The sequence below is a fragment of the Pinus tabuliformis genome, chromosome 7 (genome assembly GCF_031772625.1).
Source record: "Pinus tabuliformis cultivar Carrire ecotype Pingquan chromosome 7, CPIR1, whole genome shotgun sequence".
Classification (NCBI taxonomy): domain Eukaryota; kingdom Viridiplantae; phylum Streptophyta; class Pinopsida; order Pinales; family Pinaceae; genus Pinus; species Pinus tabuliformis.
Window position 1 is genome coordinate 1,728,295,826 of NC_142293.1, and position 288,358 is coordinate 1,728,584,183.

The window sequence follows — 288,358 nt, forward strand, 5'->3', positions numbered from 1 at the left end:
CATAATCGCTAGCGCCACGTGAGTACCTGAAAACCCGCTTCACTGCTGTCCAATGCTCCTTCCCAGGTTTTGGCATAAACCTACTCAATACTCTGATTGCATGTGCAATGTCTAGTCTAGTACAGACCATTACATACATCAAGCTATCGACTACACTTGCATATGGAACACGGGACATGTCCTCTTCCTCTTCTTGTGTCTTGGGACACTGTTCAACAAATAACTTTACACTTACAGGAATAGGAACCTTCACCGGTTTACTATCTTGCATATTAAACCTCTGCAGTATTGTCTCGACATGCTTCCTCTAGTTTAACCAGAGTTTCCTCTTTGCCCAATTTTGTTTAATTTCCATGCCCAAAATATAGTTTGCAACACCAAGATCTTTCATGTCGAATTTGGAGGACAATTGGGCCTTCAAATCCTGGATAATTTCTTTATCATTTCCAATCAACAACATATCATCCACATACAAGACCAGATAAATAACACGGTCACCAGTTAATTTAAAATACACACAATCATCCGCTTTGCTTCTGGTGAAGCCAAGTACTCGTATACATGTATCAAATTTTTGATACCACATCCTTGGTGACTGTTTCAACCCTTCTTCATATGCCTTTTGCCTTATTTTTTTTCTTCATAGCTGCTCGGGGCTCCAGGGGATGAGAGCACAATGTGTAGGATATAGCAGTGGATATCCCCTTATGTTGGGGTAGTTCGTCACCCACTAGCAGTTGGGACAATCATGGATTCCTTAGTGATGGAGGGGGCTCGTATAGGGCCCATAGGAAGGGTGATAGCCATAGATAAGGGGTAGAGTTCATGTTTGGCTTTTGCCCATGTGCTAAATATGTATGTCCCGGCAACCTTTTGCGTTTTGTGGTACATTTCGTATTGAGAGTGGCCAAAATATGCTTTTTTCTTTTCTTTTTTAGTTGCATCAACCTCCAGGGCATTGTTCCAGGCTTGACCCAAGGCGTGGACACGGGGAGGGGGGAAGCTAACTCCTTGTGGACCCGGATGGAAAAAGTGATGAATGGGTTTATAATAAGTAGAGGGGAGGTGATGTATATGGTGTCGGGAAGCGGGACCACGCAAACAAAATCGGGTTTTCCTATGTAGTGGCATCCCTAAAGTTGGTAGTCAGTAAAGGAAATCCCATGAGACTAGGATACATGGTTAACCATCAAATCGGGCAGAGGAGACAAGAGTACAGACCTAACCCACTCTTTCTGCCGAATCCCCCTACTAATCCATGCCCAAAAGTATCCATGATAAGTAAACAAACATACCCAACTACACATTGAAAAGCCATACCTTCGGGGTTGGAGGGCCCACCTTCGAACATACGATCATAATAGATGGGCGAGGGACCACATGGCTGGCTCAGGTGGCGGAGATAATGGCACATCGAGCTATCCGGTGGCTGCAAGGAGCTGTTGGCTTCCGGCTGAGGACCATCTAGGAGAAAATTTTTCCCCTATGGATATCACCCACAAAGTGGTGGGTAACAGTTACCCTCAATAAAATGTCTTAGATTTTTTTAAAATATTCTCTATTGACTTTTTGCAGTGATTTGCCATTGTTTTTGGGAAGTTGTTTTGTAATTTGAGGGTTTATTGCACCATAATTTAGTTTACTGTTAGTTTAATGTCAGTTTAGAGGTTTGTTTATCTGTAGGTTGGTTTCTAAAGAAAAATTGATAATAATATTTTGGAAAAGAAAATCAGAGTTCTGGGCTGGAACTGTTGGAAACTACTGGTAAGTTTCTTGGCAGTTTGTAGAAACAGCTGGAAACTACTGGGCAGTTGCCTGCCTGTCTGCAGATACCAAAGTAATAGTTTCCATGGCTTGGCTGTTTCCAGAACTGAAAATCCACATAGGGACTACTGAAAACTGCGTCTGGGATTGCACGGAAAACACTTTACAATGGATTGGAATATTTTTCCCATTTTCTGAGCTTAAAGTAAGTTTGTAATTCTCTTGCCTTCTGGTCACTTAGGTTAATGTCAAATTTGTTTCTCTTGCATTTTACCATGGGAGAACAAGTTTGTTTAATGACAGTGGATAGTCATGGCACAATTATTATTGTAACATTGTTAGATGCACATAATTGTTTAGGTGTGCATTCTGGATTAAGACTCACTTGCGGGGTGTTTGTTTAAAATGCATTATCGAGGAATGGAATTGAAGGGGTATGGGAAGTCTGCCTTTTATAGGACAGTTTAATTCTTTGGTTTGAACATAATGGATGTTAGACAGACAGTTTTGTTGTGCTTATTTTCGTTTGGTTCATTGGGAAGGAAACCAGATTGGAGGGATATCTGAGAAACTGGAATTTCCAGAGAATGAGGAGTTAACAAAAGCATATGAGAAGTGGAGGTCCAAACCATATGCCTTGACTGTACCATTGAGGATAGCAGCTCTTCGTGGTTCAGTGCCACCAGCATGGATTAAGGTATATTTCCAACCTTTCTTCACCCTTTTGAAATGCTTGGATGTTTATGTGAAATACCTTTATGATTTTCAGTATGAACAATTTCTGACCTTTCCATTATTGTTCAGTGTTTTTCCAAAAAGAAAATCCCAGGTTCGATCTTCATTGTTCTGTTTGACTTAACCTTTTGTTCTGATTCACAAATGAAAGCACGAGAATCAAATGAAACCAAAGACAAACCCAAATTCTGTAATAACCCAGTTACAAGTGTGCTAGAGGCAGATAACCCTGGTGGGCTAGAGAGAGAGAGAAAATACAAACACAAGTGTGCTACAGAAGAGATACACACATGCTTATAAAGGAAAGAAATTCCTATCACAAGAGAGTGACAAAGATATAGGTGATCTTAGGCATAAAACGCAGTATAAGAGAGATTAGAAAGAGAGTAGTTATGTATTTTTTTTACCAATACAAATGAGAGTAGTTATGTATTTTTTTTACCAACTCAAGTCTTGACTCCCAATAGTGGTTAATTGTTAATGAGCCTACATTTACAAGTGTGATGAGGCTGGGCTTATCCACTCCCTGGTATTACAATAAATGATAATAAAGGATCAAAGGATGGCCTTAGCCATGATTATAAATACGTTAATGATACATATGAATATAGTGTGGCCACGTGAAGATTACACCCATAATTCTAACATGCTCCCATCAAATGAACAGGGGCCATGGAGAGAATTATCTCAAAAGATTTACTTACCCCCTTCCCCACAATACTGAAAAAGGGTATCACCATCATATTTCTCCCCTAGGAATCCATTGGGATCCTCAACAATAGAAATCATGCTCCAGAGTGACTTAGGGGGAAGATCCTGGAATTTTGCAGGAATACCAGCAACTTGAGTAATAACATTTCTAAGTTATGGACATGTCCTTCGACAGTATATGATGTTTTAAGCTTTTAACTTGCTTTTAGTCTTGACATATAATTTGTCATATTTTTGGATTAAATTTGGAGTTACAAAACAACTGTGTTTGTTTTTTAAAGTTATAATAAAAGTCCTTAATTCTTTTTGCCAAATTTGATGGCAAATTGTATCAATTTTTACAGTGACATTTTTTTGAATTTTGTTGTTTCTGAATTTAAATACAAACACAAACCAGGTGACTTAGTGCTGATGATTTGAGCAGCAGACAGGTACTTCTGCAGAGATTAAGTGTCAAGCATGCAGGAGTTGTTTAAAACCTCTGTAGGTACTTGCTTAATTTATTAAGTGACTTTTATGATTCTTTCCTAAGTCTAACTTAGGAAAAACACATTGATTAATTAATTAATTAATGTTGGCTATTGGGCTAAAGTTTTCTAAAGAAAAGTGAATTATTCACTTTAGTGAATTAGATCTAATCTCTACCATTGATCTCAAGTGGGTTAGGATTTAATCCTAGCCATCCATCACTTAGGAGATTAGGGTTAGGGATCTAGCTCAATGAGAAATTATAAAAGAAAGCCTAAGGAGAGGAGGAAGACACATCGAATCATTGAAAGAAATTTTCTCAAGTGAAGAATGAGAGACTTGGGGCTAAAGAGAAGGAAATGTTGCAGCAGAAAATTTTGAGACAGAGGAAACTTGTGGAGGCCGATATCTTGGAAGGCCAAATTTGTAGGGCGGCGTAGATCCAGCTTGGAGGCTTGTGCAGGGGTCCATACGAGTCATGACCTACCTAAGGGTGAGTGGTTCATCTAGCGTGCTGGCTTGATGAAGCTAGGAGAGAGGAAGCCGAATTGCAGATTGGGGAAGGTGAATTTTCAGGGGGCTAAGTTTTGCAGAGGGCCAAGTTTTTCTTGGGGGTTGAGATTCCAAGTTCCATTTGTTGTATAAATTATGTTTTCTACGTGGGCCATTTTCCCTATAAGGGAGCTCTTATTTATTTTGCGTAATAGAAGTGAAGGATAAATTGGAGGGTTTAGATTTTCTGTTGTGTGATTGATTTTCTATTTGTGCTTTCGCTGCAAATTTATTGTTAAAATACCAATGTATTTTTATTTAGCAATTTAGAAAGTGAAGAATGAGAGACTTGGGGCTAAAGAGAAGGAAATGTTGCAGCAGAAAATTTTGAGACAGAGGAAACTTGTGGAGGCCGATATCTTGGAAGGCCAAATTTGTAGGGCGGCGTAGATCCAGCTTGGAGGCTTGTGCAGGGGTCCATACGAGTCATGACCTACCTAAGGGTGAGTGGTTCATCTAGCGTGCTGGCTTGATGAAGCTAGGAGAGAGGAAGCCGAATTGCAGATTGGGGAAGGTGAATTTTCAGGGGGCTAAGTTTTGCAGAGGGCCAAGTTTTTCTTGGGGGTTGAGATTCCAAGTTCCAATTGTTGTATAAATTATGTTTTCTACGTGGGCCATTTTCCCTATAAGGGAGCTCTTATTTATTTTGCGTAATAGAAGTGAAGGATAAATTGGAGGGTTTAGATTTTCTGTTGTGTGATTGATTTTCTATTTGTGCTTTCGCTGCAAATTTATTGTTAAAATACCAATGTATTTTTATTTAGCAATTTAGAAAATAATTTACTGGGTTAAAATAATTTTTTAGGTATTAAATATTGTTGGGAATGTTGAAAATATTAGCGAGAAAAGGGTTCCTTGATTTGTGCCTTAATCATAGAAGCTAGAATGAGTTCCTTCTTGTGCATTGTTAGAGAATCAGAAAGGCAGAAAGATTTCCTTATCTAGATAACTACTTGTGATTTCTTTGTATTCTTATTATATTATTTTATCTTCTTATCATCAAGCAACTACCAAAACATAAATGCATGAAGATCAAAACAACAAGGACACAGGATGTAGGCTCTCCGCCAGGGCAAAACCCCTCTCCTTCCTTCAATGGGGTTTATCTTCTTCAAGCCTTTTTCTTCACCTTTTCTTGCCTTTGCACTTCCTTGGGTTGTAGTTCAAAGTTCAAACTTCTTGCTTGAATGTGTCACAATAGGTCGAATGCACTGCTATATATAGTGGTTGAAGCTCCCTAATGAGGCCGACTTGACAGTTCTTGAGGCCGACTTGGTGGAGGAGGTTTACATGACCAAATCACATGAAAATAATTTTTATTTTTTGATACAAAATGCCCAATAAGGAGAATGAATAAAGTCACCAATGTCTGATCAACTTGCATCTGAAGTGCTCTTGCTCTTTGCTTGAAGATCTCCTCCTACACTTGCTCCAACTCTTTACTTTCTCTCACACTTCTTTTTGCACACACTCAACACTTGCTCTCTTTCTTCACAACGAATATGCTACTCTCAACTCTCGCTCTTTGCTTGAAGATCTCCTCCTACACTTGCTCCAGCTCTTTACTTGCTTTCACACTTCTTTTGCACACACTCAACGCTTGCTCTCCTTCTTCACAATGAATATGCTACTCTCAACTCTCACTTTCTCTTGTTTAAACTTTAAATAGATGAGAAAGGAGAGGAGTTACAAAATGAATTCATGCCTTGAGCCAACAATAGGAGAATCAAATTCCATGAGGGAGGAGTTACTTGAGGAGAAGTGTAACTCATCTCAAGAATAGAGAGAGAGGTACACTTGTCTTGAGGAGTTACAATTCGAATTAGGGAGAGAGAGAGTTACATTTAGACTATTGGAAATACTGAGAGTGGTGATGAATCAATTTATCTTTACAATTGTTATTTTTTACCAGTTAAGATCACTTATAATTAGAACACAAAATGAACAATGATAGAATAATAATTGTATTAATCAGAAATATCGAGGACTCCAATACTCTTTTTACAATAAATCAAATGCAATAATGTTTAGGGCTCCAACCTTAGATGAAGATACCAATCTCCAATTCACCAGGCTCCAACCTGTACTCTGCCAAGCACCAACTTGGACTTCACGAGGCTCTAACCCTCTCCACTGGCACAGGTTCCAGCTTGATCTTCTTGAGGACTCCCATCCTCTAGGGCTCCAACCCTATGCTTCAATTCTTCAAGATAAGTTCAATGGTTCTTCAAGGCTTCCTCAATGCCTTCTGCAACAAGCCCTCACAATATGTTCAAGTTTGCCTTCAATTATGCCCTCGCTTAGCTCATCAATGACAACTTTATTAATCACTGAAGGAGTCTTCAAAGCTGTTCATGTCACCCAAACTATTTCTTCCAAGGTTACTCCATGAGGTGTTCAATCATGCATCAAGGTCTCCAAGAATCTTCAATAAGCTGTTCCAAAAGGGTCCAATCAATATTCTTCAAAGCCTGTACCAAACAATTCTTCAAGTGCCTGCTCCAAAAACTTCTTTAATGGATCTCCAACAATGCATAATAATGTCTTCAGTTTGTTTTTCCCTAATCAAATCTTTAATACTTCTTCAAGGGTTCAAGGGTTGCTTTACAATGATCCTTTTCAAACAAAAGACTGACAAGGTTCCTCCAAACGATGCCCAATGAATTGTTTCAGCTGATGTCTCAAGACTGATCTAAAATCTGCTCCAAGGGTCCTCCGTGAAGATGTCTTCAATGGTCTTCAACACAGCTACTTCAAGGTGCTGCAACTGATGTATCACTTATCAAATCCAAAGGCTGCTTCTACAGGTCTGCAAAAATCTTCAGATAGGTAATTTGAACAAGCCGAGATGCTTTTCACAACAGGTATTGTAATGTGTAGTTTTCCTGAAGTCTGCAAGAAGATTTTCCCTTTGGTCCTTTCAAAAACTACTTCTATAGGTGCATGTTGCAAAACAAATCCCTTGTAGTCCCAAGATTACTGCACACAAAACGCTTCTACAGATCCGAGTCAAAAATAAAATAAGCTAATTTCCTTTCCCAGGTTCGAGGTCCAGGCTTTAGGAATTTCAAATTGGACTGCCTTTTATTTCTTCGCTCAACAGACTTCAAATCACACTGCCTCTTATTTCTTCACTCAACAGACTTTAAATCAGATTGCCTCTTATTTCTTCACTCCATAAGTTAAACGATTTAAAAAAATGCATAGAGAAATTCTTCAGTTTGGTCCGAAATTTATAGCGGTGACTCGACTTCCTTACAGTTCACAGGAACTTTATCCTTCACTTTACCGAACTTTATTAAATTTTTTAGATTTTTTCATTCGGAGTGTTCTACCGTCAATATCTAAGTCACAGGACACGTCCTCCAAGTCCCGTGTCCTGTATTTTACGTGTCAGACACGAAAACGGCCCTAAAACGTGTCGAAAACGTTTTTCATCGTGTCCTGTAAAATGTAAAACGTATTCACCGGTTTTCGTCGTGTCCTGCATCTGGAAAACGCGTATTCCGCTGATAGAAAACGTTGCTTGCATAAGCTGCAATTTTTTTTGAAAGAAACAAATAATTTTTGAGTGGGGCAGCTTAATGATCAAGTCTAGGCCCTAGTATTGATATGCTATTCATGGTAATGCTAAATTCTTAAAGTAAAAGTGACATTCTCCTTAATCTTCATTTTCATCATTTTACTTAAATTTTTAACATTACCATGAAATGACTCAGGATGTTTGAGAGTGGTTTCGGCCTCATTGGATTTCATATGGAGAAAGTAAAATTTTAGATTTCATTCAAAATGCAACAGACTTATCAATTTTTCAGGATTTCAGGATTGGGAGATTGTAATGTTTTCAGGTGACACCGCCTGCCCGGGCTACCCCTGCCACTAGTAGAGGACGTGGTCTACCTCCTATAGCTCCTACTTCTAGTTCTTCAGCTTCTAGAGCATAGCAAACTCCACTGCCAACTCCACCAGCACCAGCATCTACATCTAGAGGGAAAGGGAAAGCTGTGGCATTTTCTCGCAAGAGGGCCAGAGGAAATCAATAGGATTAGACTTTAGTTATTTTCTTATGTGCTTGTAAGTTGTACATGAACAATGAACATTGAATATTCAAGAATCAAGGCCAAGCATATCACATTCTAATTTCTAAATAGTAAATTTTGATTCTATTTATTTTTTTAAAGTGAACTATGAACTTTGAGAAGTAATTATATTTTAATTTGATTAGATAAGCTGCAACCTGCAATTTAATATGGATAAAAAGTTATATTTCGGTATATATATATATATTTATTAAATATATATAAAATGTGTCCCCCATGTCCTGTTTCCAGGTCGCTGCGTTTCGTATTGAATACTCGTATTTACGTGTCCTCCGTGTCTCGTGTCCTTGTGTCATGTGACTTAGGTCAATATATATCAATATATAGTATATTGCTTATGTGGAAAGGTATGTCGGATGGTTTAATTAGCCGAGTTGAAGTCGACTTAGGAGTATATTATTAATTTTATCATGTTTTCCAGCCACCCAATAGGAGAGTAGCAAGAGGATTTTTTTTATATAGGAAATAAAGAGATGTTAAGGATCAAGGTTTCAAGCTTGTGTCAAGTAAATAGGAATAGAAGTTAGACCCCCCTCTCTTTATTATTTTTATCTTTTATTATTATATTTTTTGTGCCAAGTAAATGGGGATTTTGGAATTTTGGATTTAGGTTTAGGTTTTCAAGATTGAGGACTTGGGGTTAGGGTTTTAGGGTTGTAGTAGTTTAGGGATTTCATTAGTCATTAGGGTTTCATTAATAAAGGCTTAGGGTTTGCGAAACTTAGGAAGTTATATGCACTTTTCATGTGACTTTTATTGGAACTAGGTATTATAGTCAAACATGGGGATCAGGGTAGGACTTTAATAGTTCTTTATATTAGGATTCATCATTTAGGTTTTAGCAATGCATTTTGGCATTAGGGTTTCATCATCATAGCTAGGGTTTCATTATCATAGATAGGGTTTCATGTTGGGACTTCTAGGATAAGTATTAAGAACTAGGGTTTTAGCCATCTTCGACAATGCCATATTGACATCAATGACAACTTTGACTAACATAGACATGAGAAAAAATTTGGTGAGAGTTACAAATCGAATTGAGTGAGGGAGTTACAAGTGCATTTAATGAGGAGTTACACTTTTGCCATACATCGAATTATAGTGGGAGAGTTGCATTCTCTTAAGTGTGGAGTTATTATTTTATTCCAAGAGAGAGGTTTGATTTGCCAAGTAAGAGATTGTCAATTTAATTGACTTATTCCATGAGACTATTGAGAATTCATTTTTATTAACCCATTAAAGGTGAATGACTTTAGACTATTTTATAAATAATAGTAGTAAAGATAAAATATTAATTATTGACTTGTATAATCATGATTGATTTGATTTTAAAGTGGATTCCATCATGATTGATTTGATTTTAATGTGGACTCCATATGTCGAGATCATCTTTGATCATTTAGACATGAATTTTTATTTTTGGAAAGTCACGTCCAAATTGAGATGTGACTTACTATTTTTAGAATGTCATATTAAAATTGTTAGGAATGAAATTTTATTAGAGGTGGTTCAAACAAAACTAAAAGATATGATTTCTTCTAGGAGAAATTCATCCCTGAGCTGCCAAATTTTAACATTATAAAAATAATTTTCTTTGATCTTTACAATAATTTTTCTTTTCTTCTTTTTATAAATACAAATGAATTACATCATGTCATGAGCTAGACAACAATTATGAAGACCGATACTAGTTACATTTTCAACACTCCCTCTTAACTAGGGAGGTATTCATAATTGTTCAACTGGTACAAGGATGACCTCAATTTGAAGTGTTCCAAGAAGAGTACAACATATACAATGCTAGATACCATCAAGGCCAAAAACTGCCAAGGTATCAATCAAGTGTCATCAAGGCTACTTTCCAAGACACTAACTCAATAGGGACTAAGGTGTCATCAAGGCAACTTGCCACTATAGGTACTGTTGCACCCATTTTTTCAACATTCCAAGGAAGCAAGATCCAAAGACTTGAAGAGATTTTTTCAAAGTCAGAATCATCAACCAACAATTTCTCATGTCATTGTAAACCCATTTCGCATGTTTGTAATGTAAATAATGCTAGTATGACCGTTAAATTATGTAACAACCTAGGTAAGCCTATGATTTTTGCGACGAATTTCATCTTAGGAGGTTTTTCGTCTCACTGATTATCCTGTGTTTCTAAACACAGATGATTAGCAAAATTTTTCCATCCAGCCTCACCCCAAAGCTTGGGTGGAATTTATTGTCGAAGTCGTAGGTGAGTCCTAGTGTTTTAGTCGAGTTTATTGTAAAAGTGATTTGGGAATAATTTAAGCTAATTAGCTAAATTATTTTATTACAAATCACTTGGTCTACTAGATCATATTGTGTCGCAGAATTGGGTAATATTATGAGGGTCTATAACGAACGAGTATTCCCCCTTTGAGGGTTGAATTTGTAAAATCTTATGTAAACAATATTTTTAGTGCATGGTCCCTCATAGTTAGACACCATGGCTAAAATATTTGAGGGTGGAAAAATAATTAATTCCCCTCACGAGTCAATTAATTAATTTTTCTGGCAAAAATAAAATTAAATCCTAAGCTAGAAAATTAATTAATTTAGAGTCAAAATTAAAATGTTAGAGAAATTAATTTCTCCAAGTGGAAAAATTCGTGGGTTTAAAAGAAGTTAATTTTTTGAGGCCCCCCACCAAGGGAATATTGGAAATTTCAAGAAAATTTGGACCCTTGGACCTTCGTGGTTAAGTGAAAGTCAATTTTTTGAGGAAATTAATTCAAAATAATTATTTTTGAACTAATAAAAATGGTTTTAATGAGAAATTCAAAAATTCTTCAAAAGTAAGTATTTTCGACAATCGAGATTAAAAGTTGATCAAGGATTTGTTAACAATCGAGATGATTTTGACGGGGATCAAACTAACTAGCCGTTGTTTTCCACTTGGAGGAATTTCTCTATAAATAGAAGGCATTTTGATTGTATTGGGATTATGATGATCTTTGGTTTGATGTAATTTTGTAAATGTTGGTGTGAAGGCACTATTCTGTTGGGAACGTTGTAAATTCCATAATAAAAGACTTTGGGGTACAATTCATGGTGTCTTTGTCTCATTGATCTGTGGTATGTGCTGGGTATGTGCTTTCTTATATTGCGCTTCAATATTATTTGAATTGTTATTTCATTTGTAGATGATAGGAACATGCTATTGGTAAATTTTGGGCTTACTTTAGGTGATCCGATTCATTGTATGTTCTAGCAATTTCTTTTTAAGAAAATATATAGAGTTTGCAGGTTCCTCGACCCTTGGGCTCCAAGTTCACAAACTGTGGGCACAGGCTGATCTTTTGAAATACATCTAGCCATTGTCAAAATTTTATTTAAAAATTATTTCTCAAAAATCTTTCGAGCATTGTACACTTGTATATTTTGTAAATAGATTTTGTGTAATATTTTTTTTTTTGTAAATAAATTTTATTTTTAACCCTTGTTTTGCAGCTGGGGTTTGGGGTTTTTGGAATTTTGGTATATATTGGGGTTTTGTGCACTCGTAATTTTTTTTGTGTGCAGGTGAGATCAAAGAAAATTTGTTGGATTAGAGCTAAATCTAGGCCCTTGAGGGTAAGATCTAGTCTCTAGAATTTTTGCAGGGCCAACAATTGAAGAATTTTGGGTAAATATTGAAGATATAAAACAAAATCACTTTCTTGGTGAGGGTTTCAATTCTTTTAGGGCCTCCAAGCCCAACGCCACCTTCTTGGGCCTAGCGTGGCCCCTTCCAACTTCAGCATCAGCCCTTTAGGCCTTCTCAGGGCTAGCTGCAGGCCTTCTAGGGCCTCAACCTGCCTTTGTTGCCTCTATCGTGGGCTTGGATGCCCTCTAAACCCCCTCGACCTCCTCCTTTAGGCCTACGCAGGCTTGGTTAGCCTCTCTAGCCCTCCACTCCCTTTTTCTTCTCCTTCGTCCTCCTCCACTGCCACTTCTCCTCATTCTCCTGCCTTCCTTTCTCTTCTTTCCTTCTCGGCCTTCCCTCATTCCCCCTTCTCTCCCTCTGCTGTGGCCTCCAGACCTCCCCACCTGCTCCGTCTGCCTTCCCAAGCTCTACCGTAAGCCTATTTTGGGCTTCCTCTCCTTGATGACAGCCCCTTGTGGGGTTTTCTCCCTCTCGACAGGCCTTGAGCCGTCTCTTCTATCCCTCTTCATTGCCTCATTTGCCCTTTGGCATCTCTGTGGGTAAGCATTTGAATTCTAAAGCTATTATTGGTGTTTTTCAGTGAATTTTCAAGCCATCTTTGGTGGATGTAGGTACCCAAGCCATTGGACAAGTTGGGCAAGCTATTTCTAGGCCTTGTGCCTCAAGGGTTTGGTCTCTAGGCTCTTCCGTCACTTTTTTTTTAGCTACAACACTCTGATCTATTCCTAACAGTGGCAAAAATCTTCATTTAAGTACTATAATAACCAATCATAAGTTGCCTAAAGCATTGACAAATTTATTGCATAAGTTAAGCACTCATAACTTGACTTGTTTTATGATTTGATTGACTACCACAAGGTTGCTAAAGTCTGAAATCATAACAGTGATTATAACATCGTAAAAGTGCTTAATTCATTGCTAAATTGGTCTTGGAAGTGGTTTTTTGGTGGTAGATTGCTTTGTTTGCATCTGGCATCCCAGTTAAAGGAGCTCTAAAACATAAGTTACATATTGCTGTCATGACATTGGAATACAAGTTACATAAGTAATTTCCTTGCGTACACTCTTGATAATAATTGTTTCTTGTTTTCATGATTTTATGAGTTATTGTGAAGAAGGTTGCTAACATTTGGAATCTAACACATTTGTTGTTGTGAGTTGGTTGAAGTTTCATAAGATCACATCTAATAAATTCACTCACTAAAGCTCTCTAATCTCAAATCACTTTGTGTTGAATGGTTCAAGTTTCTTTGGGGATCTTGATCTACTTGTTCCCTTAAGTTATTGACATTATTGTGTTGAGCATCTAATTGTCTAAAGAACATTGCTAATCTCAACAAGAATCATTGGATAATAGCTCTTGTTCTCTTTTGCCATCATTGGTTTGTGGTTGTTTTGAATCCTTGGCATATTGGCATTTACCTTGTCTAAATATCTTGAAAGGTTTCTAATTGTTTCAAGGAATCATCATTGGAACATCTTGAGTAATTGTTAGTGGCATCTTGTATTGGAAATCATTGGTTAATTGTTAAGTGGATAAGTGATCTAAGTTTCGTTAATTGCTATCATTTTTATTGGTTAATATCTTGTGGAGGATATTTGGTCTTGTCCATGTTTGGCTCTTGTCAAATTGTCACTTTCTTGTGGTTAAGATTGTATCTTTTTTTTTTAACAAGATCGGATAGTGGATATATTACCAAAAGTTGTGGTGGAGCAAGCTCCTATTACAATCGACTGTAGCATAGAAGGAAACTAAGCAATGAGATGGGAGCGCAGTCCCTTCTCCTATGCATGTTTTCAAAACTTCATATATTTTTATGACTATTCTTGAGTACTGCCTAACATATTGACCTACTAATAAAGCAAATTTACATAACATTGATTCTCTGATAATTTTTCATGGCTTGTAGACTGACTGCTCCTGAGATGGCTGTTTCTTCTTGTCATAGTTGACCGAGTTCTCGCCTTCTTGGCTCATGGTGTTGTTTTTGAAGTATGTCACTGCTTCCTCTAAGTGCTTGCATTTAGTTTTTAGTGCATTGATCTCTTCTTTATGCATTTCCATGTTCCTTTTCTGGTAGCTATACTCCATTCTCATTTCAGATCTGATATCTTTCAGTGACTCTTGTAGTCGATTAATCATAAATTTGTTCGCTTTGCATGCATCATTCCTTGCTGCCTTTTCAATGGGGTTGAATTCCATTTGATTTGCTTTCTTCTTATTCCTCTTGTGCTGCTTGCTGTTCCTTGTGTTGTTGTGCTTCCTGTGTCTTGTGTTGCCTGAAATATTCCTTCTTCTGCTGTTACTGCCTGCTTGCCTTTTGTTTTGATCTTTAATGCTTGCTATAGCTTGGTGATCCTGAGTGTGACAGACAGGGAGGAGGGGCGCTCAGGGGGGAGAAGTAAAGAGGCAGAGGTGATCACTAGTGGAGGAGTGAGGTTGGTGGTTGGAGGTTTGCACAGCGTGGATGGCTGGAAGTTTGGAAGAGGAGAGGATATGCAGAGTTCGTGGGTAGTGAAGAGAGAATGAGAAGGGATTTAGAGAAGGCGAGGGCACTTGGAGCAGGGCAGGGGATATGAGGGGCGAGTGATGCAAACAACTTTGCCTGGGATTGGAGATGCGGGAGATGTTACATTTCCAAGTGTATTTGTAGAGGCTGAGGCTGTCCAATGCCTTTCACTGATGGGATGGATTGCTGCGTGGTTCTTGTGACCATGATCGCAATCGTCCTTGTTGCCAGCACAATTGCGATTTTTTGATCTTCTATGATGTTTCCTCTGAATTCTCGTGACCTTCTACTTATTTTTGCAGAGATATTCTTTTTGTTGAGATCTTATTGTTTTTTTTTTAATTTCTTTTAGGAATGCACGCTGTTCCTTTTTTTTGATAAGATTCATGCTTGTGATCTTTTGGAGGAGCTTATGGGACAGAGGTGTGATAATCCTCTTTGTTTTCTTGAACGCTCCCTTTAGTTCTTTTCACTGCTTGATTAGCGAAATGGTCTGCCTGTTGGTTATGAGTTCGCAAAACATGTCTGAAGATCACATCTTCTAAGCTTTCTAAATTCTTCCTGATTCTCTTGTATATTTTGTTCATGAATTCATTGCTTGGATTTTTGTGATGGGCCATTGCCTCTATTATTATGGCTGAGTCTCCTGTTATAATGGGGTCTTGTATCGCTCTTTTTTTGATTATACTTGTTCCCATTAATAGGTTGTAGGCTTCAGCCTTATTATTTGAGACTTCTCCAAGTCCCCATTCATATGTAACATTTTCTTTCCCATCCGGATCAAGAATAACTCCCCCTGCCCCTGCCTTTCCAGGATTATGTTTTGAAGCCCCATCAAAGTAGAGACAATGTCTTCTCTGATTTTTTTTCCAAGTTGCGAATTCTTCTTCATTCAGTCTCATTTTCCAACTATGTTCTGAAGTTTTCCTCCTTTGTCCTTTTTGTCCATTGTTATTTATTATGGCTTTGTTAAGCCAATCTTTCTCTTCTTGTTGAAGAGTGTTGTAGTCTGTTGATGCTGTTCCTTTAACATTAAGGATTTCAGAAGTTAATCCCCATGTTTTTGAGAGGGTTTTCCCTATTCTTGGAGTCTGGCTTTTGAAAATGCATTTGTTTCTCGTCAACCAAATTTGCCAACAAAGAACTACTGGGATGCACTTCCAGATCCTCTGTATCGTTCCTCTTTGTTGTGTATGGATAGGCCTTCTCCAAGGTTTGGAGAAAATCCGACAGAGGCTTTTCAAAATTTATATTGATTTCAAGAGGGCTTATGAGCTGTTTCCAACACTCTTTAGCGAAGATGCAGTCTTGAAATAAATGTTGAATGGTTTCTTCTGCCTGCAAGCACATTGGGCATCTTGATGGGCCTTGGAAGCCTTTTTTTTTAAGTTTTCACTAGTTAAGATCTTCCCTTTTAAGAGTGTCCAGGTAAACATTTTGATCTTAGGCAAACTTTTTGATTTCCAAATTGTCTTCCAAAAACCCTAGTCTTGTTGATTTGGTTGTTCTTGTAGGATTTTGTATCCAGTCTTGATTGTGTATTTTCCACCACTTGGATCCCAAAGGAAGTCATCTTCTTCATCGTAGTTTATGGGTGCTGCCCCTTTAAGAAGCTGCCTTAATTTGCTCCATTGCACTTCCAGATTTGCAGGGATTGTTAAGATTTGCCAATCTTGCCATTCTCTTTGATTCCAAAGAGAGATTGAGTGTAGAGTATTTAGACCTTTTCCTCTCATCCATTTTTGAATACCTTCAATTTTTGAGTGAGTTTTTAGAGGTTCCTTTCCCATAATTCTATCCTCCCAAATCGATATTGTTTTTCCATTGCCTGGGATTTTAGAGATATAATTGCTCATTAAAAGAATTGTCTTTTTTACTAACTTCCAGGTTTGAGTACATTGTCTTGATGGGATATTTCCAATCAACAGACTTTTCCTAGAGTTGTCCATGTATTTTGACTCTTGAGGCGAGTGGTTTTTTCCACCAGCTCTCTTTCCCTGTGATCAGTGTCCATATTATTTTCATTCCTAGGGCAACATTCATGAGGCCAGGTAGCCGGATTGATAGGCCTCCTTGTTCATATGGTAATACTACTTGCTCCCACCTGACCAAACTGAATTTTTTGTTTTCTTGCTTCCTTCCCTGTCACCAAAAGCTTCTTAGGATTAACTCCATTTGTTTGTGGGCACTTATTGGAGCCAAGATTATTGCATATTGGTAGATTGGTAGTGCTGCTAGGAGTGCTTTAATTAATATTACCCTTCCTGCCATATTTAGCCACATCATTCCCCAGCTTTGGATTTTGTTTTTCATTTTTTCAATCTGTTTGGTCCATATTTCTGCCTTCATGTTTTCTTTTGAGATGGGGAGTCCCAAGTAAAAGAAGTGAGTCCATTTTTCCTGTATGGGGATTTCTAGGATTTGTGAAATCCTTTGCATGATTCTGGGAGGGGTATTCCATCCATATATTCTGCATTTTGTGTTGTTTAAGAGCCCACCTGAAACCTGTAGGAAATCATCCAATATTCTTTTGAACTTTTTTGCAATTATTATTGATGCCCCTCCCAATAATAGAGTGTCATCAACAAAAAGAGAGTGGTTTATGGTCTTTACTCCTCTTGTTATTCTGAGCCCAATGATGTTTCTTTCTTTTCTTTGTGTTTCCAAGGCTCTGCTTAAAGTTTTCGCCATTATAATATATAGGAAGGGAGAGAGAGGGCATCCTTGTCTGAGGCCTCTTGTGCTTTGAAAGAATTCGTTGGGCCTTCCATTTATAAGAGGAGCAATCTAAGGAGTATTGATGCAAGCCTGGATGACTTCTATTATCTCTCTTGGAAATCCAAGTTTTTTGAGCACTGCCATTAGATATGGGAAGCTGACCCTGTCAAATGCATTTGCCATATCCAGTTTGATTATGATTCATTTTTCTTTTCTTTGCATGCTGGAATGTACAGTCCTGTACAATAATTACATTATCTATGATCTGCTTGTTGGGCACAAATCCTCTTTGGTTTTTAGATATTATTGTTGGGAGAACTTCCTTGATTCTATTTGCAATTATTTTTGTGATGATCTTATACGAGGAATTGCAAAGGGAAATGGGGTGGAATCTATTGAAGGTGGAGGGATTGGATTCATTTGGGACTAATGCAAGATAGGAGGATTTTGTATTGCTTCATATTTTTTTTTTGAAGACATTCTTCACCATTCCTAAGAAGTCCTTTCTTATTGTATTCCAATGGTATCTGTAGAATGATATTGTAAAACCATCTGGCCCTGGGGCTTTGTCTGGATGTAGGCTCCATATGGCCGCCACTACCTCTTCTTCTGTTATCTCTTTGCAAATTTATGAGTTTTGTTCTTTTTTTAATTTTTTTTTTGTATGCTGTAGGAAGCTTTCATACTCAGCCGTTTCTTCTCTGGCTGAAAGTAAATTTTTAAAATGCTTGTGGGCTGCTTTTTTTAGTTCCTCTGCACCTTTGACCTCTTGACCATCAACTTGTATTTTTTCTATCTGATTTCTTGCTCTTCTTATCTTAATAGTATTGTGGAAGAAGGAGGTGTTTTTATCCCCTGCCTTGAGCCACAGGCTTCTAGATTTCAATCTGGCCTCTTCTTCCTCTTTCCTGTTTTCCTTGTATATTTCCGAAAATATCTCCTCCTCTCTTAAATAATCCTATTTGTCTTCTTCTTTGCTTTCTTTTTTAGTTTGTATGCTGTCTATTTTCTGTTACAATTCCTTTTTCCTTTATTTATTTATTTATTTCATTTGCTCTTGCCCATTCCTTTAACTTGGCTCTTAAATTTTTTAATTTTGTTTCCCAAATATATTGGCGTGATCCTGATATTCTTGGTGCCCATGCTTCCTTGATTAGTTCGCTGAATTTTGTGTTGCTGTTCCATATGGGGTTGTATTTGAATGGAAGCGGTCCTTGATTTTCCGTTTTGCCTATCATTATTGCCACCGTCTTATGATCAGATGCCGTGGTGTGTAAAATTTTAGATTTAATAGAGCTGTGAACTGCTGCTATGTTTTCTTGAATCAGAATTCTATCCAGCCTTTCTTTAATGTTATTTTTGCCCATTCTTTTGTTGCTCCAGGTATATTTTCCGTTGTTTGGGGGAATGTCTACTAAGTTGTGTTGCTATGTTTTCTTGAATCAGAATTCTATCCAGCCTTTCTTTAATGTTATTTTTGCCCACTATTTTGTTGCTCCAGGTATATTTTCCGTTGTTTGGGGGAATGTATACTAAGTTGTGTTGTTCCATTATCTCTTCCAAAGCATCCCTTGATGGGTCTGTGTGATATGCCCCTCCAAACTTTTCTTCTATACTCTTACCAAATTTAAATCCCCTCTGAGAATTATTTTCCTAGTTTGTATTTCTTTTAGTGCTTCCTTTATGGTGTCCCAACATTGCTCTTTTTCCTTGTAGTGATTGGGGGCGTATATGTTTATGAAACTGTACTTCTCTTTTGTGCTTATTTGCTTTAGATCTGTTTGTATCCAGTGCTGATCTTTTTTTTGTTGTATCAATTCGTAGTGCCCTTTCTTCCATATTGTGCAGATTCCTCCTGAAGCTCCTGTTACCTGTATTGCTTCCCCTTCGTAATTTTTGTTTTTTATTTTTTTATTTTTTCCATTTCATGGCTATTTGTTTTGGTCTCTTGAATCATAAGAATGTCTGGATTTTCTTTTGCCAGAATGTCTCTTGTGGCATTTTCTTTAAAGGGTGATCCCATTCCTCGGCAATTCCAGGAGACCACTATCATTATTTGCTTGTTGGGTGGTGCAAGGGGCCTTTCCCTCTTTGTTGGCTTTTATCATTGTTTCCTGAGCTTCTTCCCAGAAAGGATTCCATTGGTTGTTGCGTTCCTAAAGCCATTTCCTTTGCTGCCGCTTCATCCCTCAGTTCTTTGTTTGACTTTCTTCCTACTTTTTTTTGATGTTCTACATTTTGAAGAGTTTCCTTTGACTGATTTCTTGTTAGAATTCTGTCTACTGAGGGAAGGGGAGGAGATTGAGTGTTTGAGATCGGAGGGGATGCTGGGGGGTTGAGAGTATGGGGGGGGGATCTGGGGGATGGGGGGGCTGAGGAGTCCAATGGCCCAAAAGCATTTAAGCTAATGAGAGGATTGTTGTCTGCTTTTGGTGATGGAGAGAGGAGGTCAGAGGATGCAAGGGGCTACGAAGAAGGGTGAATGGGTTGTTTGTTGGTTGTCTTCTTCCTTTTAGCCTGTTCCCGTTTGTTTTCAGGATCTTAAACCTTTTCATTTTCATTTTCTTTTTTTTGTACATCTATTAGCAAAATGACCATATTCGTGACATACCTTGCATTTGAAGGGGATTTGCTAATAATCCAGTTGTTGAATATGCGTCCACTGATCCACTGTGATTTTGATCGCTTCTCGAAGCCCTTTTCCTAGATCCACTTCTACGTAGATTCTAGCACATGAATGCATATTTTCCTTTGGCTCGCACCTGTCTATGTATTTCTCGACTACATTTCCTATAGCTTTAATTGAATCGTCTCCCCAGCAGTGAAGGGGAAGGTGCGGCAACCTGACCCAGACTGGGACAGCGTTGGGTACATCCATTTCTAGATCAAAATCTGGTGTCCATCTGTTTAGGTACAATCCCCTTGTATCCATGAAGTATGGGCCATTCCTAAATATCAGATTGCGATCCTCCTTGGTTTCGAAGTGGAAGGTGTAGTACCCTCTTCCACAGAACCTGATTGAAATTTTCCCATTTATTGACGCAGTCTAGTTCCTTTCTACCCATTTTTGGACGGTCTTGGGTGAGGGCCATAACCTAGTAAACTGCCCAACTAATCCACGCTCCGCCAGGGACAGAGCTGCTCTACGGGGGAGAGCGGGGGGGAGGGAGATTTCAGGGATGTCTTCCAATATTTTAACAAACTTAGTTATTGACGGTCGATTCTTGGCCGGACCCATTGCAGATATGAGAGAGGCGAATGCTTTTGCTGTTCCTTCATTTTCTTGTTGGTGATCAGAGAGAGGATCTTTGTCCTTTGGAGAATCCATCGAGCTAAGGCCTCAGCAGCAGGAGGCCGCTGAGGGGCAGCTGCGTGTTGCGTTCTCTGGCTAGGGCTGCACAGATCCGTTAGCAGCAACAACAACACGCGTCTAGTTAAGATTGTATCTTATTGATAAGTACTTGTTGATATAAGTTGGAGTCAATTCATAACTAAGTACTTAAAAAACATTTAAACAATCTTAATTCACGACTCACTCATAACCTTGCACCTCATCCTAAGCTAGTCTTGCATTTAATAACTTACCTCGAAGCATAAGCTTGGTTGATAGAGAATAGGACACTCTTTCTCAATTTAGCTTGAGGGACTTAGCACCTCTTTAGTGGTTAACACGGTGACCTTGCAGTCGTCAGAGCCACAGTCTCTGCAGCGCTGGAGGCATTGGGTGGTTGGAACACAGGGGGAGGTATTGTTAATCAAGCCTTTGCTTGCTTCCTGTTGGCTTCCATCCCACAACCTACTCTAGAGACTAGTTCCAAAACAGTTAAGAAGAAGGTTACAATTAGAATAGGCATCTAAGTTAAAATCAACTAAGATTTTGCATTACACCTAGCTTGTAGGATTTGCACTTCATCTAGGATAGTCAAGCATCTAAGTAGCGGTTGTTCATCCAGTTACTTGGTCTTTAATTGATCTAAAAGCAAGTTAGTTGACTCCATAAGGCACTAGTCTCATTGATAATTAAATCTAATCCTTTGAAACTTGCTAAAATCAACCAAGTGGCTAGGCCATTCAATCATGTCTCCCGGACTCGTTGGTTGCCAACTTGTCCTTCATTTCCATCTTCCATAAGGACTCACCCCATAGTCTGTTGTTGGGAGACAACTAGAACAGAGTGGTTGGGGATTAGAGTGACAACCCTCGATCTGAGTCATTGTCATAGTGCCTATACAATCCGAGCGACAACAGGTACCATCAGGTTATAACCTTGGTATCAATCCAACTGGATATAGATATCATCTAGGCCTTCATGCCAAGACACCAACCCTCTCAGGGATCTAGGTATCATCAAGGTCAAGATATCATAACTAAAACAAAGCTCCATATCATCAAGACCAAGATACCCTCCCACACAAGGATCTAGACATCATCAAGGCCAAACTATAACTGAGATCTCAATACCAACTAAGCCAAGATGTCCTCCCAAGTACCATCATACAGACACACAACCTAATGTACTCATCTCTCCCTCTTAACCAAATCACCAATCCAAGCATGCTTATCAAATATTTAAACTTCTCAGGGAGAGATCAACACATCAACTACTTGTTCATCCATCAGAACATACTGTAGCCTCACGACCCCAACTAGTATAAAACTTCCAATATATTGGTTCTTACTATCAATATGCTAGCATAAAATATGGGTCTTCAACTATTTTGATGCTTGCTTAGGTCATCATAATATCCAAACAAATCTCGATGGAAGCTTCCTATTCCAACTTCTCAAGCAACACCAAACTTAGCCTCAACACTTCTCAAAACAATCAATTCTTATTCATGACTTTCATCAAAACTAACCACCAGTAGTGCTTTAGCTATTCTCTGATCTCATTCTCTCCTTATGGCCTTCACTATACGTACGACTGTTAGTCATGACACATCATGTCCTCCCTCTCAACTAGGGAGATAAGTCCATTATCAACACTTTTATTCTTCCAGCTACACAAGCTCTTTCTTTTGCATCATCATATCATCGGAGAACTTCGACCTTCCAAAACTTTATTCCTTTTATCTTCATATGGCAACAAGGTCATCTTTCAATCATCAATGTAAACTTCAATGTCATTAGGGTTCTTGTAGATCGCACATGCTCATCATCATCATAAGGTCATCATCAAGTATGAGGTAGGCATACCTCTTTACAACCTCTTGCAAACTATGTGCCTGCAAATCTCAACAACAAGTACAACCAAGCACACAAATATATATGTACAAGAGCATGAAATTAACTTTATCAAACTAGGGTTATCATGTTATCACAAGGAGAGCATCTAGGGTTATCAAAACTTTGAATAAGAAATTAAAATTTAGATGTTCAAGACCTAAACTTAATTAGGGTCACAATCATAGCAGAAGCAATGAACTAGGGTTACACTTTCATGCCCTAGACTCTTACAACAACCTTTGCTAGGGTTTTGTTACAAACCTTAGATATTATTATCAAAACTTTTATATTAAACCTTAGATATCCAACAACTAATCCATGTTAGATTTTCAACCATAGCGGAATCGTTTGCACCTAGGGTTACACTTTCATGCCCTAGAATCTTATATCAACTTCTACAAGGGTTTTGTCATAAACCCTAAATATTATCATCAAACCCTAAAAAGATATGGTTTTATTGTATGCCTTAGATACCATCAACAAACCTTAAAAATCAAAAGGCTAGGGTTTTACCAAAGTGAACAAATAACAAAAGATAGTTATTACAAGGGTTGATTTAATCTAGAGATAAAACTCCCTAACAATATAATACTCTTCATGATTCTATAGCAAAATCCTAGACATGAGAGAGTCATTGATATAAAGCAATTTTAAAGACAAAATGGTTGTACCCTTTTATATGATGAAGACCTACAACAAATCTTGTAATCTTATACATACCTTGAGTTCCTTCATTGCAAACCTTGTAGGGCTTCCTCTTGAAGGGCTTCCTCTGCAACAAAGCTTCTTACAAGTCTCCCTTTGAAGGCTCCCTCTGAATCTAGCCACAATCCTTTCTTTTAGAATATTCCCGCAAATTTTTGTGAAAAGGTGAAAGCTTCCTCTTGATATTGCATTAATCCATACTTTGTGAGGGATTCCTTCAACTTAACAAAACAGCTAAATTTTTTTCCAACAAAGCATATTAAATCTATAAACCCTAGGAATCAAAAGAAAGATTAATCCTAGTGTCAAACATAAGATAAACTCTACAAGACCTAAAGCAATAACAAAGGATATACAAGGGATAACATCCCTAGAGACTTAATAAAATAAGTCTTTAACCTCAAAGTCCTCAATTTTGTTCTTCTTTGGTGGAGCTTCATCAGTGGCAACAATGGCTTGATCTCTTTCTCTCTTCTTGTTCTTAGGATTCTCAGGACATTGGTTCTTATAGTGTCCCATCTTGTGACAATGATAGCATTCTATTTTAGAAAGATCAATCCTCCCATGATAGTTCTTCTTTGACCCTTTAAACTTCTTATTTCCTCCCTTCTTCTTGAAATGAGCAGAATAGGCATTTGAGGTGGTGTTTTCGTCATCCTCTTTGTAGGAATTTACAGGGTAAGTTCCTCAGAAAGAATACCAAAAGGACACCGCTCACAACCAGATCACAGATCAATACACCAGTATTTTTGACGTGGTTAAAACCCTCAAAGAGGGAAACAGTCCACGGCCTGTCCCAACGTGGGTACTACAGGCAATTTATTAATCAAAGAATGAAAATTTACATAAGCTTCTCTCATGCACGAATTACCCGAACAATGACCCTCCATGCGCTTTAAATAGAACTCATGGACCAATCGGGTGTCAAGCCACGGATCAAGTGTCGGTAATACCGAGGAGAGAATGAACCGTCGGATCACTACATATCGTGACCGTCGGATTGTAAGTTACAAAATGTACAACAGTAAAGAAACACACTTTACCTAACTCTATACTAGACCAAGTTGAACTTAACTATTTCCTATGTGTCGGAATATCCTAACATCCCCCCTTAAGAACAACTTGGGATAGGATTGAAGGATTTACAAATATGACACAATAGGAGAAGGAAGGAGGCACTAGAGCCTATCCCCCCTTAGTGACAACTTCCTGAACTCCAAGCATATATCGAAGTTTAGTGAACTTCGCCTCTGTGAGAGCCTTTGTGAAGATGTCTGCAACCTGATCATCTGTTGAGCAATATTGCACTTCAAGAACATGGTCATGAATGAGCTTTCTGATGAAGTGCATGTGTAGTTCAATGTGTTTGCTGCGCTGATGCTGGACTGGATCTTTGCATAGCTGAATGGCACTTTGATTATCACACCAAAGTGTGGTTGGATGTTGCTGCTCAAAGCCAAACTCTGATAGGATCTGACGAAGCCACAAGGCTTCCTTACTAGCTTCCACGGCACCACGATACTCTGCTTCTGCTGACGAAAGAGAAATGGCAGCCTGTTTCTTACAAGCCCATGTAATAGGTCCTGAACCAAGAGTGAAGACATAACCGGCAGTAGACTTCCGATCATCAGGGTCACCAGCCCAATCAGAATCAGTGAAACCAACTAACAGAGGAGCTGCTTTGGCACTGTAATGAATCCCAAACTGTACTGTACCTCGAACATAACGAAGTATTCTTTTAGCTGCTTTCCAATGACTTTCACGGGGGTTTTGCATAAAACGAGCAACAAGGCCAACAACAAAGGAAAGATCAGGACGAGTATGGGTTAAATACAAGAGTTTTCCTACAAGTTGACGGTATAAGGTAGCATCAACTTCAGGAGAAGTACAAGAGACTGAAAGTTTGACTCCAGACTGAAAGGGAGAAGGGGCTGGCTTACAGTCTTCCATGTGAAAATGACGAAGAATATCACAAGCATACTTGGACTGGGAAAGGAAAATACCCTCCTTGGATTGCAAGACTTGAAGACCGAGAAAATAGTGTAAGTGTCCTAAGTCTGTCATTTCAAATTTCTTTTTAAGGCTGGACTTCACATGGTTTATAAGGTTGGGATCACTACCAGTAAGAATAAGATCATCAACATAAAGAACAAGGATGATAAGAGAGTTGCCCACTTTCTTGGTGTAGACAGTATTGTCAGAATGACACCTAGAAAAGCCAGATTCTAAAAGAAAGCTATCCATTTTGGCATACCAAGCCCGAGGAGCTTGCTTGAGGCCATAAAGGGATTTCTTAAGTCGACAAACAAGGCTGGAGTCTGTTTGTATGAAGCCAATGGGTTGTTCCATATAGATTTCTTCCTGCAAGTCCCCATGCAAGAAGGCAGATTTAACATCCATCTGATGGACTTCCCATTTTAAAGAGGCAGCAAGGGAAAGAACAAGGCGGATAGAGTTCATTTTGGCAACAGGGGAGAAGGTTTCAGTGTAGTCAATGCCTTCAACCTGTGAAAAGCCCTTAGCAACGAGACGAGCTTTATGTTTATCAACTTTCCCATCTGGTCCATACTTGGTTCTGTAAACCCATTTACATCTAACAAGTTTGCGTCCCTTTGGTAGAGGAACAAGATCCCATGTATCATTTGTCATCAATGAATGATATTCTTCATTCATAGCTGCTTCCCAATGTGGATGGCCTGAAGCTTCTGCAAAAGTGTCAGGATCATGATTTACTGGAGCTTGAGCCAGTAAAGAAGAGGCTCTTTCAAACTGAGAACGTGTACGTCGCTGATCTGTAGGATCACCGGCAAGATCACCTGCTGCATCCCGAGTAGCACGGACCCATCTTGGAAGTTGAGGATCCTGGGAAGGTGGGGGAGGATTATCATCCTCGCTTTCATCATCTGAAGAAGAAATGTTTTCAAAAGTAGAAGAGATAGGAAGAGGTGGCACATCCGCCGGACTAGGCTCGCAGGCCGATTTATTTTTATCAAATTTTACATCTCTTCTAATGATAACATTTTTGGACTTAAATGGAATAAGTCTATAACCTTTTACATCTTCAGAATATCCAACAAAAGTACATTTCTCACTCTTAGGTTCTAAAGCTTTATGCTTTTCATCTGGAATATGGGCCCATGCTTCACTTCCAAACACACGAAAGTGACTTACATCTGGTTTAATGGAACTCCAAGCTTCTTCTGGAGTGATATTCTCTAGAACCTTAGTAGGAGTGCGATTGATTATATAATTTGCACAATTAATTGCTTCGGCCCAAAAACTAAGACTGAGTCCTTTAGATTGCAGCATACAATTAGCCATTTCCTTTAAGGTGCGATTTTTCCTTTCAGCTACACCATTTTGTTGTGGAGTGTATGGAACAGTATGTTGCATTTGAATTCCATTTTTGGTGCAAAAGTTGATGAATGTGTTTTTAACATATTCTCCACCATTATCAGTTCTTAGCTTAAGAATTTGATGTCCAGATTGTTTTTCAACAAAGGCTTTGAAGGCAAAAAATGTGTTAAATACTTCACTCTTGAGTTTTAAGAAGTATACCCAAGTGTGTCTGGAGAAATCATCAATGAAAGTTAAGAAGTACTTGCAGCCAGAGAATGAAGCAACAGGAAGAGGACCACATAAATCACTGTGCACAAGCTGTAAAGGGGCTGAGGCGTGCCAAGAGGCACGTTTGTCAAAACTGTCCCGATGATGTTTTCCGAGTACACATCCGGAACAAACACCATCTCTGCAAGATACCATAGGAAGACCTGTCACCATATTTTCTTTACATAGATGCTGAAGGGAGCGATAGTTTAAGTGACCAAATCGCTCGTGCGAAAGTTTGCTCACTTCATCATTATGAGCAACAAATACTGAGGGAAGATTTGATGACCCAAAGTTGTGAAACTTATACAACCTTGTGGAATCATCAGCAAGACCAGTAGCTAGAATCTGTTTAGGATCTTTTAGATCCTTGATTACAACATCATGAGGTGAAAATTCAACAATTTTACCTTCACCTGAATGAGTTATCTGATAGACAGATAGAAGGTTGCAGGATAAGGTTGGAACACATAATACATCATTAAACTGACCATTGTCTAGATGAACAGTTCCAGTCCCTACAACATTAAGAGATCTGTCATCACCAACATATATATTTTTGGTGTTACAATCATTTAAAGAAGAAAACATGGCTTGGTTTTTGGCCATGTGATAAGAGGCTCCAGAATCAATGAGCCACTCATGAGAATGAGAAGAAGAAGATACATTTAATGCATAACTAGACTGAGATGATTGACAACGACATGCAGAAAGTGCCATTCCGGAAGTTGAAGTTGAAGTAGGCTCCACATGGATGTTATGTTTCTTCATTGCGGCTTCCAAGGCTTCCATCTTCTTAAAGCATTTAGATTCTAAGTGGCCATCTCGATTACAAAAGTTACAATGTCTATCAGTCTTCTTCCATTTGTTTTTATTGGTCTTATCATTTTGCTGAAATGATCTTTCATTTTGAGGCTGAGTTGGTTTAGGACCATTCTTTTGAGGATATGACTTCTTAGGATTCTTTGAATTTGGTTGCTGCTGGGCGGCTAACGCTTTCGTGGAAGAGTTTCCAAGATTAAGAAGACCAAGGTGTAAGAGTTTTTCTTGTTCTCTTATTAAGGAATCACAAAAGGAGTCAAAGGAAGGGGCCTTGTAGTCTTTTCCTTGACAAATGAAAGCTTCCCTTGTAGAATGGAAAGTGGAAACAAATACAAAGTAGGCTGGTCCCAACTTAGTAAGGATGGAATAAATAAGGTTACCATCTTCTTTCTTAACTTTAACACCTTCCAAGAGATATCTAAGAGTCTTGAATTTGGACAAGAAATCTTCAATGCAAGAAAAATTATTAGGATCCAAAGTAAGCAACTCATTTTCAAGTTGATGGGCTCTAATTTCATTTTTAATCCCAAAAACTTTAGCGAGTATTTCTAATGCTTCATGAGGAGTCTCAAGTTCTGCAATGTGGAATCTAAGATCAGGAGAAATAGACATCCCTATCAAACCACGTGCTTGATCTTGTCTATTTTCTCATTTTGTAGCCTTGTCTTCATCTTTTGGTTTCTTCTCTTGGTTTGTGGCTATTCTGAAGAGACCTTTACTTCTAAGTAAATCTTCCATGTAGGCTACCCATTGGAAGTAGTTAGTGCTGTCAAGAATGACTTGGCATGGACTTTCCATTTTTAAAAAAAAAACTGAAGCTGAAGATGCTGAAAGTAAGTGTTCCAATGGATAGATCTCGAAAAAATAGGCGGTTTTAAAAAAAACGGCTCTGAAAAAGACTTTCGGATGAAGAAGTTATGGCTTTTTGAAAAAAAAAATTGGACATCAAATTCTTAAGCTAAGAACTGATAATGGTGGAGAATATGTTAAAAACACATTCATCAACTTTTGCACCAAAAATGGAATTCAAATGCAACATACTGTTCCATACACTCCACAACAAAATGGTGTAGCTGAAAGGAAAAATCGCACCTTAAAGGAAATGGCTAATTGTATGCTGCAATCTAAAGGACTCAGTCTTAGTTTTTGGGCCGAAGCAATTAATTGTGCAAATTATATAATCAATCGCACTCCTACTAAGGTTCTAGAGAATATCACTCCAGAAGAAGCTTGGAGTTCCATTAAACCAGATGTAAGTCACTTTCGTGTGTTTGGAAGTGAAGCATGGGCCCATATTCCAGATGAAAAGCATAAAGCTTTAGAACCTAAGAGTGAGAAATGTACTTTTGTTGGATATTCTGAAGATGTAAAAGGTTATAGACTTATTCCATTTAAGTCCAAAAATGTTATCATTAGAAGAGATGTAAAATTTGATGAAAATAAATCGGCTTGCGAGCCTAGTCCGGCGGATGTGCCACCTCTTCCTATCTCTTCTACTTTTGAAAACATTTCTTCTTCAGATGATGAAAGCGAGGATGATAATCCTCCCCCACCTTCTCAGGATCCTCAACTTCCAAGATGGGTCCGTGCTACTCGGGATGCAGCAGGTGATCTTGCCGGTGATCCTACAGACCAGCGACGTACACGTTCTCAGTTTGAAAGAGCCTCTTCTTTACTGGCTCAAGCTCCAGTAAATCATGATCCTGACACTTTTGCAGAAGCTTCAGGCCATCCACATTGGGAAGCAGCTATGAATGAAGAATATCATTCATTGATGACAAATGATACATGGGATCTTGTTCCTCTACCAAAGGGACGCAAACTTGTTAGATGTAAATGGGTTTACAGAACCAAGTGTGGACCAGATGGGAAAGTTGATAAACATAAAGCTCGTCTCGTTGCTAAGGGCTTTTCACAGGTTGAAGGCATTGACTACACTGAAACCTTCTCCCCTGTTGCCAAAATGAACTCTATCCGCCTTGTTCTTTCCCTTGCTGCCTCTTTAAAATGGGAAGTCCATCAGATGGATGTTAAATCTGCCTTCTTGCATGGGGACTTGCAGGAAGAAATCTATATGGAACAACCCATTGGCTTCATACAAACAGACTCCAGCCTTGTTTGTCGACTTAAGAAATCCCTTTATGGCCTCAAGCAAGCTCCTCGGGCTTGGTATGCCAAAATGGATAGCTTTCTTTTAGAATCTGGCTTTTCTAGGTGTCATTCTGACAATACTGTCTACACCAAGAAAGTGGGCAACTCTCTTATCATCCTTGTTCTTTATGTTGATGATCTTATTCTTACTGGTAGTGATCCCAACCTTATAAACCATGTGAAGTCCAGCCTTAAAAAGAAATTTGAAATGACAGACTTAGGACACTTACACTATTTTCTCGGTCTTCAAGTCTTGCAATCCAAGGAGGGTATTTTCCTTTCCCAGTCCAAGTATGCTTGTGATATTCTTCGTCATTTTCACATGGAAGACTGTAAGCCAGCCCCTTCTCCCTTTCAGTCTGGTGTCAAACTTTCAGTCTCTTGTACTTCTCCTGAAGTTGATGCTACCTTATACCGTCAACTTGTAGGAAAACTCTTGTATTTAACCCATACTCGTCCTGATCTTTCCTTTGTTGTTGGCCTTGTTGCTCGTTTTATGCAAAACCCCCGTGAAAGTCATTGGAAAGCAGTCAAAAGAATACTTCGTTATGTTCGAGGTACAGTACAGTTTGGGATTCATTACAGTGCCAAAGCAGCTCCTCTGTTAGTTGGTTTCACTGATTCTGATTGGGCTGGTGACCCTGATGATCGGAAGTCTACTGCCGGTTATGTCTTCACTCTTGGTTCAGGACCTATTACATGGGCTTGTAAGAAACAGGCTGCCATTTCTCTTTCGTCAGCAGAAGCAGAGTATCGTGGTGCCGTGGAAGCTAGTAAGGAAGCCTTGTGGCTTCGTCAGATCCTATCAGAGTTTGGCTTTGAGCAGCAACATCCAACCACACTTTGGTGTGATAATCAAAGTGCCATTCAGCTATGCAAAGATCCAGTCCAGCATCAGCGCAGCAAACACATTGAACTACACATGCACTTCATCAGAAAGCTCATTCATGACCATGTTCTTGAAGTGCAATATTGCTCAACAGATGATCAGGTTGCAGACATCTTCACAAAGGCTCTCACAGAGGCGAAGTTCACTAAACTTCGATATATGCTTGGAGTTCAGGAAGTTGTCACTAAGGGGGGATAGGCTCTAGTGCCTCCTTCCTTCTCCTATTGTGTCATATTTGTAAATCCTTCAATCCTATCCCAAGTTGTTCTTAAGGGGGGATGTTAGGATATTCCGACACATAGGAAATAGTTAAGTTCAACTTGGTCTAGTATAGAGTTAGGTAAAGTGTGTTTCTTTACCGTTGTACATTTTGTAACTTACAATCCGACGGTCACGATATGTAGTGATCCGACGGTTCATTCTCTCCTCGGTATTACCAACACTTGATCCGTGGCTTGACACCCGATTGGTCCATGAGTTCTATTTAAAGCGCATGGAGGGTCATTGTTCGGGTAATCCGTGCATGAGAGAAGCTTATGTAAATTTTCATTCTTTGATTAATAAATTGCCTGTAGTACCCACGTTGGGACAGGCCGTGGACTGTTTCCCTCTTTGAGGGTTTTAACCACGTCAAAAATACTGGTGTATTGATCTGTGATCTGGTTGTGAGCGGTGTCCTTTTGGTATTCTTTCTGAGGAACTTACCCTGTAAATTCCTACATGGTATCAGAGCCAAGTTGAACTTAACTATTTCCTATGTGTCGGAATATCCTAACACTCTTACTTTCCACTTACTAATGCAAGATGAGCTTCTTCTTGAGTACAAGCATTCCTCAAAGGAGGGAGTATCTTTCCAACTACTAATTCCAGCTGCAAAGGCATTCCAAGACTTTGGTAGTCCTAGTAGGGCAGCAGTCACAAACTCCTTATCTGGGATAATTTCATCAACTACTTGTAGTTCATCTCTTATATGGGAAAACCTTACAAAGAGAAGACACTGTATCATCTTTGGTCATCTTGGCAGTTCGTAGTCCATTCTTTAGACTTGCAATTTGTCCAATATTCTTGATAGTAAATAACTTGGAGAGAGCATCGTATATGCTCTTTGACGTATTTAGTGTGGATATGTAGGGAATCAAGTTTTCCTTAACTCCATCCACAATTAAGCTCATGGCTATAATGTCATTTTTTTTGTACTAAATCTAATACTTTATTTCTTTCAAGGATGAGGTCCATCCTTTTCTTCCATGCTCTAAAGTTAGACGCTCCTTGAAGTTTGTTCTAAGATTTCATTGATGAGGCCATAGGTAAACTTGTTAATGTTCTTCTTATGAAGGAGTCTAGATATCCTTGTAGCTTTCTTCTTCAAGTTAGCTTATTACCTTTCAAGACTTCTATAAGATCTTTCAATACTTCCTTCCTCCTAGGAAATGGAGTCCTCAAATGGATCTTCAAAAGGTTCAATAGAAAATACTTCACTTCTCTTTATGATCTACCTTGAAAACTTTAAAATGATGAGAGCTATTGATCTTCAAGCTGCCTTTCTCCTTCTTCTTCACCTTAGCTCTGACACCATGTTAGGAAATCATAAAGGGATAAAGATTTCCTTATCTAAATAATTACTTGTGATTTCTTTGTATTCTTATTATCTTCTTTTATGTCTTCTTATCATCAAGCAACTACCAAAACATATATGTATGAAGATCAAAACAACTTGGACACATGATGTAGGCTCTCAGCAAGAGGGAAAAACTCCTCACCTAGGGGAAAACCCAAAAAATCTTCTCTTCCTCAAGAGCCAAATCAAAAGAGACAACCAAGACCCTTTGAACAAGACAAAGACCTCCTCCAATCCACCAAGTCAACGTCCTGAGATAGTCCTTCCAAGATGAAAAAAAATCTACTTCTAGTCAACAAAGGTCTACCCTCTTCAATCTTGCATTAATCACAGATTTTGGCCTCCCGCATCAAAAGTTCGACCTCTACTACAACCTGCAATTTTCGGCCCTTCTGCAACACGTGTGGACTAGAAACAAGAGAAAATGTTCTTTCCTTCGCTAGGGTTTCTCCTTCCTTTGCTAGGGTTTATCTTCCTTCTTCAAGCCTTTTTCTTCTCCTTTTCTTGCCTTCACACTTCCTTGGATTGCAGATCGAACTTCTTACTTGAATGTGTCACAATAGGTCGAATGCACTGTTATATATAGTGGTTGAAGCTCCCTAATGAGGTTGACTTGATAGTTCTTGAGGCCGACTTGGTGGAGGAGGTTTACATGACCAAATTACATGAAAATAATTTTTCTTCTTTGATACAAAATGCCCAATAAGGGTCTAGGACATGATGACAATCACAATGACAATGACTCATGACTCAACCCTAGAAGCACACAATGGGTGCTTTGACCTATAAACATAATAGAATGAGCATGAAACCCATGCTTTATAAAAATAATTTTCTTTGATCTTTACAATAATTTTTCTTTTCTTCTTTTTATAAATACAAATGAATTACATCATGTCATGAGCTAGACAACAATTATGAAGACCGATACTAGTTACTTTTTCAACATGCATGACTCGAGTTCATAAATTATAGGACGAGTTCCTATAATTTATGAATCGGTCCCTAAAAATTAGGATGAGTTAGGATGCGGTTAATTGATGTGTTGAAATTGAATATCTTCTTGATTTTCCAATGCGAGTTAATTGAGGAAAAACACAAGTGATTGAGTTTCAACTTCAAGTGGTTGACTTGAAATAAGATGATTTGCATGAGTAGATAACTCATGCTAGTTCAATCAATCACAAAATCATTTCTTAATTAGAAAACTCACTAATTTTAACCATTCAAAGGCACAAGTTTAATCATTGTTTTGGTGAGTACGAGTTGGTGAGACTAAGTAATAAGAAGCACGAGTTTGTGCGTGGAGCTTGTGAGAGGAAGAGTGTGCAAGAGAAGCTTGTGCACAAAGTTGGTAGAGGGCAGCAGAGATCAACAACCTTGCAAGGGTTTCAACTTTCAGATTGAAACAATTATATTTTGTAAGGGATCAATTGCTCAGTTTTTCTATCAATAAATTCTCAAACAAGCAGAGGGTTTTCCTAGTTGGGTTCCCTAGACAGTTCTGTGTTTTGAATTGTGTGGCTGTGCTTCTATTTTTGTTCCTATTCTGCTGCATCTAGTAGATAAATTCTGTGTTTATGTGAGAAGAAATTTGATTTTAGATTGCTCATATTAGCAGATCAAAATTTCGTGGATTTTCTACATGGTATCAAAGCTCAGATCAGAATAAAGATAGCACATCCAAAGTGCAAAACACATCAAGGAAGATCTATGAAGTGGCTGCAGCCTTGAAGGGCTCCAACGAAGGTGAAAAGGAGCAAGGGTTGTGTCTTTTCTAGGTTCTTTGGAGGGCCGAGTTGCATGGGCAAGAGGTCGAGGCTATAGTAGGGAGATCTGGGCTTATCTTGTGTAATAATAAGAAGTGTTTTGTCTTCTGTTCAAGCCGCATAAATTCTGTGTAATTGCAAAGGTGAGGAAGCTCTTGGTTGGAGGGCCGAGAGGCCTAGAGAAGATCTACACACTAGGCCACATTCATAGAAAGTACAACGCAAATGAACAAAGGGTGGTCTTCTCTTTGGTAATAGATCCGATGCATCTGCTATGCCCTAGTTGCAAAACCGCAGAATTGTAGGTGACTTTTGGAGGGCCCAAAGGGCTAAACAAGAGTGTTGGAAGTGATAGAAGGGACATCAAGTTAGCGAGGACAGTTGGGAAAGAACACTGTAGTCATTTGGAGCAAATTTAGGGCTGTTGTTGTGCCCTCACCAAAGCTCAAAAAATGTGCATAGTTTCCAAGGACAAAGGGAGTAGAAATAAGGTATATGTGTCTCCTTTTATTGATGTTGTTCTGATAGTGGATAGAGTACAGTTTGGATAGTTTTGGTGGCATCTTAAGTACAGGGGGAGGGTTGTTAGTAGGTGCCTAATTGTGGCTAAAGAGCAGAGCTTGCGAAGGACAACAAGAGTGCTTGCAAGCAGAAATATTGTTAATTTTAGTTAACAATGATATGTTCTATGCTTAGCACAATATTAATTTCCAATTTCGAATAACAATCACAATAATCACTTTGACAGTAAACACAGATAGAACATGAAACAAAATGCAGAAGACAAGCCAAGACAAGAGGACAACAGATTTGGCGGATGCTAGGGAAAAACCCTTTGATCAATTCTTCTTATTATTATATCAAAAGTTCAGCATATAGAGAGGGTACAAAATTCAAATTGACTTCCCCCATACAAAGTCAAAACAACCCTGTAAATTTCTGCAGTCAAACTTTAGCCCTAACCAGAAAGTCAATGCTGGTTAAAACAACAACAAATCATCCTCAAAGCAACTGGATCTTCCTTAGTCAAACTCGGCCTGATCAGGAGGACAAATTCAACCCAAAATAATTTGGTCAAACTCGGTCAAAGGAGAGAGGAAATTGCTGTAATTTTATAGCGATCAAATTGTAGTCAACCCTGAAGTCAATGCAGGTCAGACAACCTAGAATTTATCGATTTTTGTGCCCAGAGATACAGCGTAAAAAAATCGAACTTTTGAGGCCAAAATCGCAGTCAAACTTGGTCAACAAGTCTTCAGTCAACACTGGTCAAACCTATCACAAAACTCTGAAAATTCAGCCTGCAATTCTACCCAGGAAACTCGTCCTCCTTGCCACTTGTGAGAGAGAGAATTTGCCCAATAGCTGTACGAACCAATCAGATGAATAGAGAGAAGAATGTGTGAGCGATGAATGTGCCAAATGAGGTGTGAGGTCTCTTGTATTTATTCAATTCGTTGTGGGTGAGGAGACACATCCATTGGGCTTCTTGAGCTTACATGATGATGTGGCCGACCATAGCACTATCGATGAAACCATTTGAACACTTCATCCTTCTTTAAGAAATAGATCCATGTTTTGCGAGAGAAGTCATCCGTAAAGATAGCATAATATAAGTATCCTCATAATGATGTTACGAGCAACATACCAGATAGGCTAGAATGGACCAATTGAAGAATATCAGAAGTTTGACTTTCGATTGAAGGGAATGGTCCCCTTGTAAGTTTCCTCGCTGCACAACCTTGGCAAACACCTTCATGATTCATGTTGAAATTGGATATACCTGTGACCATCTTCCTTATCCCAGGTAAGGCTTTGTAATGAAGGTGGGAAATCTCCGGTGCCATAATTCAGATTGAAGAGAAGTGTCGCAAGACATGGCTCCTAGAGGATTTCCTCCAACTTGATAAAGGCCATCAACCCTCAATCCAAGTGTAAATGCATCTTTAGGTTTTCTTTGCCAAAAACGTACCTTTCCATTAATGAATGCTACCTTGAAGCCTTTATCTTCCATCGCAGAAATAGATACTAGGTTCTTCTTCAAATTGGGCACAGACAATACCTCTTGTAGATGAATGTTTTGACCTTGATTCAAGTGAAGGGTGACAGTACCTATTCCTTTCACGGGATAGGTGGCATTATCTCCAAGTATGATCTGCAAGTTAGTCTTCTTTCCAACCAAATTTGAGAGGGCCTCTTTGTACCCAGTGAAGTGCCTTGAGGCTCCACTATCAATCAACCAATGATCCAATGTATCCGGAGGAGAGGCAATAGATAAAGCGGAAATAAGATAAAATTCATTTTGTTTTTCTACAACATTACTTTCCTCATACCTGGAATTTCTTGATCTTTTGGGAGGTCAACCATTTCCATATCGAGCAGTGGGAGCATTCCTCTTTCCTTTATTGTTGAACTTGTTGTTCCTTTGATTGCCATTGCCTTTGTAATTGTTGTGGTTGTTGTTGTCATCATCCCTTGGAGTATCCTTCTTGTGAGGACACTCTCTAGCATAGTGGTCAAACCTGTTGCAATTGTAGCATCTTCCTTTTCTTCTTTGAATCTCGACTTCAATCCTTGACCTTGTTTCCTTGGACTAGCATTGTTCTTCCTCTTAGCATGAGCAGAGAAAGCAATAGGATCATTCCATTGGAGGGCTTATCTCTTTCCATCATCCTTATTTCTTCTTGAGTGCATCTAGCCAATAATTCATCAAAATCCGGAATCCTGTCATTGTTGAGGATGGTGGTGTTAAACACATCCCATGCTCTTGTAAGACCTCCAAGTGCAATGAGAGTGAGCTCCCTGTCACCAACAACTTCTCCAATAGATAGAAGATCATTCTTGATTTCGGTAATCCTCATGAAGTAGGATTGAATAGACTCTCCTCTATCCATCTTGATGTCTTTCAACTTGTTCTTGAGAAAGAGGATTTGATTTGCATTGTTTACTTTGAACATCCCAACCAACTTATCATACATCTCCTTAGATGTTTCCAAATTAGAAATATAGGCAACCAAATGCTTTTGAATGGAGTCTACGATAATTTTCTTAGCTTTGACCTCACCTTTCTTGTACTTTGTTTTTGCAGCAGCAGGTGCATTTGAAGGAGGCTCCACCACTCTTCCCTTTACATAGTCCATAGCATCATTCTCTTCCAAAGTCAAATCCAAAGTCATCTTCCATGCATGATAGTTAGATTTGTCCTTGAGCTTGTCCTCGGATTTGAAGTATGATGTAGTCGTCATTGAAGCTAGACCAATATTCTTTTTGAACAACTTTCCCTAGGGATTGCTTTTCACTCTTGCTTGGGCTTTGTCTTCACCTGGGCACTGATACCATGTTAATTTTAGTCAACAATGGTATGTTCTATGCTTAGCACAATATTAATTTCCAATTTCCAATAACAATCACAATAATCACATTGACAGTGAAAGCAGATAGAACATGAAACAAAATGCAAATGACAAGAGGAAACCACATTTGGCGGATGCCAGGGAAAAACCCCAATGTGGGGAAAACTATTTGATCAAGTCTTCTTATTATTATATCAAAAGTTTAGTAGAGAGAGAGTACAAAAGTCAAAATTGACTTGCCCATTACAAATTCAAAACAACCCAGTAAATTTCTGCAATCAACTGTAGTCAAACTTCAGCCCTAACTAGAAAGTCAACACTGGTCAAAACAACAGCAAATCATCCTCAAAGCAACTCGGTGTTTCTTAGTCAAACTCAACCTGATCAAGAGGACAAATGCAACCCAAACAACTTGGTCAAACTTGGTCAAAGGAGAGAGAAAATTGCTGTAATTTTTCTGCCATCACCTTGCAGTCAACCTTGAAGTCAACGTAGGTCAAACAACCCAAAATTTATTGGTTTTTGTGCCCAGATATGCAGCCTAGAAAATCGAACTTTTGAGGCCAAAATCGCAGTCAGACTTAGTCAGCTAGTCCTCGTTCAACATTGGTTAAACCTGTCACAAAACTCTAAAAATTCGGCTTGCAATTCTGCCTAGAAAACTCGTCCTCCTTGCCACACGTGTGAGAAAGAGAAGCTGCCCAATAACTGTACGAACAAATTAGATGAAGAGAGAGAAGAATGTGTGAGCGATGAATGTGCCAAATGAGGTGTGAGGTGTCTTGTATTTATACAATTCGTTGTGGTTGAGAAGACACATCCATTGGGCTTCTTAAACCTAAATGATGATATGGCCGACCTAAACAACTTGCACATGTGTGGGCATAAATTCAAAATCAGAGTTCTGCTTATTCGAATGAGATGATCTTATATCAATCTTGGTCCTCTTGAAAAGAGGAATCTAATGCAATCATCATCTCCATCAAATGAGCTGTCCCAAGGTAGAATTTGGCTCTGGTTGCCAATTTTAACAATTTTCCAACAGCAATCACATTAACCATAAGTCACATTGACAGTAACTGTAGATAGAACATGAATAACATGCAGAAGACAAGCCAAAACAAGAGGACACCAGATTCGGCAGATGCTAGGGAAAAACTCCAATGTGGGCAAAACCCTTTGATCAATTCTTCTTATTATTAGATCAAATGTTCAACAAAGATAGAGTACAAAATGTCAAAGTTGACTTGCCAAATCAAAGTCAAAACAACCTTGTCAAATCTACACTCGACTATAATCAAACTCAGCCCTAACTAGAAAGTCGAAGATGGTCAACGCAACAACAAAACTTCCCCTTTGAAGCTCGGTCAAAGGCAGTCAAACTCGACGTCCAACAGGGGTCAAAGTCAACCCAAAATAGTCATAAAATCTGTGGTCAAACTTGGTGAACTTGAAGTCAACCATGTGGTCAAACATGCCTATAGTCAACGCAGGTCAAACAACCCAAAAAATCTCATTTTTTATGCCAATAAATGCGGCTTGGTCAAATAGCGTCAAACCCTCCAAAATCGCAGTCAAAATTGGTCAAAAAGTCCTTGTCAATGCTGGTCAAACTTTAGTCAACTCCTAAAATTTTCGGCCCTATACTTTTGTCTGAAATTCGTCTTCCTTGCCACACGTGTGAGAGAAAGAGAATGCCCAATAGCTTACGAACCAATGAGAGAAGGAGAGAGAAGAACGTGTGAGTGATGATTATGCCAAATGAGGTGAGAGGTCCCTTGTATTTATACAAGCTGTTGAGGGTGAAGTGACATGTCTCTTGGGCTTCATGAGCCTACATTTTGATGTGGCCGACCTGAACAATTTACACCTATGGGCATAAATTCAAAAAAACATTTCTGCTTGTCCAAATTTGATGATCTTTAGATCAATTTTGGTCCTCTTGAAAAGAAGAATTCAGTGGAATTATCATCTCCATCAAATGAGCTGTCTAAAGTAGAATTTGGCCCTAGTTTCCAATTTTAACACTCCCTCTCAACTAGGGAGAATTCCACCTGCCAATCCATCCATCATCATCGATCATCATGCCAGCCTATCATCATGTACCGTCTCTATATCTCATCTCATTTTTGCTTTGCTGAACACTGATATGAATAATGAAGACGAATCGATCGAGAGTGAGTCACAAGACCCTACCACTCTCCACTAACAAAGGTCAGTCTAGAGGTAGAACCTCAATGAGACTTACACCATGCATCCTAGATATAAGGAGTACGATGGTACACGATGCGTTCATTGGTAGTGCTATGGTCCCTATCCACTTTTCCCAACTCATTGGCCAGATGAGAGGTACTTCCCATGAGTCCTAGACTACATGGGTAGGATGTATGCTGGTGCATCAACATGAGAAGGTGAACCACTCATCCTATGCATATGTCAATCCTAGGGAAGGTGAACCACTCACCCTACACACGTGTCATCAATTGTAGGGGAAGGTGAACCACTCACCTTACACACATGTTAATGATCATGGGGTATCACAAGGGAAGGTGATCCACTTACCTTGTACACAAGGCCCAATAAGGGAAGGTGAACCACTCACCCTGTACACAAGGCCCAATAAGGGAAGGTGAACCACTCACCCTATGGTCGCTCATAGCTCCAAGAAGTACCTCAAGCCCCCAGGAGCTCCCAAAGCTCAATGTCCAACTCAAGCGGGACCCTCATGAGAGGGTCTTTCCACGACTCCAAGTCTCTCTCGGAAGGCTAAGAATTTGACCTTCCATAAGGGTTTCGAGAGGATGTTTGTGACCTGCTCATCAGTCCTGATGTGTTGGAACCTTATTGCTCCCCGTTGTACCATATCCCGGATAAAGTGGTACCTGATATCAATGTGCTTGGAGTGGTTGTAGAACACATGATTCTATGAAAGGAAAATCCCACTCTGGTTGTCGCAGAAGATCACGATGGTATCCAACACGTGCTCAAATAGCTCACTAAAGAACTTCCTCAACCAAACAACCTCACAACAGGCCATACTAGCTACAATGTATTCGGCCTTGATGGTGCTTAGAGCAACCGATTTCTGCTTCCTACTCATCCAAGAAATTGAGGCAGACCCCAATGAGAAGCAACATCTAGACTTGTTTTTTATATCCACCACACTGCCAACCCAGTCACATCAGTATATCCATGTAGCCTCAAATTCCCGACAATGTGTCTCAGCCATAGTTGATTGTGCCACAAAGATATCTCAAGAGATTCTTAGCAGCAATCCAATGTATGTGATGAGGATCGACCATAAATTGACTCAACATATTCACAGCGAAGCATATGTCCGAACGGGAGTTTACCAAGAACATCAGGGCCCCCACAAGTTGTCTATATTCAGAAGGGTTTGCCAATTTGGGCCCAACAACACTTCCACATAGCTTCTTGAAGTTGAGTTCCATCTGAGTAGAAATAGACTTGCAATCCATCATCCCACATCTCTCGAGTAGCTTCACAATGTATTTTTCTTGAGAAAGGCAAATCTCACCTTGCCTTTGTCAGACCTCCAGGCCTGGGAAGTAGTGCATCAGTCCTAGGTCTTTCATCTTGAACTCAGAAGCCAACTCCCTCTTGCATTGATAAATGAGATGGTGTACAGCTATTAGAAGGAGATCATCTACATAAAGGACCAAGATGAGAGGCATGTCCTTTTCAACCTTGAAGTATAGGTTAGGATCAACATCACTCCTTGTAAATCCCGACTTCATAAGATAGCTATCAATCCTCTCATACCAAGCTCTAGGGGCTTGCTTCAACCCGTAGAGATATTTCTTCAACCTGCATACGTGTGTCCTTCGATCTTGTATTTCAAACCCCTAAGGTTGTTCCAAGTAGGCTTCCTCTTTAAGCGAGCCATGCAAGAAGTAGTCTTAACGTCCATTTGATATAGGCTCCATGTTTGAGAGGCAGTGAGAGAAATAATAGATCAGAGAGTGGTATATTTGGCAACCGGTGCAAATATCTTGTCATAGTCCACTCCTTCCTTTTGAGAGAAGCCTCGAGAAACGAACCCGGCGTTATATTTCTCAGCAGTCCCATCTGCTCCATGTTTAATTTTGTATAGCCATTTTTAGGTGACTACAGACTTGTCATTTGGTCTAGGCACCACATCCCAGACATCATTTTTCATGATAGAGTCATATTCCTCATTCATTATATCCTTCCAGACTTGGTGTTTTACGACTTCTTCAAACGTATATGGCTCGGTTTGAATAATAGTACTCATAGTAGCTAAGTACCCTTGATACCTGTTTGGCTTCTTACTTCCGCGAAATGTCCCTCTTGGAGCAATGTCTTTCGACATCTTTTTGACCAGGCAAATAGATTCTATATGCCTTTGAATTTTCACTGTAGCCCACAAATGTACCTTTCTTCCTAGACGCTTCCAACTTGTTTCTTTTCTCTTTAGACACATGAAAATACACGGGACAACTAAATATTCTAAAATGAGAAACATCAGGTTTCTTACTAGTGGAAACTTCTTCGGGTGTCTTGAAATCTGGTGCTTGATGCGGGCTTCTATTTTGAACATACACGACAGTGTTGGCAGCTTCTCCCCATAAGAACTTTGGTAGACCTTGTGTTGAGAAATCTAGGGCATTAGTATTAGTTGATTTCTCTTCTTTGGTGTCTGCTTATGAATGCTTTTTACTTGATTAGATAAGGATCTTCTTCTTGTTAGATTATTAGCGTTCTTCTTCATTAAACAGTAACCAATGCATGAACATAAATAGACAAGAGACAAAACATGTAGGCTATGAGCTAGGGCCAAAACCTCTCACTCTTTGAGAGGAAAATCCACACAAATTCTTCTTATAGAGATTCCAATTGACGAATATCAAGACCAAGACCCCTGACCTATTTGCCACTCCAAGACCAAGACACATATCCTCTGGACAATCAACCTCCTTCTTGATTCTTCTTCGACTTCGACCTTCATGGCATCATCAAGATCTTCTTATTGTCGCCCTTCTTGCGGTCATATTATCTGGACCTTAAGGCTTACTTCAATGATGGCGCAAAGCCATTTCTCTTAACATAGCACTGATATCCTCTTCTTAAGATAGCACCGAAACCTATACTGAGAGCCTACAGAATCATCGTGATATGCATATCCTTCATAGCACTAAGCAAGGGTCTTTGTTATAGCACCATACTGTGATTTCTTCTTGAAACTGTAGCCTTCATATTCTTTCCGAAATCATGATACCGAACTGTATGTATCACTGTAGTCACCACAGGGATCTGAAATTATCACAGTGCTTTGATACCCAAATTCCAGAGGGATCCATTATTCTCTTGACTGCACTAGTATTCCAACTGTTCACTATCGCTGCCCACTGAAGTTATGGAGATGTGTGAACTTTTGTTTATTACCTTATCCAAATTATAGAGAGATGTCCGAATGCTTCTCTGTTTTGCCCATTCGAAAAACTTAGAGAGGTATGCGAAAAATCTCTGACTATGGAGTAGGCCGAGGTGGGTATATATAGTAGTCTATCTGTCAATATAAGTCGGCATGAGTTCATCAACCGATGTGTTTCCATAATATGAGCTGACATGAGTTATTATTTCATCTTGCAAACCGACATAGGAAGAGGAGGATTGTGCTTGTCTTTGGTGGGCTATTTGCTAGAATACAATTGACATGACATTGTCCTTTTGACAAATCCTAAGGCTCTCAATGAGAGCCATCTAAAAATAAACTTCTTGCTCATGAAACCCATGAAGCAAGGCATTACAAAATAATTTTATTTCCTTTATTACATCAATTACAAAAGTCACAATTACATGTCATTATGAAGACCGAACCTAGTTACACTTTTCAACACTCCCTCTTAACTAGGGAGGTATTCATAATGGTACTTGGTCATTCTCAATCTGAAGAATTTCTCATAAGAAGAATTCGGATTTGTAACTCATTTGTATAGCATCATATCAACCAACATTGTTATATAGCAAGGCCTTGACTAACAACTCTATCTCTCCACAAGATCAGAGCACAATGTTGGCGAGACCAATGATTTATAAACATACTCATCATTGTCTCTCTAGGAACATACCCCACTCGGGTTCACTCAGGATATGCTCCATAAGGACTATTCTTTTCTTGGACTCCCCAGTCCCACAAAGAATATTGGTCCTCCACGACTACTCTTACTGTTGGATGCCCTATCTCATCCTCAAAGAGCATCGGATGCCAAATGATTACACAATCCTCCATTCTGTCTTCCTAGGTGAAGAACAGAATGACATGTCTATCTCTCCTTTTCAAATCGGGAGGACATATTCCATTAAAGGAATGTATTCATTCCTATCACAAAGGAATGTACCTAAGCTCCCTGCTTAGGAATTTTCCAAGTTTCTTCCAAGTAAGAAACTTCTTTTTGTTGAAGAAAGTGTAACTAGGTTCGGTCTTCATAATGACACGATCTTTGTAAATGATGTAATAAAAAGAATAAATTATTTTTGTATATCTTGCTACATGGGTTTCATGAGCAAGAAGTGTCATTAGGTCAAAGACTTCTTCTGGATATCTTTAGGATTTTATTATTATGTCAAAGAGTCATGTCATTTATAGAGAAGCTCTTTAAGAGCCTATGTAAAATGTATTTATGTGAAAGCAACCCTTGAAGACCAAGATCAATCCTCCATTGGCAAGTTCAAGAAGTCTGCAAGCAAATCAATAAAGAATTCTTCATGTCGGCTCCAAAAATGAATTAATAAATAAATGGCAGTCATGTCGGCTTGGTTAAAATGACATGTCGGTTCATGAACTCACGTCAGCTCAAATGTGTGGCACAAACCACTATAAATACCCGTCTAGGGTCAATGCAAAATACACAAGAAGATCTCGCAATTTCTCTCTCTGAAATTTCGGATGGTTAGGAACAGATCCGCATCACAGCAGGGAGATAGTTCAGGGTTACGGAAGGAGAGATATCACCATGATATTCGGATGGGTATAAGGTCTAAGGTCCACATAAAAGGAGGGCAGAATAGTGGTGATTACAGTGAGTAATCACAACATCAAAACCCTCGTAGATCCTTGAGATCTCGTCTCTTTCAGAAGGTATCACTGGAGTGTAATCTCGGCATGATTGTGATCTTGGAGCATATCACAGTAAGAAGATTCAGATCTGTCTCCTAGTAGCCTTGGCACATATGTGTATCTCGGTGATCCTTCAACAGCATGCCATTTCAGAATTCATTCTAAAACGCAGTCATTTATGGATGGAACAGTCTCGGCATATATATATATATATATACATACTATCACAGTTAATAACAATGTCTCGACGTACATGTATTCTCGGCATAATCATGTTGGGAGGAATCTCTGTGATAACTGTGACCACCATAGTCTAGGCATAACAAGGAGCAGTAACCATAGTTGCAAGCAGTAATGACGATGATTAGTATTACAGTATCAGCATAATGGAAGGGACAGTGATGACAATGACAAGGATGGTCAGTCTTGGCAGTATAAAAAGGAGTGACAAGGATCTTGATCTTATAAGTGACTCACATTGTCCCAACCTATAGTAAGGTACAAGTAATAATCCTATCATAAGTCATGATCTTCGTTCATGAAGACCATTATCTTGATGAAGGTGCAGAGATCACCTCTGTGGTAATTTCAAGGGACAGTCATGGTTAAAACAGTGCGAAACACGCATGTAAAAGAATATTGAATGAATTGATTAACCTGGAGCAAACAGCTCAATGATAATACAAAGATATTTACAATAATAGAAACATCAGGTTTCTATGTAGAATATAGAACAAACAGTTTCATCTAAGAAACTGCTAAAAGAATAAAAATAGAAACAGCTAAAAGACTGAGCATTACTAAATAGAGATATATTCTAATACCCTCCCTTAATGCTCAATCTATTTACAACACCAATAGACCCGCGAAATTTTACAAATTTATCAGGACCAAGAGGCTTGGTGAAAATATCGGCGGGCTGCTCTGTTGTGGGAACATAGTGCAACTGAACTGAGCCGTCTTCAACCAGCTGTCGAATGTAGTGGCAGTGAGTTTCCACATGCTTTGTTCGTTCATGAAAGACTGGATTCTTGGCAAGTTTGAGCACTCCCTGATTATCACAAAACAAAGAAGTAGGCCCTGTCTGAAAAACATGCATATCTGCAAGCATACGACGAAGCCAAACTGCCTCACAGGCTGCCTTAACTGCTCCCCGATACTCTGCTTCTGTTGAGGAGAGAGCCACTGCCTGTTGCTTCTTACTAGTCCAAGTAACAGCACCAGATCCTAGACTAAACACATACCCAACTGTAGATTTACGGTCATCAACCGAACCGGCCCAGTCAGAGTCAGTGTAGCCACTGAGAATAGGATTGGAGCTGCGAGTATATAAGAGGCCATAATCAGAAGTACCACGCACATATCGTAGCACCCGCTTTGCTGCTATCCAATGATCAGCTTTAGGAGCTGACATAAAGCGAGAAATGTAGCTTACTGCAAAACTGATGTCAGGTCTGGTAGCAGTAAGATAGATGAGACTGCCCACTAATTGCCTGAATAAAGTTTCATCCACAAGAGGAGAGGATGACTGTGCTGAAAGTTTGAGCCCTGGTTCCATAGGAGTCGTGGCCGGTTTGCAATCCTGCATTCTGAACCTTTCCACAAGATTTTTGGCATACTTGGACTGAGAAAGAAAGATCTGATTTTCAGTCTGCCACACTTCAACCCCCAGACAGTAATGAAGAAGTCCCAAGTCTGTCATCTCAAAAGTTCTGCATAGATCTTGTTTGATCCCATGGATCAAATGTGCAGAGCTGCCAGTAATGATAAGATCATCCACATAGACAACTACAAACAAGATATCATCACCAGTATGCTTGATATACAGGTTTGCATCAGATGGACTCCGCTGAAAACCCTGATCTGTCAGGTACTGATCAATTTTCATGTACCAAGCCCGAGGAGCTTGTTTCAATCCATAGATTGCTTTAACTAACCGACACACTTTCTGTTCTTGACCAGCAACCTTGAATCCTGGAGGCTGCGTCATGTAGACTTCTTCTTGGAGATCACCATTTAGGAAAGCACTCTTTACATCCATCTGATGAACTTTCCAATTGAACTGAGCTGCTAGGGCAAGCACAAGCCTTATGGTACTCATCTTGGCTGTAGGAGCAAAAGTCTCCTCATAGTCAATGCCTTCCTTCTGTGAGAACCCTCGAGCCACAAGACGAGCTTTATACTTATCTATGGTTCCATCAGCTTTGTATTTCACTTTATACACCCATTTGCAGCCTATGGGTTTTTTCTCTGCAGGAAGATCAGAAAGTGTCCATGTATGATTCTTTTGAAGACTTTGGAATTCGGCTTCCATAGCCTGTTCCCACTCAGATGTACCCTTAGCCTCTGAATAGGTTTGAGGCTCAAAAATACTGTGTATGTTAGCCATAAGAGCAAAATTGACTGTAGACTGTTGTCTGTTCTTATGTCTAGAAGTTCTACCTTCAAGGAGCTCATCATCCCGGAGATCACCTATGGTTTTAGCCCACCATTTAGGCCGAAGAGAAGAAGAACCAATATCAGGAGCAGAGGAACCAATATCAGAAGGAGGTGGAGAAGGCTCAAGAGCAATAGGGACAACAAGAGGAGGGTTGGCTTCTGGAGGAAGCTCAGATAGAGTATTATCAAATACTGATGCTACATCATCCCTCCCATCAGGTGGACCGACTGGAAGAAGAACACTGTGAGGCTGGTCCTCAGAACATTGCTGAAAGAATCCTCTGTCCTCATCAAAGACTACATCCTGACTGAAGCTAAGACGACCAGTGGCTATATCTATCAGCCTATAGGCTTTGTGATGATCACTGTACCCTGTCATCATGAGTTTTTGGCTTTTGGAATCCAACTTAGAGCGCTTAGCAGCTGGAATCCAAACATATGCAACTGAGCCAAATACTTTGAGATGACTGATCTTAGGCTTACGGCCAGACCAAACCTCTTCAGGAGTCTTCCCTGTAACAGCCTGAGTGGGTGATCTGTTAAGAAGGTAAACAGCAGTAAATACTGCTTCAGCCCAGAATCTGTTTGGAACACTCCTGTGTTGTAACATGGAACGAGCCATTTCAACAACCGTGCGGTTGCGGCGCTCGACAACACTGTTCTGCTGAGGAGTGTAGGGTGCGGTTAACTGATGTTTGATGCCATGAATATCACAGAAATTGGCAAAAGCTGAAGAACAAAATTCCCCCCCATTGTCGGTCCTAAGAGTCATGATGTTACAGCCAGACTCTTTTTCAACTAAGGTTTTAAACTTCTGAAAGGTACTAAGTGCATCAGATTTATTTTTTAGAAAATACACCCACATCTTTCTACTGAAATCATCGACAATAAGTAAAAAATATTTGCAAGCAGTGATAGAAGCTGTATTCATAGGACCACAAATATCAGCGTGAAGTAACTGGAGTACCTTAGATGCACGCCAAGATTCTCCATTCTTGAATGAAGACCGATGTTGCTTTCCCGCTTGACAGGCGCCGCATACCCCCAACTGCTGAGTCTGAATATCAGGTAATCCTGACACAAGTCCCTCCCGGGAGAGCTGAGAGAGATACTGCATATTTAGATGCCCATATCGCTGATGCCAAAGAGTACTGATGGGAGAGACACGTGCTGCTAGAGCCACTTCTGGAGAGTCACCGGTGTCAAGTAGCCTATATAGACCATGGTCCTCTAGGCCAACAGCAACTGTTATACTAGTCTCCCTGTCAATAATAGAGCACTTGTGTGCACTGAACACAACATCAAGCTGAGGAGAATTCCTCATAATCTGGCTGACAGACAGCAGATTAATTTCCATACCAAGAACATAGTATACATTCAGAAATATGAGTGTGCGCCCACCAGACTGAATTTGAACTGTACCTCTGCCAGCGACTGTGTACTTTTCACCTCCGCCAAATACCACGGAATCACTGAAAGGTGAGAAGTCAATAAACCAGTCACGCCTGTGAGAGAAATGGCGTGATGCACCAGAGTCAATATACCAAGCAGAAGACGGTACATGATCTGACGACCTTTTAGCCATAAAGGCATAAAAAACAGATTCTGTCTGCTCGGAATATTCCTGACTGCCTTCCAACATGAGATTGGTTAGCGAAGCCATCTGCACGTTTCCCAAGATATGGAAAAAAACAAAAAATCCTGCACGGATTTCAAACGAGGATGCAGGCTGATCCAGATAGAAATTGACAGATGCTGATATAAGTATGAAAAGATTCCCAAAGAAGACTGATTTACTGTAAGAAACACAAACAAACACTAGATAGGAAGAATCAATAAATTGTGGAGATCTCACAAGACAGAGAAGGGTTCATTTCTGTATCGAGATAGACGACTGTAAGCTTTTATCACAGTGAGCAAAGCCGGGGCTAAGACTCAGTGAAGGCTACCTGGCTTACAGAGGGCTCGACCTTAGAAAGGAATGAAATAACTCAAGAGATTAGGATGCAAAGAAGCTAGCTGATCAAGAACACTCCCTGAGCGCAGTTTCGAAATGAACTACTGAATACAATGCTGCCTGCTTAAAAATCTTCTTTCAAGATGACTGTAGCAAATCTTAACAAATTCTGTTTTTTTTTTTTTTTTTTAAAAACAATAGACTTGCATACAAAAAAAAATTTCTCAGATCTGTATCAGTGCACCAGATAAAAAAAACTAGACCAAAGGATAACTGTGATGCTGGTTTGATCACTTGTACTGATGATAAACTGCGATGCTGTTCTGATCCCACTTCAAAAAAATAACTGTGATGCTATTTCTGGTCCCACCGTTTCAAATATAATCACAATATTTTTTAATCCAAATTCTAATCAAACCCGTCACTATAAACTGGAAAATACGTGGATCTGAAAATACCTTTATGTGTTTGCCGTCACTGTAGCCGTGAATCTGATTGGTAACACACTGCCGGCACACACCACGGATATATACGTCTCAGCTACAGGTCACGTCTCAGCTACAGGTGTATAGATCCACAGGTGAATACGCGGGTTTGAAATATATTCACGGGTCTGATAATACTTGAAATATAACACACGCGTATATCCACGCCACAGATTTTGACAGATATCCACACCACAGAGTTATCAAAGCTTCACGTCACGTCTCAGCGACTCGGTATAGATCCACAGGGGAATACGCGGGTTTTGAAATATATTCACGGGTCTGATAACACTTAAAATACAAAACACGCGTATATCCACGGGTTTTGAAATTACACGCGTATCACAGTGTTTCAAATATCCACGGGTTTGACAGATATCTACGCCACAGAGTTTCAAATACACGCGTATCACAGGGTTTCAAATATCCACGGGTTTGACAGATATCTACGCCACAGAGTTTCAAATATATATTCACGGGTTTTGAAATATATATATCCACGGATTTCAATTGTAATACCATCCACGGGTTTTATACCATAAAATCTGGAGGATCTGAGAGCGAGAATACTCAAACAAATGTTGACGCGGATACCCAAAGCCGCTGGAAAGTGCCGTGGTTCTGTCGAACACGTGAGCGAAAATATAAAAAAAAAACGTATTAACTTTGATTTCTGCTACCGCTTCCAGCTTTATGCACCAGATATCATGACAGAAGAAGACTGCTGCCCCCGGATTCACAATAGCTTTCAGATCTCAGACCATGAACAAGCGTTCTTTGTAAATGGAGACGCTAACCCTTGGAGAGAAAAAAAATTTCGAATGTGGCCACGATAACAAAAAAATCCAGATCCCTAAAGAGCAATTTCGAAATGAAACAAAATTTTTCAAACAGTGAAAAATTATTTCGAAAGACACCTGTGCTCTGATACCATAAAACAGTGCGAAACACGCATGTAAAAGAATATTGAATGAATTGATTAACCTGGAGCAAACAGCTCAATGATAATACAAAGATATTTACAATAATAGAAACATCAGGTTTCTATGTAGAATATAGAACAAACAGTTTCATCTAAGAAACTGCTAAAAGAATAAAAATAGAAACAGCTAAAAGACTGAGCATTACTAAATAGAGATATATTCTAATAATGGTGCAGCAAAGATGTTATCAATGATGGCAACAGTACTGAAGATATCAGTGATGTAGTAGTGCAACAGTGATGATGTTCTCAGCAGTGTCCAAGGAAGAGGATAGATTTCTTGGTCTTAGAGAGGCAGATTGTGCCAAGGGTCATGGTCTTGGTATTCGTCAATTGGGATCTATATAAGAAGAATTTCGCGTGGGTTTTCCTCTCCAAGAGGGAGAGGTTTTGGCCCTGGCAGAAAGCCAAATACTTTGTGTTCTTGTCTCTTTTGTTTTTGGTAGCAGTTTGATGAAGTAAACACACACACTAATAATGAATGGAAGATCAAGTTAAGATTAATTGTATAAATACTTGACAAATTGTTATCATGTCAAAGAGGAATCACCTTAACATGCATGCCCTAAGATTCTTCAACATGGTATCAGAGGGATTGGTTCAACAGTCAAGGAAAGGGGCAAAAAGGAGACACTCAGAGTTCAAGGCATCAATCTAGCTGAAGGATCTACAATCAAAGGAGGAGACCTAGATTCAAGAAGCAGTCTACAACATTAAGGGTTGTTGAGTAATAACAATTTTCAGATCTCACAGCTACACCTTCAGCATCTCAGTGATAGTTCCTATCTCAGTCTAAATACTTTTCAAATTGATTCGAGAGTATGTGGACAGTACTCAAATCAGATGCTGCACTATCCAGTTACATCATGGTGAGCAACCTCTAGTCGATGCTGCAAGGATCAAATATTCAGGTCAATCACTTTGAAGGTTTGAAGATAAGCTTCAGCAAGGATCCTATCCAAGCATCAATGCATCTACCTTAGTCAAGGTGAAGATCTCATCTTCACGTATCAAGTAAGTATATTTTATTTTATAATCAAGTTTGGTTTAATGACTTCATCATTGCAAGAAGATCTATGGGTTAGATAGGTCATCAAAAGGTCTTGCAGTAGGATTGACAAAAATCCTTATGAAGTAGTGAAGTCAGTACATCAAGGTCTCCTTTGAAGACATGAGAACTCTTAAAGTTCTATAAAGTAAGAAAGGAGACATAAGAAGGTTACATGAAATATTGGAGGATATACTCTCTGAAATGAAGTACAGAAGGTGCCAAAGAATGAAGAAATATCTTCATGAGATCTCTCAGTTACGAGATCTAGGAAAAATGGTGAGAAAATAATCATCATTGATATAGATATTGATAAGCAAGGTAACAAATGTCCATAAGCAAAGAGGGTTACCTCAATCAACAGTCTATGGTCTCTATGTTAGATAGAGAAAGGCGAAATGATGAGTCACATATAAGTGCAGATAAGTAAAGGTAAGATTGATGAGACAAAACAATACTATGGAAGAAAAATCTCATATCGCCGGAAGGATGGATGAAGCTGAAGAAAGGATCAGGGAAAGAGGGAGTAATAGATCTCCATTATGAATGAGATAGTATCCCTCTCAAAAGGCATCCTATTAGAAGTGCTTGCAGATATGAACATAGTAAGAAGATGCATCATGGCATCATGGAAGTAAGAGCTCGTATGAGATCATGAAGAACATAGCTCTTGGGAATCTCGTTGTACATTGCAGGAGAGGAACAGTTCATCCAGGTCAAAGGAAACATTTGCCAGATGGGGATACACTAAAGGATCTTTGATAGAGATTTCAGCGGAGGATCTCCGAGTCTGGAAAGGCAGAAAATGTTTTAGCAAAAATTCCAACTCTTAGATCTCATGAGATGGTGGTTCAATGACATGAAGAATGAAGTAGATCAAGGGATTGAAGAACCGTTCAATCAAGGAAGCTGCTGAAAGATACCTAAAGAAAAATAAGGTATGTATGATTGTATTTGCATTTGATATTGTAATGTCATGGTATATGGTTGCAGATAAAATGGATCGAGCATGATCAAAAGGGAAAGGATCTCCTCCTTTGAAAGGATGCAGAAAGACATAAGTCCAACTAGATGAAATCAACATAATATGTCCTCATATGAAGTATGAGGTAGTTGAGTACAAAGAACTCTGAGATCTCCTAGAAATGAAAGACATGAGGATGAAAGAGATCGTAAAACATGCAACCATGATGAGGGCAATTAACATCCCGAGGATCAGGAAGACTTGACCAGGAAACCTCCCGGAATGATGTGAAGACTCTGATGGAAGTCTGAAAGGATGAGGACCCTTGACAACAGAAATCATTGGGAGATGTGTCAACATGTATGCAGGATGAATGATGCCTACAAGAAGATGTCACTGGAAGAAGGCCATCACCAAAAGGTAATATGTGATTTGTTTTTGGTATCTGACCTCTTGGAAAAGTCTGGGTATGTGTGTACAGGATCAAGGAAAGAAGAGTTGTGAAAGATGTCACAACTATGTACCTTGTGATCCAGAGCAATCACTGTTGAAGGAAAGTGAAGACAGATGAGCTTATGAAGGAAGCCCCAGATATGTAGCCAAGGAGGATACTTTCTGAAAAAGAAGGAATGACATGACGAAGGAAAGTAATGGATAGCTGACCCTACATGTGAAGAAATTGATGACATCGAAGTCTTGGATCATCAGTCAACTAGAAGACCCTATAAAGCACTGATGATAGAGTCCCTGGGTAAGAGGGAGCTCTGGGAAGTTCCTATGAGCAAAGGAACTCGAGCAAGTTTCTAAGAAAAGAGAAACTTGGAACTCGTCCCTGATTAAGAGGGAGAGTTAGACACGACATTCTTGTCTTCAATTTGGAAGAAAGAATGGAGGATTGTGTAATCATCTGGCATCCAACACTCTTTGAGGATGTGGTAGGGCATCCAAGACAAGAGTGGGCAAGAGGACCGATATTCTTGAGGGTTGGGAACCCAAGATGAGAATAGTCCTAGTAGGGCATACTCAGAGAACACCCAGGTGGGTATGACCCTAAGAGAGACAATGATGATGCGTGTCTATCAGTCATTGGTCTCGCCAACATTGTGTGCTCTGATCTAAGTGAGAGATAGAGCTATTAGTCAAGGCCTTGCTAAATGGAAACAATGTTGGTTGAAATGATGCTATAACAGATGGATTGCAAATCCGATTCTTCTTATGAGAAATTCTTCAGATTGAGAATGACCAAGTACCGTTATGAATATGTCCCTCGTTAAGAGGGAGTGCTGAAGAAAGTGTAACTAGGTTCGGTCTTCATAATGACATGATCTTTGTGAATAATGTAATAAAAAGAATAAATTATTTTTGTATATCTCGCTACACGGATTTCATGAGCAAGAAGTGTCATTGGGTCAAAGACATCTTCTTGATGTCTTTAGGATTTTATTATTATGTCAAAGAGTCATGTCATTTATAGAGAAGCTCTTTAAGAGCCTATGTAAAATGTATTTATGTGAAAGCAGCCCTCCAAGACCAAGATCAATCCTCCATTAGCAAGTTCAAGAAGTCTGCAAGAAAATCAATAAATAATTATTCATGTCGGCTCCAAAAATGAATTAATAAATAAATGGCAGTCATGTCGGCTTGGTTAAAATGACATGTCGGTTCATGAACTCACGTCGGCTCAAATATGTGGAACAAACCACTATAAATACCCGTCTAGGGTCAACGCAAAATACATAAGAAGATTTCACAATATCTCTCTCTGAAATTTCGGATGGTTAGGAACATATCCGCATCACAGCAAGGAGATAGTTCAGGGTTTCAGAAGGAGAGATATCACCATGATATTCGGATGGGTATAAGGTCTAAGGTCCGTATAAAAGGAGGGAAAAATAGTGGTGATTACAGTAAGTAATCACAACATCAAAACCCTCATAGGTCCCTGAGATCTCTTCTCTTTCGGAAGGTATCATTGGATTGTAATCTCGGCATGGTTGTGATCTCGGAGCATATCACAGTAAGAAGATTCAGATCTGTCTCCTAGTAGCCTCGGCACATATGTGTATCTCGGTGATCCTTCAACAACATGCCACTTCATAATTCATTCCAGAACGTAGTCATTTATGGATGGAATAGTCTCTGCATATATATATATATATATATATATATATATATATATATACTATCTCAGTTAATAACAATGTCTCGGCTTACATGTATTCTTGGCATAATCATGTTGGGAGGAATCTCTGTGATAACTGTGACCACCGCAGTCTAGGCATAATGAGGAGCAGTAACCATAGTTGCAAGCAGTAATGACGATGATTAGTATTACAGTCTTAGCATAATGGAAGGGACAATGATGACAATGACAAGGATGGTCAGTCTCGACAGTATAAAAAGGAGTGACAAGGATCCTGATCTCATAAGTGACTCACGTTGTCCCAACCTACAGTAAGGTACAAGTCATGATCCTATCATAAGTCATGATCTCTGTTCCTGAAGATCATGATCTTGATGAAGGTGCAGAGATCACCTCTGTGGTAATTTCATGGGACAGTCATGGTGCAACAAAGATGTTATCAATGATGGCAGCAGTACTGAAGATATCAGTGATGCAGTAGTGCAACAATGATGATGATCTCAGCAATGTCCAAGGAAGAGGATTGATTTCTTGGTCTTGGAGAGGCAGATTGTGTCAAGGGTCGTGGTCTTGGTATTCATCAATTGGGATTTCTATAAGAAGAATTTCGCGTGGGTTTTCCCTCTCCAAGAGAGAGAGGTTTTGGCCCTGGTAGAAAGCCAAATACTTTGTGTTCTTGTCTCTTTTGTTTCTGGTTGCAGTTTGATGTAGTAAACACACACACTAATAATGAATGGAAGATCAAGTTACGATTAATTGTATAAATACTTCACAAATTTTTATCATGTCAAAGAAGAGTCACCTTAACATGCATGTCCTAAGATTCTTCAACACTTTTCAAGCTCCCTCTTAACCAGGGACCTATCGCAGCTCCTCATGTGGAGATCCTAAAACAACCAGCTGCTTGAAGAGCTCCTTCCTTTGATGTCATGAATTTCTTCTTCGTCAAGGAGTCTTCATCTTTGGGAACTTCTACATAGGGCACAGATCATCCATCACTTTTATCCATGAGTTAGTCATGTTCTTAACTCATCAGAAAGTGATCCATCAGATTTTCCATCTGGCTTTGCTTCATGTCATTCTGCTTTCATGCCATATTTTTCGGAAGGACATTACATCCTTCTATATGGTCTGCTTGGAAGTCATTCACGAATCTTCTCTTTGACATTCCTGCATAAGCCCAACCAGATGTTAGTCCATAAATAATCAATGAACACTTCAAATCAAAATTACCTTTGTGATGATCTTTCACCATGACATCTTCTTGTAAGTATCAGCATCTTGCATGCAGATTGACACATCTCCCACAGATATTCAGTGTCAAGGGTCTCTATCTTTTTCGACTTCCATCAAAGTCTTCACATCTTTCGGGAGATATTCTAGTCACATCTTCTTGGACTTCGGATGTTGAATGCCTTCTACCATCGTTGCATATTATCACGATCTCTTCCTGTCTCTTCACACACTTCATTCTCAAGAGCTTCCAATCAGAGTTCCTCAATCGTAGTCAACCACCTCATACTTCATATGAGGACATATTATGTTGATTTCATCTAGTGTGACTCATGCCTTCCGACATTCTTTCATAGGAGGAGATTCCTTTCCTTTGATCATGCTTCAAAATAGAAGTAGTGATCCTTGTTACCTGCAACCATACGACATGACTTTATAATATTAAATACAAGCATACATACCTTATTTACCTTTAGGTCATCTAGGTTTTTTTCAGCAGCTTCGTTGATTGCAAAGATCTTCAACCCCTTGATTTGCTTCATCTCTCATGTCATCATACCATCATCCCATGAACTCCACAAGTTGGAGTTCTTGATGAAACACTTGCCAGATTGGTAGACCTCCAATGAGGTTTCCATCTCGCATATCCTTATTCAGCAGATGTTTGTCTTTTAAACTGATGTATGATGAGACTTGTCCTGGATGACTTCTTCCTTTGATCTTTCAATGAGGTCATCAAGAGCTATATCCTTCAAAGTTGACTATCAGACGTCCTTCATGTTTCCTATGGTGATGTCACAAGATCTTGTTTCTAATGCTTCCATGATGCCACGATGCATCTTATTATTTATTATAGCCATATCCTATAAGGTTTAGGAGCTATGACAAGAACTTTTGTGAGGGAGACTATCTTAACATAGTGGAGATCTCTTACTTCCTCTTTTCTTGGACTCCTCTTCTTTGGTGATATGGGCTCCTTCTCTTCTTCTTTTGTAATGACCATAGTTTTTACATCCATAACATTGAATCTCAGCTATGGTCTTCTTTCTTTTCTGAGGACCAAATTTTTCCAAACATCCTTTCTTTCTAGCAAATGTTTGAGTCCTTCAACCTTGAGCACTTTTGCCCTCAACTTTTCTTCTCTTATCTTGCATAGAAACCACAAGTTATTGAATGAGGTAACTTTCTTATCCCCATGGATATCTGTTACCTTGTTCATCAATTAGTGCATTATAGAACAATGATGATTATCTTCTTATCATCTCTCCCAGATCTCATAGTTGAGGTCTTATGAAGATATCCCTTTATCCTTTGATACATTTAATTTGTGTGTAGATCATATCTAAGTCATGTGACCTTCTTTACCGCATCTTCAGAGAATATTCTTACGAGTTTATCATATACATCTCTTTGATGTCTCCAATATTGCTATATGAGGGGACCTTTCATAAGAATCCCTTTCCATGAATTTAGGGGAGACCTTTCCATTGATATGTTCAATGACTTCACTTTCTTCGAGGACTATATCTATCCTCCTTTTCTATGCAAGGAATTTCGATGACCCATCCAACTTATAGATCTCCTTGCAAACATGAAGTCATTTTACCAAATTGATTAAAGAATGAAAGATACTTACTTGACAAGTGAAGATGAAATCTTCTTACTTGATCACTTTGATGATGGTTGAAGAAGATGTATTTGCTGCTTCCTTGGATGATCTTCTTCAAGGGCAAGGAGAGGAACCTTGCTTGAATGAGAGGGAACTTGCCTCATAGCTTTGAAGATGATGATAACTCCTTCTTGCTTTCAAGATACTTCAAGATCAGAATTGCTACTAGGGTTTTGACTTTCTCCAAGATGATGTGATCGTCAAATTTAAAGTACTTCGAGCTACCTTGCTTTGTAGATAACTTGATGAGGGTCTTTGTGGTCTTTTGATGATGACGATAGAAACAAAAGCTCTTGCTGTTGTAGACTGCTTCTTTGATCTAGGGTTTTATCCTTCAATGTAGATCTTGATCTTTTGCTTTGATAACCTTCGACTTGCTTTGATGCCTTTCTTGAAACTCGATCCTTGAGTGTCTCTTTGATTAGATGCCCTTCCTTTGACTTCAACACCTTAGCTCTAATACCATGTTGAGAAATCTAGGGCATTAGTATTAGTTGATTTCTCTTATTTGGTGACTGCTTGTGAATGATTTTTACTTGATTATATAAGGATCTTCTTCTTGTTAAATTATTAATGTTCTTCTTCATCAAACAATAACCAATGCATGAACATAAATAGACAAGAGACATAGCATGTAGGCAATGAGCCAAGGCCAAAATCTCTTGTTGTCGCACAAAGTGTCTATGCACCGCGACAACGCTCAGAGTAAGGGCTGTCACTCTTATCCTTACTCACTTCGTTTATACTCTCTCCTAGACAAGTCAAGGGGGGTAGTTCCTAAGGGTAAATGAATGAGGATAGCCTGTAGAACACAGGTTCTAGGAGACTTAAGGATGAACAACTTGTAGAATATAGAACAAGTCTTGGTTAATTGAGATGGATAGATTAAACAATTAATACAAATAAGACAACCACAAAATAGAAATGATTCTAGACTAGTGCCTTTATATTCAATTAACCATAAACTAGATAAAAACAAGTTATCCAAAGCAATTTATAAATATGATGAAAGTGACGATCATGAATGATTAAATGTAAATGCCCAAAACTTTATCATGCAAAATTTTCTAGCAATTAAATACAGGAAGAGCTATGAAATTTAACTGCTAAGTAATGGTTCTAGATTTAAAGTAATTTTCTTCAATAACCCCAGATCTAGAAAATTTTATCTTTCTCCTATAGTCAATCTTTAGATATGATTTTAAAGCATTAATCACAAGAGAAATCACTACTCTGAGCGTGACAACCCTTACTCTGAGCGTTGTTGCGGTGCCTAGACACTTTGTGCGACAACACCTCTCACTCTTTGAGAGGAAACCCTGCATAAATTCTTCTTATAAAGATTCCAATTGACGAATACCAAGGCCAAGACCCCTAACCTATTTGCCACTCCAAGACCAAGACCCATATCCTTTGGACAGTCAACCTTCTTCTTGATTCTTCTTCGACTTCGACCTTCATGGCATCATCAAGATCTTCTTACTGTTGTCCTTCTTGCTATCATATTATATGGACCTTACTAGTATGATGGCACATAGACATTTATCTTAACATAGCACTGGTATCCTTGTTCTTAAGATAGCATCGAAACTTATAATGAGAGCCTACAGAATCACTATGATATGCAACTCCTTCATAGCACTAAGCAATGGTCTTTGTTATAGCACCATACTGTGATTTCTTCTTGAAATTGCAGCCTTCATATTCTTTTCAAAATCATGATACCAAACTGTATATATCATTGTAGTCACCACAGGGATCTAAAATTATCACAATGCTTTGATACCTGAGTTCTAGAGGGATCCATTATTCTCTTGACTGCACTAGTATTCGAACTGTTCACTATAGCTGTCCACCGAAGTCATGGAGATGTCCGAACTTTTGTCTATCACCTTATCCGAATTACAGAGAGATGTCTGAATGCTTCTTTGTTTTGCCCATCCGAAAAACTCAGAGAGGTATGTGAAAAATATCTAACTGTGGAATAGGTCGAGTTGAGTATATATAGCAGTTTGTCCATCAATATAAGCCGACATGAGTTGATGAACCAGTGTGTCTCCATAACGTGAGCCGACATGAGCTATTATTTCATCTCGCAGGCCAACATAGGAAGAGGACTGTGCTTGTCTTTGGAGGGCTATTTGCTAGAATACAATTGACATGACATTGACCTTTTGACAAAGCCTAAGGTTCTCAATGGGAGCCATCTAAAAATAAACTTCTTGCTCATGAAACCCATGAAGCAAGGCATTACAAAATAATTTTATTTCCTTTATGACATCAATTATAAAAGTCACAATTACATGTCATTATGAAGACCAAACTTAGTTACACTTTTCAACACCTTGATCATGGAGCATGGCACGGGTGGCTTCCATGATTGTTCAATTATTCCTTTCAGCAACTCCATTTTGCTCAGGAGTGTATGGAATGGTTGTCTCCCTCTTAATGCCAACCTCTCTACGAAAGTCATTGAATTCATTTGATTCATATTTAGTTCCATTGTCGGTCCCCAATATTTTGATTTTCTTCCCTGTTTGATTTTCGATCAAGGTTTTGAAAGAGCGAAACCATTTGAACACTTCATCCTTCTTCAAGAAATAGATCCATGTTTTGCGAGAGAAGTCATCCACAAAAATTTCATAATATAAGTATCCTCCCAATGATGTTACGGGCAACATACCAGATAGGTCAGAATGGACCAATTGAAGAATATCGGTAGTTTGGCTTTCACTTGAAGGGAATGGTCCCCTTGTAAGTTTCCCAGTTGCACAACCCTGACAAACTCCTTCATGATTCATGTTGAAATCGGGCATACCTGTGACCATCTTCCTTACCCCAGGTAAGGCTTTGTAATGAAGGTGGGCAAATCTCCAGTGCCATAATTCAGATTGAAGAGAAGTATCGCAAGTCAAGGCTCCCAAAGGACTTCCTCCAACTTGATAGAGACCATCAACCCTAAATCCAAGTGTGAATGCATCTTTAGGGTTTCTTTGCCAAATATGTACCTTTCCATCAATGAATGCTACCTTGAAGCCTTTATCTTCCATCGCAGAAATAGACATCAGGTTCTTCTTCAAATTGGGCACATACAATACTTCTTGTAGATGAATGGTTTGACCTTGATTCAAGTGAAGAGTGACAATACCTATCCCTTTCACGGGGTAGGTGGCATTATCTCCAAGTATGATCTCCAAATTAGTCTTCTTTTCAATCAAATTTGAGAGGGCCTCTTTGTACCCGGTGAAGTGCTTTGAGCCTCCATTATCAATCAACCAATGATCCAAAGTATCTGGAGGAGAGGTAGTAGATAGAGTGGAAATAAGATAAAACTCCTTTTGCTTTTCTACAACATTACTTTCCTCATATCTGGAATTTCTCGTCCTTTTGGGAGGTCAACCATTTCCATATCAGTAGCGTGAGCATTCCTCTTTCCTTTATTGTTGCACTTGTTGTTCCTTTGATTGCCATTGCCTTTGAAATTGTTGTTGTTGTTGTCGTCATCCCTCTGAGAATCCTTCTTGTGAGGACAATCTCTAGCATAGTGGCCAAACCTATTACAATTGTAACCCTTCCTTTTCTTCCTTGAATCCTCGACCCCATCTCCTTGGACCAACATTATTTTTCCTCTTAGCATGAGCAAAGAAAGAAGTAGGTTCATTTCCATTTGAAGGCTTGTTTCTATCCATCATCCTCGTCTACTCTTGAGTGCATGTAGGCAATAATTCATCGAAACTAGGAATCTCGTCATTGTTGCGAATGGTGGTGTTAAACACATCCCATGCTCTTGAAAGACCTCCAAGTGCAATGAGAGTGAGCTCCCTGTCAGCAATAATTTCTCCAATAGATAGTATGTCATTCTTGATTTGTGTTGTTCTCATAAAGTAGGATTGGATAGACTCCCCTTTATCCATCTTGATGTCTTTCAACTTGTTCTTGAGAAAGAGGATTTGATTTGCATTGTTTACTTTGAACTTCCCAGGAAATTTCTCATACATCTCCTTAGATGTTCCCAAATCAGAAATATAGGCAACCAAATGCTTTTGAATGGAGTCTATGATATTTCTTTTAGCTTTGATCTCACCTTTCTTGTATTTCGTTTTTGTAGCAGCAGGTGCATTTGAAGGAGGCTCCACCACTCTTCCCTGCACATAGTCCATGGCATCATGCTCTTCGAAAGTCAAATCCAAAGTCATCTACCATGCATGATAGTTAGATTTGTCCTTGAGCTTATGCTCAGATTTGAAGTAAGATGTAGTAGCCATTGAGGCTAGTCCAATAATCTTGTCTAACATATCTCCCTTGGTTATTGCTTTTCTCTCAATAACCCCAGATATTTTCCCTGTTGTCGCACATACAGTGTATCATCAGATTCACTTCGTTGAAAACCAACTTTCTTAAGGTATTCATCCATCTTTGCATACCAAGCTCGGGGAGCTTGTTTTAATCCATATAAAGCCTTGATCAATTTGCATACTTTATGTTCTTGTCCTTCAATTTCAAAACTTGGCGTTTGGGTCATATACACTTCCTCCTGTAAATCCCCGTTGAGAAAAGCACTTTTCACATCCATTTGATGAACTTTCCATCCTTTGTGAGCGGCCAGTGCAAGTGTTAATCGGATGGTGTTCCATTTAGCTGTAGGAGCAAAATTTTCCTCATATCAATGCCTTCCTGCTGCGCAAAACCTTTTGCGACAAGTCGTGCTTTATACTTTTCAAGTTCTCCCTTTTGATTATACTTAATTTTGTAAACCCATTTGCATCCTATGGGTTTAACATTTTGTGGACAATCAACAAGTTTCCAAGTGTTGTTATCAATTATTGCTTGATATTCTTCAACCATAGCCTGTTGCCATTCTTTATGTTTTACTGCTTCTTTGTACGTGGAAGGTTCAGTGAAATCATTTGCTAACAAGGCAAAATTGCCTTCACTTCTATGTGCCCTTCTGGTGCCTGTTTTATTCTGCTCATCAGGCTTTACATCTTTCAAAAGTTGAACTGCCCATTTCGGTAGTTGGTGCTCACTTGTTTGCGCTTCTATAAAATCTCCATCATTGTAAAGAGGATTAATATAAACTGATGTTCTTCATTCAGGTGAAGAGTGTGTAGAATCACTGTTAGAAGAACTGCTGCTGCTTGGAGATGCGGATGAACTACTAGAAGATCCAGATGATGTTGTTGATGTAGATGGACTGGATGACTCATCTTCAGAGGAAGGAAAATCAAGTTCATACCAATTTGGTGAAGTTGGTGGACTTTGCATTTTTCCATTTCTTTTACTTCCCTTAGTTTCTAACTGTTAAGAAGATTTTCGATTTCTTCAGCACTCTTACTCTCAGTTTCATTAAAAATGACATCCCTGCTCACAATGAACTTTCCATTGGTCAAGAGTCGATATCCTTTCTTCTCATCAGAATAGCCAATCATTGTGCATTTTAAACTTCTTGAGTCAACCTTAGTTCTTTTTTCTTTCGGAACTAAGGCATAACACACTGATTCAAAAACTCTAAGATGTTTAACTCGAGGTTTGAAACCAAACCAAGCTTCATAAGGTGTGATTCCATCTAAAGAAGTAGTTGGAGATCTGTTTCTTAAGTAGATAGTTGTATGTATTGCTTCTGCCCAATATGTTGGACTTAACCTCTTGAAAGTTAACATGGATCTCGCCATTCCTAACAAGGTGCGATTCATCCTTTCGACTACTCCATTTTGCTGTGGAGTGTAAACATTAGTAAGATGTCGTCTTATGCCATTTTCACTGCAATAAGTTTTGAATTCATTTGAAGTGAATTCTCCCCCATTATTTGTCCTGAGAGTACCTATCTTTTCTTTGACTTCATTTTCAACAAGTTGGCGAAATTTTTTAAATTTATCAAATGCTTCTGACTTGTTCTTCAAGAAGTAAACCCAAGTCATTCTGCTGAAATCATCAATGAATAGTAAGAAATATTTGCAACCACCAATTGAAGTTTGTAGTGGACCACAAACATCACTGTGAACTAGTTGTAGCCGCCTGTTTGCACGCCATGAACTTGTTGGAAAACTTTCTCGACTTTGTTTGCCATAAATGCAAGCTTCACATTTTGCATTTTCCCTTTTGAAAGTGGGAAGTCCTTTAACCATTCCTTGTTTCTGCAATTGAGAAAGACTCTCAAAATTTAAATGTCCATATCTTACATGCCATAGTCTTACAGGTGAAATACTTGTAGTCACTGCCCTTGCAAAATCAGAATGCCTTGGAATAACTGTCCCTTTCATCCATAACAGTTTTCCATCTTCATATCCTGTCATGACTGTTTTCAAGTTCTGTTTGACTGAATTAATCTTGACTAAACCATCTTCCATAATCACCTGATGTCCTGCTTGTCGAATCGTGACTAAAGAGGGCAAATTTTTCTTAAAACTTGGTACATACCATACTATGGAAATCATTTTTTCCCCAATGTCAGGGAGAAAAACTTTAACTGCTCCTTTTCCATAAGGAGTATGTTTTGTATCATCAGCAAGAAAAATGGCATTAAGTTGGCAATCTTGAAAAGTCCAAAAAAAATCACGTCGACAAGTCATGTGCTGAGTTGCCCCTGAATCCAAGATCCAGGCATCTTCATAATCACTTCTAAGATGGGATGAAAGTTGTGATACTGATGAGGAAGTAAAAACATATTCTGAGTTATCGTCATCTTGATCATTTGCAAATTGCGCTGAATGCTGCTGAAACTTGGGAATTTTATTAAGTGAAGTTCGACAATCTTCAGCATAATGGCCAACTTTGTTACATCTTCGACACACAATTTGACTTAAGTCTCTTCCTCTTCCTGAAGATTGTTCTCTGCCTCTGCTTTGACTTCTATGTTGAGATTGTCCTCTACCTTGATTATTGTTTCCTTGTCCTTGAAAATTGCCTCTTCCTTGGTTGTTTCCTCTACCTTGAAAATTATTCCTTCCTGAACTGTTGCCTTTGTTAAAGTTGTTTCCGCTGCTTTGGCTTCGACCTCGACTTTGTGCTGCTTGATTCTGATTCCCTCTGCCTCTGCCTCTAGAACTGTCTGCTGATGATTTACTAGTGCTAGCCTCTGTGAGAAAAACATCTTCACCAACTTTCTTCTTCTTCCCAAAGGTTTTATCATGTTGAGTCAACATTTCACAAAGCTCATCGAACTTTAGTTTCTCTAATTTCCTAGTTAATTGTAGAGGCTCCAAAAAATGCGTGTAGGAAGAAGGAAGTCCAGCAATCACAATTGTGAACATAAAGCTATCATCAATTGCTGGAAAACCAACATTAATGATTTCCTGCCTAATATTCTTAAGTTGTGAGATATATTCAAGAACATCACCTCCTTCAGTCAATTTTTGTTGTAACAATTTTAATTGTAGATCAACTTTCTTTGATTCAGGCCGAGTATCAAAGAGGTCTTTAAAAGTTTTCAAAGCAGACCATGCATCTGTAGCATTTTCTATATGGACATACATTTCATCATTCGCAGAAGATTTAATAAGAGCTAAGGCTTTGGCATTCTTAACTTCCCATTTTGCTAGTGTAGCTGCATCTGTGGGTTTATTTGGCTTAACATCTCCATCACATATACCCTGCCATAATTCATTGTAAATGAGAGTGCTTTCGATGAGACGGTGCCATGTTTTATAAGATTTTGTGCCTTCAAGTTTGTCGGAATCAGAAAACAAATTAATCAACTTAGACATTGTAGCGTTGAAGCTTCGCACCAAGAATCAGAACAGAAATGACAAGATGGGCAACACAACACACCACGCAAAAAAAAACACGATCTATCGGGGCTTGGCCTTGACCCTCGTATAGTCGTTGAAGTAGGAGAAAAATCACTGAGCTTTGCACTTGGCTCTAGTCAATTTCTCAAAAATTACAAGGTAACTTTCAAAATTTGACTTTTACAATGATGCTCTTGCAAAACTTGGTAAAAAAAAAGTTACCCCCCCTCAAAGTAAAATTACTTTGAGTTACACTTATCCCTTCAAAAAATTACAACTGAAATCCCCTTATTACTCCAAAAAATTTACAAATCACCTTATTACTCCACAAAGAACACTTTGTCTCTCCATTACAAAAAAAACTTATCTCTCCATTACAAAAAAAAAATCTGGTCACTGTAACCCCATGGCAATTCAGAAGTGATTTCATATTTCTTCTAGGATTGATTTAGATAGTCATTTCAATTGCAACCGTTCCACATCCTTTGATTTAATATAAGAAAAATAAACTAAAGCAACCACTTAAGTGCTGGCAAAACCCTTTATCGCTGAGCTGGTGAATTTTTCTCTGCTTCGACAGTGATAAGAAATCTGGTTGCGCTGATGGAAATTTTCTCTGCGTTGATAGTGATAAGAAATCTGGCTTCGTTGAATTCTCCCAATACAAAGTGCTAACAATATTATTTCTTAAATTAATAATTATTTTATTCTAAGTTTATGACCTAAGATAAGATAGTATTTTTGGATCATCTAACAGGTTATTGCTTTTCTCTCTCTTGTTTGGGCTTCGTCTTCACCTGTGCTCTGATACCATGTTAATTTTAGTTAACAATGGTATGTTCTATGCTTAGCACAATTACTTCAATGTTCCTTTAGCAGCCCAATGGCAATTTCCAATTTAGTTTTCCAATAGCAATCACATTAACCATAAATCACATGGATAGTAACTGTAGATAGAACATGAATAACAAATATGTAGAAGTCAAGCCAAGAGAGGACATCAGATTTGGCGGATGCCAGGGGAAAACCCCAATGTGGGGAAAACCCTTTGATTAATTCTTCTTATTGTTATATCAAATGTTCAACAGAGAGAGAGTACAAAAAGTCAAAATTGACTTTCCAAATCGAAGTCAAAATAACCTTGTCAAATCTGCAATCAACTGCAGTCAAATGCAACCCTAACTAGAAAGTCAAAGATGGTCAACGCAACAACAAAAATTCCCCTTTGAAGCTCGGTCAAAGGCAGTCAAACTCGGCCTCTAGTAGTGGTCAAAGTCAGCGAAAAACAATCATAACATTTGCAGTCAAACTCGGTCAACCTGAAGTCAACCTTGTGGTCAAATAGTCCTATAGTCAACACAAGTCAAACAACCTAGAAAATCTCGATTTTTGTGCCAATCAATGTGGTCTGTTGAAATAGAGTCAAACCCTCTAAAATTGTAGTCAAACTTGGTCAAATAGTCCTTGGTCAACGCTGGTCAAACTTCAATCAACTCCTGAAATTTTTGGCCCTGTACTTCTGTCTGAAATTCCTCCTCCTTGCCACACGTGTCAGAAAAAGAGAATGGCCAATAGTTGTACGAACCAATGAGAGAAGAATAGAGAAGAATGTGAGTGATGATGACGCCAAATGACGTGATAGGTCACTTGTATTTATACAAGTCGTTGAGGGTGAAGTGACATGTCTCTTGGGCTTCATGAGCCTACATGATGATGTGGCTGACCTGAACAATTTACACATGTGTGGGCATAAATTCAAAAACACAGTTTTGCTGTCAAATGAGTTGTCTAAAGTGGAATTTGGCCCTAGTTGCCAGTTTTAACAAATATTCAAGCTCAAAAGATTGTAGACTTTGACAGATTAAAGGAGTAGTGAGGTGGGCAACCTCCAAAGCCCTAAGTACAATCTTTTGTGAAGGATGACAAGCTATTAGTGGGCAGGTTTTAGAGACCTTTCAAGGGAAGCAGGATGGCTTACCAAGGTATGAGAGCAGATCATTGTCTTGAGGGATCGAACTTCATGGCTTGGAAAGGGAGGATTATGATAATGTTGGAAGATAATGGTGCGAGAGAATTCGTGAAGCAGGCTATCCCACCACCACAAGATGCCCAACAATTGGCCCAACATAATAAGAATGATGTCAAGGCAAAGAGGATCATTCTATAAGGGGTCAAAGATCATATAGTGCCTCATATCCATGAGAAGAAGACAACATTTGAGATGTACGATACAATCCTGAAGTTGTATCAGATTTTTGGTGATACCAGGAAGCTTGCTCTTAAGGTTGAAGATGAGGAGTATCTGGATGAGCAAGGATGAGCCCATCGTCCCATATTTGACAAGGTTCACTCAGGTATGAGATGAACTAGGTGGGGTGGGTGTGGTTGTATCTGATCATGATCTTGTGAGTTTTGCCTTACTTGGACTTCACAAGTTGTGGAAAGGGTTCTAGGATGCTGTTAATGGGAGAGAGAACTTCCCAAATTGGGAAAGGTTTTGGGTTGACTGCATACAAGAAGAGATCCGAAGAGGAACCATAGAAGGGAGATCAATTATGACAGAGGAAGAGGAGATATGTGCCCTAGAAGCAAGAGTAGTAAGGCCAACGGCAAGAAGGGCCAAGGAGAGGCCGAGTCCAGTTAAAAGGGAAAGAAGAAGGATCTAAGCAAGATCAAGTGCTTTCATTGCCATGAGTTTGGACTCTATGCTTCTAAGTGTCCTGGAAAGAAGGGAGTTGGGAAGGATCATGCTACTGCATCAGCGAAGGTAGATGACTTTTCTGCTCAGTTCGAGAAAAAACACTCATTGGTTGCTTGCATGGTAAGCTCAACAAATAGCAGTATATGGTATATTGATTCAGGAGCATCCTTCCACATGACTGGGAACAAGAAGAGTTTTAGCCACCTGAAGGAGAAGGACATGCAATTTCAGATTGAGCTAGGAGATGATGGTCAGTATGCAACTAGAGGAGTTGGTACTGTCAGTTTTAAGAGGGAATCAGGTAATCCTCTTCATCTCAGAGATGTTCTCTATGTTCCAGGATTGAGGCAGAATCTTGTTTCGGTAGCTACCCTTGAGGACAAGGGATATGATATCATCTTCAACAGAGGTAAGGCATACCTCCAACACTTAGCTTCTGGATGTAAGAAGCAGATAGGTGTGAGGGTGAAGAATCTCTACAAGTTGCAGGTACAGACATGTGCAACCTTGAGCAGCAAGGCAAGGAATGCACAAAGTAGAGGAGTCGTGGTTGAGAGAGAGCAGGATAAATCTCTCAAGATGGAGCCTTAGTCAGTATCTCAGTTTTAGGCTAAGCTAGTTGTCAGTTGGGTTGACCAGCAGGATGATGATGATGAGGACCATAGCCTAGGGCGAGTGGAGACAATCACTCAGTTAGAGGCTTCTAGTATAGGGAAAGTTCGAGCCAAGTGGGCAACAAATTTGGTTAAGGAAGATTAGAAGAGAGTTGAGTCTCCCAACATCAAGAAGTAGACACAGAGGTACACAGGGTACATGGCACTTATGACTAAAGTGGTTGACTCACAGAGCATGGTGGGAATGAACAAGTTTTCAAAGCAAGTTTCGCAGAAGAAAGCAGAGAAGTCTTCTAGTTCAAAGGGAGTAGTTGCATCAATGGAGAACTTGGTAGAGTTGAAGATAGATCCAGGTGGACGAGGTTCTTCCAAGAACACCTTCCTTGCTAAGAGGGAGTGTTGAAAATATTAGCGAGAAAAGGGTTCCTTGATTTGTGCCTTAATCATAGGAGCCAAAACAAGTTCCTTCTTGTGCATGACTCGAGTTCCTAAGATTAGGAGATTCCCTATAAATTAGGACGAGTTCCTATAATTTATGAGTTAGTCCCTAAATTAGGACGAGTTAGGATGCAGTTAATTAAAGTGTTGAAATTAAAGGTCGAGTTCTTGATTTTCTAGTGAGTTAATTGAGGAAAAACACAAGTGATTGAGTTTCAAGTGGTTGACTTGAAATAGGACGAGTTGCATGAGCAATTAACTCATGCTAACTCAATCAATTACAAAATCATTCCTTAATTAGAAAACTCACTAATTTTAACCATTCGAATTGCCTTTAAAAGGAGGAACGAAGGCACAAGTTTAATCATTGTTTTGGTGAGCGCAAGTTGGTGAGACCAAGCAATAGGAAGCACAAGTTTGTGCATGGAGCTTGTGAGAGGAAGAGTGTGTAAGAGAAGCTTATGCACAGGTTGATAGAGGGTAGCAGAGTTCAACAATCTTGCAAGGGCTTCAAGCTTAGAACAAGTAGCAAAGACAAGTGTGTCTTTCAGACTGAAACCATTGTATTTTGTAAGAGATCAATTGCTTAGTTTCTCTATCCAAAAACTTCTCAAACAAGTAGAGGGTTTTCCCAGTTGGGTTCCCAAGACAATTTCGTGTTTTTGAATTGTGTGACTGTGCTTTTGTTTATGTTCCTATTCTGCTGCATCTAGTAGAGAAATATTGTGTTTATGTGAGAAGAAATTTTATGTTAGATTGCTCATATTAACATATTACAATTTTGGTGAATTTTATACAAGAAAAATAAATAAGATTTGGTATTCAAGAATTTAACATGGTATTAGAGCAATAAACTTTGAAGAAGTGGAAGATCAATTTATCACAAGTTTACAACAGACAAATTTCCAACAACAAATTTTTTCTTGGTTAAGTATTTGATTTGGGAGGATGGCTACAGCCTGCAATTGGATTGAGATTTTAAGACCTATTGAAGGATGTATCCAACTACAATCCTTAGAAGGAGACGACATCATTGGTGCTTATGGAGAATGGCATTTGGGAGTTTGTGTTGAAATTTGGTACCGGAGGACAGGTGGTTCCTTAAGGCTTTGATCTTTGGCCTAGGGAAAAGTGTCCAAAAGAATTTAATTTTTCTCCTAAAGTAACTTTATAATTTTTATAAAGTTAAATCTAATTTAAAAGTGACTTTAAGTGATAAAGTTACTAAGTCTAATTTTAAAGTGACTTTTATAAAGTCAATGAAAAATTAGAAAGGAAAAGTGACTTTGGAAATAAATGACTAAGTGGGTCTTTATTAAAGTGGGGTGAATTAAAAAATAAAAAGTGAGATTTAAATGAGCATTTAATCTCAGCCTTAGATCTCAATCTATTTCAACCATTGGATTTAGGGATCACCCAAAAGTCACTTGGATCACCCAAAAGTCACTTGGGGTTAGATTAAAGGAGGAAAAGGAGGAAAAGGTCATTCATTTTTTCATGAGCAGATTGGGAGAAGGAGAGCAAGAGAGCAAGAGAGATTTCTGAGCAGGGAGGAGAAGGAGACGGCAGCTTGGCACACATTCCAAGGCAGCAGTTGAGCAGATTTGTACAGCTGGTTCAACACACAGTGAAAGGTAGATTTTGGCACGATTTTCGAGGAATGGTTTGCACAAAAATTGAGGAGCAGTTTGCTGATTTTTCTGCACGCAAAACGAGGGTCATACAACGCATTTATTGCAGGCCGTATAGCGCATTTATTGCAGTCCGTACAATGCATTTAATGCTGGCTGTACAACAGCATTTAATGCTGAAAGTGGGCACGAAAATCGAGGAGGCCGTACAACATTTATTGCTGTCCTGTTTGCTGTAATTTCCAGTTTGCTGTGAGGCATGGGAAAAGAGATAAGTTGTAAATTTGCTTGTTGATTTTTTGCTGAATATTTCTCACTGTGAAAAAGACATTTTCAGAAATAAAGAAGAGCTCTCGAACTGGTTTTCGCCAAGAGTTGTAGGGGGTTTTTCCAGGGTCAAGTTGACCAAAAATCTCAGTGTTTAAATGTGTTTTAATGGCTGTTTATTACTGCTGATTTTTATTTCTGCAATTTCCAGCATTCTGTAAAATTTCCAGAATTTGTGTTTTCAGCAAATTTATTTTTTCCAGCTTGTTAAATGTATGTTTATGGGAAAGGGCATTTAACTATATGGGAGAAATAAGGAAAAAATGAAAACCGGGGTGGGAAAACAAAAATTTCTACATGGTATCGGAGCTTGAGTGCTGAAGGGCAGTTTGGGACAGCAAAAGGAAAAATTACAGCTGCTGATTTTTCACTCAGAAAATTCCAGCAAGCTGATTTTTTCATAAACAACAGTTTTATCTTTACTACAGCAGTGCTATTTTTCAGTTTTAGGACAGCAGGATGTCATTGGGATTGAGGGTGGAGGATAGGCTAGATGGGCATACAAATTACAGCGTTTGGAAGGAGAGAATGCAGAGTATCTTTGAGGAGGCAGAAGTCTGGGATATCATGGTGCATACCACACAGAACCCTGTTGTTGTGCCTACTGATGCTACTCAGTTGACAACTTATAATAAAAAGAACAACAAGGGTAAGAGGCTGATTCTAGACGGAATCAAAGACCATTGCATTCCTCATGTGAAAGGAAAGAGCAATGCCCATGAGATGTGGACAACATTGTCCAATCTCTACCAGAGTACCAATGAGAACCGGAAGATGGTCCTGAAGGAGAAGCTGAAGAACATTAAGATGGGTAATGATAGTGCGGCTGGATATCTCACAAAGATTACTAATGTGAGAGATGAGTTGGCAGCGATTGGAGAGGCCATTCCACCCACTGAGTTGGTGCGGATTGCAGTGAATGGCCTCCCCCGTTCATGGTTGAACTTTGCTGATGGGGTTTGTGCACTTGAGACCCTTCCCACATGGGAGAGGTTTTGGGATGATTGCATTCAGACAGAGATCAGGAAAGGTCAGCTTGGGGCAGCCAAGCCAGTTGAGCAGAATGAGGATGTAGCACTGGTGGCAGGAGGCAAGAAAGGCAAAGGGAAGAAGCAGGCTTCCACAAGCAGTGGTGGGGGCAAAGGCAAAGGTAAAGGTAAACAGGGGAACACACAGAAGGACTATTCCAAGGTGAAGTGTTGGAATTGTCAAAAGATGGGACAGTATGCAGTTGTGTGTCCGGAGAAGAAGAAGAAGAAGGGGAAGAGCCAGGACGTGGCAGCTTCAACAGAGATTGAGGACTTTACAGGTCGTTTTGACCGGGAGTTTGCGTTCACTACGTGTGAGTCCTCTAGTGCAGGATCACCTGCCACACAGGTTCAGAGGGAGCATGCTTTTCCCTCGATTAGCGGAGCATCTTCAGGTATCTGGTATGTGGACAATGGGGCTTCACGTCACATGACAGGAGTCCGTGAGTACTTCTCAGAGCTTTCAGAGAGTGGCACTGATATAGAGGTAGTACTCGGTGATGACAGATTTAGAGCAGTCGGGGTGGGGACACTGACATTTCAGAGGGAGTCCAAACCTCCCTTGAAAGTGTCAGATGTTCTTTATGTGCCAGGGATGAGGAAGAACCTCATATCCGTCTCAGCTTTGGAGGACAGAGGATATGAGGTACTGTTCAGGGGAGGACAGGTGTTGATGTATCTCAGGGGCACTCCAGCTGATTCAGCTAGAGTGATAGGTGTACGCCATGCAAAGGTGTACAAGTTTGCATTCCAACCCCTTTTGGCATTGAGCAGTAGTACCGACAGCAGAGCTAGCAGTTCTGAGCTGTGTGAGATTTGGCACCGCAGGATGGGACATATGTATCATGGAGCCTTGAGGACATTGCGGGAGATCACTACAGGTGTGCCAGATTTCAGTACTGATCACTTTGATACTTGCAGAGGTTGTGCGATGGGCAAGTTTGCCAAATCCCCTTTTCCCAGCAGTGACAGCATAGCGACTGGGATACTTGATTTGATTCATTCTGATGTGAGCGGTCGAATGTCTCATGTTTCCTTGAGTGGATATGAGTACTATGTTTTATTCATTGATGATCACTCCAGGAGGACCTGGATTTATTTCTTGAAGACCAAGAGTGAGGTCTTCAAGCGGTTTCAGGAGTTCAGAGCTCTTGTGGAGACACAGATAGGTCGAAAGATCAAGTCCCAGAGGTCGGACAATGGAGGAGAGTACACCCTTGGAGAGTTTGTTGACTATTGTGCGGAGGCAGGCATTAGGAGGGAGTTCACTGTTCCTTACAACCCCCAGCAGAACGGGGTTGCAGAGAGGAAGAACAGATCCATCATAGGGGCTGCCAAAGCCATGTTACATGATCAGGGGTTGCCATTGTTCTTGTGGGCAGAGGCCTGCAACACAACTGTTTACTTGCAGAACAGGAGTCCGCATCGTGCCTTGGGGCACATGACTCCGGAGGAGGCTTTCTCTGGGAAGAACCCTGATATTGGTCATCTTCATATCTTTGGATGCATTACATACTCCTATATACCCAAGGAGAAGAGGACCAAACTAGAGCCCACCGCAGAGAAGGGTATCTTTGTGGGCTACAGTGAGACCTCAAAGGCCTTTCAGATTTACATTCCTGCACAGAGGAGAGTTGTTGTCAGACGGGATGTGAAGTTCGAGGAGGACAGTGCCTTCAGGAGGTCACGGGAGTTAGAGTATCTGGATCAGCCAGACCCTCAGCAGCAGTTGAGTCAGTCGCAGGGATCCAGTGGGCAGGGATTAGGAGGATCAGGAGGTACATCTATGAGGATGTCAGGTCCGTCAGTGAGCAGTGGCTCACCGAGACAGAGGGGTGGTGCTCCGGGCAGCATGCAGAGCAGTTCACTAGGGAGTCCACTGATGGACAGTTCACACGGTACCTCAGCTTCTACAGGTTCAGGTGTAGGCAGGAGGACAACAGACAGACAGTCAGGAGTTCAGGCTCCTGATGATGATGAGGAGTTTCATTCTCCGGTGGGAGAAGTGCGCTCAGGGAAGAGGAAGCCCAAGTGGCTTCAGGACACCTTGAGAGATGCCTCATCTGTTGCTGAGCCGAAGAGGCCGATCAGAGAGAGTAGACCACCTGAGAGGTTTTGTAGCTATATGGCTATGGTTACCAACATCCTTGATTCTGAGCCTTCTAGCTATGAGGAGGCAGCTAGCCAGCAGGTCTGGAGAGAGGCCATGCAGGAGGAGTATTCTTCTATCATGAAGAATGATGTTTGGGAGGTGGTGCCGAGGCTTGAGGGCAAATCCGTGGTTACTTCTAGATGGCTTTACAAGGTAAAGCATGCTGCAGATGGCATCATTGAGAAATTCAAAGCAAGGGTTGTGGCTAGAGGGTTCTCCCAGGTAGAGGGAGTTGATTATGAGGAGACCTTCGCTCCCGTGGCTCGATATACTTCGATCCACTCCATTATATCGATAGCAGCAGAGATGGGTTGGAAGATCCACCAGATGGATGTGAAGGCCGCATTTCTCAATGGCTTCATACAGGAGGAGGTGTACATTGAGCAGCCACAGGGCTTTGAGGTGCATGGGAAGGATTCCCATGTGTGCAGACTGAAGAAGGCCCTTTATGGCCTGAAGCAAGCTCCCAGAGCTTGGTACTCCAGGATAGATACATATTTGCAGGGGATGGGTTTCACAAAGAGTGAGGCAGATCCGAACCTTTACTTTATTGTGATTGGTGAGGAGCCTCTCATTCTGGTGCTGTATGTAGATGACTTGGTCATTACAGGTGCAGAGAGACTCATAGAGCACTGCAAGAGAGATCTTGCGACGGAGTTTGAGATGAAGGACATCGGCTTGATGCATTACTTTTTGGGCTAGGAGGTGTGGCAGGAGGAGGGGCATTTTTTCCTGGGGCAGGGGAAGTATATTGTGGACATCCTTAGCAGATTCCACATGGAGGATTGTAGACCCATGTCGACACCGATGATCACCAACTGGAAGAAGCTTCATGCTTCGGATTCCGAGTTGGTGGATCCCACATTATATAGGCAGCTGATTGGTTCCTTGATGTATTTGGTCAACACTAGACCAAATATTTGTTTTGCAGTCAACACGATGAGTCAGTTTATGTGTGAGCCTAGGAAGGTTCACTGGGTGGCTGCAAAACACATTTTGCGGTACTTGCAGGGGACAGTGGATTATGGTCTGGACTACAGGCAGGGAGATGGAGTGAGATTGGTAGGATACACTGATTCTGATTAGGCAGGTTGTGCTTCTGATAGGAAGAGCACTTCAGGGTGCTGTTTTGGGTTGGGTTCAGCAGTAGTGTCATGGTTCAGCCGGAAGCAGCAGTCAGTAGCACTGAGTTCAGCGGAAGCAGAGTATATGGCAGCCAGTCTAGCTAGTTGTGAGGCCATCTGGCTTCGCAAGATGTTGTTTGGCTTATTTGGTCAGCGTTGAGACCTTCAGTGGTTTACTGTGATAATCAGAGTTGCATTAAACTCACGGAGAATCCAGTATTTCATGACAGGTCAAAGCATATCGGGATCAGATATCATTTCATCAGAGACTATGTTAAGAAGGGAGCTGTGAAGCTTGAGTATATTTCCACTGATGAGCAGGTTGCAAATATTCTTACCAAAGCCTTACCACGGGGCAAGCATGTCTATTTCAGAGACAAGATGGGTGTGGTGAGGAACACCTTTCTCGGTAAGAGGGAGTGTTGAAATTTGGTACCGGAGGACAGGTGGTTCCTTAAGGCTTTGATCTTTGGCCTAGGGAAAAGTGTCTAAAAGAATATAAATTTTCTCTTAAAGTAACTTTATAATTTTTATAAAGTTAAATCTAATTTAAAAGTGACTTTAAGTGATAAAGTTACTAAGTCTAATTTTAAAGTGACTTTTATAAAGTCAATGAAAAATTAGAAAGGAAAAGTGACTTTGGAAATAAATGACTAAGTGGGTCTTTATTAAAGTGGGGTGAATTAAAAAATAAAAAGTGAGATTTAAATGAGCATTTAATTTCAGCCTTAGATCTCAATCTATTTCAGCCATTGGATTTAGAGATCACCCAAAAGTCACTTGGATCACCCAAAAGTCACTTGGGGTTAGATTAAAGGAGGAAAAGGAGGAAAAGGTTATTCATTCTTTCATGAGCAGATTGGGAGGAGAGCAAGAGAGCAAGAGAGATTTCTGAGCAGGGAGGAGAAGGAGACAGCAGCTTGGCACACATTCCAAGGCAGCAGTTGAGCAGATTTGTACAGCTGGTTCAGCACACAGTGAAAGGCAGATTTTGGCCCGATTTTTGAGGAGTGGTTTGCACAAAAATCAAGGAGCAGTTTGCTAATTTTTCTGCACACAAAACGAGGGCCATACAACGCATTTATTGCAGGTCGTACAATGCATTTATTGCAGTCCGTACAACACATTTAATGCTTGCCGTACAACAACATTTAATGCTGAAAGTGGGCATGAAAATCGAGGAGGCTGTACATCATTTATTGCTGTCCTGTTTGCTGTAATTTCCAGTTTGCTGTGAGGCATGGGAAAAGAGATAAGTTGTAAATTTGCTTGCTGATTTTTTGCTGAATATTTCTCACTGTGAAAAAGGCATTTTCAGAAATAAAGAAGAGCTCTCGAACTGGTTTTCGCCAAGAGTTGTAGGGGGTTTTTCCAGGGTCAAGTTGACCAAAAATCTCAGTGTTTAAATGTGTTTTAATTGTTGTTTATTATTGCTGATTTTTATTTCTGCAATTTCCAGCATTCTGTAAAATTTCCAGAATTTGTGTTTTCAGCAAATTTATTTTTTCCAGCTTGTTAAATGTATGGTTATGGGAAAAGACATTTAACTATATGGGAGAAATAAGGAGAAACTGAAAACCGGGGTGGGAAAACAGAAATTTCTACAGTTTGCAAATTAGAAACTCAACCCTCCCACTGATGCTACACAACTAGCCACCCATAATAAAAAGGATGTAAAAGCCAGGAGGATTATTCTGGATGGGTGAAAGATCACGTGATCCCTCATTTATTTGGAAAGAAGATTGCTAGGGAGATGTGGGAGGCTTTGATGAAACTATACTAGAGAGATAACCAAAATAGGAAGATGGTGTTGAAGGAGAAACTTAGGGGCACCAAGATGACCAGATATAATAGAGTAGCATCTTATCTCACTAGGGTCACACAAGTTTGTGATGAGTTGGCTATAGTTGGTGAGGCCTTGTTAGATCAAGAATTGGTAAGGATGGTCCTGAATGGCTTCACTAAGCCATGAGATTCCTTCGTCGAAGGCATTGTGGCATGAGAAAACCTTCCTGACTGGGAGAGATTCTGGGATGATTTCATCCAAGAGGTGATTTGAGAGGAATCTTTGCATGAAGGCTACCACAAGGGTGATGTGAGAACCTTGCTAAGGAATGACTGTTGAGAAATCTAGGGCAATGAGATCAGGTCATCTATTATATTGATTTGTCTTTACTTTTGATAGATGCTTGTGATTTCTTAATTAGATTCTTCTTCTTCTTCTTATAATTATTTTTTTGTTCATCAAACAACTATCAAAACCATAAAACAAAGGGACACCGAATGTAGGCACTCAGCCAGGGCAAAACCGCTAAGGAGGGGAAAACCCAGTAAATTCATATCACAGTGAGACAACCAAGTAAAAGAATGTTGAATGAATTAATTTCGAATGAGCAAACAGCTCAATCATAATACAGAGATATTTACAATAATAGAAACATCAGGTTTCTATGTAGAATATAGAAACACTCAGTTTCATCTAAGAAACTGCTAAATGAATACAAATAGCAACAGCTAAATACAAATAGCAACAGCTAAAAGGAATGAGCATTAAATACTAAATAGGAATATTCTAATACCCTCCCTTAATGCTCAATCTATTTACAACACCAATAGACCCTCTGAATTTTACAAATTTATCAGGACCAAGAGGCTTGGTGAAAATGTCGGCGGGCTGCTCTGTTGTGGGAACATATTGTAACTGAACTGAGCCGTCTTCAACAAGCTGGCGAATGTAGTGGCAATGAGTTTCCACATGCTTTGTTCGTTCATGAAAGACTGGATTCTTGGCAAGTTTGAGCACTCCCTGATTATCACAAAACAAAGAAGTAGGCCCTGTCTGGGAAACATGCATATCTGCAAGCATACATCGAAGCCAAACTGCCTCACAGGATGCCTTAACTGCTCCCCGATACTCTGCTTCTGTTGAGGAGAGAGCCACTGCCTGTTGCTTCTTACTAGTCCAAGTAACAACACCGGATCCTAGATTAAACACATACCCAGCTGTAGATTTACGGTCATCAACCGAACCGACCCAGTCAGAATCAGTGTAACCACGGAGTATAGGTTTGGAACTTCGAGTGTATAGGAGACCATAATCAGAAGTGCCACGCACATATCGTAGCACACGCTTTGCTGCTTGCCAATGATCAGCTTTAGGAGCTGACATGAAACGGGAAATGTAGCTTACTGCAAAACTGATGTCAGGTCTGGTAGCAGTAAGGTAGATGAGACTGCCCACTAATTGCCTGAATAAAGTTTCATCCACAAGGGGAGAGGATGACTGTGCTGAAAGTTTGAGCCCTGGTTCCATAGGAGTCGTGGCCGGTTTGCAATCCTGCATTCTGAACCTGTCCACAAGATTTCTGGCATACTTGGACTGAGAGAGAAAGATCTGATTTTCCGTCTGCCAAACTTCAACCCCCAGACAGTAATGAAGAAGTCCCAAGTCGGTCATCTCAAAAGTTCTGCATAAATCTTGTTTGATCCCATGGATCAAATGTGCATGACTGCCAGTAATGATAAGGTCATCCACATAGACAACCACAAACAAGATATCATCACCAGTATGCTTGATATACAGATTTGCATCAGATGGACTCCGCTGAAAACCCTAATCTGTCAGGTACTGATCAATTTTCATGTACCAAGCCCGAGGAGCTTGTTTCAATCCATAGATTGCTTTAGCTAAACGACACACTTTCTGTTCTTGACCAGCAACCTTGAATCCTGGAGGCTGCGTCATGTAGACTTCTTCTTGGAGATCACCATTTAGGAAAGCACTCTTTACATCCATCTGATGAACTTTCCAATTGAACTGAGCTGCTAGGGCAAGCATAAGCCTTATGGTACTCATCTTGGCTGTAGGAGCAAAATTCTCCTCATAGTCAATGCCTTCCTTCTGTGAGAACCCTCGAGCCACAAGACGAGCTTTATACTTGTCTATGGTTCCATCAGCTTTGTATTTCACTTTATACACCCATTTGCAACCTATGGATTTTTTTCTGCAGGAAGATCAGAAAGTGTCCATGTGTGATTCTTCTGAAGGCTCTGGAATTCGGCTTCTATAGCCTGTTCCCACTCAGATGTACCCTTAGCCTCTGAATAGGTTTGAGGCTCAAAAGTACTGTGTAGGTTAGCCATAAGAGCAAAATTGACTGTAGACTGTTGTCTGTTCTTATGTCTAGAAGTTCTGCCTTCAAGGAGCTCATCATCCCGGAGATCACCAATGGTTTTAGCCCACCATTTTCGCCGAAGAGTAGAAGAAGCAATAGCAGGAGTAGAGGAACCAATATCAGGAGGAGGTGGAGAAGACTCAAGAGCAATAGGGGCCGCAAGAGGAGGGTTATTTTCTGGAGGAAGCTCAGATAGAGTATTATCAAATACTGATGCTACATCATCCCTCCCATCAGGTGGACCGACCGGAAGAAGAACACTGTGAGGCTGATCCTCAGAACACTGCTCAGAAGAAGAAGACTGAAAGAATCCTCTGTCTTCATCAAATACTACATCCCGACTGAAGCTAAGACGACCAGTGGCTATATCTATCAGCCTATAGGCCTTGTGATGATCACTGTACCCTGTCATCATGAGTTTCTGGCTTTTGGAATCCAACTTAGAGCGCTTAGCAGCTGGAATCCAAACATATGCAACTGAGCCAAATACTTTGAGATGACTGATCTTAGGCTTACGACCAGACCAAACCTCTTCAGGAGTCTTCCCTGTAACAGCCTGAGTGGGTGATCTGTTAAGAAGATAAACAGCAGTAAATACTGCTTCAGCCCAGAATTTGTTTGGAACACTCCTGTGTTGTAGCATGGAACGAGCCATTTCAACAACCGTGCGATTGCGACGCTCGACAACACTGTTTTGCTGAGGAGTGTAAGGAGTGGTTAATTGACGTTTGATGCCATGAATATCACAGAAGTTGGCAAACGCTGAAGAACAAAATTCCCCCCCATTGTCTGTCCTAAGGGTCATGATGTTACAACCAGATTCTTTTTCCACTAAGGTTTTAAACTTCTGAAAGGTACTAAGAGCATCAGATTTATTTTTTAAAAAATATACCCACATCTTTCTACTGAAATCATCTACAATAAGTAAAAAATATTTGCAAGCAGTGATAGAAGCTGTATTCATAGGACCGCAAATATCAGCATGAAGTAACTAAAGTACCTTAGATGCGCGCCAAGATTCTCCATTTTTGAATGAAGACCGATGTTGCTTTCCCGCTTGACAGGCGCTGCATACCCCCAACTGCTGAGTCTGAATATCAGGTAATCCAGACACAAGTCCCTCCCGAGAGAGCTGAGAGAGATACTGCATATTGAGATGCCCATATCGCTGATGCCATAGAGTGCTGATAGGAGAGATACGTGCTGCTAGAGCCACTTCTGGAGAGTCACCGGTGTCAAGTAGCCTGTATAGACCATGGTCCTCTAGGCCAACAGCAACTGTTAAACTAGTCTCCCTGTCAATAATGGAGCACTTGTGGGTACTGAACACTACATCAAGTTGAGGAGAATTCCTCATAATCTGGCTGACAGATAGCAGATTAATTTCCATACCAGGAACATAGTATACATTCAAAAATATAAGTGTGCGCCCACCAGACTGAATTTGAACTGTACCTCTGCCAGCTACTGTGTACTTTTCACCTCCGCCAAATACCACGGAATCACTGAAAGGTGAGAAGTCAATAAACCAGTCACGCCTATGAGAGAAATGACGTGATGCGCCAGAATCAATGTACCATGCAGAGGAAGGAACAGGATCTGAAGACCTTTTAGCCATAAAGGCGTAAAAGGCAGACTCTGTCTGCTGGGAATGTTCTGCAACATTTGCTGTCTGATGTGGCCCTCCCTGTTTCCTCTGTTCAGAAGCAATCCTCTGTCGGCAATCTTTCTTCATGTGACCGAACCTGTGACAGTAATTACACTGCACACTTTTCTTCCTAGCAGGATCAAAAGGCTGAGAGGAGCCTTTCTGCTGAAAGGACTGAGAGGACTGATATTTTGTAGAAAATGCATTTTCCGAGGACACTGATGAAGCACTACTACCAAACTGCTGTTTCCACCGATCCTGCTGCAGAAGTTTGGTACATAAATCTGGAAACTTCAGATCAACATTTGTGGTGGTAATGTTGAGTGTTTCTATGAAGTGTTCATAAGATTTCGGTAGACTTTTCAAAGTAATGACTACCATATCTTCTTCCTCCATGGTCCGACCAATGGCTTCGAGCTGATCTCGAATGTCTTTAATTTTGTTGAGATGTTCCTGTAAAGACATATGTTCGTCCATCATGATGGAGAACAACTGATTTTTGAGAAAAAAAAGCTCTGCTTTTGTCAGATGTCTCATGCAGTTCTTTCAACTGTTGCCAGATTTCGGCAGCTGTCTTGCCAGAAGGAATCTGTGGTAACTGATCATCAGCGACAGAGAGCTTGAGAAGCATAACAGCCTCTCGATTTCGATCATCAAATTTATCTTGATCGGTCCCAGCTGTACCGGGACGAAGCTCTTTGCCCAAAATGAGTTGATCAAGACGCCTGTATTCAAAAATGGTCAACATTCTTTGTTTCCAAATGTTATAGTTGCTGCCATTAAAGCGTTGATTTCCTTCTAACATCAGATTGGTGAGCGTGGCCATTTTCCCAAAGAAAATACAGAAGTCTGACACACACAAAAAAATGTAGCTGCCTGTTTATCCTGGTGTAAATTAAAAAACAGACTTTGTTCTGCTAGAAAAAATATTTACCCAGCAAAAATATCTCTCCAGTCTAAAACAATAGTAATACTGCTGCAATTGTCCCCTTCTTTTAGGCAAAAAACACAGGACAGAGCTTTAATAAATGTGACAGGTCCAAATCATAAGGTAAAGTTTGAGGTTCCTTTCTCTGTCCAGATCTGAGTTTTGTCCTAAGATAAGCACAGGTCTGAGAATACAGTCTCCCACAGGTCTGAGAATGCAAGTCTACCACAAGTGTATACTGCTGCAATGTCCAAGCTATAAACAAATGTCACAGGTATGAGCTGCACCATAATCCGAGCTACAACAGGTAATTTCAAGTCTGAGTTGTAATGAAAGCTGTGATGATCACGATGAAAAAAGAAATCCGCTGATTGGGAAAACACTGCCGGCACCGTTGATGATAAAGCAAATACGCAGATTTAAAAGTGGACCCACGTGAGCCGTCAAAGCTTCACGTCTCAGCTTTACGTTTCTGCTACGTTCACGTCAAAGCTTTTACGCCTCAGCTACACACGTATCCACGGGTTCCAAATACGGGTCTCAGCTACGGGTTCACGTCAAAAGCTTTACGTCTCAGTTCCACGGGTTTGAAATATATTTAACCAACACACGCGTATCCACGGGTTTGAAATATATTTGACAGGGTGTATCCACGGGTTTGTTTGACAGGGTTTCAAACAAAAAACAACAGCTACGTCTCAGTTACGTTCCACGGGTTTGAAATATAACTAACCAACACACGCGTATCCACGGGTTTGAAATATATTTGCCAGGGTGTATCCACGGGTTTCAAACAAAACACAATAGACTGTTGCCCGCAGAGCGTATTTTCAGACCACGACTCCGATTTTCAAAAAACAAATGAGTTTTGAATGAGAGAAAACACCTGGGTCACGTTTGCCGAAGAAAAGTAGTCCACGTGAATATCCGTGGATACGTGTTGAGTTCGAGTAGCCGCCAGGCGAAGAAGAAAATAGCCGAATTCAATTCACGATTCCAAACCTGAAAAATGACTTTCACGATTCCAAGCAAACTGGCCAGCCAAAAAAAATCCCGCTCCCACGAAACAGTCACCGCCACAAAGTTAATTCCTTAGAAAAAAAATGATCATGCAGGGGAAGAATCCATTTCTGTATCGAGATGGACGACTGTAAGCTTTTATCACAGCGAGCAAAGCCGAGGCTAAGACTCAGTGAAGGCTACCTGGCTTACAGAGGGCTCGACCTTAGAAAGGACTCAAGAGATTAAGATGCAGAGAGAATAACTGTTCAGGAAATCTCTTAACCTTGCTCCGATACCATAAAAGAATGTTGAATGAATTAATTTCGAATGAGCAAACAACTCAATCATAATACAGAGATATTTACAATAATAGAAACATCAGGTTTCTATGTAGAATATAGAAACACTCAGTTTCATCTAAGAAACTGCTAAATGAATACAAATAGCAACAGCTAAATACAAATAGCAACAGCTAAAAGGAATGAGCATTAAATACTAAATAGGAATATTCTAATACCAAGATCTTTGACGCAGATTTTACTCCTCCATCCATTAAGCTAACCAAACATGAAAACATTCTTCCTGCAATTCAATCTTCGTCCTGCAATAGTAGCAATGTCCTGCAATCTAAGTCACAGGACACGTCCTCCAAGGTCCCGTGTCCCGTATTTTACGTGTCAGACACGAAAACGGCCTTAAAACGTGTCGAAAACGTTTTTCATCGTGTCCTGTAAAATATAAAACGTATTCGCCGGTTTTCATCGTGTCCTGCATCTAGAAAACGCGTATTCTGTTGATAGAAAACGTTGCCTGCATAAGCTGCAATTTTTTTTGAAAGAAACAAATAATTTTTGAGTGGGGCAGCTTAATGATCAAGTCTAGGCCCTAGTATTGATATGCTATTCATGATAATGTTAAATTCTTAAAGTAAAAGTGACATTCTCCTTAATCTTCATTTTCATCCTTTTACTTAAATTTTTAACATTACCATGAAATGACACAGGATGTTTGAGAGTGGTTCCGGCCTCATTGGATTTCATATGGAGAAAGTAGAATTTTAGATTTCATTCAAAATGCAGCAGACTTATCAGTTTTTCAGGATTTCAGGATTGAGAGATTGTAATGTTTCCAGGTGACACCACCTGCCCGGGCTACCCCTGCCACCAGTAGAGGACGTGGTCTACCTCCTATAGCTCCTACTTCTAGTTCTTCAGCTTCTAGAGCATAGCAAACTCCACTGCCAACTCCACCAGCACCAACATCTACATCTAGAGGGAAAGGGAAAGCTGTGGCATTTTCTCGCAAGAGGGCTAGAGGAAATCAATAGGATTAGACTTTAGTTATTTTCTTATGTGCTTGTAAGTTGTACATGAACAATGAACATTGAATATTCAAGAATCAAGGCCAAGCATATCACATTCTAATTTCTAAATATTAAATTTTGATTCTATTTATTTTTTTAAAGTGAACTATGAACTTTGAGAAGTAATTATATTTTAATTTGATTAGATAAGCTGCAACCTGCAATTTAATATGGATAAAAAGCTATATTTCGGTGTATATATATATATATATTTATTAAATATATATAAAATGTGTCCCCCATGTCCTGTTTCCAGGTCGCTGCGTTTCGTATTGAATACTCGTATTTACGTGTCCTCCGTGTCTCGTGTCCTTGTGTCATGTGACTTAGCCTGCAATTTAACCTTCGTCCTGCAATAGTGATCTTTGACCTGTAATATCAACCTTCGTCCTGTAATGAAGATCTTTTACTTGCAACATTAACCTTCATCTTGTACTTCGCACTTCATCCCTTTTCTGCAAATCGCAGATCCAATTGTGTTCCAATAGGTTGAGTTCACCTTGCTTTTTATAGTGGTTTGTCAGTATACTTTTTGGGCCGACATGAGCAGTTGACAGGCCGACTTGTAGAGGATGAAATTGAAGCCAATTTAGTAGAGTTTTTGAGGATGATTTGATGGATGGATGGTTCAACATGACAAAAATATTTTTTCTTTCTTGATACGATGATCCCAAGAAGGGTTTACATAATAAATTTGACTTTGACTCAACAAAAATCCTAGAGCACTCAATGGGTGCTTTGACCTATTGACTATTGACCCCAGCATGAAACCCATGCTCTAATAAGTCAATTTATTTAACAATAAAATTTCATTTTGACAAATACAATACACCATGACTCAAATATAATTATGAAGATCGACACTAGTTACATTCTTTAACAATGGCAAGGGGAAGACCATGAAGAATATTAATGGGGAGGTCACCTCTTAGGATGGAAAGAAGAAATAAACGAACAAAGTAAAATTATTTGCTTGTCACAAGATTTATCATTATGTTGATTAATGTGCAAACAAGAAGAAAGGCAAGGGAGAGGTGTAACAGGTTACGACATCAACAAACACATAGGTAAGTGAGTTTGCCACCAAGTTTTAGAAAGAGTTCTCATTGGTGTCTTGTCATTTTGACTCTATAGCCAAGGGTGTATCGTTCGTGGACAGTGGGGCTTCTCGTCATATGACGAGATCACGAGAGTTATTCACCAATATTTCAGAGGGAGTCTTAGAATTACATGTGGAACTTGGTAATGACGCTAGGTGTGTTGTAGAGGGGGTTGAGACTATTTAGTTTCAGCTAGAGTCAAGAGATCCTTTGGAGGTGACTGATCTGCTATATGTATTAGGGTTAACCAACAACCTACTTGTAGTCTCATCCATGGAGGACAAGGTGTACGAGGCTTAGTTTCAGAATGCCACTTGTCATATTGAGGGACTCTAGTCATGGCTTAGGACGAGTAATTGGGACTCATGAGTAGAGAGGGGAACTTGTACATGTTGAAGGGTTAGCCTGTACATGCCCTGGTTCATGGTAGTGACAGTTTGTGCGAGTTATGGCACAAGAGGATGGACTTGCACCACAAAGCTTTATCAATATTGAGGGATATTGTCACTGATCTTTTGGAGTTCAATGTAGAGAAACATGGTGGGTGCTAGGGATGTGCACTTGGCAAGTATGCCAAGACTATGTTTCCTAGTAGTGATAACATGTCCATGTGAAAATTTCATCTATTACAACAACTGGAAATTATTTTTCTAATTGTAATTTAACAATTTGTCTGCTGTCTACTATGACAAATATCAAATAATTCACACTGTGATTTTCACAAATAAACTATGGAAGAAAATAGTGCTAGAAACTGAGAAAATCTAGCACACGCACACACAAAATTTACACAGTTATTTTTGGACAAATGTCCTCGGAAAGGCCCAACTTGGGAAAACCAGTGCAACAGTTGAGAGTTTTATTATTATGCAGCATTGAGAAATTCCGAGTACAATAATCTCGATGTCGAAATTTGGCTATCTTGCAGAGAAAAATTGGCAAAAGTATCTAGAGGGAAATTACCCTCACTTCGGGCAATTCTGGCACTGTACTGCCTTTAAAAAGCAAGCCGTCCAATTGGGTTTGCGCAGGTCTTGTGTCAACTTGAAGCTGCCTACTGCAATTGCTGCCCGAATCGTCTGCTAATCAAGTCGTCTTGCTTGTTGCTAGCTGAGAAAACGTATCTCCGACACTTTGGAACGTCTGTCTGGCCTTTGGAATTGAAAACATCTGCCCTTTTCAGCGAATCGAACTGCTCTTTGAGGCTTCTGTGCTAGAACTGTGCAACCTCTTGGAGAAACTTCAACCTCTCTGCAAATGCAGTCGCTGGATCTGGAAAACTTCCTCTAGCCTTACTGCCCCTGCCCCTCACTATCCTTGCTTCGATCTCTGGCATTTTGGCAACTGCGGTCGCTCTCTGGAAATCGAACTGCCAAGGAAATCGAACTCCACAAGTGACTGAAGTGTGTTCATCTACCCATCGACTTCTTATAATCCTCTATTGGACACCAACGACCAAGATTAAAACATAATCGATGGCCCAAATTAATTCCTTGTCGATCCATGCAAGTTTCTAGATGATTCTCACCTTATCTCAATTAACAATGATTAATTAACCATATTCCTTAAGTTTAGACTTAGGAAATATTTAAAATCGACTAATAATCTAATTGAGACATTTCTAGGTGGAATTTCCAGAAACGATTTCTGGGTTATGGAGAACTCATGTATTCTAGCCTCTCCACATAGTTTTGAGACTAGAACACATCCGATGCTACAAAAACTAACACTCTCTCTTAACGAGGACTGTGTTCTAGTGCTGCACACCCTGTCTCTGTATCACCTCCTGTCACGCTGCTGATGTTTGGCCATCCTACCCACCAACCATTGCATAACTCTAATGCTGCATCTATGCTGTTGTTGAGACTACCATTTGCACTGCAACTCCCTCTCATCTATTGCTGCGGCAACTGAGAAGCATCCAAAACATTGAATCAACTGTGTTCAGTATGATGCATCTGTCTCTTGAGTCCCTGACTACTACTAGCTACTGCACTATCTACCAACGAATCTGCGTTGTTGCCAACTCTGCATCTGAGCCACCTGCTCTGCTGTTAACACTGCATTCTGCTCCTTAGCACCTGACTGTTGCTAGTCTGTAACTGTCACTCTAGATTTGACTGCATCACTTGACACTATTCAATCCTGCTACTGAATACTTTGGTCCCCCATAGCAAGGTACTGATCCATGAGGAGGATACCTCAAGGATAATGCCCAATCTTTGCAGTTCTTGACTACAACTCCATGTTGCCCCACCTCACTCTTGGAGGTATGGCTGCCATCATAGCGAGGTCTTCCTCCAACGTGGAGGACAAGTTGTCTATCTTGGTTGACGCTACCACCTGGTCCTGCTTCTCTTGCTTGTCCTTCTTCCTGAGTGGACACTGCATACTGTAGTGACCAAGCTCACCACATCTGAATCACTTGACCTTTGACATGTCCTTCTTCTTCTTCTTCTGCTCCCCCTGCCCTGACTGGGACATTTTGATGCAAGGGCCACATTCTTTTCTTCCTTCTCTCTTCACGACCTTGCTATTGCTACCGATGATGGTGCTCTTTACTAGAATTCGCCTCAACTCCTCCTGCTGTAGATCAACTCACAATCTGTCCCGACTAGGCAGAGTGTTTCTGCCCAATATGTTTTGGACAAACACTTGCCAGTGCTATGAGACACTATTTAGTGCCATTCGTACAAGCTTTGTAGGTTGGGGCGCCTCCCCAACGACTATTAGCTGATCACATATCTCCTGAATCCGAGTGAGGAAGGGATCTATGAGTTCACCCTTCTGCATCCTGATGGTTCTCAACTTCTCTATGAAAAACATCTTCCGCTGCTCAGAAGAACTTTGATATAGCGTGGAGAGAGCTACCCACATTTCCCTGGTAGTATTCTTGCCAGAAATATGCGAGACTATATGATCTCAGACTCCATCCAAAATCATCCGCTTCGCCTTTGCCATTTCCTTTCTGTACTCCTTCAGCTGATCTGCATCCTGGGGAACTGCTACCACATTATTTACGTAGGCTTTCTGACCATATTCATCCAAAAGGAAGGACATCCTAACTTTCTAGATGACATAGTTGGAGGTTGCCTCCAACCTATCCTAATCTCTAAGCCTTGTTGTGGCCATCTTAAATCTGTCAAAAACTCCCTCTTTCCCTCTACTTGGCTGCTGGATTTGCTATACGCACTCCCTTATGGAGTGAGGAAATCTGCACTCAACTACTACCAATCTGCTTGGAAAAATCGAACTTCTGAAACTCGAAGTCCCTTGAAAGAAATCTTCCCTCGTGTGTGCTTTTCTCTTCCACCCGATGTTGATTCTGCTACTGCAAAACCCTTTGCGTCCAACCAAAAATTTGCTCAGCGAAAATCTGAGCTGCTGCTGCTCCCTCTTATTGTTGTAATCACTATTCTGGACATTTCGATTTTTCTGGCAGTTTGCAACTAAAAATCCAACCCTTGCCCAACAATTCGATCTGCCTCTCTAGGTACTGCGCAACCTCAGAAAATTCCGGCTTGTTGCTACCTCTAAACGATGAAATTTCCTTCTCCGCTTTTGAGCTTCCCGTTTGATCAGTCACGCTTTTATACCATGTGAAAATTTCATCTATTACAACAACTAGAAATTATTTTTCTATTTGTTAATTTATTTAACAATTTATCTGCTATCTGCTATGACAAATATCAAATAATTGACACTATGATTTTCACAAATAAATTGCGGAAGAAAATAGCGCTGGAAACTGAGAAAATCTAGCGCACAGATAGAATTTACATAGTTATTTTTGGACAAATGTCCTGGAAAAACCCAACTTGGGAAAACCAGTGTAGCAACCGAGGGTTTTATTAGTATGCAACAGTGAGATATTCTGAGTACAATAATCTGGATGTCAAAATCTAACTATCCTGCAGAGAAAAAATGGCAAAAATATCTAGAGGGAAATTACCAATGTTGCAGTAATCGTTATCGGGATAATATTGGCGAGGGAAAAAATCTGAAAAAATCGTAAAATTCGGTAAATAATCGGGAAAAAAACATAAAATACAAAAATATTCATTTTTTTCTCAATTTTTTTAATATCTAAAGCATCTACAACATAAAATAAATACATTGACACATAAATATGATAAAAGAACTAATATATAAGATGTGTAATATCATTTCTAGTGCTACATCACACATAACAGTGAATCATGTCTTGAATAGTCAGTCTTGACACCTGAGTCCCAACTCAGTGTCAAAATATCAACAAAAAATATAATAATGTATCTTATATCATGAGTCATAATGTCATATACAACGAAATGAACCAAATAACTAATACCATTGATTTCCTCAGCCCCTCTTGCGAGAAAATGCAATAGCTTTCCCTCTAGATGTAGATGTCGGTGGAGTTGGTAGTGGACTCTGTTGGGCTCTAGAAGATGAAGAACTAGGAGCTACAGGAGGTAGACCACGTCCTCTACTGGTGATAGGGGTAGCCTGGGTAGGTTGTGTCACCTCCTCCTCCTCATTAAAAAATCAACAATTTTTTTGTTTTTGTTTTTTATTAAGATTTTTCCAAAAAAATCGCGATTTTTTCAAGTTATCGCGATTTTTTGAGAAAAAATAACGTAAAAATCGGGCGATAATATCGCCAAACTCAAAAAATTGCGATTTTCGCAACACTGGAAATTGCCCTCACTCCAAGCAGTTCCGACACTGGACTGCCTCTGAAAAGCAAGGCGTCCAACTGGGTCTATGTAGGCCTTGTGTCAACTTGAAGCTGCCTACTGCAACTACTGCCCGAATCACATGTTAATTAAGCCATCCTGCCTGCTGCTAGTTGGGAAAATGTCTCTCCAGCACTCTAGAACCTCTGTCCGACTTTTGGAATTGAAAACGTCTACACTCTTCAGCCAATCGAACTTCCCTTTGAGGCTTCCGCACTAGGACTGTGCAGCCTCCTGGAGAAACTTCGGCCTCTCTGCGAATGCACTTGCTGGATTTGGAAAACATCCTCTAGCCTTAGTGTCCCTACTTCGATCTCTAGCTTTCTGATAAATGTTGCTTCTCTCTAGAAATTAAATTGCCAAGGAAAATGAACTCCACAAGTGACTCAAGTATGTTCTCTATCTACCCATCGACTTCTTATAATCCTCTGTTGGAGCACCAACAACCAATATTAAAACGTAATCGATGGCCCATATTAATTCCCTGTTGATCCGTGTGAGTTTCTAGATGATTCTCACCTTATCTCAATTAATATTGATTAATTAACCATATTCCCCAAGTTTAGACTTAGGAAATATTTAAAAATCGGCTAATAATCTAATTGAGACACTTCTAGGTGGAATTTCTAGAAACGATTTCTAGGTTATGGAGAACTCATGTATTCTACCCTCTCCACAAAGTTTCGAGACTAGAACACATCAGATGCTACAAAAACTAACAATCTATGGGATATTGGATCTGGTGCATTTAGATGTGTGTGGTCCTATGTTAGTGGCATCCTTGAGTAGTTACGGTTACTATGTGATATTCGTTGATGATTTCTCCAAGTGCATCTACTTCATGAAGACCAATGTTGAAGTCTTCATTCAAATTTGGGAGTTTAAGGCTCTCGTGGAAAACTAGATAAGGAGGAAGGGTAGAGTTATGAGGTCAAACAATGGGGGTGAGTATACCTCCAACGACTTCAAGAATTCTGGAAGGAAGCGAGAATCAAGAAATAACTGATAGTACCTTACAACCCACAATAGATTGGGGTTGTAGAGAGAGAATTGGGCCATCATTGGAGCTGCCAAGACAATGATCCATGATTAGGATCTGCCCATGTTTCTTTGGGCAAAGGCATGCAACATGACAATATATATTCAAATCAGGAGTCCTCAGAAGGTCTTGGAGGACAAGATTCTCGAGGAGGCATTTATAGGATTGAAGCCAGAGGTTGGTCATTTTCATATCTTCATTTGTTCGATATATATCCATGTACCTTCAGAGAAGAGGACGAAGTTGGAGCCCTCAACGTACAAGGGCATCCTTGTGGGGTATAATGAGATTTCAAAGGTGTATAGAGCGTACATTCTGTTGCAGTGGAAGGCTATGTGAAAATTCGAAAACTTGAATCCTATTGTAGCAACTGGAAATTATTCTCGTAATTGTTAATTTAATTTAACAATTTATTTGTTATTTGCTACAACAAATACTGAATAAATCACATTGCAACCTACACAACGAAAGAATAAACGCTGGAAGAAATTCTATCACACACACAAAATGATAGTTATTTTTGGACAAATGTCCCTAGAAAAACCCATCTTGGGAAAATCAGTGTAGCAGCTGAGGGTTTTAATATTAAGTAGCAGTGAAATAATCCGAATACAACTGGATGTTGTAACTGGCAATCCTACAAAGAAATATTGGCAAGAAAAATCTAGTGAGGAAATTTCCTCACTCCATAGGCAAATCTGGGCTCTGACCTCTGCTCAAATAGAGCCATCCAAATTGGCTCTGCGCAGCTACTGTGTCACTCTACTGCAGTCACTTCTGCGTTCTGTCTGGATCAGCCTCTCCTCAAGCATTTGGTCTACTGCTGTCTCGGGAAATGTCTCTCCTAGCCTACAGAACCTCTGTCCAGCGTCTGGCACTGAAACTTAGTTTTCCCCAGTAGAATCGAAACTGCCTCTAAAGGCTACTGCGCTGCTCTGCGGCAGCCTCACTATGGCTCACTTGCCTCTCTGCAAATGCACTCACAGGATTTGGAAATCTTCCTCTCGCTTCACTGTCTCTGCCGCTCTCTCACTGCTTCGATCTCCGGCTCTCTCTCTGGCAACTTACTGCTGCTACTCTGGAAATTGATCTGCTCAGAAATCGAACCTGTCAAGTGTCTTCTCCAAGTGCCCATCGACTTCTTATAATCCTCTCTTGGGACTCCAACGACCAATATTAAATTTTAATCGATGCCTAGGATTAACTTGAAGTCGATCTGTGTGAGTTTCTAGATCATTCACGCCTTGACTTAATTAATTCTGATTAATTAACCATATTCCCCAAGTTTAGACTTAGGAAATATTTAAAAACTAGCTAATAATCTAATTAAGTCATTTCTAGGTGGAATTTCTAGAAACGATTTCTAGGTTTTGGAGATCTCATGTATTCTAGCCTCTCCACAAATTTTCAAGGCTGAACACATCTGATGCTACAAAAACTAATAGGCTATGATGAACATGTATGTCAAATTTGAGGAGAGCCAAGCCTTTAGGAAGGCACATGAACCCTTCCAAGTTCCAAATGTGGCAGAGGATAAGGAGCAAGAGGCTTTGAAGATTGAGAAGAGGCCAACACTAGCAACAACAAGGAATCAATCTTCAAATTAGGGAGAGGAGTTGGAGGCTCCTTCCAGTTCTGTTAGGAGGAGGTCGAGATGGCTAGAGCAGACATTGAGAGATGCTTAGGAGCATGTGGAGGCTCCTAGGAGTACCTTCAAGGAGAGCAAGCTATTGAGGAAGTTTCCTAGTTACTTATCGCTCATGAGTGACATTGACGATTCCAAACCTACTAGTTTTGAGGAGACAACATGCTCGCTGGTTTGGACGGATGCCATGATTGAGGAGTATGCTTCCATCATGAAGAATGATGTGTGTGACATTGTGTAGAGGCGTAGAGGCTAGAGGGGAAATTAGTTTTGAGCTCCAAATGGACCTTTAAGATCATACATGCTGCAAATAGCAGTATTGAAAAGTACAGGGGGAGGTTCATGGCGAGAGGGTTCTCCCAAAAGGAGGGAGTGGACTTTGAGGATACATTTGCTCCAATTGCGAAGTATACTTCTATTCGAAATGTTATAGTATTGCTTAAGAGATGGGGTGGAGGATGCATTAGATGGTTGTGAAGATAGCGCTTCCTCAATGGAGTTATTGAGGAGGAGGTGTACATTGAACAACCTTAGGGCTTTGAGGTGTATGGGAGAGATTCTCATGTACGTAGATTGAAAAAGGCATTGCACAGACACAAGCAGGCACTGAGGGCATGGTACACGAGGATTGACATTTGCTAAGCATAGGCTTCACCAAGAGTGAGGTGGATCCTAACTTGTGTTACATACTTGTTGGTGATGATCCACTTATCTTGGTACTTTATGTGGATGACCTATTTGTCCTAGTGTAAGAGAAGCTAATTGAGATGTGCAGGTGAGATCTTGCTTCGGAGTTTGAGATGAAGGACATCAACATGATGCACTACTTTTTGGGATTGGAGGTGTCGTAGCAGAGATATGAGATTTTGCTGGGATAGTTTAAATATGTAGTTGATATCTCGGGGAGATCCGAGATGGTGGATTACTGGCCTATGTCTACACCCATGATTACCAATTTGAAGAAGTTGAATGCTTCATAGTTAGAGTTGATGGATCCCACTTTCTATTGATAGTTGATTGGTTCCTTAAAGTCTCTAGTTAACACTAGGCGAAATATATGTTTTACTATGAATACCCTAAGCCAGTTTATGGGGGAGTCGAGGAGGGTGCATTGGGTTGCAATGAAGCATATCCTTAGATACTTATGAAGTACAATGGAGTATAGGTTGAGATATGTCATAATGGTAGTGTAGTTGCAGGGCTATACAAACTCAGATTGGGGTGGGAGCGTAGTGGATAGGAGGAGTACCTTAGGGTGCTGTTTTAGCTTGAGGTCAACAATGATTTCATGGTTCAACAGGAAGCAGATTTGTGTGGTACTTAATTCAGCAGAGACAAAGTATATGGCAGTGAGTTTGGCGAGTTGTGAAGCCATTTGGTTTCACAATATGACCATAGGAATATTTGGTCTTGAGTTGGATCCCATTACGATACACTGTGATAATTAGTGTTGTGACAGACTCTCAAAAAATCTAGTGTTTCATGACAAGTCCAAGCGTATAGAGATTAGATACCACTTCATCAGAGACAGGGTCTAGATGGGAGCTACGAAGCTTTAATACCTCTCCACATATGAGTAGTTTGCAGATATTGACCAAGCCCCTAGTGAAGGGGAATTTTGTTTTCTACAGAGAAGCTAGGAGTGGTGTATGTTGAAGAAAGTGTAACTAGGTTCGGTCTTCATAATGACATGATTTTTGTAAATGATGTAATCAAGATGTTTTTTTTTTTAGCATATCTTGCTACATGGGTTTCATGAGCAAGAAGTGTCATTAGGTCAAAGACTTCTTCTTGATGTCTTTAGGATTTTATTATTATGTCAAAGAGTCATGTCATAGAGAAGCTCTTTAAGAGCCTATGTAAAATGTATTTATGTAAAAGCAACCCTCCAAGACCAAGAATAATCCTCCATTGGCATGCTCAAGAAGTCTGCAAGAAAATCAATACAAAACTCATCAAGTCAGCTTCAATATCGAATTAAATAAATAAATAGCAGTCATGTTGGCTTGGTCAAATGACATTTCGGTTCATGGATTCACGTCGGCTCAATATAGGTGGCTAAACACTATAAATACTCGTCTAGGGTCAGCGAAAGTATAACAAGGAGTTCTCGCATTCCTCTGAAATTTCGCATGGAGGAGCAGATCCGCATTAGGGTTTGACTGCACCTTGGTTGGGTATTAGGTGCAGTCATGACCTCAGATGCATGGAGCAGGAATGACTTCGGACGAGGACGCAACATTGATTTGAGTTCTGGGCTAGATACATTCTCGACACAAACATAATTTGTGTGATGACAATCTCGGCATTACAGTGAAATAGATCTCGGATGGATTGATCTCTCATAACAAAGAGCAGTTTTGGTATATATATATATATATATCTCGGCAGTATCCCTGTAGCAGCCTCGACATAATGAGAAGCAGTAGCTAGATCTGCGCTCTCGGCATACTGTCTCGGCATTACCATAAAATGAATCTCGGTGATGACAGTGATTCTCGGTATACCCATGATCTAGAGGTGCAGATATCGAATGGATGGAGCAAAGATCTCATTCTCGGCATACCTAGTAAATCTCAGATGGATGAAGCAGAGAGGACTGCAAATGAGGACACAGTATTGGCATGAAGTTTGGGCTAATAGTCTCGGCATATTTATAAGTGTATCTGTGCTCTTACTACCTCGCATACCCTCAGCAGATCCCAGTGCAACGTTATATTTGGTTACAGTATCGGTGAAAACAAAGACGTAGTCCTAATCACAGTAGTCTCGGTGCACAATATCCATTACTGTCTCGGCATCACTAAAAGGGTAAGGATCTAGAACATTATCATTGTCTCGATGGATGTATTTATATGATGATAAAAGACTCACTATCTCGGCATAAGGAGAATCACAGTGATCTCTCAGTTATGCTTACAGTCTCGACATATTCTCTTGGCATACGATCTTAAGGTACAGTGATGATCCTAGTGCTTATGGAAGCATGATGAAGCAGTCATCATAATGATTGTCCTAATGAAGCCCTCAGTGCATCAATGAAAGCATAGAATAAAGATCACAGTGAAGATCTCAATAGATCTCATTGATATGAGTAAGATGCAACAGTGATGACTTCAATGGTGCTGCAGTCATGATTATCTCAGCAGCATTCGAGCAAGAGGATTGATGTCTTGGTCTTGGAGACGCAGAGTGTGTCAAGGGTCGTGGTCTTGGTATTCGTCAGTTGGAATCTCTATAAGAAGAATTTTGCGTGGGTTTTCCTCTTTAAGAGAGAGAGGTTTTGGCCTTGGTAGAAAGCCAAATACTTTGTGTTCTTGTCTCTTTGTTTTGATAGAAGTTTGATGAAGCTAAGATACACACACTAATAATGACAAGAAGAGCAAGCTAAGATAAAAATGTAAAAACTCTTCACAAATTGTTATCATGTTAAGAAGAATCTCTGTAATTCTAAATGCCCTAGATTCTTCAACAATGTAGAATACCTTCCTTGCTTGGAGGGAGTGTTGATGATTATTGTAGTGGATAGGGACTTCTGCATAGCTAAGTTGTTGAAAACGGCTGCTTGAAAACCCAATATGCCGTTTTCCGTTTTGGATCCGTATGCACAGTCAAAATGGCAAAAAAATGCCGAAAAAACGTATTGGGTGCCGTTTTTGGATTCGGAAACTTACCCTTTTTTTAGCCATTTCTCAGGCGTTTTTTTGAAAAAACCCTCCCGTTTTTAAAAAAAATACGTTTCACGCAATCGTGATACGTTTTTGGAAAAATTCAAAACGTTTTTGTTAGCTGCATGCCTTGCCCGCCGGGAACGGTGAACACATCACTTCAGATTTTAAGTTTTTAAGTTTTAACAAGTTAAAGTTACGGTTTACGATTTATCATTTTATCCTAACCTAAACGACAAGAGTGCTGTCGCCGCCACTGAGAGGTTCACTGCCCATTGACTCGCTGAGACTCGAGAGGTTCACTGTTGACTGTCCAGACTCCAGTGCCATCACCGCGGACGCCGGAGAGACATAGCTGCGCAGTGCAGCATTCTGATTCCTGAACTGTTGAATGCCATCGGTTGCCGGCATTGTTGGTCCTGGACTCCTGGTATTTACGTTATCATTTTGTTAAACTTTTTTGAATCAATGAGTCTGTCCATCGATTTTTGTGTGTTTATACCAATGTTGCACAAAGCGCGATCGGGATTTAATCGACGCCGGGAAAAAAGCCGAAAAAATCGACAAAAGCGGGAAAAAAGCGGGAAAAAAGCGTTTGGCACAAAAATATTCATTTTTTTTCATTTTTTTTAATATCTAAACCATCTACAACATAAAATAAATACATTGACACATAAATATGATAAAAAAACTAATATATAAGATGTTTAATATCATTTCTAGCGCTAAAATCACACATAACATTGAATCATGTCCTGAATAGTAAGTCCTGAGTCCCAAGTCCAACTCAGCCTCAAAATATCAACAAAAAATATGATAATGTATCTCATCATGTCATAATGTCATATACAATAAAATGAAAGTCTAATCCTATTGATTTCCTCTGCCCCTCTTGCGAGAAAATGGCACAACTTTCTCTTTCCCTCTAGATGTAGAAGCTGGTGCCTGTGCTGGTGGAAATGGCAGTGGAGTCTGATGTGCTCTAGAAGCTGAAGAACTAGTAGTAGCAGCTACAGGAGGCTGAGGTGGACGGAGACCACGTCCTCTACTGGTGGTAGTGGTAGCCCGGGTAGCCCGGGTAGGCGGTGTCACCTCCTCCTCCTGCTCCTCCAACTCCTGCTCCTCCTCCTCCTGCTCCTGCTCCTGCTCCTCCTCCCCCTCCTCCTCCCCCTCATCCTGCACTAACCAATCCTCAGTGGGATCCATGAGAGGCCTCTCGGTCTCAACCCTCCATTCAGCAGTGGTGTCAATCCCATCCAATGAGATGGCTTCCGTATCAGGTGTCTTCTCTAGTTGTTTCACCCACAATCGAAGATTGTAGTAGACATAGACCATGTCATTAAGTCTATGGGACTCCAACCTGTACAAAGTTCATGAAATAATAAATTAATAATTAATAATTAATATTATAAAAAAAATATTGTTTAAAACTTTAATGAATTCAAAAATTTATTTGGAAATTTGCAATATTTTAAATGTTTAAGTGTTAACCTATTGCGCTTCTTGTTGTGTATTTTTTCAAATACACTCCAATTGCGCTCACATCCCGAGGAGCTGCATGTTTGGCTGAGGATGCGTACGGCAAGATTTTGCAAAAGGGGTACTCTGCCACCATACATCTTCCACCATGCGTCTACAACAAAATTACAAATAAAATTTTAAATAAACATAAGAAAAAAATGGAATTTGAAGAAACAATGAAATTTGAAACAAAGTTACAAAGTACATACTACAAACTAAAAAATACCTGGCATTTTAATCGTCCTATCAATGACAGCCATCTCAAAGCCAAATGTGCCACCTGACAACTTATATTGCTCAATTTGTCTAGAGATCTCCATACGTTCTTCTGGAGATCTCACCATCTTCTGGACACAGGTTAATAATCCTTCCACGACCTCAACATCAAAATTAAACCCACATGCATAAGAAAATGCAGGGTTCAGGAAAAGCCCAGCAGCATGAATGGGACGATGGAGTGTGTTGTTCCATCGCTCATCAATGACTTCCCATAGAAGGAGTTGTCTCTGAAACCCATCATCTCCCTTATCATCATAGTAGGACCGAATGGCTTCTTTGGCCCTGTCCATGGCTTCATACAAATAGCCCATTGCGGGCTTCTCACCATCAACCAACCGAAGAACCTTTACCAAAGGTTCTGTAACAGCGCACACCTCCTGCACTCCCGCCCAGAAGTCTTCCTGGTATGAAACTAGTCTGCAGACGGCCTCTCCTTCTGGTTTGCGGCTCATTGACGAAGCACGCCACTCCTCTGAAAGAAACATTCTCTTCAAATCCCACATAGAATTCAAGAGGGATTGAAGAGATATGAAACTCGTCGCAAACCGTGTAATGGCGGGGCGCACCAACTCTTTGTTGTTGGTGCATTTTCTCATCAAGCTAAGCACAGATGTGTGATTGTAAATAAATTTTGTGATGCTTTTTGATGAGTCAACAACCTCTTTGACAAAGGGAATTTTCCCTATGTCCTCTAACATCAAATCAATACAATGGGCAGCACAAGGTGTCCAAAATAAAGCAGGATGCCTGTCCATAAGCATTCTACCAGCAGCAACATAATTTGCAGCATTGTCCGTTATGACTTGGACAACATTTTCTGCACCCACCTCCAAAATAAACACATCCAGCAAATCACATAAAGTTCTTGCATCTTTGATTTGATGAGTTGCATCAACAGATTTGATAAACATAGTCCCCTTGGGACAACTAACCAAGAAGTTTATAAGGGTTCTCCCCTTTTGGTCAGTCCAACCATCTGACATAACAGTGCATCCTGTTTGTGCCCATGATGCCCTAAAATCCTCCAATCTTTGGGTGCAGTCACGCTTTTCATCTTGAAGAAGCCGGCCTCTGAAATCATGAAGAGAAGGGATTTTGTACCCCAGGCCAACACTGGCAATAGCATCAACAGTAGGTTGGAAAAATGGATTATTCCTTATAATGCTGAAAGGAATATCACTCCAGAGGAGAAATTTTGTCATCAACTTGTCAGCTTGTTCTTTTTCAGTTCTTTTTAGCATTGAACCAATAGTTGGTTGTGAACCAGGTGTGGTTCGAGGAACAAAATATGATGATGCAGCTACCGGATTGACTGACGCTGCAGTAGAACCAGTGCCACTTGGCCCACTTCCGTCAACTGACCTTTTTAGTTGCCTTTTGAGTTCTTCTTTGGCCTCTCTAGTGTGCTCTAATTCTCCCAATGCTCTCATGGCTTTTTGGATAATTTCAGCATTTGTATTTAGACAGGGCCCCACATCATGTCCAGGGATTTGTGCAAGGTGGAACTTCAACCTGTACACCCCCCCGAATATTTCCTTTCCACACAACTTGCAATACAAGTTTTGTCTATCATTCGGAGTTTTAGGGTCACCATATTCCCAGAAAGGATCCAATTTCCTTGGCATGTTTGTTTTTGAATTTTGAATTTGCAAACCTATGGAAAAATAAGGATTAGGAAATAGGAATTTAGGATTACATAATACAAATTACAATTTAGCATTTACAAAATTACAAGTTAATTATTTCCAAAATCCCAATTTCTAAACCCAAGTTACCCAACCAAATGCCAATGGCAAATGCCAAAAAACAATGAAAATTCAAAAAAAATAAACAATGTTTAAAAAAAATGAGAAAATAAAAATAAAAAATTGGTTCTCATAGTCATAACAAATTACCCATCCCAAATCAATGAAAAATTTCAAAAAATTCTTTAAAAACAATGAAAACCAAAGTTTTTATAGAAGCAAAACCAAAAAAAATTAATCTACATACCTCTTTTATGGACAAATTGGTGATCTTGGCTTGGATTCCTCCTAAAAACGCTTGGATTCGCTCCCAAATCCGACGGAAACCCTTCAGCTCCTCTCCCTCACCTCTTCTCCTCCTCCTCCGCGCGGACAGCACAATGAATAAAAAAAAAAATCGATTTTGCATATAAAAAGCCCGCTGCCCGCGCCTCTGCCGATTTTTTCATTAAAAATCGCGATTTTTTCGATAAAAATCGGTATAAAAAAAAAGTGGTGATTTTTACGGATAAAAATCGCGATTTGATCGGGCAGAGGAAAAAATCGCGATTTTAACAACACTGGTTTATACTATTTAGTTTTGGTCAGTGCAAGCAACAATATAGCATGTTTATGTGAAGGTGAAGTCCAGTTTTTTGTCAAAAAAATAATCTTAGTATGAGCAAGGTAAAGGTCAGCTTGTGAAATGTTTTCTCCAGTCCCCATGGGACAGCAACATGTATAGTCATAAACATGATTATAATGATTTTTTTCTATGGAATATATATATAATATAGACTTTTTCCATAGCCCCCCATAGATTATTTAACTTCACATCAGACCCATTGGCCCATTGTACCTATAACATATTTGGAAGTATTTGATAAGGGCTTCTGTCCTAAAGAATCTCCATAATGAGACTCTCCTATACAATAGAATCTGTTTTATCCAAGTTCAAGCAGTGTATTACTTCCCCATAATCAAGCATTATGTGAAATGCTGTAGCAACTCAACTGTTTCGTCCATTTTTCATGAAACATATATCTTTGATCAAAAAATATTTCCATGTCTTGTTCCGAATAAGGGAAGCTGTGAGAACCATGAGATCTAAAGGAGATGACCCTAAAGCAAGCGACAAATGATAGAAACAATACAATCAAAGGAACCAACCAGTACTCTTCTCACGTTGCCCTAGACTTTATGTCACTCTTGGACCTAAACAGATGTAAAGTTATAAACATAGTGCTGTTTAGGAAGAGTAATGTAGACTGTAGTAGCACCTAGTTTAAAGTTTCAACATGATTCACCTCCTTAGGTTCTTAAAGTCCCAATTGATCAGATAAGCATCCTTACATACCTTCACGTATTCAAGTGCTCTCTCAGCCTGGTTGGTGCCACCAATGTGATTGGGATCTTTCCTTATCAAACTCTAGAGTCTAAATCCGGCCATGACAACAAACTGTTTATCACAGATTTCACTCATTTTTGTAGTTATTGGAATAATAACTAATAATGATGGAACAGAGTAAAGAGAAAGGCATATAAATAAATGATGAGATAATTTTATTAACATCCAGAAATGACCAAATAATTCTTTTTTAAATACATATCTGATATTTGTCAATTTTCTTTTTTCAGTTTCATTTACATCATCATCATTCATGAGGCAGAGGAAGTGGCACATGAAATTGAATCAACCCATAAAGTTGATCCAAAGTCACCACTTTGGAAATATGTAACTACTGTTGGGAAGATCCAAGGAGGTGGATCATTGGCATGGGTTTGCAGTGAGTGTAAAAAGGAGTTTAAGGGGTCATACACACGGGTTAAAGCACATTTGCTTGCATTAAGAAACAATGGGGTTCGAATATGTAGTGGCCCACCTAAAGAGAATGGGACAGATGGAAATGGTTTAAGCAAGGTAAAAATTGCAAAATATCAGAGAGAACAAGACGAGGCAGATGCTAAAGCAAATGAAGCAAATCCTGCCTCCCATTTAAAACACCCAACAAGGTTGGGAGCATCTTCATCAAAGCCTCCACTTCATTCTCATGGAATTGTTGGTTCAAAGCGGTCAAATTTGGGACCGCTTGAGAAGAGTTTTAATAATGATGCTCGAGAGATAGCAGATGTAGTTGTAACCCAATGCATTTATGCAAATGGCCTTCCCTTTAACCTTGTGCGATCTCTTTACTGGGCAAAGATGGTAAAAAGTTTGAATGAAGCCCCAAGAGGGTACAAGAGCTCTAGATATGAGAAGATATGCACCACATTGTTGAGTGCTCAAAAGTTAGATTTGGAGGCTAAATTAGCCCCCAATCGTGATTCATGGCTCATTTCAGGGGTGTCCAACATTTCTGATGGATGGAAAGATCAAAGAAATAGGCCTTTGATCAATGTGATTTCTCAGAGTGTTATGTAAAAAATTAGTTAATTTTAGGTTTATTGTTTAATTTAGGTTTAGTTAGACGAAAGGGCACGATCATAAGATCATGCCCTTTCCTAAAGGGTGCCCATGGCTGTATATAAGCCAGGCAACCCATTGTAAACATTCATCATCTGTAATTTCATCTCTTAATAAAGTATTTATTCATATATATTCTGTGTATCATAAGCTTTTTCTGCTTCATCTGGTATCGGAGCGAGTTTGATTGCTGGCTTCTTGCTGCATATGACCTCCGATTGTCCGCAAGCACTAGTCCACTTGTCAACGTCCCCAACTGCCTCCTCCCTGTCACAACTTCCGTTCATCTCTATTTCCACTGCATCTCGGTTACCTATTCATCGCCCACCGCAACCTATCTACTGACTCCACCTTCCAGACAGTCCAACAGCCTGCCTACTCGGTCGTGTTCTATTTCTCCACCAATCACGCGTCGTCCAAATCGCAGGTTGATCGTCGCTTAGTTGAACATTCTGCTGCAGTTTGGGTTAAGTCACCGCTCGCGTCCCGACCTTCCACACCGCATCACAGTTCCACGCCAGTCCATCATCGTTCCACGCCGCAACCTTCCCATCCGCCCTGTCCACAAGCCCACAACATCCGCTGTCCGCCGTCCGACTCATCCCTTAACCTTCTGCCACGTTTGCCATCAAACATCGTGGCCATTGACTCTCAGACGCACCTTTTCATTCCAATTGAACATTCTAAATTCGATATTTCCTTCAAAAAATAAATTCGATATTTTCATTATATAGTTATAATATATATAACTAAACTATATTAAATAGTTATATATTATATAACATATATAAAGTGACATATAATATATATATAGTTATATTATATATTATATATAATACATATAATTTAATTAATTAATTTTAATTAATTAAAAATTATATATATATATATAAAGTTAATTTAGTTAATTAAATTTATTTTAATTAATTAAAAGTTATATATATATATATATGTTAATTTAATTAATTAAATTTATTTTAATTAATTAAAATTTATATGTATAAAATTTATTTTAGCTAATATAGAAAAAAAAAGAGGGAGGAAAAATATTTTAGCTGGCAAATAAATACACGCCCCCGCAAACCCGCTCAATGTCGACAATGACAATGGCGGATTTCCAAAAAAAATTGTTGGATGCAGAGCATAAGATAAATAGCAACCACGATGAGGTCAATAAAAGACTAAATGAATTCGAGATCAAGCTTGGGGAGCAAGCGGACAAAATAAAAAATCTTCACGATACGACAAATCGAATAGAAATAATGATGGAAAATTACCATGTTCAGACAGAAGCAGGCATCAGAGAGGTCTTAACAATGCTGAAATGTCTGTGTAAAAGGTCGAATTGTACACCCGAACAACTACTAAAAGAAGGTGAAGAGAATCAAGAACACATCTCGTCAGATTCAACTAAGTCCACAGACTCTCATGACAAAGTTGAATCCCCAAAAAAATCAGCGACACCCCACCAAGAAGCGAGTAACACAGCCTTTACAAACAAGCAACTCTGGGATAACTTTACCAATCAACACCCTTTTTTCGCTCAACCAGTAGCAACATACCAGCGAAGGGCAAAAGTCGAGATGCCTAAATTCGATGGAAACGAAAAAAACAATGTTGCATGGATAAATAAAGCAGAAGAATACTTTGAGATATATGACATCAATGACGATGACGAAAAGCTCAGGCATGCATCCATGAAAATGGAAGGAGAAGCATATAACTGGTATATGTGGTGGAAAAAGACAACACACGTCATTAGCTGGAGAAAATTTAAAGATGCATTCTTCAAAAGATTCCAAGGTGTAAGAGAAGAAGAGTTCTTTTCAAAACTCATCAAGTTACGACAAAAAGGAAGTGTGGACGAATACACTCAAGAATGGGAGACCTTAGTAACACGAGTACCTGGGTTATCAGAATAACATGAGTACCTGGGTTATCAGAATCTCGTCTAATTCAGTCATACATCTCGGGACTCAAAACCCATTTACAAGCAGAACTTGAGATGCATGACATTACATCTATAGAAGTAGCAAGACGAAAAGCAAAAACAACCGAAAAGAAATCTGAACCAATATTTTGGTCAACAGCAGAAAAAGCTTATGCAAGACGAAGGATACCCCAGTATGTGGACTCAAATAATACAAGATATGTTCCACCACATCGTCGTGAAGATGAAAAATCTAATGTGGAAATGCAAAGGATAAAAGAGGGTAAATGTAAACGCTGTGGTGAGAAGTGGGACCCCAAACATAGATGTGCTAAAGGTAAAGAACCAAAGAACCTATATAATTGTGAAGCAACCAATGATTCAAACAGTGAAGATTATGACATAGAAGACACAGAAGACGCCCCAGAATTCTCACCAGAACTAGATGATGGAAGTATTCCACAAGTATCATTATCAGCGATGACAGGTATATCACAACCTCAGACTTTAAAGTTAAAAGGACACATAAAGAAGAACAACGTAGTGGTTCTCGTTGACTCTGGAAGCACACACAATTTTTTAGATGCAATCGTGGCAAAGAGACTCAATATCTTTTCATTTCCTTTACCAAACATGAAAGTGATGGTAGCTAATGGCAAGAAGATTGAAAAGGTAGGGAAATGCCATAAGGTCAATTTGCACATTCAAGACTTTAATCTAGAGTCTCCATTCTTCACGGTACCGTTAGGAGGAGTAGATGTAGTCTTAGGTATCCAATGGCTACGAACTTTAGGTACTTATGTTGCCAACCATCAAGTACAATTTATAAAATTCAAATGGGGAGGTCAGAAGTACAAGCTACACGGATTCCAAGCACCAGAAAATCAAGTTGTATCATCATCTCAGATGATGAAGCTGAGTCGAAGAAGAGCACCTGCTTATGCAATACAATGTCACCAATTAGAAATGTTATCTGCAAATATGACCAGAGAAGAGTCACCAGAGATACAAGATTTGATTCGGAAGCATGAAAAAGTATTTCAAGACCTACCTATGAAGACGCCGCCTAATAGGGAAATTGAGCATAGAATAGAAGTTAAGGCAGGGTCAGACCCTGTCAACATCAAGCCATACCGATATTCACATCACCAAAAAACGGAAATTGAGAGATTAATCCAAGACCTTTTAAAGTGTGGGACCTTGATCATCTTGGAATATATAATCAAGTGGAAGGACTTACCGAAGAAGACGCTTCTTGGGAGAATGAAGCATTTTGTCAACAACATCCGTCGTTGCGTATGCTTTGAGGACAAAGCATTCTTTCGAGAGGAAGGCAATGTTATGTAAAAAATTAGTTAATTTTAGGTTTATTGTTTAATTTAGGTTTAGTTAGACGAAAGGGCACGATCATAAGATCATGCCCTTTCCTAAAGGGTGCCCATGGCGGTATATAAGCTAGGCAACCCATTGTAAACATTCATCATCTGTAATTTCATCTCTTAATAAAGTATTTATTCATATATATTCTGCGCATCATAAGCTTTTTCCGCTTCACAAAGCCCACATGGGGCAATGTTTTTGAAGGTAGTGGATTGTGAGGGGCAGATGAAAGATTCTCAATTCATTGCTAAAATCTTGATTGAAGCAATTGAATTGGTGGGGCCTGAAAATGTTGTCTAGGTAATAACTGACAATGCAACGGTGTGTAGAGCAGCAGGCCTAATTATTGAAGGCAAATATCAACACATTTGTTGGACCCCTTGTGCTGTGCATTGATTGAACCTCATGTTGAGCAAGTTGGGGAAGCAAATTGAGTAGATTCGAGTTATTTTTGAAGAGGCAAAAGAAATTCAAGCCTTTAACACAAACCACCACATGTCCCAAGGCATCTATAGGGAATTTGCTAAGTTGGAGCTCCTTAAGGTACCTATACTTTAAAGTTTAAAGTTTATTAAATATTTCATAAATTCTAATTTCTGACTCTAAATTCAAATATCTAAATTGGATTCTCAAATGTCATGATTCATGAGTCATAATAAGTTATTCAATCAAATTATGATTTTTCAAATTGATTGAAATTTGAAACATTGGCAATTTGACACTTGGAGGTTGCCGAGACTCGATTTGCTTATCACATCATAGTCTTAACAAGGCTTATGCAGGTGAAAGATGCATTACATTCAATGGTATGTAGTTCTCTTTGGAATCAATGGAGGCAATCCCAATCTGATAGAGCACAAGCAATGAAACGGTTGGTTGTTGATGATGAATGGTGGGATAGGGTGGAGTACCTGTTGGCATTTACTAAGCCAATTGTGGATTTTCTCCGTATGTTTGACACAGATATGCCTAATCTGGGAGAGGTGTATGAGGGCATTGATTCCATGATAGAGAAGATAAGGTTGGTTATAAATGCCAAGGAGAATGACTCGGATGAAATCTTCTACAGAGAAGTAAAAGATATATTGACCAAAAGGTGGAACAAGATGACCACCCCATTGCACCTTTTAGCCTATGCAGTGAATCCAAAATATTATGCTGCAGAGTTGCTACGTGATCTAGAAAGAAGCGCACCAAACAAAGACCCAGAAGTCGCAGAAGGATTTAAAAATGCTTTTAGAAAGCTTTTTGTAGATCTTGAAATTGGGCTTCGGATTCGTGCATAGTTTTCTCATTTGTGGGATCAGAGGGTTGGGGTTGTGATATTGAGTGTATGCGGGACAAGCTAAGATACCGGAAACGGCTCCCTGGCAGGCAAAAACGTCGTTTTACGTATCAGAAACGTATTCACCCCAGAAACGGCAAAAAAACGGCTAAAAAACGTTTTTGTTGATTTGGAAACGTATCGAATTTTTTTTTGCCGTTTTTCAGGCGTTTTCAAGGAAAAAACCTCCCGTTTAAAAAAAATTGATACGTTTCAGAAAAACTTAAAACGTATTTCGAAATTTTCAAAACGTATCTGCAAAATCGTGATTCGTATCTAAAAAATTTCAATACGTTTCAGTCGCTATCACTTGCCCGCCGGGAACAGATTTTCAAAATCTGGCATTTTAGGTTTTGAACTTCACTTTACGGCACGGTTTTATTATTCAATGTTCATTCTAGTCACTAGTATAACTATCTTACCTAACCTAATCCCTAAACGACAAGTATGAAGAGTGAGTGCCGCCGCTGAGAGTTTTCAGTTTCAGTTTTCATTGCGTGGAGTGACTGGTCACTGAAGTTTGAAGCTCCTGCCGGCATCGTTGGACAACTACAAGCCTACAAGGTACACGTAACACAACTTATCACTGATCAGCGTCTATTTTTATGATTTTATCGTTCGATTCATACTACTGGCATGGTAATTCTGCTGTCGAATCCATAGTCACAGTTTTACTGTTTTAATAGCTTTGCTTGGGTTTTCATAAAAATAAGTTTGGGATTTACATGCATCATATTTTGACCATTAGACAGGTCACAGAACCCTCATCAGATGATCCAAAAGCAAATATCACAAGCCTATGGCCCGATTCAAAAACCTTTGCAAGAGACACCATTGTCAACTCTCTATCTACAATGCTTCCTCTAATCTACTATGCATAGTGCATGGTGTCTAACAACAGACTTGAACTTTTTGGCACTTAGGCATCAAAGTTTCAAACTCTTTTCAAATGAAATGGTTGTTCTTCACCTAACTCAACAATCCCTTCAGGAAGTTTCTCGTGAATGAAAATGTTTAAATAAATTTAGCATATCCTTCTTACTGACAAATTTCTCAGTATTTAGGCATCAAACTCTTTCCAACCAATAAATGAACAGGTTGTTCTTCACCTAACTCAACAATCCCTTCAAGAAGTCTCTCATTGATGAAAGTATTTCAATAATTCAGCGTAACTTTCTTACTAATAAAGCCATGAAAAGTGTTCCTTGAGCTACTACTTTTGCCGGAAATTTCCTTTGAGCAATATTAAAGTGACTAATAAAAAAACATAACATGCATCACAAGAAATACACTTCAATGAAGAACTTTAGTTTTACGGTTTACCTATAAAATAAGCTCAGAAATAGTTATCATTAAAACCAGTGCACCAGTACCACAAACAGAATGCAATGGAGGCCTCTTAGCTCAGCACTTGTGAAAGACAATACAGTATTATGGGCATTCATAATTACTTATCAGACCCTCCCTGAATTACAGTTTAGTGTCAGGACTCAATACTTGATATCTATTTCAATGACACTACTGCTGAAGCAATCCGTTCAAGAGTTCATATAGAGTTTCAGGCTTTACCCTTCAGGCTTCACATAATTCCAGGACTATCTCAGCTTCTTCCTTTTACACAGTTCCATGCAAGATCCTTCACATATAGTTCCAGACTCGAAAAATATGATCCCATAAGCCCAACTTCCACCAGCATCACAAATTACAATCCTTCCAACCCCCAAAAAAAATAAACCTAGCCCCCTTCGTCATCAGGTGGATCACATTTAGTGTAGTGACTAGTCATGATGTCCAGTTGACCTCAAACTCTTTTTGGGAATTTATTTTTAGTTAATGTTGATGTTTCCTGTTACTCATATTTTGAAACTTGAAACTTGAATCATGAATGTTATAATAATCGTTAATGATGATGGCAATGTTGAATGTTTATGCCATATGGCATATGTTGAAAGTTGAAACTTGAATTGATGATGATGAATCATGAATCATGATAGATCATAGATGATAATTTAGATTCTGAAATATGAATGGTAATATGAATTTTTTATTTTTAATATATATATATATATATATTTTAAATTTTTATATATTTATTATGTGCCGTTTCCTGCCGTATCGTATCCAGATTTTTTGAAAATTTGCCGTATCCGTTTCAAACCCCGTACTCGTATCCGTTCCCGTATCCGTTTTCTGGTAACTTAGGGGACAAGAGCAGATTAAGTCCAATTGAGTGGTGGAACTTCTATGGTGTGGCACTTCCACATATCCAAAAATTGGCCATCAAGATCTTGTCACAGGTTGCTAGTTCTTCTTCAGCAGAAAGGAACTGGAGTACATACGGCTTCATCCATTCAGTGAGGCGAAACAGATTGGGCTCTAAGAAGGCTGAGGAACTAGTGTATGTTCATTCAAACTTTCGCCTTCTGTCACACAAGAGAGATGAATACAAATTTGGGCCCACCAAATTATGGAACATGGAACCAGAGTTGCCTGACTTGGATATGACATTGAATGCCATGTCTCATATGAATTTGTTTGATTCGGAGTCACCAATAGGTGGATCTTCAAGTGGACATGTTAGCGATGTTCCCAGTGCCACTTCTAGAGAGGATGTGGAAGTGGAACATTATAGTGGCATGAATGAAGACATATTTGATGATATGTAAATGTAATTTATGATGCTGTTTTAACTTTTAACTTTTAAACTTTTGAACAACGATATGAATTATGAGTAATGATAGTTTACTGCCAGTCATAGTTCATTTTGTATTTTGTACTATGTAGTAATTAGTATGCATTATTAATTTTGGTAATGATGGTGTCCGTGTAACTTGTCATGTTGATAACTTGATGTTTGAAATTTGAAACAAAAACTTGATGATATGTTGAAACTTGAAACTTGAATCATGAATGTTATAATAATCGTTAATGATGATGACAATGTTGAATGTTTATGGCATATGTTGAATTGATGATGATGAATCATGATAGATCATAGATGATAATCTAGATTCTGAAATATGAATGGTAATATGAATTTTTTATTTTTAATATATATATATATATATATATATATATATATATATATATATATATATATATTATGTGTCGTTTCCTGCCGTATTGTATCCAGATTTTTTGAAAATTTGTCGTATCTGTTTCAAACCCCGTACCCGTATCTGTTTCCTGGTAACTTAGCTGCATAGTCTAAGTGTCAAGCATGTAGAACTCGTTCAAACCTCTCTAGGTACTTGCTTAATTTATTATGTATGTGAATTTTATAATTCTTTCCCAAGTATAACTTAGGAAAACACACTGATTAATTAATTAATTAATGTTGGATATTGGGCTAACGTTTTCTAAATAAAAGTGAATTATTCACTCCATTGAATTGGATCTAATCTCTATCATTGATTTCAAGAGGGTTAGGATTTAACCCTAGCCATCCATCACCCAGGAGATTAGGATTAGGGATCTAGCTCAATGAGAAATTATAAAAGAAAGCCTAAGTAGAGAGGAGGAAGACACATCGAATCATTGAGAGAGTGATTTTCTCAATTGAAGAGTGAGAGACTCAGGGCTAAGGAGAAGGAAATGTTGCAGTAGGAACCTTCAAAAGAGAGAAAACTTGTGAAGGCCGAGATCCAGCATGGAGGCTTGCGCAGGGGACTGAACGAGTCATGGCCTAGCTGAGGATGAGAGGTTCATACAGTGCATGGGCCGTATGAGGCTAGGAGAGAGGAGGCTGAATTGCAGCTTGGGGAAGCTGATATTTCCCGAGGGTCGATTTTTTCCGGGGGGCTGAGATTTCCATGTTGCATTTGTTGTATAAATTCTGGAATTATCTGTGGGCCATTTTCCTGCAAGGGAGCTCTTATTTTTCCTGAGTAATAGAAGTGAAGGATAAATTGGAGGTTGTAAAATTTTTGCCGTGTGATTGATTTTCTACTTGTGTTTCTTCTGCATATTTGTTGTTAAAATACTAGTGTATTTTTATTCAGCAATTCAGAAAATAATTTACTGGGTTAAAATAAATGTCTGTGTATAAAGTATTGCTGGGAATATAAATCATATCTGGTATTCAGGAATTTAACACTTATCTTGAAATCAAAGACAGTAGCCTATGTAAGTATCACCATGTTTATAGAAATGATTATATTCGTGATAAAATAAATTTCAGTGTGATCCGTGGTCTCTTGCTGTTAGAAAACTGTACAGCTTAGATCGAAATTTAGGAAGCATTTATCTTTTACTAAAAGCTCAGGCAGATCTTATAAGAAGCTTAAGTAATCTGTTATATCATTTTGGTTGTAAGTTTGATGTATCAAGCATGTGGTTCTGTGTTTCCTGGTATAATGTTGAGCATGGTTGGGCACAGGATTTTTATCTTTTCTTCTGATGTTTCATTACTGACTTTCCTGTGCAGTCTTGACGATTAAAAATTGGATTGAAGTGAGAAATATCCTCCTTGTCAGAGGGGAATGCATGAACTTAAGGCTTTTGTTAAAAAGGAATTATTATTTCTTTTCAAGAATGAAGATTTTCACTCTTGTTTCTTGTGTGTTACCCAGTGTTTTACGAAACGGCCGTACCGAAACGGAAACGGCCGTTTCGTTCCGGGTTATTAAAAAAAATTTCAAAACGGCCTTTGACCCGGCTCGGTTGACCGGGTCAGCTATGACCCGGCCGAGTCAGCCAATGACTCGGCCGGGTCATAGCTGACCCGGTCAACCCGGCCGGGTCCCGTCAAAAAACGGCCGAGTCAGTAGGACTCCAGTTAGCAGGGTTTTTTCAGTTATAACAGCATTTTTCCAGTCATTTTATTAGCAGTTATCAGGTTAGTCGGATCAGAGAATTTTCCTGGCCTCGTGATTGCACACAGCAAAGGCAGCTCTTAGAAATAAAAAAAATTATCGAAGGTAGAGCAATTTTGACCCTCATTAGTGAATATCAAAACTTATGGGAACCTTAGCATGAAAAAACTCCTGAAAGAAGTTTCTCAGAATACATTTATCTTATGAAAAGATCAAAGGAGATAGATCTTGGAACTCAAAGATTCTACAACTGAGTCTACAAATAAGATCCAATATGAAGGTGAAAAACGCAAGTCACATTGATAATCATAAGGATGAACTTAAGATCTCTGTAGGTAACTTGGATGCTCCAGAATTAGAGAGGCTCCATCAACATTGCTTCATTTTCTGTTGGTAAGATCAAGAACGCTATTAATTCACCAAGGACTACAGCACAACACACTAAAGGCCATGATGGAGATCATGATGGAGATCATGATTGAGTTATTAACCTGCCAATTAGTTCACAAGTCAACCAGAAGTTGCAGAGAAACCGTGCAACAAAATCTGTTAATGTTGTTTGCTCTCCTTGCAATCAACAATTTGTTAGTTCCATTGTCCTGTCAGAGCTAAGGAAGAAAACCAAATTAACATTGGGGTACAATAACATTGGGGTACAATATCATTCCTATTTCATAAAGCTTAACTCTTTGAATGAAAAATATGTTCAAATTGCACCTTTCGATAGGCAATGGACTATTATTCTTTCCAACAAGCAAAATGATCACTACCAAATTTTAGAGAAGATCCATCTATTCATGACAAAATAACCCTAGTCATGCATCATATTAGCACTAGGTTTGTACCTTTCCAAGAGGTCCAAATGTTTTGATGATCAGTTGACAACTTCATTTAGAAACAGTGAAGGGTTAGGTATTGAGCTATGTTAAAAAAAGAATTATGGCAGGGTGACATAAAGCTTAGAAATAAAATTATGTTTTTTTATAAAAAAAATAAATATTTAATGTATTTTTTACAACGACCGAGTCATTGAAATCGAGCCGGCCGAGTCATTGCCGTTTCCGTTTCCGTTTCCGAGTCGATCCTCGGCCGAGTCCGAATCCGAGTCCGTTTTGTAAAACATTGGTGTTACCTAAACTTTTATGTTCATTTTCTAGTTGTTCTAAAATGCCTAGGTTTTGGAGATTGTTACCATATTTACTGACGTGCAAGTCAAATCTATGTATAAAATATTGCTGGCAATATAAATCATATCTGGTATTCAGGAATTTAACACTTATCTTGAAAGCAAAGAGAATAGCCTATGTAAGTATGACCGTGTTTATAGAAATGATTATATTCGTTCTAAAATAAATTTCAGTGTGATCCGGGGTCTCTTGCTGTTAGAAAACTGTACAGCTTAGATCAAAATTTAGGAAACATTTATCTTTTACTAAAAGCTCAGGCAGATCTAATAAGAAGCTTAAGTAATCTGTTATATCATTTGGTTGTAAGTTTGATGTATCATGCATGTGGTTCTGTGTTTCCTGGTATAATGTTGAGCATGGTTGGGCACAGGATTTTTATCTTTTATTCTGATGTTTCATTACTGACTTTTCTGTTCTGTCTTGATGATCAAAAATTGGATTGAAGTGAGAAATATCCTCCTTGTTAGACGGGATTGCATGAAATTAAGGCTTTTGTTAAAAAGGAATTATTATATCTTTTCAAGAATGAAGATTTTCACTCTTGTTTCTTGTGTGTTACCTAAATTTTTATGTTCATTTTCTATTTATTCTAAAATGCCTAGGTTTTGGAGATTGTTACTATAGTTATTGACGTGCAAGTCAAATCTATTAATCAGGCCCCTTGAAAATGTTACTATTGTCTTTCGTATACATAACAATGATTATTGACTACCCTGTATTGTTTAATACAGCGAGGAAATGAAATGCTTTATCTCATCTGTGAGGAAGGATTTCAAAAGTGTTCTGTTGTTATTGATTTCACCATTCGTTTATGTAAAATATATCACCTTTTCTAGCATGTGCCCATAAATCAGTTTACAAAATACCAGAGTATGTTATAGAGAGAGTGGCATATTCAATCAAATTATTTAGATCATACACTACTATTTCAAGGTTTTTAATTTTTTTGACTGTCCTTTCTGTTGCATGTGCAGGACTTTATGAAAGCTCAGGGCAAGCGGATGAAACTTCGAGTTGAGTTCCAGGGAAGCCTTCGAGGCATTATCTCTGAGCTTGCTTCAGCTTTGTTAAAAGAACATCTGTCACCTCGGTCAATCATGGCTGCTGATCTTGTGACTGTTGGGGACTCTTGGCTAGACTTGGCTATATGCGGAGAAATGATTGAACCTATAAAGAATCCTGAACAGCAAGAGTGGTTTAATCGTTTAAATAATAGATGGAAGGTAATTCTTAGAAACTTGAATATGCGGTATAAATAAATTATGTTGAAAAACTAAGTGAACTTAAGTTTATACCTTAAGTTTCAATCTCAATTTCTAAGGGGTAAACTGAATTCAAATGCTTATTTGTAAGCTTTCAGTTTCAGCGAAAAAAATTAAAACCTTGGTCTCATAATTTGGTGCCATAGGTATGAATCAACTTACCAAAAATGGTAGTTATCTGCCAACTAGAGTCTCTAGGATATAATATTCACTCACAAACTACATGCTTGTTCTTATTAGTAATATGCAAAACGATGGGCTATTCTCTCTCATTATACTTCACTCATATTCCTTCTATTTAGGCACCTATGTTCTGACCTAGATAACCAGATTCGTCCTATAGGCCCCACGAATCCCGAATCCAGCGTGTTCGACGCGATTTTGCCCTGATTCATGTCCAAAAACCATGACACGTCGTGTCCTTTCCTGACTCGTCGAATCCGAGGTCGTGTCACAATTTTGGCAGCGTGTCCTGTTTTCTAGGACTCGTTAGGCGGCAAAAGTGACTTGCACGGGTATGAAAAGGCTGCATTTGGTCATTACAGCCACGCATATTTTCATTTGGCAAGCGTTTTGGCAGCTTAATGATCAAGTCTAGGCCCTAGTATTGATATGCTATTCATGGTAATGTTAAATTCTTAAATTCTTAAAGTAAAAGTGACATTCCCCTTAATCTTCATTTTCATCCTTTTACTTAAATTTTTAACATTACCATGAAATGACTCAGGATGTTTGAGAGTGGTTCCGGCCTCATTGGATTTCATATGGAGAAAGTAGAATTTTAGATTTCATTCAAAATCCAGCAGACTTATCAGTTTTTCAGGATTTTAGGATTGGGGGATTGCAATGTTTCCATTGAATTTTGTCATGTATTAGGGTATGGAACTCGTATTTAATCAAGAGCACCAATCCCTCTATGTAGCTTGATGTTAGTGACATTGGTTGTCGAACCCCTGTATCATGACCCTCCTAAAAATGTACGCATCACTCAAACAAAATCTTGACTTGACATGTTATGCTTGTTCTATCTTTTGTTAATGCTTAAAGGGTGATATTAATGACAAAGATCCCTATACAGATACAGAGGTAATGACAAAAATACCTCTGGAAGTGGATATTAATGCTTAGAGGGTGATATTAATGACAAAGATCTTGATTTTCCAACAAGACTAAAAAATTAGACATTTCTCGTGGTGGCAAGAGGGCCAAGCATAAGAAATAGATAATAGATTGACATGTATTTGAATTTTGTATGTACTATGCATGCTAATAGCTATAGATGAAGATCTATATTTGAAATCAATAAATTTGTATCATTAATGAAAATTTGTGTAAGAAATATCTAATTTTTAATATATATATATATATATATTTTTTTTTTAATAAAATAATATATAACGAATCCTACGTGCCCTGTTTCGGGGGGTCAACGTGTCCGAATCCGACACCACGAATCTCGAATCCTACGTGTCCCAAATCCCCGTGTCAGGTGACTTAGGTTCTAACTATTAATAGGCCAATTTTGACAGATTAGACACCTTTTTATGGATGTATCCTATTGATCAAGATAAGGTTATATTCTTTGGAAAAGTGAAGCATTGTGGACACTAATGGTTTGGGCAAAGGATAAGGACCATGGATGGAGATAGGCTCTACACGGAAAATTGCAGAGGGGGGAAGGCACTCAAGGAAAAGAGGAAAACCAAATAGTCAAAAGGTGGGGAATATGAGGATCTTCATGCTTTGAGGATAAATCAGAGCTAAATATGTATTTGCAAGAACAATTTGGAAGTGTCATGTGGAAGGAGGACCCCAAATAGAAGCAACAAATCTATATGGAGACTGTCAATCAAGTCTATGAACACAGGGTGCAAGCATACTTGAAAGCAAGCATTCCTTGTAGGGGTAAACAAGTAATAGCACAGATCAGCAAAGGCTTTCCTTGACTTCGATACAAAATGGGGACGTAGAAAAGTCTAAGGGAAGAATAGGAGGAAAAATAGTGTCAAGTATGCAGTGTGGATGACGTAGTAACTGTAAAGCATTTCTTGACCAAATACATGCATTGTCACCAAGCTCTGAATTTATAGCATTTGAAGAGAGGCAACGACTAAGTAAAGAAGAAACTGTAGCCTACACAGGGAAATTTGCATGGCTAACAAACAAAACAAGGAAGAAAATGCTTCAGGATAACATTAAAGTTTTAAACCTAGCATAAGATTATGTAAATTGTTGATGGAGTTTCCTTCTCCTTTGATAGAGAAACTCATACAGTACCTTTCATGTTAACAACTCATACAACACTTTTAAAGAAATATAGAAACTGTTATGACGCCTTTTATGTTAGTAAATGATATGATGCCTATTACCCACCAAAAAGTGGGTAACCCATAGGAGAAATTTTTTCTACACCCTGGATAGCCAGCCAGCCAACAACCCTGTATGATCAACACATAACATGATGCTAGGATCCTCCATTTCTTGCTCTGGTCAGATTTCTTTCTCCAATCGAACATTCCTTCTTGAAAAAATGTGGGTCATCCATCAGTAGGTACTTCAACCATTTTTGCAATCATGTTCTTTCAGTTAGTGTTATAGGCATGCTAATATGGATTAAGGGGCAAACTGGATAATTAACTGATCTCGATTATATTCTTGTTCCCTCACTTCACTTGGGAGGTTAGTCTTTGACTCTAATCCAGTGGGACCTCCTTTGAGGCCTTAGGGGGCTATAGGAAGGACACTACTGGGGAAGCACTGATTAAAGTAGCATGTCCAAGGTAGTCCATACTTGCCACGTTTCATTTTTCCCTTTATTCATCTCCATTTTTTCGGGCTAGTGGTCATTGGGATTAGCACCCTTCATATGTTGAATTTTCTACAATATGAGCAACCAAATACGATTTTATCACTTCAGAAAATGTCAACAGTAAATGCAATGGAAACAGTAAAGATCATAGAAAGACAATGATGCACAATAAAGACAACGAATTTTACCTTGGGAAACCCAACCTTGGGAGAAAACCCAACAACTTTTTGTGGGAGAAATTATTCGTCAGCAAGGTTTACGAATCCAATTTGTGTAGAAATCTGTGCCAATATCCAAGTCAAAAAATACTAGTAAAACTTGGTCAATCTTTAGTAAGTCATCACTGGTCAAAACCAATGAAAATAGTAAAATCCGCACTGGTGTAGAGGTCTAATTTTGAGTACTCATACCCCCTACAACTTCTATAGACAACACTTATTACATTTTACATCAAAATTTACATAAAAATCTTGTCCAGTGGGGAATTTTTAACAATTAAAATTTTGAACTTAGAGTCAAACAAATTCCACGAATCTCTAGAGATGATCTAGCATGGTAATTGGAGCACAATCACTTAATTTTACAAATTAACAGATGATATATATATATATATATATATAACTAGAAAACAGTATGATGATTACAATGGTGGGAGAACCCTGGCTTAAATATAACCTTGGTGAATTTACATGAGGGGGCATGATCTTTTGATATTGCCTCGTACTAAATTAAACATTATTACATATTAATTTTATACATAACATTGCCTATGTAACGAACAAAGTTCGTACTGTGAAGTTATCTTCAGAACACTTGGAACATAAAAACATCCATTGAGGATACAATATATAATATATTGAGTAGTGTATAAAAGAATTGAATGAGATGTTTTGATTACAACTAAGGGTCTTGTATATATAGCTAGGCAACTACTCTTTCACGAAAGATCATGTCCATAGAGACATGCCTCTCCAATACTAATTGTTAGTTAATTAACCATTATTATTATTTATCTTATATATATATATTTTATTCATAATATTGCCTTCTTCTTCAAAAAGCTTTGTCCTCAAAGCTTATTAATGAGAAGGCTTAATAAGTTAATATTTTTTTTTAATTTCTGTCTCTCAATATCTCTTTGTCTCCTTAACTTGTGGAATTACCATTTTTGATAATACAAGACGATATGAACTCTTGAGTGTGGTACACAATTGTCGTACTGTAAAACTATATAACCATCCAAAAGTGAATCTTCTGTGGAATATTGCGATTACTGAGAACTCGGTATGAATTGTTATCACAACACTGGCTTATGGTGACATCAATGTTCTTGGGAACATAAGTCACATGTTTTTGGTTTGGGTATACAAATTGGTTGAAATGTTTTCTTTTATAATTTGGATGCTGATAAGAAGTTCTGGTGATTTGACCTCCCCTTAATTTGTTTGTGGTAATTTCATGGTCTATTGAAGGTATCTGATTTCTTTTCAGATACAAAGGTCGCTTGATTAATTGTGAAATATTCGCTTGAAATTTTTGTTGCTTGAACTGCAACTTTTGAGTACGTCTTCACTTCAATTGGTTTATCCTCTTCTTGAGTTGTGATATTGACTGGATCGGTATTCATTCCTTCATCTTCAACTTGGACGATTATGACTGGAGAATTCGATACTTCTTCTTGAGTAAGTTGTTCTATCTTGTCTTTTAGCGACTTCTTGTCACTTTTAAGCTTATTTATTTGTGTAAGAAGGTTTTGATTATGATTCCTTAGACGTGAAACTTCTTCGATTTTTGGATTGTTGACTTTATTCTTGGTGTCCTATTCATCTTTTAAACTTTTGATTTTTTGTAATAATTTTTTATTAAGCTTCTTTAAATGTAAATTTTCTTCTTCTTGTTCTTGATAAGTGCTTCTTGAGTTCCTTTTTTGTGAACTTAGTCTTATTGACTTGTGCGAATAATTTTTCAACATGGTCCTTGAGACGAGAAATTTCTTCGTCCTTTTCCATTACTTCCTTGTAATTCATATATGCAAGATCTTTATATTCTTGATGTAACGCTTTCTTCTTTTGCTGAAGTTTGGCTATTTTGTGTTTCTCTTGATCTTCAACTGCAATTTCTCGATACACATTGGTTTACATCGTTTTGTAGTAGTGATGATGGGCGTTTAACTTACAATTTGGATTCCATTTTCTTCATTTCTTTGTTAAAATCTGCATGTTGTTGCCCAAATGTTGCCATTAATTGTTTTATATCTCTTGCTAACGATCATTTTTGTGTATCACTTAAAGTTTTGTAACATTTTGCGCAGATGACATTTTGATTTCTGAATGACTCTTGACGATTAGAATATCTCTATGAACAAAAAGGACATCTTGAAAAGAAACCCATATTTTTTTTTAAACCCTCAAGGATTTTTCTCCTACTTTATAAAATACCTTTGCTAGAATGTGCTTGAACCATATAACTCCTTTTATAAGTTATATAAGCTTACAATTACTTAAATGGCCAATTTAATGATTTTCATTATTCTCATGTTACCTTTTAAGTTCCCCTTCTTATAAAACTTTGATAAACCTTTTAAAAAATCACCTTTTATATCCCTTAAGTTTCCCTTGAGTAAACTTAGGAATGATTTTTTTGTTTTGTTTAAATTGTACTCCTTTTTGTTTACCTATTTTTTTTGAATAACTTTTTAAATACTCCTTTTTGTAAACTTTATCTAAATCTGTAATATGTATATATATTCCCTTATATAACTTAGATTGAGTCTTGCCAAAGTTTTAATGACTTGAACTTTCCTGTAGGATGTGAATGTTTCCAATGAGTGGACATGACCGTACTGATAGTCACATTGGAAAGCTGCGTCGGATTGTGTAACCAAGAATTCAGGTTTGAAAATATGGAGGTGTGCTTGTATATTTCCAGTACATAGAGCAACTACTTACTAATTTAAATTTGACGAGTAAATGTGAGCGATTTAAGAATTGTGTGGACCATTGGAGGCCCTGTGGTACTTCTTATGAAGAGGCGTCTTTCAAGTTGACATTCGCATCCCTGAGCAGTATTCCTTCGAGCTCCCCAAAATGTTGTTTAAAAATTGTCGATGTACGAATGATAGTACAATCGGTTGATTTGTATGGAAAAATTGCGGATGGTAGGGTGACTTGTAGTGAACATGGTACACAAATCTGGATGAGCGACCCCACACCGATGGGTAGTGTTTGTTTGGCCTGTCAGGCAGTGACTGGGCTGCGTTTCTTTGCTTTTTTTTATTATTATTTTTTTATTTCTTTTATATAATTTTTTGTGTATTTTAATCTTATACTCATATATATATATATATATATATATATATATATATATGTTGACCGTTTTCTTTTTGTTTTTTAAGTTTTTATTTTGTAATAATTTTTTTTTAATGGCCAAAGGCTTGAATGGCGAAATTGGCAAAACGAAGAAACTCCAAACTTTGTGTAGTGGAACACTTGAATCACAACGACAACAAAGTTGACGAAAAGTTGATGGCCAGAGGCCGGATTAGATTGGCTCTGTGTAGTGGTTGAGCGGCCAGAGGATTGAACTAGTGTAGCACGACTCTTATGAGACCTGCGAGTACCTGCGGGACTTGATGGGTTCTATAGCGAGACGGGTCACTCGCATAGGATCCGCAATCTCTACCTGTACTTGTCCAAACTTGCATAGAACCTGTCTACTCGTATTGAACCCCTGAAGACCCGCATGTGACTCGTGGACCCACTCAAAATTCATTGTTTTTTTTGGAGATATATATATTTTTAAAGTTATTTCTATATTTTGTCGAGTCCTATACGAGTCTTATATGGGTCGTTCTCGAGTCTTATACGGGTTGTCGAGTCAATAGCTAGACGAGTCTTATACGAGTACGAGTCGTGCAACATTGGATCGAACAGCTCTGATACCAATGTAACAAACAAAGTTCGTACTGTGCAATAATCTTCAGAAATCTTGGAACATAAAGACATCCATTGAGGATAAAATATATAATATATTGAATAGTGTATAAAAGAATTGAATGAGATGTTTTAATTACAACTGAGGGCCCCATATATATAGCTAAGTAGGTACCCTTTCACGAACGGTTATGTCCATAGAGACATGCCTCTCCAATACTAATTATTAGTTAATTAATCACTAATCATCATTATTATTATTTATATTATTTGTATTATTTATACATATATTTTATTCATAACAATAATATACATTGACTCTAGGCACTACGACTTACTTAAAACTCTACCATCAAGCTGCACTCAAGCTTTGGGGTATAGTTGGGAAAAAAACTTAACTAATGTTAAGCGTTGAAAAACACAAATAATGAGCTAAGGAAAAAAACTCCCTAGAGTGAACTCACTTACTAGTATAGTCCTAAGCTACCTAGGCCTTTTTACATGACTCTTTTCATCATACTAAAATCGTTTTTACAATATCCCCATAGGGCTGTGAAATATTAACAACAAAATGATGAAGGATGAAGATGAATTCTAGAATTCTAGCATGATCTGATGGTACAAGAATGCTTTGAGTGTGCTCTGACCACGGAGTCTCTGAAATATCTTCAAATGCAGTTTGAGTGGTCAATAGGACATTTACCTCTGGTCGACGTAGCCAACTCCTTTTGGCTTCAGAGGTGAATGTATCCTATAATTGCTTTGATAAATGCCTTGGGCCATTCACCTTTTTGGTCAAAATCCTTTATGACCTAGCCAAGTCCTTCTCGCTTCATGTTGGAAAATTCAAAGTGGCAACTATTAATTCCAATTTTCCTTTAACCCTAATATTTGCTTGTGAACTTAGTTAGTCTTCTTGTGTTCTTTATTTTAGATCTTCTTATCAAACAAATATCAAGAATAGAAATAGTAACAACATAGGACACAAAAATTAGGCTCTCAGTCAGGGCAAAACCCCTCCAAGGGGAAATCTCGGAAAACTCTTCTCTTATAGAATCTGCTTCAAATGAGACAACAAAGACCCAAACCCTAGACCAATTCCTCCTCCAAGTACCAAGTCAGCCCTTCCAAAGAGTCCTTCCTTGATCTAGCACTAACCAGCTTCAGACTGCAACTTCGACCTCCCAACTTCAATACTGCTTCTTCGAATTGCAACTTCGTTCTGCAATTTCGGCCTTGTAGCTGCTTTAGAAACCCTAATATAGCTTCCTCTTGAGACCTTCCTTGAGCAAGACAACTTCTCCCAAGATCAACGGGGTCAAGATAGGGTATTCTTCCTTCCAACAACAAGAGATTGCACTTCGTCCTACTGCAACTCAGATTTGCAATTTCGACCTCCTTTGTAGTTGCAAAAACACAAGATTTTCACATGTGTGAGAGAGAGATAGCCCAGAAACACGTCTTTTGCTTCTTATAGACCTTCGTTCTTCTTGTCTTCTTGCTTCCCAACTATAGATCAAATTTTTCCTTGAGATTGAACTTCTTGATGAGTGGATTCCAAATGAGGTCGAACTGCTCCTTTATATATCCTTTCCAAGGGGTCGAATTCACTCCTTTAGGATGACTTGAAGTTGCCAGGGACGACTTGTACTTTTGGAGTTTCCAGGACTTTCTAGACTAAAATATAATTCTTTTTTCCAATTACATTTTGCTCGGAAGGGTCCTATAAACATGATGTTGACTCCTTTGGCTCACGACAATAAATCCCAAGACCTAACAAACCCTAGAAGAATGAAGAACATGCTTTTACCTAGAAGAACATCAATAAGAAGAATGAAATCCATGTTTTAATAGTAATAACTTTTTCTTTTCTTCTTTTGTTTGTTATATAGGATACATATTGAAATGAGAGCAACAACAATTATGAAAATCGAAACTAGTTACACTTTCAACACTTCAAAGGTGAATGTATTCATCTCTTCTTGGTCAAAGTCCTTTATGACCTAGCCAAAATCCTTTATGGCTTTAGGAGATGATTAGCCCAATCCTGCAAAGACCTCATCATTTTCTTCCAATGAGGGAGACATTCAACATCAAACTAAGCTCATATTTGTCCACAATCTACTTATTGTGGATTTGTACTGGAGCTTTACTGCTTCTCTTTGCATCATGTCTCGGATGAAGTGAACCATCGATGTCCTTCTGGATTGTGAAGCCTCATTGCTTAATGACCTGTGATAGTCTTGCAAAGACTAACTTCACCTCTTGAGACATATCTCAAATCTCATCTAATTGTACAAAACATGTACCATAAGCTTTGCTGGCATCCACTGAATATGTCTTAGCTCAACCATAAATTGATTCAGGGTGTTTACTGCAAAGTGAATATCTAGCTTGGTGTTAACCAGGTACATCACAGATCCAATCAACTGCCTATACATCATGGGATTCACTAGGTCTGAATCTTCAATCTCAAGAAATAGTGTATCTGCCAGAATCCTTCATTTCGATCTTCGAGGCCTGTTACCGCTCAATCTAGCAGGGGTCTAGGAGGGGTTCCTATAGAGAAACTACTAGTTCAAGTGGCAACAATGGAACAATATCCCACTGTCACCTCAACTAAAGCTTCCTGCTTTTTATAGACTTTCATCGATGGGAGGAGTCCCAGTATTAGGGAAATCACTAAGAGAAATATATCAATGGTGTGAAGGTAGTGATTCCAAGAGCCTATTCAAAGGAGAGACTCTAATGATGGGGATTGCTTGCTTTAGAAGCAAGATGAATGGCTCTCCAAGAAGGGTTAGAAGGAGACCTAGACCTAGGGTTGAGGAGTATTTCTTGATAAGAAGTGCCCTAGACCAAAGAATCCTAGAAGAATAGGTTTCTAAGCAATCCTTGTGAAATTGGAGTGATAAGGTTGCAGGACCACAAAGAAGCCCTAGTGGACCCAAACAAGGTCAAGGGTTCAAAGTGAAGCTTCAAACAAAGGGTCTTGACCTAGTGAGGGAGAAGAAAAGTATCAAAGGGATGAGGTTTAACTTTGATGTTCAATGCAATAATTATTAACAATGTGGAAAAAGTCGAAGTCGGGATTAAATCAACAAGGGTCCAAAAATTGGAAAAGTCATTAAAGTCGGGAGGTTTTTTAAAAAGTCAGCAAAAAGTCGGCAAAATTAGAAAAATACAAAAATATTCATTTTTAATTTTTAAAAAAAAGTTGTTAAAGAAACTACCTCACTCATGATTTTTTGGAAAAACTCCCGATTTATCTCGACTTTTTCGATAAATCCCGATTTTTTCCATATATATATATATTTTGTTCGTTAAAGAAACTACCTCACTCACAATTTTTTGGAAAAACTCCTGATTTAATTATGACTTTTACGATTGTGAAAAAATCTCCAAAAAGTCGGTCGAAAAAATCATCTAGTCCAAAAAGTTGGACTTTGCTGATTTTATCGCAACTTTTTCCACACTGATCCTTTTTTTTTGTTTGTGTAAATTGGCATTTTTATATTAATTCATAGAATACATAAACTACAAAATGGTCTGCACGCATAGACTAAAGAGAATCTTCCTTTCCCGTTTACAACGATTATGAGCCGCTAAAACTCTATCTGATGACCCCAAGGTCAACGACGCAGGGTAGCACAAAGAAAGGCTAGAGACTGCAAAACATTGTGCCCTCTTCGGCGGTACATGGATAAACAGAAAGGAGAGCTAGAGGGACATCCTATAACCTAAGCGATCAGTCACCTTGAGACCAGAGACAAAACATGTCAAAACAGGAAGTGCAAACTGAAACTGAAAAGCCATTACAGCTTAAGGATGACATAATCTTTGGTTAGAGCATTTGGGTTGTTCGGAGCAGTCGAATTCCCAGGCTTGGGAGTTCGCTGAGTGGTCCGTTTCCCCTGACTGGTACCTATAGCTTCCTCCGAGACCTCCCCCGCAGCTGAGGGATCCTGACGAATGGAGTGCCTAAGGAGACTGATTAGGACACTCATTTTCTTTGAGAGAGTGCCGACTTCCTGAACCAGGGTGTTGAGTTTGAAATCTAATGCGTCCAGTTTCGTCGTGTGCTCTGTAGAAATTAGGGCGATAGCTTGATGAGCTTGATTGATGTATTCCCCTTGCATGCTTATCGCCTTGGCTAACATAGTTTTCATCCTCCAGGCCTCTGCCTGAGTGTGCACAAATTGAGTGGCCCGAGTGGTCGCAGTTCCCGGATCTTGAATCCATTCCACTTCCTTCTCCAAATCCTGCTCCTCCAGATGCTCTTCCTCCTCTGCGACAATCGCTTCTAGCTCTTCTATCTTGCGCTTTTCTTTGAGGGAGGTTCGGGTTTCATAGGAGTCCCGTGCTTTCTGAAGGTCTCTGTTAGCTGAGACATTTCGGCTTCCCTCACGAGCCATACTGCTATTGCGGAGCACAGAAACCTTGAGACTACTAAAATCACAATTGTTGCTATGTTGCATGCCGTGGGAAAGCAGAGTGTCACACTCCTGGTGGGAGGCCTTAGTTATAGTAGATGGGAACCTTGTTTGGCCTGAGGCTTTCCACTTCGTCGTCGGATAAGCGCATATCCTGCCATAATAACTGCTGCTCCAATTCCCACATTCCTATTCATGATACGAATCCTTATTATTAACTCTGCCACGCTTGAGCCAATTTGTGGATTGCCAAGTGTCTTCCTTTGTGATTTGCTGTCGGCTCATATTTTTTGTTGAATGTGCTCCTTGGTTCTATCAATTTTTCCTTGTGTATTAATTCCCACTTCTTCTTTTGTACTTCCTAGGTTTGCCGCCCATTACTCCTTTTGTCCCTCCGATTGGTTGTCTTCATTCACCTGTTAAGGGGAAATCCTTCGTACCCCTGTGCCACTTCTTTCGTTAACTTATGTCTTGCCTCGATAGAAGTGTGCACCTGTTCCGAAGTTCGGTGCATGTGACCTCATGCCAACATGTGTCCGGGTAGGCTGAGGGATTATCGATTCTGTAGTTGGCCAAATGATCTGCCACTACATTCGCCTTTCTTCTCACTGCATGAAGGATTATCCCGTCCAGGCATGATAGGTGATCTGCGATGAGTTCTGTAACCTTGGCAAGCCTCCAATGCTTCGTGACCTTACTCGGTTTGGCTCCTGTATACATTCTTCTTGCTGCCGTGATCGCCAGTTGAGAATCCCCTTCCACCACGGTGGCTCCAGCTTTCAGTCGCCTGAGAATTCTCAATCCTTGCTCTAGCGCTACAAATTCCATTTCGTTATTAGTCCCTTCACCTAGCGATTGACTATATATATGTTGAATTTCTCCTTTGCTGTCTCTAAGAACACCGCCAATGCCTGCAGGCCCCGGATTTCCTCTAGAGGCCCCGTCAAAGTTGAGTTTGAGGAAGCCTGTAGGTGGAGGAATCCAGGTATTCACGTTGGTACTTTGTTGCTGTCGCTGATTTGATGAAAACGTGATGGTTCCCATATCAATATCAAATGCTTTCAGAATCTGTAAGTCCGAGATTGAGATGTTCTTGTCCTGTTCTACTTTCCCTTTGGAGAGAACTGTTTGTTTAATGTTTTGCAGAATTGTATCTTTTGTAAAGTTTATGCTTCAGGTTTCATTTTGGAAAACTTGCCTGTTTCTTTCTTTCCAAACCGTCCATGCTATAAACCCTGGGATAAGTTTCCAAATTGAATTCACCATTTGGGTATTGGAGAAATTACCTCTCCAATTCTCTATGGTTTCCTGAATTGAATTCCTTACCCTATCCGTTCTCTTAAGAATGGTTTCCATCTAGTTCCAGAGGCTGTCTGCCCATTCGCAAGTATTGAGGAGGTGATTCATGGTTTCCTCCTCAATTCCACACATGGGGCAACGAGATGGGCCTATGAACCCTTTTTTCCTAAGGTTCTCCCATGTAAGCGTTCTTCGGTGCATCAGGAGCCAGAGGAAAATTTTAATCTTCGGCCATAGTTGAGCGTCCCACACTTTGCTGTGCCAATTGACTTTTTCTTCATGCTCAGTTTCTATATAGATTCTTGCTTCTTTGAGTGTGAAGTTGCCCCCCTCAAGCTTACCCCAGTGTAATTGGTCAGTCTCCCATGCTCTCCTTATCCTTCTTTTGGCCAGCTCTGTTCTCAGCTCCCTTAAACTGTTGTTTTCTTCTTCCAAAGGTTCCGTCTCGCTGAATATCCACATTCTCCATGCTTGGTCATTTTCATCAAGTTTCCAGTAATGGTTCATTGTTGTTCTCCCTAGCTCCTGGTTTCTTTTTTGGATATCTAAGAATTCAGGGCTTTCCAGCTTAGGGAGTTGTTGCCATGCATCTTCCCAGAAAAGGGCAGTCTTTCCGTCTCGAATTTCCCAAAAACTCTGCTCCTGAATTATATGTCGGTTAGTTCTTGCTAGGTTCCAAATTGGAGAGCCTTCTGTGGTTTCTTGCATTCAGATTAAATTCTGCAGTGTGTGATTGTGAGCATACTTCTCTTTCCAATGTTTGGCCCATGGTAAGTTGGGTTCCTTCAGCCACCTCCACCATAATTTTGCTCCACAGGCATGGTTAACTGTGAATGGGTCCTGCAGATTCAACCCTCCCAGATGTTTGGGTTTGCAAAGCTTATCCCATGCCATTAGAGACCATTTCTGTTTCCCTGAATTACCCGACCAGAGAAAAGCCCTTTGGATGACCCTCATCTTCTGAAGAACCCCTTTAGGTGTCGGGAGAATGGAAAGCATGTAATGCGGAATGGCTTGGAGGACAACTTTGGTGAGGACAAGGCGACCTGCCAAGTTAAGGGTTCTGTGTGTCCAATGATGACATCTTTTTTCTAGGTTGGCTAAAATTTTTTCCCAGTGCAATTTCTGCTAGGGCTTGTCAGTCAGCGGTATGTCGAGGTATCTTGAGGGGAGGTTGCATCTTTTGAAACCTAGGATGGTTGAGAGATTTTTCTGTACAGCTAGGTGCATATTGAAAAAGAAAATAGAGGATTTTGTTAGATTGAGCTCCATACCTAAGGCTTTGCTGAAGTGATTGAGAATACTTCTGTATCCCATAGCTTCTTTGACCAAGGGCGTGCCATGCAACATTGTGTCATCTACAAACTGTTGATGTGTTGTTGCAGGGCTAGTGGGCAAGGGTTGGAGTCCTTCAATGATTCCTTCCTCTTTTGCTCTTTTGATTAGTCTGCTTAAACCTTCCATTAAAATCACAAAAAGGAAGGGGGATAAGGGATCCCCTTGCCTCAAACCTCGCGAAGGAGTGAACTTGGCTATTGGGGCTCCATTAACCAATATTGAAAATCTTGTGGATTTGACCAAGGATAGGATCCAGATTATCCATTGTTTAGCAAAACCGAAGGCTTCTAAAATAGCTTTTAAATAGTGCCAGTTTACCTTATCATAGGCCTTTGATAGGTCTAACTGCATCATCATACCTGCTTTTTTCTGCGTTTGAAGAGTGTGAATCATCTCTTGTGCTAGTAAGATATTGTCCAAAATCTGTCTCCCCTCTACATAGCCTGATTGCTCTTCCGAAATGATACCTGGAAGAATTGGTTTCATTCGATTGGCAATGACTTTAGAAATAATCTTGTACAAGACATTGCATAGTGCAATTGGACGAAACTTCGACGGAGTGTTAGCTTCCTCCTCCTTTGGAATAAGGGCAAGGAATGTAGAGTTGAGGGATTTGAGGATTGAAGAGGAGCGCCGGGAGTCCTCCACTACTTCCCATACCTCTATCTTGACTATCTCCCAACAAGCTTTGTAAAAGTCTATGGTAAATCCATCTGGCCCAGGTGCTTTACCATTTGGCATATCTTTTACGGCCTCTTCCACCTCTTCCAAGGTGATTTCTCGATTTAAAGCTATGTTTTGCTCCTCCGTGATGAGCTTGGGGATGGAAGTTAGAAGTTCCTCAATGGCCTCCTCTCTGTCGATCTCCGGTTCCCGAGCAATCTGACTGAAGTGGGTTATAAGAAGGCTTGAGATTTCTTGATGAGTCTGTACAGAGGTTCCTTGATCATCTTTAAGGCTTAGAATTTTGTTAGCCCCTCTGTGGTCAATGGCAGATCTATGAAAAAATTTAGTGTTTTGTTCGCCTTCCTTAAGCCATTGAATTCGGGACTTTTGCTTCCAAAGCGTTTCCTCCTGTTGGCATCGTAACTGCCAGTCCTGCATTAGCTTTTGTTCTCTGTTCATAGTCTCTTGGTCTATGTTACCTTGGATCCATCCCTCGTGAATTTGTTCCATTTGCTCCTCCAGTTTCTTTTTTTCCTTAAATATATTGCCAAAGACTTCATGATTCCAAACTTTGATTCTGGCTTTGATGTGTTTAAGCTTAGCCTGTAGAAGATACATTTTGGTTCCCCTTATGCCTAATAGTTCTTTCCACCATTGCTCAATTTTTTGAATGAACTCGGGATGAATGAGCCAAAATTTTTCAAATCTAAAAGGTTTATTTCTGGGTGTGCCTTGGATTGCTGCAGTCATTGTTATGGGCCAATGGTCCGACCCTCCACTGGGAAGAATGTTCGATTCTACAGTGATCCCTTCCAGGAGAATAGATTCTGTTACTAAAAATCTGTCCAGACGAGAGGCTATTTGCCTTTCACCCCCCTTTTGTTGTTCCACGTGAAAGCGCCGCTCTTGGGGAAGACATCTACCAGTTTGGCCGATCTAATGAAGTCTATGAAAGCTTCAGAGTCCCTGTTGAGCATTCTAATACCTCCTCTCTTTTCCGTGAGCGAAGTGATCATATTGAAATCACCTCCAAAGATTGCTTTTGCTTGAGGATATCTTAGCTTTAAGTTGGATAGAGTTCTTAGTAATAGTAGTTTGGCCTCTAGTTTCTGAGGGCCATAGACATTGGTGCATAGATATGTTTCTGAATTCCCTACTATTTGGACTTCTATTGATATGTAAGATTTGGCAGCTTCAGAGGAAATGAGCTGGATGACCTGTGGATTCCACATAATGGCCATGCCTCCCTCCCATCCATTGCTTGTAGTTTCTAAATATTCCATACTTTTACCCAGTTTTTTGCTGATATTGACCATCGTGTTGCTTGAACATTTAGTTTCTTGCACAAACACTATGTCTGGTTGTTCCTTTTGGACCTTCTTCTTTAACAAACGCTGTTTTTTTTGGCTATTTAGCCCTCTAGCATTCCATGAAAGAACTTTCATTTTAAACAAAGTCTAGGAGGTTAGTGAGAACACCTCAAGGGCTTTCATCTTACCTGAATTTAAGAGCATCTGTCCCAGTTCTTGTAATGCTTCATTGTTAGTCCTTCTTCCTCTTTTTTTCCGGTGCTTGGAGTTGTTGGAGGTTTGATGCAGTCCCTGCATTCGTACCCCTAGCCCTTTTGCTGTTCCCAAGAGCTTTCTCTGCAGCTCCAGCTCTGCCTGTTGCCTTGCTATGAATATGTCATTGATTATGTTTACCTCCTCTTCCGATATGTGTTCCATTCCTTTCTTTTTCCAGTCTTCTACCATATTTGGTAGATCCATACCTTCTTGCTCTAGCATGTCGCTTAATTCCATATCTTCGAGCCCAATTTCGTTGGTAAACATCTCCGAATCTTCTTCTGCCCCCTCCGTTGTTCCTTGAACCTGAGGGGTAATATTTGAAGGTTTCGCCACCAGTTCTTTAATTTCTGGTGTTGTCGTGGGTCTGCTTATTTTCATTGCTTCTTGCTCTTTATTGTTGTCCTCTGACTCCATTTCTGTTTCTAACACCTCAAATGCATTGCTTGTATTTCCATGTGAAGTGCTTGCTTTAGTCTGTCGTTTTTTATTTGCTCTCTGTTTGGCATTCAGTCGTGTAAAGGCTTCTTTGTTCTTATCTCCTTTGTTTTCCCCTGCCATTTTGTTCATTGGGCATTCTCTGATCAAATGTCCATGCTCATGACATTTTCTGCAACGGAACGGGATTTGCTCATAGTCTATGGCTTGGAAATATACTTCGTCTCTGTATTCCAACCATAGGCCCTCATGTAATGCTCCCGAAACGTCCATCTCTACACAGATTCTAGCGCAAGAGGTATATCTTTTTTGTAACGTCGCTTCTGAGGCCTTGATGAAGGTTCCTAACTTGTTGCCTATTTGTTCCAGTGCTGCATGTCCCCAATAGTCAATCGGAAGAGAGAAAAGGCGAATCCATACTGGTACCTGTTTGAAGGTTTCCTTTTCCGGTACGAAGTTGGGTTTCCATGGCCTCATGTAAAGACCTGTTGAGGCAAAGAAATACGACCCTCCATCAAATATTCGATCCTTGTCTTCCAGATTGGAGAAAACTACTGTAAAGAAACCCTTGGCTCCTAAGTGTAGCCTTACATCTCCTTTGGGTTTCCATTGTTGCTTTATCCACATGCATAGTGCTCGCTCTGTTGGCCAGAACCCCATGAACCTGTAGATCACTGCATGTTCAACCATGTGGTCACGGTACGCTTGAAGTTCTGGGTCAGAAATTATTACCCTTAGGGTTTCTGTGCCTTGGGCTTGCACGGACCCTGGATTTTTTTCCCAGTGGTTGTGGACGTTGTTCCTCCTTGTCTTGTTTTAGATCCTCCTCCTCTACCGTTGCATGTTCCTTCTCCGTCTCGTTTTCTTGTGAAATCTGTGCTTGGGAAGGATTTGTGTTGTCTCTGTCCGCTATGCTTTTGCTTTCAACATTTTCTTTTTGTTTCTTGGTATTTTTACCCTCATTATTTCTCTTCCCCTTGCTGGTTAGATTCTCCTGACCTGACTTCTCATACCCTAATATCTGCACCCCGTCTTGTGCTGTCTTCTCCTTGTTCATCATTATCTATTTGTATGATGGGGTCCCAATGGACCCCGCGTTTTCCATCTGTCGGGTCAGAGTTTGCCCCCTTTTGCGAAGTTCTGCCGCTCTGGCTCTGTTTTGCTCTAGGGTAAGTACTTAAGCTGCAGTTGAAAACGTTACCTTAAAACCCTCCACACTGATCCTTAATGAAGTCTCTAACCAAAGTAAACCTAGGGAGAAATGGTCGTCGAGCTAGGGCTTGGAAAAACTCGAGATTCTATCGTCAGAATGACTTGAAAATTGGAGTACCTCTCAAGGACACACCAACGTAGTTCTAGACCAAATTTCATCAATTTTGGATGGCTAAAATGAATTTCGTGTGATGCTCTAGGAAGCCTAGTAGGGTTAGGGATTAGAAAAGAGAAAAGGAGGTGAGAGAGATCTTCGCTTTGGTGATCACCTAAGACTAGACTAGTGCCTAGCCTATTGGGAGAATGGAGTCACGGATGAGATTGATTTAGGATTTTTGCTCTATCAAGGAGCCCCAACAAGGATTCATACTTTGATTTGACAAATTAATGGAGTCTTGAGGTTTAACCTTCAATGATTATGCCTAGGAACATTCGTTTTTCATGCCCAATGAATAACACATGCAATAGATCAAGACTATGTGATTCAAGATTTTTGTATAAATTTAGAGCACAAGCAACATCATGATGCAGTATTCCATACATTAAACATAAATTGAAAATTTCACATGAAAGAGAAACTTACATGGCACAAAAAGTATATCCATCCATTATATTTGTAAGAGAGAAGCTCCAAAATAGAATAACATCAATCCAAACATCAAAATGCATCCAAGAAGAGATACTGATCTCAATCTAAGTGATGATCAAATGAAATGATCATCACATCAATATATATCCTCCCTAAGGGGTTTGATTTTCCTAATGAGGCCTAATAATGCCCCAACTAATAAAATAATGTGCAAAAATAACATAACTTGGTGACAAGCCCACCAAGATAGCTCCATAATACAAAAATAAGCCCTTGAAGAAGGAAAAATGATAGATACAATATGTTGAAGGGTCGTTGAAGAGGCCTAGTGGAGTCCAATGTGTGCCAAGATGAATGAATGAGCTCCAAACATAGTGATAAAGGGGGTGACCCCTTGATATCCAAGAAAATGACCTGTGGTGCCCCCAAGTGGCTGTGGGGGGCACAAAACATCCTCATGGGTCTCCAAATGGATTGAACAAGCCTGTATCCCATTTGTAAGGGCTGGAAGAATGATGCAAGCCCTCCCATTGTCTCCTGTGGTGAGACACATCCTTATCTGGGCCCTGGATCAACTGCCAAGTGTGTGGTGCAAGAGTGTAGCCGACCGGGCAAGGTGGTCCAGGTGCATCATCATAGTTAAATAGGTGTAACACGAGCAAGCAACGAGTGGAACTGAAAGATCCCATGAAGTGGCAATTTGCTTTCTGCTATGGTGTGTTGGAAATACTGAGAGGGGGGGTGAATCAGTATTTCTTACTTTTCACTATTGTTTTACTAGTTAAAACATATATGTTCAGAACACAAAATAAACAACAGGAATAAATGCTTTTATTCATATAACTGTGCAGTAAAATAAATACAATAAATAGATGTTCACAATCTGTTGCCAAGCTCCAACTTGGACTTTGGTGAGGCTCCAACCTCCAGAGCACCAACTCTATTTTGCCAAGACACCAATCTTGGACTTAGGAGCACCAACTCCCAAGGACTTCAATCCTGTTTAATTCAGAGGCTCCAACCTCTTTGGTATACACTGGTGTGCTGCTGCACTCTTTTCAGCTTCCACTGCATCTGCTGCCTCCTTTGCTTCTGCTGCTTCCACTATCTCATACTCAGGTTATCCCATCTACCAACAACAACATCAGTTCTCTGTTTTTGCTGCTTTTATATGCTCCATGCCCCTGTCCATTCGTTTCCTCTTACATGCTGGCTCTTTGGCTTCCTCCTCAGTGGCTATTGTTTCCTCTGACTCACTTGATCGCTTGGCACTTCGGCTTCCCATTTCTTTGCTTCTTCTGTCTATACAAGTGTTCCAATATTCGCAGGACGCGTTGTATCAATGGCAAGCATTGAGTCAACGCAGAGGACTATATTTATAAGACTGTAACAGCGCTGCTTTTATGTTTATCAGAGACCACCGCTCAAGCACTTTAATCACCCATCAAAAGCCACCTTTTATTGGTGCTTTAGTACTATCGGAAGTCACCACCCGAGCCTTTTATCACCCATCGAAAGCCACCACCAGAGCCATTAATCAACCATCACACAGGCTTTATCAACCCGCCACACTTATAGAATCAGAGCCACCCTTCTATTGCCGCTTTTATGTCTATCGGAAGCCACCGCCCAACCGTGTCCACACATACAATTAACACAAGCATTTCAATATATGTCTTAAGGCTTAAACCCACAGCCACATATAATATATGGGAATCATTATAAAACCCCTTCATAAAGATTTCGGTCACATATACATTACTACACAGGAACCCATGTAAATCTGCTCAATTGAACATTCGCGGATTTCAAATCTTATCCGCCCGCCTTTATAGTTATCGGCGGGTCCGGATTTCGGCGATCACAATAAAACTCTTAAGGCCTGACCTCCGATGAGGAGCGGACCCGATGCTCTTTTAGACTCCCTTTAATATTGTTTTGGGTCCGATGAACATCGGCGTTCGCTGTAAACAATAGACCCATTCCTCCGATGTAACGCGGACCCGATCTCCCATTCAACCATCCTCTATATAATTTCGGCTCCGGATGATTTCGGCGATTTCGCTAATCGCTACCTCCGCTGCTCCGATGCGCTGTAAGGGTTCTGCGGACCCGATGTGGCTATATATTCTGCTCTATAAGATTTCGGCTCCGGGTCCTTCGGCGATTTCGCTGATTGCTACCTCCGAAATGATACAAGTCCTCCGCGGATGCGATGTTAATATATATTCCCTTTAAAGCTTCCATCGGGTCCGCCACCACTTATCGCAATCGGAGGATTGGGGTGGACGGCCCTTTATGCTGCGGATGCGATATATTATAAACCAAATATGAAATGCCATCGGGTCCATTGCGATATGCCATCGGGTCACTTAGCCGAAACTCCGATGCGCCGATATGGCGAAATATATATATATATATATATATGCCATCGGGTCCATATGTGCCGAAACATATTTAACTTGTGTTGTTTCCGCCAAAAAAGAAAAAAAGCCTTTGATTATTGTAAATGCATATATGTAGATTTTGGGCGCTCAAACACTCCCGATAACATTAATACATGCATATGTGGGTTTCCATTGCCCGAACAACTCCCGATAGTATTAATGAAGGCATATATGGGTTCTGAGGCATATATGGCTCTCTTTGCTTCATTTGCTCCTCTGATGGCTCCTCTTGCTCCGATAGCTCCTCCGATGGCTCCTCTTGCTCTGATATATGTGGCTCCTCCGATATGGTCTGCTCCTCTTGGCTCCGATATGCTCCGATAGCTCCTCCGATGACTCCTCTGATGGCTCCTCTTGCTCCGATATGCTCCGATAACTCCTCCGATGACTCCTCTGATGGCTCCTCTTGCTCCGATAGCTCCTCCGATGGCTCCTCTTGCTCTGGCACTCCTCCGATATGGCTCCTCTTGCTCTGATATATGTGGCTCCTCCGATATGGTTTGCTCCTCTTGGCTCCGATATGCTCTGTCTCCTCCTCTTGAATATTGCCATATTGACATCAATGACAATCTGTGTCCAACATGGTGGAGGCCCATGGCTCTCAACGCTCACCCTACAAATGCCAATATGATCCTCTGGAGGGCTTAGACCCCATATAGGGAGACCAAACCCAAGATGAAGACCCACTTGCAATCCTGTATAAGATCCAATGCATCCCCTCACCTTCCAGTGTAACCAAACATTAGTGCAATTGAGTAAATGAGCTTACAAGTCATGGATCCAAGTGGACACTTCATAGTGACATGCCCTTCCATAGTGGGCTTTAGAATGTACAAGTGTCTCCAAGTTCAAGAAGAAGGTTAACCAAGGACCCTATTAGGTGGTTTCAACCCCTAAGGGGAGTGACATGTCCATGGAACATCCATCAAATGGCAGGTGCTATGTGAAATAATGATGGAATAGAGTGGGATATCAGGGGAAGGCTCCAAGCCACATGCCACAGTACGATGGTAGCTATAATAAGGACTTCCCACACTTGGGTATATGAATGTAGGAGGGAGAAATCGTGGTACATGCATTAACTTGACCTTTGTTTTTCCACCCTTCTTCATATGCCTTTTGTCTTTTATTGATTTTTCCTTTGAAACTACTCAGGGCTCTAGGGGATGAGAACATGATATGTAAGATATAACAGTGAATACCCTCTTAAGGTGGGGTTGTTCATCACCCACTAGGGGTTGGGACAATCATGGGTTCCTTAGTGATGTAAGGGGCCGATATGAGGGGCCCTAAGAACTAGGGTGATGGCCATTTAGTGGTAGGGCTCATGTTTGGCTTTCGCCCACATGCTAAATTTGTATGTCTCGACCATCTTTTGCATTTTATGGTACATTTCTTGTTGAGAGTGGCCAAATTATGCTTTTTCTTTTCTTTTTAGCTGCATCAACCTTCGGGGCATCGTTCCAAGCCTGACCCAAGGTGTGGACAAGGGGAGGGGAAGGCTAACTCCTTGTGGACCCAATGGACAAATGTGGACCCGGATGGGAAATATGGTGAATGGGGTTATAATGAGCAGAGGGGAGCAATGTATGTGGTGTCGGAAAGTGGGACCACACAACCAAAATCGGGGTTTCCCATGTAGTGCCACCCCTAAAGCTAGTAGCCAATAAATGAGATCCCACGAGACTAGGATATAAGGTTAAGCATCAAATTGGACAAAGGAGACAAGAGCACAAACCAAACACACTCTTTTCGCCGAATCCCCCCATTAATCCATGCTGAAAGGTGTCCATGATAAGTAAACAAAAATACCCAACTAGATAATGAAAAATCATACATTCAGGGTTAGAAGGCCCACCTTCAAACATACGATCGTAATAGACGAGCGAGGGAGCATATGGCTAGCTCAGGTGGCGCAGTTAGTGTTACATCGAGCTATCTGGCGGTTGGGAGGGGCTGCTGGCTGCCAACTGAGGACTGTCTAGGAGAAAATTTTCTCTTATGGGTGTCACCCACAGGTGGTGGATAACAAGGCCGAACTCCCTCTAACACTGAAGCAAATACTCCTGCTACTGCTGCTCCCTCTATCATGCAAGCAAGTTATTTTGATGACGCTGTAAGCAAGTTCTTGTTCGATTTTTATGGCTATGGTCGGTCTTGATATAAAAGGAAATGACAAATATAAATTGAATTGAAGTTGGCTTCAAAAGGAGGGATGACCTTGGAAAAGTCTGGAAAGAAAGAAGACCCTTGATAAATGAATATCTTAGAGATGTGTCAATATATATATGTGCAGGATGTTGATGTTACAACAAGTAGTTGTCATGATGAAAGGCCATCACAAAAGGTAATTGTGATTTGATGTTAATTTTTTATTTTGAATAACATTTGGATGGTTTGATACAGGGCTACCAAAAGAGGGTTGTAGATGTCACCTACAACTAGCTCTCATGTGGTTGGATGAAAGATCCTAAAGGAAGCAGGACTTGTAAAAGGTAGCAATGTGAAGAAAAGCCAGATGTGGGCTAGAGGATCACTTTCTGATAAAGAGAAGGATGCCATGATCGATGTGGCTCGTAAAGGAAAGTGATGGATGGCTGATGCCCTATGAAGAAGTCCCAAAGATGAAGGTTCCATAATGTTAAAGATGAAATTCATGACATTGAATGGAGGAACGCTACAAGCAGCCGAAGATCCCATAATCTCCACCAATGAATAAAGAGGTGCTGCTGGAAACAAGTCCTTAGTTAAGAAGGAGCCTAGAAGTAAGTTTCTGATTTAGAAGAAACTTGGAAGCAAGTACCTAATCTAAGAGGGAGCTTGGGTACATTCCTTTCATAGGAATGGGTATATCCTCCCTAATTGAGAGGGAGAGATAGACACATCATTCTTTTCTTCACTTGGGAAGAAAGAATGGAGGATTGGGTAAGCATCTGACATCCGATACTCTTTGAGGATGTGGTAGGGCATCCAAGATAAGAGTAGTTGTAGAGGACCGATATTCTTTGAGGACTGGGAATCCAAGATAAGAATAGTCCTGGAAGGACATACCTTGTGAACACCTGAGTGGGGTATGTTCCTTGAGAGACAATGACAAAGGTGTGTCTATAAATCATTGATCTCGCTAGCATTGTGCTCCGATCTTGTGGAGATATAGAGCTGTTAGTCAAGGCCTTGCTATGTGACAATGTTGGATGATATGATGCTATACAGATGGGTTACCAATCCGACTCTTCTTATGAGAATTCTTTAGATTGAGAATGTCCAAGTACCTTGTATGGATTATGAATACCTCCCTAGTTAAGAGGGAGTGTTGAAATATGTAACTAGGTTCGGTCTTCATAATGACATATGTAATCACGATTTTATGTATTTAATGTAATGAAAAAAATAAATTTATTTTTGTTGATCTTGAGGCATGGGTTTCATGCTCAAGGAAATTTATTTTTATAGGTCAAGCTCCCATTGAGAGCTTCTAGGTAATTGTCATGTATGAAAGACCCATTTGGGGGATGTTGCATATTGTTAAGAAATTTATTTGAGTCATTGTAAGAGTCAAAAGACCCTCCAAGATCTCGTCACAAGTGCTCAATAAGTTGGCCTTTAAAAGAAGCTATAGACCTATCTAGAAGGAGATGTCCATCTAGACATGATGACAAGTCGACTTAATTGCATGGGTAAGAAGACTATATAAAGAGGACTCAACCTCACTTGAAGGGACATCAATCAAGCATCTGAAGAAGAAAGAAGTGTGAGAAAGGAAGGAAGAAAGCCTCTTAACCAGCAAATATAAGGAGAAGAAGATCGAAGGTTTCTAGTATTGTTTTTGGGTCCCTCCACTCGCACGTTTGGCTGCAGCTAGGGTTATATCAGACTTTAAAGGAGCCGAGATCAGGGTCAAGAAGGAAGCTTCATTACTAGTCGAAGTCACAAGGAGAAGGGTGCGAGTCTAGCGAAGTAGAAGAGCCTCATAAATTTGCCCCATCAAGTACTCACGTGTGGCATCTTGGTAGTTACAGGTAGGCCCAAAAGTACAGGTCTGTGTTAAGAAGCAGAAATTCAAGAGAATCCGAGAATAGTGGTGTAGAAGATAGTTTGACTAATGTTGAGTTGAAGAGGAAGAAGAATTGTTCAAGGAAGCATTGTGACTCGGTCTTAGAGAGGTTCTTGATCAAGGGTCTTGGTCCTGGAATTCATCAATTGAAGATTCTATAGAATTCTATGGGTTTTCCTCTCAAGCTTGGAGAGGTTTTGGCCCTCATTGATAACCTATATCTTGTGTCCATTGTGTCATTGTTATTTATGATCTGATAACTGTTTGATGATAGAGAACACTAATAATAAACAAGAGAGAGAAGAAGCTAACTAAGTGAAGTAAAAATATATCACAAGCCGTTATCGTCAAAAGAGAAATCACCTACACTTGCTACCCCTAGATTTCTCAACACCAAGTGATAGGTTCACAGACCATTGGTGCACAATCTTCTGATACACGGTCTTCTGTTGAGAGGGATGAGTAGGAAGATTTTGCTCCATAGGAGGTTACTTTAGGGAATAGGAAGCCAAGATGGCTTTAGCAGACCTTGAAGGAAGCCCATGAATCTATGGGGAGTCCTAGGATTGCTGTTAGCGAGAGTAAGGCACTAGAGAGGTTTTGCAACAATTTGGCTTTGGTGAGTAGAAATAGCGAGTCCGAGCCTTCTACTTTTGAGGAGGCAATAGACCAAAAGGTCTGGAGGGATGCCATGGTGGAATAGTACAATTCCATCATGAAGAATGATGTGTGGGAGGTTGTATTGAGACTTGAGGGGAAGTCAATGGTGACTTCCAGGTGGCTCTACAAAATCAAGTATGTTGTGGATGGCAACATTGAGAAGTACAATGAATGGTTTGTGGCATGGGGGTTCTCACAGATAGAGGGAGTTGACTATGAGGAGACTTTTGCACCAATTGCAAGATACACTTCGATCAGGGCAATGATTTCCACTACAATAGAGATGGGCTAGAGGATACACTAGATGGATGTAGAGACAACTTTTCTTAATGAAATTATACAAGAGGAGGTGTATATTGAGCAACCACATGGCTTTGAAGTGCATGGGAGAGAGTCTCATGTGTGCAGGCTGAAAAAGGCCTTATATGGATTGAAGCAAGCTCCCAGAACTTGGTATTCGAGGATTGATACCTACTTGTTGCAAATGGGTTTTGAGAAGAGTGAGGTGGATCCTAACCTATACTACATAGTGGTTGGTGGAGATCCTCTTATTCTCATACTATATGTGGATGATTTGTTCATTACAGGTGCAGAGAGACTCATAGTTGGTTGCAAGCAAGATCTTGCTTTAGAGTTTGAGATGAAAGACATCAGTTTGATGCATTACTTTTTGGGATTGGAAGTTTGGCAGGAACTAAGACACATTTTTTTGGGACAGGGTAAGTATGCAGTTGACATCCTGAAGAGATTTCAGATGGAGGATTGCAGGCCTATGTCGACACCTATGATCACCAACTAGAAGAAGCTAAGTGCTTCTGAGGGTGAATTGGTGGATCCCACATTGTATTGTCAACTGATAGGTTCATTGATGTATCTGGTCAACACTAGGCTAGATCTATGTTTTGCTGTCAACACTCTCAGTCAGTATATGGTTGAACCTAGGAGAGTGCATTGGGTTGCAACAAAACATGTGCTCAGGTACTTACAGGGTATGGTGGATTATGGACTGGACTATGTGAGAGGGGATGGAGTTAGTTTGATTGGCTATATAGATTCTGATTGGGCAGGCAGTGTAGTGGACAGAAAAAGTACTTCCTCAATAGTTGTGTTATGGCTCAGCAGGAAACAAATCTCAGTGGCACTGAGTTCTGCAGAGGCAAAATATATGGTAGATAGGGAAGTTGTGAAGCCATATGTCTTCGCATTATTACTTGATTTATTTGATCAACGGTTGAAGCCTATGGTGATTTACTGCGATAATTAGAGTTGCATAAAACTCTTGGAGAATATGGTATTTCATGACAAGTCAAAACACATTGACATCGTATACCACTCCATCTAGGACTTATAGAAATTCCCAGATCTAACTCTGATCTGCACTTATTACAGTTATCTGGTTATTATCCTCTTATCTTTTAAATATTATTTGTCTCAACAAAAAATATTTACTGCAAATACTGAATAAAAATTTATTGCAAATACTAAATAAAAACATTACTGCAATATTCACCAATTAAAATTCATAGGAATTGACAAAACAACACACATAAAATGGACACCGATATTTTTGGAGAAACGTCCTTGGAAAATCCCCATTGTGGGGAAAACTAGTACTGCAGATGAGGGTCTTATTATTTCTTTAGAAAATCAGTAATTGATAGATTACATAAATTGCTTTCCTTAAAATAACAAAGCTCTAGCAAAAATCGTTCTTCACTTCGGCAAGTCTATTCGACCCTCTAGAAGCAACTCGACCCTCATTTGGAAATTCACACTAACTCACACTGGCAACTCGCACTGTCTCAACCAACTCACACTGCCTCTGGCAAGCCGCACCCTCACACATGCAACTTTTTGGAACATGGCCTTCTGGAGAAATTTCGACCTCCACTCATGTGCATTCATTGGGTAATTCAACCTCCTCCCGACAATTTTGCCTTCTTGCAAATCGACCTCCCTCTAGTAATTTGCATAGTTGGAGAAGATTGGCCCTTTGCAAAATTATTCTGCCCTTGCAGAGTCTCCCTCTGAAACTTAAAAGCTGGAAGACACTCGAATGAAGAATATGCTCCGGAAAATTTCTTCTTGATCAATCACTGCTGAAACCCTCGCTAGTGTCAACTCCACACTATCAATGTGCCTCACTTCAATTCGTTGTGTCTTCATGATGCCCATCGATTTCTTCTTATAACCTCTCGTTGAGAATTCAACGACCAAAATTTAATCCTGATCAATGGCTAAGATCATCTTGACGCTATCAAGTACCTTTTCTAGAGGTCACTAGAAAGAAATCGACTTGTCTCAAATTTCAATTAATACAGATTAATTACCCCATTTTCCTAAGTTAGACTTAGGAAAATAATTAAAAACTAGTTAATAATCTAATTAAGCCATTTTCCCTTAGAAAAATTTACTGGGCTTGGATATATTTTATCTTTTTGTGCTCTTAGCCTCAATGATACCTCCTGAGACTAGAACACATGTTTGAGCTACACAAACTAACAGGACTATGTTCAGAGAGGAGCAGTTGAGCTACGTCACATATCCACTGGTGAGTAAGTAGTAGACATTCTCATGAAGTCTTTGACAAAAGACAAGTTTGTATTTTTCAGAGACAAGTTGGGAGTGGTGAAGAACACTTTCCTCACTAAGAGGGAGTGTTGAAAAAGTTAGCTCGGACAAGTGTCTTCCACATTGGCTTGGTGTCTAGCATGTGGAAGAGTGTCCAAAGTGGTCCCTAAGACATTAACTTTATGTGATATAAAGTTAAAGTGACTTTTTAATGCATCATTAATTAATAAAGTGACTTAAGGTGCCCTAAGTTGTGTCAATGAGCAATTATAACACAACTGTTGATCTTAATGGCTAGGACTCAATTTGAGCCATTAGATCTTAGGGTTAGTTACAACCATTTTAATGAGACATAAAAAGGAGATCCAAAGGAAAAGACACATCATTATTCATTTTCTCATTTTGAGGAGAGAGGGGATGAAGCGCTGAAGGAAAAGGAGGAGAAACATGAGTTCCAAGAGACTTGGCATGCAAACCTAGGAGAACATTCTAGCACCTTGCATAAAAATTGAGGTTGATTGATTGCACATATTTATGTTGAAAATTTGATGTTCTATGCTGAAACAATTACTTATTATGGAACTTCTTTCTACTGCAATATCAATTAAGCAATTGTAGATAGAACATAAACCATATAGATCAAAAGAAGATAACCAAGAACACAATGAGACATAGAGAATTTAGGTCCAATGACCAGGGCAAAACCCACAAGGGGAAAACCCAACCAGATTCTTCTTCTATTAGAAATCAATTGTTCAACAAAGAAACAAAATACAATGAGATATCAAGAGAATGAGTAAGTTCACCCAAATCTGGAATAGATGTAGCAAGAAGATCTCTAATCAGTGTCATTAGAGTTGAATTGGAACCGGCCGGTCCGACTAGTTTGGGGGCCAAACAGTTGGTTCTAGGTTCAGAACTGGAAATGGTCGGTTCGACACCAAACCAACCATTTTTCACTGAACTAGCATGTTCTGAACAATTCGACCAAAGGTGTTCCAAATGCAATTTTTTTAAGAAAAAACACATTTTTGAGTGTGGCAACCTAATATTCAAGCCTATGGCCTTGGTATTTGCTATGCATTTCATGATAAGTGTCTAGTCAATTTAACGTCTTAAATTGCTCTACATAAATTATCAATCCGGGTATCGTAAACTGATGAAGTGTGGTGCACTATATGTGCTTAGTTAACCTTTCTCTTACTTCGTTGTTTTATAGTTTATGTTGTTTTTGGGGTTTTGTTCTTGTTGGTTTTCTAAAGTGTTTAATGCAAATGGAAATCCTATTCTAAGGTCTTAAGAATACTTTTAAAGGACAAGTATGGATAAAGATTTCAAGACAAGGCCTATGTCCCTAATGGTAATTTCCAAAACTTAGCACTTCAAAAGAACTTAAAACATGTTATTGATGGAGTTAGTATTTAAACAAAAGTGTAAATATACAACTAGTTCAATCAAAATAAAATGCAATAACCAAATAATGAGCTAATGACTATGAGACCCAGTATCCTTGCTGCTTCAGCAAAAGGACAAGATGATTCTATCACGTCATTAGTTCATTAAAAGGCTATGTGCATCACTAATCTACAATCAACTTGAAAGCAATTTATGTACAACTAATATACATGAGAAAAATGTAAAACAACAGTAATCAAAACAACTTGTTATGTACAGCTAATATACATGAGAAAAATGTAAAACAACAGTAATAAAAAAGCTTTGTTATGTACAGCTAATATACATGGTGAAATAAAATGCAAAATTAAATGACAACTATACAAGGCAGGGGCCCTCTACCACCTATGAAATCAAAGCAAAATTAAACACACTTGCATGAATTAAAATTGCATGAATGAAAAATCTAATCTATCAAACTTGAAAGCAATCAAATAACATAATGAAATCAAAGCAATATTTACAAAATGAAATCTACTCTACCTTACATTCTACAAAGCAATATTTACAAAATGAAATCTACTCTACCTTACATTCTAATATGCTTCATGACATCTACTTCACATCTCCTTCCATGTTGAGAACATCAAAGCTTTATTCAATTTCTTCAAAAGTACAAAGTACAACAAAGTTCTCCAAAGCTTTCAAAAGCCATCAAGGAAGAACTACAAACTTAAGAACTAGGGACTAAAAAGACTAACAAATGAAGGAGAGAGATCTCCTATTTATACAAAAAGATGAGAGCCATCTCATTAATGATAGTCCATGAATCTCTCCCTCTACCTCTAGAGTCCTAATCAAAATAGGAACTGATAAGACACATGTCCTTTTAGAGTTACAATACAATTAGGAGATGTGACACATATCCTCATGATCCCATGATTCTTTCCACTCAAATTCGAATTTGGCCTTGGGGTGCCACATAAGGGACTTTTAGAAGCCTCCTTTCAACCTACACATGTCAACAATCTCAACCCATTTGTTAGGTATACGCATATGCACATTATTTTCTAATGTTTAACCACAAATTCATTTAAAAGGCTTAGAAATAATAAAGATTGGAAAAACATAAAGGTGGCCCAATGATAATGAAAGTGGGATGAATGTGGTGACATAGTAGTGAAATGGAGGTGAAATGGAGGTGATATAATGGACATAATAGTGAAAGTGTAATGGAAATGAATGACATTTTCAAGACTCAACAATAAGTAAAAGTGACATTCTCCTTTATCTTTCATTTTCATCTTTTTACTTAAATTTTTAATATTACCATGAAATGACTTAGGATGTTTGGGAGTGGTTCCAACCTCATTGGATTTCATATGGAGAAAGTAGAATTTAGATCTCACTCAAAATCCAGCAAACTTAACATTTTTTCAGGATTTCAGGATTGGGGGGATTGCAACGTTTCCATTAGATTTTGTCATATACAAGGGTATGGAACTAGTATTTAATGAATAACACCAAACCCTCTATGTACTTCGATGTTAGTGGCATTGGTTGTTGAAATCCTCTATCATGACCCTACTAAAAATGTACCCATCACTCAAACAAAATCTTGACTTGACATGCTACTTTTTTTCTATCGTATTTTAATGCTTAGAGGGTGATATTGATGACAAATATCCCAATATAGGCCATTATTTTGATGATAGCTAGGTATTTGTTATAGCATGTTTTTTTGGGATGCTAGAGGCCATATAGAGCTTGTTTGTTGATGTATTTTTGGTTCAGAGATGCATTGCACTCAATGCTATTTTGGTTATGTGCACCCTTACATGCTATATAAATGAGATTTTTTGCTTATTTGTGCATAAATGGTTTGGATTCATATAGATGCACATGAATATATATGTTTTTCTTTAAAATTTGAATATTTTGTGTGTTTTTGGTCGGCGGGTTTTTTGGTCCGACTTTTTTGTCGGTTTCGGTCCAGTTTCAACCGGTTCCCAATCCATAAGGTTTTTCGGCTTGGTCACCAGTTCGGTTTTGATAAGATTGATTTTGATAGCATCAACTAATGCAAACACTGAATCACCTTGTCTCACCAAGTTCTTCTCTTACTCCAAGTCTCTCTCTCTCTCTCTCAATCCTTCTCTAGTCCCTCCAACTCTCTCTTCCACAAGTTCAGATTCTCTTTTCACAATGCACAAGTGAGTAGAGAGGATATCAAGCACATATATATAGGAGGAGCAAGGAGTTCGAGTCATAAAGAAGGAGTAACTCGCATGCCTTGAGGGAGAGTTACGTATGCCAATTTAGGGAGAGGAGGTATGCATGCCTTGTAACTCATGCCATAAAGGAGAGAGAGGGGTATGCATGTGTACCTCCTCTCCCTAAATTGGCATAGATAGAGTTACACAGGCCTTGTAACTCATGCCATAAAGGAGAGAGGGGTACGCATGCCTTGAAGGAGAGAGTGTACCATATGCATTGACGAGTACGTAAGAGGAATCTTTTATGACGAGCCTTTAATGCACGTAAGAGTGTAAGGGGAGTGCAACGAATCCATTAATAGAGAGGGAGTATCATGTCATTAAGTGAGAGAGAGAGGTACGAAGTGGCATGATTGAGTGCCAAGTAGGAAAGGTGACATGTATTTCCATTTAGATAATAATATTATAGTATCATAAGGATAATAATAATATTAATGATAATATTGATGATTAAATAAAAATTGAACAATTAAGATTGATTAAGGATAAGTTAAGTGATTTTCCATCATCTATACTTGATTACCAATTGAAGCAAGGTGATTTACTATTTTTGGAAAGTCATGCTTGAAATGATAGACATGACTTTCTATTTTTAGAAAGTCTCTTTAGAATAGTCAGAAATGAGATTTTATTCAAGGAAATTCATCCCTTAGCTGCCAATTTTCAACAATTTCGAGGTTGTTGACTATACAAAAATCGAGGCACGATGCACAAAAATCAAGGTTGATTCATTGCACAAAAATTGAGGCACCTTGCACAGAAATTGAGGCCGAATGACCACAAATTTCGAGTAGTCTGGCACAAAAAATGTGATAAATAATGCTTAAGAAAACGAGATAAGTAATCCATTTGTTGGTTGGAAAAGTTCATTGTAAACTCATTTTTCTATGAGCCTTTATAAAATGCTCTCTACTGGTTTTCCCTTCGGGGTTTTTCCAGGGGCATTGCCCAAAAATTTCTGTCATTTATGAGATTGATTTTCTAAGTTTCCTCTCAGTATTTAAAGTAAAGGATTCAATGTGTTTTCTTTCATAAGTTTAGTTTTGAATGCATTTGTGAATGAGCATTAAACCCTAACTAGCAAGAAATTGAGAAACTTATTTGAGATTGAAAACCAGTGATTGGGTCAAGTAAGTAGCTGGTAACATTATCATACCTCAATGTTTGGATGGATTTGAGCTTGTTCCTCAAAATCATCTTCTCGTTCATGTTATCACTCTGGAATAGGTCCATTAGAGCCTTAAAATCTCTTTGGTACTCTGCTTTTCTCCGAAGTACGAGATCAAATGTTCTTTTATGGAATCCATGATCATTCTCTGGGTTTTGATGTCCTTTTCATGCGCTTGCTTGGGTGTTGCATTTGTCAGTACAGGAACAACATTTTCTGTAATCTCCCAAAGGTCATGCTCCTTTAAAGGAAAGGTCACCCTTGCTTTTCAAGATAGGGAGTTAGTGTTGAAATGTGTAACTAGGTTCGATCTTCAGAATGTCTAATGTAATCATGATTTTATGTATTTGATATATATATATATATATATATATTTATATTTTATTATTATTTTGTAGAATGGGCTTCATGCTCAAAATTATTTTATTTGTAGGTCAAGCACCCTTTGAGTGCTTCTAGATTTTGTCATTGAGTCATTGTAATACATAGAAGACCCATTTGGGCATCATGTATCAAGTCAAAGAAATTTATTGTATAGTCAAAATGTCAAAAGACACCCTCCAAGACAAGTCAACCTTGCTGCAACAAGTTGGCCTACATGAAAGGACAAGTTGGCTTCATTAGGGCCATTCGATCACTATGAAGAAGCCTATATCTGAGTCGAGTTCAAATACCAAAAAGAAAGAGCCTAATAGCCAACAAAAAAGAATAGAAACCAAGGAAGGAAAATTGAAGTGGTAAGGAACTGTTTTTGGGCCTAGATCTCTCACATGTGCGAGCTGCAATTAGGATTTTTGAAGTGATAAATTGCAGACCATAAAAAGAGCCGAAATTTGGTGTCTAAGAATCATATTTACAAGTTGAAATTCGAAGTAGTGAAGACCAAGCCAAGCGAAGGAGAGAAGTATCCTAATTTTGCCCTAAATAGTTCACACGCGTGAAAATTAGTTGCTGCAAGAAAGGCCGAAAGTTGCAGACCTGTAATAGAAGCCGAATTATGAAGTGAAGCCGAAATTTGAAAGCATTGAAGCAAGTTTGACTAACCTTGACTTTGTGAAGGACATGCTGATCAAAGGAGAGGTTGACTTGGTCTTGGAGGCGTCTTTGTCAAGGGTCTTAGGTCTTAGAATTCGTCATTTGAACATTCTATAAAAAGAGAAGAATTCTTGTGGGTTTTTCCTCTCAAGAGGAGAGGCTTTGGCCTTGGCTAACAACCTACATTTTGTGTCCTTTTGTCTTTTGATCTTCATAGTTTGGTAGTTGTTTGATGATTTGAACATAATAATAATCAAGTGAAAGAAGAAGCTAATAACAAGTACATCAAGTTAAGTAAAAGAACATCACAAGCAAATATCAAAGAAAGAGAAATCACCTATCTAAGCTGCCCCTAGATTTCTCAACATGGTATCAGAGCTAAGGTGACAACATCAAGACGAAGAGGCAGCTTGAAGATCATCCAATTGAAGAAGGATTCATAAGGGCTGAACACACTAAGAAACAACTAAAGAGGACTATCCATCTCATCACAAGGATCATATCATCTAGAAGGAACAACATTTTAAAGAAGACCTCAAAGACCCTACCTCCATTCAAAGAAGGATTCTACACTTGAAGTCTCCACACTCTACATTTCTACATTCAAAGGAAGCAAGTAGAAGCATTGCCATCGTCATCAAAGAGATCAAGGTGATCTTCCTCTCATTGAAGAAAGGATCACATTTCAAGCATGCTTGAAAAAAGACATCTTTCAACATCTAGTAGAAGACATCATCAAGAAGGCATCAAGTTGAAGACATCATCAAGGAGCTTTTTCACTTGACAAGTAAGTATTCTATATTTTTATGTCTCAATCTACAAACCAAATGACTTCATTCTACAAGGAGAACAATAAATTGGTTGGGACCTCGAACTACCTTGCATGGAAGAAGAGAATTGATTTAATTCTCATGGAGAATGAAGTTATTGAATATATAAAGGGCTCCATCACCAAACCATCTCAAGAGTAAGCTCAAGCACTATCAAAGTACATGAAAGGAGAAATAAGGGCACAAAGGATCCTCATAGAGTCAATCAAGGATTCTCTCATCCCTTATGTTGCAAAGTTGAAGACAACAAAAGAAATTTATGACAAATTGGTGGAGTTGTTTTCTGTGAGTATTGCAGGAGAAATCATATCTTTAAGGACTGAACTATGCAAGATGAAAATCTCAAGGGAAGAAGGGATAGCTTCATATTTCATGAAGGTATCTCAAATTAAAGATCAATTACAAGAACTTGGAAAAGTAATGTTTGCTCGTGAAATGACCACCATTGTGCTCAATTCACTACTCGATGAATGAGGCAACTTTGTGTCAAGCATTTATGGAAAGAAGGAAACCACTCCATTCAACGATTTGAGGTCATTATGCAAAATTGAAGAATCTAGATTAAAAGCAAAGAACACTGTTGGATCAACTAAACCAACTCAAGCATATGCAACATTAATAATGAAGAAAGGAAAAATTGGGAAGTTTGGGCCTCGAAAGAAGTTTCAAAAGAGAATTGATATGTTGAAAATCCAATGCTATGAGTGTAATGAATATGGGCATTTCAAAAGAAATTGTCCTAAACTCAAGAAGGACAACAAGAAGAGAAAGGAGAGAAATGAAGCCCATATCACCAAAGAGGTAAACGAACCCAAAAAGAAGAAATCAAAGAAAGAAGAAGTGAAAGATCTTTATTATGACAGAGATAACCTTCTTCACTTAGTTCATAGAAGTTAGCAAGTCATGATATAAAGCTTCACAAATATGATAGGATGCATTATAGCAGAGATAGAGATGACATCATCATAGAAGCATGGAAGGATAGCTGAAGTAGAAGTCTACATGGTTGAAGCAGTCATCATGATAAAAAGGAAGTAGCTCATGGCATCTTCATTGGAAGCATTTAAGGATAACCGAAGTAGTAATATATATGGTTGGAGAAAGTCATCTAGCAAGATAAAAGATGAAGAGATCATCATACATCATCATCATTAGGAACAAGTATTTGCAGAATGAGGATCATCAAGGTCCTCCATTGGAATCTTCATTAGAAGGTTCACCTCTACTTAAAAAGTCTACATTCCACCTAGTGTGGGATCCACTAGTTAGAAGGATGAAGGTATGATGACAAAAATGTGCAGCATGTCAAGTTGGAACTTGGTTGAAATACTTTCATCTTCCATCAAGGAAATGGGAGCTACCGAAAGGAAGTCTAGATGACCAAGATAAGAAAGAGGTATGTATATATTTAGTAATAGATAGATAAAGTCATGTCATCATATGGTTGCTGATAGAATGGATAAAGTGATCTATCTCATGAGCATGATGAATAAAGAAAGAAACTCTTCCATTAGAATGATGCATGTGGACAATGTGCCTTGAACTCTTCTACACATTGACGAGATGAAATCAACATAATATGACCTCATGAAGAATATGAGGAGGTTAACAACCATGGTTCCTATGATGAAAGAGTTATGAGAAGAACGGTGAAAGAAGAGTTCGTGAGAAGATGCATCTATAAGTCACATAAAATAAGTAATCAACATCTAATAACTAGAAGGCTTAGTCATGACATCTCCATGGAGAAGGTATGAATACCCTGATATGTTGGAAAAGGAAAACCTTGGTATTGTATGTCTTGGAGATGGATTCATACAATATGCAAAAGGATGTTGATGCAAGAAGCTGATGCCATGACGAAAGGCCATCATAAAGAAGTAACTTTGAATTGATGTTCATTTTGATTTTGAAAACATTTGGTTAGTTTAAAACAGGGCTACCGAAAGAAGGTTGTAGAAGTCACCTACAACTAGTATTCATGAGATCAGATGGGAGATCCCAGAGGAAGCATGACTTGGAAGAGGTAGTTGTATGAGGAAAGCCAGATGTGGACTAGAATATCACTTTCCAATAAAGAGAAGGATGACATGATTGCTGGTTCAACACTTTGTTTCGTTGAAGGGAAGTGATGGAGAAGATGGTCAATGCCCTAAGAGAAGAAGGCTCCACGATGAAGAAGTTGAAGTTAATGACATGATGACAAAAGGAGGAGCCCCACAAGCAACGTATAGTACCATGATCTCCACTGAAGAGTGCTGCTATTGATAACAAGTCCCTCATTAAGAGGGAGCTTGGGTATATTCCTTTTATAAGAATGAATAGATCCTCCCTAGTTGAAGAGGGAGAGATAGACACATCGTTCTTGTCTTCATGTAATGAAGAAAGAATGGAGGATTAGGTAAGCATCTACGATTGATTCCGATACTCTTTGAGGATGAGGTAGGGCATCCAATAGGTAAGAGTAGTCGAAGAGGAAATTCCATGAGGATTTGTTAATCCAAGATGGGAATAGTCCTAGAAGGACATACCTTGTGAACATTCAAATGGGGTATGTGCCTTGAGAGACAATGATGAAGGTGTCTATAAATTGTTGTCTCCCTAGCATTGTGCTCTATTCTTGTAGAGAAATAGAGTTGTTAGTCAAGGCCTTGCTATATGACAATGCTGGTTGATATGATGAGATGCACTGATATAAGCTGAATAAATAGCTTATGAGATGGCTTACCAATCTGACTCTTCTTATGAGAATTCTTTAGTATGAGAATGTCCAAGTACCTTGTATGGATTATGAATACCTCCCTAGTTAAGAGGGAGTGTTGAAATGTATAACTAGGTTCGATCTTCATATTATCTAATGTAATCATGATTTTATGTATTTGATAAAAAGAAAAAAAGAATTTATTATTATTATTATTTTGTAGCATGTGTTTCATGCTCAAGAATATTTTATTTGTAGGTCAAACACTGATTGAGTGCTTCTAGATTTTGTCATTGAGTCAAAGAAGTCAATTGAGTCATTGTAACATGTATAAGACCCATTTTGGCATCATGTATCAAGTCAAAGAAATTTATTGTAAAGTCAAAATGTCAAAAGACACCCTCCAAGACAAGTCGACCTTGCTGCAACAAGTCGACCTCATTAGGGCTATTCGACCACCATGAAGAAGCCTATATATAAGAACTCGACCTCATTTAAGAGGGCATCCAAGTCAAGTTCGATTCCCAAAAGGAAAGAGCCTAATAGCCAGTGAAAAAGAATAGAAACCAAGGAAGGAAAATTGGAGTGGTAAGGGTCTATTTTAGGCCTAGATCTCTCACAGGTGCGAGCTACAACTAGGGTTTCTGAAGTGATAAATTGCAGACCTTAAAAGGAGCCGAAATCTAGTGTCTAAGAATCATATCTACAAGCCAAAATTCTAAGGATTGAAGACCAAGCCAAGTGAAGGAGGGAAGTACCCAAATTTTGCCCTAAACAGTTCACATGTGCGAAAATCAGCTGCTGCAGGAAAGGCCGAAAGTTGCAGACCTATAATAGAAGCTGAATTTTGAAGTGAAGCCGAAATTTGAAAGTATTCAAGTTTGACTAGCGTTGACTCTGTGAAGGACAAGTTGATCAAATGAGAGGTTGACTTGGTCTTGGAGGCGTCTTTGTCAAGGGTCATAGGTTTTGGAATTCGTCATCTGAACATTCTATAAAAAGAGAATAATTCTTGTGGGTTTTTCCTCTCAAGAGGGGAGGTTTTGGCCTTGGCTAGAAACCTACATTTTGTGTCCTTTTGTCTTTTGATCTTCATAGTTTGGTAGCTGTTTGATGATTTGAACGTAATAATAATCAAGTGAAAGAAGAAGCTAATAACAAGTACATCAAGTTAAGTAAAAGAACATCACAAGCATATATCAAAGAAAGAGAAATCACCTATCTAAGCTGTGCCTAGATTTCTCAATAGTTAGATGCTACATTCAACTAATCTTCAAATACGAGACTAGCTATTGCCATTCCTAGATTTGATAAAATTTTCCATGTGCTAGGTCCCTTCTAGCACCCACTATTATAAAAATAATCCTAGTTTATAGATCTACTAAGATCTCCTTGTGGATATGTGTTTTGTTCCTTTAAAACACCCACAAAATCTTATTCCCTGCCAAATCCTTCACTGGTACGACCTCTTCTCTCCCTCTAAAGAATGACCTCCACCAATCTTTGCTAGTTGATATGCAATCTGCCTGTGGCTGTATGAACCTACTTTGCACGTTGTATGGTCTTTCCCGTGGCTGCATGGCTTACCCTATGCACTCTATGACTGTCCTGTGCATTGTAGGACCTACCCTAGTCATTGTATGACCATTGTGTTATTCGGCTGCTGTGTCTATCGTACTGCATACAGCTTGTGCTAGGCACGTATGGTTCTCGTATATTCTACTGATGTTGTAGTTACTTTTCTCGCTATTATTTTTCGTAACCTACGCGCTACTTTACATTTTTGTGTCGTCATACAACTACCTTTCTTGCTACTGTCACTAGCTGTCATAGCCTGTCAACCTATGCTATGTACAACCCCCCTTGCACACGCCATTTCCCTTTGCATATAGTTGTTGCAAGCACCTATCGTACCACAACAACAACCATTTTCCTATACATGTATCACTGTTGTGGCCATCTACTTGTGTTGCGCACGTATAACCATCACTTGTATGGCTCAATTGCATATGGCCATTGCTACCATCACTTGTCTCCACACGTGTGATCGATTGCTTTTGTCCCTGTATGGTACTGCTGCAACTCCTACGACTTTATGGATTTGTGCAATACTCAGAGATTGGCCTCCCTTTCAAAGACAACTCGATACCATATTAAATTCCTTCAACCCTAGCAACTGGCATGCTATTTCCTAGTAAATCACTTGCTATAGTAGATCTACTAAATAAACACATTATGTTGAAAATTTTCGGAACAACCTGTGTAATGGATTTGTAATCCATCTTATGTTTTGGGTGGACACTCCACCCATCACCAGGGACCAAAAAGCAAAGTGAGATTAAATAAGTGCCGAGGTGCCTTAAATAGAAAACAATTCAAAGTAGCCGTTAAGGATTTAATATTAAATTAATTAAAAGATGAGGCATTAGGTCAAAAGGTTGAAAATAATTTAAAGTAGACGTTGAGGCTATAATATTAAATTAAATTAATCAAGGAAGCTATTGAAGGACTAAAATAATAATAAATTAACCTAGGTAGTTGTTGAAGGATTAAAATAATAAAGAATCATATCGAAAGATTAACAAAAAAGTGGGGGAAAAATAATAAATAAATAAAAAGGGGAGGGGCAGAGTGGGGAGGATCAGAACCAATAAATTATTTAGTGAGTAGAAGGAACAATAAAAGGGGGATGGGGAGGGACACGAACTAAACTATTTAATCTATATATAAAATAAGAATAAAACAAGAAAAAATGGGAAAGGGGGGCCAGGAGGAAAGAAGATAGGTAGCAACAAGGCTAGGGAGATCTAGAGATTTTACTATATAAATAAGGGAGAAAATATGTAACCGGAAAAAGAATGAGGTGAAGGGGAATGCAAACAAAAGATGAAAATGAAGGATGAGTCAAAAAGAGAAAAGGAAGAATGAGAAAACCAAGGGGGTGGGGTGGGAAGGGAAACATAATAATGAGCGAGCTGATGGATAATCGACTTCTAGGATTGGATGAGCTTATAACCATCTTCTCTGTTGAAGTTGTTGGGGTGTTTCTTCATCTCAAGAGCTTCTCCTATGATTCGATAGTTATAAAAACTTAAAAAGGGACAAAGGCTAGGATTTTAGATTGACCAAAGCAAATGACTTGTTTGGAATTAAAAGAGTGTTCAACTATGGCTTACTTTGATAGTCTGAGATGGTTGATATCAACTATATGCTCTTTGAGGTAGGCTTTGAAGGGACAACTTGTCTAGCCAATGTAAGTCTTCCCACAAGAATAGGGAACTTGGTAAACCCATGAATTTAGCACGGGGTCAGACTTGATTTTGGCTGACCGAATATTTGCTTGAGACTTGAGTTTTATGGGGTTTGAAAACAATTTTAATGTTTCTTTTTGATAGGATATTGGTGATGAGATTGGTGATGAGCAATGTTTTAAAACTCCGACTTCGACTCTGAGTCGACCGAGGGTCGACTCCGACTCCGACTCTGACTCGACCGAGGGTCGACTCCGACTCCGACTCTGACTCGGTATCGACTCAGCCGGCTCGATTTCAATGACTCGGTCATTGTAAAAAATACATTAAATATTTATTTTTTATAAAAACACATAATTTTAAAGATTTTCATTCATGTTTCTAAACACACATCATTAGAATATAGATAGAAGACAACATATGATCAAAGTATGCTCATGAATATATCCATTATATCAAAATGGCACCCAATGCACTGTCCAATACATACACGATGATGATATAGAGATCAAAACAAAAACACATAACCAAGGAGGCTATAAATGGCCTCTACAACAACAGTCTGTGACCAGTACTAGAGTTGCCAACATCATCTGGCTCAGTGTTACTTGGGAGCGGGAGCGAAAGTGGGGAGCGAGAGTGAAAACGGGAGCGGGAGCGACATTTTCAGAAGCTCCTGGTTTGGGAGCGAATCCCAGAGGAGTTCGACAACCAATGTCACTAACATCAAGGTACATAGAGGGATTGGTGCTCTTGATTAAATACGAGTTCCATACCCTAATACATGACAAAATTCAATGGAAACATTGCAATCCTCCAATCCTGAAATCCTGAAAAACTGATAAGTCTGTTGGATTTTGAATGAAATCTAAAATTCTACTTTCTCCATATGAAATCCAATGAGGCCGGAACCACTCTCAAACATCCTGAGTCATTTCATGGTAATGTTAAAAATTTAAGTAAAAGGATGAAAATGAAGATTAAGGAGAATGTCACTTTTACTTTAAGAATTTAACATTACCATGAAATTTGAATAGCATATCAATACTAGGAGAGGGGAATGGACCCCAAATAGCATTTAACTAATTTAGAAAACACCTTGGAGTCCCCAACACTCAGCTAACAGTTAATTTTTTTTTTAAATATGAAAAATTGCATTTTTTTGGGGTTACAGGCTGCATTCATTGACTCGAGCGAGTTATTGCGGAATTGGCCGGGTTGACCGAGTCATGCAATAACTTGGCCGAGTCAGTCATGACTCGGCCTCCTGTTCCGTTTTTTTCTGCCGGGTCACAAAAAATCCCAACGACTTGGACCAACTCGGCTGTTTCGGATTCGATTCGGCCGTTTTTTAGAACATTGGTGATGAGATTGGTGGTCCCTTTTATGTAGGGGAGAGAGACTTGGCCTTGAGGAGGAGAGGAAGGGGAGTGTTTGGACTTAGGATTAGAGGCTGCTTGAAACAATTTATTGATCTAAGATTAGGTGTAACCGTTGGTTTTGAAAGCTTGGAATAGGTGGGCTTTCTCATAGGGAAGGAATTGGGGAGCAGAGATTTGGAGGGCTTGAGAGATAAGAGTTTTAAGAACAACTGAATTTTGGATTGGAATTGCTGGAATTTTAATAAGTAAATAAGAGATAAACAATGGAAAAAAAAACAACGAATCTCAAACACATGCACACAAATAAATTATGCTCTCCAAATCCGTTGTTTCATTAATAAATTGTCTTCATCATACAAGGGCTTTCCCAATTGGCGAAATTTGCCCACTGAGAAAAATTACAAACAACAAAACTAGAATAATTCTAGGTTATAAAACCCTCAAAACCTATCCTTTGAGCTCACTGGCTATTGGATCATTCTCCCTTGCTACCACTTGTTCTCTTCCTTTGGAATTTGCACACTTGGTTGAATTTCCTTCTCCACCCAATCACTAAGATCTCACTATCTCTCTGTCTTGTGTTTACTTGATGTGTCTTCTCCCTTAGCCTAACCTTCCTTTTATAAGTTCGAGTTATTGATTGGATCCACAACCCTAATCCCGTAAGTGATTGACAGTTGAGATTAGATCTCAACTTCACTTGAGATTAGTGGTTGAGATTCATTTAATTCATTAATGCAAGTAACCTTTGCATTTCACTAGATTAACTCATTTTTTCTTATAAAAGGAAATTTCTTTAGAAATTCATTTAATTTAAGTAATTTGCTAAAGATTATTAGAATATATTAGAATATTCCTATTTAGCATTTAATGCTCATTCCTTTTAGCTGTTGCTATTTATATTCTTTTAGCAGTTTCTTTGATGAAACTGAGTGTTTCTATATTCTACATAGAAACCTGATGTTTCTATTATTGTAAATATCTCTGTATTATGATTGAGCTGTTTGCTCATTCGAAATTAATTCATTCAACATTCTTTTATGGTATCAGAGCAAGGTTAAGAGATTTCTTGAACGGTAATTCTCTCTGCATCGTAATCTCTTGAGTCCTTTCTAAGGTCGAGCCCTCTGTAAGCCAGGCAGCCTTCACTGAGTCTTAGCCTCGGCTTTGCTCGCTGTGATAAAAGCTTACAGTCGTCCATCTCGATACAGAAATGGATTCTTCCCTTGCATGATTTTTTTTTAAGGAAATAACTTTGTGGCGGTGACTGTTTTCGTGGGAGCGGAATTTTTTTTGGCTGGCCAGTCTGCTTGGAATCGTGAATCCGGCTATCTTCTTCTTCGCCTGGCGGCTACTCGACCACAACGTGGAATTTCTCAGCAATCGTGATCCAGGTGTTTTCTCTCAAAACTCATTTGTTTTTTTGAAAGTCAAAGTCGTGGTTTGAAAATTCGATCTGCGGGCAAATTCGTGGTTTTAGTTTCAAACGCTGTCAAACCCGTGGATATCTGTGGATACGCGTGCAATTTCAAACCCGTGGATATACTTTTGAAACCCGTGGATAGATATTTGACACCTGTGGATATATATTTCAGACCTGTGTAACGGAAATCGTGATTTGAAACCCGTGGTTAATATATACATTTTGAAACCCGTGGATATATACTTCAGACCCGTGGATACATATTTGAAACCCGTGGTTCATTCCGTGGATACATATTTGAGACCCGTGGATACAAATTTCAAACCTGTGTATATTTCAAACGCTGATATACCTGATACGTATATACCTGAGACGTGACGTGAAATATATATACGTATATACCTGAGACGTATATACCTGAGACGTGACGTGAAGCTCTGATAGCTCACGTGGCCCAATTTGTTTAGATCCTCGTATTTGTTTAGATCTTCGTATTTGTTTTGTGGGCCAATTTGATACCTGAGACGTATATATCCGTGGTGTTTGCCGGCAGTGTGTTACCAATCAGCAGAAACGTGAAGCTGAGACAGCACATGTGGGTCCATTTTTCAATATTTGTATTTGCTGTATTTGTGGTTTTGGTTGCCGGCAGTGTGTTACCAATCTGCGGAATTTTTTTGTCTTGTGATCCTGACAGCCTTCATTACAAACTCAGACCTGTGACATCTGTTTATTGCATCAGTATACACTTGTGGTAGACCTGCATTCTCTTGTGGGAAACTGTATTCTCAGAACTGTATTCTGTGCTAACAGTATTACTATTGTTTTAGACTGAAGAGATATTTTTGCTGGGTAAAAATTTTTTTTTAGCAGGACAAAGTCTGTTCTTTAATTTACATCAGGATAAACAGGCAGCTACATTGTTCTTGTGTGTCAGACTTCTGTCTTTTCTTTGGGAAAATGGCCACACTTACCAATCTGATGTTAGAAGGAAATCAACGCTTTAATGGCAGCAACTATAACATTTGGAAACAAAGAATGTTGACCATTTTTGAGTACAGGCGTCTTGATCAACTCATTTTGGGCAAAGAGCTTCGTCCCGGTACAGCCGGGACCGATCAAGATAAATTTGATGATCGAAATCGAGAGGCTGTTATGCTTCTCAAGCTCTCTGTCACTGATGATCAGTTACCACAGATCCCTTCTGGCAAGACAACTGCTAAAATCTGGCAACAGTTGAAAGAACTGCATGAGACATCTGATAAAAGCAGAGCTTTTTTTCTCAAAAATCAGTTGTTCTCCATCATGATGGACGAACATATGTCTTTACAGGAACATCTCAACAAAATTAAAGACATTCGAGATCAGCTCGAAGCCATTGGTCGGACCATGGAGGAGGAAGATATGGTAGTCATTACTTTGAAAAGTCTACCGAAATCTTATGAACACTTCATTGAAACGCTCAACATTACCACCACAAATGTTGATCTGAAGTTTCCAGATTTATGTACCAAACTTCTGCAGCAGGATCGGTGGAAACAACAGTTTGGTAGTAGTGCTTCATCAGTGTCCTCGGAAAATGCATTTTCTGCAAAATATCAGTCCTCTCAGTCCTTTCAGCAGAAAGGCTCCTCTCAGCCTTTTGATCCTGCTCGGAAGAAAAGTGTGCAGTGTAATTACTGTCACAGGTTCGGTCACATGAAGAAAGATTGCCGACAGAGGATTGCTTCTGAACAGAGGAAATAGGGAGGGCCACATCAGACAGCAAATGTTGCAGAACATTCCGAGCAGACAGAGTTTGCCTTTTACGCCTTTATGGCTAAAAGGTCTTCAGATCATGTTCCTTCCTCTGCATGGTACATTGATTCTGGCGCATCACGTCATTTTTCTCACAGGCGTGACTGGTTTATTGACTTCTCACCTTTCAGTGATTCCGTGGTATTTGGCGGAGGTGAAAAGTACACAGTAGCTGGCAGAGGTACAGTTCAAATTCAGTCTGGTGGGCGCACACTTATATTTCTGAATGTATACTATGTTCCTGGTATGGAAATTAATCTGCTATCTGTCAGCCAGATTATGAGGAATTCTCCTCAACTTGATGTAGTGTTCAGTACCCACAAGTGCTCCATTATTGACAGGGAGTCTAGTTTAACAGTTGCTGTTGGCCTAGAAGATCATGGTTTATACAGGCTACTTGACACCGGTGACTCTCCAGAAGTGGCTCTAGCAGCACGTATTTCTCCTATCAGCACTCTATGGCATCAGCGATATGGGCATCTCAATATGCAGTATCTCTCTCAGCTCTCTAGGGAGGGACTTGTGTCTGGATTACCTGATATTCAGACTCAGCAGTTGGGGGTATGCAGCGCCTGTCAAGCGGGAAAGCAACATCGATCTTCATTCAAAAATGGAGAATCTTGGCGCGCATCTAAGGTACTTCAGTTACTTCATGCTGATATTTGCGGACCTATGAATACAGCTTCTATCACTGCTTGCAAATATTTTTTACTTATTGTAGATGATTTCAGTAGAAAGATGTGGGTATATTTTTTAAAAAATAAATCTGATGTTCTTAGTACCTTTCAGAAGTTTAAAACTTTAGTGGAGAAAGAATCTGGTTGTAACATAATGACCCTTAGGACAGACAATGGGGGGGAATTTTGTTCTTCAGCGTTTGCCAACTTCTGTGATATCCATGGCATCAAACGTCAATTAACCACTCCTTACACTCCTCAGCAAAACAGTGTTGTCGAGCGTCCCAATCGCACGGTTGTTGAAATGGCTCGTTCCATGCTACAACACAGGAGTGTTCCAAACAAATTCTAGGCTGAAGCAGTATTTACTGCTGTTTATCTCCTTAACAGATCACCCACTCAGGCTGTTACAGGGAAGACTCCTGAAGAGGTTTGGTCTGGCCGAAAGCCTAAGATCAGTCATCTCAAAGTATTTGGCTCAGTTGCATATGTTTGGATTCCAGCTGCTAAGCGATCTAAGTTGGATTCCAAAAGCCAGAAACTCATGATGACAGGGTACAGTGATCATCACAAGGCCTATAGGCTGATAGATATAGCCACTGGTCGTCTTAGCTTCAGTCGGGATGTAGTATTTGATGAAGACAGAGGATTTTTTCAGTCTTCTTCTTCTAAGCAGTGTTCTGAGGATCAGCCTCACAGTGTTCTTCTTCCGGTCGGTCCACCTGATGGGAGGGATGATGTAGCATCAGTATTTGATCATACTCTATCTGAGCTTCCTCCAGAAAATAACCCTCCTCTTGCGGCCCCTATTGCTCTTGAGTCTTCTCCACCTCCTCCTGATATTGGTTCCTCTACTTCTGCTATTACTTCTTCTACTCTTCGACCAAAATGGTGGGCTAAAACCATTGGTGATCTCCGGGATGATGAGCTCCTTGAAGGCAGAACTTCTAGACATAAGAGCAGACAACAGTCTACAGTCAATTTTGCTCTTATGGCTAACCTGCACAGTACTTTTGAGCCTCAAACATATTCAGAGGCTAAGGGTACATCTGAGTGGGAATAGGCTATGGAAGCCGAATTCCAGAGTCTTCAGAAGAATCACACATGGACACTTTCTGATCTTCCTGCAGACAAAAAGCCCATAGGCTGCAAATGGGTGTATAAAGTGAAATACAAAGCTGATGGAACCATAGACAAGTATAAAGCTCGGCTTGTGGCTCGAGGATTTTCACAGAAGGAAGGCATCGACTATGAGGAGACTTTTGCTCCTACAGCCAAGATGAGTACCATAAGGCTTGTTCTTGCCCTAGCAGCTCAGTTCAATTGGAAAGTTCATCAGATGGATGTAAAAAGTGCTTTCCTAAATGGTGATCTCCAAGAAGAAGTCTACATGACGCAGCCTCCAGGATTCAAGGTTGCTGGTCAAGAACAGAAAGTGTGTCGGTTAGCTAAAGCAATCTATGGATTGAAACAAGCTCCTCGGGCTTGGTACATGAAAATTGATCAGTACCTGACAGATCAGGGTTTTCAGCGGAGCCCTTCTGATGCAAACCTGTACATCAAGCATACTGGTGATGATATCTTGTTTGTGGTTGTCTATGTGGATGATCTTATCATTACTGGCAGCTCTGCACATTTGATCCATGGGATCAAACAAGATTTATGCAGAAGTTTTGAGATGACAGACTTGGGGCTTCTTCATTATTGTCTGGGGGTTGAAGTTTGGCAGACTGAAAATCAGATCTTTCTCTCTCAGTCCAAGTATGCCAAAAATCTTGTGGACAGATTCAGAATGCTGGATTGCAAACCGGCCACGACTCCTATGGAACCAGGGCTCAAACTTTCAGCTCAGTCATCCTCTCCCCTTGTGGATGAAACTTTATTCAGGCAATTAGTGGGCAGTCTCATCTATCTTACTGCTACCAGACCTGACATCAGTTTTGCAGTAAGCTACATTTCTCGCTTCATGTCCGCTCCTAAAGCTGATCATTGGCAAGCAGCAAAGCGTGTGCTACGATATGTGCGTGGCACTTCTGATTATGGCCTCCTATACACTCGAAGTTCCAATCCTATTCTCAGTGGTTACACTGATTCTGACTGGGCCGGTTCGGTTGATGACCGTAAATCTACAGCTGGGTATGTGTTTAATCTAGGATCCGGTGCTGTTACTTGGACTAGTAAGAAGCAACAGGCAGTGGCTCTCTCCTCAACAGAAGCCGAGTATCGGGGAGCAGTTAAGGCATCCTGTGAGGTAGTTTGGCTTCGACGTATGCTGGCAGATATGCATATTTCCCAGACAGGGCCTACTTCTTTGTTTTGTGATAATCAGGGAGTGCTCAAACTTGCCAAGAATCCTGTCTTTCATGAACGAACAAAGCATGTGGAAACTCATTGTCACTACATTCGCCAGCTTGTTGAAGACGGCTTAGTTCAGTTGCAATATGTTCCCACAACAGAGCAGCCCGCCGACATCTTCACCAAGCCTCTTGGTCCTGATAAATTTGTAAAATTCAGAGGGTCTATTGGTGTTGTAAATAGATTGAGCATTAAGGGAGGGTATTAGAATATATTAGAATATTCCTATTTAGCATTTAATGCTCATTCCTTTTAGCTGTTGCTATTTATATTCTTTTAGCAGTTTCTTTGATGAAACTGAGTGTTTCTATATTCTACATAGAAACCTGATGTTTCTATTATTGTAAATATCTCTGTATTATGATTGAGCTGTTTGCTCATTCGAAATTAATTCATTCAACATTCTTTTAAAGATTAAAAGTTCTTTGGATGACTTCCACATGTTTAGATACTTAAATCTCAGTGGAAGTACCTGTCTAATGTTATTACTATCACAACACTACAAACTGTTAGGTCTGTTGAATTTGAATGGGATCTACAATTCTCTCTCATATGAAATCCATTGAGGTTGGAACCACTCTCAAACATCATGAACAATTAATGGTAATGTTAAAAATTTAAGTAAAATAAGGAATTTGATTTTCATCCTATTACTTTAAGAATTTAATATTATCATTAATTACTAGGGTGAGTGAAATGGAGGGTGGAGGGTGTCTTTAAATAACATTAGTAGGGCCCTAGGGTTAGATATTATGCTTGCAAATAACCTAATTTATTGCTTTTTGTTCCAAATTAGGTTTTCTTGATCTCTAGTTGCACCATATGGCACTGTACAAAATTAGATGATTTGGTAACAAAATGGCCTAAAACAGTCCGGCGGACCGATTTGGACTGGTTTTGTCTCCAAACCAATTGGATTGGCTGGTTCCACCGGTCCTGGATTGATTTCAATAACACTGATTGAAATCCCCTAGGAGGATGACATCACCAATAGCTAGAGTATTGAATGATGCCATCATACAAATACGGGGAAGGATCCCCAACTAAATCACTGTATATGGTAGTGAGAAGATGCTTGGGGGATTTAACAAACTGCAATGTAGCTGTCTCTTCCTCTCCCCTATTCTACCATAATGTGCCAAAACCAGTGGAAAATGAGCCTACCCATGTTTGCTGATGTGATATCCTTCAGCTTAAAGATTTCATTGTAAGTGCATGTGCATAAGTTTAATTCTGATTTACTGTGCTACATTAAAAGATAGATAGATATCTAATTATCAGTAATTATACTGATAATAACTGATGTACAATGGTTGTTTGTAAAGATGTATTTATGTTTTATTTTATAAATAACAATAAATGTTGGGAAATTAATGGTTGAAGTGCTAATGGCTGAAAGAGGAAAAAGGCTGCAATTTATTTTAGAAATTATTTTATCCATCAGTGAGACCTAGGCATCAAATCTGGGTGATTAGATTTAATTATGAAATTATTATATTGTCCAATTTGATGTTCCTAGAAGAGAAGGAGTTATCTTCAGAAGTGGGAAACAAGAGCTCATAGATGATCAACTAACTACTTGACACTTGTTGGTGAGGTGGAGGTAGTTAATAACCACCCAAAGAGTGGTAGATGGATAATATCTCTGTAATTTCTGGCTTTTATCCCATAATTTCCCTGAGAGGAGAACTAAAGAGACTGGAAAAGCAGAAAAGAGAGTTACAGAAAAAGGAATTGCAACTTGCAAGCCTAGTTGCTCGGGGGGGGACTAGCAGGGGCTGTGTCAAGGTTGGGAGTAGCCAAGTACTTGGCTCTTGATTTCGCAGGAGAAACTTTCAAGTCGGTGTTTCTAACTTGATTTATAGCATGCCAGATTGCTTACTCTGATCTGAAAGATAATCTTTATTTGTTAAATAGAAAGTGAAAGAAATGGATTTGTTTATTCATGTAGTTCCCTTCATTTACATTTTATACTCGTATTTGAACAATTAGAGAAGAAATGCAAATGGTTTAGAAATGGATGTAGATAATTCTTAAAGAGAACAATTGTCTTCGTTAGTTCGAAGTACTAAGTATATAGGAATTAGTGCTAGTTTTAATTGTTGGAAAGTATGAACAGACATAGTTACTATACGGAGTGCTCGTTTGTACAAGGTCTAACAGAGGATAAAACAGTAGAAGAATCTTCTTTTAAAAGAAGTGAAAAAAAACATGTAAACAAAATGTCAGAACTAGAAATGAGGTATATCCTCCTTTACATTTTTCGAATAAGCTGATTAGCTAGTTATTTGCTTTTATGAAAGGATAGTAATGAACTACACATATACATGTATGAGCTGTGTATGTAATTGAAATACAGAAAAAACAATAAAAGTCTGGAAAGCATAATAGCCATAATTATCTCAAAGGAAAAAGAGAGAAATTCTAGTTGTAAACTGCATAGTAGTAAATTAAGGAATAGTCATTGAAAACGGAGAGAAAACAAAAGAAATAATTTCAGTACTATCATATAGACGTGCATAAAATATAGAACAATATGTCAGATATATATATATATATATATATATAAACAACAGAGTATACAAACATAGAATCCCACTTGAATAGGTCATTATGAAAAGAGTAAACACTTACAAAACAAATAGTATAATTTACGGAGTCCGGTTAAAGAAGGACTTAACAAAAGTGCTTATTGGTAAAAAAATAAATTACAAACATCTGTGCTTAGTTTTATTTAGGCACTATTGCTTGTTAATACAACAAGAGAAAAATGTTCTAAGGAAACTGTAACTTCTACAACACACGGTACAATAAGAACTAGAAAGAAAACTAACAAGGCAGTCAATATTGTCTTCAACAAAACAAATTTGCCTTGCTTATGAGAACCTAGAAAGACTGAGTAGTATTTCCAACCTAGATAAGAAGAACAATTCCAGGTGCCTCTTGGAATCATGAAGTGGTAGGAAAACCTGTAATATACCTAAAACAACCATGTTGAACAAATACATAGGTTAATATTGATTATTTTTATACGAGTATCAATAAAAGAAATTCATAATGATAAACCTGTTTAGAGATAGATCATATGATACCTTGTGAGGTTCTTGCATGACTTTGGATTCTCACCTAGCATAGGAAAAATGACGAGCAATAGTTATAATTAAAAAAAAATTATATGCAACAGAAAAGAGGTCCGTTAAATGAAACCCTGTAATAAATTACGGGTAAACACATTTGGTGACGTTAAGCCTAAAAGAAATAAGAACCAATAATGTTCCTCGAAAACAAGAGCAACTTTGGAATAACTCTATTAAACATTTGTATGAAAATAACTAATGACCTCTACAGGTCTTGACTAAGGGTTTAAACTTTAAAATTTTAAATTTACAACAAGTAATAACAAATATAAACGTCATCCAAGAAATTGAGAACTCTAGGTTTGATAGGGGTAAGAAACTTACCTGTAACCCGATTGGGTACGGTTACAAAGATTGCAGAATTGCAATAGAAAACATAAAAGCCCAATGTGGAACGACAATATTGCTGAGGGAGAATTTTCAAATAGATACCAAACAGAAAAAAAGGAAAAATTAATCATTTGTTCATTAAAAACCCTTCATAGTAACGAAACCCTAAGGTGAGGAGAGAGGAAACATCCTCGAATAACCTCGAGGGTAATAAAATAATTGAGAGTGAACATTTTAAACAGAGCAAATCCATACTCAAAACCAATTTAGGAAAAATAAGAGGCGAACTCCTTTGAATGGTAGAGCTTACCAGTTGGGTTGTGAGTGTGTAATAACGTCAACATTCCCTCTTTGAAAAACGACCTGGATGAGCAGCCACCAGACTCCGAAAACCTAGCAGGATCACGGAAGGAAACAAACAAGTGTATCAATATTTAAGTGAATATTACACAGAAAAGAAGAAGAACTGAAGGAATTCATCTGAATACAGGCCCTTTTAATAAAATAAATAACATTACCTTCGTAATTAGTCTCTGAGTTGCAGTTGACAGATGGCAGGGTCAACTGCCATCACACGACAAGTGGAGACTATTGCCTCCTGTCACACACACTTACGAATTAGTGAGAAAAGCCCTTAACCCCACCAGGCATGGTTGGTGGCAAATTAAAGAGATGTGGCCATCACCCACTCCAAACTCTCTCCATTTAAGCTATCTCCTAGGTTAGCTTAAGGGGGTGGTCCCTAAATGGAAAACTAAGTTAAAAAATGATGTGAGATTTCTAGGAGATGTTAGAGTGAAATGGATTACTTTTTTTTTGAGATTACAAGCAAATATAATATGAGCAATGTGAGTCAAAATCAACTTTAATAACTATTAACATATGAGATAGAAACAAGCATATGTAAAACCTGTGCCTTCAAATATTGCTAAAAAATGAAAGATACTTGCTCAAAATAAATGAAATGCTTTCAAGATATATGATCACTTGTTAATCCAAAGCATACAAGGAAATAATATCTTGCAAAGGAAACCAATTAGAATTCTACTTGCAAAATATAGAATGAGATGATACTTTCCAAAACAAAGTATTCAATTCAACACATATTCATAAATGACAAGTGTAATGGTTATTTGCAAGTAAAACAATAAGATGTGTTAATATGAAATGCACCTAAACTAAAATTGGATGCAATTATCTTGGTTACTTTTAATCTAAATGCCCAATCTAGGTGAGAGATCCTCCTTTTGAGCTCTTACCAAAGGGTAACAATTGGGGTGATCGACACAGTGGTGTCATTAACAATACCAGTCCCCTGAGTCTTACCATCCAGGGTGCGCCTTCGTTCCTACAAGGGGACAAGCCACCTTCATAACTGCAGTGTCACACGCCTTTACCTTATTTCGTACCAATTGGATGAACTTTCCAATAAAGTATTTTTCCTATGATTTCTATTGACCGAGCTTATGCTTGGAGGTTAATTTTAAAATGAAACTAAATTAGAATGCCTAATATGATATGCAAGTGAGATTGTAAGTGCTATGTAAAAGATGGAAATTGCTTCAATTAAATATGCTCCACAAGATCACTTGTATAGTTGCTCAAGTAAACACAAGATGCATAAGCTTCATAAAAAACGTGAGTTGCTAAAGATAGATGACAAACCAATATTAAACTAAAGCAAATGAAGCTTGAGCAAATAAAACACATGTAAGATTTCTCAATGTAAATTGTAATGCTTGGAAAGATAAACTTGAGAATTGTGCCCACAATAGCTTTGCAAAAGGGAACTTGAGAAAATAAAAGATAACTAGCTTGACATGAAGGTAAATGGTTTCTTTCAAAAGTGAACTTGTCCAATACACAATGTATCAATATACTCAAAATGGAAATATTGCATAACAATAAAGAATGAATTAGACATGTGCCAAACTAAATGTATCCAAGTTTGCTAAGAACAATAAAGGTGTTTGCATAAAGTAAGAGTAGATGTAATATCCCAAACTGAAATTTTTGCAACTTCACAAATTTTATCTCAACAAGTGCTCCATATAAAACTCCATTCATTAACAGAACATTGTCATGTAAAATTCAACAACATAGACCAATAAAATAACAACATAATGGAGCAGAAATAATCTCAGCTTTATTTATAATATATATAAATTGGGGGTTTTACATGTTGAAGCAACTGCTATAACTGAGATAGAACTAGCCTCAAGAATCTACTCAATGCCACACTAGCCCTCCACCAAAATTGAACTGAACTTCCATCACTATGCTCTCTTGTGAATTCTGGATGAATTCACCAAGGGGAGATGGGTACTCGCCCAATCTCACTAAATCACCCAAGGGTTTCCGTCCTGGGGCTACAATGAAGTAGAGAACTGAGTTCTCAAACCTCTCATATAAGAAGAAAGATCAAATCCAAGATGTCCTCTAATTGCCTCCTCCTCCTATTTTATAGATCTGATGGACCCCTCTAGAAGCTCCTATTTTATTAGTATTTTAATCATTGAGCACATTTCCCTCAATTAAAATATCATTTTAGTGTGGGAAATTGGTAAATCAGCCACCATGTCTCCTCAGGCCATTGAAACTTCCTTCTAACCTTCCTATCCGGTAGATTTTCTCATTCCGATTCCAACGAGCTATTACACTAAGGTGTTTTGTCAAGTATTCTTCTCGGAATGCCACCTAAAGTGTAATTAATTGAGTTAGGCCCATTAATAACTCTGTTTTTTGAAGGTTGTCGGAATGCACTAGAACAAAAGGTAAACTGTGCAGATGATGGAATATACCAAGTGAATGCCATCAAACCTCATAGAAGCTTCTCAAAACCCCTCCAAAATCTCTTGGGCCCGCTGGTGACGCCCACCTGCACCTGTGACCTATCTGCCCCCAACCCTGAAAGTCCATCCTAACCATGCCATAAGGAACACCAGAAAAATGAACATCACAGTAGATTGCTTTTGCAAATGGAAATGTAGACTTGAAACTTGTAGCAATAATGATAAGTAATGCAAGCTTAAAGCATGTAGCAAACTTCAAAAATAATAAATATGATTTGTGTTACTCCCCAATTAGAGCATGCATATGTGATGTGAAAGAAAATGGAAAATTAAAACCAACAAGTCAATCCACCCAAGATTCTCTCCCTAAAATGGAGAGATAGGGATGCCAATGGGAAGGTCCGCGCCCCCACAACAAAAACATAAATTTTATTATTATGGTGTTATGATGAAGTTAGAGCCTCTTTGAGGACTACCCAAAGATTAATGGAACGATATAATGATAGCTCTTTGAATAACAACGAATTCCGCACAAGAATGGGAGCCTCAAGAGAGAAGAAGAGGCATTACAATTAGAAATTAGAAGCTCCAAAGTGATTCACTACCTAACTTCTTCCACAAGCACGACCTAGTGTGAAAAGAAGACATATAAGTGAATGATAATGCTACAAAATAATATACAAATACTAAATCAAGTGAGGGGAAAAGATCACATCACTTGTCTAGCTTATGAAAAACTCTTGATTAGCTAGATAAGAAATGAAAGCACAAGAGTAAAAGATGTAGATTTGCTTGAAATAATTGACTTAAGCATAAACTATGTCAAAAGTGTTGAAGAATCTAGGGCAAAGTGGTGTAGTATGATTCTTCGTTACTTGATAGCAATTTGTGATGCACTTTGACAATTTATCTTCTTCTTCTTATTAGTGTGTGTGTTTCATCAAACTACTACCAAAACAAAATAACAAGAACACAAAGTTTGGTTCTCTGCCAAGGACAAAACCTCTCCACTCTTGAGAGGAAAACCCTTGGTAAGTTTTCTCTTATTGAAGCTTCTTATTTGAACAACTACCAAACCCTAGAACCTTGTATCCTCCAAGCATAAGTCAAATCCTTCCTCTTTCTACACTATAACTTCCAGCACATGGACCTCTTTCTTCCGACACTTTTCTCCTCAGCACTTCATCCTTCTTCTGCTACTTGTCTAAGTTAGACTCTCTTCTTCTTAGGAGAAACCCTAGAAAATTAGGGCTTCTTTACTTCGCTTTAGAGAGAACCTTCTTCGCTTTCCTTAGGAGACCTTGTAGACCTAGTTACACATCCGAATGAGGCTTCTAAATGTGTTGCCTTCAACTGCTGTCAAATCCGCAAAAAGTACACTGCTGAAATCTTTGCACATGTGGACAAAAACCCTAAAACAATGCCCTTATCTTCGCTGTCTTTTCCTTCCTTCTTCGCTGCCTTAGAAGGCTCCTTTTTATCGACTTCCACTTCTTCTATTCTCGGCTAGTTTCTGGCTCCTTTTCTGCGTTGAAAGAGAGATATGATTGATGACAGTGTTCCACGGGGTCTCGTCCCCCCACTTGGGGGTCGAGTTTCCTAGCTCCCTCGCGCTTTGGGGACTTGGGGACGAGAGGGGGTTGTTTCCCCACGCTCCCAAAAAACAGGGTATGTGGGGAAACTTGAAAGGGGTCATTTCCTCCATTTTTGGGGTCGTTTCCCTAGAAAAAATTCACAAATTTTTTTATGAAACAAAAAAAATCGTAATTTTTAATATTTGTTGACCGACCGGGAAGGGTTTACATTATGTTCATTTCACATTTCATTTTTTGTTTGCTCCTTCGTTGAACTAAACACTACTGCCATCTCCAATCAGCCTTTTGTCTACTCCTTCGTTGAACGGATTACCTTGAGCAATTATGCTCATTTATCTTTTGATATGTTCTTATGTTATTTTGACTCTATAAAATTAAAATTTTTGACTCTTGATGTATCAGACTTGTCTTTTATAATTTTATTTCAATATTTAGTATTCAATGTTCATAGTTGGAAGTGGAACATAAATATGGTTTAAAGTTTAAACATTTATAATTTTGTAATTTATTTTCGTTGTGAATTGTAAGTTAGTAGACTAGTGGTTACACTGTACAGTTACAAACTTACATGTATGATTATAATTTATATGATAATGATATCAATGATCATGCTTTTCGTTTTAAATTTGTTTCAGTTATATGATTCATCGATTTATATTTTATATATATAAGTTTTTAAGACCTTGACGTCCCCCCACATTTCCTAAAAATTGGTGGGGAGCTTTTGCATAGGCCGCTCCTGCGTATCCCTGCTTCCTCGCCTCTTCGTCCCGGAAACTTGGTGGAATATTGATTGATGATTAAATGAGGAGTGGACAACCTCTATAAATAGAGGTCTATCCCTCCTTTTCAGGCCGACTTGACTGTTCATTAGGCCGACTTGACTGTTTCATCATAATTCATCTTTTATCCATTATTTGGCTGCTTGGAGACTTCGTTGAAGCTAGGAGAGTATTTGAATTGACTTGGAGGTGTTCCCATGACCTTGTACATTGACATACATGATGTAACATGCCCTCAAAGGGTCTCATCATAATTACATTTTGACTTTGACTCTCTAGAAGCACTTTAAAATGTGTTTGACCTATTTTCAATGAACAAGAACTTATTGACAAATAATATAAAAATAATTTCTCTTTTCTTGAATAAATATAAATGTCAAAGTTACATTTATGAAGACCTAGCCTAGTTACATTTTCTCAAGACTCCCTCTTAACTAGGGAGGTATTCATAAACCATTACAAGGTGTTTGGCAATTTTCCATCTTGACGAATTCACATAAGAGAAAATGGATTTGCAATCCATCTGTTATAACATCATATCCATCAGCATTGCCATAGTGCAAGGTCTTCACTAACAACTCCATCTCATCATGAGATCATGAGCTACAATGCTGGCGAGACTAATGATTTATAGACACCTTCATCATTGTCTCTCAAGGTACATACCCACCCGGGTGTTCATTGAGTATGACCTTCTAGGACTATTCTTATCTTGGGTTCCCAGCCCTCAAAGAATATCGGTCCTCTTGCCTACTTTTGTCTTGGATGCCCTACACATCCTCAAAGAGTATCGAATGCCAGATGATTACCCAATCTTCCCCTTCTTTCTTCCCAATTGAAGATAAGAATGTCGTGTCTATCTTGTGTCTACATTTCCATTCATGACCTTCATCTAGAATTATGGCTGTTAGTCCTGGTCTAGTGCATGACCCATGAAACGGAAAACACAATTGTCATTCCTTTGTAATTAGGGGTGATTCAAAACTCCCTCTTGATCACGGACTTGTTAGAGCTCCCTCTTAACTGGGGACTCTTTCCTTCATCAACAACTTCTTCTTCGGGTGTCCTTCAACTGCTTGATCTTCTTCCTTTCTTTGATGTCATGAAGTCTTTGTTTGAACTTCTTCTAGGTAGGGCACAATCCATTGATCACTTTCCTCCCTAGTTTGTCATGTCATGCTTCCTTCGTGGAAAGTGGCTTTCTTGTCATCTTGGCTACTCTTTTGTCATCTTGTCCATGCTTCATTGTACTTGCATGTTTACATGCTTTGACCTAATAGCTCATCATGACTTCATCCTGATATTGCTTCAACATTGTTTTTTCTTTTGTTGGATGGCTTCTTCATCACGACATCTCTGTTGAGTAGAATCAGTTATATGCACCTTTTATATCTCCAAGGCCTTCATAGGTGGCAAGGGTCCTTTCTTCCTTTATCAAAGTTGTCTTGCCTTCTTTTAGGAGATATCTTCCTAATATCTGGTCAGATAGTGATTCTCGGTGATTGTGGTGTTCTTCCACATGCTTGATCTCTTTCTTCATTTGCTTCTTCTTAGATAGATAGGTCAACCATCTAATGCTTCTTGTGAGAGCATTCCTTCATTGCTTTCTTTCTGGACTGGTCAACATTTCTTCTTGCTTCTTAGTCAGCAATCTTACACTCCTTATGTGAGCATATTCTTTTGTTGACCTTCATAGCATTGTAGTACATGCCTTCGAGCATGTCCTTGGTGAAAGAGATTCTTTCATACTTGATCATGTTATAGAACTATTCCCATGACTCAATAATATACAAATGATAACATGACTAAACTTTGATGCATACATACCTCATCTTGATTCTCCTTTGATCATCCTTTGGTGTGGCCCTTCTTGCTTCATCTTAGCTTGCCTGCATATCATCCTTTTCTTGAATCCCATGAATGGGATTCCAATGAGACATCTACTTTGGTCCATGAACCTTCTTTTGAAGATTCCATCATAGGATCTTAAAGATCCTTGCCTTGCAAATGTTTCTTTTCTTTTGATGATGGAGGTCTTCTAAGATTCTTAATCATGATCAATTTTTCTTTCATCGTGGATGAGGTCTTATACTAGGTATGCTTCTTTTAGATGAATGTCTTGAACTATATCTTCCATGCTCCTATATTCTAGATGATATTTCTACCCATGCATTTTTTTCTTATTGTAAATGCTACATCTTCATGAGTATCTAGAACTCTATGTACATCATGCTGCTAGATTCTAGAGGATGCTTCTAGCCATGCAATTTTAATTTATTCCTACATGCTCCTATCCTACTCAAAACTTTGAAAGAAGTCTAGGAGTAAAGAGTTTGACCTAGTCATAGTAGAGATCCAGAGGATCTTCCTGTTATGTGAGCTTCTTCTCTCTTCCTTTTGTTGTTGTTGTCCTTCTTAAACTTATGAAAATTCCTTTTGTAGTGTTCATATTTTTGGCATCCAAAACATTGGATTTTGGACATGTCTTTGTTGTTTGTTCTTCGTGGACCAAACTTGCAAATTTACCCTTTCTCTTGGCCATGGTAGCAAATGCTTGCGCCTTTAATCCCACATCTTCTTTTGCCTTAAGTCTGGTTTCCTCTGTTTTGCATAGAGACCACATTTCACTGAGAGTGGTTGCTTCCTTCTTGGCATAAATGCTTGATGTGAAGTTGCCCCAATCCTTAGGTAGAGCATTAAGTACTACAATTATCATCTTTCTGTCAGACATGACTTCCCCAAGCTCTTGAAGTTGATCTCTCATTTTAGAGATTTTCATGAAGTAGGGAGCTATTCCTTCCTCTGTTATCTTCATCTTGTATAATTCATTCCTTAGAGATATTACTTCTCCGGTTGTAGATACCGAGAATAGCTCTACTAGCTTATCATAAATTTCTTTCGATGTCTCAAACTTGGAGACATAAGGAATGAGAGAGTCTTTGATTGATTCTATCAGAATCCTTTGAGCTCTTGTCTCATCCTTATTGTACTTGGCTAAGGCTTGAGTTTGTTCCTTAGCAGGGATAGTGATATTCCCTTTGACATGCTCTAGGAGTTCATTCTCCTTGAGTAGTAGATCAATCCTCTTCTTCCATGCAAGAAAGTTATTGGTTCCTACCAATTTATTGCTTTCCTTGCAAAAAGACGTTGATGTATATTTAGAGGGGATATGTACTTACTTGATAGATTTTTTAGATGTAATGGATTTGCTTCCTCCTTGAAGACTTGATGGCTTGCCTTCCTAGGATCTTGATGTACTTCAAGTTGCCTTCTTCAAGTGGACTTGCTTGATGATGAGATTTGCTTGATGACTTGGAGCTTGATGTAGGTCTTGCTTCAATCTGCTCTTCTTTGTAGGTGCCTTTATGTAAGGCTCTTCTTCTTGCTAGGTAGACGTCCTTGATGAATGATGGATTGTAGACCCTTCTTGTCCTTGAAGTGATTGAGACTTCTAGGCTTGATGCTTCAACTTTGTAGTTGCTTCTCCTTGATGAGTGTTCTTGAGTTGCCCTTTCCTTGATGTGTCACCTTTGCTCTGATACCATGTTGAAGAATCTAGGGCAAAGTGGTGTAGTGTGATTCTTCGTTACTTGATAACAATTTGTGATGTACTTTGACAATTTATATTCTTCTTCTTATTAGTGTGCGTGTTTCATCAAATGGCTACCAAACCAAAATAATAAGAACACAAAGTTTGGCTCTCTGCCAAGGACAAAACCTCTCCACTCTTGAGAGGAAAACCCTTGGTAAGTTTTCTTTTATTGAAGCTTCTTATTTGAACAACTGCCAAATCCTAGACCCTTGACTAGGATATCGTCCAAGCATAAGTCAAATCCTTCCTCTTTGTGCACTATAAATTACGGGACATGGACCCCTTTCTTTCGACACTTTGCTCCTCAACACTTCGTCCTTCTTCTGCTGCTTGTTACAACCTCGAGGAAAATGGTCGTGCCATTGAAAACTCAGACAAAACCCTAGCTGCAGAGAGTGACATGACCGGAAGAAAACTTTGAGAGAAATGAAGCGGTATGAATGAACTTCAGGAAGTCAATAAACCCCTACCGTAACCCTAATCTCAAATTAACCATTGATTTGGCATTGGAGGGTTCAAGCTGTTGATAAGATTAATATGGGGTTGAATTGACTTGGAGGTGTTCCCATGATCTTGTACATTGACATATATGATGTAACATGCTCTCAAAGGGTCTCATCATAATTACATTTTGACTTTGACTCTCTAAAATCACTTTAAAATGTGCTTGACCTATTTTCAATGAGCAAGAAACTCATTGACAAATAACATAAAAATAATCTCTCTTCTTGAATAAATACAAATATCAAAATTACATTTATGAAGACCTAGCCTAGTTACATTTTTTTCAACAAAAAGGACCCCTGCAAAACCAATACTCTAAAAAGATAAGCTATTAAGATTCAAATAACGATAGGAGCTCGTTGAAAGCTATGCCAATAGTGAGTTGATCTCTTGAAGGTTTCCCCTCACGCTTGTTAGTTGATCCAAAAGATGGCTTCTACAGAACTTCAAATGCATATTAGCTTATATGGATTAAATCAATAAATAATGACAAGATAACTCTAGAATTTGTAAGAAAATAGATAGAGTTGTCTAGCTTAGAGCATAACCAAATAACCAATTGCAAATGTAAGATAATTATACATTCACAACTCTTTAAAAGCATATGAGAAAATAAAATCAAATTAAACACAAGTAGAGAAGTATACCATCCTTGAGCCAAACACAACTACAAGAGAGAAACACCCATGAATGAACCCCAAAGTCTTTTTATTCATATGAAGTACAAGAGTACATAGGAGCAAAGTCTCCTCAAACACAATAGCTAGTTGCAAAAATGAGAGCCCAAGGCTCAATTATATAGGAGAATGGGTGGAGATCCCAATGAAAAACCAAATGGCAAGTGTGATGATGTCAATCCCAAAGCTCAATCATGCAGTTCGAATTCCCCAGAGAGGCCCACACAGTTCATGAGAGGAGCTAACTCATAGTTGAGGAGGGACAAGTGTAGGTGGGAGTGGAGTGGTGGGAGACCACTCTTCATTCTTCTCCAGTAGAACTCCAAGTCAAATCCCACCAAAAAGTTGACTCACCAAAGCAATTCAAATTTCCTTCATTAAATGTGTTTTTCCCTTGTGGTCCCCTTCAAAAATTCAATTTTCTTGGAGCACATGTCTTTTCCTTGATTTGAGGAGTCCACATCACCTTGGGACTTCACTTTAACTCCTCCATGGTTTTCCACCTCATTTCCACATTATTTAGCATGTGGGGATATTTATTTTTCTCCATTTATTTAATTGTTGGCTTAATTTATTGCCACTTTTTCCACTAAACTTAGGAAAAATGGGTTTTGAGGATCCAAAACACATTTTTAACCTCTCAAAGCATGTTTTAGTAGAAATTTGAGGGTGATAGGTGCAATTTTTATTACTCATACCCAATACAACTTCTTTAGACATTACTTATTACATTTCAGATACAAATTTGATTCCAATTTCCACCCTGCGGTAAATTTTAAAAATTAAAAAATGACCACTTAGACCTAACCAAATTCCATGAAACTTTACGAGTGATCTAGTATGGCAATATACAATGACTCTAGACATTAGGACTCACCCAAGGTGATCCAGGTTGATGTTGGTGGCCACGCACCTATCCCATTTGGACCCCCACAACTGTCTCTTTCAGTTTCCTTAATTATAGCATAGTTTACTATTTTTAGCAGTTTTTCGGGTCCTAAACTTCTAGGCACTAGGATTCACCCAAGGTGATCCAGGTGGATGTTGGTGGCCACCCACCTATTCCATTTGGACCCCCACAACTGTCTCTTTCAGTTTTTCAGTTTCCTTAATTATAGCATAATTTACTATTTTTAGCAGTTTTTCGGGTCCTAAACTTCCGGAGCCGTTTTGAGGCCCTAAATGACGTTTTTTGGGAAATCTACCGCCAGCGATATTTTTGCCAAAAAATCGTCTTTTCGGTCGTAGTCCTCAGAGAGATCTTTCCAACAGGCTATCATGTGCGTCAAATGGAGATAATACAACCAATTCGCGACCCCGACAAGTTGGCTATCCAACTCACCCCAAAACAGGGCCCACAATTTGGCATTTCATCTTCTAGGGTTAGGTTTTGGGATGTGAAGGGTTTTCCATTGTTTCTCAATAATAAATAGGCCTTCGAGCCTCATTGTAACACAGTTTAGAACAGTTCAGAGGCATGTAGCCACCACATCTCTTCTCAGAGATAAGCTACCATCGCCCTAGCTGGTTTATTTCCATTATTGTTTGTAAGCATATTTCAGTATTCCATTAATGAAATGAAGTATTATTTCCGCTGCATCTTTGTGTATATGGTTATCTCTATATTTTGTTGCGTTCCTGTTTAAATCCGGATCACAAGGCCTCACCATAAAGTCGTACTCCGGAAAAAACTCAATTAATTATTAAGTCCTGGTAGGGAGATGATAATTAACCAAGTGAAAAAAAACCTCCCAGAGTAATACTCACTTGATGACAAGGTCTCAAGCTACCTAAGCCTATTACATGACTCAAACTCATCATACTAGCATCACTTTACATCATCCCCGTAGGGCTTGTGGAATCTGGGTACAACAAAAAATGATAAGAAGAAGAAGTATAGTTAAAAACTCGGTTAATATGATGATCTTTGATGGTACAAGCATCCTTTGGTACATCCTTGGTCATGGAGTCTTCAGATAATCTTCAGGTGCCACTCTAGTGGTCAACAGAGACCATTAGCTTAGGGAGAAGGTTCAAGAAAACATTTGTTACAACCTCATCGAGGAAAATGGTTGTGCCATCGAAAACTCAGACAAAACCCTAGCTGCAAAGAGTGACATGACCGGAAGAAAACTTTGAGAGAAATGAAGCAGTATGAATGAACTTCAGGAAGTCAATAAATGCCTACCGTAACCCTAATCTCAAATTAACCATTGATTTGGCATTGGAGGATTCAAGCTGTTGATAAGATTAATATGGAGTTGAATACTTGTCGGACGAGAAGAATCTTCCACTCATTAAAAGAACACTCCAGAAATTGGTTGAAATATATATGTAAAACATGTCATATCCAACGATCCCACATTGGAAAATAAATGTTGGAAATGATACGATATAAGCATAGATTCAAAGTGAGAAACAAAAGGAAAAGGGATGTTGTGTTAGTAAACCCTTAAATAATTATAACCAAAGAGAAGATTGTTGTTTGATGGAAGCATTACGAATATGGGAATATATTAATCAAAATTCTGTACAGATGATTGCATTAGCATGTGATGGATTGAGGTCCAATATTTTAATAAATTAAATAGGAAGTGTGGAATATAATTCGGAAAATACTCTACATAAGAAAAGTAAATTTACTATATAAGGATATAAACATACAACATTGTGCAATAGACTAAGAGGTAATATTTTTTACGTAATATTTTTTACATTTTTTTCAAAGAAAACTTTGTAGTATAGTGTTCCATATGATTTTCCTAAACATTAAATAAACATGAGTAATTACAAAATGACGAAGATCTCTTATTGAAATAAGGGTAAAAGTAGTTTCAATAAATCAAGATTGCACACATTTTGTCTTATACATGTGTATGGTATACAAATAGATGTAAGTTGAGATCCAAAGTCATGTTATTTTGTTGGAATACGATTCTTTAAAAGAATAAAGGTCACTAATCAATAGATGGAGTAATGAAGGTCTCTGGCAGAGATTCTATGTAGGCATTCAAGATAATCTCCTCTACATTAAATTACAGTTGTTAGAAATTTGGACCTAGACAATAATTGTAAATAGCCAACAATCATTCATTAGTGGTTATTTCTATAGATGGTCTTAATAGGAAGCTGATGCTAGATATCAATTTGGAAAATACACACACACACATATATAAAATTGTGATGTGGAATTATGTTATTTGCAAGTGGTATCAGAGCTGTAGTTACAACATTGGGCCTCTCTTGGGTCCTGAAAACTGAAACTGCTATACCTGTTATGAACAGATTATATTAAAGAACAAAAGAGCTGAAAATGGCGGAAGAGTTTAATGGCCAAACTTCCGTGGGATCACCAAGAGGTGAAACAGAGCATGGTGCTGAACTAGGAATGGTTGGAGGCAGAACCAGTAATGCCGGAGGGAAAAATATCGGATTTCTGCAAGTAATAAGGAATTTGAAAACTGATTTGGATGATATTAAAGAAAATCAGGAAAGGCTGGTCAAAGCTAGAGAAGACCAAGAAGAAATTAATGGATACTTGTTAAGAAAATCGGAGAAGGAAAAAGCTAGTAAAAAGAATCATAGGAAGAGACCTAGAAGTAAATCTGTTAGTACTACAAGCAAAAGTAATTCAAAACCTTCTACTGATAATAAAGCCAATGATTCTAGTGATCTATATGAGCAAAAATCAAGTAACAACATTTCTTCATCCATAAAAATAAAATCATCTTCTCAGTTACATAAATAATTTAAGAAAATAAGACCTCCCACTTTCGATGGTGGATCTGAAGAAGGAGCAGAGGCGTGGCTCCTCAATATGTCTAAATATTTTGAAGTTTACAATTATCCAAGTAATCTTAAGGCAAGGTTGGCCACTTACCAGTTGACCGGTAAGGCAACCTTATGGTGGGAAGAAAACAAAGAAGTTAAAAGAATTAGAAGCAAGAATTTAACTTGGAAATTGTTCAAGAAAGAATTTAAAAAGAAATACTTGACTGAAAGGTATTTTGATGAAAAGCTAGCGAGTTCATGAGTTAAAGTTGGGACAACTCACCATGGATGAATTTGTTAGCAAATTCATGAGCCTATTGAGATACGTTCCATACTTGAAGGAAGAAAAAACAAATATCCAAAGGTTTGTTAGTAGTCTACCTTTCTCTTATAAAGAAAGAATTGAATTTGATCAACCAAAAACAATGGATGAGACCATTTAAAAAGAAAAATTGTGTTTTAACCAGAGCAAACAAAAAGGGGAAGGTTATAAAGGATGGGTGTCAAAGAAACCTGAAAAATTTAACAGCAAAAAAAGGGATTTAAAAAGCCATCTTTTACAAAAAGTGTGCAAGCAGGAAATTACAACAGAGGTTTTAATCAATAGAAAAACACTGGGCAATAGGGAGGAATTGTTGTGGACAACAAAAATTTCAGTGAATCTTTGAGCTCCCCATAAAATGTTGGGGATGTGGTGAAAATCACCTATGGAGAGACTGTCCACAAAATCCATTAAGGAAGAAGACAATGTTAAATCAGATTGAAGTGGCTTCAACAATAAATGATGTAGCCTGTAATATACCAAAAGTCAGTGTTGCATTGGATGGGAGACATGCAAATCATTAGTCAACTATGGTTGAAGTACAAGGTAAGATCTCTGACAAAAATGTATTTGTGCTCACTGCTTATAGATCCAGGATCTACCTTAAGTTATGTTTCCCCTGCTGTAGTTGAGAAATGTAAACTTAGAAAGGAAAAACAACATAAACCTTGGTTAGTGTAGTTGGCCATAGGAACCAAAAGAAAAGTATCTAAAATTAGTAAGGACTGCACTATAGACCTTAATGGAATGCAAACTGTCCTCAATTTAAAATTTTTACCATTAGGATCTGATGATATCCTCATAGGAATGGACTGGCTAGAAAAACATATGGCCAAAAGAAAAGCATCTAAAATTAATAAGGACTGCACTATAGACCTTAATGGAATGCAAACTGTCCTCAATTTAAATATTTTACCATTAGGATCTTATGATATCCTCATAGGAATGGACTGGTTAGAAAAACATAAAGTGATATTAAACTATTTAGACAAGTCCTTTACTTGTGTTGATGATGGAGGAAAAGCTTGCATGGTTCAAGGAATTCCAAGAAAAATCTTTGTCAGACAAATTTCTGTTGTGCAAATGAAGAAATATGCTAGGAAAGGTTGCCAACTATTCACTGTCCAAGTGCAAGAGTTGTCTGAAAATGAACAACAACCATCATTAGTTGAATATCCTGTATTAGAAGAGTTTAAGGATGTATTTCCAGAAGAAATACCAAGACTTCCTCCAAGGAGGGACATTGATTTTACCATTGATCTTATACCCGGTGTTGTCCTAGTTTCCAAGGCCCCATATAGAATGAGTATACCTGAACTAATGGAACTGAAGATTCAATTGCAGGAATTATTATATAAGAAGTACATAATCATGTTCCCTTATGGAGCACTTATGCTATTTGTGAAAAGGAAAGATGGAATGTTGAGATTGTGCATAGATTACATACAACTGAATAAAATGACTATAAAAAATAAATACCCCTTGCCAAGAATAGATGACTTATTTGATCAAGTTAGAGGAGCTTATGTATTCTCTAAAATTGATCTAAGGTCAAGATATCATCAAATCAGGATCAAGGATGAAGCTATACACAAGATAGCTTTTTGCATCTGTTATGGGCACTATGAGTTTGTGGTGCTTCCATTTGGGTTGGCTAATGCACTTGGTACATTCATGTGTCTCATGAACAGTGTGTTAAGGCCATTTCTAGACAAGTTTGTTATTGTCTTTATAGACGATATTATGGTATACTCAAAGATTAAGGAAGAACATGAGCAACATCTTAAAATGGTCCTCCAAACTCTAAGAGACAATGAACTGTATGCTAAATTTAGCAAAAGTTCATTTTACCAGCAGAAAATACATGATTAGGGACATGTAATATCAAAAGAAGGAATTGTTGTTGATCTTGAGAAATAAAGGCAATTGTAGAGTGGCCAACACCTAAAAATGTAGAAGAAGTTAGGTCCTTTATGGGCATCACATGCTATTATAGAAGATTCATAGAAGGGTTCTCTAAACTTGCTTATCCAATCACTAGTGTACAAAAGAAGGGAATCAAATTTGAGTGGAGCCCAAAGTGTCAAGCTTGTTTTGACAAGCTAAAGCAACTTTTGACTACAACTTAAATTCTAAAACTAGTAGATCCCAATAAGAAATTCATGGTATGTACTATGCACAGATGGAAACAAAGAAGGATTAGAAGTTTTGATGCAGGAAGGTCATGTTATTTGCTATGAATCTAGAACGCTGAAAGAGCATGAAAAGAATTATGCTACTCACTATTTAGAATTAGCAGCCATCATACATGCATTTAAGATGTGGAGACACTACTTGACAGGGAGGAAATTTCAGCTAAGGGCACATAATGTGAGTCTCAAATACCTATTTGATCAACCTAATTTAAATGCTAGACAAGCAAGATGATATGATTTTGAGATTTCACACATCAAAGGGAAATAAAACAAGATAGTTGATGCTTTAAATAGAAAACTTAATCAAGTTTGTGCTACAATAGCAATTAGTTGGTCAACAAATCTAGTTGAAAAAGTCAAAACAACTACAAATTCAGATTTAGAATATTTGAAAATTAAAGAAAAGTTGCAGAAAACTGATAAATTGAAAGAATAAGAAGCTGATTTTTCAGTAAACAACCAAAATTTATTGTTGTTTAAAGGAAAAAATTATATACCAAATGAAATAAATTTGAAAAACTTTGTCTTAGATGAGTTGCACAAGAGACCAAACACGGTCATCCTGGTTACAAAAAGCTGATTACAGTATTGAGAAAGGATTTTTATTGGCCAAATATGAAAAATGAGACAGCTGAATATGTAGCAATATGTCTTGAATGTTAGCAAGTTAAGGCGTCTCACTAACATTCCCCTGGTTTGTTACAGCCATAACCCATTCCAGAGTGGAAATGAGAAACTATTTTAGTGGATTTTATTACTGGGATACCAAAAACTAGAAAACAACATGATGCCATTATGGTTGTAGTTGACAAACTTAACAAGACATTACACTTCATTCTAATCAAATCCACTTTTAAGGCTATAAACATTGCAAAAATCTTTATGAGGGAGATTTTAAAACTTCATGGTGTGCTTAAAGTTGTGATATCAGATAGAGATGCAAAGTTCACCTCCAAATTTTGGAAAGGACTATTTGAAAACATGGGAACCAAATTAAACTTTAGCACATCCTATCATCCTCAAACTGATGGTCAAACAGAAAGGACCAATCAGATACTAGAGGACATGTTAAGGATGTATGTGAGAGATAAACATACTAAATGGGAGGATTACTTAAATGTAGTTGAATTTGCCTATAACAATGGATATCAGACCTCTTTAAAAATGAGTCCATTTGAAGTCATGTATGGGAGAAGCTGCAAGATAACTTGGAGCTGGAATCACCCTGAAGACAGATTGATACTAGGACCATACATGTTAGAATAAATGGAAGAGATAGTCAAGCAAGTCAAACAAAACTTAAAAACAACTCGAGATCGCCAGAAAATTATGTAGATCTGAAGAAAACTTAGAAATAACTCAATGTGGGAGATCATGTATATTTGAAGGTTAAACCGAAGAAAAGTACACTTAGGCTTGGTGACTGTGCTAAGGTATCTCCTAGATATTGTGGGCCCTTTGAAGTATTAGCCAAAATTGGACCTGTTGCTTACCAACTAGCCCTACCAGCCAACTTTAAGATTCATAATGTGTTTCATGTTTCATTATTGAAAAAGTATGTATATGATCATTCTCATGTGATTGATTGGCATGTTGTACAGGTGGAACCATAGGGTGAGTTCCTACCAAAACCACCACGTATTCTAGACCAAAGGGTGGTTACACTCCGTAATAGAGAAGTAGTGTAGTTGAAGGTTCAATGGAAACATTTCACTCCAAAAGAAACAACCTGGGAATTAGAGGATGCTTTTAAGGAAGCTTACCCTTCGATGGGTTAAAATTCTGAAATGTTTTCCAAAAGAAAATACTGATTGGGACACTGGGATGGTGTCAAATTTAAGTGGGGGAGGATGTGATATCCCTCAACTTAATGATTTCATTGTAAGTGCATGTGCATAAGTTTAATTTTGATTTAGTGTGCTACATTAAAAGACAAATAGATATTTAATTATCAATAATTTTACTAATAATAACTGATGTACAATTGTTTGTAAAACTGTATTTATGTTTTATTTTATAAATAAAACTAAATGCTGGGAAATTGGTTGAAGTAGAAATGGCCGAAAGATGAAAAACACTGCAATTTATTGTAGAAATTATTTTATCCATAAGCAAGACCTAGGCATCTATTCTAGGTGATTAGATTTAATTCTGAAATTATTTTATTGGCCAATTTAATGTTTCCTAGAAGACATGGAGTTGTCCTCAGAAGTGGGAAACAAATGCTCATAAAGGAGCAACTAACTACCAAACCCTTGTTGGTAAGGTGGAGGTAGTTAATAACTACCCAAAAAGTGGTAGATGGATAATATCTTTGTAATTTCTGGCTTTTGTCTCATAATTTTCTTGAGAGGAGAATTGAATACTGAAGAAAGGTAGAAAAGAGAGTTACAAAAAAAGGAATTGTTGTTGAAGAGAGTGTAACTAGGTTTGGTCTTCATAATGACATGATCTTTATATTTGATGTAATAAAAGGAAATAAATTATTTTTGTAATCTTGCTACATGGGTTTCATGAGCAAGAAGTGTCACTAGGTGAAAGACTTCTTCTTGATGTCTTTAGGATTTATTGTTATGTCAAAGAGTCATGTCATGAATGGAGAAGCTCTTTAAGAGCCTATGTAAAATGTATTGGTGTCAAATCAACCCTCCAAGACCAAGAAGAATCCTCCAAGAGCAAGCTCACCGAAATCTGCAAGCAAAACAACAAAGGAATATAATGTCGGCTCCAAAATGAATCAAATAAATAAATATAAGTCATGTCGGCTTGGCAAAATAGACATGTCGGTTCATAAACATACGTCGGCTCATATAGGTGGCTCACTACTATAAATACCCACGAAGGGTCAGTGAAAAAGATACGAGAAATTTCGGATGCCTCTGAAATTTCGCTCAAAGGAGCCGCAGTCAAGGAGAAAGAAGCCGCAGTCAGAGAAGAAGATCGACATTAAGGTAAGGTAGGTCTAAGGGTTCAGTTGCCTCCTCGGATGGGTATAAGGAGCAACAAAACCCAGTCCTATATCTTCTCGACATACTTGTGACTAGAAGGAGAAGCCCTCGGATGTGTAAGATTGTGGATAGAGACACAACACCATCATGAGATCTGGGCTAGATATACTTCTGTGATTACAACCTCGGCATCTTTATACAAATCTGTGTAGATATATCTCAACAACAGAACTAATGCTCTCGGCATACCTGTGATGTCCTCGGATGGATAAGAGTAGATCAGGCAGCGTGTGATCTGGGCATTCAAGTGAAGTAATGATTCTCGGCATGAGGACGCAGTCACTATGAATACCCTCGGCCTTCTCACATACTGTGATATACCTGTAGCAGCCTTGACACAATGTATTGCAATAGTTAGGGTTATATGAAGATGACCTATACTATCTCGGCAATACCATAAAATAAGCTCACATGATGGGAGAGATCCTCGAAAAGAGACACATAGTCTTATTGGTTACCACAAGCTCTCAGACTCAGTGTGATGCAGTGCTGACATGCTACTAGGAGCAGTAACCTAATCCTGGCATAACCATAATCATAGTAGCTATAGACTATGATCTTATGATCTCATTATATCGAAGTGCAACAATGATATCAATACAGTGAGAGATGCATTAGCAAACGATTTCAGTGATCCTGTTATGAAGGCATTCAATGGTGCAACAATGAGGATGATCTCAACAGCGACAGAAAGGAGGATTGGTATCTTGGTCTTGGAGAGGTAGAGTGTGTCAAGGGTCATGGTCTTGGTATTCGTCAATGGAATCTCTATAAGAAGAATTTATGCATGGGTTTTCCTCTCCAAGTGGGAGAGGTTTTGGCCCTGGCAGAAAGCCAAACATTTGTGTTCTTGTCTCTTTTGTTCTTTTGGTAGCAGTTTGATGAAGCAAACACATACACTAATAATGAATGAAATATCAAGCTAAGATAAATTGTTTAAATACTTCACAAATTGTTATCATGTAACGAAGAATCAACCTAATTATGCATGCCCTAGATTCTTCAACACCAGTAGGCGCTGTGTCAAGGTTGGGAGGAGCCAAGTACTTGACTCTTGATTTCCCAGGAGAAACTTTCAAGTCGGTGTTTCTAACTTGATTTATAGTATGTCAAATTGTTTACTATGATCTGAAAGCTAATCTTTATTTGTTAAATAGAAAGTGAAATAAATAAATGATTTAGTTATTCATGTAGTTTCCTTCATTTACATTTATACTCGTATCTGAACAATTAGAGAAGAAATGCAAATGGTTTAGAAAGGAGTGTAAATAATTCTTAAAGAGAAGATTTGTCTTCATTAATTCGAAGTACTGAGTATATAGGAATGTGTGCTAATTTTAATTGTTGGAAAGTATGAACAAACATAGTTACTATACAAAGTGCCCTTTTATACGAGGTCGAACAAAAAATAAAACAGTAGAAGAATCTTCTTTTAAAAGAAGTGAAAAAAAAACATGTATGTAAACAAAATGTCAGAATTGGAAATGAGGTATATCCTCCTCTACATTTTTTGACTAAGTTGATTAGTTAGTTATTTACTTTTATGAAAGGATAGTAATGAACTATACATTGTAAAAAATAGGAAACCCGATTCCTATTGAAGCAACTGGAAATAAGTCTCCTAATTGTTAAATTAATTTTTAACAATTTATATATTGTATGCTACAAAAAAAACTGAACCAATCACACTGCAACCTACACAAATAAACTATGGAAGAAATTAACACTGGAAGAAATACTAACGCACACATAAAACACCATAGTTATTTTTGGACCAATGTCCTTGGAAAAACCCAACTCGGGAAAACCAGTGCAACAGTGGAGGTTTTTATTATTATGCAGCAGTGAAATAATCTCAGTACAACTGGATGCCGAAATTGGTAATCCTACAGAGATATACTGGCAAGAAAATCTAGTGAGGAGAAATTCCTCACTCCACAGGCAAATCTCGACATTGACCTTAGCTCAAATTGAGCCGTCCAAACTATCTCTATGCAGTCACTGCATCACCCTAGCGCAGTTGCTGCTGCTCTCAGCTTGGAACAAATTCTCCTTAAGCCGTCTGACCAACCACTGTTTGGGAAAACATCTCTCCTGACCTCTTGAACCTCTGCCTGTTATGAAACCAACGCACAAAAGGATAGAAAAGATAGATGAATGCCTTAGAAATAAGCCTCTTCGAGGGGGCAACCTTCTTTACATTACACAAATGAACAATTCTTGGATGATACAAATGACAAGACCTCCTTTCTATATATAGGAGTCTAAGGGGTCATAATATAATCAGAGCCGACATAACAATAATAATGTAAGGGCACAATAATAACAATAGTGGGCTTTTATGGGGAACAATAATAACAATATGGGGACTACATGGGCACTACAATATAATAAGGAGTTACACTAGTAGTATAGGGACCTAACATGCCCCTCTCCTTCAAAAAGTGTTGTCCTCAACGCTTGAGTAGCTCTTGATACTCTTGTATAAAATTTTCATCCTTCCATGTGGAATCTTCAGCGGCTAAGTTCTTCCACTTGATGAGATATTATGAAATTGATCGATTCCGTAGCTATTGACTTCTCGGTTTTGTGAATGCTTCAGTGTCCAGTATGATTTTTCCTTCCTTGTCAAATTCTGGCAATATCGTTGGAACTGGGATCTTCGACAACTTTTGAATGAGTTCCCACCCTGCTTCATCATTCTTCCATTCATCCCTTGCTTTGTTTATCAAATTTGGTTGGATAATTATACCAACCTCTACCATTTCTGCAACCATATGTTCAATTTCACTCCTTTGGGCAAATGGATATCTATAATGCCTGATGTTTAGAGGAACGCTTCCTAGAATCAAATGAATAGCATGATCATGATCACGAATACGTGGGAGACCTTTGGGAATCTCAAATACCTTGGAATGATTTTTGGAGGTTTGGAGAAATAGATGATTTCGATGTGGGAACCATTAGCGAACATAATTGTGCAATTATGCCTCGTTGTTCTTTCTTTAGAAGCTTTGTCATTTTGTTAGAGCTGATTATCTTTCCTGGTTTCCCTGTGATACCCCTTAATTCAACTTCCTTTCCTTCCGAAGAAAATTTCATGACAAGTTCTTGAAAATTAAAAGCTATTTTACTCAAGGATTGTAGCCATTGGACTCCTAGTACAACATCAGTACCACCCATTGGAACGGAAAGAATTGGGCTATTCAATACATATTCTCCCATGGATAGCTTGATATTATGGCACTTTCCAGAGCAATTTATGGTTCCTCCACTTACAACCGTCACTTGACACTCTGGTGCTGGATATAGGAAGCAATTCAATTCCTTGGCTATCTTACAATGAATAAAATTATGGGTACTACCCGAATCAATCAACATTATTACCTTTTTCTTCTTGATATGTCCTTTTATCTTTATAGTTTGAGTGGTAATTCCGACCAATGCATTACCAGATATGGTCGGATTCATTTCTTCTTTCTTTGGGGTTGGTTCCTGTTGAGAATCCTTTTCTTTTGATGTTTCTTGATACTTTTCTTCCTGATATTTCAATGCTTGAACCTTCTTCTTCTTGATATGTCCTTCTATCTTGAGAGTTTGAGGAGTGGTAATTCCTGCCATTGCAATACAAGATATGGTCAGATTCATTTGTTCTTTCTCTAGGGTTGGTTCCTGGTGTACATCCCTCTTCTTTTGACGTTTCTTGATCATTTTCGTCATTAGGAGGCCTTTCTTGTAGCAGCTTTTTTCCCAACTTCCTTCAAGCCTTCCATGTCTTTCTTCAAATCTTCCACGACTTTCTTCCAATATGCTTTCATACCATTGATATCAGCGTCCATGGCATAGATAAAACTATTTATCTTTTGCTTCTCTAGAATATCATTTACCCTTATATTCAATTTTTGAAAGTCCTCAATGTGCTCTACCATTGAACCCTTTTGTTTGAGATTTATCAATTGGCTAAAGAAGGTGTTGCTCTTGGTATCCTCATAATGTGCTATCATTTCTTCCGTGAAAATTGACCACATGACAAGTGGTTTACGAGAAAGAAGCTCTTTATACCATAAAAATTGATTTGGTTCTAAATAATTAGATGCAACACGTATCTTTTGTAATAGTGGTACACCATGTAGATCAAAATATTTCTCCATCTATAGTATCCAATTTACCGGATCCTTGCCATCAAACTTCCTCATCTCGCTTTTTCTTGATTTTAGGAGCTCGATCTTGAAACGACTGGAACTTTGTAATTTCGAATCTTTAAGTTCTGAAATTTCGACCTGTAATAGCCCTCTAAGTCCTCTTTCTAACTCTGTAAGTTTGATCGCAATTGGATTCTCAAAGAAAAAATTATTCCCAATCTCCCACTATGACCTAATTATAGATTAGTTCAGTGGAGTGAACTTGTACGATGTGCCATGTATCACTGTTTCAACCTTAGGTTCTGAAAATTATACCCAAACAAAATACAGTTCGTCCTCTTTCTATAACTTCTTACGAAATTTCAATCTAATGCTCAGAGAGAAAGTTATGATGATTTTCCCAAGGTCACCTATTTAGGATGTAATTCGAGAGTTTACAAAAACCCTAACTTCCTCAGATCATATATTCGAAAATATAGCGCTCCAAGATCTGAAATTTGGACCCGAGGTTCAGATCGATTTCTTCTCAAATGGTTTTTTTTTAGCTTCTGAAACGTCATAGCGAAAACGTTATAGCAAAAATTCCACGATGACCTATTTTAGATGAAATTCTGGAGCTTGCAAAAACCCTAACTTCCTTAGATCATATCTTCAAAAGTATAGCGAGACAAGACCTGAAATTCGGACCCAAGGTTTAGCGCGATTTCGTCTCGAATGGGTTTTTTTTCGCTTCTGAAACATTGCAAAAAGAAAGTTATAGCGAAAATGCCACGATGACCTGTTTGGAGCAACGAAACCCTAGAATCCAAAGCTCTGATACCAAATGTTATGGAACCAACTCACAAAAAGATAGAAAAGATAGATGAACGCCTTAGAAATAAGCCTCTTCGAGGGGGCAACCTCCTTTACATTACACAAATGAACAATTTTTGGATGATACAAATGACAAGACCTCCTTCTATATATAGGAGTCTAAGGGGTCATAATATAATCAAAGCCGACATAACATTAATAATATAAGGGCACAATAATAACAATAGTGGGCTTCTATGGGGCACAATAATAACAATATGGGGACTACATGGGCACAACAATATAATAAGGGGGTTGTACTAATAACATTAAGGGGTTACACTAGTAGTATAGGGACCTAACACTACCCAACTTCTGGCATTGAAATTCTGCTTCTCCCCAACAATTCGACTTTGCCTCTAGAGGCTACTGTGCTGCTCTGCGTCAGCCTCTCTGCAAATGCACTCATCGGATCAGGAAATCTTCCTTCGACTTCACTGTCTCTGCCCCTCTTTTAGTGCTTCGATCTCACTAACTCTCTCTCCAACAACTGATTGCTGCTACTCTGGAAATCAATTTGCTCATGAAATCGAACTATTTAAGTTTCTTCTCCAAGTCCCATCGACTTCTTCTTATAATCCTCTATTGAAACTTCAACGACCAAGATTAGATCTTAATCGATGGCTAGGATTAACTCGAAGTCGATCCGTGTGAGTTTCTAGAACATTCACACCATAACTTAATTAATTCTGATTAATTAGTCATATTCCCTAAGTTTACGACTAATAATCTAATTAAGTCTTTTCTAGGTGGAATTCCCTAAAACAATTTCTGGGTTTTGGAGATCTCATGTATTCTAGCCTCCCCACAAGTTTTTGTAGCTAGAACACATCTGATGCTAAAAAAACTAACACTCCCTCTTAGCAAGGAATGTGTTCTAGTGCTGCTGTTCCAGTAGCACCACCCTGTCTCTACATCATCTCCTATCATGCTACTGATGTCTGGCTGCTGCTGCCCACCAACTATTGCGCAAACCTGATATGTGATGCAACTGTGAGGCTACTGACCCTGCAAAAATGCTGCCAACACTGCATATGCAATGCAACTCCCTCTCCATCTGCTGTTGTTGCAATTGAGAGGCATCCGAAATATCGAATCAATTGTGATCAATATGATACATTAATCACCAGAGTCTCTGACTGCTGCTAGTATCTGCGCTGTCACTGAGGTATTTGCGCTGCTGCTGACTTTGTACTGTGCCACTTGCACTGCTGCCAACTCTGCACTACACTCCTCAACATCCGACTGCTACTAGGATCTACATCTGTCACTCTGGCATCTGACTGCATCAACTATCACTGATCCATCCTGCTACAAAATATTGTGGGCCTTGTAGCAAGGTATTGATTCAAGAGGTGGACCTCCTCAAGAATCTTGCCCATTTGTAGCACTCTAAGGCTACAACACCAAGTCACCCCATTTGACTCCTGGGGGTATGTCAGCAAACATGGTGAAGTCTTCCTCCAGCCTGGAGGAAATCCTATCGATCTCTGCTGATGCTGCCTGCTGGTCCTACTTCTCCTCCTTGTCCTTCTTCCTGAGAGGACATTGGGTGCTGTAGTGGCCAAGCTCACCACATCTAAAGCACTTGACCTTTGACAGGTCCTTCTTCTTCTTTCGCTGCTCCCCTTGTCCTTGACTAGGACCCTTTGATGTGAGGGCCACATTCTCCTCCTCCTTCACCTGCTTCGATTTGCTGTTGCTGCCACTGATGGAGCTCTTCAAAAGAGCTCATCTCAACTCCTCCTGTTGCAAATTGGCCCACATCTTGTCCCAACTTGGCAAGGTTTCTCTACCCAAGATACTTTGGACAAATACCTGCCACTCTGAGACTCTATTGAGTGCCAATCGTACTAGCTCTGTGGGTTGAGGTGTTGCCCCAACAACTGACAACTAGTCCCAAACCTCTTGAATCCTGGTGAGGAAGGGGTCTATACTTTCCCCTTTTTGCATCTTGGTGCATCTCAACTTTTCCTCCAAGTACATCTTTTGCTGCTCGGAAGTGCCTTGGTATATCGTGGAAAGTGTATCCCACATCTCCTTGGCCGTTCCCTTTGCCGCTATGTGTGGTACAACATGACCCCGGACATCGTCTAGGATCAAAACAACAGGAGAAAAATGTTCTAAGGAAACTGTAACTTCTACAACACATGGTATAATAAGAACTAGAAAGAAAACTAATAAGGCAGTCAATATTGTTTTCAACAAAACAAATTTGCCTTGCTCTTAGTAGTATTTCCAACTTGGATAGGAAAATTGAATTGTAAGTCAATAATGAAAGTCCAAAAACAATTCCAAGTGCCACTCAAGATTATGAAGCGGCAGGACAAATTGTAATATACCTGAAACAACCATGTTGAACAATACAGAGGTTAATATTGATTATTTTTATATGAGTATCAATAAAAGAAATTTGTAATGATAAACTTGTTCAGAGATAGATCATATGATACCTTGTGAGGTTCTTGGAGGACTCTGGATTCTCACCTTGCATAAGAGAAATGATGAGCAAGAGTTATAATAAAAAAAAATTATATGCAACAAAAAAGAGGTCGGGTAAATGAAATCCTGTAATAAATTACAGGTAAACAAATTTGGTGACATTAATTGAAAATTCTAAAAGAAATAAGAACCAATAATGATCGTCGAAAACAAACTTTGGAATAACTTTGTTAAACAATTGTATGAAATAACAAATGACTTCTACAAGTCTTGATTAAGGGTTTTAATTTACAACAAGTAATAAAAAATATAAACCTCGGTCGAGAAATTGAGAACTTTAGGGTTTGATTGGGGTAAGAAACTCGCCTCTCACCTGACTGGGTATGGTTACAAAGATTGCATAGTTGCAATAGAAAACATAAAAGCCCAATGTGGGATGACAATATTGCTGAGAGAGAAGTTTTGCATAGATACCAAACAGAGAAAAATGAAAACAGAGTAACGAAACCCTAAGGTGAGGAGAGAGGAAACCTCCTTGAATAACCTCGTGGGTAATAAAATAATTTTGAGTGAACATTTTAAACAAAGAAAATTCATACTCAGAACCAATTTATGAAAAATAAGAGGGAAACTCCTTTCAATGGTAGAGATTACTAGTTGGGTTGCGAGTGCGTAATAATGCTAGCATACCCTCTTTGAAAAACAACTTGTATGAGTAGCCACAAGACTCAGAATAGTTATCCTGTCGGATCATGGAAGGAAACGAACAAGTGTATCAATATTTAAGTGAATATTGCTCCGAAAAGCAGAAGAATTGAAGTAATTCATCTAGATACAAGCCCTTTTAAAAAAAGAAATAACATTACCTTCGTGATTAGTCCCTGAGTTGCAGTAGACAACTAAACTCGTCATTTCGATAGATTGCAGGGTCAACTGCCATTAGACGCCAGGTGGAGACCCTTCGTTCAGTGGGAAGGTTTAGGAAAACATTTGTTACAACCTCATCGAGGAAAATGGTCATGCCATCTAAAACTCAAACGAAATCTTAGCCGCAGAGAGAAGTGTGATCGGGAGAAAACTTTGAGAGAAATGAACCAGTAAGAATGAACTTTGGAAAGTCAATAAACTCATATCGTAACCGTAATCACAAATTAACCATTGATTTGCCATTGGAGGATCTAAGCCGTTGATAAGATTAATACGGAGTTGAATACGTGTCGGACGAGAACAGTCTTCCTGCTCATTAAAAGAACACTCCAGAAACTGGTTGAAACATATATGTAAAACATGTCATATCTAATGATCCCACATTGGAAAATAAATGTTGGAAATGATATGATATAAGCTTAGATTCAAAGTGAGAACCAAAAGGAAAAGGGATGTTGTGTTAGTAAACTCTTAAATAATTATAACCAATGTTGCACGAAGCGGGGACGAAGCAGGGACGTTTTTTGGAAGTGGGGATGCGGAAGCGTCATTTTCCAAAAATCTAGGAAGCGAAGCGTATGTTTTATATATATATATATATTTTATATTTATTTGCATTTATACTCAAAACAAACATCCCAAATAGGTGGAAGCATCCAAAACAGGCGGAAGTGTGCTTCCGAATTTTGGAAGTGCGCTTCCGGGGACACTTCCTGGATGCATCTGCACGGGACGCGCTTCGGGCCTTGGAACCGGGGGGGGGGGGAAGCTTCCTGCAACTATGATTATAACCAAAGAAAAGGTTGTTGTATGATGGAAACATTACGAATATGGGAATATATTAACCAGAATTCTATACAGATGATTGTATTAGCATATGATGGACCAAGGTCTGATATTTTAATAAATTAAATGGAAGTGTGGAACATAATTCGACAAATACTCTACATAAGAAGAGTAAATTTGCTATATAAGGATATAAACATACAACATTGTGCAATAGACTAAGAGGTAATATTTTTACATGTTTTTCAAAGAAAACTTTGTAGTATAGTGTTCCATATGATTTTCCCAAACATTAAATAAACATGAGTAATTACAAAATGACGAAGACCTCTTATTGAAATAACGGTAAATGTAGCTTCAATAAATCAATATTGCACACTTTGTCTTATACATGTGTATGGTATATAAATTGAGATCCAAAGTCAAGATGTTTTGTTGGAATAAGATTCTTTAAAAGAATAAAGGTCACTAATCAATAGATGGAGTGATGAAGATCTCTGGCAGAGATTCTAAGTAGGCATTCAATATAATCTCCTTGACATTAAATTACAGTTGTTAGAAATTTGGACCTAGACAATAATTGTAAATAGCCAACAATCAGTCATCAGTGGTTATTTCTATAGATGCTCTTAATATGAAGCTGATTCTAGATATCAGTTTGGCAAATATACATGTATTAAAAAAATAAAATAAAAATATTGATGTGGAATTAGGGTCTTTACGGCTGATACCACATGATTAAAGAAGTTATAACTCCTGAACATAGACACTTCCAAGGCTCTTGAAAATAAACGACAATCTCTCATTTGTACCTTGCTTTATAAAAATGACAATCACTTGGTTTGTTTCGCTTAAATCATTTTGTTTTTTGGAAAGTCTACCATGGTTTCCTGTTGTTTGATTAGGACATGGCTCTTCCTCATATGACCCACCCAAGTGAGCTGAATTCCTTGCTTTTTTCTTGACAATCAAAAGCTGTGACTCATAAACATGCACTAGTTGAACTATGCTCTGAGATTTGTCCTCTTTCACATGCTCAATTTTCAACCTTCCTTGTTCTGTTTAGAACTAGAAGTAAAACAGATTCTAGTGATATTTGGAACTTTAGATTGTTATTCCTGTCACGTTAGTCTGTTGCATTATCTTATGATAAGGTAAGATAATATAAGATAATTTTATTAAAATTTGAATTTGTGCATAGATGTCTATTATTTTAATATTCAACACATGTTGATCTGTTAAGTGATATCTACCTCAGGTTCATTTACGCAGGGATCATAATGGTCAGATAGATCCCAAAGGAGAAGTCTGGGGAGTTCCGTACCGCTGGGGTAGTATGGTGGTGGCGTACAGAAAAGATAAATTTGCAAAGTATAAAATACCTGCGATTGAGGTCAGTGGTTCAATCTGACATGCTCAATGCCATTTAGCAGCAATGAGAACAGTTCCTGATTTTTATTCTTTTTCAACTGTTTTGATTGCTTTATTTGCATCTATTATTATGTGAAGGAGTTGCTATACTGCAAAGTTTTTTATCCCCTCGACTACACTTAAGAACCTCATGGAAATTGTGATTCATTTTATTTTTATGTAACAATGTAGGCTGAGAACTCTCTTTATAACCATACTGTTTTCTTTTCTTTAGTGCATTATGTTTATTTAATATTCCCAAAGAAAATGTTGCCGAAGCAACTTCGAAGCTGTCACTGATCGTAAATTTAGGTTGACATGATCTGAGCAGTACTACATTTTGAGATTTTGATCACTCATGTAGAAATTCTTGCAGGACTGGGAGGATTTATGGAGGCCAGAGCTTAGAGGTAAAATTTCAATGGTTGATTCTCCCAGGGAGATAGTAGGTGCAGTATTAAAATATATGGGAGCATCTTATAATGCAAAGAATTTTGAGTATGATGTTCCTGGCGGGAGGAATGCAATGAAGGAACATTTTCTTATGCTACAGAGGCAGGTAACATTATCTGCTAGTTCCACTATTGACAATTTTACAGGTCCAGTATTTGAAATCTAAGGTTTGCTATATTTCATAATCTATAATGCCTAAGAAAGATAGAGCTCAAGACCCTATGTGCATGCTGCATTTTGCAATATATATTCGTAACACAGAGAAAGTTGTTGAAGAAGCTTCTTTAACATTCATTTTGTAGGTCCGATTGTTTGATAGTGTACACTATCTAAAGGCTTTTGGATCTGGAGATGTTTGGGTTGCAGTAGGATGGACAAATGATGTGATTCCAGCAGCTAAACGCATGTCTAATGTTGCCGTAGTTGTCCCAAAGTCTGGTACCAGCTTATGGGCAGATCTTTGGGTACCTCACTATAACTTTTTCCTTTTTCCTTTTTGCACATAATTTTTTCCTTTTACCACAGAAGTAATCTGGGGCTGGGCTGCTTGTCACATTTGGGGATAATGTGACTGTTATGGACTATTGTTGTTTGCCTTTATTCTCCGGTTTGTTTTCTTGGGTTACTGAAGGATCATTAATCACATCTGTGGTATTCTTTGGCAACTGATTATTATTGTAAATATATAAGAGATATATAGGCATCATTCAGTTTCTGGCCAATGTCGATCATTAATTAACTTCCTAAACTTTGTTTGCTATTTGGTTGATTATCTTTAACTCAAGCACTACAATTTTGCTGGTCCTTTGCAGCAGTAGGGTAAGAACTAAGCAAATAGTAGCAACTGAGGAAAACCTCTCTAATGTAGCAAGTTTTGATCCTTTGGAGGGAAAATGCAAAGTATATTAACCTACAATCAATCATACTGAACACTAAACATCCTTCTAATATAAAAGGAAATGGATGAAATGATCACAAGGAAATTGCAATAACGAGTAGATCGGATGGACCAGATGGTTGGTTTCCCCTGCAAGCTAGCTGCTGAGGTTGCCAGGAATTTTACTTCAAGCACTGGGTAGAAACTTTACCATAAGATTAGAAATTTTCAAAGGAAAAAATTTTGTTCAATAGTGATGTCTTGAGCAAGAATTATTACAAGTATATGAATCATTTACCATTAGGACTTAGATTATTTTCTCATAAGTACAATTATTCTCAGGTTGTTTATATTATTTTCTCGTAATTAGAATTATTCTCAAGTTGCTTCTAATAAAAGTCAACTTAAAAAAAAATGATTCCACCACGAGACAGCTTGGCAGCTTCTAGGATATGTTTTCCGTTGTCTAAGTTGACAGAAATCTCTGCAATTACATTGCTATCATGACAACTTAATTTGACGACACTGTTTGATATATCGAATACAAATATCTTCTTGTTTGGATAGGTTTTGTGTGGTTTAGTCTTATTAATATGCAAATTATATATTTGGAACATTTGAGGCAATTGCATGAATACAACCTCTAAAAATTCAGTGGTTTTTTCATGGTAGAAATACTTATGTTCCTTGAATCAATTCCTTGCATAATCTGAAGTCATAAAGGTTTAGTTTATGACTCCCCTGTTTCCTTTGGGGTTTGACTTCTTAATTATGCAGGTTGAGGTAAGGATATATTATAGCTTCATTCAGATGCTTCATCGTATTTGACATGGCCTTCTTGTGATGGTTGTTGACAGTCAATTCCAGCTACTTCCAGTATTCCAAGTGATAAAGTTGGAGGTCGTGTACGGGGTCCATCTCCACTCATCCATCAGTGGTTTGATTTCTGCTTGCAACCTGCAAGGGCCACACCCTTTGAGCAAGATGTCTTTCCTGGGGCTTCCCCATTGTTCCTACCAGATAACATGCTTGACAATACAGAAAAGAATGACTCTATACAGGGAAAATCCATAAATGCAATTGAAACTACACCAGTGAAGAAAAGGGGCCCACAGCTCGATACAAATCTTGTTGCAGGGATGCCGCCTGCCAACATCCTACAGAAGAGTGAGTTTTTAGAGCCCCTTTCAGACGAGACATTGCTGGAATACAAATGGTTATTGGCTGAAAGTATAGAGGAAGGACAAGGCTGGCCAAGTACTCTTTGGCAGTATTTAAAGGGAATACGAGAAACATTTAAAATTGCTCCTATTAGAGGGGTTAGATAAAAAGAATGCAAATATAAAACCGCTGTTAAGACCATTGATATCTATCAGGAACAGTATAATGTATAGAATCTTTTCCTTTGACGAAATATTGCAATTAAGCATTTACATTATAGTCATTATTATTCAGCTATTGTTTTGGTTTGAAGAGGTTCATCCACACGTACTTGTTAGGACGTCCAAACAGCTGGGCTCTTGAGCCATACACATAATTTCTTTGTTACATTTGCACATTTTAGTTTTCTCACTAGGTCAAGCTCGTGGTGTTAGTACATGTAGTTATTGCCAATGATTTGCAATTACAATCTAAACAATTATCTTGAGTGCTTCAAAATGCACTAGAGGAATAAATTCGCTTGGAATGAAAAAATATTTAGCACTTTTGGAATATATTCATATTTTTGCTAGGGAGAATGCACAATCCTTTGCTTGGCTGATTACATCCTCTTTTTTTATGTTATTTAATTTGAAGCTTGAAGGGATTATAAGATGACAATGCCATCATATTGATGGAAACTTAGCGGGAGAGGGGGGTGTACGGGTGAATCAATTTAGTACATTCATGGACATTAAATTTTGATTATTTTTCAATGGTTAACTGAACTATTAAATGAGCAGCATACACCTTATGAACAACAGATTTAATATATAACCAACATTTAACATGTAAATCACAACATAAAAACTTTCATGACAACATAAAATCAACACACAAAATCATCACATGTGAACACCAAATATAAGTGGAAACCCATAAAGGGAGAAAACCATGACTTTGTTATTGTTGTGATGCAAAGACAAACTCCTACTCTCTTATTACATCTGATTTTCTGTAGGCTCCAACGTGTAGGAGGCTGCTACCTCAATTTCTTCTGTAAGCTTCAACTTGCAAGGAAGCTCCAACTCCCATTAATTTTCTGCAGGCTACAACCACAGGGGGCTCCTAACTCAACATGTTCCACCTGTTATTTATCAAGCTACAACTTGAAAGGAGACTACAATCCCCTAATACATACAAAAAACACCACGCCGGTTTACTTGTTCTACACCTTTGCATACCTCTATCTCTGTCTTTGCTTCTACTCTTCAAATCTGCTTCACATCAGCTCTATACAAGTCCTAGGTAACTAATGAACAACTCCTTGATCGAATCTCACATTCTTTCACTCTAACATATAACCTTCCAACTTCACATTTTTATAAATAAACTTTTTATGGTATTCCAAACATGAATATGAAGTGAAAAGACTTGTTTCTTTGCATTCCACTCATTCATTTCACACCTTTTGAGATTTTGAATATTAAAATAAAATAAATGTTTCACCAAATATTATTTTCAGTCACCAGTGATGATTAAATCAACAAGCATAACAAGCATAACTTTTGCAAGATACATTAGCAATACATCAACAACTATAACACATCACAACATCACAAGCATAACAACATGCTTCATGCTTTGCCTTATACCTTTTTCCTTGCATCACAACAATCTCTGCAACATTCTGTCATCAACAATCAACAAGCATATGTAACCAACAAAGATGTGTAACATAAGAACTCCAAGACAACCATGCCATCAATGACACCCTTTTCTATCCTACTTTGCTTCTCCTTTGCCATAACAATATGTGCAACATCATCAACATGCAATAACAACATATGCAAGCAAGTTCTAACGAGCTATTCTCCTTCACCTCCAAAACATAATAATACCTGCATCAACATAAGCATGACATGAACAATACCTGTTCAACTGTGCATACATTAACTATGACATCATGCTTTTTTGCTTATTTACCTCGCTGTCAACAAGCAACATATATCTGTCAACATCACTTTCTCACACATATGGTGACTACACTTGTTGCTCCTTTGCCATAACAAACCAACACAACAACACAACAACTTCTTTCAAGCAAACATAAAAACAAGCATCATAAACATACAACACAACATTAACAATGTAGTATATCTAGAGGGGATAATATGGGGTATACATAGGGGGGATCATATGGGGTACAGAGGGAGGTACCAAAGGGAATAATGTGATGTAATGGACCATAGTTAATAAATAAAGTGGTTAACCCGCATTATGCAAATGATCACGAGTAGTTAGAGAATAATGTGATAAACCCATTGTATTGAATGTATGGTATTGAGAGACTCATTGTAATTACCCATGGTATTGTATGTATGAAGTCCGTATAGAGGCCAAAGACTCCCCATTGAAAGATGCCAAGTATTGTTTTGTATTGACAAACATTAACTTGTGGAGTGATCTCCTTAAGGAGTAGTTGTATGGTGTTACCCTACCTCAAGGGTTTGATATTAATAAAGAAATGAAGTTCTATCATCTATTGTATTATTCTTCTAGCATATTTGTACTTGTAGTATATTTGACCAACAAATATATTAGAAGTGTGAATATGTCAGAAGAATAATAAAATAGATAATAGAATTTCAGATCTTTATTAATATCATACCCTTGAGGTAGGGTAACATCATACAACTACTCTTTAAGGAAGGAAATCACTCCACAAGTTAATGTCTATTAATACAAAACAATACTTGACATCCCTCAATGGAGAGTCTCTAGCCTCTATATAGGCTTCATACATACAATACCATGGGTAATTATAATGGGTCTATCAATACCATACATCCAATACAATGGGCTTATCATATTATTCTCTAATTACTTGTGGTCCCTTGCATAATGTGGGCTAACCAGTTTATTTATTAACTATGGCCCATTACATCACATTATTCCCTTGGGTACCTCCCTCTGTACCCCATATGATCCCCTCAATGTATACTCCATATTATCCCCCCTAGGTATACTACAATATATGTGGCTATTTGGCACTCCTCAACATAGGTAATAAAGTCTGGCAATAAAGTCATTACAAATCCTATGATAGCATGAATATGCTTCATATTCTAAATATTTTTGGAAAAATACATTGCTTGCAAGATACATTCTAGATCCAACCCAAAGGACATGTTAGGGAATGAGTTAAAAGAGTATACTTAACAATCCAATGGCTAGGAGGCCATACATAATTTGAAACATTAACCAAGGAAAGGATTCTTGAACTTATCTATTGCATGGACCAAGTTGTTGGAGATGATCTCCACCTCATCGAAGATGGTTGTGTTTTCATAAAGTCCTAGAGCACAAGGATCCAATTCTTTTAGAAATGGGTTGTCTTCCTATCTATATAATATCCTCATTAGGACCATGGAATCTTTCTAACTAACAACTTGAAACACTAAGTGGAGTACTACCCTTAGCTAAATTCCTTGAATGATTTGTTGTTATCCCATCACTTCGCTAATGTTTTAGGGGTCATTGGTTTTTCTATGTGCTTCCAACCATTCTCATATTAATTTGTAAGTGGGAGTGAGAAGATTATGCATCCATTGTATGCTAGCAACATAAAACAACAATCAAGTCTCCCTAATTTGGAGTAGATTTCTCTGTATGATCTATCAATTGTTCCATCTTATATGGGCAAGGGAAAATGTATATTTTGGTTGATGTTTAGTGAATGTGTAATCGTCAAACCATATCACCATGATCCCTTTCTCCTTCAGGCATGGGTTCCTCCAATACAATTTTGGGTTTGATAAGAGAAGTGGTCACTTTATACATCTAGTAGAGTTGCATAAATGAACCACAAGTGGAAAATTCTCGTGTGAACTTAATATCTCATTACACTAATAGTTTTTCAATGAACCTTGTTATAGACAACCTCTAATATATGTTGGGTTATACACTTCCACTTTTTTTCTTTCTAGACGCCATTATGCACACAATATTACAAAAAATGGATTTTATCTAATAATAAAAATAAAGTATTTTCACCAAAAACTTGAATCATAAGCATTAACCAATACAATGAGGGTAATGAAACACTAAAACATGGGTGTGTTTCTCTATGAAAGGCTCTTCAACGCTTTTGATATTTGTGCAAAACAATTAAAATAATTTAACAACTACAATTTTTAAACAAGCCACTATCAATGAAGATTGAATATGATGAACCTATTCATAAACCTCATAAACAAACATTCTCTAATTGATCCCTTTGTTCTTAGGTTGGATGCATCCTCTATCTAATCTTTGATTTATTATTAGACTGTGAATGCAAGGCTATGATCCCCAATGCCACACCTTTACTTTGTGTTCTACCAAAATCTTAATTCTAGTGTTGCCAAAACGAATCATTGGTATCAAAAACTCTTTTCTTAGATGGCTACATGCCACGATGCTTTGGCAATTCAGTCTTGATGTGATTTCCTTTTCTTGGAATGCTGCAACCCCGAACATTCTAATCCCATGTTTTCACCATGCATTGTCTATATATGTTGACTTTGTTCAACATTCAAGGCATATCTAAAACCAAATTAGTCACAATCAATTACCAATCACCATGAAATTAACAATTTATATATCAATTATTAACTATCAATTCGAAAATTGAACTTTTTGAAGTAGACTCCATAATAGACATTTTTAGGTTGATGTTTTGAATCTATTAACCAGATTCATCATTAGGATGAAAAATTCAAGGAGAAGAAGGAAGGAAAGAAAATATATTAATCCAAGATGGAGAGGAGGGAGGAGAGGGGGTGGAGTGAGAAAAGAAGGAAGAGAATGGTCAGCTTAGAGAAAAAACCTAAAAAATAACAAAATATTGCATTAATGATACACTATTAAAGAACAACATTCTTTAAATGAATCATTCTTTGTGTTGAGTTTCATGGATAGCATAGGAAATTTTGTTGATCAAGTTTTGTAATTTTTCATCATACTCCCAAGAGCTTTCTCCAACCATTTTCTTAGTCTCCTTTATCCTAGTCAAAATTTGTTGTTCAATGTTTATCAAGTCTAAAACTTAGCTATAAATTGCACCTTTAATTCATCTAAGGCCCTAGCTGCACCTTAGGAATCAATATATATGAACTTAATGTACCATTTTAGAAGCTTCCACCACATTATGGTTAGGAACTTTATTGACTTAAGTTCTAACACTATAATACATTTTACCCTCTAGATGAATCCACATAAGAACCTGATCCGAATTTAACAAGAACGCAACAAATTACAGATATAACCATAAACACAAAGATGCAGCAAAAATAATGCTTCATTTCATTAATATCAAATACTCAAACATGCTTACAAACATAATGGAAATAAGACTAGCTCGGGCGATGGTAGCTTATCTCTGAGAAGAGGTGTTGGTTACATGCCTCTGAACTGTGTTACAATGAGGTTCAATGGCCTATTTATTATTGGAAAACATGAGAAAACCCTAAACAATCAAAACCCTAACCCCATGAGATGTAATGCCAAGAGTTTGTGGGCCCCATTGGGGTTGTTGGGCATCCAACTTCCTGGGGTCATAACTTGGTCATATTATCTCTGTTTGGCGCGTACGATGCTTTGATGGAAAGGTCTCTCTGAGTACTACAAGTTTTTCCATAAGCACCGTATACATGTTTCCACAGGCCCCTGCCTACGGCTACGAGCTTGCTACGGACCTCAAAAAAACGCTGTTTAAGGGGTCAAAACTGCTCCAAAAGTTCAGGACCCAAAAAACTGCTAAAAATAGCAAATGATGAAATAAACAAGGAAACAAATGAAACTGACTGGAAGTCTAGGTGGGATAGATGGGTGGCCACCAATATCCACTTAGATCATTCCTTCCCCGTTAGGAAGCAATGGTCCCCATTGCGTGTAGAGCCTCCATGAGGTGAGGAAATTTTTGTTGAACCTGGTCCTTGGTGAGCCACTTGCCTTGGTGCAAGAGTTGACTAGCTTTGACAACCCAATAGAGTTGGATCTTCTGCTGGCGAGTGTTTTTGACCCGTGTGTCGATAATCCAATCAGTTGTGGCCTGTTCCATGTAGTCTGGATTTAACTTTGTTGATGTGAGTTGCTCTGCAATGTCTGACATGTCAGTAATGGTGGGAAGTATGGTTGAAGGCGGTCCACATTGAACACTGGGTGTAGACCAAGGAATGGGGGAATGCTGAGCTTAATAGCATTATTTCCCAAAGCCTTGGTAGTGGTGTAAGGACCATATCGGAGTGGTCTGAGCTTCCAATGGGCTTCGGTAAGGCGTTCTTTCTGCAAATGAAACTAGACTTTGTCGCCCACCTGAAACTTGTGTGGCACCCGATGTTGATCATGTCGCTACTTGTCCTTGGCATTTGACTTCTATAGGATGTCATGAACCTGCTGGCATATGTGTTGGATGCATTCAATAAGTCTGGTCGCTTTATCCAGCTTGGGCGATACATGTGTGGATTTTGTCTGTGTAGTCGCCTGAGGCATGACAACATCAATCAGACACAACAATTGAAATCCTAGACCCACTTGAAAGGGATTGCGACCAATCGAGCTATGAAGAGCTCTATTATAACTATGTTGCACATATGGAATACTCTCATCCTAGGTTCAAGGATGCTTGGAGTTGTACATGCAGAGTATGTGCACTATCATCCTGTTGACTACCTCCGTTTGGCCATCAGTCTGGGGATGGAAGGCAATCGACTTGGTGAGCTTGGTGTTCAATAGTATCCAGAGGCTTGACCAAAATTTCCTCGGGAACCTGCTATCTTGATCTGATATAATGGTCTAAGGGATCCAAAAATGTACCTGTTAGTGTCAGTGTTTCCAGCCTTCCTCCAGTGATCAAATATGCTCTTACAAAGTGGTATCAGAGTGTCAAGGTCAAATTTTGTCATTTCAAAGAGTTTTCAAGCAAAATTTGGTCACTAGGCATTAGGTCTAGGGTCTGCCCAAATGTCAGTCCATGTCATCATTCAGCTGAGCCTATCATCATTCAGAGGGTTGTCATTATCATGTCAGTGTCGAATGAGTCATTTTACACCTTATTCATGCTTCAGTTGTGCCTAGGTAAGGTCATTTCCCTCTCCTAGGGTTTTGAAAGCTAATATCTCTTGGACGGTCAAATCATCGGCAAAACTTGTATCCTGATGTTCATACACCTTCCCCTATCCTTAAAGTACCTTATCAAACACTTCCCATCCCTTAGATCCGCCAAATTCCTCATTTTTGCACAAACCCTAGTTTCTAGCTACAACTTGGCAATTTTCTAGGTTTGGCCTGTGTTTTGCCCTTTTCGACCCCTTCCCCTCACTCAATCTCTGAGATTCCACTTTCCCCTGCTTCCTAACATCCCTCCCCACTCCCAAAAATTTCCCCAAGAATTTAGAAGCCCCCTATCCCCTTCATTTCGCTTCATTTCGACAAAATTCCTTGTTTCACACATCGAGACAAGTTGCACTCAAATGATGTTTCAGAGCAATAAAAGATGAATTTTCGAAAACTGAGAGAGGTTTTTGTCCATAACATGCCAAAGAAGAAAAACCTCATTCACTTTTTGCACAGGTGTCATGGTTTTAGAGAAATGCCAAAATTACAATCGCTGGATCCAAGGAGGTTGATCGAGGCTCAAAAACAGAGAAAGAAGCCAAATCCCCTCCATATCTTGGCTGAGGCTTCTCTCAAGGATCATGGCACTCATTAGCCTAGCCACAACTCAAATCCCAATTTTTTTTGAGAATTTTGGGTAATTTTGGCATTTTTTGGAAATTTACAGGTTTTGGCTCCTCAACGGGTCTCACCCCCGGTGAGACCCTTTGTCATGGCAACTCCTTTTTGCGAAAACTCAGCATTTCTAGATTTTTTATGCAAAGTTACATATGCCCATGGATGGACTTGAGTTTTTATGGGGTTTTGGGCCTCCAGAAGGTCAAAATACATGCAAAATTTGACTTTCTGCCCATTTTTTGAGTTGCAGAAAGCAGCCTTGGGAGAATTGAATTTTGACTGGGCAAATGACCTCCAAATTCAAAAATTCCAGTTGGGTTGGAAAGTAGACTCATAGACCTTTCCAACGCGCTATCCTGCACCCAATTCTGACACCTGCAAGTGCCTCAAACAGAGCTCCAAAGGTGCGCGACCCGTTGAGCAGGGGGGCGCGACCCGTTGAGCAAACTTTGCCAGATTTCACTGTACAGCTCGGAAAAGCACAGTTTGACTTAGTTTGACTTTTTGGGGTTGAAGATGATTATCTTTGATGTAATTATTGTAACTCTAAGACACTTTTACTCTTGTTTAACACTTCTAGAAGATTCATTCATGTCAAGGGTAAATATTTAATGAATGGATTGGTTTCCTAGCTTATAGAGGCAAGTTGTTTTGACTGCCTAGATTTTAGTGCTCAGTTTAGAATTAGTTGAAACAGCTCCTAGAAGGATGAGCTCGACCCCTAGAGGCAAGGGAAGAGGTTGGCTTGCCTATATTATGTATTTTCTTAATCATTTTCAGGGGTTGGAAGGTTGGACTCTTGAGGGAGAAGCTATCATTGTATTATTTCACTTGTATCTCTGCAATTTTTGGCTAAGGAAGACCAGGGTTTTGCAGTCATCTTTGGGATTCTTGTGGATTCATGTGTTGATAGTGTGTTTCTTCATGTTCTTGTAAGCTTTGTTATGTGATTCATTTCCTTTCTTTACTGCTGCACATTAAACAAATGAAGTGTTAAAGTATGAATTCATGCTAGCCATGCTCTGCTTTTAAATTTGTTTAATTTCCATGTTTTCTACTGTCTAAAGGGAATTCAAAGTCATTGTTTGCTCTCTTTAGCTCCTCATCTTTCATTCTTGATCATCCACCTCAGTTAAAGGCATCAATACTGTTTCCTACCTCGCCCCAAAGAACCCCCTGCAGAAACTGTGTCAAATCCCCACACCCAAAATTGCAATTCCTCAATTTTCCACCAAAAACCCAAAAAACCCCCAAATCAACCTTTTTAATTAGTTTACTAGCCTAATATCAGTGTTACCTTGTTGGTCATCTCATCCCATTGAAGATATACCGAGATTGACCGGAGAGAGCCTTCTCCTGCCCCCGTAGGGCTAGCTACGAGGCTGAATGGTTTGATGTAGCCTTGAGGTTTACCTTTCTCAGCCTGAGGTGAAATTTCAAGCGCTAACAGTAACCATACTCGTTCAAAGAAAAGTTTGGTAGTGTCCTCTGCTGTGATACTCTTCTTGAAGGTTGCTAATATAGCCATCTTAGAAAATCTGTCCACGACCACAAATACACAGTCATTACCATGTTTTGTAGAAGGGAGGCCAGTCATATAGTCCATGGAGATGGATTCCCACAGCTGGTTGGGAGTAGGAAAAGGAGTGTACAAGCCTTGCTTCTTGATGGATCGCTTGGCGATGGCGCATGCAGTGCATGATCGGATATATTTCCCAACATCTAGTTGGACTTTGGGCCAACAGAAGTAATTTTGTTGTACAACCACAATTTTCTCCACCTCAAAGTGTCCTACAATCCGACTGTAGTGCGCCTCCCAAATCAGATTCGCACGCTTGCTTGAAGGAACACAAATGTGGCCTAGGTAGCATAATAATGCGTCATGGAGGTGGAAATTAGGAACTTGCTTCCCATCTACTAGCATTTGGTATGTGGAGGCGAACTCTAGATCATTTTTGTATAGTTGTGGCCATCTAGAGGTCTCATGACCACAAGAGTTGAGAATAGTAGTCAATGCTGCAACTGGGGGTCGACTGAGGTAGTTTGCAACATGATTGGTGCTGCCCTTTTTGTATTTAATGTTCAAGTGGAATTGTTGTAGATATGTAGACCACTTTTGATGATGATCATTCTGCAACTTCCCCTGTGTCTGTATAAACTGAAGAGGTCGGTGATCGGTGTGGATGACCGTCTCCTTCCCCAGAATGTAGTGCTTCCAATGTCGTGAAGCCTGCACGATGGAATGCATTTCTTTATCATAGGTGGAGTACTTCCGAATTGTATCAGAAAGTGTCTCACTATGATAGGTCACTCAATGCCCGTGTTGGGTGTGGACTGCACTAATAACATAGTCTGAGGCATTTGTCTCGATTTCAAATGGTTGTTGTAGGTCTATCAGTGTGAGTACCGGTGCAAACCAGAGGCGACACTTCAACTCAACGAATGCCTTTTGTTGGGACTTGGACTAGGAATAACTTTGTTTTCGCTCTGCCCTTAGTAATCTGTCTCAAAGGCCAAGTGATATGGGATAATCCCAACACGAACCTCCGATAAAAATTTGCAAGGCCCAAAAAGTTGCGAAGCTCTGTTAGAGTGGTCAGGGCTGGCTAATCTCAAATGACTTGGATCTTGGTCAGGTCCACGTGCATGCCACACATCTACGATGTACCCCAAGTATTGGACTTGGATCATGCCAAAGGTGCATTTCTCCAAGTTGGCACACAATTTGTGCTGCCAAAGGATTTGAAGGCCCTGCCGATTGAGTTGCAAGTGTTCTTCCCAAATCTTGTTGAAGATGAGGAAGTTGTCTAGATAAACCACCACGAATGAGTTGGAAAAGGGCCACAAGGTTTCATCCATTAGCCTCATAAATGTAGCGGGGGCATTTTTCAACTCGAAGGGCATAACCAACCATTCAAAAATGCCTTCCTTGGATTTAAAGGCAATCTTCCATACATCTGTGGGATTTGTTGGAATTTGGTGATAACCAGACTTCAAATCAATCTTGTTGAAATAATTGGCCCCTTTGAGTTGGTCCAATAGGTCATCAATACGTGGGATTAGATACCTAGTCCTGACAGTGATTTTGTTTAATTCTTGATAATCAATGTAGAGCCTCCAGGTTCTGTCCTTCTTTTGTACCAGTACAATTGGGCTCCCACAAGGTGAGGAACTTGGTTGGATGTGCCCTTTTTGCAACAACTCTTGGATTTTCCACTTGATCTCTTCATTTTCTAGAATGGAGCGACGATATATCGGCCCGTTGGGTAGAGGTGCTCCGGGAGTCAGATCGATTGAATGCTTGACCTGACAATGCAAGGGTACCCTTGTGGGTGAGGAGAAGATGTCCTTGTATTCTTCCACGACCACATCCACCTGCTTCTGCTGCTTGGAGGAACCTTTCCCAAGGACCATGGACATGGCTATGAACTTCCCCTTACTTTGAGAGTGAATTAGAAAGAACAAATTTCCCGGTCTAGGAGATGACCTTACTACATTTCTTAGTAGAGATCAAAGAAATGGCGGTAGTTGGGGCTACCTATGGTATCTTGTATAACTTAGTACCCAAAGAAATAATAATAGAGCGAGGTCTAGACTCATATACAACATGCTGCTTTCATAAGTATGGTTGTCCTAATAATACATCACAAACTTCAAGAAGAGAAACACCACACAATACCTCATCCGTGAAGGGCTTGCTGCTGTAGGGAAGGTGACATTGTTGGCTTACACAAAGATCTCTTCCTTGGTGAAGCCACTCGATGGTGTACGACTGCGGATGTGCTCTAGTCGATAGGCCCAAATGCTTCACGACCTCTGCTGAAATCAGGTTCTTTTGGCTTTCGCTGTCAACAAAGAACTGCATCAGAGAACCCTTCACCCACATCTGTGAGTGGAATAGGCACTCCCCCTCTTCTGAATCTTCGGGCTTAATCTTCTAGATCTTCAGGCTTAATATTCTAGATCTTGGTGGTGGACACAGTGGCACTGGGCTCCACGTCAATGATCTACTTCCCTTTTTCATTCCCCTTATCGGGTTCTGACTCATATTCGAAACATGCGTCGGAATCAGAAGCCTTTAGCTCGACCACCAATGGCTGCTTGGCCTGACACTCACTTTTGTTGTGAGTGGAGCTCTTATGGAACTCACACCACTTTCCCATGTCCTTCTTTGTTTTCGTGGTGTTTTTCTTTCCCTGTGGATGTGGTGGATTATCCTGGATCACCCCGCCTTGGCTTTGCCCTTTTCTCTATGGTTTGGGGGCGCCTTTCCCTTGCTTCATATTCACAAATCCAAAGTCTCTCTTTTTCTGCTTAAGTTTCTGCTCAATCTTGACAGTGTATCGGTACACCATGCCAAGCGAGGAGATGTCCAAGAACTCCATCTCATCCTGGATGTACCTATGTAGGAAGCCATGATATTTGAGTACCAAATGTTTCTCAAAATACTTGATACCCAACTTTGTGCGAAGGGTATGAAAAACATTGGTAAAATCCGTCACGTCTTGGTCCCTTCCCTATTGCAGTGTGGTCCACTTTATGTATTTATTCTCATAGCTCCCGACAAGTTAGTACTACTCCTAGATGACATCCCAGAACGAATCCTAGGTGGGTGTGACTGAAAATAGTGAGGGTGTATTTTCATCCTTCTACTCGCAGTAGGTTTCCCACCAATCCTTGACGTGGGGGCGGCTTTGAGAATAGTAAAAGTAATATTTTCCCGACTGGAAAAATCATGAACAAAAAATATCCTTCTAGCAGATTCAACCATTTATCTTTGGTGTCCGCATCTATCTGACCCTCAAATATGGAAATGTTAAAGTTAACTTGTACCTTAAAGGATGTGGCGCTTCGAGAGTAGCTGCTAGAAGTAGATGCGTCGCCCCTGGGTAGCCACTGAAGGATCTGAGAAAATTTTTCCATCATCGCGTTCCTTTGTTGCTCGAGGGCTTCTTCGAGCAAGATTTTGATAGGATCTCCTGACCCCTCATCTTTCTTTTCTTCTGCCATAGTAGGTCATAAGGATTTGTGAGGCCGGTTTTGCAAATGTTTAACCACTTCAAGCCCTAACTCCTTATATCCCAATCTCGCTGGGGACATGAAAAGAAAAATAGAGAATGAGTAGACCACTTTGATACCACTGATATGAATTTAAACAGGAACGCAAAAAATTATAGATATAACCATAAACAAAAACATGCAACAAAAATAACACTTCATTTCATTAATATCAAATACTGAAATATGCTTACAAACAAAATGGAAATAAGACTAGCTTGGGCGATGGTAGCTTATCTCTAAGAAGAGATGTGTCGGCTACATGCCTCTAAACTATGTTACAATGAGGCTCAAGGGCTTATTTATTATTGGAAAACATGATAAAACCCTAAACAACCAATACCCTAACCCCATGAGATGTAACACCAAGAGTTTGGGCCCCATTGGGGTTAGTTGGGTAGCCAACTTCCCGGGGTCTTAACTTGGTCATATTATGTTCGTTTGGCGCATATGATACCTTGTTGGAAAGGTATCTCCGAGTACTACAGGTTTTGCCGCAGGTCGTTGATTATGGTTATGGGCATGCTGCAGACCTCAAAAAAATGCCGTTTAGGGGATCAAAACTGCTCCGGAAGTTTAGGACCCAAAAAACTGCTAAAAATAGTAAATGATGAAATAAACAAGGAAACAAATGAAACTGACTGGAGGTCTAGGTGGGATAGGTGGGTACCAATATCCACCTAGGTCAGAACCAATCTGGTTTTTCATAACCATGACCCTTCATAAAGATCGTGGAACTACTATAACCATATCATTGGTTGGATTGTTCACTAAGATAAAACCTTATGGACTTGTTTGAATAATTAGGCCTACTCCCCCACTTGAACTAAAATTCAAACATAACATATGCCACTTCTTTTACTTGTATTTCCACCTTCATTTTGTTTTTCACTACTACTATACCCCAAAATACTAAGAAAAGCATGTCCTTTCAAGTCAAAAGTAGAAGAAAAAGTTGGGACTACCTCTAGGATTTTAAGATTCATAAGGGGATTGGTTTGGATTGGATCCACTTTTCTTAGAGTGTAGCATGTCTACTAATTGACCTTCCTCTAGCTCAAATAATTAGAACACATTACCAAGTGTTTCTTCCTCTTCTTCCTTTGTGATGATGTCTCTCTCCATAGGCTAATCAATGCCTTACAAATTGAGGCTTCCTTTTGGACAATCATGATCCATCTAACAGAACATGATCACCTCCTTGTGCCATCACTTTTCTTTTCTCTTCCAACTTTGTGGACATATTCTCCTCGCCTATTCTTCTCTCTGGGCTCTTTCCAATTATTAAATCCCCTTCTCTGAACAAATGTTTGGTATTCTCTCAACACCTTTGAAACCTTTTGAACTCTTTTACTCATGCCTCTATGTTTCCATCCTCACTAATACTCCTCTTAATTACATTAGTATCATGATGAATCTCCTTCATTCTATTCATCCACCATTTCTTAATTATTGCATTTTGTTTCAAATCCTATTTTCCCCTCTTTAGAGCATGTGCTTCTTCCATGGCACCTTATTCCCTTAGTTATTCAATACTAGTCAATCCATTCTAGGTCACCCCCAAGAATTGGTGCAAGAAATGTAATCCTCTTTCACCTAAAAATTCTTTATCCATGTCACAATCTCCTTAACCAAGCTTTCATGAGATCCTTTCTTGAACTACTCCTCTTCTCTTGATTTTAAATAACTAGTTCAACTCTACTACAAACTCAATATTCTAACTCTATATGGTAATTAACCTAAAAATATATTGCTCTTGAGACTTGGTGATTGAACTACTGCAACAAAACCAAATTATGGGCATTCCATTAGATCTCTCTTCTTTGGTTCCTTGTAAGTTGTGATTTCTCTCCTAATCAACTCAACTGTTCAAATAAATCCATGAGAACACTACATGGAATACCTCATAGGAGTCATGGTTATCATGCAATAAGTAAGACTATTGATTAGTATGATTCTTATTTCAAAAGAGATATGTATTTGAAGCACCAATCCTAAACATAACTCTCATTCAACTTATTAATCAAGATATCAAATTGTCATACACTTGGAAAAAAGAGTCCCAATAGCACAACTAGTTTTCATCTCAATTTCAAACCAATGTTTGCATCAATTTTCAACAAATAGGATCTATTGTAGTCTATGCACTAGCATTTTCAATCCCTAAGAAGAGGAAAGTATCACCCAAAGCACTTTGCAAGACTTGAGATCATATGAGGCTTAATCAATATGATTGTTATCATCAATATTCATTCTACAACTCATATATAATTAATAACCAACATGCATATTCATCACCATTAATCCATACACACCTAAAATTAATTTAATAATTACACATCATCAAATTATTTATCTATATAGTAACATAGGGGCACAACAATTATACTATAAAATCACTACCATTTATTTTTTTCCAAAAAAGAGAAATCATCCTTTCATTAAAAAAGGAGTATAAATACATAGATATATGACTCAAAGAACCTCAGTGTTAGACAATATCAATGTCAGCAGAGGCATCCAAACAAAAAATTGACCAAGACCATTACATACATAATATCATCAGCTAAAAAACTTGGAATATAGACAAAAATGCAAAAAAGTCCAGACCCCAATATTCTAATACAGTAAAACCATGAATATATATATTAAAATGATGCAGACCAAAATATATACTGTTTGTATGCTAACAGGAAGGACAAAATTCATGACTTATCAAGAAAAGTGTGCCAACTGGGCTAGTTGAAGATCACTAGTGATATGGAATGTTCTCCTTCTCAGTAGTTGTAGGCATTTTTGCTCTTCAAAAAGGATGAATCCTTCCTCCAATTATAGGGTTTTTTTGGACAGATAGTCCGCCTATTGGTTCCACTCCCTCAAAATATGTTGGAAGAAAATATTTTGAAAGATACCTTTTAGGAAGAAGATATGGTCCATCTAGTACTTTAGGGAAAGGACCCTCAGATGACCCTTCCCCAACAACCATTCCAACACACACTTGGAGTCCAGACATGAAGAGAGGTAATATTCAGTGAAGCTACAAAATATAAAAGGACCCATGCAACAAACACCTCTACTTTGATGTTTGACCCAACACCAGAATTCAAACAAATATGGTAAGACACATTTCTAGGAAGGAAAAAAATGGCACCCCCTCCACAAACCCCAAATTGATATGCTCCATCAAAGAAGCCAACATTTGCAGATAGTGGACTGGGAGGGAAGTGAAAGGATCGAATTCATGGCTCCTTCCAAGGCTTGACATAATATGAGAAGAAACCCATGATCGGGCTAGGATGCCATTGATTTCTATAGGTCTACCCTCAAAGATGAATTTATTTATGACTTTCTAGATACCCCATGCAATGAAGATGGGTAAATATTTATAAATTCCCATGTTTTCCCCCACCAAAGAAGGCATTGATCAAGAGGCGCCAATGGGCCATTATCCAAGATGTTTAATAACTTGAGGGCTTCTGACCAGAGAGTCCTAGAAAATTCACACATAAAAAATAAATGATTAACTATTTCAAAGTCCTTTGAGCAAAGGACACAAACATTTGGCCCTGAAAATCCTTTTTACAGTAGAAGGTCCCAAGTTTGAATTTTATTTTCTAATGCTAGCCAAATAAAACACTTCAATTTCGGTGCTATAGGCCAATCCCATATTTTCTGGTGCCACCAATTTACCATTTACAGAGGAGAGCGATCAGATATGGAATTGTAGGCATGATGATCATTAATTTTTCTAGATGAGGAATTCCAAGCCCAAAAAATAGAATCATCCTCCTCATTTAGAGTAAGACCACTAAGAAGAATATTTTTTGTGAATAAATCCCATTCCTCAACAAGAGGACCCTAAAGACCCAAATTTGGAGCACTTTTCCACCTGCCAACAAGAGGCTTCTATGAGGAAGACATAAGAGCATGGCATAATCTAAAAAAACTCTGAGAGTTGAGATGATTGATGAGCTCATAAGATAAATGGAAGAAAGAAGATCCCCTTGTAATATGAAATGACCCCAGTTTGACCTGCTTCCCATTACCTACTTTCCACATCATCCATTTATTAATCCAAGGTATAGTGGCCATCATTCCCCTCCAAATGTTCAATCCCGCAGTTTGTTTCAGTGTTTTGAAGGGCTAGAGCTAATCCTGAACAGGTTGGTTGTGCAAGTATTTGTCCAAAATTATGTTGCTCCAAATACCATCCCTTGTGATTGCCTGCCATGCACTTTTCATGGCCAATGCAAGACTGAACCAGTGGAGGTTCTTGAATCCCCAGCCACCCTGGTGCTTTGGTTGGGAAATAATTTCCCACTTGACCAAATGATGATATGTGCAACTTCTTTTGTCATTCCATAAGAAATTACTCATACATTGTCGAATCTTGTGAATGGTAGACTTTGCAATCTTTGCAAGAGAAAACCAATACATGGGGATGCTTTTCCAAAGTTGATTTAATTAGAGTCATTCTACCACCAATTGAAAGCCATATGTAGCACTATTTATTAACTTTGCCTTCAATCTGGGTTATTAACCGGTTCTAATCCTCCACATGATAGTAGTTTCACTTGAGAAAAAAGTCCAAGTATAGAAGACCATGATCCTAGGGATTCATCTTATATGGTAGCATGGTTTCTAGATATTTTGCTTAGTGACATTATTATAAAATAAAGTTGGCTTATATTGACTGATCAACATGCATGAGGATCAACAATAGACTAAGAAAATGCTTCTAAATATTTCCCACTAATTTTTGGAGCCATCACCCAAAATAAGGATATCATCGACAAACAAAAGATGAGTAGTTTGGATTGAGAAAAAAGTCCAAGTATAGAAGACCATGATCCCAGGGAGTCATCTTATATGGTATCATTGATTCAATATTTTGGATATCCTACACAAAGACATTATTATAAAATAAAGCAGGATTTGTTGATTGATCAACATGCTCGAGGTTGAAAAATAGACTAAGAAAATGCTTATAAATATTTTCCACTCATCTTCCGAGCCATCACCCAGACTAAGGATATCATTGACAAACAAAATAACCTAGGAAGATGCTGAATGACTTGAAGTTGATTATGGTTTAAACAATCACCAAGATCCTAAAAAGATCATAAAAGTGAGTTCTAGATCTTGTTGAGAGGCATATGAAATTAGCCTACGTCTTGTCAATATCTCCATCTCCATAATCTCAGATGACTGGACCTCCCCAAGAGATCCGAGAGGAAAATATCCCTATGTTCTAATGGCAGTGTCACTATGACGCTACTCCTCGGTGGCCCCTGTGTCCTATATATTCATGGGAAATCATCATCTCCATACAAGGCCTCATTTGGCAGCCTGTCAATGCCACCTCCTTCGATAAGCTCCTACCTGAGTACAATGATCATCCTGTGACCTCATGCATGACCAACATGCTAGAACAAATCAAGGAATCTATCTGCTCCCTTGTCAATCCAACCTGTCACTAGTGTTGTCTGAGACTCTGATGGTGATCCAAAATGGATCCAAGAACTCTCTAAGTCTTCAAAAATCATTCAAAAGATCAAAATTATCACATGAGTAAACCTTCATAAAACAAGGGAAAACACTATCGGTAGCCAAAAACATAAAGAAAACATTGAAAAATAGAGTACTGGAGGCTTGAACAATGAATGCACAGGAGCTGTCGGATTTGGCCAATCAATGGTCCAGATCCGATTGGAAAATCGCAATCGGCAAAGGCTATCGGAGGTTATCGGTGGAGACCATATGGAACGTGCAATGGTGATCGACGGAGTCAACGAGGACCATCGATTAAGCGTGCAGATTGACGGACCACGTTGCATCGCAGAATCGTAGTCGGCAAATACAATAGAGCGCTCCCCAAATGGCCCGGGGTTATCGCGATATGCGATTGTGATCAATCACATCGCAATATCGCAATCGACAAACTCAATGGAGCGGGGCTTATACATATATACATATATATATATATGTGTATATATATATATATATATATATATATATATATATATATATATATATATGTATATATATATGTATCTATGTATGTATGTATGTATGTATGTATGTATGCATGTATATATATATATATATATATACATACATATATACATACATACATATATATATACATATATATATATATATATATATATATATATATATATATATATATATATATATATATATATATATACGAGATGTGATTAGCCGGACCCGATGGATATATAAACGTTATTGCATAAGATTTGAGATCTGCCCAAAGCCATTTTCACAGGATTTTTCAGTATTTTAGTGTATTTTAAATACAACGGGAAATCACGATAAGCGGGATTTCGGGCGGGTCAAAGGCGGAAAGTGGTTTGGGCCATGCTCCGCCCGAGCCCACACATTGGCTGCCATGTGTCCAGGCCGAGGAGAGAGAAAACCACCCTCATCGGGTGGTTAACTCCCATACGAAAGGGCTACCTGAAATGGATCTCAGCCATTGGATCCGGATCCCCAGATCAACAGTGGAGATGCAATGTTAGTATACAAAAGGCGGACCTGATAGGAGAATAGAGCAGATTTGAGGACTTTTGAAGTCCAATAAACAATGTTTTTGGTGGATTTTCACAGTTTTGAATGCATTTCTCTGTGTTAAAAGAAAGCCACCATTTCAAGGATTTCAAAGGCCTGATGCACTCATCCGTTACAGAATAGGTGGCCACCTCCCCTGAAGGTGTTATATAAATAATTATTTAACGCTAGAAGAGGGATTCGAGCGGATAGAGGCCGAAAGACAGAAAGCCGAGAACAGGAAACAAACAAGTAGCAGAGATTGGCTTAAAAGCCTTAAGAAACAGAAGACAAAGGCAGCCAGTAGTACAAGGCAACGCTGAGATAGAGCAACGGAGACCGAGAGTTCAGTGAGGAGAGTCTGTGTACTCAGAAGAGACTTGGGGGATCCAAGTAAAGCCTTATTGTTTTGTATCTGTTGTGTGAAGCTCAAATTGAGCTCACTGTTGTAAAAATTTGTTTTGAAGACATAATAGAGAGGTCACCACTGAAGGCTAGACCAGGAGATGTAGCCCAGGAGTATTGGGTGAAATCCTTATTAAAGTTCTTATTTTTATGTGTGTTGTCTATTATGCTTCTTTACTGCTTCATTGTCTATGTATTTCGCCAATCTTATCGATCCATTGCACAAAATAACATAGAAAAATCCATGCACATGAGTCTGTAATACCTTATTAATTGTCTTAGATATCATTATCAGATCAGATGGAGATATGAAAGTGTGTGTGCAATCAGTCACTAGATCCACCACTTCACTACAACCATCACTGACCAAATCCATGATGTGATGGGGAATCCCACCTAGATCCCAAGAATATTATGGCCCTCAAGCTCCTCTAGTAACCCACAACTCTTGTTGAACTTTACTCTCGGCTATGGATATATCCAAATGCTTAGCCACTCCACTCGGTACCAACTCAATACCTCTCCCCACCCAACCCCATGAGAAGATTCAAATGAAAGAATGCCAGTGCACATAAAAAATCCACCATGTGAATGTTGTGCACTGTGCAATTCATGTCACCTCGTCTCACTGGCTAGGTCAAGACATAAAATCCGACTAGCTAACTCTTTCTCTTTATCTCCAATGTGCAAAGGTAACCTAACAATACTGCAAGCCCCATCTATGTATGCCTAAAGAGGGATGATCTGATTCTCCGACATATACTCCTCTCCCTGCATCATTAGGGATTTCAACTAAACCCAACACGAGTCATCTTGGCCACTGACTTGGCACAAATGACTCTCATGTCCTCCAATTTAACATTCTTCTGTAATATGGTTTCCTAGACTATCTTGGCCTTCTTCTTCATCACTAGAAGACTGGTGTTAAGTTGTTGAATATTTTGTTGGAAAATACCATCTGAAAACCTTGCCACCACTATGGATACCTTTGTGCCTAATGGAACCTTATCAATGGATGGCCCTATGGGTACATGCCCTACTCACTCTACCAATGTCTCAACTGATCCATCAATGGGATCTCCAATACTGGTGGCTCCTAAGTCACACTAGGTAGATCTAAGTGCTCCTCAAAACCACTGGTGTTATTTGCCTCAAGCTAAGCCTCCTCCTCAAGTTTGCTATCATAAAACACCTCAATGAAGTGGGCCTTACCCAACAACCCTCCAAAATTTTTGCCTAAGTCAATTTTGGAGCCTACACTAACTATCGTTTCGATCCCCTTAGTGTCGACATGTTGTTTGATTTGTTATTTGTATGTTTTCTCCTAGTGTTGCATCCTCCTAAGTCAATGTTTCTTAAGCATCATCACCTAACCCTTAGAAGTGCTTGAGTTATCTAATCCATGGTTGAGTGAACTCATCACTTATCTTGACTTATAAACTTTCCTTATCACCATGCACACACTAGAAAAACACTCAAAAGCACAGAAAAAGCAAACAAAAGCAAACAAAATAAAGAAAATCACCTTTAAAGGAAAAATAACACTCCAAGGTTATGAAGACATGCCCTTGAGTTGAAAACAATCATTTAGGCCAAAGAAGTGCGCCCTCCCTGAGTGCATTCCTTCATGTCGAGAAAATGCGCCCTACCTGAGCGTACTCCTTCGTACTAAAAACATGCACTTTTCTTGGGTACATGAATGAACATCTTGTTGCATGTGGGCACAATCCTAGAAAATAGGAGTCCCACTTAACTTCCCTTAACTAATCCTTTCACTCATTGACAAGTGGCGATCATGCATGAATTAGTTTTGCATGTAAACTCTTTTAAATCAACCTAGTTAATCATTCTTTTGCATAATCATTCTCATTTGAGTTGAGCGCATAGCTAGAGATTAAGAAACTCTTCATCAACCAACTTCACAAGTAAGTTTTGCATGTTAAATATTTTCATCACCTTTCATGATTTCACTGTCATTCTTGCTTTTCTTGTTGATGTTTCTTTGTTTTGCTGTTCAATTGTTGGCGTTTCCATTCAATCTTGATCCTACAAGTGTTAAATCGTTGTCGCATGCAGAAACAATTCACATTATACAACCCTTCATATTCCACTATGAATGCGACAACTTTTATGTAAACATGCAAATCATTTTTTTCTCATTATTATCACGAAATCTTTCAAAAGGGAGAGCACACTTCTGGAACTCGAAGCCCGATAAACCTTGAAAATTGCGCCCAAAACAACCAAGTTTTCCTCTTGAGCATACTTCTTCACCACGAATAACTACGCCATCCCTTAAGCATGTGAGCGCACCATGAAGAATCGAAGCACCTCCCTTCATCCTTTTGGCATGGGACAGTGTGCCGTCCTGCCCTTTGAGCGCATGAGCACACCTTTAATGATTGAAGACTTGATAACATATTCGTTCATCCCTTTAGAGTGTGCCAGTGTGCCCTCCCTGTCTCCTTTATCACATGAGCGCACTGTGAAGGCCTGAAGGCCCAACAACCCATATCTTCTACCCTTTAGAGTGTGCTAGTGCACCCTTAAGGTTTTCTTTCTCTTGCTTAAGTGCATGATTTCACTGCAAAGCATCGAATGACCCTCGACCTTCCTTTGTGCTTTGAAAGTAAACCCTCCTTGTTTGCACGTTCATTTTCTTATGCATGCAAGTGATTTTGTGCCATCATTGATAGATTTTCATGTCCAATTACATTTGATAGCTCTTTGTACATGATTTAAAAGTATCGCTACATAGTTAGTTGCATTAAGTTGATATTGTTGTTATGAGTGTGCTTCCATAAATAGGTGTTCATGCTACAAGTATTTCCTCTCTTTCATCATTTGTATGAGTCATGCCTCCTTGTAAAGTGGCCTCCAAATAAGTTTCATAGGCAAGAACTGAGGAACCTATTGAAGTTACCAAGCCAACCATTCCAATATACAAAGATACACAATGTTTTATTGATAATACTACAAAGGTCACATGGAGCATGATATACACCACATTCATGCAGGAGAAGTTTGTTGAGAACTTAGAAGATGTGCATAAATACATTAATATCAAGAAGTCCATAATACATAGGACTGCATGCGAATTCCCATCATCCCCTGTGCATAAGTGATTGAGTGGATCATTACACATATGGATGACTCTTATCTTGTGCTTCGTAGTGAGAGTGGAGGTCAACTTGCCACTTATTATGGAGAAGACCTGTAGATGTAGTATAATATGCTTAAGCCCACAAAATATGCAAATAATGACTTCTACACCATATGGTCCAACCTCGACACAAGTGACATTATTAGATCTTGGTGTCAAGAGCCTACTAAGTTTTGTCATTTCCCATTCGTAGTCTATCCAACAAAGATTCTTAGAGATGTATATCAGTATCTGATAGCCATGTGTTGTCAGTTTCATGGGCACAAGAACGTTGAGGTGTTTGAAGAAAACTCGATATATATGCTCAATATGGTGGCAACCCATGGAAAACATTTAAATTGGGAAAATATATTGTCATTTTAATTGCATCATCATGTCGGGCATGCGAAATCCTCTTTGAGGGAGATCCAAGCACCCAAATTCTACATGTCTGCATTTCTTCTAGATGGAATTTGTGTGTTATATACTCTCCCAGCACTGTAATGGAACTAGACTCCCGAGAATAGGTTCCTAGTTTACTTCCACTATAGAGTGCTTTTAGAATCAAGCTTCACAGGTGCTTATGACAAATTTTCTGAGAACTTCTTTGCAATTATCTTTCATATGACATTCGAGATTGATCCTCCTTGCATGACTGATCAGGTGAAGGAATAACTACAGGATATCACAGATCAGTTTACAGCACCCGAGGGGAAATACATTAATTATTTTGGTTGTCAATATCCCCTCATCTCATGCCTTGATATGTGACCAATAAAGTGGTCATGCAAGAAGTAGCAAATTAGTTGGACAAGGGATTATCAAGAATTATTCACATGAGGAAGAAAGCCCCTTGGCCCACCTTCCCATTGAGGATCACATTATATGAGTTGAAGAGCCACAGGGAAACAACATCAGAGATACATGAACTAGATCGCTTGTACTTTTCCAGTAAAGACTTTGATGGTTATGATCCTAGGAGAGTGTGCATGCAACATTGTGAAAAGATCAGTCACAATACGAGGTATTCTTCGATATCTATAGTAGAAGATGATAAGGTAAAGAACTGGTACAATGCAAACATGAAGGCACATCCAAGGATGGAAACCAGTTCAGCCCAAGTTCCACCAACTGAAGACTTGCAAGTACAAGAGGAAGAACAAATAACCCCTCAAATAAGGAAAGTATCTCCTAAGAAGAGGATCATATATGATTCAGTAGGGGAGAACAACAAGAAGTGGAAATTCAATTCTTTGAACATAGGAGCTATTGAAGCAGAAGAGGAGAGGGGAGAAGCAAAATAAGAAGAGAAGAGGATGTAGGATGAGTTTCTAGAGAAGAAACAAGCAGAAGAAGCAAAGAGGATAAGGATAGAAGAAGAAAAACAAAGGCAGTCCCAGGAGGAAGAAGTGACATAGAGGATGGAAGAAGAACATTTAATCAAGAGCTAGTGTTATCACCAAAAAATGATCACCTAGCTATTTCTAACTAGGTGGATCGAAACACACCATGTAGGATTAATTTTACCATAGTAAAATCACTTTCATTGTGGAAAATAATTTAGTAAACCACTTTTATTAAATTAATTTCTGATTTAAATAAAAAACACATGAGAATAATTAGATAAATAATTATTCCTTGTCACATTTGACTAAATCCCTTAGGAATAATTAAATAAATAACTATTATTTATTATTCCTTATTTCTATTATTGGAATAATTATTAAATCACTATTCAATAATTATTTCAATTTCACACCATTCTTAATTTCCGCGAAATAATTAATAAATCATTTTATTTGTTAATTATTTATAAATAAATATATTTAACCATTTTAAAGATATTTTCTCTCTCCAATAAATATAATAAAGTATTCTAAGCAGTTAGATCTTGATTTGGTTAATATTATTTTATTACTCTCCATTTTCGAGATTAACGCAATACTTCGTTATAAATAGGAGGGTTTTTCATTCATTCTTGACCATGATCATAATCATCGCCACCATTATCATCTTTTTTATTTTGAGCTCCCATTCGAGTTCTCCACATTTTGTCTCGGTTTTTCAACTATTGAGAGAGAAGATCATTTTTTGAAGCATCAAAGACATCAAAGGACCCATCCCATAGAGGGGGACTTACAGGCCCATTTATATATCTCCTTCACAAGGTGTTTTTAATAAAATATTTATTCAATTAAAGTCTTTCCATTCAAGTTATTGCATTAGATATTTTTACTGCTGCTTTCTATTCTGGATCGTCTATACTTTTGTTGCAGGTTTTCCATTTTTATTGTAGATATGAATCATAAGAAACCATCAAATTGTTGTTAGGGTCACTTGTCACCTAGTGACTTAAGTGAAGCATTTTTGGTACACCTTCCAAGAAATTTCACACTAACAAATGGTGACTCCACTAGTGTAATAACAACGTTCTTCGGTGATTGAAGTTTCAGAAAATTTTAGGGTTTTCTACGTCTATTTTTATCCTTTCAATTTCTATTTATAGTATTAAACCCTTTTTGTAAAATTTTTGGATTCTGGTGGTTTCTGGTTCTTTCCACAGTTCACAGGTACCAGCCAAGCAAGAGATGGAAAAATTTGTGTGAGATCTGCCAAACGAGAGCCTCGAGAGAAAAACACACTTTTCAGCCCTTGATATGCATTCCAAAGCGCACTATTTGGTCCAAAAACTACATTTTCCACTATTCTAGATTAGTTCCCACGTTTTGGTATTTTCCGGAAAATTTTGATAATTTTTTTTTTTTTTTTTTTTTTTTTGCAGAATTGCCGAGATTGCTATCTGCAGAATGGTTTTGGTACTTCACCTCTGTTTCCAGTCTCCCTTAGCCTGAGATCGACTTTATTTGTCTCTTTGAGGAAGGAAAAATCCCCCTATGGTTTAGAGTACACCTCCACATTGTTAGGAAGGGATTTGCTAAGTGAGGAGTCTAGGGTTTTCAACATTTTTAGCCATCAAAGTCTGATCCATTATTTTTCAAATATTTTGTATAGGTTTCTTTTACCTTTTCTCCCTTTATATTTTGTGTTTTCCTTTTCCCCCTTAGGATCCCCTTGAGCATCTTAGGTTTTAGATCTTCACACCTATCCTTTGCAACATTTTTCACCTCTGATTTTTGTTGTTTTTATGCACCATTTACAACATATTAGTGCCTCTAGATCTCATTCCCTTGACATTAGATCATTTAGGCCTTTTTATGTGTCTTTGAGTAGCTTGTTTTCCCTCTCTTGCTTAGTTTCTTAGTAACCCTTGTGGGTGGGATTTTGTGTGCTTGATTGGCTATTTATTTTTTTGTCATTTTCAGATTTATTTACAGTATTTCAATATTTTACTTTCATGAGAACATGGCATCATGAAACATGCTTAATTAACTCATCCACTTGACACATTATTTTCACACACTCACACCCTAAGTGAACGTGAGCTTGGTTAACACCGCCAAGCCAAGACTTGAAACACTACACCTTAATAAATCAACACACATAGATTAAGCCCACTTGGGCACCAGGGCCAAACAATATTTATAGTGTAGGTGTAGGATCGATGGGATAGGCTTCCAATAACACCCATCGGTCACTTTAATTGAGACATAGAAGTTGAAATATTAAGGAGCTTAAAATCCTTCACCATCCCATGGTCCAAAGCTGGAGTGCGTCAAAAACCCGATTTAAAGGAGGTTAGGCTAGGTCATCGTGCAAGTGGTTCTCCTCGGGGCTACCCAACCAATTGTAGGGAATTCCGTGTGGTGGATGAATACCAAGAAGCTCAAGACTTGACCACCCCCGTAGGACAAAGGTAATTGTAGTGAAAAATGTTAGGAAAACACCCCATAGGACTGGCTATCAGAAGAAGTTGGTTGTCTACCCCACCTTTCTTTGGAAAACTCTGCTTGCAGGGATCAGATTCTGTTAAGTAAGAATTTCTTTGGAAGGCAATCTGAAACATTGGATCTAGGATTGTTTGAGGATTTATATCACCTATAGGTTAGAGGTCTTTTTTCTTTGATAAGACTTGTTTTCTTGTATTAGAGTAACATCATTAATATAGTTAGTTTATACTTGGAACCATTGCACTAGGTGTTTGCTTGTTGTTTTTTTCTCTTTTATTCCTATCATCACCCTTTAGTTCTTAGATCACTATTGTCTAGACATCATTTCACCCCCTAATAATTTTTCGCTTGGAATTCGAGGTCTTCACCCTCAGTTCCTGTTAGGACACATTACTCCTCCTCGTCGACTTAGAATTCATCCTCCCAGTCCTCCATCAAGTCATCATTCTGATTTTGATTCTACTGATTCATCGAGTTCCTCCTTTGATTCTTCTTCATCTCAAACTCGTATAGCCACCATGTTAGGCACCAACGTGGATGCGAGAAATTAGGGTGGTAACCCAGGTACCAACCAGGGTAGCCTCACCAACGGACTCCCCACTGGTGTGGTCACTCCTAGCCCCTTGCTTCCTTTTATGGCTAGTTTGAGCCTCCTCGATTTTAGCCAGCTTATCAATGATCCTATTCTCCATGATCCCACATGGCCATCTATTCCTACTAAACTCCCTTTAGACATTCCAAAGTTTGAAGGTAATCTTGGAGAAGATCCAACTAATCATGTTCGCTCTTTCCACATGTGATGTTCATCAAATTCCATTAGTAAAGACTCCATTCGTCTTTGTCTGTTCCAATGCACACTCATTGGAGCTGCTTATAAGTGGTATATCGATCAAACCAGACCCACTCATTCCACTTTTGCAACTCCTTCCACAAATTTTCTGTCATATTTTAGTTACCTCTCCGTTATGACACCGATACCAAACTTTTGACTTATTTCCGTCGAACTTTTTCCACTTGCCTTTTCGACTATGTTTAGGAATGGCGTAGAAGGAGGAGCATCTGTAGAGATCTTGAATTCGAATATCGATTCTATATGGATTAGTTCCTTATATCATTGTTGGCTCCCATTGCTAAAGATGTCACATCACACTTCCCCCAGTCTAAGGACGAGGAACTCCAAATGGCCTTAAAATTTGATTTGACGTATGCCTAGTCAGGTTATGTTTACATTGTCATCCCTAATCTACCTCGGCCTGGTGCTGCTAATGCACCGGGGGAATCTCATGCCATAGATGGAATAGTTGGAAACATTTCACACCCTCAACCACATGCTCCACCTCTGATGAGTTATGGTCCACCTCAGGGAGGGATCATTTCCACTTACAATTATCCCTCCCCTAATCCTCCACAAGGAAACCCTTATCCAAGTCCCAACATGCCATATGCATATCCCCATTCACATCAACAGATGCTAGGGCCATCTTTTGTACCACCTGTTTATCGCAATGTTTACCCATCTCCTTATTATCAGTATGCACCTCCTAGTTCTCCAGCCCCTTTGACACCAGCGCTCCATCCCCCCCAACACCAATGCCCCATCCCCCATTACTGCTCCTCCTTCGCCACAACAACCACCTCCTTCGCAAGGACAAGTGTATGATTAGTAGAGCAGACCGAATCCCCCCAACCCCAAGAAAAGGAATAAGGGGAAGGGTAATCGAAACCAACAATATCAAGGTAATCAAGGCAACCAGGGTCCTCCACTCAATACCCCTCAAGGTCCTCCACCTAATCCCGCAACCCAGCAACAGGACAGTCAACCCAAGTAAAAAAAGGGTCTTCGTATGAACACACCTTGTGCCTATTGTGGTGTATATGGTAATTATACCCATGAGTGTCCTCTTTTACCTCTGATGGTCAGGTATGGGAAGATAAAGCAACTTCTCAAGGATCACAACCCACCGCTCCCCTCCCCCTCCTTCTTCATGTCAACTTGCAATGCTTACCAGTCCTTTCCCTCACGAAGGATAGATAGCTACCCAACCTCCACAAGGCAAGGAAGCTTAACTAGCTCCACCATCTAGTCACCATGATTATCAGATTCTTATTATGAATTTTGATGAGGTTAATACTGAGCAATTCAACCTTCAGACTCAGTCACGCCAATTTGACAAGCCATCTGCTAAGTCAACGAATGAGTCTCAACCCAAAATTTCCACTGAGCCTCTATCATCACCCAACGATACCTTACATATCCCTCAACCGAAGTTGAGGTTATTCCAAAGATCCCCAAAGGTTTGTTACGTTGAAATTTTTCTTCTGCCAAAGCCGCCCATACATATAACATAGTAGGTGACTTGGCGCAGTCCATTGTGGCCATGTCAATGATGGAATTCCTCTAGATGTTCCCATCCCAACGAAAATATATACTATTTTCTTTGGGTTCTGTGGATCCCAAAGATGATCAAATTATTGTATTTCATGTTGATAAGTTGGAAAATCCTTCCCTGCCTTCATCTGGTGCATTTCAAATACCAGTCTCCATTAGAAATTCCATTGTTCAACAACGTATCATCGATGAAGGTGCCTCCACCTATGTGATGGCCACCAGTATTTGGAAGCAACTTGGTTCCCTTGAACTATCTCCGTCCACCATCAATCTTCGTGCATGTGATGGTCATCCTTCACATCCCCTTGGCTTATATCGCAACTACCCAATCACAAATGCCAAAAAGACTGTTTGTATTGACATTGAAGTCATTGATTCTCCCATAGACTATAACATCCTTTTGGGTCATATTTATACTTGTTCCATGTCAGCTGTCGTATCTGCGGTTCACTGTAAGATGTGATTTCCACACAATGAAAAGATCATCACCGTTGATCAGTTGACGTACTATGATCCCAATGCACATACTTCACCTCAGTCCAACATCTCTTCCATGACTGAAAATAAAACTATCTCGTGCTTCACCATTGTCTCTCTAAGAGTTTTTAAAGACTCCACTTTTGTTGGTGCTTACTATGGTCAACCACCTACTCCTTCTGAGCCCAACTCATCTAGTGTTTTCATGCTCCAAGAATCGTGATCCACCCACAAACAGTCCAGTATGCCTTCAAAAAAGATTGCACCTCCGCAACTTCTTGTTCCTAACTCAACCCAGCCTTCCGATACTGTTACAGGGAAAAGTGTCTACACAGAACTGCTTATCCCACTAAGGTGTGGTAGCTACCTTAGAAACAAACAAAGTAAAGCTACTTTCATTTTTCCTTTATGAAATATAGATGAGAGAAGAACAAAGGAGACCAACCTCTGTCTTGCGCTTATCTCCTAGTTCGATTCCTCTCTCTCCTGATAGTCCTTCGCTACTTGCTTCCTTGTACGCCCAGCTTCACAGAGTACCTGTAGGATCAAAGTAGCATAACACTATACAAGAACATGGATCTATAATCATAAACAATCTAGGATCAGATGTAAATTGACCATACAAATGCATAAAACATAAATGAAACAAGAGTATGGAGGAAAACTTGAATAGCTTTTATTGATAATCAAGAAAGAGCCAAGGGAGTTACAACCAGTTGTTCTGACCCAGCATCATCCTCTCAGCAAGTAAGCCCTTCTTCACCTCATACAAAGCTTAGATCACCCAACACTATGATGTTGTCTCAAGAAACCAACAACAATTCCTTACAAGATGCAAAATTCCAGCCTCTGGATCTCTGGGATGAGGGATCCATATATAGATATCTGTAAGGGAGATGAGTCAGCTTGTGATTTGATTAGTGTCTTCCCTCTGATAGTTCTTGCTTCCACTTGGAGATTGATGATCTCTTACTCATCCTTGGTCGAATTCAGAGAGGCAAGTGTCACAGGAGAAGTTTCTGGAAGATTCCATGCCTCTCCACCTCGCGGATTGACACTGCCATTTGTCACTTGTCGCCCATCGCACCCCATAGAAGGGATTTTTGAATGCAACGCACCCACAGAGTGTACTTAGGTGAGATGCAACGCACTTGCCTATGGAGCAGCTGAAATGATCCTGTTTTGACCAGTTCTGAGCAGTTTTTCATGGAGAACTTCTGGGAGAAGCTGTAATCAGTTGACCTTGTTCCTTTAGGGGTTATAACAACACTTTTAGGGACTTAGGAGCCATTGGTTTATGGACATTTTATGCTTGGGGTTGCAGTGCCCAAAAATGTCTATAACAGTTGCCCCCTAAAGCATGAGGTCGTTAATCTTTTGATGTCGGGTGAAATGCTTTATTATGAGGATCCGAAGTTCTTTCAAGCTGGGAGGAGACCTGTAATAAGATACAATACAATACATTATCTTCATAATATTTTCATGATCTAGCTGAGGTGGGCATTCCCATGCTCAGCTTTATAAATTCATTTTCATGTACATAGGACAGACAATCATCTGAGTGTAGACTGATGATTCTGGTAGAGTCATCATCCCTTTGATTGGATGATTATCTGTGCAGGAATGATGTACATTTGATGTCTTTATTTCCCTAAAGATATATCGCAGCCCGGATTGATGAAACTAGATCCGGGGTCTTCAATCTCGTTCGATCTTCACTCAAAGTACAAGTCTATCCATGTGAGAGATGTTCTGGAGTCGAACATGGAAAGACATCGCCTGATTACCAGCCAATGATGTAAGTTGTTAACAGGCGTGAGAGGAATCACTGATAATGATAATGACCCTCAAAGTACTGCAGTACAATTCACGTGGTGTGAATAAAGGACTTGGCGTCGAACACCATGCAAATATTTCGGTTGAAGGCCATTGATGTAAACCTGTCGCCGGAAGTGAGAAACTTGCCATTGAGGCATGCAAGCTTCAAAGTACTGAACGGGGTGTTCCTAGATCGACTTCTTGGATAATGAGTTGATGTCGACAAGAAGCAATCCGTCATAGGAGGGCCTTAATGAATCCCACATCAATGACACAGAATGGAGCAAATGATTTTAATGGAGGTGAAAACGATATGGTGATATAAGGTTTAGGGTGGCGGTCATGAAAGAATGGAGTGTAAATGTATTGCAGCGTGTGAGACACAGGTGAATTCTCTGGATGACTTCTCTTGAACATATCGGCGACACTGACGTGATGGATTGGTAGCATTAACCCCAAATGTGGATGGTGTGATGGGACCATGGTGATGTGACTGGTGAATGAAACAACCCAACCCAACTTGGATGCGGAGTGAAAGTGTCATGTTCAAGAGCGACTTGCTACCAACAAAGTTTCTTCAAGTTTTCTTCTCAATTTTTCCCCAGTCATTGCTCACCAGCACCTCTTTATTTTTGTCAAGCTTGAGGAGGATAACATATGCTTGTTCTATAATTTTCCCTTTAGGCAAACCCATCACTATGTTTTAATGAGCCTAGCAATAGTGAAACTCGTTCTTGTCTGCTATGGACAAGTTTGTCGCTATTAAGTTTAACGAGTTTAGCAACAAAGATAACTCGGTCCTTTTCAATTTTAGAGAGTCTGAAAAGGGACGTAAAGGAAAATCCAAAATTCCTTTTTCGTCATCTAATCCCTTAAGTCCGAAAAAGTATAAAACAATACAGAAGGGATGAATTTTCGATACTTTTAACGAGTCGAACAAAACAAGTGTTACACAGTAATTTGTCACTGTCTCCCTGTCAGTCACCCTACTGTGTCAGGAATTCACAATAATCAAGTTCATGCCTTCTGAACTGGCCAAAAACCCACTTTTCCAAAGTTTTCCTCATCAGCGCGTCTGTTTCTAAAATATCCGCGATGACTGGCGCTTCATAACAGACCGCGTGCGCTGCCAGCGCGGAAGCACACGACTTTTCCGCGCTGATCGAATTTCATGACCAGCGCAGCCCCTGTTTGTATCTACCCGCGCTGACATGGCCTTTTCCATTATGTATTTGCGACGTCAGCGCGCCAGACCAGTTATGCACCTGCGCTGATCCAGTTTTGGCGAATTTGTTCCAACAGCCAGCCTTCCAGATAACTCCAGACTTGGTTGTTGGCCTTGTGAGTATCGACTCCCTTCTATGGCATGTCTGTTCGACCCTTTGCAACCACTTCCCTTGAGGATAAGCTCATCCTTCCACCCTTTTAGGAGGCTCCTTCTCCTATATAAACTTCCACCATTACCATGAGCAGCTAGTTTTGGAATAGCTTGGATTGTGTAGAGCTTATAGTGCTCAGATTGCTGCTACTATAGGTATTTGGTGTGATAAGTGTGGAAGTGCATGATAGCTTAGGGAAGGTTGTGTTGTGTTGCTTGTGTGAGAGAGAGAGTTTCTTGTCTTGGGAGAATCATTTCCAAAGGTGAATGCTTGAGACACTTGCTGACTGGCCCCTCCTGAGAAGGTTACCGACGTCAGAACATTTGGTTGTACTCTTCTCTGCTTGATTAATAATAGATGACTACTATTATTGTTCCATTCTCATTTGTCTATGCAATGGTTAAATGTGAATTACATCCTTTCTGACTGATGTATGGTTGCTTTTATTAGATTTCACGCTTGTGTTTGTTTCCTCTTCGTGTGTGCAGGTATCTATTCGCGAAGATCGCGGAGGATCGTGACCAGCCAAAGCGAAGGAGTGAAGGTGGCATCTCTTCATCAAACAACAACGCTGGAATCCAAGTAGGTGCTCTTTACCTCTTGTTTAATTGCAATTAGGAACTTGCATAGTAGCATTGACTGATTATTGCTAGACCCGTTCTGGGCTAGTAGGGATCGCCTCTATCCGTAGAGGGGATTTACCTCTCCAACAATTTGGCGACTCCGCTGGGGATCAGCCTTTTGTCTCTTGTGTCCATTCTTTGTGTTTGAATTTAATTGTTCTCTTTTTTCAAGTTTTGGGGATTGTTTCTCTGCTTGTAGCCTTCCTGGGTCCATCTGGGAAGTGTCTTAGTTGTTAGAAGAGTTTCTACTTTTGGTTTGGGAGTTTTTTGCTTTGATTCTACTCGTTTTTACCCTCAGCGCGGTTTAATTCAAAACAGACGCGCTGACGTCGCACACCTGCTTCTTTGTTTTCCCTGTCATCGCTCCTGTACGATTAACAGTCGCGCTGACCTCGTTTTTGAGACAGCGCGCTTTATCCATGTGCTTCCGCGCTGACGTCGCAAAGTTGCTACAGGCCTTCTCTTGTCAGCGCCGAGTTGCTGAAGGCCACCCGCGCTGATCCTGTAGAATTCATTTTTGTCCAAATTAGCCTCCTGAACCTGTTGCTTTGACTTTCCCCTCTTCTCTCCACTTGGTTTGTGACTTGTTTTTCATTACCTGAACTTTGAGCTACTTGTTTGCGAAGTCTTGTTCCACAGGGTTTCGTTTTTGCTCATTTTTCGGTTTTGCAAATACCTTCCTCTTTGCTTTCGCTGCTTGGTTTGTATCTCCGCCATCACTTTTACAGTTGCTGGATTGTGTTGAATCTCTAATTGACTGGTTGGGACTCTTATCCTCCGGGTGTTTGCTTTTCTCCATTGATTTCGCACTCTAGCCTTAGGACATCTAGTGGCCGTGTGTGTGTCAAGCCTTCCGTAGGGATCTTGTTTTCTTGTTTGACCAGCCAACTTCAGATTTGTTTTTACACTTGTTCGGTGATTGGTGAAGTGTTTTTGGTTGTGTTTCCAAGCGGTTTTTGCTTCTTCCTTGCTTGAATCCTTGCTTGTCTTGCCGAGCTTAGATCACATAGCTCGTGCGGAACTTGGTTTTTCCTTTTGATTTGGAAATCTTTGTTGGATGTTTTGGGAACTTTGTGTGCTTTCATTAAGTGATTTGCTTGGTGTTCTCGTCTCTCAAAATTTGTTTTAAAGTGCATTAGTGCCATTGAAAGAGAATCGAACTAAAATCTTTTGCATTCAATAGTTAATGAAAAGAAGAGCATTTTAGTGATTTGTGTTTTTAAAAAAAAAAAAAAAAAAGAGAAAAATTTCATTTCTTTGTCATTAGCTGCATTAGGTTGTTTGATGGTTTGATTTCATTTTGTTTGATTGAAAAGCTCTTAACCTTCTCATAGTTAGAATTCATCGAACAAAATGGTATTCTTTGGCATATAGCTTGCATCTAGGAAATTGTGAGAGACCATACGATAGGGCCTGAAATCGAAACTTAATTTCAAGATCAACCATAAAATGAACCGAATGAATCTAAAAACGCATTGGAACTAAACGCAAACATCTAGAGGTCTAGGTTAGAGACGTGTTCCGGCGTCTTTAAACATAGTCACTGTTGTTTCACATTATGGTTGGGTGATTCCTCCTTCTGTGACTCGATAGTGGTCTAACACGGATTGAGCTCCCACGTACCGTCGCGTATATAGGGAGACCCCACTAGGCTTTTATCCTTTATCCATAGGAAGCCGGTCTGCCGCCTTTCGGGAAGATTGACTGCAGTACGGAAAGTCCTTGGCTCTCATACGATTGCTAAGGTGTATAAGTAGTTTTACGGGTCGCCTGGTAAACCCTATACCTAGAGTCTCCAGAGCAGTCACTTTTGATCCTTTTCGGACTCCCTAAATGAAAAGGTGCCTGTGAGCGTCTTGTCACTTCGTGCTCATTAAACATTCGAAGGAGACTGGAGTCATCTTTTCGTCCTTTTCTCGACTCTTGAAACATGAAAAGGTCAAGTTTGGTTCTTGTGTCTTAAAATTAATTCGGCCACGATAACATCACCTGGTTAGATCTTGTGTGCGTTAGTTTTGAGTAGGGTCTTTATCGTTAGTTTGCTTTAGGTTTTCTAAGGGGTCTTGTCATCCTGGCTGACCCGTCAACTCCCGGTCCAAGTGATCAAGGTTCTCCATCTTCTGTTGCTCCAGAGGTACCAGTTGTAAGCGATACTCTTCCCATTGTCCCGAGTATCCAGCCTATCAACGTACGTGCCCCGGGCGACGAAGATTACATAGAAGATTGGAATCCTATCTGGGAGCCTGACAGCGATAATACCCCTCGTACTCCTTTCGGTATGTCGTCTCCAATGTCTACTTCCCCCATGGATGAGACAGCCTCCAGCACAGGTGAGACACCCGTGGTGACAGACATTGAAACTCCGATCCCGGCTTCCTCTCCACTCCCTCCACGATATCAGTCAATGAGGGATAGGATAGCTGCTAGAACTACTTCTACGACTATATGGGATCCCAGTCTTATTGCCACCACGGGGCCCTTTATTTCGCGACCTCTTAATACACCTCTTACTTCAGGTCTTAATACGCCTGTTACCTCAGTTCCTACCAATCCAACCGTTTGTGTAGCACGCCCGACTCCGGTCGTCAGTGCTGTGACAGCATCCTCATCCACAAACCCTGGAGCTGGTCCCTCTTACAACCAGGGCCAGCCAGGGGTTTCGTCTGGAGTCATTGATCCTGCACAAAGTGCTCAGCCCTCTTCTGGTGGTGTTTCAGGAGCAGGGCCCTATGATGCCCATGGGCAGCCCATTGTGGACCCAGATTACCAAGGTCCACTCTTTTATTATGACGCTAACGGTCAGTACCTCGAGAACGTTTCGTCCCTGCCTCGTCGTCCTTTCGAGGAGAACCCAGAACCGTTGGACGTTACATATGATCCCGTTACTCATGTTTTTCATGGGCGCCGGAATCCTCCCGGACAGCCCCAAGGACCACCCAATCAAGGCCAGCCGCCTTATGTGCAAACCCCTCAAGGGCAACCACTTTATGGCCCGCCTTACCCAGGACAATCTGGGGGCCAGCAGGGACAACCCTACCCGGGACAACCCGCGGCCGTTGGAGGTCCGTCGTATTCATATCAGAGTCAACCTACTGGATATCCAGGGCAACCTGGTACCCAGCAAGGTTACCCAACTGGACAACCAGGGCAGCCTTACATTCAACAAGGCCAACCCGGTTTCCAGCAAGGGTACCCGTCTGGACAAACTGGGCAAATTTATACTCCTCAAAATCAACCAGCAGTCCAGCAGGGATATCCTCTTGGGCAGGGGGGGCAACCCTACTTACAGCAGGGCCAACCTACTGCCCAGTCTGGTCATCTTTCTGGGCAGGGTGGGCAACCCTACGTTCAGCAGGGTCAACCCACTGCTCAATCCATCCATCCTTCTGGGCAAGGGGGGCAGCCTGCTACACAGCAAGGCCGACCCACTGCTCAGCCTATGCACCAAGGGGGGCAGCCTGCTATACAGCAAGGCCAGCCCTCTGCTCATTCTGCACACCCTGGGGGACAGACGGGCCAACCTTCTATGCAGCAAGGTCAACCCGCTGTCTGCCCTAATCATCCATCTGGACAAGTTGGCCAACCTCAGGGTCAACCAGCTGTTCAGCCAGCTCAGTCATCCGTTCCGCAAGGACAACCCTTGGTGGTCCACGGGCAACCTGGCACCCAGCAAGTTCATCCTGCTGGCCAGCCGGGTCCATCTCAAATCCAACCAAGTCAACCTTCGGGCCAGATGATCCAAGCCCCGCCAGTTCAAGGACATTACTCTGGGCCTCAAACTCAAACGGGTTATCAAACGCAAGGTGGGCCACAGCCTCAACCTTCTTACCAGATGCAGCCTCCCTATCAGGCTCAGTATGGGACCCAGCAACCATATGGCTACCAGCAACCCCAGGGGCAAACTCAATTTGCTCCTTATCAAAATTATCAACAACCACAGGTCACTCCTTACCAAAATTATCAGTATGGTGCGCCTGTGGGGCAAGTTGCTAATACATGGGGAGCTGGGGGGCAGACACAGGGACAGCCGTCCGCATATGGCCAGAATCCGTATGGACAGAACCCCTACGGACAAGGTCCCTATGCGCCAGGCCCTTTTGGGCCAGGTCCATCGGGACAAAGTTCTTACACGCCAGGCCCTTTTGGGCCAGGTCCGTCCGGACAGAGTTCGTGGGGGCAAACACCATCTGGTTGGAATCCTAATGTCGCCTCGAACCCGCAGCCACAAATGTCCTTTAACCCGCAGTTGCCATTCTTAGCAACGTTGGAACTGCCTGATGTGTCCAAGTTAACAAATGATCCTATTTTGCATAATCCGTATTGGCCACCGGTTCCGACCAAAATACCAGGTGATTGTCCAAAGTTTGATGGCAAAGCTGGAGAAGACCCTCAGGCCCATGTAATGACTTATCACCTTTGGTGTTCATCGAACTCATGGCTTGATGATTCTATCCGGCTTCGCCTCTTCCAGAGAACTCTCACTGGTTCAGCCACTAAGTGGTATATCGAACTGAATCGCGGCATGTTTCAAGATTTCAACTCGTTGGCTATGGCCTTCTTGACTCATTTTCAGTTACCCATTCGGTACGAGACTGGGACACATCTTCTCATGTCTCTCAAACAGGATACAGCTACGCACATCTCTGATCATATACATGAATGGAGAAGGCGTCGTCGCTTGATTAAATTTTGGATTCCGGATCAACTCCTGACCGATTGGTTCACGACTTCCTTTGTCCCTAAGATTGCAAAAGATATCGCAATGGGAGCGTGTGTAACTGAAGAGCAAGCAATCGCGCGAGCTCAGTACCTCGACTTAGTGTACTCTCAGTCGGGTACTTTGTATGAGTATTTGCCAGATGCCCCGAGGCCTGGACAGCCCAAGGCTCCACCAAAGCCTTCTGTTGATGGAGTCATTGGTTCTGTGAATTCGTCATCAAAGAAATCAGCCGCGAATCCTGGGAAGCAGAAACAAAATGCCTCTAATGAAAATGCTTCTCAGGGCCAATCAATTTCTGGGAGTACCTCCGAGGTAAACGCCGTTCAGTCCACCGCGGCGGACAAATCCTCAAAAGGGAAAAAGAAAGGGAAGGCTAAAGATAAATCTGGACAGCCCAAGCAGGACCCTCCTAAACCTCCCTCCGAGGAAGGAGCTAAACGAAAGCCTAAGTATCCTTGTCTCATCTGCGATGAGGATCACTACACCAAGGATTGCCCAAGGCGGTCCGAGGTTAGTCGACTTTTGAAAGGTGCTCTGGGGCCTCCTGCTGTGCTAAAAGAGCCCTTCCCTTCCCAGCAGACCCAAATGGTGGCAGATCCCTCTCAATCCTCTTCCTCGTTCGGTTCTCAAGTGTTCATGGCTGGAACGATTCCCATCCATGTTTCAACTCGAGCGAAAGATTATCCATCTCCAGCCGGGAAAGAGCCGGAGGTTCCCTCCAGCGCTCCTCCGTCCAGTTCTGGTCCCCTTCACATCGAACGGCCCAGCACTGAGACGATCCCCCGACCCCCTCCCAAAGGTGTACTCAGGAAGTCATCTTATAACCCCAATGCTCGTGCTTCCCAGCACTATAGCATTGTCGAGGACTTAGCTCAGGCTCCGTCTGCTATGTCCGCGTTAGAAGTCCTCCAGAGCTGCCCCTCCCAGAGGAAGTCCTTGCTATCAGCGATTGGTGGCATAGACCCGGCAGATTCAGATTTAATTTCTTTTGATCTCGAGGGTTTCACACAGAGACTGCCTCATCAGGTGGCTTTCCTTATACAGGTCCTCATCAATGGCAAAACGATCCATCGTACAGTCATTGATGAGGGTGCCTCAACCTGCATCATGTCAGTTGCTTGCTGGAAGGCTATTGGTTCTCCTACTCTGAGCCAGTCTCCTACGACCCTGGAAGCTTTTGATGGAAGAGAATCTCGTCCATTTGGTATCCTCCCACGATTGCCTATCTCTTTAGAAGGGAAAACCGTAGAGGTAGAGGTTGAAGTCGTTGACACTAATCTCACTTACAACCTCCTCCTTGGACGAAGCTGGACATACGCCATGCAAGCCGTGGCTTCCTCCTTGTTCCGTGTCGTTCGCTTCCCCCATCAAGGAAGAATCGTCACGGTGGACCAGCTGTCCTTTTTTGCTTCCTCTTCTGAAGGAAATGTGCCATTCGTGGAGCATACCTCCAAGTCGTTAGTGAGTGTGGGTGCCGGATTGTTCAAAGATCCCTCCTTAATGGGAGTCTTTCCCCTCCCACCTCCGAATCTCGCCCCTGTTAACATGATTTCAGTACGTTCTGATCCATGGGTTCTTCCTCCCTTGAATCAGGAAGACTCTTGGGGTGATATGATGCCGTTGAGTCCTGCCGAGCTCAACTACATCGAGATTGTCGCTGCATCGGCTCCCCCTCCTGAACCTGCTTTTCTAAGCAGCGTTCCTGATTCATATGATCATTTCCCTTGGCTGGGAGATGAGGCCACTTCGGATCCCCTGAAGGAAACATTTCCCTCCGATGAGGCCATCATAGAGACTATGTCTCTCGAAGAGCTCCCTTGGTTAGATCACCACCATCGCTCTTCGTTTCTCCCTCCACATTCGGAAATGGTCGCATGTCTCGAGCGGTTTGCTTCATGTGTCCCATCTCCGCCTCTCCAAACACCTGTTCAGCTATATCAAGTGTCTTCGGAAGGCAATATGGGTAACATCACGCAGACCCAGCCTATCGACATCTCTGTCAAACCAGGGATTGTCGAGAATATTTTCATTGGAGTCACATGCACTCCTGAGGAAGTTCAACTTTATACCGCTTTATTTCGTGAATTCCGTGATGTCTTCGCATGGTCTTACGAGGAAATGCCCGGCATCGACCCTAGTATTGTGGTGCACGAAATACCTACTTATCCAGGCGCTAAGCCTGTTCGTCAGCGCTTACGTCCAGTGCACCCTCGAAAGGCTGCAGCCATCAAGGCCGAAGTCGAAAAGCTTCTTCGAGCTGGTTTCATCTATGCCATCCCCCTTACGGAGTGGGTGTCCAATATAGTCCCTGTGAATAAAAAGCAGGGCACTATCCGGGTCTATGTTGACTACCGCGATATCAATCGTGCCTGTCCAAAAGATAACTTTCCTACGCCTTTCATTGATCATCTTATTGATGACTGCGCAGGAAGTGAGATTTATTCATTTATGGACGGCTTCTCTGGTTATAATCAGATCAACATAGCCCCCGCAGACCAGCATAAGACAACTTTCATTTGCCCTTGGGGCACCTTCGCTTATAAGAAGCTTCCTTTCGGTCTCAAAAATGTCGGTGCCACTTTCCAGCGTGCGATGTCATATGCTTTTCATGATATTCGACACATCGTACAACCTTACCTGGATGACCTCCCAGCTCATTCAGCTAAGCGACAAGACCATCCATCTCATCTACGCGAAATTTTTCTCCGCTGTCGACACTACCGTATTCGACTCAATCCGCATAAGTGTGTCTTCTGCGTAGAATCTGGCCGACTACTCGGGTTCATCGTCTCCCGGGAAGGCATCCGTCTGGATCCCCTCAAAGTCGAGGCCATTTTGAATCTTCCTCCCCCTGCCTCTTTGCAGCAATTGCAGAGCTTGCAGGGTAAAGCTAATTTTCTCAGACGATTCATTCCGAATTATGCCGAGGTGGCTAAGGGCTTCACACGGTTATTAAAGCGAGACACACCCTTTCGTTGGGATGCTATCGCCCAAGAATCTTTCGAGCGCCTTAAAGACCTTCTTGTCTCAACTCCGCTCTTAAGACCTCCGAACTATCACCGTGATTACACTCTCTATCTAGCTGCCGCTGACACCACCATCGGCATGGTTCTAGTGCAAGATGATGATGCCGGCACCGAGCACGTTATCTATTATCTTAGTCGCAACCTTCTGGATACAGAAACTCGCTACGCATATGTCGAGAAGTTGGCATTGGCAGCTGTCTGCGCCGTCCAATGATTCCGGCATTATATCCTGTTGCGCACAACGACCGTGATCTCTGATTGCAACCCCATGACCTACATTTTTTCGCGTCAACTGCTGGGGGGCAAATACTCGAAGTGGATTGTAATCCTCCAAGAGTTCGACTTGGAATTCACTGCGGCCAAGTCTAAGAAATCTCTGGTCTTTGCTGAACTGCTCTGTTCCTTACCATCTCACTCTGCACCATCTCGTTCGGAGGAGCATATCCCGGATGAAACATTGTTTCTCATCAGCACCCTCGACCCGTGGTACGGGGACATTATCGTATATTTGCAGACGTCTTCCTTCCGTCCAAACATATCGAAAGATGCTCGACGGCGAATTCGTCACCAAGCTCAACCCTATCGCATTTTGGGCGATACCCTGTACCGCCTCGACGTTGATTCTGTTCTCCGCCGATGTTTGACTCTCGAGGAAGCTGAACGGGTGTTGAATGACTGCCACTCTGGTGCTTGTGGCGGTCACATGTCCGGATATGCTACCGCCCAGAAGATCCTCCGTGCTGGTTATTTCTGGCCTTCCATCTTCAAGGATTGCATCCTTGCTGTACGTGCATGTCATGAATGCCAGGTTTACCACCGGAAGATGCGTGCACCTGCTGCACCACTGCACCCTGTTGTCACCGTAGGTCCATTTGCCAAATGGGGCATCGATTATACGTCCTGTAACCCTCGTTCGGCCGGGGGGCATGGGTACATCATCGTTGCCGTGGATTATTTCACCAAGTGGGCCGAAGCGATGCCTACATTGAACGAAGACGGTTACACAGCGGCGCAGTTTTTATTCAATCATGTCATTACTCGTTTCGGAGTCCCTCAGGCTATTGTCACGGATCACGGAAAGCATTTCCGTAATCACATGATGACGGAACTAACGACCCAACTAGGCTTGCGTCAAGATAGTTCGACACCGTACTATCCACAATCCAACGGACAAGTTGAGGCAGTAAACAAAGTTTTGATCACTATGCTTCAACGCACCGTCAATACGCACAAGTCTAATTGGCATCTGATGCTGTTCCCAGCCTTGTGGGCCTACCGGACTTCTGTGAAGGATGCCACCGGTTTCACTCCGTTTCAGTTAGTTTACGGACTGGAGGCCACCCTTCCCGTCGAGTGTGAGATTCCTTCGTTGAAATTAGCTGTCGAGTTGCTTCCCAACACCACTCCGGTGGAGGAACGACTTCTTTACCTAGAACGGTTAGATGAGACTCGTCGTTTAGCTTCTCTGGCTATCGAAGCACAAAAGAAGAGAGTCAAGGCTCATTTCGACCAGAACATTCATCCTCGTTCCTTCGTTGAGGGAGATCTAGTACTGCTCTACGATCAAGCTAAAGATAAGCTGGGGGCAGGAAAACTCGAATCCATGTGGCTAGGTCCCTATATCGTGAAAAGAGTTTTACAAAAGGGCGCATATGAGCTGATTGATTACGAAGGAAATCCTCTCGACAAGCCCCGCAACAGGCTGTATTTGAAGAAATATTATGCATGACTTCGTGCACTCAGTTTGTACATACGCGTGTTTAGTGTGTTTTGTGTGCATGATTTCATGTTTTGCTTTGGTGTGAAGGCGTGTTTGCCTCTTATTGTGTTTTCTCCTTCTTGTGCAGATGTCTAGTGCACCTTATGTTGGTTTCGCTGATGGCGCCTGCCGTAGTACTTGCAATTTGTCCTCTGCGGCGTGGGCAATCTATGATCCTCACGGAGAGTTGCTAGATCTTCAAGGAGTCTGCCTTGGTCGTACCACTAATAATGTTGCCGAATACAGTGCCGTAATTGAGCTACTAGCCGAAGCAGTTGATCTCGGCATTCGAGCAATGATGGTAAACCTCGACTCCCAGCTTGTCGTTCATCAACTCAACGGGCGATATTCCGTCAGAGACCAACGCATCCTAAGGTTGTATCTACGTGTCAGATTGTTAGAAAGGAATTTTGACTATATCACATATCAACATATTCCGAGACGATTAAACACGTTGACTGATGCATTGGCAAATCATGTGTTAGACAGACATTTGCGAAATAGATAAACATCATACAAGAAGACATAGAAAGCATAATAGAGTAAAGCATATGTAAATAAGATATTTTCTCAAGCATAGTTTGCATGCGTGCTGTGTGTGCTTTTAAGCTTGCATTAAAAACATTAAAATACATGGGTCATGTGTTGTGCAATTCATACATAAGATCACATTTGTACTGAACATTTGCATAACATAAACAAAACATCATCATATGTAACAAGATCCATCCAAAAATCGGTATGTATATATATATATATATCGTGTGGCGCACTAAGGCGCTCAAAAATAAGTGTATATGTCAAGAATGGAATCACTGTCCTCAGTACATCCGAGACATATGTCTCTCAAAACATCAGTGGAAATAAACCTAGGCGACTACTGTGCTGGGTTATGCTCTCTATAGCATACAGCTGCTCGTGCCACCCGCCTCAAAAGGCGGTGCATCCTGGGTGCCACCCCCACTGTGTGGATTTGATGCTCTATAGGGACCTCCTCGACCCCCTGGTAATCCGGCACCCCCTCCAGTAAACCCTCAAGGTTGAGAGCTACAGTCTCCGACGTGTCAACTCCTGGAGGAACCAGGGCTAGGGCCCTAGCTCCTTGCCCCTCTCTCCGAGCCTCTGGGGCAAGGCCGATGGGTCTAACAGGTCCCACATCTGCACAACGTGACGTCCATTAAGACATGTACATGGAAAATCAAAAACATTGAAAAATTAAAAAGAGATCAAGTGTCATACCTCCATCGTCCCAATGCTCTCCCGCGGGCAGTGGCATGTCAGGATCGTTGCGGAAGTCCATACCGGCATATGGCCAGTCCTCTACGAAAATGACCTGCTGGTCCAGCCACTCTCGAAAGTACACTCCCCAAGCCACTGGGCGGCCACCACCCCCGCGCGGCATGATACGGGCCCATCGAGTGGCCCTCGTCTCCCGGGGACCTCTAGGTGGATCCACGGCCATGGTCTGTAGCCGCATGGCTGGCACCCGCTCCAGAATGAGTGGGAGTAAGAGCGACCCGTAGCCAAACTGTTTCGTCTCCCCGCGACGACAGTTGCTAAGTTGCCTCTTCATGCTGTTTGTCACCGCCGTCGCCCAGTTGAATACAGTAGGTTGTAAGCACTCGAGAGCAAGCAATAGATGGGTCTTCGAGGCCTCATGGTTGGCCAAGCTCCCCGCTGCCCGGGTTACCATAAAGAGTATGGAACGAAGGACCATATCTGTCACCGTGGGAATTGCCACCTTCCCACTTCGCGATTTCACCGCCTCTGGACACACTCGAGCCATGAGCTGGTCAAGTGTCTCGCCGCTCGGCCGTTGCCCCTCTATGATAGGCATCACGCCCCGGCGTGACAATCCAGTCAAAAAATAAATGTCCATATGGTCAAACTCAATGTCACGGCCTCGGATGGTAAATTTTCCATCTATTGGGTTCCATGCCCTGATCAGGAACTCAAGCAGGTCAGGCTGAGCTCTCAGACGTGGAGTGAGGAAGAATTTCATGAATCCGCACGCCCGCATGGCATTTCGGCAATTCGCATCCGTAAAAGCAGCTATATCCTCGACATCATGGGCCCTCTCTTGCCACTGAAAAGCCATTGCGTCCTGCATGAGCATTAAAAAATATTAGAGTGCTGACTAATAAGTTTTTTACGTCCAAATCTTAAAAAACGAATTTTTACAGCGTCAGCGCGACTGTTTTTAAAACAGTCGCGCTGACCATGGCAGCCCTTTGTTTTTTCTCCAGGTCAGCGCGGAAGAACACGGGTTTTCCGCGCTGACCGGGAAGGTGGTACGTGTAATTTTAATTCGATCAGCGCGGACCCGCGCGGGAAATCCGCGCTGACCGAGAGCGCACCAACGCTCAAAGAATTCGGCCAAACGGCCAATTCCCACCGTTAAAATGCTCAAAAAAGGACTCAAAATAGAGTGCATGGCAAGGGGAACCTACCTGGAGCAAGCCGTTCGATGAATGGTGTCCGCACGGGGAAGAATTCGCTCCGTCAACTTCGCAGCTTCACAACGTTCTCAAAGGCTCAATATGGTAACAATGGTAAAAATGACTATTTACCCTTCTATTTATAGTAAAAATGGCTTAATTAACTATAGATTTTACAAATGTGGGTTTTTGTCATGCTTTTACCATGGATTTAGCACTTCTGTCAATGTCTTATGCCTTTATATGTGTTTCACTATGTTTTTATACATGTCGAACGGATTTATGCGGGTATATTCTTTACTGTGCAGGTACTCAGAAACGGTGAAGTCATAATGGTCCTAAATCACTTGGTCCCAAAAAAATGTCGTCTTTGAGCTCTTTTCCGACATGAAACAAGAAAAGATGGCCGAGCTTCCTTTCAGCTCGTTAAAGGGAACGAGAGGCGGTCGTTTTAAAGCTCTTTTTCCGACCGTGTAACTTAAAAAGATTGCCGGGTGTTTGTCGTTTCGCACTCGTTATTGGCTCTAAAACGACGTGTTTCCGACCGCTTTTTTACCTTTTCGGGTCGAAGGCACTATTTACGAAAAGTACTCCTCGATCGTAATGATCGGGCGGTTCTTTCGAGCATTGTTTTATACTTTTTCGGGCTCGAGAGACACAACTGTACGAAAAAGGACCCCCCTGGAGTCTCCTTTTCCGCTATCTTTTCAGACTCTCTAAACAAGAAAAGACGCCGAGTTTTTCCTTTGTCAGGCTCGTTAAACACTTGATGACATCGGACATCGTCGAGATGACACTCTTCAAGCATATGCTATCCCCGTCAAGCTTGTCATCCAAAAATAACCGGGGTACCTGCCAGAAATGGTGGGGAAAATGGAACTGCAATTGTTGCGTCGGCAGTATGTCGCTCTTGAACATGGCACTGGTCTGCATTCGTGTCGGGTGGGAATTTCTCATTTTGTTTCACAACTGACCTCCGTGGGTATGGGTTATCCTATTTGGCCTCTCATTTGCTCATTTCCATCATCATCATACCCTCTGCTCATTTGATGTCAAATACTGCCAAATCCACTGTAGTGCCGCCGATATGTTCAAGAGAAGTTGACCTCTGCAATAATACAACCTCATCTGCTATCTCACACAAATCATTTTACCTCTGTCTCGTGTCGATGATGTGGGAAACATTATGGCCCACCTTCGATCAAGGTCACTTCCTGTCGACTTCAGCTCATTATCCAGGAAGGTGACTTAGAGACTCCCTTCAGGTGCCTTAGAGCCTGCATGCCTCAATGGCAGGTTCTTCGTGTTCGACGCGAGGTTTTCATCATTGGCCTCCGATCGGATGATTCTGCGGGTGTTCGACACTAGCTCATTGATTCACACGCTGCAGATTGTGCCTATAGTACCTTGAGGGCCATTGTCGTTATTGGTGGTACCTCTCGCGTCTGTTAACAGTTTTCCTCATTGACTGGTAATCAGACGATGTTCATGCATGTTCGACTTCAGCTCATGTATTCACATGCTTGGACTTGTACTTTGTTCGGGTCGGGACGGAGCGCAAGACCCTGGATCTCTGTTTGTTATGGTCCAGGTTGCGATTTTGTGGATGATCATTACATGACTCATTGCTGGATGGCTGCGCCCATACCTGAGTCTTCATGGATGGCTGCGACCATACCTTATCATTATTCTGGTCTCTTTAGCTGGGTGGCTGCGTCCATTCCACAGACCTTTTCGCATGTCTTTCGGATGGCTGCGCCCATGCCTAGACTGCATGTACTTGATTATCAGAAATATTCGGTCCTTCCTGGTGGTGTCCCAGTTCGGCGAGTGTTGTAAAGCATTTCACCCCTCCCACTCTCTCGGTCTTCATGCTTTAGGGGGCATCTGTTACACAGTAATTTGTCACTGTCTCCCTGTCAGTCACCCTACTGTGTCAGGAATTCACAATAATCAAGTTCATGCCTTCTGAACTGGCCAAAAACCCACTTTTCCAAAGTTTTCCTCATCAGCGCGTCTGTTTCTAAAATATCCGCGATGACTGGCGCTTCATAACAGACCGCGCGCACTGCCAGCGCGGAAGCACACGACTTTTCCGCGCTGATCGAATTTCATGACCAGCGCAGCCCCTGTTTGTATCTACCCGCGCTGACATGGCCTTTTCCATTATGTATTTGCGACGTCAGCGCGCCAGACCAGTTATGCACCCGCGCTGATCCAGTTTTGGCGAATTTGTTCCAACAGCCAGCCTTCCAGATAACTCCAGACTTGGTTTTTGGCCTTGTGAGTATCGACTCCCTTCTATGGCATGTCTGTTCGACCCTTTGCAACCACTTCCCTTGAGGATAAGCTCATCCTTCCACCCTTTTAGGAGGCTCCTTCTCCTATATAAACTTCCACCATTACCATGAGCAGCTAGTTTTGGAATAGCTTGGATTGTGTAGAGCTTATAGTGCTCAGATTGCTGCTACTATAGGTATTTGGTGTGATAAGTGTGGGAGTGCATGATAGCTTAGGGAAGGTTGTGTTGTGTTGCTTGTGTGAGAGAGAGAGTTTCTTGTCTTGGGAGAATCATTTCCAAAGGTGAATGCTTGAGACACTTGCTGACTGGCCCCTCCTGAGAAGGTTACCGACGTCAGAACATTTGGTTGTACTCTTCTCTGCTTGATTAATAATAGATGACTACTATTATTGTTCCATTCTCATTTGTCTATGCAATGGTTAAATGTGAATTACATCCTTTCTGACTGATGTATGGTTGCTTTTATTAGATTTCACGCTTGTGTTTGTTTCCTCTTCGTGTGTGCAGGTATCTATTCGCGGAGATCGCGGAGGATCGTGACCAGCCAAAGCGAAGGAGTGAAGGTGGCATCTCTTCGTCAAACAACAGCGCTGGAATCCAAGTAGGTGCTCTTTACCTTTTGTTTAATTGCAATTAGGAACTTGCATAGTAGCATTGACTGATTGTTTCTAGACCCGTTCTGGGCTAGTAGGGATCGCCTCTATCCGTAGAGGGGATTTACCTCTCCAACAACAAGCGCTCGATCTTTTTGTGTAATAATCCCTCAGGTCCAAAAAGATTAAAATCTAAAGGAGGGATAGCACTTCCGGTCCCTTTAACGAGCTGGAGAGGCCAATGGCTCGGCAACCTTTTCATATTTTACGAGTCAGTTGAAAAGAGCTTAAAGAAGACTCGTTTTTTGAGGAACGAGTGATAAAATTGGGTAGCAGCTGATTCTAGGTAAGGTTTGGAATTTTCCAATCACGGCAGTGTTACAAGGATGGCTAGTGGGATCACTCTTCGCAGTTGTTCCTCAAAAGGGGTAAACAATCAAATGGAGGTGAATGATCGGCCAATACAGAGTGGAGGTGATGATGAGAACACGACCAAGGCTTTAAAGGCTGAAGTACTACATTCACGATGGTTATTTACCGGGAAATAGTTCATTTTTTAATGAGCTTAAACGCAGGGAGAAACATTTGCTCATGACTTATGTTTATTTTTTAACAAGCTTGAACTATGTGCTAAAACTGCTCGATACAACGGTCATTTCTTGAGTTTACCATAAATAGCTTCGTTCTTTCAAAGATTGTACTGCATTTTCAATTGCTTCATCAAACTAGTTAGAAATGAACAATATATGTTTGAAAAATGAGTTAGAACACTAATATTTTACTCGAATTACGTAAAAAGTAATTTAAAAGTGCTTTTACCTCTCATTTTACCATTTCATTTGAAATTTGGTTTGTTGGAGCTTTGGAGGTGCTTTTCCCCCTTGATTTTCATCAGCTGATTCCGGAAGATTCTGTGGACGATTCTCGGCACCGTTTGGACTAGGTAGGAGCTAAACCTGAGCTCTTTCATTTCATGCTTTCCATTTTGCATTCTGAGCCTCTGGGGTTTGAAAAACTCGCCCTGGCTTCAGCGCACCCCTTGTGTATCGAAAGGTGCATTGGATTTTAGTCTGTCTACTGGCCAACTGACATGCAACGCACCCAGAACACTACTGTAGGTGCGATGGGCACAAGGGAGGAAATTTATGCACAGTTTTTGATGGAAATTTTTCCTGTTTCTCACCAAAATCAGGATCTAACTCTTCTCTTGTTTGTTTTCAAAGATTTTTGGAGCAAGATGACTATTACATGGCGAGAATGTGAGCATGAAGAAGAGGAAATGCTTGCTTTACATGATCCGGTTACAGTAAACACACTGCGGAACTGTGGCTTGCTGAAGTTTTTCCGCATTTCTAGCATGAGACAACAAATCAACTTGCTGCAGTATTTTCTCGATGCTTGGGATCCTTCCAGCCAGGTGTTCCAGATTAGGGGCAAATCCATCCCCTTGACTGTAGTGGACATCTATTTCTTGACCGGCTTGTCGAGGCGGGGTGCCCCCATCTCTTTATCAGGTTCGGCCCGAGGAGGTGAATCTGTGAGAGATTATGTTCGCTGGTATTGCAGAGAGGGATCTCAGCCGAGTAAAGACGACAAGATCATCATCCATGATGTCACTGACAGGTCTCTCAGGACTATTCTGTTCACTTTTGGTAGGATGGCTGGTGGTGCGGCTCTGCATGTAGCCAACCGATCTTATATGCAGTATGCCCTAGAATGTCTCCAACCGAAGGTGTTCAACTGGTGCGACGCAGTACTCCTTGTGATGAAAGAACAGTTGACCAAGGTGAAGAGTGGGAGGTTGAATAACTTTGGGTATGGTTCTATCTTGACCGCCTTCGCCTTGGAAAAGATACCATTGATGCAGCTGCAGTATATTGCATTCGATTTACCTTCACCGAATGAACCACGTATGCAGAGATGGGTCGACCATATGTCTAGGTATGCCGGTCAGTCTCAGATTTCCTTTTCTGATACCTTCTTTGGGTGGTTTGATTGTCAGGAGATGGTTTATTCTGAGTATCCATATGCTGGTATGGACTTCCGAGGTGACCCAGATTTATTACTGCCGGTTGGCGAACAGTGGGGTGCCATTGGTAAATTCTTTGACCATATTCCTGTTTATCGTTTTTCTTTTATAATTTCCTTATGCTTTATTCTATCAAGACTAATCAAACTCATGTGTTCATGCAGATGTCAGTCCCGTTCGGCCAGTAGTACGCCTGAGAGTGCCAGCTGCCGCCCTAGAGGAAAGGCTGTTGGAAGGGCTATCCTTCGCGACCTCGATGTGGCCGAGACTCTCATAGAATTACAGGACCAGGTCGAGGGCCTCACTCTCAGTATTCTAGATGTGAGGACTGACGAGCTGCCTTTGAGGTTGCAGCAACATACTACTGGTGTGCCAAGACGATGGACTCGACTCTTACGCATGATCGCACAGGCTGTGACTTGCTATCACGAGCACCATTAGACTAGGGTGTCCCCTAGCGTTTTGAGTTTTGGGTCATTTGGCCAATTTTGTCTTGGTTACAGAACATTATGTGTAAACCATAAACAATTATATATATATTTTTTGATTTTCAGAGTTTTATTTTGGTTAAGTTACATGATCCAAATGCAAATATTGATCGGATGCTTCTTTTTATAAATGTTGCAAATGTCTATCTAACACATAATTTGCCAATGAGTCAGTTAATGTGTTTAAGCTTCTGGAAATATGCTGATATTGAATAAAATCAAATTGCCTTTCCAAAATCTTAACCCTTAGGAACATGCGATAAATAGCTGGATTTCGGACAGAGTAGATACCAGTGAGTTGTAGTATGATAAGTTGTGAGTCTAGCCTGACAATCAGTCGGCGTATACCATGTGTGATTGCATCAGAGAGAAGTTCTATCAATGTGCTATATTCAACGATGTTATTCGTTGATCGACCAATACATACCCCTCTGAAACTTACTAACTCGCCGCTTGGATCAAAAATGGCCCAGGCAGCGGAAGATAGGTTCCGCGAACTATGGCTCGCTCCGTCGGCATATCCAACACATGACTCCAATAGGTTTGACATCTGCAATAAATGTAAAAAGTGGATTACTTGACCAAAAAAAATACTTTAGCGAAAACAAAAACATAACAAAAGCATATAGGTTACTATACTGAATCACGCATAGTAACGCTTGAGGTACAACCCGTTACGAGGTTGTGCCAGTGGAATCCCGTCATAATCCATTAACTCATAGGATTCTTTTGCTAACACTCACTTAACAATATAGGGGCCCATCAATAAAGACTTGAATTTACCTGCCCCCAATTTATCGGATTCTTGGTCATAAAGCAAGACCAAGTCATCTTCTGAGAAGACATGGGGTTTGACATTCTTGTCGAACTGCGCCTTGACTCGTTTCTTATGGGCTTCATTAGCCAAAGCGGCATCACGACGGGTTTCATCCAATTGGATTAGTTCCAAGAAACGAGCCTCCTCTTCTGAAGTCCTGGGGAGAAGGTCAATTGCGAGTTTGAGGGATGAGATTTCACACTGGATTGGTAAGACTGCTTCTAGGCCATATACCAGTTGGAAAGGTGTAAACCCGGTTGCATTCCTTACTGATGTTCGGTAAGCCCACAAGGCTGAGTACAGGATTAGGTGCCAACTTCTTTTTTGAACTCCAATCATTCTTTGTAGCATGCGCTTCAGGACCTTGTTGATTGCTTCAACTTGTCTGTTGGCTTGTGGGTAATATGGAGTAGAGCTGTCGTGAGACAACCCTAATTTGGCAGCTAATTCGACCATCATGTGATTGCGAAAATGCGATCCATGATCTGTGACTATAGCTTGTGGGATGCCGAATCTGGCGACTACATCATTGAAAAAGAAAAGGGCAGTTGTTTCACCAGTCTTATCTAATGTAGGCATCGCCTCGGCCCATTTGGTAAAATAGTCAACTGCGACTATGATATACCCATGCCCCCGGTCGAGGTGGGGTTACATGTCATGAAATCGATGCCCCATTTGGCGAATGGCCCGACAACAACTATTGGCTGCAGAGGTGCGGGTGGTTTTCTGGTTTTGCTATCGAAAATCTGACAGGCATGGAAACTTCTGACTACGGTTATGAAATCTTTGAACATTGTTGGCCAGAAGTATCTTTCTCGTAATTTTTTTTGTGTTGTAGTGTAACCGGATTGATGCCCCCCACACGCGCCTGAATGACAATCATTCAGGACTTTTTCGGCTTCCTCATGAGTGAGGCACCTCCGTAGAACTGTATCGACACCACGACGGTAAAGTGTATCACCGACGATCATGTAGTCTTTTGATTGGTATCGAATACATTTTTGTTAGGAGCGAGAGGTATTGGGCCTATATTTTTGGGTTTGGAGATAAATGATTATATCCCCATACCACAGATTGCTTGAAGATATCAGAAACAAATTTTCATCCATGATCGTTTCTTGGGATGTTTCATCGTTGGACGATGTTGAAAAGTGTGCAACAAGAAATGCTTGTTGAGACTGCAACAAGATGATGGAGCTTAGTGAAAAGAGTCGCCTTCACTAAGTGGGCCCACAGACTATTTTTTGGCGCAAGTCTATTTTTAGACTATGTCTATTTTTAGACATATGGATCATGTCTATGGATTGCAGGTTGCTGTTTATGGATGATTGGTCAAGTTGGGAAAAATAGATGGACTTCTATTTTTGATGAAAGTGTGAGTGATCACAGTGTGAGTGATCAAAGTCTATTTTTAGACTGGCTGTCAAAAATAGAAAAGTCAAATATTATTATCTCATAATAATATTTGGACTATAAACTTGATCTTATTCTCTTGGAGCACTTCAGGATGAGCTACGGATGTGGTACATGTAGATCCAGAAGGAAATACATGGTTACCTATGGGATGACTAATATTTGCATGTAGGACTTCAGTTAGAACTCAAGTGAGTTGAGTTTAGTGGATTGGAGGTGCAGTTGATGGAGTTGTGTTCAGTTTGACTTGGTTAAACTAGTTGTATTTAGTCTAACTGATCAATAGACTAGAGATGAGTTGGGTGAATTAGTTATTAATTAATTCACAAGTTATTAACTCATAATGAAACTAATGAATACATCAGTTAACTCAGTTGCATGTCAGTGCATGTTCAGTTCAACAGGGATAGGTGGTAGAGAATCAGATTGCTATCAGTTGTGACTATAGTTGTGCACCAGATCTTGCACAATCAAGGGATTGAGTATTCCAATGAGTTTGCTCACATATTTTCCCAGTATTGTAGCCTTTGCTCACATCCAACAAAGTGTGAGTGATTATTTTGAGGTGAAATACGAGTTTGGGAAGCCATTCTCATCAGTTCTTGAGCAGGTATTGAGCTGGAGAGGCAGGCAAGCAGCGGGGGAGATTTAGAGATCAGATCTGAGCTGTATTGTGTGTAACAGGTGGAGCTGGTACTGGATTGCTTGTGATAAGCATTGTACTTTGTAATGTTACATGATTCAATCAATATAATATACAGATAGTGTGGGGTTTTTAGCGAGATGCTTTCCCCGGGATACATACTGTGTTAATGAGTTTGATTGATGCTTCTATGTGTCCCTGTGAATGTTTCTGCTTTTGTAAATTGATGATCAACGTAGAGGAGATTATGTATTATACATGTTCCGCTTATAATTGTATGATCAGGATAATCTCTGTGAATATGTGTTAAATTATTCAAAGTTTCTACAGACGACGATGGGAGATCGCATAATAATTCTACGAAAATTAGAGCTTTCTTTGACTTGGATTTTACAAATTCCAGATCAAACTCTTGTAGAATTGCTATCCATTTTGAATATTTGCCCCCCAGAAACTGTCGCGATAATATATAAGTCATGGGGTTGCAATATGACAGAATGGTAGTTTTTCGAAAGAGGACATAGTGTCGAAATCTCTGTATCGCTTGAACAGCTGCGAGCGCTAGCTTTTCAACATAAGAATATTTGCTTTCTGTATCATTTAAGTTCTTACTTAAATAATATATAGGATGTTCAATTCCGCTGTCTTCTTGAACTAAAACCATTGTGATGGTTGTATCCGCTGCAGCCAAATACAGGTTAAAGTCTTTTTGATAATCAGGAGCGTACATTAATGATGCTTTCATTAGGGATTCTTTTAAAGCATCAAAGGAAGCTTGCTTAACCTGATCCCAGACAAAGGGTACTTCCTTTTTCAAAAGACGTGTATAACCTTTAGCAAGTTTGGCGTAATTTGGAATGAACCTCCTCAGAAAGTTTGCTTTCCCTTGGAGTTTCTGAATCTGAAGCAAATTGGAAGGTGGAGGCAAATTTATGATTCCCTGAACCTTACATGGGTCAAGACAAATCCCGTCTTTCGAGACTACAAAGCCAAGTAAACGACCAGAACTGACACAAAATACACATTTGTGTGGATTGAGTCGTATCTTGTAGTGTCGGCAATGTAGAAATATTGCTCTTAAATGCTGCGGATGATCAGTCCGCTTTCGCGAATGAGCTGGAAGGTCGTCGAGGTATGGTTGAATGATGTTTTTGATGTCATGGAAGGCATAATTCATTGCCCTCTGAAATGTTGCCCCTGCGTTCTTTAAACCAAAGGGTAATTTTCGATATGCGAATGTGCCCCACGGACAAATAAATGCAGTCTTTGACTGGTCCTGTGGGCGGATATTTATTTGATTATACCCGGAGAATCCATCCATAAATGAAAAGATTTCACATCCGGCGCATTCATCAATTATCTGGTCGATGAAGGGTGTAGGGTAGTTGTCTTTTGGACAAGCTTGATTTACATCCCTATAATCGACACACACTCTAATTGTTCCTTGTTTTTTCATAACAGGGACAATCTTCGATACCCAATCGGTTAGAGGAACCGAGTACATGAAACCAGCATGGAGAAGTTTTTCAACTTCTGCCTTAATGGCAGCAGCTTTCTTGGGGTGCACCTGCCGTAGCCGTTGTCGTACTGGTTTGACATCTGGATACATCTTGATTTCGTGTTCAATGATACTCGAGTCAATGCCTGGCATTTCATTATATGACCAAGCAAAGACATCTCTGAACTCGCGAAAAAGAGTGTTATATATTTCCAGTTCTGAAGGAGAACAACATTTGCCAACATAAATATTCTCTACAACATCTGTTTTGGTCGAGATATTTATGGCGATAGTCTCTTCAATGTTGGACAAGTTTTGCTCGGAATCCACCGTGTTTACAGTATTTGATAGAAAATCAAAAACTGAAGGATGATAAAGGTCATCAGGAGTATTTTCTTCACAATATGGAAGAAGGGAACGATGGTGGTAATCTTCCCATGGTGCCCCTTCAATTAACATTGATTGAACAATTCCTTCATCGGTGACATGCACTCTCGACCAAGGATCTAAAGGGGTGCCATATTCCTTAGACCTATCTATCCAAAAGCTTGATGAGCATTGATTTGGGTTTGCCTCCCATTCTAGGAACATTGATTGCTACAATATTTCTGTTGGGCTTGGAGGCAATACCTATGCATGATCCATGTTGATATTGTTTCCTAAGTTCTTTTTAATTGAAGATATCATATTGCAGGTTCCTACCGACGCTACTTCCGCCAAATTGATTGGAGGTGGAAGGGAAAAATGTTCCCATTAATATAGGGTCTTTTAGTAGGCCTACTCCGATATTTTGAAGCGAATGGGGGCTTCCAAGGATCATTGGAATGATTCCCGTAACTTGAGAACCATTGGGGAGGAAGTTTTGTTGATCGACGATTGTAATCCCTCCTTGAAAGGGAAATGCAATATTCCTAAAATAGGTCGACACAACAGTAGCCATAGCATATATCCATGGTCTTCCCAGCAGGATGTTGTAACTGAGTTTTCCGTCTATTACTTCAAAATCTATTTCTACTGTCTTTCCTCCTAGTTCCACCTTCAAGTTACTTAGAATACCATAAGGGGTATATGTTCATCCGTCAAATGCTTTTAATGTCGTCGAAGATCGCGACAAGGTTGGAGATCCTAAAGTTTTCCAGCAACTCATCGACATAATACATGTAGATGCCCCCTCATCAATAATCGTTCGATGAATAGTTTTGTTGAGGGCTTTCACTTGAACGAGGAAAGCTAGTTGAGCTGGTAACTGAGGATCATATCCTTTATGATCAAAGGATACAAGATTGGAATCCTTTGGGTCTATCCCACCGATGACTGATAATAAATCCTGCTTTTGGGATGGGCAATTTTGTAGTACCTCAAGAGTCGACATAGCGGATGGCGATTGGGCCAAATCTTCCACTATATTATAATGCTGTGCTGCTCTAGCACGAGGATTAAATGTAGACTTGTGTACTACTCCCTTTGGTGGTTTTATTGTCAGTTCAGGAATGATGGGTGGCGCAACTTCTGTCGAAGTTTTTGTCGAACTACTAGGTTGATCTTTATGCTTGTTGTCCGATAGCTGTGGATTCCCATAATCTTTGTTCCTTGTCGATATCAAAGCATCATTTTGCTCTTTGGAAACTGACAACATCAGCACTTGAGACGGGGAAGCATTTCCACTGTCAACCAGATTTGTTCCTGGATTCCAGATCAGTTAATACTGCTGAGGTCTTTGTATTCTTGAAGAATTTTTTAAGCTCAACTTTATACGGACAATCTGATGTCCAATGATCCTCATCGCATATAAAGCATGGATGATTTGGTTTCCTATTTCCAGAAGGGTTTGCAGAAGATTTTTCAAGTGATGATTCTTCCTATTTCTTCTTCTTCCCTTTGCCTTTCTTCTTGCCCCCTGGTTGCTTGGTTTATTTGCCTTTATCTATCGATATGACATTTACTTCCGAGGCAAGAAGTTCCTCTTTTGCATTTTGACTAGAAATCTTACGGGCCTTTTTAGATGTAGCCTTTGTCGATTTTGTGTCTGTTGTGCCAATCACGCCATCGCCGACATGAGAGTCATTGTTTAATTTATGAGGAGGAGGGACTGAGAATTTCGGTCTAGGAGCGTCAGGTATTTTATCGTAGAGCGTGCCAGACTGAGTGTAAATCAAGTCTAAATATTGTGCACGAGCGATAACTTGCTCTTTGGTGACGACTCCCCCTTTTGCCACATCTTCCATGATGGAAGGCAATAATGACTTAATAAACCATTCAGCTAAAAGCTGATCTGGAACATACGTTTTTACCATTCTACGATGACGTCGCCACTCATGTATGTGATCAGATATGTGAGTGGCCATTGTTTGTTTGAAATTGGTAAGAAGTTCCGTTCCCGTTTCGTACCTTATTGGTAACGCAAAATGGGTTAAAAAGGTTGTGGCTAGGGTACTGAAGTTGTCAAATGAAGCTCTAGGCAATTCGATATACCATTTTGCTACCGGACCAGTTAACGTCCTCTGAAAAAGGTGAAGCCTAATCGAATCATCGTTTAGGGTGTTTGATGAACACCACAGATGAAAGGTCATCACATGATTCGACGGATCTTCACCCGGATTTCCATTAAATTTAGGAATATCTGATGGAAGTTTATGTGGAATCGCTGGCCACCAAGGGGTGTAAGCGATTGGATCGTTTGTTAACCGATTTAAATCAGGTAACTCTAAAGTCGCCACGAAGGGTAACTGTTGATTCAGGTTAGGTGAAGCATACCCAGGATAAGATGGGATTGCCTGAGCAGTTGGTCTTTGCATACCAGCATAATGCATTTGATGCTGGTAACTTTGGTAAGGTTGGTGGGCATGACCATTTTAGAATGGTTGATTTTGACCATTTTGAATATACGGCTGCCCACTATTCACAAAGATTTGTTGCTCAGAACCTTGGTATACTTGTTGGAACTGCGGTTGTTGGTATTGAACTAGCCATTATTGTGAAGCCATGTGTTATTGCCCGATACTAACTATTTGACCAAGATGAGGGGTAATTGTACCCGTTTGAACCTGTGTCATTCCACGAGTCGACGATTGTGGTTGAGTTGCAGGGTCAAGAGGATGTTGCATTACAACCTGAGAAACCTGAGGTTGGCATACAACAGGCAGCGCTTGAACTTGCGATACCGTCACAATAGCTGGCGTAGTTGGTATACTTGACATAGGTAAACATTGTTGCATCGAATATACAACTCTTGGTTGTTGAGGTAGTATTAGTACGCAACCGCTTGACGTAATTCCAGCATAACCCGAATTTTGTTGTGAACTCCCGTATGGCTATCCTCCTGGAGGGGACAATGAAAGGGTATACTGCCCCCCATACAGCGGTAATCCGGTACTTAAGGGAATGGTTTGCCCTTGAGGACCGGACTGCCCAAATTGACCTCCAAATGGATCAATTTGTTGAGACTCAACATAAGAGTTCCCGGATATTACTCCGGATGAACAAACAGGAACGGACCATACCGTCGAAATAGCCCCTGAGTGGGCTCCTTCTAGCGATTGAGAGCTAGTTGGGACAGATGGTATACTGGCGAACATTGTTGGAGTGATAGCAGGAAGTTCTACCGTCGCTGTGTCAGACGACACAGTCCTAGATGTTGACGGTTGTTCAGACATTTCTAGTCTATCCAAAAGATTACCTAGCGATTCTACAGGAGCTTCTGCTGGCGGTAGACTAATTTCTGATGAAGAAGGATACAGAGTGATCTCGACTCCAAATTGCGATGGAGGATCCTCCACAATATCTTCTATAGCAATCAGACGAGGTGGAAGGGGTAGACCGTCAGGTCCGTAGAATATTTCTGGTGCCGAAGAAGGTATGGAATCTGCAGCGACAGATGTTTGGGGAATAACACTCTACGAACCGGTTGTAGATGGAACTGGTTCAGTGATACAAGTGTTTACCCTCAGACTAGGATCAATACTACTGTCCTTCGGTGGCTGCTGAAATTCGTCTGTAAAGGCAGGGATACTAGAAATGTTTGGAGTAACCAGAGTCTCTGATGTTGTTGGAACACTCATTCTAACTTTACCAGGAGATTTGGAACTGGTTAAACGAGTTCGCTTTGTCCGTAATAGCTTCGATTCTGGAGACAAAGACGGTTGACTCGTAAGCCTCCGCGAACGACGTGGTTTCAATTGACTTTATTCCATGATTGCGGATTACTCGATCAACTAAAAATCAAGGGGAAGTATGTTTCCGAATTAGATGAATTTTAGACACTTTAACACAACTTGTTTTTTCAATTTTTAAGAGTCGAGAAAAAACAAAAGATGACTCTAGTCGCCTTCGATTTTTAATGAGCCTGAAGTGACAAGTGCTCAGATGGACCTTTTCCGTTAAGGAGTCTGAAAAGGAACGAAAGGGACTGCTCTGGAAATCTAGGCAGAGGGATTACCAAACCAATCGCAAAACTGCAGAATACTTTTTACGGTACGACAGTCAATCTTCCCGAATGTTGTGTTCAGTGCATTGCGATCGATAGGGCGGCAGACACGGCTTCCTATCGATAAAGGATCAAGCCTATTGTGGTCTCCCAAAATATACTCGACGGTACGTGGGAGCACAAGTCCGTACTGGCACTTATTGTCTCAAAGTGGAGGAATCACCCAACCATCAGTGAGAACAACAGTTACCAGGCTTTACGACGCCGGAATACGTCTCTAGCCTAGACTTCTAGATGTTGTGCGTTAGGTTCCAAAGCGTTGTTAGATTCATTAAATTTATTTTATAGTTGATCTTGCTTAAGAAATTTTCCTTTCAGGTTCACCGCGAGATGTAGATGTACAATTCCTAAAATGCAATCTAAGATGATAAACCGTCTTTTATCTTCTTTGTGCAATGAAAATCCTAGCTACTAAGGAAAGAGAGACAATATTCTTTCACAAAGAGCAAAGAGCACACACTAAATGCACTGTCCTAAATCAAACAAGTCAAACAGTCTAAATGCAAATGCACATGCATGTATTTGTTTTCGGCTTTCTTAGTATGTGAATGATAAAAATAAAGCTAATGCGCAAATCTGAATTACTTTTCAAGCGACAATTACTAACAAGTTTCTTTTCAAAATAAAAAATGAAGACAATCACAACACTTTACGATTCGGAAATGAATACTCGCTTTCGACACTAGAAAAACTACAAATTCAGACCAAATACAATAGTAACTGGGTAATCGACTATCAAGAGCAACCAAACTCTCTCCTATGGCTGAAAACGACACTTGAGACACTTTCAAATGAAGAAACGACAGTACAATTACGTTACTTTTTGCAAAGGAGAACTGAAAATGACTCAACAAATACACAAAAACATTTACAGTTCTTTTGCACAATGGAGGCAGAATACCAGCAAGGAAAGGGATTTCAAACAGAGATATACTGATTACAAACAACAAAACTCATGAATAGAACTGAAAAGAATGAACACAGAAACCAAAACTGAGGAACAATGTCTAGTCTGATCAGCGCACCCGTAACACAGTGAACTTGAAATGCAGCGCACCTACTACACTCGGGAAGTGCGATGAATTTCAGATTCACAGAACAGAGCCTGCGCTGGGCCAGAGATGAGACTTTGCTTGGGTTCCGGGTCACAGTTTGCAGTTCCGTTCAGGGGTTTTGGCCGAGCAAATGGTGATCAATAAATCAACAACAAGGGTAGATCTAAGGAGGTTCCAAGAGCTACCACGAGGGCAATTAGAGAGTTTGTAAATCAGTTGTTTAATTCATAAACAAATCCCGGAGATTGACTGAAGCGGCATTTATCTACTTTGCATTTGCATAGAAAATGCAGTTCGAAAGCTACCTGGCTCAACTTCAGGCTCCGTCTGTAAGTTTATAAAATAAACAACAAGGAAGATAAACAAACAACCTAGTCGCTCCCCAGCGGAGTCGCCATTTTGTTACAGGGAAAAGTGTCTACACAGAACTTCTTATCCCACTAAGGTGTGGTAGCTACCTTAGAAACAAACAAAGTAAAGCTACTTTCATTTTTCCTTTATGAAATATAGATGAGAGAAGAACAAAGGAGACCAACCTCTGTCTTGCGCTTATCTCCTAGTTCGATTCCTCTCTCTCCTGATAGTCCTTCGCTACTTACTTCCTTGTATGCCTAGCTTCATAGAGTACCTGTAGGATCAAAGTAGCATAACACTATACAAGAACATGGATCTATAATCATAAACAATCTAGGATCTGATGTAAATTGACCATACAAATGCATAAAACATAAATGACACAAGAGTATGGAGGAAAACTTGAATAGCTTTTATTGATAATCAAGAAAGAGCCAAGGGAGTTACAACCAATTGTTCTGACCCAACATCATCCTCTCAGCAAGTAAGCCCTTCTTCACCTCATACAAAGCTTAGGTCACCCAACACTATGATGTTGTCTCAAGAAACCAACAACAATTCCTTACAAGATGCAAAATTCCAGCCTCTGGATCTCTCGGATGAGGGATCCATATATAGATATCTGTAAGGGAGATGAGTCAACTTGTGATTTGATTAGTGTCTTCCCTCTGATAGTTCTTGCTTCCACTTGGAGATTGATGATCTCTTACTCATCCTTGGTCGAATTCAGAGAGGCACGTGTCATAGGAGAAGTTTCTGGAAGATTCCATGCCTCTCCACCTCGCGGATTGACACTGCCATTTGTAACTTCTCACCCATCGCACCCCATAGAAGGGCTTTTTGAAATGCAACGCACCCACAGAGTGTACTTAGGTGAGATGCAATGCACTTTTCCTATGGAGCAGCTGAAATGATCCTGTTTTGACCAGTTCTGAGCAATTTTTCATGGAGAACTTCTGGGAGAAGCTGTAATCAGTTGACCTTGTTCCTTTAGGGGTTAGAACAACACTTTTAGGGACTTAGGAGCCCTTGGTTTATGGACATTTTATGCTTGGTGTTGCAGTGCCCAAAAATGTCTATAACAGGTACTACTCCTCAAGGACCTTTTCCTTCTGCTGATATCTCTCCTAGTCCATTTCTGCCCAGAATCATTTCGCCGAGTCTTAACCATCTCGTAGAAGTTCCTCTAGGCCATTATCCTTATGGTCAGATACCATTCTTATTTCCACCTCTTAGATTTTATTATACACCTTTCATGGCTACATTGAGTCTACCCAACATTACCTTGGGGATCCCAGTCTGGTACATTGATCCTCCCGCAAACACTCCATCCAATCAACTAAAATCTTACACTGCTTTGACCCCGGTCCAACCTATTTTTCCTACCCCTGCCTTTGCTTCAGTTACACAATAACCTCAACAAGAGCCTACTCCTATTGCGAGAGCATCTGGTGATGGGGGGAAATCCCAGAAAAGGGAACTAAAGACAAGGATCCCCCAATAACTCCAACTCCTCCTAAGCCACCAAAGCCTATTCCTCCTTGTGATTTGTGTGATTTTGTTGGTCATGCCACCAATAATTGTCTTGAACTCCCTCATGTTAAGGACGTGGTCGCCCTTCCCTGATTCTAACATTCATGAGGTCTAGATCACCTTGCCTGAGTCAACTAAGAAGAACATATCCTTATGCACAAATCACCCATGTGATTTGTGTGATAATTATGGCCATTATTCTCATCACTATCCCTGTCTTGAAGATTTTCGCAATACACTTCAAGTGCTTTTTGAATTAGAGGCCACTCGTAGTGAGTCCACCTCTCCTCTACCAATGGATTCTGGTCCCACTCCAACATAGGAATGGGAGGACTCTCAAACACCCATTGTGATCCCTCCCCCTAATGTCGAGATGACAGATAGTTCCGATCCTATTCTCTACTTGTTGTCATCCATGAGATCGATGCCTTGGAACTCCCTTGATGTCTCCTATTGCGATTTCGTTGAACCTTCTTTGACAAACACCCTTGTCTCAACATCAGTAGATATTCCATCTACTTATCATATGTCTCCCAACTTTGACGATGCGTATGTGAACCTTGTCTCTCATGAAGATGCTTCAGGTATCTCTTCTCCATCATGTGGTCCTTCTTCCTCCAGTCTGCCCATCTTCTATTCTGATTAATACATCATGGAAGCTATGACCACCCCTGATTATCCTTGGGATGATATGCACCATTGTGCATACTTCCTTCCGCAACAAACCCATGACCAATATGATGTGGAGTCCAAATACTTCATTCATGGTGAAGTCGATTGGTTTAGAAATCCCATTCCCACACCAGATGATTTTGAATAAGGAAATATGGCTATCATTTCCCCTACCATCAAAATCAACATTTCCGATAAACCGGGGATTGAATAAAATATCATCTTGGGGGCACAATGCACCCCATAATAAATTGATGCTTACACCAAGTTATTCAAGGAATTCCATTATGTTTTCATTTGGTATTATTATGAAATGCCCAGACTAGATCTCTCCATTTTTGAACATGTAGAAAATCCTGTAGATTCACAAGCTCATGCAATTTACTAAATCACAGGACAATAATATACTTCTACTTTCAACCAACGGAAGCCAATAGATCGATGAAAACAATAATAGCAAGAGGAAGACAAATCAATGGCACATAACACAATAAGTTTTCCTGGGGAAAGCCACAACTCAAAACCCCTACTATCTATATTGCATTAATTAGAAATCCAAGATGATAATACAATGTTTGTTCTCACAAGAATAATCCTGGCACTCAGTATGATCAATCTCCCAGCTCACAAGAAAACTCTTGGCCAACACTTAGCCAATTCTCCATCTCTCCAAGCCCCTATTTCCTTGTGCAATTCCTATGGTTGAATAGCCCATCTTAAAGGGAAACCAATGCATCCAAAACTACACAATCCCTTCTAGGTTCAGTTCCTGATTGCATGCACCATTTGTACAACTCATAAAATTATACAACTGATAGTACATTGTCCCTGCACTCTAGTCTCAATTGGGTCTTTCTTAGAATCGACATGCATGAGTTTATGATGAGGGAATCTTCAGTTAACTGGAGTAGCACTAGTTAATGCATTAGTGCACCAACTCACTATGAACTCACTATTAGTTCCTCAAAGAATTTGAAACTAATTTAATTGAACTTAACTCAGTAAACTGATTTATCTAATTACAACTCATAATTAACTCATCCTGGACCCCTATAATATAGGAGAACATATACATGACTTTAGAAAGAATTCCAACTGGAAATCCATAATCTAATTAAGTTAATTAAACTTAATTAACTATTTACAAGTTGCGATGAGAATAGAATTTGATTTTAATTATCAATTTAATTCAAGGACAAATTAAACTGGAATTTTTGGATTCTATTTTTAACATTTCTTGTTGCTATTTTCAAAACTCCCTCTCAACAAGAAAGGAATTCAACTCGATCCCGATCCTAAACCTTTGGAATATTCTGCATGTAACAATTCTCTCTAGTGTTGTTGCTCGAGAAACTCCAGAAGCAAAAAAACGTCCAACCTGAATCAATATGATGCCTCTGTCATCAAAGTCTTTGACTATTATTGCCTTTGTCGACTAAAAACTCTGCACTTCTGTTGACTCTGCCTTTCTGCACTGTTGTCAACCCTTCTCTATGGTCTTCAACATCTGACTGCTCTAGCATCTATCACTTTGATCTCTGACTGCATCAATCCCACTGATTCCTCTCGCTACTATGTACTTTGGGTTCCCATAGCAAGGTACGATCCATGAAATAAAACATCTCAATTGACCCTACCCAATTTCATCCCTCTTGGGACTATCACTTCACATTGCCCCACCTCACACCTAGAGGTATGGTTGCATGTGCTCCCTCTGCCAACTTGGCTCGAAATTTCCCCCTACTGGAGGTCTTTGCATGAGTGGACGCCTCCACTCGATCTCCTCTCGGCTTCTCCAATTGTGGTTGCTCCACAATTGTCTGAGATTACTTCTTCTCTGCTTGAGTAGATCTCTCCACTTGGTCTCCTCTCAGCTTCTCTAATTGTGGCTGCTCTACAATTTCCTGAAGCTGCTTCTGAGACTTCTTCTGGGGCTACATGTTGAGAGGTAATTTACTCTCCCTCTCAACCACCAAGTCTCTAACATTTTTCTTGCTCCTCAAGTCTTTGCATACATCCTTAAGAGCATATAGGTTCTTGACCCATGAACTGACCTGTTTCACCTGTGTCGTGGTGATGTGTCTAAGGAAAAAATTTCCCTTACTAAAAACCACATCATAGCCACGGTCTTCAAATACCGCGACTAAAAAAAGACTCTTCTTTAATCCTGGAGTATAAATCACATCTATGATCCTGAGATGGGATCCAAAATCCCTTTAAAAGGTAACTATACCAATCTCGGTAGCTCTATACCTCTCGTCATCTCCAAACTCTATGCTCTACTTGAGGTCTTTCTCCTCAAAATCACTAAAGAGATCTCTATTCCCCATAATATGGAATGAGGCACCGCTGTCAAGATACCACATTCCTCCCAAGATAGTGTTGGCCATGCATGCAATGAGAGTGAAATCAAGTTCGAATTGTCAAGCTAGAGCTTCAACTGCTGCTGCTACTGTCGACCTCTTCTTTCTTTCTTTCTTCTATGGGCAGTTCTTAGCATAGTGTCCGTGCTCGTGACAGTGAAAACACTTGACTTTTGTCAAGTAGATCTTCTTTCCACCCTCCTCACCTTGGGAATTCTTTCCCTTGGCCTTCTTTGCCTTACTCGCTAAGGCAAAATCATCTTCCACTTCCTTGGAAGAGGTCCCATCTCTGGTGTTCCTCGTGATCTCCTCCTGCATCAAATCTGACCACAGTCGTTCCTAATATGGCAGCTTCTCATGACCATTGACATGGTCATGATAACTATGCAAACTTTTTGGGAGTCCTAGAAGAGCAAGACTCATTATATCATTCTCAAAAACCATGATTCCAACACTTCCAAGTACATCACGACATTGAGTGAACTTGGTCAAGTAATTTGGAATTGAGTCACCCGCCTCCATCTTGATTTTTTGAAGTTTATCTTTCAGTGCCAACTTCCTTTGGTCACTACCATTATGGAAAAGGTCCTTCAATGCTTTCCAAATAGCTTGTGGGTTTTCCTTCCTATGGAGACTTGAGAAAATATGGTCTTGAACTCCCTCAAGGATTATCTGCCTCACCCTTGCCACACACTTCTTCCATTAGGCCAGATTCTGAGCATCCGATGATGGTGGATTAGGAATGTCTCGATCAATGAATTCCTTCAAGCCATTGTCTTCCAACACGACCTCCATCCTATTATTCCAGGCTACATAATTCGAGTTGCCATCCAAGGCATACTCGAGCCGCAAACTGTAGAATGCCATTTGTTGATACTGAAGTATGTATTGCAAATTCGAATTTCACCTGTAACCCAAAACTCAAAACTTTGAAATCTCCTCTAGTATACTATTCTTAACTCCGATACCATGTAGAAAATCCTGTAGATTCACAAGCTCATGCAATTTACTAAAGCAGAGGACAAGAATCTACTTCTACTTTCAACAACGGAAGCCAATAGATCAATGAAAACAATAATAGAAAGAGGAAGATAAATCAATGGCACATAACATAATAAGTTTTCATAGGGAAAGCCACAACTCAAAACCCCTACTATCTATATTGCATTAATCATAAATCCAAGATGATAATACAATACTTATTCTCACAAGAACAATCCCAACACTTAGTATGATCAATCTCCCATCTCACAAGAAAACTCTTGGCTAACACTTAGCAAATTATCTAGCTCTCCAAGCCTCTATTTGCTTGCACAATTCCTATGGATGAAGAGCCCATCTTAAAGGGAAACCAGTGCATCGAAAACTGCGCAATCCATTCTAGGTTCAATTCTTGATTGCATGCACCATCTGTACAACTCAGAAAATTATACAACTGATAGTACACTGTCCCTACACTCTAGTATCAACTGGGTCTTTCTCAGAATCGACATGCATGAGTTTCTGATGAGGGAATCTCCAGTTAACTAGAGTAGCACTAGTTAATTCATTAGTGCACCAACTAGCTGTTAACTCACTATTAGTTCCTCAAACAATTTGAAACTAATTTAATTGAACTTAACTCAGTAAACCGAGTTAACTAATTACAACTCACAATTAAATCATCCTAGACCCCTATAATATAGGGAGAACATATACATGACTTCAGAAAGACTTCCAACTCGAAATTCCTAAGCTAATTAAGTTAATTAAACTTAATTAACAATTTACAAGTTGCTATGAGAATAGAATTCGATTTTAATTCTCAGTTTAATTCAAGGAAAAATTAAACTGGAACTTCCGGATTCTATTTTTAACATTTCTTTTTGCTATTTTCAACACATCGACACTTGGCCCGATGCCATACCATTCCACCAAAATAAAAGGCCTATCCATCATTCCAAACAAAAAGCTATTAAAGCTGAAATTCATAAGATTAAGCAGGCTAGTTTCATTTATCCCATTGAATACACCACATGGGTGTCCAATCTTGTTCCCATTCTCAAGAAAGAAGGCACCATCCCTGTCTGCACTAACTTTTGCAATTTGAACAAAGCTTTTCCCAAAGATAAATTTCCCACACCCTTCATCGAATATGTCATTGATGAGTGTGTAGGGCATGAGGTTCTATCCTTTATGGATGGATTCTATGGATATAACTAGATACATATCCATCATACCGATCATCTTAAAACCGCTTTCGCTAGTCCGTGGGGAAATTTCACTTACAAGGTCACGCCTTTCGGTTTAAATATTGCTGGGGCCATTTTTCAGCGTGCCATGTCCTACTAGTTTAACGACTTAGCTCATATTATCCTTGCATATCTCGACGATCTCACCTCTCGTTCCAAACTTCAGTCACAACACCTTCATGATCTGCGTACCGTGTTTCTGCAATGTCGCAAGTATAGCATTCACCTCAACCTACTTAAGTGTGTATTTTATGTTCCCACTGGCTGAATTTTGGGCTTCATTGTGTCCAAAGACAGTATCACTCTTGACTCACTCATAGTTCAAGCCATTCTTGAACTTCCTCCTCCTCGTATCCTTCACGAGTTACAAAGCCTCTAAGGCAAATCTAACTTTATTTGTTGGTTTGTTCTTGACTGTGCCACCACGTCTCATGTGTTCCTTAGACTCCTTCGATCTACTATTCCATTTGTTTGGGATGACCAAGCTCAACAATCTTTTGATGCCCTAAAATTTTCTCTCACTTCTTCTTCGTTGATTAATCCACCAATATTTGAAAGGGATTTCATCTTGTACATCTCTGCGTCCACCTATTTGGTTGCTGGGGTCCTCATACAAGAATATTTTGCCAATATTTAGCATGTCATATACTATGTTAGTAAGAACCTTAATGACCCCCCTGTGTTCTAATCCCTCAACAAAAACCTAGCGCTGACTGTCGTGTTCTCTGTTCAAAAGATTCATCATTATATCCTTATGCGTACCACCAAAGTTGTGACCAATTCCAACCTAATGGATTTCTTGTTGAGTTGATGGATCATTAGCGGGAAGTATGCTCATTGGATCATTATTCTTCAAGAATTTGATCTCAAATTTGTCACACCCAAGAGTAAGAAAAGTTTAACCCCAACTGAACTCATTTATGAATTTCGCACAGGTGCGACTGATCTGCTGGTTAATGATGATCTTCTAGATGAACACTTGTTCACCATTATCTCAGATGATTCCTAGTATGGTGACATCCTTACCTATTTTCGAACCCATAAATTTTCCTCCCACCTCACTTGTGATGATTGACGATGCATTCGACATCAACCCCCTTGCTACCTACTCATTGGTGACGATCTTTATCATTGCTTTGTTGACACTGTCCTTCGTCATTGTCTCTCCCATGCTGAAGCCGAGTAAGTGCTCAATGCCTGCCATGGTGGCGCTTGTGGTGGTCACCTCTTTGGACTGGCCATTGCCCAGAAAATCATGCACACTAGGTACTTTTGGCCTTCTCTCTTTAGCAACTGTATTGAGGTAGTCAAACACTATCCCAATTGCCAGTTATACACCCTTAAGGCGTGAGCTCCACCTGCTCCCCTGTGTCTAGTTGTCACAGTCGGTCCTTTCGGTAAATGGGATATTGAATTTACGGAGTGTCAACCCCCATATGCTAATAACCATAAGTATATTATTGTGGCCATCAACTATTTCACCAAATGGGCTGAAGCCATGCCAATGTTCAATAACACCGCAACTACTGCAACCCTCTTCTTCTTTAACCATGTTATTGCCCGATTTGGGGTTCCAAAACAATTGATATCTAAACATGATCGACATTTTGAAGATGAGATATGTCTTGATCTATCCTCTTTATTGGGATTCGAACATCAATATTTGTCATCTTATTACCCCCAAGGCAATGACCAACTTGAAGCTGTTAACAAGATCCTTAAGACTATGCTTCAATGGACGGTGAATAAACACAAGACCAACTGGAATTTAATGATATTCCCTGTTTTGTGTGCCTATATAACTTATGTCAAGTCTACCATGAGGTTCATTCCTTTCCAACTTGTTTTTGGAGAAGAGGAAATTTTACTAATCGAGTGCGAATCCCTTCCCTTCACCTTGCCATCGAATTCCTCCCAGACACCCAACCTTTAGAAAAACGACTCATTGTGCTTGAGCATGCCACCAAAGACCGTCGTGTTGCATTGCAGACCATTAAAGCACCCAAAGAGCACACCAAAGATCAATATGACCGCAAAGTCCACCCTCATACCTTCCATGAAGGCGATCTTGTTCTTATGTATGACCAAGCTCATGATGTCTTGGGGCGTGGGAAGTTTGAACCATTATGGCTTGGACCTTATGTCATTCGTCAGTGTTTGGGCAAGGGAGAATACCTATTAGAGGGTCTATAAGGAGAACTCCTTCCCAATCCTCGAAATGCACTCTACCTTAAGAAATTTTACCCGTAGCATTTCTCACTGAAATGTGTGTATCTCTTTCTTTCTTCTTGAATTTAGGTAATTTGCATCCTCCACATTCTTACACATTGTCTTATTGCGTCTTTTTGATGGATCCATCATCGACACCTTGTATTGGTTTTCCGAATGTGCGAGTCGCTTCACTAGGAATCTAGCCTCGATGGCCTAGTCCATTCTCACCCCCTTGCATTCATTAGTCCATTCCAACGACGTCTGCATTGGATATGCCACCAATAGCCAGGTCGAGTATGATGCTACAGTAGGTTTGTTAGCCAATGCCCTTGATCTTCACATCCTTCACCTTCATGTTTGTCTTGATTCCTTGCTGTTTGTCATACAATTGAATGGCGTTTATCATGTGCATAATCCTGTCCTATGTAGAAAATATCTTCAAGTTAAGCTCTTGGTGCGTGAATTTGAATCCATTTAATTCAATCATGTTCCTAGAGACCAAAATCACTATGTAGATACCATTTCTAATAAAATTATAAATTGGAATTTATCACATGTAAGAAGACATCCATAAATAAATGGCGAACCACAATCGTCACAAAAATATGCATAATCATAAATATGTATTGTCATACAGTGTTTTGAGTCTACTACTCTAAATGAATTTGACATGCTTATTCACATGTTATCATAAAACAAAATGGGGACCCACATGTCCCTATTCCTAATCATTATCATTTAGAGGCTCCGGAGCCAATGACTCCATTCGCCCAGCCCGTAGATCTCGTACTGCCTTACTAGCCATTGCAATGCGCCACATGATGCCTCACCACTCTTAGGGAAGACTCGTGCACTCACTTGTATACTGATCTTCTAGGTCATGTCACCCACACTCTGTCACCCTGGTCAGTAACACGTCGCATCTACATCAGATATCCTCCATTAGAGCATCACCACCTAGTCTCTGTTGTGATGACGTACCACCATGGTATGCAGCCCCTGGCATTGTGTCTCATCTTGTGTATCCTACCGGCCTCACTGGTGCTATATATGCATACCACACAATTTATAAAATAGTACCAAATACATATATTTCTTAAACTAGAAATGCATCAAATGTATAACAATTTTCACTTACCATCTAGGCCCCATGCTCGTCTTAGTGGAAGTGGTAAGTTAGGATCCCCTTGATAGTTCATGCCACTGTATGGATAGTCGTCTATGTATAGTGGCATATGGTCCCCATGAGCAAAAAACTCAGGTCGGAACACTCGTCCGACTCCTCATTCTCCACCTCATCTCAGTAGTTTCTCCCAGCGGTGCATCCTAGGCTCCTGTGGGTCCCCATCACGGATCTGAACATAAGGATGAATAGTGGGGACCTTATCAAAGAAGAGTGAGCATAAAAATGTCCCAAATTAACAATTATCATTAGTCCTCCATCTGCATAATGTGAAATATAATTTCAACGACAACAACATAATCTAGGCCCACCCATAGAAGGTCCCTCCCAACACACTCTTCACCAACATGATCCTCCCTCCAGTGATATGGTGGAAGGCATGACTACCATAAATCACACCATCGCAATGGATGTAGATCGTGTATCAAGTCTCTCGGCCAAGTCACTGATCTGTATGGTTGTTCCCTTTGAATGACTCCTTGGTACATAGTGGTGATAAAAAAACTCACCTATATGCCTCCCATGAGACAACACTAGATATATCTCCCCTACCACCCCCAAGGGGGCAAATCCTATCAGAAAATATATGTCTTGGATCGTGATCTCGATCTTGTTCCCTTGTACTACAAAGGCCTCATGATATGGGTCCAAATAACTCACTATCCTCGGCAGCAAGGGCTCACCCGCCCTTATCGTGGGGTTCTCTAAGAAATTCAACACGCCATATCGTGCCAACACCCCTCTCATTACTTGATTCCCCTAAATCTCAGCATGGAGGGGATCCAAATCACGTTCTCGCCATGATACCTTCAACTTTGCCATACATGCAAAATACCATTATGTTTTTTCAGTTCATAGTCAAAGGCATGCTTGTCTTGTACTTAGCTTCAAATCACGACTGAACACCAATCCTGCCCATCATCTCAGCTTAGAAAATGACTTTTTCCCTCAACATTGTGTTGTATTCACTTGTAGTCCATTAGTCACTCTATTATGATTTCTGGTGCCTTTGTTAAGGACTCCTCATTTCCTTAACTCTGGCGGGCCCTCTTCTGTCGACCTCAACACATTTATTCCAGAAGAGTGTTCTAGAGGGTGGTGTACCTTGGTTCCAACTTCCATCTTTGTTCAGTGCCTTAGATCAAGCAAAGGGAATCATCATTTCCCTTTGACTTGGTTGTTTCTCATGTCCTCGACTCTAGCTCCTTATCGCACAATTAAGATTTGTGCACTTGACGGTTCGATGATCCAGACGATTGTCCCAGTGATTCCCGGGTGTGTGTGAGATGTTTTAGACCTCATGAGGGGGTGTCCCTTCAGGTAGCCCCCCACATGCCCGGATGACCACAAATGTTGATCCAACCTCAGATGTAGTTCCGCAGATATGATGGGTTTGGTTTTCGTTGCTTGCAGCACCCATAACATGCATGTCTCCTTCAGATGATCCATTCATATCTTCAGAGCCCTTTCCTATTCAACATGGCTTCTTTGGTTACGATCCCCCCTCACCATGTCAGCTTGAGGGGCATTATGTCTCATGTACTCAGATGTTATTGTATTCAGTCCTGGCCTATGTTTTTCTAGGCGCATTATGTATATGGGATCCATTGTATTATTTTTTGGCCCATTGATGCTAGTGTATCATGTATCATGTACTTTGTAGCTCAGTCCCACATTGCTAGGCTCATCATTATTATTTGTACGCAGTTATCTTGGTGGGTATGGGTATTCCCTCCCCCCGCCCTCCCCCGCCTCATTTGAGATCATGTACTCCCACATAAAAGGATACTTCTATCAGTTTAGTAGGTCTCGCCCCCTCCATTATTTGTTCATCCTTGTATTGCTTCAGTTCTTTTTCTCTCTCTTTGAATCCCCTTTCGTGTCTCGTGGAAGTGTAACCTATAACGTATTTCAGTCATATGATTTTCTCCTAACACTCATACGTGTGGGGGAAATCTGTTATCACCAAAAAATGATCACCTAGAATTTTTTAACTATGTGGATCAAAATACACCATGTAGGATTAATTTTACCATAGTAAAATCACTTCCATTGTGGAAAATAATTTATTAAACCACTTTTATTAAATTATTTTCTGATTTAAAAAAAAAAACCCATGAGAATAATTAGATAAATCATTATTTATTTAATTTTCTCTAGGAATAATTACTAAATCACAATTTAAATAATGATTCCTTGTCACATTTGGTTAAATCCCTTAGGAATAATTAAATAAATCACTATTTATTTATTATTCCTTATTTCTATTATTGGAATAATTATTAAATCACTATTTAATAATTATTTCAATTTCACACCATTCTTAATTCTCGCGAAATAATTAATAAATCATTTTATTTGTTAATTATTTCTAAATAAAGATATTTAACCATTTTAAATATCTTTTCCCTCTCCAATAAATATAATAAAGTATTCCAAGCGGTTAGATCTTGATTTGGTTAATATTATTTTATTATTCTCCATTTTCGAGATTAACTCAATACTTTGTTATAAATAGGAGGGTTTTTCGTTCATTATTGACCATGATCATAATCATCGTCACCATTATCATCTTTTTTCTTTTGAGCTCCCATTCGAGTTCTCCACATTTTGTTTGGGTTTTTCACATATTGAGAGAGAAGATCATTTTTCTGAAGCATCAAGGACATCAAAGGACCCATCCCACGGAGGGGAACTTATAAACCCATCTATATATCTCCTTCACTAGGTGTTTTTAATAAAATATTTATTCAATTAAAGACTTTCCATTCGAGTTATTGCATTGGATATTTTTACTGCTAGTTTCTATTATAGATCGTCTATAATTTTGTTGCAGGTTTTCCATTTTTATTGTACATTTGAATCGTAAGCAACCATCAAAGTGTTGTTAGGGTCACTTATGACCTAGTGAATTATGTGAAGCATTTTTGGTACACCTTCCAAGAAATTTCACACTAACAACTAGAAGAGGAATAGATGGAGGAAGAAGATACCATTCAACCCATAGATGATGAACCAGGTACTCTAGAGGAATCTCCCCTCACAGGAGGTCATATTCCATTTGGAGAGATGGTATCATACCTCCACCGATAGACATAGTCATGGATATATGTAGTGTAATGTTTGATAAACTTAAGAAAATAATCGTGCAATAAAGGCATAGATACTTTCCCAATGATACTAAAAATCTAGTCTCAGTTGCTACAGAGAAGGTGATAACTTCCAACACTAGAAGGAATCCTAAGGCAGTCATGACGACAAATGTTGCATTTGCTATAGCAGCACATGATAATTTTGAGTACTTGTTGAATGAGAATGCCAGGATGAGAAGATAACTTTATATGGTAAAGCAACAGGTGGAACATATTGTGACAAAGAATCAATGGTTGTCATCACAAAGTCTCAACACTGTAGAATGGAAATCAACCATGCAAGAAGAACTGGGTCCAATGGAGGATACCATGACACAACTATATGATGAGATGATACTTATACAACAGGTGGTATCTCCACTTGTTGAATTCAAAAGAAATCATAGGAAGTGGTAAAACTCCTAAAAGTAGAAAACAAAGCAGTCAACCAAATTCAAGAGTGGGCTGCCAAGTATTCGGATGCTTCAGAACATTTGGAAAAGAAATAAAAAATCATCGTTGAGATAGAAAAAGTTAAACTGAGACTCCACCTACATAACTACTCGCATATTGGAGCACATATGATTAGTTCTATTGGTTCATATAATCAACTACATAATGGTTTCAAGTCTCTAACAGCGAAACATAAGATGTCTGCAATAGGAAAACTTAAAGCAATCAGTGACAGAGAAGTCATCTCCCTCGAGATCATGCAATATATTGAACAAATCAAGTAGACAACAAAATAGGAAGGCTTGGAGGTTACCAAATACATTATTCTATAGTAAGCCATCACATTATTAAAAGCTCATATGAAAATTTAATGGATATGGAATAATGTGCAGTCAAGCTACAAGACCATAGTGACGAAGGCACTATAGATGAAGATGCAATATATAGGGGACTTACCAGTTTGGGTCAAAGCCATCTCAATAGAATTCAAGTCATCGAATAATTACATTACAAATGAGCTCCATGAGGAAGAAAATGACTTATCCATTTGATGAGCATTTGTCCCATATCATTTTTGTCTTATTAGGTCACTGTCTCATATGTAATTTGCCTTATGTAATAAATGGTATATAATAAAGTCCAAGGGGTACATGTGGAATGTGAATAATCACACATGGAATGTAATAAGTCATGAATAGAATATGAATAGTCATAGAAGTCAAAGAGTCATGAGGAAGCTCAAAGGTCATTGTTATTTGTTAATAATACCTCCTCATAACTCAAATATGGGGCTTGGATTCTTGGAGCCTTTCCTTGGCTTGTCTTGTAACACATAGGAGATAGACCATTCTTTGGAGAAGAAAGTTGTGGCTTCATGTTCCACTATTGAATATAATGTTTCATTCATGTAACAATGTACTTGGGATCTTTCACTCTTAATCATAAGCTCGATGAGGCATAACTTCTTCATACATGTACCGTAGATGTAGTTGGACTATTCTGGTTATGTTTATGGTATATGTTGCTTTAATTACATACTAAGTGAATGAACTAATTCATTGGTTAGATATGGTTTTTATTGAATGAGTGTTGTTATGATTTAATGGTTATTGTTTATTATGTGGACTAATGTACAAGTATTCAACAAGTCTTTCTCTTCCTTCCTGGGCCCCACTTTAGGACAATACTATTACTTTTCTAACCAAAGGTTTGTTTTTCTTTACTAGTCGTGGATGTTCCCTCGTACAACTTACATTGGGTATCTCACAAAGCCTACATTATTGTTACACAAAGAGGTGTTGTTATCTCTTGTGTGTGTGTAACCAAGGCATACATGTGAAACCTTTCCAATGGTGGTCGGACTGTATGACCGGATGGGACTCCTACACTAAATGGTGTGAGGTCCAGTTGGCACTTCACATTAAGGAGATCCCCTTAAAATGTTGGAAACATCAAACATAATCAACATGTACCTATGCCCTAGGGCCCATGAATCCTAACATGTGAAGCAAGGTTTCCTCCTTCAAAGGTCCTTCTTGGTCTCATTATCTAATTGTCCCCATCCTATATGCTCCTTTTGAGGAGGATAATTGTCCTTTCTATCAAATCTCTCAATGAGTCTTTATGTGAACTTTGTGTATGATGTCATGCCTACATGAACCAAAGTGACCAACCCATGATACCACCATTCATGTGTATCTCTAACCAAATGTAAGGAAACATACTTTATAGCATCCACCTCTCATGGGGTTTAGCTGGAGGTATGTGTCTAGTTTCTACACCCACTCTCTAGTAGAGCTCCTGACTGAACCATCAAAGCTGGGGAGGGTTATCTTCCCCACTGTCTTCTGTATGTCTTGATTCGACTAACCTCCCCTATATAGTGTAAATTTCTCCACTCCTATGGTATGTGAAACTCTAGGATGCCTGTCATAAAAATGAGCATGAATCTAGTTTTTCATATTACCGCTACTCAACTGGACCAACATTTCTATTATCTTCTCATCATTCTTGAGGATCTCATCCATGATCCCTTGCAGTAACTCCTCCTTCCTTGAATCATTGGAATTCCTATAGTTCCACTAGTTACTATGCATGGATGACCAAATATTCCATGATCTTGTTGTCTTCCCCCACAACTGGCTAAGGTAATGCTATGATACCACTGTAATGTTCCCTCTGGGAAAAATACAGTAAATAATAGAGATGAGTTCCAAAACACTGGAATATCCAGGGATTAAAAACAACAAGAACATAGTCACAGTAAGAGTAGAAAAATCACTGATCCATTTTATTATATCATGAAAAATGAGTACATCAAAGGAGTGATGATGGAACCTAAACATGCCAAGAAAGTAGAGAAAAACCCATAAATATCTATCTGACCTAGTAAGTGTATGACTCATATATATGACATGCATGGCCCGATAAATGATTTTTTGTTAACTACTGGTTGTAAATGATGATTCCTACCCTGAATAATGCCTGGATCAACCTAAAACTCCACCCACAAACTCCTCTCCAAAAGCCCAACAAATCCCATAAATGATTTTCTCAATTGCCCGAGGGTTCCACATCGCACAAAACCCAATGTATGATCTGGTAGATGAATAAAACAATCTGAAATGGAAAAGATAAAATATAGCCTGACGAATACCTAGATCAATTTGAAACTCAATGTGTGGCCTCCTCGCAAGAAACCTAGAAAAACCTAGAAATGGTTTGGTCCGAAACTTGAGAGTGAAAAACCCCTTCAACTGGTGCGAATGGCCCAACTAGCTAGCTGGTGTAATTCTTTGCAAAATTTAGCTGCTAGAAATGTCCCACAACTCACTAGCTGAATACTCCATAATTCTCTGATAAATTTCTGCAAAATGCTCCCGACCTCCAGCTCCAAAGAGATCCCAAACTTCTCAACAAAATAGGTTGCACAGGCTTCCTCTAGTGAGACCCACACACTGCTAGGAAGAGATAGATTCATCCCTCAAAGAAGGTCCAATCTTTTGCTAAAATCTCCACAAATATTCTGGCTCCCAGATAAAGTAATTCCCGAAAATATGCCCGACCAACTCCTCTGCAAAAATTTATGTGTAGCCAAATTTACTATTGCCCCACACCCAAGAAATGCACACTGCTATCAATGGATTGAATTGAAGCTCAAGTGAAGCCCCGTGTTGGACTCCAATGATTTTTCCAGTTAGGGAGACACTCTAAGTTCTCTAAAACTGATTGGACTCCACCTCAAATTCTTGTACTCAACAACACTCCAAACCCTTAACATGCTAAATAGTTAACAAGAGATCCATTTCTAAAATAAATTAGAAATAATGAGCTACCCTTCCCTTTTCTCCCCCTTATATAGTTTTTCTTCAACTTTTCCCTTTATTTTCTTTTATTCCTTAAGTGATTCAGGAAAGTGGGTTTTTCTTTTTAATTATTTAATCGCCTTTTAAATCCCCTTGGCCCCCTTTTTCTTAGGATAACCACATTTATCTCCTTAGTATTGGCCCCTGTGACCCACCAATAGTATATTCTCATCACTGCTACCACAACCGTGAGAGTCTTCACTAACCTACTCAAATAGTAAATAAAACATTAGGGACATTACAAATTAAAAAAATGAAGGCAAGATTGTTTGCAAGAATAAAAATATTACAATATACTATCATCGAGCATTCAAGAATTGATGGTTGTAGAAGTAACTTAGAGCCATTTGGCTTGTATAGCCTTAATAAAATCCAATTATTGAAGCCTAGCAATTTTGGTCATTTTGTGTGTGTTACCCATATATTATAATCACATGATGCCTAGATTTGCCCATATAATTGAGAGTAGTATTTCCTCGGTAAAACCAAAATTTTAATGAATTTTTGTAATAACTATTTTTTAGGAATAAGACATCATTATAAATCAAACGTATATATTCCTATGCAAAAATTTGCAAGTACATCGGAATTTTAATAATTCTGGGTAAGCAATGTTTATTTACAAGATTTACAAAATTCTTAAATTAATTTAAATTTCAGAGGTAAGAATTCATTGATATATTATTACTCTTGTATATCTCTAGGCAAAATTTGCGTGTATATCAAATATGTGGCAATTCAAGATAAGAATTTGATTTTTTATCATAATTTAATAAATTATTGAAACAACTTGGTTGCTATAATTATGAATTCATCTATATATTATTCATAAACATATTTGTATGTGAAGTTTTGCATGAATATTAGAGTTTGGTAATTGTGAGTAAGGATTTATTTATTATCAAAATTTGATGATTTCTTATTAAAAAATAGTCCCTGGATAATGGTTGGTAAGGATTTTTTTATGATCCAAATTTGATGATTTCTTATAAAAACTTGAGGGACTAGTCCCTCAAAGTAAGAATTATTTTATACATTGTTTCGAGGGACTATTTTTTATTATAAGAAATCATCAAATTTTAAATATAAATAAATTGTTATTAACAATTACCAAAACCCTAATATTCATGCAAAGCTTAGCATGCATGCATAATATAAAAAGGTTCCTACTTCCAAGGATTGAATTTCTATTAAAAATTGCCAAATTTGGATTTTATATATATATATATATATATATATATAACAATGTGTGTTGTTGAAAAGTGTAACTAGGTTCGGTCTTCATAATTATCATTATACTTGTGTCATTATGTATTTTATGTAAAAAGAAAAATGAAGATTTTTTTTTTAATTGTTATTATTATCATTAAGCATGGGCTTCATGCTTTTAGGATTTATTTAGTCAAAGCCTATTTGTAATTTTTGTAAATAAAATTAAAAATTTATTTTCAAAAATGTAATTTGGGTTAAGTCACCTCAAGAAGGCAAGTCAACCCTCTGGATGACAAGTCCGTTCACTCAAAATATGTGTATTTTCACATATGAGAACAACTATATATTGGCATACATCCTCCACCAAAATGGCAAGCAATTCGATGCTTTTCTATGATGTGTTTGAGGTAAAAAAATCTTGCGAAATTTAGAGGCTAATAATTATGACGTCTTGTGAGATCTTGAGGTCATATGGTTTGAAAGAAATATGAGTTTCTTGTGGTAAATGATCTGAACTAAATGTGAGTTTTTATGTGGGAGATGGTTTGAAAGAGATGGGATTTTTCTGTGGTAATTAGCTTGTGAGAAATGTGGGCTCTTTGTAGCAAATGATCTAAGATAAAAGCAATTTACCTGAGGCATCTGAGATGAGATTTATGCAAACTATTGTGACTGTGATTGATGCTATTTATTATGACTAAAATGATGAATTTGGAGGGCTTGACTTGGCATCTTGGAGGTTGGATTCTTGGGTCTTGGATTTCTCAATTTGATCTGATTCTATAAGAAGAGGAATTTTCTGGGTTTCCCCCCTTATGGGGCTTTAGCCTTGGTTTGGATAGCCTACATATTTGTGTTCTTTTCTGATCTTCATATTTCATGTATTTTGGTAATTGTTTGATGAATAAAAATATAAAATTAATGAAAATCCAACAAACACTCACAAATAATTATCATGAAAGAGAAATCAACCCTAATACATAAACACATTGATTTCCCAACATGGTATCAAAGCTAAGGTTTACAGAAGGTCACAAATTGTTGGCATGGGAGTTCGATATTTCTATGATGATGACAACATTCTTTGATGCAAATACAAGCTACAAGAATGAGCACCTAAGATGAACCCTATACATAATATATGAAGTCTTCTACAATGTTCTCTGTGATCTATGGAGGAAGATGAAAGTATACTCAATATAGTTTGAAACCTCTTGGTCAAAAACATGTTTTGAATAATTGAATGAAATGCATCAATATATCCCGAGAAAACAAAGAAGTAGATTAATTTCTACGTCTGACATGTAACCTAAAGTGTCATAGTTTACGAAATATTGAAGAACTATTTATAATAATAGATATACTAAACATAGATCTAAACCTGTGACTCCAATGGGGGTATTAAAATTATGTGACATACTTCTCCCTTCATACAATTGAGTGGAAAAAGGACTAAAGTCTACTTACATTGCCATCCAGGACCGAGAAGAATAATTTAATCTTAGCCTTAGAGGAACAACACAATAGATCATTTCTAAAGGAAACGTTGAGAAGCATACTTAACAACAACATTGTTATAATACTACTAAAGCAAATATTGTGATATGAAGTCCATTTCTGAAGTACAAATATGAGAAACAATCTTGAATGAAGTCAATACATGTCAACTGATGGTGCAACACGCCCCCCCCCCACATTTACCCGGTTTTACAAGCCCTCTAGATAAATGTGAAGCGAAGTGCCACTATGACATGACCCGACCTCCAAGTTCTAGTTCTGGAAGTGGGGCCAACAACCCGAAACCTTTATTGACAATCCTCAGAGACCATAGACTATTCAGAAGGCTACAAACCACCCCAGGTAATCAATCCCTGAAATGGTCCTCATTTTCACTGACCTAACACCCCAACCACACGCACAACAGGGAAAGAGTGTGGTTATAGGCCTCCAACCAGACACATAGGCTTGCTTCCATGCAGTTATGGCCTAAATTCCCTTGTTCTGAGTCTGCAATATTGAGATCTAAACCACTTTTCTAGGCTAGCCTCCTGACCATTGTCCATAACTTCCTATAACTTTCTAGAATCATAATGTACATGACGACAATGCCAAAAACTCAAACTTGAACTCAGAACTTAACCTAGACTGCTTAGAACATGACAAGCATTTTCATCAAACATAAGGTAAACATGTGAACTACAGGTCATGAATTCATATCTAAGTATAAATCTATGAACTTCATTTGAAAATCATCGAGAAGGTCTAATGCCTTCTCAAGTAGTTGCAACAACACTATTTAGTCCATGCATTCATCAACCATTCAATAACTTATCAAAGCATGAACAAGAGCCATACTTAGAGAACATCATAGAACCATGTTTATAACCAATATATAACCAGAACACTAACCATGACAGAAAAACTATCAAATCAACATAATAACCTCATAAATCACAATAGGAAAATAACTCTTATTAACTTATGCAAAATTCAACCAAGTCAAATACTTCAACGTACCACCTGACCATAGATTGAGCTGAACCAAATTATTCTTTTAACCAATCACCCTTGTTCCATATTACAAGCATGGATGTGGGATCTCATGGGATAAACCAATACATAAACAATTAAGGGAATCCAGAGGTTAAACCACCTTCTCACCTAAACCAATCCTGAGATCACAAAACCAAACCAAGCTTGGATGCCTCAAAATTCCTTCGCTAGACCTTGATGAATTTTCCTATCTCCACCCACTTATTGAGGGCTTCTTGAAGAAAACCATCTCCACCCCAAACCCTTGGGAATTTTCCTGAGACCACCTCACCCAATTCCAAAACCTTCTGAAAATCCAAAGCTTAACCAAAAAAAGAATCCCATCACACCATGGTTATCTAGGAAATGGAAAGGAAAGGTTGAAACCACTGTCAAACTAGGAAAATCCCATTCCGATGAAAAAAAATAAACCAAATAAATAAATGCATGAACCATGCATTCACACCTTGGCTAGGAAACCACACATGCAATGCGTTACCTACAAAATCCTCCAATTGAAGTTGCTGATCCAACGTTCTCCTTGATTTCCTTGCTTGTCCTTGCTTTCCTTTTCCTTCCTTTTACTTGATTTATTTCTCCTCTTGGATCTCCCTCTCTCTCTCAAACTGATCCAAGCCAAAATTGACCAAAAATCTAGAATTGACAAAAAGTTGTGAATTGATTCTCTGATGCATTTTTATTATTGATGTCTCTATTTTCTTCATTTTTCTCTAATTTCCTTAGCATGAAAATATGTGTCTCTTCTCCTATTTTCCTTTATTTTTCATAAACAAATGCCAATTATTACCTCATTGCCTTTTCCAATTTCCATAGTCATAAATAAACCAAAAGCGATGCCCACTATAGTGTTTTCCCAACATTCAACTTGGATTACGTGTCCCATGACCTTGGTCTTATTTTTAATTTATTAACCTTTATTACATGAACTTTAACCCAAGGCTATTACAAACCCCTTCCCATTGGGGAAACACCGTCCTTTGTGTTCAATGACACCTATAACCAAAAAACTGTTGAAAACAAAACATATTGTGTATGGAGCTTTATACCATAGCTTCATACAATATTTATAATGATATCCCACTGAAGAACAAAACAAACATACCACTTATTGGAGCTTTACAACCCATCTCATTGTGACATTTACAACCATACACATATATGCATATACCAAAAAATCATTTGCTTGAACCAACAAATAATGAACGGTACAAAGCCCGCATATGATCAACCATCTTCCATGTAGCTTCATTAGACGCAAAGTGCTTCCACTACACTTTAACTTGCTCGATTGCTCTGTTATAGAGCATGAATTGTTTCTGCTGCAATATGCATTGTGGTTCTAGCTAGAATTCTCCCTCTGGTTCCACCTACAATACATACCAATCAATCACATGATCAACATCCTTCATGTCAGAAATTAATTAACGGAGCAATGAAATACACAAAATATTGCAGAAACACAAATATAGAAACACATAAAACAAGAGAGACACAGATATACGTGGTCCACCCAATTTGGGCTACGTCCATAAAGAAACAACCAATCCTTCCTTTTATATTATCCATAAAAATGAAGAGATGCAACCTACATCAGTTCCAATGTAATTTCCTCTTCACTCTCACACAATCTCTCCCCCCCCTCTATGATTAATAATATGCAACCGCAATACAATTCCATCATATAAACCGAGGGTTACCTTCTAGGGTAAAAAACCCTAAATTAACATAACTTCTACTATTAGATCATCTACTTAATGAATGGCCCATATTGACTACAAAATTACAATATTTTATAGGGTAAGTTTTCATCTATTTTTAGCTTTTGGGGCACTTCCCCAAATGCCTGCTGGGGGGGGGGGGGGGAGAGGGGCTCATAAAATTTGTCATCGCCCCCCCTAGACCCCCCTGAAAATGATTAAATGGGTGACATTTCCACCCCATTATGAACATGGATGCAACACAATTGAAAAAAAAACCTTTAAACAATCAAGAAGATAATCAGGTTCCACACCCAACAATCTCCCACTTGGAGACTAATTATATAAACTCCGTCGTTGCTTCACTTGATGGACAATGACTCCAATTGGATCTAGATGTTTATCATATTCACTATCATACTTGAAGACCAATTGAAACTGAGCAGGATCTCAGTTTCTCCCTGGTTATAACTTTTGTTAACATGTCTGTAGGATTTTGGCTAGTGTGTATCTTTTCCAGCTTCAATTGTCCATCTTCCAACACTAACCATATGAAATGGTACTTGGGTTGTATAGGTTTAGTCTTGGAATGAAATGATAAGTTCATTGCAAGATGAATGACACTCTGGTTGTCACTGTATAACCTGCCCATCTCCTGCTTCTTGCCCAACTCATCTATAAACCTTTGTAACCGAATCATTTCTTTACTAGCCTCTGTAGCAACAACATACTCCGCTTGCATTGTTGAAAGAGAAACAATGTTTTGCAACTTTGAAACGCAACTGACAGTTGTTCCACCTATAGTAAACACATACCCTGTGGTGCTCCTATTGTTATCTCTATCACTTACTATATTTGCATCAACATATCCCTGTAGAGAAATGTTTGAACCACCAAAGCATAATACTTGATTTGTGGTACCTCTCAAAGACATGAGAATCCACTTCACTACCATCCAATGCTATTTTCCTGGATTGTTGATATACCTGCTTACAACTCCTAATGCATGTGAAATATCAGGCCTTGTGTAGACCATTGCATACATTAAGCTTCCAACTATTAATGAATATGGAACTTTACAAATATAATCCATCTCTTCTCGAGTCTTGGGACACATCTCCTTAATTTGAAATGGTTGGCCAAAGGTGTACTAACTAGTTTTTCATTATGCATATTAAATATTTCCAACACCTTTTCTATGTACTCACTTTGAGACAATGTTAATTTGTGATTTTTCACATCTCTAGTTATTCTCATACAAAGGATTTGTTTTGCAACACCCAAATCCTTCATTGCAAATGAGTTTGCCAATTTTCCTTTGAGCACATTTATTTCTTGCATGCTAGACCTTGCAACAAGCATGTCATCTACATACAATAGCAATATAATATAGCTACCATCATTTTATTTCTTAATATAAACACAATGGTCAGAGTGACATCTAGTATAATCGTGTTCAGACATAAACCTGTCACATTTTAGATACCACTGCCTTTGAGCCTGTTTTAAGCCATATAAACTCTTCTTCAATTTTCACAGTAACTTATCCTTCCCTTTGACTTCATATCCTTGTGGCTACTGCATATATATTCTTCACCATGACCATTCTCATCATTACCATTATCTTCTAATCACATTTGAGCTCCCACTTGAGTTCCTCCAAATCCCCATGGAGAAAGGTTGTCGTTACATCTAATTGCTCAAGATGAAAATATTTTGCTTCCACTAGATTTAAAATAGTTATGATTGAAGTAATTTTAACAATAGGAGAAATAAATTCATCAAATTATATACCTTTATTTTGTACAAACCCCTTCACCACAAGTCTAGCCTTATAACCTGTAAACCCATTTATTCTGTAATGTTGTTGTACCTACAGAAAACTTGACTAAGTCCCAAGTCTGGTTATGCATTAAGGAGTCCATCTCTTCTTCCATGGACTGCACCCATTGCTTCCTGGTTTCTACCTACATTGCTTCTTCATATCTTTCTGGTTCACCAGAATTAGTCAAGAATACATAATATAATGAAGGAGAGTATTGTTTAGGGGATCTACTTATCCTGGTAGATCTTCTAACACCAATTTCAGGTGTTTGAGGTTCTTGTTGTTATTGTGGTTGTTGTTGTTGTTGTTGTTGTGGCTTCTGATCATTATGATTTGCAGAGACCTTTACTTTTTTTGTGATCTCATCAAGCACTACGTATTCTTTGTTTTCTTTTTCCTATTTCTTTACCTACATTTGATCCTTATACAAGACCTTTTCATTGAATATGACATCTCTGCCCCTAATGATTTTTTGATTTTCATAATCATATAAGTGATAACCAAAATAATTTACACCATATTCAATAAAGGTACTTTTCTTTGATTTTTCCTCAAGTTGTGTTTTATTTTCTTTATTGATGTGGACAAAGGATTCACAACCGAAAGTCTTTAAAAATGACTAGTTTACCTTTTTACCTTCCCATGCCTCCTCTGGAATACTACTATCCAAGGAACTTAAAGGCCCTCTATTTATTATATAAACAACAATATCTACAACATCTACCCAAAATTTTAAGGGAAATCCTGCATGTAATCTGAAGCACCTTGCACGCTCCACGATTGTTTCGTTCATCCTTTCTAACACACTATTTTCCTGTGGTTTTCCTGGAAGTATCTTCTCTTTGCAAATTCCATGCTAGGAATAGTAGTTATAAAACTCTTTGCTATAGTATTCACCTCCATTGTCTAATATAAGACACTTCAACTTCTTTCCTATCTCATTCTCAACCAAATCTTTCCATTTCTTGAAAGTATCAAATACATCAGATTTATTTCGAATACAACAAATCTAAGTTTTCCTAGTTGCATCAACAATAAAAGTAACATAATAGTGAGACACCGAGAGATGATACCTGAGAAGATGCCCATACATTTGTATGTACAACCTCTATTTTTTCACTCTTCTTTTCCTTTCCAACTCTGATATATCTGATTCTCTTATGTTTTCCATAAACACAATTTTCAGAGAAATCCAAATCAAAATGCTTTAAATCTGACAGCAAAATTCTTGAGTGAATAATATACATCCCCTTCTCACTCATGTGCCCAAGCTTATGATTCTAGAGTGTCGTATCTTCTCCTATGGAGGTTAAATCATTAACAAAATTAGAAATATTATTGCATAAATACAATGTACAAACCTTTTCTCCTTTTTTTATTATTAGAGCTCCTTTAGTGAATTTCCAGGTTTTGTATGTAAAAGTAGTTACACAACCTTCACCTCCCAACTACCCTATTGAAATTAGTTTTTTTATTGAGATCTGGAACATGCCTTACCTCCTTTAATATCCGTTGGTTTCCATTCCGTTGCTTTATAAAAACCATACTGATTCCAACAATTTTACAAGGTTTATCATCACCTAGATGAACCTATCCAAAATCTCCTTGAACTTAGTCATGAAAATGTTTCCTATAAGGTGTGGCATGGAATGAGGCCATGAATCTACCACCTAGGCATCAATAATATTATCTAAATAAAGAATCAAAGCATCTTGCAACACATCACCTATCACATCCACTTCATGATTTTTCTCTTGCTTTCCATGTCCTTCTTATCCCTTTTGAGATTTATAGTCTTTCTTCAGGTGTCCTTTCTTCCCACATTTCCAACACACTATCCCTTATTTGGATTTGGACATGTCTTTTCTTTACTTACTGTGATTTCTTGGGCTCCTTCCTCTTTTCATTTTTATTTCCCTAGTATCTGCAGTCAAAGCATTACCTGATGTATCACCGGAGATTTTCCATCGCATTTCCTCACTAAGGATGGCACCAACAACATCATCAAACTTTAAAGTAATAGATCCAGAGAAAGAGTTACTAATATCCATAACTAGGCCATTCCAAGTTTCTAGCAATGAGCACAGAAATAACAGAGGCTTAACTTCATCATCAAAATTTATCCTTACAGATCTTAACTGACTAGTAACCGTGTTAAATTCATTTAAATGATCAACAATAGATCGAACTTCTCACATCTTCATATTAAATAGATGCTTCATAAGAAATATCTTATTTGAGGTTGAGGGTTTTTCATATAGTTTGGCCAATTCCATCATTAAAACTTCTGTTGTTGTTTCCTTTGAAATATTGAATGTCACCGACATTGCTAGACACAGTCATATTGTTCTTAGTGCCTTTCTGTCCAAAATATCCCATTCTACATCTTCCATACTCGTCAGATTCTTTGATTTCCACTAAATGGTAGGTACATATATTTCTAATATATATAAATTTCCATTTGCATTTTCCATAGTTGGTAGTTTTGGTCGTTAAATTTATCGACCCTAAACCTACCATCATCCACCATTTCTCCCACTTGAACCAGGAACCCTTCTCTCTTGTGAGTTTATCAACCAAATAAACCTTCGTCTTTGATACAAGTTTTTATAAATTAATTAATAGAGTAATTAAATACACAAAATATTGCAGAAACACAAATACAAAAACACATAAAACAAGAGAGACACATATATATGTGGTTCACCCAATATGGGCTATGTTAATGGAGAAGCAAATAGTCCTTTCTTTTATATTATCCAGCAAAATGAATAAATACAACCTATAGCAGATCCGATGTAATTTCCTCTTTGCTCCCACATAGTCTCCTTTGTCTCTCTCTCTTAGAATTATAATACAAAGCCGCAATACAACTCCCTCATATAAATCAAGGGTTGCATTCTAGGGAAACAAAACCCTAAATTAACATAACTTCTACCATCATATCATCTGCCTAATGAATGACCCATATTGACAACAAAATTACAATATTTTACAAGGTATTTTTTCATCTATTTTTAGCTTCATGGGGAATTTCCCTTGAACCCTTGCTAGAGGGGGCTCATAAAATTCATCGTCGCCCCCACCTGGACCCTCCCGATGGAGATTAAAGGAGCAACATTTCCATCCTGTTAGGAATATGGATTCAACAAGTCTGAAACAAAAAATATCTAAACAATCAGGAATATAATTAGGCTCCACACCTAACACTTTACATATCTCTTAAGAAATGAAACATGGAAAACATCATGGACTTTCACTGTTGGAGGTAGTGCAAGTCTATAGGCCACTGGCCTAATCCTCTCAGGATCTCAAAAGGCTCACAATACTGAGGTGCTAACTTGGCACATGACCCAATCCTCAAAGAGCTCCTCTTGGGATTTATGTGCAAGTACACATGCTCCCAACTTGAAATTCCTTGAATTACCTATGTTGATATGCATAACTCTTCTACCTATCCTGTGCTTCCTTCAAATTTCTCTTAATAACCTACATTTCTTGTTCCATATTTGCAAACATGTCTGGTCCAATCAACACCCTATTCACTAGATCACTCCAATTGATAGGAGTATTACAACTCCACTCATAAAGAGCCTCAAATGGACTCATCTTCAAGGACTCCTGATACCCATTATTATATGAAAACTCTACCAGTGGAAGATACTCCTCCCACTTCCTCTATTGATGCATGACATACATCCTCAACATGTCCTCAAGAATCATGTTCACCCTCTATGTCTGTCCATCTGTATAAGAATGATAAGAGCTGATGAAAGCTATCTCTGTCCCCAAACCTGCAAACAACTCCTTCCAAAAAATGGAAATGAACTTGGCATATTTGTCTCATATAATCTTCCTGGGAACACCATGCAATTTCACTATCTCCCTCATAAATATATGAGCTACCTCCCTAGCTAAATTCATAGAATTCACTACAATGAAGTGAGCTACCTTACTCAATCTATCAACCACAACCATGATGGAATCATGCTGCTTCAATGTCCTTGACAAACTTGTAATGAAGTCCATGGAAATGACCTCCCATTTCCACTCGAGAATTGGAATCAGTTGTAACAAAAAAACTATATGCTTACACTCTCGCAACAACCTCAACCACCTCTTTCTTCAAGTCCAGCCAATGGTATAACTTCTTAACAGTTGTCAAAGTCTTCTGATTACTCGGTGACCTACATACGGCTTGACATGAAACTCCCTCAAGATAAGATTCTTGAGCTCATTTTCATCTGGCACATAAATATTGTTCTTGAATCTGACCAAGCCATGTGCTATGAGATGATACTCCTCATCCATATCACCTTCTCCCTGCTACTGTCACTGGTGCCTCAATTGTTGGTGCCTGTCATCATGTTATCCTACCTGCAAGATCCACTCCTGCAAATTTGTCCCATAAGAACTCACAATTGCAATATGATTCACCTCCACTCTCCTACCAAGAGCATGTTTAACCCGATTATCCTTTC

General features: G+C 39.4%; 2 protein-coding genes across 2 annotated transcripts; one reads left to right on the plus strand and one right to left on the minus strand.

Annotated features, from left to right (window-relative positions):
* Positions 1 to 2,254: 2,254 nt before the first annotated feature.
* LOC149255235 (putrescine-binding periplasmic protein-like protein) lies at positions 2,255 to 198,917 on the plus strand. Its single transcript, XM_089454990.1, has 6 exons — positions 2,255 to 2,461; positions 114,018 to 114,266; positions 195,721 to 195,855; positions 196,249 to 196,431; positions 196,628 to 196,789; positions 198,060 to 198,917. The coding sequence occupies exons 1-6, from the start codon at positions 2,255 to 2,257 to the stop codon at positions 198,528 to 198,530; spliced, it is 1,407 nt and encodes a 468-aa protein (XP_089311116.1). The 3' UTR covers positions 198,531 to 198,917.
* Positions 97,560 to 99,522, minus strand: LOC149255236 (uncharacterized). Its single transcript, XM_089457187.1, has 2 exons — positions 97,912 to 99,522; positions 97,560 to 97,780 (listed from the first exon to the last, which is right to left on the minus strand). The coding sequence occupies exon 1, from the start codon at positions 99,459 to 99,461 to the stop codon at positions 98,157 to 98,159; it is 1,305 nt and encodes a 434-aa protein (XP_089313313.1). The 5' UTR covers positions 99,462 to 99,522; the 3' UTR covers positions 97,560 to 97,780; positions 97,912 to 98,156.
* Positions 198,918 to 288,358: the final 89,441 nt, after the last annotated feature.

Coding starts and splice junctions, on each gene's coding strand:
- LOC149255236 (XM_089457187.1), bottom strand. CDS start 99,461: ATGCTAAAAAGAACTGAAAAAGAACAAGCTGACAAGTTGATGACAAAA.
- LOC149255235 (XM_089454990.1), top strand. CDS start 2,255: ATGTTAGACAGACAGTTTTGTTGTGCTTATTTTCGTTTGGTTCATTGG. Junction 2,462..114,017: donor TGCCACCAGCATGGATTAAG/GTATATTTCCAA, acceptor TTGCATGTGCAG/GACTTTATGAAAGCTCAGGG. Junction 195,856..196,248: donor ATAAAATACCTGCGATTGAG/GTCAGTGGTTCA, acceptor AAATTCTTGCAG/GACTGGGAGGATTTATGGAG.